General features: G+C 37.9%; 19 protein-coding genes and 1 long non-coding RNA gene across 27 annotated transcripts; 10 read left to right on the forward strand and 10 right to left on the reverse strand.

Moving 5' to 3' along the window:
- Window positions 1-14,227: 14,227 nt before the first annotated feature.
- LOC146476956 (ubiquilin-1-like) lies at window positions 14,228-34,921 on the reverse strand. 2 transcript variants are annotated; one of them, XM_085114057.1, is made up of 20 exons: window positions 34,802-34,921; window positions 34,633-34,735; window positions 34,490-34,539; window positions 33,724-33,759; window positions 31,719-31,859; window positions 31,515-31,568; window positions 31,366-31,437; window positions 31,073-31,123; window positions 26,122-26,199; window positions 25,716-25,796; window positions 25,299-25,350; window positions 22,907-23,153; window positions 22,173-22,338; window positions 21,166-21,216; window positions 20,283-20,315; window positions 19,658-19,761; window positions 17,897-17,982; window positions 17,020-17,150; window positions 16,189-16,273; window positions 14,228-15,322 (listed from the first exon to the last, which is right to left on the reverse strand). In XM_085114057.1, exons 1-20 carry the CDS (start codon window positions 34,904-34,906, stop codon window positions 15,267-15,269), a joined length of 1,782 nt encoding a protein of 593 aa, XP_084970183.1. In that variant the 5' UTR covers window positions 34,907-34,921; the 3' UTR covers window positions 14,228-15,266. The 2 variants fall into 2 exon arrangements, with proteins under 2 accessions (XP_084970183.1, XP_084970184.1); XM_085114058.1 differs by having other exon boundaries at window positions 22,173-22,335; window positions 34,802-34,917.
- Window positions 34,922-35,002: 81 nt separating this feature from the next.
- LOC146476957 (COMM domain-containing protein 10-like) lies at window positions 35,003-44,760 on the forward strand. The gene is made up of 8 exons (XM_085114059.1): window positions 35,003-35,047; window positions 36,927-37,017; window positions 38,181-38,291; window positions 39,798-39,869; window positions 40,115-40,198; window positions 42,922-43,029; window positions 43,664-43,726; window positions 43,977-44,760. The coding sequence occupies exons 1-8, from the start codon at window positions 35,004-35,006 to the stop codon at window positions 44,013-44,015; spliced, it is 612 nt and encodes a 203-aa protein (XP_084970185.1). The 5' UTR covers window position 35,003; the 3' UTR covers window positions 44,016-44,760.
- A 1,823-nt stretch (window positions 44,761-46,583) lies between these two features.
- Window positions 46,584-83,132, reverse strand: LOC146476958 (semaphorin-4A-like). Of its 2 annotated transcripts, XM_085114060.1 has the most exons (28): window positions 82,401-83,132; window positions 77,815-77,904; window positions 77,055-77,148; window positions 75,323-75,380; window positions 72,839-72,898; window positions 72,009-72,110; window positions 70,005-70,101; window positions 68,559-68,684; window positions 64,892-64,974; window positions 62,600-62,635; window positions 61,367-61,478; window positions 60,871-60,940; window positions 60,308-60,476; window positions 59,490-59,617; window positions 58,632-58,705; window positions 58,016-58,098; window positions 57,483-57,518; window positions 57,025-57,101; window positions 55,656-55,733; window positions 55,021-55,073; window positions 54,418-54,696; window positions 53,791-54,030; window positions 53,181-53,290; window positions 52,866-52,924; window positions 51,598-51,758; window positions 50,432-50,509; window positions 49,692-49,718; window positions 46,584-49,173 (listed from the first exon to the last, which is right to left on the reverse strand). In XM_085114060.1, exons 1-28 carry the CDS (start codon window positions 82,411-82,413, stop codon window positions 48,725-48,727), a joined length of 3,042 nt encoding a protein of 1,013 aa, XP_084970186.1. In that variant the 5' UTR covers window positions 82,414-83,132; the 3' UTR covers window positions 46,584-48,724. The 2 variants fall into 2 exon arrangements, with proteins under 2 accessions (XP_084970186.1, XP_084970187.1); XM_085114061.1 differs by lacking the exon at window positions 50,432-50,509 and having other exon boundaries at window positions 82,401-83,131.
- Window positions 83,133-89,537: 6,405 nt separating this feature from the next.
- LOC146476959 (putative ribosome biogenesis protein RLP24) lies at window positions 89,538-94,936 on the forward strand. The gene is made up of 6 exons (XM_085114062.1): window positions 89,538-89,701; window positions 89,787-89,900; window positions 92,986-93,058; window positions 93,616-93,679; window positions 93,907-93,986; window positions 94,806-94,936. The coding sequence occupies exons 1-6, from the start codon at window positions 89,621-89,623 to the stop codon at window positions 94,877-94,879; spliced, it is 486 nt and encodes a 161-aa protein (XP_084970188.1). The 5' UTR covers window positions 89,538-89,620; the 3' UTR covers window positions 94,880-94,936.
- A 2,010-nt stretch (window positions 94,937-96,946) lies between these two features.
- Window positions 96,947-104,515, forward strand: LOC146476960 (arrestin domain-containing protein 3-like). Of its 2 annotated transcripts, none has more exons than XM_085114114.1 (5): window positions 96,947-97,396; window positions 100,496-100,722; window positions 101,576-101,935; window positions 103,334-103,508; window positions 104,376-104,515. In XM_085114114.1, the coding sequence occupies exons 1-5, from the start codon at window positions 97,159-97,161 to the stop codon at window positions 104,417-104,419; spliced, it is 1,044 nt and encodes a 347-aa protein (XP_084970240.1). In that variant the 5' UTR covers window positions 96,947-97,158; the 3' UTR covers window positions 104,420-104,515. The 2 variants fall into 2 exon arrangements, with proteins under 2 accessions (XP_084970240.1, XP_084970242.1); XM_085114116.1 differs by having other exon boundaries at window positions 101,576-101,926.
- Window positions 104,516-105,767: 1,252 nt separating this feature from the next.
- Window positions 105,768-113,931, reverse strand: LOC146476961 (paired box protein Pax-3-A-like). Of its 3 annotated transcripts, none has more exons than XM_085114118.1 (4): window positions 113,429-113,931; window positions 107,762-108,250; window positions 106,543-106,772; window positions 105,768-105,979 (listed from the first exon to the last, which is right to left on the reverse strand). In XM_085114118.1, the coding sequence occupies exons 1-4, from the start codon at window positions 113,445-113,447 to the stop codon at window positions 105,770-105,772; spliced, it is 948 nt and encodes a 315-aa protein (XP_084970244.1). In that variant the 5' UTR covers window positions 113,448-113,931; the 3' UTR covers window positions 105,768-105,769. The 3 variants fall into 3 exon arrangements, with proteins under 3 accessions (XP_084970244.1, XP_084970245.1, XP_084970246.1); XM_085114119.1 differs by lacking the exon at window positions 113,429-113,931 and adding an exon at window positions 110,302-110,889; XM_085114120.1 differs by lacking the exon at window positions 113,429-113,931 and adding an exon at window positions 109,972-110,262.
- Window positions 113,932-121,346: 7,415 nt separating this feature from the next.
- Window positions 121,347-126,931, reverse strand: LOC146476962 (paired box protein Pax-3-like). 2 transcript variants are annotated; one of them, XM_085114111.1, is made up of 4 exons: window positions 126,790-126,931; window positions 125,481-126,077; window positions 124,574-124,800; window positions 121,347-123,147 (listed from the first exon to the last, which is right to left on the reverse strand). In XM_085114111.1, the coding sequence occupies exons 1-4, from the start codon at window positions 126,836-126,838 to the stop codon at window positions 122,920-122,922; spliced, it is 1,101 nt and encodes a 366-aa protein (XP_084970237.1). In that variant the 5' UTR covers window positions 126,839-126,931; the 3' UTR covers window positions 121,347-122,919. The 2 variants fall into 2 exon arrangements, with proteins under 2 accessions (XP_084970237.1, XP_084970238.1); XM_085114112.1 differs by lacking the exon at window positions 126,790-126,931 and adding an exon at window positions 126,337-126,707.
- A 150-nt stretch (window positions 126,932-127,081) lies between these two features.
- Window positions 127,082-129,717, forward strand: LOC146476963 (uncharacterized). The gene is made up of 2 exons (XR_014865526.1): window positions 127,082-127,217; window positions 127,352-129,717. It is a non-coding gene; the product is annotated as an uncharacterized LOC146476963 (long non-coding RNA).
- Window positions 129,718-130,004: 287 nt separating this feature from the next.
- Window positions 130,005-132,719, reverse strand: LOC146476964 (paired box protein Pax-3-B-like). Its single transcript, XM_085114113.1, has 4 exons — window positions 132,599-132,719; window positions 131,708-132,247; window positions 130,879-131,186; window positions 130,005-130,555 (listed from the first exon to the last, which is right to left on the reverse strand). Exons 1-4 carry the CDS (start codon window positions 132,618-132,620, stop codon window positions 130,361-130,363), a joined length of 1,065 nt encoding a protein of 354 aa, XP_084970239.1. The 5' UTR covers window positions 132,621-132,719; the 3' UTR covers window positions 130,005-130,360.
- Window positions 132,720-134,734: 2,015 nt separating this feature from the next.
- LOC146476965 (protein gooseberry-like) lies at window positions 134,735-143,497 on the forward strand. Its single transcript, XM_085114117.1, has 4 exons — window positions 134,735-135,029; window positions 135,993-136,559; window positions 139,275-139,483; window positions 139,825-143,497. The coding sequence occupies exons 1-4, from the start codon at window positions 135,002-135,004 to the stop codon at window positions 140,011-140,013; spliced, it is 993 nt and encodes a 330-aa protein (XP_084970243.1). The 5' UTR covers window positions 134,735-135,001; the 3' UTR covers window positions 140,014-143,497.
- Window positions 143,498-146,231: 2,734 nt separating this feature from the next.
- Window positions 146,232-158,000, forward strand: LOC146476966 (very-long-chain (3R)-3-hydroxyacyl-CoA dehydratase-like). Its single transcript, XM_085114106.1, has 12 exons — window positions 146,232-146,358; window positions 146,445-146,487; window positions 147,917-147,990; window positions 151,948-152,014; window positions 152,944-153,071; window positions 153,552-153,621; window positions 154,245-154,355; window positions 154,932-155,059; window positions 155,303-155,415; window positions 156,028-156,134; window positions 156,320-156,451; window positions 157,363-158,000. Exons 1-12 carry the CDS (start codon window positions 146,245-146,247, stop codon window positions 157,437-157,439), a joined length of 1,164 nt encoding a protein of 387 aa, XP_084970232.1. The 5' UTR covers window positions 146,232-146,244; the 3' UTR covers window positions 157,440-158,000.
- Window positions 158,001-161,516: 3,516 nt separating this feature from the next.
- Window positions 161,517-166,182, reverse strand: LOC146476967 (alpha-endosulfine-like). 2 transcript variants are annotated; one of them, XR_014865515.1, is made up of 4 exons: window positions 166,020-166,182; window positions 165,860-165,946; window positions 163,774-164,964; window positions 161,517-162,929 (listed from the first exon to the last, which is right to left on the reverse strand). XR_014865515.1 is itself a non-coding variant. In XM_085114143.1 (4 exons), exons 1-4 carry the CDS (start codon window positions 166,056-166,058, stop codon window positions 162,874-162,876), a joined length of 348 nt encoding a protein of 115 aa, XP_084970269.1. In that variant the 5' UTR covers window positions 166,059-166,181; the 3' UTR covers window positions 161,517-162,873. The 2 variants fall into 2 exon arrangements, 1 of the variants encoding a protein (XP_084970269.1); XM_085114143.1 differs by having other exon boundaries at window positions 164,799-164,964; window positions 166,020-166,181.
- A 72-nt stretch (window positions 166,183-166,254) lies between these two features.
- Window positions 166,255-170,267, forward strand: LOC146476968 (methyl-CpG-binding domain protein 2-like). The gene is made up of 2 exons (XM_085114128.1): window positions 166,255-166,466; window positions 168,858-170,267. The coding sequence occupies exons 1-2, from the start codon at window positions 166,351-166,353 to the stop codon at window positions 169,531-169,533; spliced, it is 792 nt and encodes a 263-aa protein (XP_084970254.1). The 5' UTR covers window positions 166,255-166,350; the 3' UTR covers window positions 169,534-170,267.
- Window positions 170,268-178,285: 8,018 nt separating this feature from the next.
- Window positions 178,286-181,066, reverse strand: LOC146476969 (RNA-binding protein MEX3B-like). The gene is made up of 2 exons (XM_085114103.1): window positions 180,718-181,066; window positions 178,286-180,611 (listed from the first exon to the last, which is right to left on the reverse strand). The coding sequence occupies exons 1-2, from the start codon at window positions 180,944-180,946 to the stop codon at window positions 179,305-179,307; spliced, it is 1,536 nt and encodes a 511-aa protein (XP_084970229.1). The 5' UTR covers window positions 180,947-181,066; the 3' UTR covers window positions 178,286-179,304.
- Window positions 181,067-187,696: 6,630 nt separating this feature from the next.
- LOC146476970 (conserved oligomeric Golgi complex subunit 1-like) lies at window positions 187,697-209,534 on the reverse strand. The gene is made up of 28 exons (XM_085114092.1): window positions 209,404-209,534; window positions 209,224-209,308; window positions 209,098-209,142; window positions 207,101-207,167; window positions 205,994-206,097; window positions 204,716-204,788; window positions 203,669-203,788; window positions 202,104-202,169; window positions 201,295-201,336; window positions 201,095-201,218; window positions 200,308-200,421; window positions 200,102-200,176; window positions 199,919-199,990; window positions 198,984-199,065; window positions 198,620-198,725; window positions 197,111-197,236; window positions 196,661-196,902; window positions 195,915-196,145; window positions 195,062-195,178; window positions 194,316-194,423; window positions 193,833-193,866; window positions 193,473-193,546; window positions 192,229-192,322; window positions 190,883-190,960; window positions 190,472-190,548; window positions 189,137-189,431; window positions 188,391-188,591; window positions 187,697-188,040 (listed from the first exon to the last, which is right to left on the reverse strand). Exons 1-28 carry the CDS (start codon window positions 209,486-209,488, stop codon window positions 187,924-187,926), a joined length of 3,054 nt encoding a protein of 1,017 aa, XP_084970218.1. The 5' UTR covers window positions 209,489-209,534; the 3' UTR covers window positions 187,697-187,923.
- Window positions 209,535-209,578: 44 nt separating this feature from the next.
- Window positions 209,579-220,518, forward strand: LOC146476971 (uncharacterized). Its single transcript, XM_085114122.1, has 10 exons — window positions 209,579-209,713; window positions 209,999-210,225; window positions 212,949-213,091; window positions 213,263-213,313; window positions 214,213-214,279; window positions 216,543-216,679; window positions 217,382-217,429; window positions 217,931-218,039; window positions 218,702-218,749; window positions 219,791-220,518. Exons 1-10 carry the CDS (start codon window positions 209,637-209,639, stop codon window positions 219,793-219,795), a joined length of 912 nt encoding a protein of 303 aa, XP_084970248.1. The 5' UTR covers window positions 209,579-209,636; the 3' UTR covers window positions 219,796-220,518.
- A 5,972-nt stretch (window positions 220,519-226,490) lies between these two features.
- LOC146476972 (paired box protein Pax-3-like) lies at window positions 226,491-230,862 on the reverse strand. The gene is made up of 4 exons (XM_085114121.1): window positions 230,812-230,862; window positions 229,772-230,260; window positions 228,819-229,021; window positions 226,491-227,020 (listed from the first exon to the last, which is right to left on the reverse strand). Exons 1-4 carry the CDS (start codon window positions 230,849-230,851, stop codon window positions 226,826-226,828), a joined length of 927 nt encoding a protein of 308 aa, XP_084970247.1. The 5' UTR covers window positions 230,852-230,862; the 3' UTR covers window positions 226,491-226,825.
- A 14,566-nt stretch (window positions 230,863-245,428) lies between these two features.
- Window positions 245,429-260,304, forward strand: LOC146476973 (paired box protein Pax-3-B-like). The gene is made up of 4 exons (XM_085114124.1): window positions 245,429-245,457; window positions 253,342-253,889; window positions 256,419-256,642; window positions 256,999-260,304. Exons 1-4 carry the CDS (start codon window positions 245,429-245,431, stop codon window positions 257,119-257,121), a joined length of 924 nt encoding a protein of 307 aa, XP_084970250.1. The 3' UTR covers window positions 257,122-260,304.
- A 2,278-nt stretch (window positions 260,305-262,582) lies between these two features.
- Window positions 262,583-267,270, forward strand: LOC146476974 (paired box protein Pax-7-like). The gene is made up of 4 exons (XM_085114063.1): window positions 262,583-262,811; window positions 263,311-263,916; window positions 264,484-264,692; window positions 265,590-267,270. Exons 1-4 carry the CDS (start codon window positions 262,688-262,690, stop codon window positions 265,764-265,766), a joined length of 1,116 nt encoding a protein of 371 aa, XP_084970189.1. The 5' UTR covers window positions 262,583-262,687; the 3' UTR covers window positions 265,767-267,270.
- Window positions 267,271-275,851: 8,581 nt separating this feature from the next.
- LOC146476975 (paired box protein Pax-3-B-like) lies at window positions 275,852-280,265 on the reverse strand. Its single transcript, XM_085114064.1, has 4 exons — window positions 280,112-280,265; window positions 279,208-279,777; window positions 277,618-277,838; window positions 275,852-277,115 (listed from the first exon to the last, which is right to left on the reverse strand). Exons 1-4 carry the CDS (start codon window positions 280,131-280,133, stop codon window positions 276,927-276,929), a joined length of 1,002 nt encoding a protein of 333 aa, XP_084970190.1. The 5' UTR covers window positions 280,134-280,265; the 3' UTR covers window positions 275,852-276,926.
- Window positions 280,266-286,669: the final 6,404 nt, after the last annotated feature.

The following is a 286,669-nucleotide window of genomic DNA, read 5'->3' on the forward strand; positions in this document are numbered from 1 at the left end:
TTAATTAAAGACGGATTTAAAGGTCCTAAAGATGTGAAGGCTGCAAAGAAGAAAGTGAAAGGGTATAGAGCGGAGTACGAATCATCCGGTTCGACCGATAGTTATTCAGATTGGGCTGTGAATAAGGGATATGCTGAAAAATCTAAGTGTGTAATTTTGTGAGTCATAGATTAAGAGGATGGCGAGACGTGTGAGAAAGAAGAGAAAATCGAAAAATAATAAGCGTAAACAGAGTGGAAGGGGGTTGAAGGAGAAAATAAAACAAATCGACAAAGAGATGACTCGTCGTTTAATCGAATTTTTAGATAAAAATGCTAATGCGAATAAGTTTAGAAATTTGGTCAGGAAGAAATTAGGGTTAAAAGCTTATAAACCTAAAGATCGAACTTGGCGTTATTCATTGTACGACGAACAAGTGAGTTGAAAAGATATGGGTAGAACTAAAAGAAAACGTAAACGAGTTCGAAGTGGTAATAATTTTAATCTCGATATTGCTTTAATGGGATCTGGTGTTAGAAGAAGACAACTAGGTGGAAAATATAAGCCGGGAAAAAGTTTTGGTGCTGATTTGAAATGGGGTTTGAAAAGGATTCCTTTTATGTTTAAAGCTGGAGCTTCGTCACACGTTAATAGAGATCGCCCGTCAGCAGCTTTAGCAAAGCAGCATAAAATTGTAATGGGAGAACCCAAGATGAAAGATCTTTGGGTTATTTCATAGTCACTTCCGTTTCCGGTTTCGTTATAGTAAAACCGTAATATTTTTAGTGTTAGTTGTCGACGGCGGCGGGATAGATCACGGGGAATAGCCCTTTTCACGGTTGATTTTTCTCATTTGCATTACAATGTTATCCAACGTGGATGAGAGGCAATTTCGGGGTAGTTTATACATGCTAGATTTCATTGTAATTCAAATGAGTAGAGTTAACCGTGAAAAGGGCTATTGGATCGGCTATGACTCAACACACTCCCTCCATGGTGGACAGAGTTGCGAGTTCGAGTCCTCCGACTTCCCTGTGATCTACCGTGGTACAATCCGTTGACGTTAATTTTTCCTTTTTTGTTATGAAACCTCGTCCGGAATTATGGCGTGTTAATAGCGTTAGTTGTTGTGTTTGTGGTGAAATTGGGAGAGTTAATGCTTTTGCACACACGGTGAAAGTCTGATTGAAAGTAACTCATAAAATAACACACAGCTTGTTTAAATTATGATTTGGGTTCTGTCTTATTTCCTCAAGTAATTTTTCCATTTTATGTCATCGTCTGTCATCTTTTTTCTTCCAAATTAAAATATAACGAGGCGTTTTCTGTCCCATATATCCTCTCACCTCTGGTCTCCTACCGTAATAATATGAAAACGTATTTTTCAATGTTATTTCCACCGACTCTCTTTTTTTCTCCATATTCACCTAAAAACAAAAGTGCAGATGTTAATCTCTCCACCACCGCTTCAACTTCTTTGTACCAATGCTCAGATAGGGTTTTTCTCACACGTTCGTCGTAAAAATAATCAGTTCTATAGATTTCTCCATATGCGACTCTTCTAGGTGTTAAAACATACAAATCAGTGTAATAACTCCCGTGCGCTCTCTATAACCTTCAAAACTTCTTCAAATTCTGTATAATCCAAACGTCTTCGAAGTTTCCTCAACCACTTTCCATTATATTTTCCACACAATAAACCAAAAGCTTTGAAACAACCTAAAATCTCGTAATGTATCAATCTAATTTCTGAATTTTTCATTTTTTCCAACGAAAATAGATCATAAAATTTAAACTCAATAAAAACAACTTGAGACCATCTTCATAGAACGGACATAAACGAACGAGAAAAGAAGTAGGCCAAAAAAACACTCCCAACTCCATACCACTCATACACACTCAATAAAAATTTCAATTTATAAAACCACTGTATGAATAATTAATAAGTCTCATGAATTATTAAAATCGTTCCTAATTTCCTACGTATACTAGTGCCATTTTAAACGGGAACAATAGACTTCTACAGCAAGTATAAAATCGAAAATTGCGAAACGAATCAGATCAGACAGGCTATTTGAATAATTCGAATGACTCCACTAATTATTAAAGGTGTGCCCCCGGCATTTTTCCAAAGACACACACAATCTATACTTCCCCTAGTTTGAAATTGTGATCCATTTTTCAGGCGCTCATTTTCCCCATGCCATCACCGACCTGAGGAGGTCATCTTACAATATTTAGTGATGTAAACGTTATTGTTCTACGGCGGTTCATCTTCTCTGACTGACTTGATAATTACCTCTGTTCCCTCCAAGATTTCTGGTCATGGTGCGTGCAACCCTGGAATCCGATTATCACCTGATTTATGATACTGTCAACTTGATTAAAGCTAGTCCGGCAAAGCTCTATAACATGGCTTTGCTTCTGCTCCATGGTTTATCTCTGGTATCTTTGATGATATCGACGATTGCGTTTGGGCATAGGAAGCCCTTTACAAGTTCATCCTCGATGAACATATTCCTCATAGAAAAGCTAAAGTTAAATCTAACAGTTTACCTGAATGTCTTCGTCCCTGAGTAAAGAGCTGAATAAGCGATACAATCCGGCTTCTCCATAATGCCCAAAAAACACCAACCCTGAGTAAAGAGCTGAATAAGCGATTCTCCTTAATGCCCAAAAAGCACCAAGAGGATCTCCTGAATGGTTGGCTTACAAGAAACACAGGAAATTTGTAACTCAATAACAAACTCACCAATACTACATCCAGTAAAGAATTTTGGAACCTAGTCAGATCCTTTCAAAGTAACATGAAGTGCTCTACCCAGGGGCGTAGCCAGGATTTTTCCAGAGGTACGCACAATTTTCCAAATCCCCCTACAACCCCCTGCCCCCCGAAATTTTTTTTACGTGCCATGATGCCATGAATAAATTTTCCGTTTATCGTCAGGATGGTGAGGTTATGCTGTAAGTGTAACCGTGATATGAAATAGCAACTACGCCGTTAAATTTTTTGCTGCTTCCTTGGGTTTATTGAAGTGCTTCGATCCCTTCATTCATTAATTAAGCCAACAAGCTAGCGGTATCTGCGGGGTTTTATTCTCAGATGAGCACTTTTTACCACTGCGGGCCTCATCATTGTTTTTCTGTAATGTAAGCAATGCTATACACATAGACCCTCCTAAACGGGTCACGAGATCGTCATTTTCAATCCCGGCTATGGTCTAAGGCTATATTTGACAGGTTCTTCCCAAACTCAATGAACTGCAAGCAATTGCTGATAATAATGATGCATCATTTATATGTTTAACGGAGACTTGGCTAAATGCTGACATTTCGGACTCGGCTTGTGCGTTATCAGGATATACCTGTTTCCGTAAGGACCGATGCTTCGCCAACTGCGGTGGAGTCTGTATCTACGTGAAGTCAACGCATCAATGCCATCTTCTACCTGACTTTGATGATCCTCAAATTGAGTCGATTTGGGTCAAAGTACAGCCACACCGTTTGCCTAGAGGAACCTCAGCTCTGCTCATTGGGACTGTTTATCACCCTCCGAGCAGCTCTGCCGAACAAAATCCGCTACTGATTTCTCACATTCAGAGGAATATTGGGGCCTTTCTTAATAGCTGCCCTGATGGCTTAGCCATAGTGATTGGCGATTTCAATCCTCCATCAACACGAATTAAGTCTGCTGATGTTACCATGGCAACTGGCATGAGACAGATAGTCAGATTTCCCACACGGAATGATGCCACTCTTGACTGGTGCTTTAACAACAAGCCGAATCTCCTGTCTAATCCAGTACAACTTCCCAAGATTGGTGGCAGTGATCACAATGCGATCATGATCAGCCCTGTGAGCAACATTCATCCCTCCAACAAAATGAGACCAAAAAGTATTCTGGTACGGGACATCAGGAGAAGTCGGCTAAGAGAGTTTGGGGCCTGGGTCACATCAATGGATTGGTCGATCATTAAATAGATCCCCAGTCTCCAAGAGAAAGTTGATCTCCTGTATAGCTGTCTAACGTTTGCTGTGAATTTATTCCTCCCTTTGCGTAAGGTGAAGGTGTCGTCAACTGACAAGCCGTGGATCTCGGCTGGTTTGAAGATCCTAATAGCCAAGCGTCAGAAAGCCCTAGCCATACACGGAAAATCCTCTCAGGTCTACAAGGCGCTGAGAAATAGGGTACAGAGAGAGTGCTCCATGTGTAAAAAAAGGTTTTATAACAACAAGGTCTCAAGCCTCCAACAATCTAACAGTGCACGCTGGTGGAAAGATATCAAAGAATTGGGAGGTCTCACTTACTCTGGTGATTGGACTAGTCATCTGATCAGTGATGAGATCACTGACGATGCCTCTCTCGCACAGTCGTTTAATGAGTTCCTTGGTGGACTTACAAGCCATTTCAAGCCTTTACAACCTCTTCCTGTTATGATGGGCCCTGTGCCAGAGCATCTCTATGTCTCTGACTACAAAGGCGGTCTATAAGACTCTTTGTGCTTTGAAGACAAAGAAATCACCTGGACCGGACGAAATCCCTAATGTTGTATGGAAAGAATTCGCCTTTGAGCTTTCCCCAGTCTTGGCGGATATATACAACTCGTCACTAGAACAAGGTTAAAAAATACAAACACCCTCTTGAAGAAAGCGAAACATTGCTCCATCATCCATGCCCGCAAAAACAAGAAAACTCAAAAATCCGATATCGGCTAGTAGACGGTTGCCCGGGAACCGCTGCCCACTATGCAGGGATAAATTAATCAGTATTAAAGTTGGCGCCATTGTAAATGGTTTAAATGAACATATATAGGCTTGCTTTAACTGTTCTACAGAATTATCTTCGATAGTGTTGCAATTAGATTTGAATTATTACAGTAGAGTCTTAAACTACATGTAACTAACGTTATTATTATTATAAACAAAACCCCTGTCGAATAAAACTTCCTCAAAACTTTTTGTGCTGTACGGTATTGATGATATCAGGGGGAAATTTAAAGAAGTACCTTTGGGTGTTTATTCAGTAATTGGCACAATTGTCGAGAACAGGTTCATTTGATCGGCTTAACTTTTCTGATTACCAGTGTGATCGGATAGAAATGTAAAATGCCGGAGCTCTAGTAGTGCCTCTTAAAGCCTGGTTTTCACTAGCAAAGCAAGCATAAACGCAAGCACAAGCGCAAGCGTAATGCTCCGTTTTCACACAACGCAAGCGAACTCAAGCATAAGCGCAAGCACAAGAAAAAGGAAAAAATTTGATCCTTGTGCTTGCGCTTATGCTTGCGTTATGCTTGCATCGCTAGTGAAAACCAGGCTTAAAAGAATTCGAAAGAACCGAATAAAAATAGAACCAAAAGGACGAGACAGCAGAAAAAAAATCGCGATTATTTAAGAAGATTACGACATTCTTTAATTTAAAAGACATGTTTCGATGTTACGAACATCATCGTAAGTTCCAGACTATTTGGAAAACCGTTAGGACTATGTAACAACTAGGCGAAACATACATAATTAATTATGATTAAGTGCCAACAACTGATTACATATTTGAGTGAGTTACAAAGTGTTGAAAGTGTTTGAAAGAATAAAGCCTAAAGCGTAAGTGTCAGTGTCAGTAGCAGCCAAAAGGTTTTCTACGCCACCTCCTTTTTTAGTTATGCTTTCTTCCACTTCTTCATCTCCTCTACAGATGGGGTGTGGACAGCACTTCGACTCTTCCAAGACAAAACGCTGTTCGCTGTGAGCCATACTGGCGTTGCAAGAAAACTCTCTTGCTATATTTGATAAACTTGCTACACTTGCTACACTTGCTACGCATGCTACGCAAGCTTGCTACGCTTGCTACACTTGCTACGCTTGCTACGCTTGCTACACTTGCTACGCTTGCTACACTTGCTACACTTGCTACGCTTGCTACACTTGCTACACTTGCTACACTTGCTACGCTTGCTACACTTGCTACACTTGCTACGCTTGCTACACTTGCTACGCTTGCTACACTTGCTACGCTTGCTACGCTTGCTACGCTTGCTACGCTTGCTACGCCTGCTACGCTTGCTACACTTGCTACGCTTGCTACACTTGCTACGCTTGCTACACTTGCTACGCTTGCTACGCTTGCTACACTTGCTACACTTGCTACGCTTGCTACACTTGCTACGCTTGCTACGCTTGCTACGCCTTCTACACTTGCTACGCTTGCTACACTTGCTACGCTTGCTACACTTGCTACGCTTGCTACGCTTGCTACGCTTGCTACACTTGCTACGCTTGCTACACTTGCTACGCTTGCTACACTTGCTACACTTGCTACGCTTGCTACGCTTGCTACGCCTGCTACACTTGCTACGCTTGCTACACTTGCTACGCTTGCTACACTTGCTACACTTGCTACGCTTGCTACACTTGCTACGCTGGCTACACTTGCTACGCTTGCTACACTTGCTACGCTTGCTACACTTGCTACGCTTGCTACGCTTGCTACACTTGCTACGCTTGCTACGCTCGCTACGCTTGCTACACTTGCTACGCTTGCTACGCTTGCTACGCTTGCTACACTTGCTACGCTTGCTACGCTTGCTACACTTGCTACGCTTGCTACACTTGCTACGCTTGCTACGCTTGCTACGCTTGCTACACTTGCTACGCTTGCTACGCTTACTGCGCTTGCTACACTTGCTACGCTTGCTACGCTTGCTACGCTTGCTACGCTTGCTACGCTTGCTACGCTTGCTACGCTTGCTACGCTTGCTACACTTGCTACGCTTGCTACGCTTGCTACGCCTGCTACACTTGCTACGCTTGCTACACTTGCTACGCATGCTACACTTGCTACACTTGCTACGCATGCTACGCTTGCTTAGCATGCTACGCATGCTACACTTGCTACGCTTGCTACACTTGCTACGCATGCTACACTTGCTAAGCTTGCTACACTTGCTACGCTTGCTACGCGTGCTACGCTTAGTTGACTTGTTAAACACACTAAGCACGCTTGCCACATTTTCTACACTTATTTGTCTACTCATAACCTTTTTTACACCTATTGCAGACCAGGCCCCAGTTGTTCAAAGGCCGGATAACTTTATCCAGTGGATAAGTCACTATTCGACAGTTTCAATCTGTGCAAAGATTTCAGTATTTCCTCTTTTACAACCGAATATGTGCACTCTAACCACTACTTAGTTGGGGAGTGTACGAAAACCTTGGAAAACATTTAACGTGAAGTATATTTTAGACGCTGAAGAGTTCCTTATCCAGCGGATAAAGTTATCCGGCCTTTGAACAACTGGGGCCAGTAGACCAGTATACAACAATTAGTAATATGTATTATAATTGCACGTCGTTTCACTTGGCTTGATATTTCGAAAGTTTGCAATTCCTAATATAAAACCATTGATCTCTTACAGATTGCACTTGTCATACCACAGAAATGGCTGAAATAACAGTTGAAGTGACTGGTTTTTTGGTGCTCCTACATGCCCAAATTAAGAAAAACCGAGATTTTCAATCAGCCAATCATAGAGCCGCTTCAGCGAAGTACTGTTTGACTCGATACATTAGCGAGGCTTCGTTAACAAATTTGCATAATTCGCAGCTGTTGAGAAAATGCTATGTTGTGGCGACTCGGTGAAAACATTGACCCAGGCTATCTTCAAATGGTTATTTTACCCCACATTGCATTTGTCTGTTTCTCTTTCTTGTTTTAATAAGGTGTTAGAAAAGGTCTGGAAAAAAATGCGTGATCGGAAAAGAAAATATTCGTCAAATGCTGGTGGGAAATTTGCATAATGCAAATCTTCCAATAAATCTTTCTGCAAAGGAATTTGATTGGGAAGGTTTCGTTAAGAGACCATTTGACCGAAACACCCCACATAAAAGGAGTCAAAACAACGTTTAATAATTCGATTTTAACCAATTATTGTCGAATCTTAACCTTTAAATTAATAGTGCCAAAGTGATACTCGCTATTGCGTTATCTGCGTCACGTCAGTAGCTGTCGATAAGTCTTAGAATATAATGCCCACAAACCAACTTGTGCTGCGAAATTGCCAATTACAACAACTAGAAAAAAGACCTTTATTTACTGGCATATGAGTGGTTTTGATAAAAGTAAAACGTTCACATGACACTTGAATCACGTTTAAAAGATACATGCTTGTCAAATGAGATGCGAAAGTTGGACACAGGGTCGGTCAAAGTGAATATTTTTAATTAAATCAAGTTTGTTTACTGGAATGCATGCTTTTTCAAATAGCTAGTCCAAGCTTCTTCAGTGGCCTTCCAAATAATGATCACCCAGAATTGGGTCAGTCAAAAAAGCTCTCAATTCGTGTTGTTTGATACTGTACCTTCGCAAGTGACTGAAAAACAATGTCAGCTGGCACGCCATATTTTAACGTAATTACTGGTATGAAATATCACACATGCACGGATACACGCTTCAAAAAACCTGTGTGCCAATTTCCGTTTGACAAAATAATAACCTACCTACAGTCCACATTGGCTGTAGGGCATGCATTTATCTTTGTCGAATGTCAACAACAGAAACACGGGTATCTCAGTGACACTGTATACACGCAATGTCTAGTGCATACATCACAGGTAGCCGAAGCTCTATGACCTTTGTTTGACCTTTATATTTTAATGTCACGATGAGTGTTACGCAATGGCGTAAATTATAAGGGTTTGTATGGGAATTTACGAATGTGTTTTGGAGTCGAAAGTAAAGGGCATGAATTGAACAAAAATTGCTTACCTTGTCTCCTTGATCTCTTGCCAGTGTTTGTGCGCCATATTTTGGCCATTTTAGTACGATTCCAGTGGGTTTTAAAAGTAGACGATGAGAAGTCCAAAGACTACTGCAAAGCTGACACAACGTAATATATTTTAAAACAATATTTCGGCTGGCCAAACCAGCCTTCTTCAGGTTTAGATGTTACTAAATTATATAAATGAAATTACAATATATATCATGGAGGATGTTGCAATACATGGGAGCAGCGGAAATGACGTTTACAAGGTGGTACCAAAGGATGAGGAAATAAGTAAAATAAAATAAAAAAATTAAAAGGTTTGCTGAAAATTTTCCTCTCTCTATACGATATCCCACTATAGATATGTATCCCCAAAATCGTGGTCACTTTGGTAGCAATAGTATTCTTTGAAATAAATTGCAACGTTAACAACGCGGTCATTTTAAAACACGAGTCGCAGACCAAGAACTGCGGACCACGGGTTCGTATTAGGATAGGAGGACTTTGGACTACGAACTATGGACTGACTCCACGCCCTACAGTTTACATTGGCTGTAGGGCATGCATTTATCTTTGTCGAATGTCAACAACAGAAACACGGGTATCTCAGTGACACTGTATACACGAAATGTCTACTGCATACATGTCTTTGTACGACATCTAGATGATTGCGCACGTGGGCTCATTGGCTGATCACGATCATGATCATCAAACATCCTTTTGCGAATTTAATTACGCCAGTTTTCACCATATCGAACCCTGAGATGAATGCTTAAAACTAAAATGACGGCTCTCTTCAGCGCGTATTTAAAATCCAGCTGTTTCGCTGAGATAAAGCAAGATTTTATGTTTGCACTGTCGATCCTCACTATTTTATTCCAAGTCCTTGTTTTGTTTCTAAAAAAAAAAAAAAAACAATAAAGGGACAAAAATAACTACCGAAACTTGATTTGATACATATTAAACTTACTGAGAATGAATACAAGAAAAATATGATTTTCAGACTTCAGTTCTCCTTTAAACCCAGTCCGTAGTCCGTAGTCCGTATCCCGAAGTCCGAGGCTTACTTTAGTTTCTCTTTTATACCCAGTCCGTAGTCCGCAGTCCTTTGTCTGCGACTCAGACTTTGTACTGACCTCATTGTTGACGTTGCAACGAAAACTATTGCTACTGAAGTGACCAACCTTTTGGGGACATATATAGCAGGATATAGAGCAAGGAAAATGTTCAACAAACCTTTAAATACCCACTGGAATCGTACTAAAATGGCCAAAATATGGCGCACAAACACTGGCAAGAGATCAAGGAGATAAGGTAAGCAATTCTTGTTCAATTTATGTCCTTTATTTTCGACTCCAAAACACGTTCGTAAATTCCCATACAAACCGTAACGATTCAGTACGCCATTGCGTAACACTCATAATGACATCAAAATATAAAGGTCAAACAAAGGTCATAGAGCTTCGGCTACCTGTGATGTATGCACTAGACATTGCGTGTATACAGTGTCACTGAGATACCCGTGTTTCTGTTGTTGACATTCGACAAAGATAAATGCATGCCCTACAGCAATGTGGACTGTAGGTAGGTTATTATTTTGTCAAACGGAAATTGGCACACAGGTTTTTTGAAGCGTGTATCCGTGCATGTGTGATATTTCATACCAGTAATTACGTTAAAATATGGCGTGCCAGCTGACATTGTTTTTCAGTCACTTGCGAAGGTACAGTATCAAACAACACGAATTGAGAGCTTTTTTGACTGACCCAATTCTGGGTGATCATTATTTGGAAGGCCACTGAAGAAGCTTGGACTAGCTATTTGAAAAAGCATGCATTCCAGTAAACAAACTTGATTTAATTAAAAATATTCACTTTGACCGACCCTGTGTCCAACTTTCGCATCTCATTTGACAAGCATGTATCTTTTAAACGTGATTCAAGTGTCATGTGAACGTTTTACTTTTATCAAAACCACTCATATGCCAGTAAATAAAGGTCTTTTTTCTAGTTGTTGTAATTGGCAATTTCGCAGCACAAGTTGGTTTGTGGGCATTATATTCTAAGACTTATCGACAGCTACTGACGTGACGCAGATAACGCAATAGCGAGTATCACTTTGGCACTATTAATTTAAAGGTTAAGATTCGACAATAATTGGTTAAAATCGAATTATTAAACGTTGTTTTGACTCCTTTTATGTGGGTGTTTCGGTCAAATGGTCTCTTAACGAAACCTTCCCAATCAAATTCCTTTGCAGAAAGATTTATTGGAAGATTTGCATTATGCAAATTTCCCACCAGCATTTGACGAATATTTTCTTTTCCGATCACGCATTTTTTTCCAGACCTTTTCTAACACCTTATTAAAACAAGAAAGAGAAACAGACAAATGCAATGTGGGGTAAAATAACCATTTGAAGATAGCCTGGGTCAATGTTTTCACCGAGTCGCCACAACATAGCATTTTCTCAACAGCTGCGAATTATGCAAATTTGTTAACGAAGCCTCGCTAACTTTGGTTTTCGTCAGCGCGTGCATTGATTGCCCAGATTTTTTATTTCGTATTATTAAAGACGAAGACCCAAGCTTTATCACAATGTTCCTCTCGAGTCGATACCTGACATACCAAGATGCATTTTAAACCTTCAAACTTACTCAATTTTCGCCTCATCGCGAAGTCCTCAAAATGTCACTTTTTCAAAGAGCCATAAAACCCTCCAAAGTTCTACAAAAGTTTACATAGGTCCCATTGATAGAAAGTAGGTGAGTTATGCTCTTATTCAAAACCGACCTCGCTTTCTAGCGTTGCGTGCTGTTTCAACACAAGCGTATTGAACTTGGCTAATTTTGAGTGAGATTTTTGCATAATTAATGAGGCAAAACCCGTTATTTCGTTTTCTCCAAAATTCTCGAAAACTAAAAATTTCCAGAACATTCAAATAATATTTTCGAAGATAGTTCCCCAAAAGTAAACTTCAGGCAAATTATCAGGAGTTTCGATTTTTCAAGCTTGGCCAGCGATTCTCGAAAGTTACAGTCAGGCACTCTTAATGACTCAAAATTTTACAAACGCTTGAACGAAGACATAACTGCTGACATACAAAAATGTGTAACTTTTTATGTTAACAGGATGCATCATGACAGACTTATCAACGAGAAAACTAGGAAATACCTCAAACAAACTGACGTAAAACCAGGACGCTTCTACATACTACCCAAAATACACAAACCCGGTAACCCAGGACGCCCCATTGTTTCATCTAATAGCCATCCCACCGAACGCATATCTAATTTGTCGACTATCACCTTCAACCTTTAGTTCACAAATTACCATCCTTTGTTAAAGACACTAATAACTTCCTTAACAAACTCCTTACCATCGGTAAGGTACCCTCTAATTCATTGTTAGTCGCACTTGATGTCTCATCTTTATACACTAATATCCCACATAACGAAGGTATTAATGCTTGTGACCATTTCCTACGTACTCGCCTTCATAGTAACATTCCCACTGGCACACTCCGTGACCTCATTCGCATGATTCTTACCATGAATAATTTTTCTTTCAACGATAACCACTACCTTCAGATCCATGGCACGGCCATGGGTACTAAAATGGCCCCCTCTTTTGCCAACCTTTTTCTTGGCCATTTCGAAGCGAATGCTTTGAAAAATGCCCCATTTCACCCTCACACGTGGTTTCGTTATATTGATGATATTTTTATGATCTGGACTGAAGGTCTGGATAACTTAAAAATATTCATCGATTATCTTAACAACATTCACCCTACCATTAAATTCACTAGCTCGCACTCTTCTACTAACGTATCTTTCCTTGATGTTAATGTTTCTTTAACTAATGACGGTAACATCAGTACTGACCTGTACACTAAACCTACAGACAAACACCAACATCTACTGTATTCATCTTGCCATCCCCTACATACAAAAAATGCTATTCCTTTCAGTCTAGCACTCCGCTTACGACGTATTTGTTCTACTGACGAAACGTTTAATATACGCACTGCACAACTTACTACATACCTACCCAAACGAGGCTACAAACGAAACTTTGTCACTAAAACAAATACAACGTGCCGCCAACATGCCACGCAGACTCGCTTTACAAACTAAAGACATGAACAAACCTACGCGTTTACCTTTTATTACGACTTTTAACCCATCGCTTCCTCACATCTCCAACATCATTAAAAAAACATTATCATTTACTGCGCTCGTCTGACCGCTGCAAAAGGGTTTTTCCAAATTTGCCTGTTGTGGCCTTCAGACGATCTCCTAATCTACGCGACTTACTGGTTTCGGCTAAACTTTCTTCTGACTCGACTAATCCCCACCCACAACTCCCTTCCGGCTCCTATCGTTGCGGTAAAAAATGTGCCACTTGCCCATACATTTCCGATGGTCTCACTAACTACACCTTCTTTTCCACTGGTGAAACGCGCCCTATCAAATCTAACCTGACCTGTGAAACTAAAAATATAATCTACATGATCCAATGTAACCGCTGTAATTTACAATACATAGGAGAGACTAAACGACGCTTAAAAGACGACTTTAATGAACACCGCCGCACAATAGATAACCCTAACACTAAATGCTAAATCCAAACCCACCACAGCCGCAGAACACTTCCTCACCGCTCCTAACCACACCGCTAACGACATGCAAATTAATCCCCATAGAAAAAGTCTACTCTAACCGAGACTCAAAACGTAAGGCCAGGGAAGCCTTTTTAATCTCAAAAGGCAGAACACTTTCTCCACATGGCCTTAATATTCGCGAAGAAATGTACTAGCTTTTTTCCTTTTATTATTTTTTATTCTTTGTTATTATTATTTCATTTGCTTCATATTTTATACTGTCAATCAATTTAGTTTAACGTAGTTCCGCTATTGCGCAAATATTTGTCAGCTATATAAGCGTATGTCCCAATGTAAATTTTCATTATACCTGAAGAAGGCTGGTTTGGCCAGCCGAAATATAGTAACCTTTAAACCGTAATTCTACGTTGTATCGGTCTCTGCTTCTTTTATCATTTAAAATCAATACCGTATCTCAGACCAAAACGGCTCAAAAACCACACCCTTTGGAGCTGCATATACTTACACAGCTTATAGTAACCCTCTCGGACTGCATGTGCCGTACAAATGGGTACTCGAAGGAAAAAGGTGTATAACAGTATCAACAACGCTTGTCACACAAAAATCCCCCCTTCAAATGTGAGGTGGTTTCTCAAGTAATAGCTAAGGGCAATTACTTTTAGTCTCTTTCAAAGGGGCGATTAGAGGCAGTCACATGGAAAAGATCCCACTGGGCACAAATTTTCGAGGGGAAGCTATTATTTGAATCCAATAGCGTTTCCGGCCATTCCTCACCCAAACAAAACCTGCTCGAAATTCTCTGCTCATGGCACAACTTTTGTCCTTGAAACCCACATAACAGTTCAACAACACAAAACAAAAGTGAAGAATACCGAGGCATTTACAGTGGTTAATTATTGAAAATTCAACAAAAGAGGCTACACAGAGAGAACTAATCCTAATACGTCATACTCTAAATACTGACAAGTTGACGATGTTTATGCGACATTATCATTAACTTAAAAAAGTAAATAACCGCTCACCAATTAAATCAATTCTTTGAACATAACAATGACACCACATTGACAATGAAACGTGGGGTCAATGTCCTCACTAATTTGGATTGTTAAATATTCGCTCAAACCTTATTTTATTACCAAATTCCTTCTAAAAAATATGGGAATGAACGTAACTTCAAGCAGTCAGCAGAAATGTCCTGAAAATAACTGAAAGAATTTGTCACAATAGCCAAATGTCAAGATTCCACAGCAGCTGTGGGCTGAACTTCGATAGCTTAGTCCTTCCTGTTGATTATATTATTCAACGGTAGACAGAAAAATAGTAGTTTGGTTCAAGGAAAGACATGCTTGGTGTAACAAGCTTGGTGTGCAACAAGAGCACTAAGCACAGATGAATGTGAAGTAGGGTTTGTCGAATAACTTAGCAGTCACAATAAAAAGCCTAAACTAGGTGCGCCCCACCCCCCATCTTCAAACAACACTTGTCCTATGGTTCCTCTCATAACCCTTTCACCCCAGCTGTGCTTGATCTCAATACAGGTAAGACGATTCATAAAATATTACAAAATGAACACTGTCACAGCATGTACTGCTTCATATCTACATAACCAAACATAGCTGCAAACCAGGGGAGGGCAAAATGATCAAGCACCCTTCGGATGGGTGGAGGGGATTGATTAAAAAAACAAAACAAAACAAAAACAAAGAAAAACAGTCATATCAAAGAAGGCCATAAAGGGTCAATAGAGGAAATACTTCCACAAATGGCCTCATTTCTATTGGCTGGTAAACAGTTCATCAACCCGGCATTTTAAGTAGAGTAAATAAATCTTTTAAATTCTTCATCAGGCAGAGAAAAGGTAGAGAAGACTCGGTGGTCGTCAGTCATTCCATTTGGTTGTAACATTCATCACTGTAGTAGTCTTTCAATGGCAGCATTAAGGTCACCACCAGTTGCAACTAAGGCTGAAAAACAAGTCGACACTTTTAGACTTCTTGCAGCTTATGGTTTGTTTCAGAGTTTAAAATGACAAGAGCTAAATTACAAGGCAAGAACAAAACGTTTACTGAGGCGACATCGAGTTTAGGTTTTGGGGTCAACTGGAGTACGTTTGCTGTACAAAAAGGTTTTACCATTTTGCATTCTTGTCATCCATAGTCCAAAACATTTAATTTCAATTATTAATGTTTTCAGTGTTGGCATCTGTGCATATCAGAAAATGATGGTGTAGCACGTTGGAGGTCACTGTGTTGCGGAGCATTTCCTAGCTTCAGTGATAGTTTTAACAAACCTGAGCCATTTTTAGGTTGCCATGAATGGAAATCTACCTCTTGTTCGCTTGTTTGTTTTTTAAAGTGTAACTAAAAGAGTAACTAAAAATAGCTATACAATCTCCCAGTTAACTGAAACGAGCCTATAATGTAACTGCAAATATGTAAATAAATATAAATAATTTAAGGCATTGGGCATAACCAATTTATGGTGCATTTCAGATCACATTTTATTGTTTTAGCTCAGATTTCCTTGAGCTTTTGCATGAGGCCTTGAATTCCTTCAGGAAACATTGCTCCAGTGTCTTATCCGCCGTTTTGCGTTTTTTTTTTTTTTTGTGATAAAAACGGAAATCTTGTCCATAATCGTAGCTTTTTATAATTTGCAAACAAAGCACAAAGCAGCGGATAAAACATTGGAGCAATGTTTCCTGAAAGAAATTAAGGCCACATGCAAAAACTCCGGTGACTCTGAGCTCAAACAACAAAAAGCGGTCTGCAGAAATGCACTGTACGTTGGTTATGCCCCTAACCATCAGTTAACTAGCCGGCAGCCTTACCTTGAATATTCCGAGCACGGTCTACAAAGCCCATCTGAGCCAGCTGTTCAAGTTGAGCTCTGTATGTCACTTCAGGATTCTGAGTCTAAATAACAAAATTACACAAAGAAATGATTAAACGATAGTTTAGAAAACAAGTTAGCTTTCAGGATCCAAAAATACATTTTAGGATACAAGCGTTAGACTCCTCTGTAGTATCTTTGTCAAGAAGTGAGATGTTAATTTTTGTCATGCGACTCACACCGCCTAAAGTCCAGAAAGACCGCTGGTAGTTCATAAACGTTGTCTCAATTGAGAGTGGAGCCCTGGCACAAAAATTTTGGCGATTAAAAGAAACCTCCACTGTTGAAATAAATTAATGTTAAATTGTTGAAACCACAATCTTATTTTACATTTTGTTGGAAATCATGGAAAAAATACTTCTGTGTCAGACAAAACAGGATTTGATTATCGCTCACTTTCACTTTTAAATTTCCTGGGCAGCTCCATGTTGGATTTCATGACGTAACATGGTTGCTCAATACATGTTATTGTTTCACCCAGAAGAACTTCTGCTCACTGACAATAGCAGCAATTGTATCACGTCAGAAAATCCAAAATGGCGGCCTGTGGGAAATTTAAAAGCGAAAATATATGATAATCATATCTAATTTTAAGCACACTTGAATGTTATTTCTACTTTTCAAACTAAAATTTAGAATTTAGACATTTCCAACAATGTAACATCAAAGTTTGTTGCCAGAGTGGAGTTTCCCTTTAAAGTAGAACGTGTTAAAGTGTAGATAGAAATATTCTGCAAGAAAAGGGTGATTAAAAAACCAAGATGAGTACCTGAGTCATGGCTTGCATCATCTGAGTCATTAGCTGTGCCATTTGGTTACCCTGTGAACTCCCTAATGGATTCCCAGGAGCACTGGCTGGGGTACTGCCCGGTGTTGTACTTTGTGTGCCAGCTGGTGTGCCTGTAAAGGGATTATAACAATGCTAAGCGCAGACAAACAAAAAGCAAGACGAACAACAACAACAACAACAACAACAACACCAAGTGGATCTTATTAGACTCATTACAAATTACTCTCTTTCAAATTTGTGACAAAAAGGAACCGGATGTAACTTACACAATATGTAAAAAGCTTTCTCAGGTCTTTCACCCACAAGAAGTGAAAGCTATTTATGATTTATTGCCCATTTGGCTAAGGGCTCCATTTGTAATAATAATAATAATTTATTACTAATTCGGCGCAAATATCTATATGAATATATTCAAATGCGCCTTACAAGCTACATTAAAATAATAAAATAATAAAACTAATATAATAAAACTATCCAATCCATATCTAATATATAAGCTAAAAATTACAGAGTCAAAAATGCAAAATTCTAAAAATAACAAGCATATGCTTTCCTAAAAAGATGAGTTTTCACTAAGGACTTAAAATCGTCCATTGTCTTAGCATTTCTAATGTCATTTGGGAGACCGTTCCACAGTCCTGGAGACGCAACTTGAAATGCTCTGTCTCCCAATGTCTTATTTGTTTTTGTAGCATTATAAGGTTGTAATAGTGCTCACAGTATGGTATTTGCTATTAAAAGACCTGCTTAGGGAAGCAGAATCACTTCCCAGTCAAATATTATAAAAACGAAATAATGCTTACAAGATAAGCAAAGTTTTGATTGATGTGTTTGCCTGAGTGACCCTTCAACTTACCTGTCTGTGGTGTAGGTGTGGTTGTACTGTTGCCTGTAGAGGTTGCTGAACCTGTTGTCATTGTGGAAGGTGGCATTCCCATGAAACTAAAATGACACAAACGAACATGTCAACACAAGGAAGCCAAAATGAAACTGTTCAAAACTTATGTACTCCCACAATGGACATGAATTAAGAGCAGACATATTGCAGAGTTCCACAAATTATAATAACAGAGTCTATGGTATGATCTGTGCTCTTTCTGGGACCAAGAAAAGCTCAATTGCATGAAAAATGCTTTCTCTGGTCACTTCAAAATCCTTAACTAGTACAGACATAATTTCACTTGGTTGCACCGCTACTGATAATGATCCACTTTCTCATCAGCAACAGTGGTGACAAGATACTAACAGTACAAGCTGAATCAAGTCTCTTTCATACTTGCTGTAAATCAGTGCTAATTAGAAGACAGTCATTAAAGTGACCCCACTCCAGGTAGGAGTCCTGGGACTTCGAGTTAAGGGATCAAGTCTCTTTCATATTTGCTGTAAACAAGTCCTAACAAGATGTCTATACTGGCATTTACGCGTGATGCTGTGGCTAATTCATTTATTCCAACTGTATGCTTCACAGATTAATAAAATATCCTTGCTAATGGAATAGTTTGAGTCACGAAGATCGTGTCACGTTGTTTCCCTTGTGTTACGCTACTTACATCTTACTGGAAATTTTTGAAATTCCATTATGATAACTTAAGTTTCTCAATGACCTCTTTTCAGTCTCCCATAGTGGTCTAACACTGTCAAACAAAGCACGATTCCATCGCCAGGAACTCTCCAATTTCCACCATTTTAGATGTCGAGTGCTTCTTAGAAGTTATTCTTTCGATTGACCGTTTTAAAATGGTTAATTTTCTGTTTGAAAACCGCACACTTGAGTCCACAACATGTTAACAATATGGCGCAACAAATTTAATCCGAAATTAATAAATAAATCAAATGATGCTTTGACGTCACACAAGTAGGGGCGATTGGAGCTTCAAGTTAAGGGATCGAGTCTCTTTCATACTTGCTGTAAACAAACCCTAATTAGAAGACAGTCATTAAACTGACCCCACTCCAGGTAGGAGTCGTGGAGCTTCAAGTTAAGGGATTGAGTCTCTTTCATACTTGCTGTAAACAAGTCCTAACTAGAAGACAGTCATTAAACTGACCCCACTCCAGGTAGGAGTCCTGGAGCTTCAAGTTAAGGGATCAAGTCTCTTTCATACTTGCTGTAAACAAGTCCTAATTAGAAGACAGTCATTAAACTGACCCCACTCCAGGTAGGAGTCCTGGAGTTTCAAGTTAAGGGATTGAGTCTCTTTCATACTTGCTGTAAACAAGTCCTAATTAGAAGACAGTCATTAAACTGACCCCACTCCAGGTAGGAGTCCTGGAGCTTCAAGTTAAGGGATCAAGTCTCTTTAATACTTGCTGTAAATGTTGTAGGTTAAAATGAATCCCAGGTTAAAATGATTTCAACCTAGGTTGATTTGTATTTTCCTTTGTTAAGGTTGGGTAATTTACATCTGAAACAAAGGAAAATACAAATCAACCTAGGTTGAAATCATTTTAACCTGGGATTCATTTTAACCTACAACATAAACAAGTCCTAATTAGAAAACAGTCATTAAACTGACCCCACTCCAGGTAGGAGTCCTGGAGCTTCAAGTTAAGGGATCAAGTCTCTTTCATACTTGCTGTAAACAAGTCCTAATTAGAAGACAGTCATTAAACTGACCCCACTCCTTCATTCTGTAGCTGCATCATTCCCTGCTGTATTTGCATCATGGCTTGCATCACTCGAGGGTTGGTCATGGCTTGTTGGAATTCAGGACTCTGCATCTGTTAGGGAGGCAAACAATAACATACAGAAGAACCCTTCAAACTCAAACTCGGTTAACTTAACTCCCCGCTAACTCAAACTAATTTTACTTTCCCTTGGCTCAAATGACCCCAATAACTTGAACTTTATTGTAAAAATGTCTGTCCTCAAAATGTCAGAAGATAGCTGATTGATGTGTCAAAATCACATTGTTAATGTGCTTTCAATGTATGGTAACATCCTTAACTAGCTCTCAGCCTTTGCTTTGTCCCTTACATGTTCTTAAAATTGTCGCTAAAATTCCTAAACTAAACATAGCTAACATTCTTCTCAAAACTCTGTTATAAAACAGACTTATTGCACCTAGCTGACTTGTGATTGCAAAAGAGTGATAAAACCACACTATTTTAGTAATTTTGTACAAGATTTTGAAATTCATGACCAACCCTGCTAACTCAAACTCCTGTTAACTCAAACTATTTTAAACACGAGCTACTGTACACATGTATGAATCAGTGGGCTAACACAGGCAAAACCTCACCGCTGACATGAATTCTGGCAGTCTAGATGTAACCTGGAACAGAACAAAAATGCATCAGATAATGTCTAATGCAGCTTGAAATAGATGTCTCAGTCTACTTCACTCTTTCTTCAAACATTGTTAAATATAATTTTGGCAAAGTTCAACTAGAGACAGTCCTAGTCAGCAGTCTCCCATAGCGGCTCACATGTACTGCAGGACAGCCTGGTAAATTGCAGAGTCACAAGGTTTTATACTGCTCATGTTTGGGAAATTCATTATGCAATTCTGCTTGTGCTTTCAATTACAAAGCCTTGACGTAAACTTCTACCAAATCTAAGTAAACTGTATTCCAGTGATTTAACAACGAGGAGAAGAATGAACACAATACTATTTTCATTCATTATGAAAATGGAATAGGAAAACAAAAGCTATTCTATTCCAGAATAGCCCCAAAATGATGCATCATTAGGTCTCTTGTTGTTTCTCCAAGTTGTCTTTCTAGTGAGAGATTTTGCCCATAAAAAAAAGCTTTAAATAATGTTCCTTTTACTTTTAGTTGTAAGCATGGATGGTATGGTGACTGACAAATCCTCAAACTGTGATTATTTTGTTTTCCATGAAAGTTTGGGAATAAATGCATCAGAATTCAAATTTATAAATTCCACACTGATTGCATCCAACTTAATGTCATTAATGAAACAACATTCAAGAACTCTGCAAAACTTTTAATTATTATTATTATTATTATTATTATTATTATTATTATTATTATTATTATTATTATTATTATTATTATTATTATTATTATTATTATTATTATTATTACTATTTTGAAGTGTGACTGATAGAAAGAAACAGAAAATGTTTGAAATCCTTTCACAATTTCAGTGTTGGTGCCCACCTGATCTGCTAGCTGGCTATTCCCTTGAAACATTGGGTTTGACTGTATTATCTGCAACACAAAAACAAAACAGAGAAATTAAGTCACATACACTCAGTGAGTGAGGAAGGTTTTTCAGAGCATGAAAACTGACTTTCTAGTACAAACCAGCATCAAACGTTTTTCACATGAAACTACTACACATGATAAGCAAAATAAGCATGAAAATAAACAAGTAGCTTTATTTTATTTCAAACTCGAGTAACCAACACAAAAGAGGAACGAATGCTTGACTGATTTTTATTTTTATTTTTTGTTGTTGTTGTTGTTGTTGTTGTTGTTGTTTGGCAGTTTAAGCACAAAACTTGTAAGGAAATTAATTCTTTGCTTGAGTTGGTTTTAGTGTAACATAATGGGCAAATTGTAAATACACAACTAAGTGTCTTAAAACAGCCCAGGGCCGAAACAGAGCTTATTTGGGAGAATTTCCACTTCAAGGCAAATCATCCATTTCTTATAGTTTTGCATAAAAGCCTTTAAATATCTTGTCCATTACAGGCTTTACAATCACCCTCAATTTCAGTATCATAAATTGCAACAAGAATCAATAGAAGAATTTCTTGAGTGAGCGGAAGATTTTTTCATAAATCATAGAATTCTGTTCAAATAGATGTTTAATTAAAATGTCAAAGAAATGCATGAACACTTTTTCGTTTCAACTTTTTTGAACTTTCTTCACTAATCAGATTGTGAAAACTGGTGGCCATTTTTATTTCAAAGCATGCATCTTGAATATGTAGCAAAACAAAACAAAAAAAAAACAACTTGAATGTTGCTTTTGGGTAAGTGCATTCTTATACTCTGGATAGCAAGTGCTCTCAAAACTCAGCTCTGGACTTTTTCATGTGAAAATTATGTCACAAGGAACCCAGTCAGAAAGGACACATCAGTAACAGATTGGCAGATGTGATTGCAGTTTGTAGCCATCTATTGAATGCTGTAAAATTAACATAGCATGTGAAACTCACAGAAGCCATGAAGTCTGGATTTTGCACCATGCGTGCCATCATATCCTGCATGTATGGACTCTGCATCATGTTCTGGAACATATCTGGATTGCTGGACATCTGCTGCATCAAGTTCTGCATGGCAGGTGTCTGAAACATGCTGCTCATAGGATTTCCATTGTTACTACTGAAAACAAATCAGACAAATTTTACTGACAGATCAGGAACATATCACCAATGGCACATTACACTAATTCTTAGTGGGCCATTTGTCAACAAATAGACACTGCATGTGTAGCCAAGCTTCCATCATCAAATCAATAGTTTCATCGTGCCTAAGCATACGCCTTCGTGCTCAGCCAAATTTGATCAGACTGTTTTCAACCAATGTTCCTAAGAATGAATATTTTGAAAAACTAATGCATTTTCACTTTCCTTAGAACCTCAAACTTGCTGTAAACAAAAAAATAACCAAATCAATTTTTTTTTACTGTGAAGATGATTTTTTTCTTTGATATTTACTGAAATTCACTCTTAAGAACCTATTCACAGCTAAAAAAAGTACACATCAAATGCCAAGCTGTAGCAAATTACAACTTTCAACGTTGACTACATCAGCAAAAATGGTCTAGCTGTACATGTACAAGCCTGAGGAAACTGTTCTGGTCAAGGTTCACTTTGTACTTCTGTAGTGTACTGGTGTAGTTTAGTATTTGTTGCCTTAAATATCAGATGTTTACAGTTGTACAACTTACCCAGTGCCAGGAGATGTACTAGCTGTAGTTGAAGTAGTGGAGGGAGTGGAAGAAGCTACAGTCTGAGGAGTTGATTGTTGTTGGACTGGCTGGGTGGCTGGTTGTGTCGCTGGCTGTGTTGCTGGTTGGGGGTTTGGGGGACTGGCTGTAGCAGGGGGTGAGGGGGACCATGGATTTGGAAGGGGAGAAGTGTTCTCTGTGCCTTGCTGAGGGTTTGAGTTTGGGTTAGCTCCAGTAGTTCCAGAACCTAAAAGGTCCACAAACACACACACAAAGAAATTAAAAAAATAGAACATTCTTTCTTAATGTATAGACAAAACATTGCTGCATTTTGAGGTAAAGGTGATGTTGTCTAGAATATCTGGAATAAACAATTATATTAAAAAGTTGGGGGCTATGTGGAAATCTACAGTACATTGAAAAACTGGGACCTGGTTTTTTTGAACGAACTGATGGCAATGTGAAGGAAACAGAAAAACCTTTTAGTTAAGGTTACTTATAGGGAAGGAAGGTCGAATTTTTCTCAAATAAATTCTTTTAGATAATTGTTGAAACAAGAAACGGATGCAAAGTTTCGTGAAAACAGCCGTCAGAAATCTTAAAAAGAACGCGAGCTATTTAAAAAACAAAGTTTTGTAGGAAAAGCGGTGAGCGAGTGAAGGTGTCATAATCCAATTTATGCAGGACTGTGTTGAGATATTACGCGGCAAAATTTACCCGCGATCTCTAATTACTGGCAAATTTGCATATTTTTGTCTACATCGTGTTCATCGCAGGTCACGGCGTTGTATGTAAAATTTTACTGTTAAACAGCGTTCCATTTTGGATTCAAGCATTGCGTAAAAGGTTGTTATGAAGAAAGCGAAACTAGAAAAGTCGCCTTGGGTGACAGTTAAGAAAAAACCGGGCCCAAAGAAGGTCGAAAAATCATTTGACGAAGCCAAAAAACTTCAGCTAGCGGAGAGCGACAAGGGTTCTTGGTAAAACCAGTCAGATTTTCTATAACTGCCTCGGCAGCAGAGAAATTCGAGGACGATAAATCGGATAGTGGAGAGTCGAACATCAGTTTGGAGTCCAAAATCGAAAATGCCGGCGACAATCCAGCCACTATCGCCGTTGTTGATCGGCTCAAAATAAGCAGCGAACCACAGCGCGAAGCCTCGTGTACTGATAGCGGTGAGAAGTGCATGCCTCGTGTCAACTCTGCTGGGGCTGCCAGTTTCATGTTCTGCGTCTATCTGCCGTTTTCTTCTTTGTTTTGGTTTCGCCGGTGGCTCTCTCGCGCCTTAAAGAAATCGCTTTACCATATTACTGTAACACTAAATGCTTATAGAACTCCCCAGGGAATGCTTCTTTGTGTTTGATTGGCCGGCGGCGTGAGCGCGTTGACAAGTGTTTTAATGAGGTGCGAAAACTCGGAAAATGTTTCAAGGCCGAAAACACGGCTTTTGTTTTTGCGCGAATTCCCCATCTTCAAATGAATTAATAGGGTATGTGGATTTGCCAGATTTCAACGAAATTTGGCCAAAATGGTCATCAGATATTAATGCATCAAAGTGTGTCAGGGTTTTACGAAATTCAAAATATTTTTCCTGTAACGTGTTAACATCTGACGGGACTACAAAAATTTTCTATTGTCCATCTTTCGGATGGGTTTTCTCACAAACCAATAGGAATAAAGAAAAAGCCTGACACACTTTGTTGGCCTATTATCTCCTGATTGATATTGTGCAGTCTTTTTGGTTGTGCGCCTTTACGTGAGAGTGGGTAATTCAGTTAAGTACACGTCGCTAGTATTGAGTTTGCAGGCCTCTGAGAGCTTATGTATCCAACAAAATAAAAAAACATTGATATTTTCGCAAACTTCAATTTATCAGCTTTACAGTGATATATAGTTTTCCGTGGTTTTATCGAAAGCAGCGCGCGTACGCTAGATTTCCCTGAAGGCACTCGCGAAACATGGAAGTAACCTTAATGCTTTCTTCTGATTACCTTCATTTTAAGCATAACCTTGGCCTACAAAATTTTATATGAGAAAGCCGGCTCCGTTTTCCATAGAGTTTAGTCACAGTTTTGATAAAAACCAGAATCAACCACAAGTTTGACCTTGGCCCTTTTAATATGCCCCAAGTCCTTCAATTATTTTGTTGCCGACATTAACTGTTCCACAAGATCAAGTTGTACATTCTCAGGCAGATCTAGCACTGGATTGGCTTGGAAGTCATGTTCCCAGGATTGATGGGGTTGTTATTAAATACAATAAACTCACAATCTTTCCTTATATAAGGTGATGTTGTTTTTCAGTATTATATAAATTAAAAATTTGGGATTCTTGGGGGGGTACTCAAGTGCACATTTTTGAAGACAAATTCAATGACTCAATTAACTGTACCTGTGTTTCCACCTAAAAGAGCCGCAAAGGGATTATTCTGTGCCTGGCGCATCTACAAAGAGTTAATGATCAGAGCATAAATTGTTTGCATTCTATTAGCAAACAGAACTACTGTAAGAGTCGATCACCACTTTTTAGGCAAAAAAAAAAAAATAGATATCCGTATCTCTACCTAATTTCTTCTAAAACTGAAGAGAACTTATATTTAAACAAATGACAAAAACAAAAACAATCATGCTTTGAACAACTGGCTCCTGGATGATTACAATTTACACCAACTTGGTTCTTGTCAAAGAAAACAGCTATTGTTAAGAAAATTATACTGGAAATCCACCTAGGAAAGTTATACAACTCATTTTGTTTCATTTTATTGACAAATTTAATCAATAATAAGTGACAGTGTATGTGTTCCATTACCTGTTCTTGGGTAGCATTTAGCATGGGTTCTTGTATGTCAGTATACATTCTCTGTAATGCATTGAAACCTCCAGGTAAACTCTATATTTCAAGTAAAAAAAATCAATTTATTTCTTGACTAAACATACAAGGGATACAATCTTTATTTGCCATTACAAGTTATTAAATTATAAGTCACAATAATATTAATTAGAAGATAAATAAATGGCGAGGAAACCTTATAAAAACCATGAAGGCTTGTAAGCTAAGGTTCCCGCAAAAGAAAGACAGGACGAATAAATTTAGACAGACGTAAAACTTTAGTGACATGAACACATGGAATCTGAAGAGCAAAATAATTTGAATGATTTCTTTTCAGTTTTTCTTGCACCATTTGTAACAAGTTTAATTTCAATAATTCAGTTACCTCCAAGTTGCTGAGTGCCCTGTCGTGTGTCCTCATCATCTCTTGCATCAGGGAAGGGTTACGTATCATCTCCATTGTCTAAAGGAAGGTTTTGAAACATGTCAGTCAAACTAACTAATAAAGGACTCAGGTCTCAACTAAAAGACACTTTCACTTGTGTTCAATCTGAACTTAGTATTAATAGGTCATCACAGGCTGAAGTAACCATCAGAGGCACCTTGTGTTAGGAAACATTCACACTATAACAACTTTATTCACATCTATTGATAACTACTCAATGAGTGAGCCAATCAGATGAGTCCAACTTGACATGATCATTTCACGTGGCGGAACACAGTTTGCATGCGCTCTACTATTCTTCATTTTGATGCAAAGGAGCATGCACATGGCTTGGGAAAAAACAAACCTAGAGGTCACTTTATTTGCCCTTTTAATTATGGATTGCGAAAAGAAATTTTCTCCTTAATGACACAGTTGAATTTTCATATAACACTTCTGGTCCATCTTTTTCAACATTCAGGATAGAAAAATCTGCAATTATTTGTTCCTAACAAGGCATAAGTATACCTCACTTATACAGATGTGTACACCGAAATGCTTTGTAAACAAAACTATTTGCCTGCCAAGGAATAAACTTATACCTAATAGAACATTCTATAAAAAAGATTGTTCTTTGTTAAAGTGCCTATGAAGCGAAAATTGTCTTTAGGTAGTTATACAATTTACCCTTTCAAACACGGTATTTCAAAGTTTGAGATTGCTGGGGTAAAAATTGTCGATTTTGTGAGCACTCAAAGTTGGGCTATTTTGCCTTCAAAAATGGTATTTGAATCGCGCAGCCAAAATGTCAGGTGACAATAACCGCTGACGTCACGTTGGTGCCAAGAATTGCAATTCATCATGGTGGAAGAGAAGAAAGATAAGCGACAGCGAGGGTGATATTGTGTTGCTGGCGTCCGTAACAAAGAGAGTTGCCAGAATCGATCATTCACAGAATCGCTAGACATGCTTTTCTCTTTCTACAATCCTTTTCGGCGGCAAGAACGGAATGAAAGTAAACAAACTTTTGGCACCAACGTGACGTCACAACTTGGAATTCAGCATAAAACTCGACCCAGTCCTCTGACCATTTTTGAAAGCAAAATAGCCCAACTTTGAGCGTTTGAAAAATCTACAAGTTTTACCCCAGTACTCTCAAACTTCGGAATCGTACATGTTAAAGTGTAAATTTTATAACTACACGAAAGTAACTTTCGCTTCATAGGCACTTTAACCTATTTAGTGATCACCTACACTTGAAAGAACAAAGCAAAATGAACAAAATCACATTGTTCATAGATGTCTTAAGAAGGCTCTTTCTCATATTTCTGTTGGTGATTCCTCTGACAAGAAGCAAAATTCTGCCGAGAAGGAATCTACCTTCAAATCAAGAGATGAGCTGCAAAGTCCTAATAATTTTTGCTGGAGGATCTTTATAGTTTTCAAGTCACTGTGACATAATCTCATTGAAAAGTCTCCATAATTCTTTTCTGGTTAGACTGTTATCTACTCCTTTCATTGTTCATTTATAGAGTGCTTTACCCTCACTCGACTGACATGACACTTATGGCTGCTTCATGTTTGACGTGAGCTATTTGAGATCAAGTTCACCTGAAATGTTTGAAGGGCCATTGAAAAAAGAAGATACAAATAAGCTTCTTAATTTTCTATTCCTCTAGAAAGTCCAGTTCTGTGAAGGATGGTGACTAATATAAAACAAACCAAAGTACCTAGATTTTTTGCATTGTTAACAATGTACTTTAAAATTACTTGGGGCCCTGATCAAAATTCTACAAATTGATTCAGATGGCCCATGTGCAGAACAGTCATATATTTATAGTGGTTTTAAAACCAAGGGATTGCATAGGAACATTATGGTTAGATAAGGATATGAAAACAAAAATTTCAAGTTGCGCAACACAATATAACGCATCCTTTCTGCCTAAAACGATTCAGTTAGTTAAATTGCAAAGGGAGGATAGGTTAAAAAATTGGTGAGGCCTACAATAAATAAGGCTACTAGAAGTGCTAAAGGTAAAAGCTCTAAAAAGCGTCTTGTTTATTCAAAGTCCATGCCGACAATTACTTTTAAATTAAATTATTTTTAATTAAATTTTTTCTAAATTAAATTATTTTTAATTCTTAAAAGACACCACACTTTGTGGAAAAAAACAAAAAAACCTATAACTTTGCTCAGATTCAATGAAAAAACTCCATTCTTACACTAAAATGATTGTAAAATTATTCTCTACAGAATGAATAAGGGAATTCTGATGCATTTTTTCACTAATTGAGTTTACGACCCCAGACTTTCTGAAAAACTGAAAAAACTTGTAACTTTGCTCAGATTTAATGAAAAATCTCCATTCTTGCACTAAATGATCGTCAAATAATTATTCTCTACATATTGAATAAGAAAATCCTGATGTGCCGTGAACAAAAAATGTTCGCGTGTTTTTTCCACTAATTGAATTTAAAACTCATTCACTGCGCACGCCCAAAAGTTAACGACAGCACCGACCAACCAACCAACCAAGTCAATAGTCAGCCATCGCTATAACTCGTTCATTGCGCATGCGCGCATTCACGAATTAAAAATGAGAAAATGAACTCTTTCATAACCTGATGTAAGCACTTGAAAAAGTTTGTGAGAAATCTATAATTACCCAATATGTTAAAGGGCATGTAAACCCCCAAACACAAGTTTATCTCATATTATGTAAAAACTGGTACTTAAAACAGTTTTGCGATTTATTCTTGCCAATTCGAAATATTTAAGGAGAAAAACGACATTTACTGTGGGAAGTTCACTTCCGGTTAAAACAATAGCGAGTGCTCGTGACGTCAGCGGTTGAACACAAACATTGCGCAATTGAGAATACCACTGTTATTATCATGGCAGCGAGAGAAAATAGTAGCAGTTCGGAGGAGATTTTATCCGATGAAAACAGCTCGAATGAATGTAATTTGTACGACAGTGTAATTTGTAATTTGTACGGCGTGGATGTCGGAGCTCGTCTATTTTGCTTAGAGCCACGCAGAGTTCAGCGTGATATGCAGCCTGAATCAAACGAAGAAGACGGCGATAGCGAGACGCATCGTCTTGGAAAGACAGACTGGTTATTGTTTCGAGTTGTGATTCATTCGCATTTATATGATTGTTACGCCTTTGAAGGACAGAAATTGAGTTTGTTAACTGAAAGTTACCGTGAATCTTGTTTATTAATGCTGTTGTTTTTCTCTTGTTGTAATAAGGTGTGAACCAACGACTCACGAGAGCGTTCGCTGTGTAGAAATCGCCAAAAATTTGGCGAAAGGTAGAGGACCAGAAACCAGCAGTGCAAATGCAATGTATAACCAAGCATCCAGGATTTCGGTGCAATTGCCTTGATGTCTGGGTACTTCAAACTGCGTATTACGCATTCCGACAACAGCATGGTGCAAACAATCGTACAGGACATGAATTTGTTTACTTTGTACACTTATCACATTACCTTTCTCTGTGAACAGCACACTGTAAAATCACAAAGTTAACAGTTATCAGTTATTCCTTTTGTCTCTTGTAGTAAATTTCGTTACATTGCCAACAGACAACTCGTTCGTTGGTGTTGGGGGGCTCTCTTGGCAGAAATGTGATGGTTGCGCTCCTGTCCTGTGAGGTCAACAAAATACGGAGTACCTTTCTAGTGGATTTTGGTTCTTCGTACACGGAGTTAACGCCACCAAACATACGAAAAAGACGAATAAAAGCTCTTTTTTTATTTATTACAGATTGCCCTGATTTTATGCCGTTTTTGAGTTTGATTCCAACTTTCAGGTTTCTGTGGTATATCGACACATTAAAGAGGTGCATGTCAAAAAAATGATAAATGTGAAAGTGTCTATTCATAAATACAAGAACAATTTACAAGCGTCTCTTACTGTATTGGCGTTATTTCCGAAGCCATTGCAAATTTTGTATAGCTCTGCTCTCGTGACCTCTTACTAGATTTCCCAGCTGTCTGCTCTGTTTCCTCGCTTTCCATTGTTCGCTTACGCATTTCTGACAAGGCTTTCTGCTGTGGCATTTGTTGAATTGTCGGTACAGCACTTGGAATTAAATCCGTCTACTTTTTAAAACCCATTTCTCATATATACACCCTCGAAGCAGTCTGATGGGAAACAAGCGCCACCAATTACTGAATGTTCTGCCGGCTCTATAAAATCATCCCGCTTCAAGACTTGAACAAATTTAATCCACTGTCGCCTTGACTGAAGTCTCTTGGAAACTTACACATGGAATATCCTGTTTTGTTTGAATGCCACAAAACTGGACGACACAGCGCTTTACCATATTGGAATAAGAGAATAAATGAATATTTGCTGGAATTTATGTAGACACATGCGTATTACAAAAGGTTGGGAAGGGAGAATGTTCACTTCCTGTCGGCAGAGATCCACTCGTGACGTCACGGAAAAGATGGCGTAATCAAAATGGCGGGCGCTTCGAATTTGCAGCGGCCTTTTCCAACTGAAAATGCGCTCGTTTTAAAAAAAGAGTTACAAATTCCGTATACTGAAGATGAGTACTTTATGACTATGTGACCTGATAAATTCGCGTTTTGGAGGTTAACATGCCCTTTAAACCTTGCCTGTGGCTTGAGTTCAATGGGCTTTCAAATTCTGCCAAACTACTCTCATGTTTGCACACACTTGTCAAATGCTTTTAAAAATATGATTTATATTGCTGTTACCAAAAGCAAAATGCCAAGGATATGAACAATGAATTATTGCCAAATAGCACAGAATATAACACCAATCAAACCCAGTAATATCCCCCATATTTCCCTGAGCCCCAGCCATATGACAATGTCACAAACCCAGACTGAAAACTAGACTCGTGTTTTGTTTTTAGCTGTTGTCAAGTCAGTACCTGTCTCATCAAATCCGGATTGTTCAAAATGTGGGATATTTCAGGATTCCTCTGTAAAGAAAAAAAAATGTCACTAAAATTAGACATTATATTGTAAACACTGTATTTCATTTTACCAGATAAAAATAAATGCACAGATTTCTTGGCCAAATTACTGTTCAGGTATGGATTGTATCAACACATTTGCATGTACAGCTGTAATACAAACTAAAAATGTTTTCTTTGATGCATACATATCAAGACCACCCTTGTACAATGTCAGTTCTTTGAACAAGACACAAGATCTTACACACCTCAATGAGTTGCTGCATCTGTGGGTTACTAAGAATCATTTGTCTGATTAGGTCTGGATTGGACATCATGCTCTGTGATAAAACAACAGCAAATGAGAGAATTGCCACTGTAACACAAACAAACAAAAGCTTTGCAGTTACAAAATTACCTGCACCATGGGATTGTCCATCATTTGCCTCAACATGTCTGGGTTGGACATCAGCTGAAATATTCATCAACACACAGAGATTTTATTACAATGGTAAGAATTCAAGCAATAAACATTTCTGCTGCAAACATGACCCAAATTCCTTGTCAATTTTAATTCATACCAGAAACTCATAGGGGTTAAGGGATTTGTTTCTACACAAACCTGCTGAGACATTTGCTGAAGGTTTCCTGAGTTTCCGAACATGCCAAGGCCTCCTCCGAGCGTATCCAAGTTTCCTAACCCAGGACCAGAAGGATTGGGCTGAGACTGTGGGGTGCTTGGTGAAGGTGTACTTGAAGTAGACTAATAGAAAAAAAAAAAAAAAGACAGTCACAAAGATAGACAGACAGACAGACAGGTAGATAGGTAGGTAGGTAGGTATACCTTTATTTCAACACAACCATGGGTAAAGCTGCAAGCTTACGGGGTCATGTATTCAAAGTGCACCTAGCCCCAAAATTGTTTCTTCTTGGTGTTTAAATTATTCCTGCCAAAACCTTTTTGTCATGGAATTTTTGTGACCCTCCAAGTTCACAGATTTAGCTTTTCTTAGTTCCACCACCAATTATCAGGAAGAATGGGTCTAGTGTGTGCCAGACAACATCTAAGGATATTGGTGGGAATCAACTACTTCAATTTAGGGAAGAATGCATCAATGTGTGTTACTAAGGAAGACACAACACACATAATAGTTGTATAAGGCTGCAAATTACAAACTAAGGAAACCATGAAAAGAGTGCTGTCTCTCACCATTGTAGCTTCTCTGGGTGAAAGTAAAATAGTAGCGAGAAGAAGTCACTTTACTTATGGTCTTTTGGAAAGTGCTGATAGTAGTAATCCCATGGTTTAGCACAGGATTCACTGAACTATTTATTTTTGATGGACAAATTAAACATGAATGAAACAGATCAACAGTGCTGTAGTGACAAAGGCAATATATATAGATTTTATTTGATGTAAAAAAGTTTTGGAGAATAGTGACACCTTTAGGTGAAATAAATAGTTTCATGCTTAAACAAATTAATTCATTTCTGTTCAAAATGATCAAAGCTGAAGTGAACATTATTAACCTCCCAAAGAGTCATTTTCAGCTTAACAATGACTGGGCTTTAAATAGCTTCTTAAGTACAACATTAGGAATGAAATGCCCACCTCTGGCAGGCAGATGTTCATAGGGAAAGCAACAAAAATGACTGTAATGGAGGCTAAGCTATTTTAACAAAGAACTATTTTTTCAAATTTCTTATCCAACTCGTTAAAAGTTTCTGAAATAGATTCCCTGATTCTTAGAGATAACATTTCTTTTCTATGGCAAGACACAACTCAACTTTATCTGAGAAAAAAAAAAGGAATAAAGAAAGAGTCTACAGGAAATGGGGCAGAAAAACAGAAATTTCACCACAGAAAATTCAGTACTGTGAATTACTTTGAATTCTTATCTAGGAAATTTTGATCCAGTTTGGTTGAATATGGTGAAAGGCTCACAAAAATTACATAATTTGCATCTGATACATTTTAACAATGACTAGTTATGGGTCATGAGTTAAACTACTGATGAAGTGAATTTTTTTTTCAGTTATAAAATATAATGCGTGAAATGTAAGATTCCAAAGTTTGAGCTGAATAAGGTGAAAATTGACAATTTTACAAGTGCTGAAAGTTGGACTATTGTGACCAGAAAAATGGTCGGGAGACTAAATCAAATTTATTGTGAAATTCCCTCTTGTGACGTAATGTTGGGGCCAATAGTTTTGTTTATGCTCACTGATTTCTTACTATGAGGGAAACTGGTGCACTCTAACTACCTTCATTTTCCCACTGTTTTTACAACTTTCATTGTTAGAGGCACAAGCAATAATATCTCCCTCCTCTAGCTAGCCTTCTCTTTTACACCAACTGCCAGATTGTACCCAAAATTATGTCAGCGGAGGTTGTCACTTGGTATTTTGACCCCGCATTTCAACAACCATTTTTTGCGTCAAAATAGTCCAACTTTTGGCACTTGTAAAATTGTCAAGTTTCACCCTAAACATCTCAAACTTTGGAATCTTACATATTTTCAAATGTTATATTTTTTTAACTGTGCAAAAATAAATTTTGCTTTGAACATATCTCTTTAAAAAGAGATACCGATATTTGAATTACCAGTAATTACAGAAGCACTTGCCTGCTGATTGGCATGATGAGCTGCCTGTTGCTGAGCCTACAAATAGTAACATGAAATATTAATGATTTTACCAGTCAAAATTGCAATTATTAGATTTGAACCCATGACCTCCTTGTTACTAATGTTATGCTGTATAAATTAACAATAGTAATGCAAGGTAAGAAACTTCACAAATTACATTTCCTTTATCAGTCATCAGGTGAGAAGCAAAATCATTTTCCTGTTTTATTCATGGTGAATGATTTATGAGTGAAAAAAATGCTTATAATCTACATTGATGGCAGATGAATAGACAACCAGACATCATTCCATTTTGAAATTCATTTCATACAGTGATCAACGACACTCTACTACTGGTAATACAATTGCCAAAAGAAGGCTAAAAGACTCCTGACTTTGAGAACCTACAAAGTACCTTCATGTTGGTATGTTTTGTAAGGTTTACTTGGGTTTTAAAAGTGGTAACAGCGAACAAAAACGGCTCATTCCATTTGCAAGGTAAAGGCAACATGAAAAGGAAAATAAAGCCCACCTAAACTTGCCTGTGCGTGTTGTAAGATTGTTTCACTTTTTTTAACCATCGTATGATTGCATCATAGCAATAATTATATATGGTTCGTTTATATATTAAAAAGCTTGATATTATAACGAAATTACGTTTACATTGAATCTTAACTAAAAGTAACTTTCTTTACTCAATAATCAACTTCTCTAATATAAATTTTAAAGCCAGAAGACCACAGATACGACAAAATAATCTACCAACCCTGTTGTCTGACTTGATAACAAGGTGAACAGTGAGGCCATCTTTGATTGCTGTAAATCAATCAAACAACAAGTTACAGCAATCAAGAGCGGATTTTATTAATTAAAAACAAGCAATTTCTAATAATAACGTTATGAACTTACAGTAAGATCCAAGCGTGTCTGCATCTTTCAAAATTCGTCCGGCAAATATCAGACACAACTGTGGCACCGGCGCGTTGAACTTGGCAGACACGAGTTGTTTAAACTGGAAATAAACCATTTATTTTAGCAAGATCCACGCTAATCTTTCTGGATTATAACAGATAAATACCTCTAGTATCGTTGCAGTCGAATCGGTTTCTATAGTCTCTTTGTTCTTTGACGTTTTTACCACAACATTTATTTTGGAGCTTTCTTCTTCCCTCTCGTCGGCCATGATGGATCGGGTTTTTAACACGCAATTAGTGCCCAGATTTCCGACTCGTCCTCGGATAGCCGAGAAGGGAATGTGACAGATAGAGAGACTGGGTCCGATGCTTTCTTCCAAGATGGCGCTCATGTTCCAAGCGACTTCCAGGTACTTATAAGCACATAAACTTGGTTTTCATTAACATATATATTTTGATCGTGTAATTTTATCAAATAGATTTGTTAACAGTGATTTTACGACACCTTATTCACTGTATAAAAATCGGATAGTCCTGTGGAAACTGTAGACTCTACCTGAAAACATTTGAAGTAAACTGTGTGAATTTATGCGGGGTTTGTTTAAGTAGTTTTCATGCATGCTTCATGATTGGCCATTTGCATTTTCCATGTAGAGATGGCCATGGTCTGGGCATGCACAAGGTAGCGGGCAGTGAGGTATGAGGTGGGGTGGGGGCTTTTCATGATTGTCTCGAGACTTTGCAAAAGTAGGTCTATAGTGATAATTTGCACCCCTTTTTAACTCGTGAATGTGCGCATGTGCAATGAACGAGTGATGGCTGACTGTTGACTTGGTTGGTTGGTTGGTTCTGTCGTTAACTTTCGGGCATGCACAATGAATGAGTTTTAAATTCAATTAGTGGAAAAAACACGCAAATATTTTTTGTTCATTAACTGAAAAGTTCACTGCTAATCATAACCTTTTGCATACATGAAAACTCGACATCTTTCATCATATTTTCCTTCTCATACAAAAGTATTACATCAAGTAGATTATTTTGCTAAAAAAAAACTAGTTTTGCTGTCAGTTTTCATGCGAAAGCAGAACGTGCCATGTCACGCATCAGTGACGTCGTAAACAAAGTTATGCAAATTTCTGGTGAAATGAACCATTTAAGATCTTGTCAGCTTTCATAGAGGTTTCAAAGGGAAAAAATGTTTCATTTTCGCAATTTACAACTAGTAATTTATGGGAAAGCAAAAGGACGTGGTCGATAAATAATGCTTATTTAGCAAGAACTTGTCATATTTCATTATTTTTACTTGAGGATTGCGTGGACTGAACTCCAAAGGAAAAATTTCACGCATTTATGTTGGGCATGAAATGTCATGGGATACTTTGTTGAACAGATTTCCCTTTCTGAGATCGGCTTGAAAAACACAAATCTACCTGGAAGTTAAAAAGAGTATGCCCTACAGTAATTTTGTAATTTTAATTCCCAAAAAAACTTCACTTGCCCGATGGGCAAGTGATGGTCAGAATCCACGAGCCCGATTGCAAAATCCAGTAGCCCCAGACTATTATCGGACACAAATTTGCATGACGTAGCTGCACATGGTGTGGTTCTATGAACTTTGAATAAAAAAACGTGATTTTTTTTTGATCGGCGCATCAGAATAATCTTATTAAATCTGTAGAGAATAATTTGACAATCATTTTTTAGTACAAGAATGGTTATTTTTCGTTACATAATCGGGCAAAGATATAATTTCTTTTAGCTTTCAAGGAAGTTTCCGTAGCCGTCTAAATTTCAATTACTGGTGTGTCATCTGCATTCACGAGTTGGCTCACAGGAGCCTTTGATTAGAGCTCTTCACCATTCCCTATAGGTTAGTTTAAGATTTCCAACAAAGTGAGGTTTATATATCCTGTAGGGTTTCATATCTCTCTTGGTATCGTCACAAGATGATTGATAGGGTGCCTTCCTTCAGCAAACTCTGCCCTACAGACTTTAGGAATGCACCTTTCTTCAGATCACGAGCTAAGTGCCCTAAGCCACTTGCCCTTCTGTCTCACCAATTAAACTGCCCAAAATGTCTTCATAGTGAGACGGTGACTGACAACAATGATCTATCTAGCTTTCACCCACATGCAATGGCTGCAACAGAAAGTGAAAAAGATCTATTGCCTTCTGCCTGGGAAATGTCTCTCAAGAAAACTGAGAGCCACTTTTTTTGTGAATATGGTCAAGTCTTGATGGTGTTATTTTTCTGGCTGTGTATTAAGTGTAAATATTTTTTGTATATAGGTTGAAGAAAGCTGTTCAGTTGATAAACAGCTTAGACACTGCCAAGTTTCCCCTTTTACTGACCAGGATTATACAGAAACTTCATTTGAGGGTAAGTCAGAACCCCATTTTTTTTTCTTTTTTTTGCTGAATGAGAACTCCTAATTGCCCTGATTACTTGTGCAAAAAAATTTGTTCGTAGCATAATTTTTTCTTTAAATTTTAATTTAATCTTTAAATTTTATCAAAGGACTTCTTCAGTGACATCACATTAAAACTAAGACCCATTCTCCTTCTTGCATGGCGGTGAACCAAAGAATCACGAAAATTTGAATCATAAAAGTTTTAAGAAAAATGCTATGAACAAATTTTTTTTCACACAATTAATCAGGACAATTAGGACTTATCATTCAGTGAAAGAAAAAAAATTGGGGTTACTGTATTTTCTCGATAAAACGCCAGACCCCGATTAAACGCTAGCTTCACATAAACGCCAGGTCAAAACTGCCGATTTTTAAATAAACGCCGGGTGCGTTTAATCGGGGCCCCGGCATTTGATCGGGGTCCCGGCGTTTATTAGGGGTTGAGGTCACAAGGACCGGTTACAAGTAAATACAGTCAAACCTCTTATTGCAACCACCTCTCGTAAGCGACTACCTCTCATTGGCGACCACTTTTCAAGAATACCAAAAGTTTTCAAGTCAAATGACTATAGATGGAACCTCTCGTAGGCGACCACCTCTCGTAACCGACCACCTCTGTATGTGCGGTACCATAATACTGTAATTTCGGATAATCCAGGGAACAATTGTCCAGCACTGACAAACTGCCCCTAGATTTCCAAGGATCGGTAATAATAAATCAACCTGGAAAAATGGGTGAAAATCGCATTTCATTAATAAACGCCGGACCCCGATTAAACGCCGGCCTCGAAAAAACGCCGGGTCAAAACTACCGAATTTTAAATAAACGCCGAGGGCGTTTAATCGAGAAAATACGGTGGTTGCAATTTAAATGGTCTTCATCACTCATGTTAAAAACTTGCCATTGCATACAAGCAGTCGCTAGATTGTAGCCTACAAACTTAAATATGTTTAAAACAATGAGAACTGAGGTTAAGGTTGTCTCATAGCCAGATGAATGGGAATTCAAGACTAGAAGCATGTATGACAATAAAATGTTGTCTTAAAGGAAGGATCATATTTATGATGGCTTTGTGAAGACACCAAATTAGCTGTTAGCCTTTGTGAGCATTTTGTCAAAATTCTATTTAAGGATGAAAGAGCATTTTCAGAGGATGAAGAGGAAAAGCTGCAAATAGCACTGGGACTTGAATCTGATGACCTTCACATTGTTTTAGAGACTTGTGCATTTATCCTAGAGCAGGTGAGTAACTAGCCTCCCACGCAGTCGTTTTTAGGGGACTCGTATTACCTAGGTAATACAAGTAATACGAGTCCCCTAAAAATGACTATGGGGAGGCCAGTGAGTAACATACTCTTTGGTGATTCCCTGATAGTTTGCAGGAGTGATTTACCCGATAAATACAGTCAAGCCTCTCTGTCTGAACATCGCTCACAAGCAACCACTTCTACTAAACCAACTACTTTTCAAGAACACCAAAGTTTTCACAGTAAAATCATTGAAGTACAAACCTCTCAAAAGCAACTGCCTCTCTTAAATGACCATGACCACTTCTAGTGATGATGGTTTCAAATTTTTCATTGTTTTTAATTTTTGATTTAAGCAACCACTCAAAATATGATGGTGCAGATTGTATAATGAAATGCAGTAAAACCCTGAATGTAACAAAAAATATTGTCCCTTTATCATCACGGTCATTGAATATTCAACTCAGGTATTACTGACGAATAAGTCAGACTACTCATTAGTGTTCATACCTTTCCTGTGCACAATGAACAGAATAATGTGCAGTTCCAGAAAATATCCATACTCCCCCCATGGAAGGTTTTTTGTTTTGCACTCCCCTCCCCCTAGGAAATATTTCCAGTTTAGCTTCATACTTTGCTTCTAAAAATTTGGCTTGCTAAAGACACCCCTCTCCCAAGGAATTTCCGATGACCTTCCATGGGGTGGGTATGGATTTTTCTGGAACTGAACAATAAACATTTTTAAAACTGGAAGAAGATTTGTGTGACCAACAAACCAGTCTGTCTGTATTATTTCTATTGGCCTCAAGCCAGACCTTCAACAACAACAGAAGTTCCTTGATAATATGTTGTTGCCACAACTTAGAAACTGTTTGGCTGTGGTTTGTGTAGATAAGTTTGCAATATTTTTGTTAGACTGCATTAATGATCATTTTTTGGGTAAACCACCTTAACAGGCTTCTGTATAAGACAAATTTAGAACCCCTGTGGTCTCAACTCTCCATCACCTCCTGTGACCACCTCCTGTGAGATACCACCTAGTACCTAAACTGTATTTGACAATCTGTTGCACATTTGATGTGTTGAAGCCATAGAGTCCTAAAGTGTGACGTCACAAATATTTGAATTTTTGAAATTATGGGATTTTTTCATGTGATTGGAAAGAGCATGACGAAAGATGCATACTTGCCAAACATCAGCATTTTATTGCGATTTGGGGTCGAGATATTAGCTCTGTTATGCCCTGATGACTCCATACAAATCCTTCTAATTTTGCCACAGATCCAAACGCTTGAAACAGAGTTTTTGTAAGTGTTTCCAGGATGTTTAATGTGAATGAAAGGAAAAGAACCAAAGTTATGAGTCAAGAAAGTAATAAGCAAAGACCCACAGGCGCAAAAGTATTTTGCGGGTCCAGTTTGTGTAATACATCACTCACTTGAAGGTCGATCCAGTCATATCTGGTGTTTGTGAGTTTGAATATTGTGTCCTTTTTTCATAGGCAGCTTATCACAATGCCAAGGCACAGGTCTTAAAGCAGCAGTTACAGAATATTGAATTAGCAGATGAAAAGGTGCTGTTGAATTTACTTTTATTACCAAGGCAGACTCTTTTAAAAGTTACTAACAATGATAATCATTATTGTATTAATGTTGATGGGATTTACCCTGGCAGGGCCTCCTTGTAAGCCTCATTGTGACACCCCTTAGTCACTTCTGTATTGATTTTACACAGAGATTCTCTTAAAAATAACTCACTGTGTTTCACAAGTCAATTATTGCTAGTACATACTAAATTTTCCTGATATTTTTTGTCAAGATTCAAGCTTTAGTGGAGTTGTGGGTTTCAAATGGAAAGTCTGTTGTAGAAAAATTGAAGCAAAGAAGTCTTGCTCCTAAACAGGTGAGGATGAAGTTGCACATTACAATTATTTACACATGAGCATGATGCCTTGTGCCTACAGAGACAGGCACCAGTCAAATATGACTGCCTTGGTACATGTTTTTGCTAGGCTGCTTTGAGAATCTTAAACAAATGTTTTGTACTTGCCCATGACAACCCACCGCCCTTGTGCTATGAACCTTATCCCCCCCCCCCCCCCCCCACCCGCCACGATTCATGGCAAAGAAAATCCAAATCATCAAGCTGACTATTGTCTTGCATTGCATGTGATGAGCTTGAGTATGTTAATTATGGTTTCGATATATAGTCAAGTCCCCTCAAAGCTAAATTACAAAACAAGAAAATTATTTTGGTGAAAATGCATTCTTATTTCAATCATTTAGTGAGACAATATCTTTGCTAGTGGAATAGCAGATGTCTCTACTGCTCATATCAGAGGCTGTCCAATATATGTACTAATGGTGTTCTGTGAAAATTATACCGGAGGATAAGGAGCAATGCCTGCAAATAAATATACTTATTAAATTCTCAGCCTCGGATATTGCATTTCTAGCGTTCTGATTGGTTCACGAAATCTCGGTTATCAGCTCATATAACGTAGTTTGACCTTATAGGGAAAACGAATACCCCAGGTGTCACTAAAGCTAATTTTTTTTTGGCGGGAAGCGAAAGTTTCTTCGGAAATACATAGAAAAAAAAAGGAAGAAATACCAAACAATGCCATCTCAATATAACAACAATAAAAGCCACAAAGTTCGGTATGACACTATTTAATGGTATGTATCTCTGAAGTTTCCTTTAAAATCTTCAAAATTGCAAGATTTTACGATTTTTAGTTCACATAACAACAACAATAACAACCGGTTACCTTTAAAAATTTCTGGATGGCTTGCAAATCCTGGTGGTAAGAGGTTAAAGCCAATCAAAGAAATTTCTTAGGAAGAGGTTTATGCCTGTTTTTATGTTTTTAAGCATTTATGAGGACTTCAGGAAAAGTTCATCTATGAAATCCATACGAGCGGCGGCCATAATGTTCGTTTCCGTCGCTCGGCACCACTCAGCAAAACATTTGCACAAATGTGCACAGCTCTTACGCTTCTCAAATAATTTTGCAGTTTAAAAACTTGCACTGAATGCTTGTCTCAGTGAGGTTGTACCTCGTACACTTGGACTTGCCTGAAGTGTTTTAAATCGTCCGCGGGGAATTCAGTTCAGCATGAAAAAAGCCATCCTTGTCCTGATCTTTTCCTTCGCTCGGCACCACACAGCAGAACATTTGCTCAAATGTGCACAAGTATTACGCTTCTCGATGAGCTGGAACTTCAAATGCACTTCAATGCTAGTCTCAGAAAGGTTATAATATTCGTCAAGAGAGGATCGTACATTTAAACGTTTCTTGAATTTTAGACGTCTGACTGTGTCTGATTTTCTTCGCTTTCAATTTTTCATTCAACTCCGTTTGCAAAGAGCTGCATGTGTCATGTGATCATTACGTTTCGCGCGCTTTGGTCGGAGGTTGCCTCAACACCTGGTCGTTTTAATTTGAAGGAAATTTTTTCTTAAAATATAAAAATTCAGTAAACTTCAACAGCAATATCCAAACGCGGAGAATTTAATACAACAATTACTCCATTGGCGCTTGTTGGATATGAGATTGGTTATAGCCAACTCGTTGGCTATTCACCTTCTCATATCCAACGCGCGCTCATGGAATAATTGTTCAATATTTACAAATTAAGGATGGTGCCTCCTAATATAGAATTATTTTTGCGTGGCTTATAACAATGAAGGGAAACTATGCCTTAGCAAGGGTTGTTGGAATCCAAAAAGAAAACTGGGATAACAAGGCATTTTTCAGAGATAATTAAGCAACTGTAACAGTGATTCTAAAAAGTTGTAAAATACATAACGATATATTGTATTTTTCTCCAAACTGAAAAATTCATTGTTGCCCCTAATTTTCGTTTTGAATTCTAACAACCCTTGCTAAGATCTGCTTTTGTCATGTAGTTGTGAACAGCACAAAGTTATATTTGTTTTAGCAGGCAGCATCCTTAAGAAAACAAAGCTTGTTCAACCATCTGGAGATGTGCAGAAAGTATGCGTAGTAGCAAAAGGTGGCACCATCATTAATTAACAACGGTACCTTCTAATACAGACTGAGGTATTTTTGCCCAGTTTATTACTATGCAGGAAAAGAAGATCTTAGTAAGGGCTAATGAAATCCAAAAAGAAAATTGGAGTGACCAAGCATTGTTCACACATAATCAAGCAACAGTAATTCTAAAAAGCTTTAAAATACATAAAAAAATATGTGTAGAATTTTTTTACAAATTGAAGTTTAATTATCTCAGAAAAATGCATGGTTACACCTAACTTTCTTTTCCAATTTTCAATAGCCCTTACTCACAACCGTTTTTCCTGCACAGTCATAAACCACACAAATATTTGAGCTTCTCAGACCATCCAGAGATGCGCATAACGCATGCGCAGTACTTTCCCACTTGAAAATGTATATGCAAACAATTGGCAACAAGCTCATGAAGCGTGATATGCAGGTCATGTTGTGGTTTAAGTTTCCTTAAAGTTAGTAAATTTTTCAAACAAGTTTGAATGTTAATTTCCTTCATTCCACATTGCATAGCATGAACAAGAATTTGTTGGGCTCCAAATTAGTGCTGCATCCATGGTCCTATTTTCATTGTACTGCTTGTTTTATACAGCTTCAAGCCGTAAACTGGAGGTTAAATCTTCAGATGGCTCAGGGTAATATGACAAAGATGAAGTTGCCCAATGCCATGTTTGAACTTAGTCTTGCCTCTGGAAGCCAGGTAAAAATTATTGCCTTCTCAGACCATAAAAGGCAGATGTTATGGTCATCTGCAAGTCTATCCAACCTCTTAACATCTCACAAACACAGAGATCCATGGGTAGATAGTGGGGGCGAATGGGTGGGAAAAATTCAACAAAGAAAACTTCTTTTCCTCCGTACTTTTCTTCATGGAATTTTTTCCTGCCCATTTTGACTTTTTTTCCTCATTCCCACTATTGGCCCCTGGGTCTCCGAAGCTGCATGCTGTATTGTAAAATTTGAATGGCCAGAAGATTTTGTAGCTGAGATGTTTAGTAATATTCAGGGTCTTCATCATGTCAGGATTTGACAGCAACGTTCAGAGAAGCCCGAGACTTAAGTGAGATTGGAAAACACTCCACCAACCCTTCTCCGAATTTATTTAAAACAATATCCACAGCCAAAGCCATTTGGGTTTTGTTTTGAGTGATAGTTTGGAATAAAACGATTGCAATATTGTTTATTTGCATTGCTACATCCTCAAACAGTGCTTGTTGGGGTATAGGTTATGACATCATTAAGGCCTGCAGTCAAGTAAGTAAGACCTGGTAATTGTGTGTTATACTGTTTTCCCAGTGAACCCTTCAATATTGATGGGCCTCTCTTTATTTCAGAGTGTCAAAGAACAAGTCCACTTAGAATTCACCCATGAACAACTCTACTCATTCTATAATCAGGTAACTGTTTTAAAATCAATTTTTTTGCAGTTAAAGCATCAACTGTGGAAAGTTTATAATTTTAAAAGAGAATTGTCATGTTTTGCACATGATATGCCGTTAAAAAAAAGAAAACCAATGTCCTTGCCGTTGTAGATAATTTAGTCATTAATCTTTCTGATTTTGTCGTTGTGTCTTCCTCGCTGATTACATGTGCCATGCTATTTATCGCGCTCATTTGAGTGAATTTTTTTCCTTGTTTGTGTTTTAGTTGGAAGCCATTCAGAGTCAGCTTGATTCTCTCAGTTAGCATTACCTGTTTTATGACGGAAGATGGCCAATATAGACAAGGTTTTACAGGCTTAACTCCAGTTACTGACATGGTGTTCCCCTCTCTCTCTCTCTCTCTGAAGAGGCCTGCAAGATTTCCGCTGGCTTCTTTAGGAAAAAACAGATCAAACAAGCCTGACATGTAATACTTCTGAACAAGTTCACGTTTTTTGGCTCTTTTGTGATTCAGTTGGTTTTACCATTAATACAAGAGTTTTTTTCTTAAGGGAGCGACAAACCACTCTTTCTTTCTGTGTTTGTTAATGGAGCCACCGTAGATTTTGCTTGGTCTTCACCGAAAAGACTGAATATATGTTAACAGAACCATAATTACTTGAATTAACGCCTCCCTATAGAATCACCCCCTCCCCCACCGAAATCAACATCGCCTTTTGAGCGGTCAAAATAGAAAAACATACCCTGGAGCTCTTCCTAAGGGCTTCACTTGCAAATTTTTCTTTATTTTTAAATTACTCCCTCGTTGTACCCATTCATACCGAATAAATGCCGTAATTTGAAATTCATAGTACAGATAGGCCATTAATTGTTTCTGTTAATGAAAGGAATTTTTCAAATCACAAAACCGTGACACCACATAACGCGTGAGAAAGCGGTTCAGTATCGAAATTCACGATTCATGTGAAGAGACCACGAGTACATACTCGTAGAATGATTCTACTTGTGACAACGCACCTTTACCACAAACCTACAATCAGTAAATAACGAAAAAAAAAAAAAAAGAAGAAGTCGGGACTTTAGGCAAGTAACCTTCGAGCGATTTAGTTTACATTCGAGCAAGCATACGGTATTCGCTTCTCTCTCGAAATAAGATCAATTCATAGTGTAAAACTATGGTAGAATAGTTTCCACTCCCTTCACCGTCCCTTGTTTTGTCGTTTTCGTTCAGAGAATTGCACATTACAATTTCAGACTTGCACTTAATACGAAAATTCAAGTCGATAAATTATTTAAAAAAAAAATACTACAGTACCTTGAAGGAGCATAGGTCCTACACTTATCAACAGACGTAATTAAAAATTATAAAAGTGACAAAACATGTTATGTAGCGTAGGTGATTTCCGCAGTGCTTTCCAGAGTAGGCTCGATCTCTAGTGGGCTGATTTATATAGCCCAGATGATTATTAATGAAGAATGTTACAAGAGAATGTTACACGATAACTTCAAGAGTGTAAAAAGTGATAAAATGAAAGTAAATTCCCGATTAAATAAAGTTTGCAGATTATTCTTCTGTGTTCTTGTTGTCTTTCTCTACCGGGTCTAGATAATGTCACTTCTTTCTTTTATCGACTTCCTCGAGTCCTTCCGAGAAAGCGAGAAAGTAGGAGTGACCCGTCCCAGGCGAAAAAGTTACCAAAGCTGACAACACATGACCACCAAGTACTTGAAAAATTTCCGCCCAAAACAATAGATGACCGTGGAAGCCCGATGCCGGGAGGACTAAAAGGAAAATCGTAGGAGAACACGAGAAGCGGTTTACAACCCCAGACAAAAGGTTCAGGATACACCCCCCCCCCCCTCCCCCCATAGCAAATTTAAAAGCGCAAAAATGTAAGTGCTCCATGTGAAAATGCAGTTTTTATTCCGCCAACTCTGACAAAGCGGGGAGGGGTGGTTTGGTATGTTCCTTACATTAATGTATAGGATTGTTGGCCTATTTATAAAGGCGAAATAGATAGGAACTAATCAACCTACACAACGTATAGGCGAACTTAGAAAAAAGCCTGTAAGAGCGTTTTAAAGTCAATAAACAATCAAGTTTCACTTGCCGAGTTAAGCTATTCCCGCATTTTTCGTTAAGATCTAATAATAATAATAATAATAATAATAATAATAATACTAATAAACCTTTTCACTTTCCTATTTCAGACCAAAGGCCCTTTATCATAGCAAAACGTTCCAAACTAGCCTGTACCAGGCTCCTAGAGGAGAGTGCGAGGGGACGAAAACGAGGGGGGGCTGCCCCCCTCGTATCGTTTTCGTCCCCTCGCACTCTCCTCCGCGCGTCTCTCTTGGAGCCTGGAACAGGCTAGTTCCAGACGTAAATTGAGATCCTTAGGTGGGTGCAATTTTAAGATATCTGTTTTAAAACGGCTGAAACAAAACAAAAATAAACATCCTTACAGATTTCTCTTTCAAATTGCAAGGCTATCAAAGTCTGAAAATTTGATTGTAATTTGCGTCGCTATTGCTATGGGAACAGCTGTCGCTTGGAACAAACGAAAAAATAAAGTTGGCAAGGTGGTGTGAGTGAAATAGAAGCATGTCTTCTACGTGAAATTTTGAAAAGATCCACTCCAAGGCCAGAAGAACTGTGTGGAGCTTCCTTTTTAGAGAGCAAAGTTGGGCCTTACAAACTAAATGTTCCGTAGTTTATCGAATACTCCGCCTACGTTCGGACGTCAATTTTCTTCCTATGTCAGAGGAACGTGTCGGTGGATATATGGCTAGAGACAACACAAAATTTAGTTCCACGAGATTGTCCACTTATTTTCCTCCCCCGACCATCAAAAAGACAACTTCACACCAATAAAATAATCAATGTTTGTGTTTAATTGTCAATTCACTATATTTCAGCTTTTTTTTTTTTATCAAATCGTACATATCTACATTTAAACCATTTTCTATATTTGATTGGAGGTCACGCATTATTTTAAATAGTTTAATACAGCATTAAAATCGAGTAGATTCTTAATTCACAGATCATGTCTTTGATAGTATAACGTATTAAAGCCTACAAAATCAAACAGGAACCGAACGAAAAACGTGCAAAAGGTCCATTGTAACCTGACGTATGTGTTTGGATTTCCTCTGGTGTCATTTAATTATATTTTTCTTCTAAGTGGAAACAAGCGACTCAAACAATGCATGAGAACAAAAACAAAGGACCAAAACAAGCAACAACACGAAAAAGTATTCAAACAGTAGCTGGGACGACAAAAAGGTTCACAAAAATATAAACCAGTACTCCATTAGTACCATTACCAAAGGGCCATAGTGTGTGGTTCTAAGGGATATGGTTAGGCGTATTGTTGCCTGTTCGTGACCCGCCACACTCACTCACTACAGCCAGCGTGCAGACGTCTGCTATTTTCTCTGCTTCACGCAGAAAACGAGAAGACGTCCGTAAGAAGGCTAACTAACTACAGAATAGTGCAAATCTACTAAGTTTACCGGCATATTAGAGCGATTTCTCATAACCATTGACAATACTCTAGGACTGTCTAGTAGCAGAAGCTTACCAAGTATGCCTTGCCAGTAGCTATTTCAAGGGTTTGTGAAATCACTCCCTTCTATCTCTAAAATCTCTTCTAATCACACTCTTCTAAATTGTCTTCGTCACACTTTGTGACTTTTGATATTCGACTTAACGTTATCAAAATACATCAAATCTATTTGTGTTTTATCTATTTAATACAAAGCTTGGGCAAAAAATAGTTCCTCCTCCCCATTTTTATTTGATACAAACGTACGATAAATAGAATAATAAGTAAGTGACTATATTGAGACAAGCGACAAATGCATAATCCTGGGAAACAAATAAAATCTCCATTCAACGCGGTCACCTACTGTTGGTTATTGACGCAGAAGCAGATATTAAGAAAGTCAAACAAGAAATGATATTCACGACAAGTGTCGCGCGGAAATTCGACGGGCCAAGCCAATTTCGTGCACCCGCGCATACCAGAGAAAAAAACGAGTATGGGCTCTTTGTCTTTTTCAATATCAATTGCAATTTTTACTATTCAACATTTTTACTGTAGAACATTTTTCGTTTGTTAAAATATGAAAACTTTCAAAAAGACTATAAAACTAATAAAATAATAACAAAAAACACCGAACATTTTCGACTACTAATTCATCTCCATGACATTGCCATTTTCAAAACGCAATTTCTGTGAAATTCATATCAATTAGTCGTTTGTCTTGGACATGACCGTGCAGAATGGAGACTGGAAAACTTCGCTCCACAAGCTATTTGGTGCAAGGCAAATCCCTTTCCTTCTTTCCCCTACCTGCGAGTAAAGAGAAGCAGCGAGATAAACCCCCTTATACAACCTAATCTCTGATACAGAGCTAACACGTACAAAGTCTATATACATATTTATAATATAAACTATAATAATATAAATATCGCTAGTTGACTTGATTTAGTTGTTTGCTCCACGTGCACATTGGTGCTTCCTTTGACAGACGGTAAGGCTTGAAAAACTGTGTACAGTATAAATGTTTACAAACCTTCCAATGTTAATTACTGTATAACACTGCACCTGTTTTAGTAATCCAGCGTTTTTCTTGTAGTATAATAACTGAACTGTTGTATTGCTGTTGAACAGTTCTTTCTTTTACGCTTTCAAAAGTCTGCGGCACGAATAGAAACTGTTATGCAACAAGCTGAAACTCGGTAGATCACGCACCTAACTGATACAGCTGTATGCGACACAAACGCACAGTCCCACGAAAAAATAACGAACCAACGCAACCAGTCACACACCGTGGAGTGGGTTTAATTTTACCGATGCGGCGTATTAGCAGCCTGCTCCTTGACTGCCCACCATTGCAGCATTTTGCTCACTCACGTTAACATTTTCAGCAGCCAGAAGTACCAATAATCAGATTTTCTTGGCGCTAATAACTGCTAAGCGCGTTTTGCTTCCGCTAGGTAGCTATCTAACATACGTCCGATATTTTGCCATTATTTAGTGTGGGTTTCTTGCTTTCAAATCTTCCTATAGATACAGACGGTGATATGGACTTATCAGGAGAGCTTGATGGTGTGCGGTCTTCTTTACCAATTTTACCAGCAGCAGAGGTATCGCTATCGCTTCCGTCCGCATTCTCATCCGTTGCAGCTCGTTTCTTTTTCAACAGATTTTTCTTGCTTTGCGTTTCGTTCTTGTTTCTTGTGTGTTGTTCGTCTCTGGGTGGGGACTGGGTATACTTTACTCCTTCAATTGTTCTGGATTTTGCCCCATCACAAGAATCCGGATCACCAGATGATCCTTTGCAGCGAGTTATAACCTGACGGTGAAACTTCACTCCAAGCACAAATCCCAAAATAAGGCTTAACAATATGGCAGTCACCACAGCCACGGCAAACAAGCCGCTATCCATGCGTTCTAAACACAAAAATAAGCCACTGTTAAACTTACATATATCTACACTCTGCTGGATTACTAGTAGCATAGTAACAACAAACGTGGTGAGTAAACAGAGCGGGAATGAATAACTGACAAGTAGATGATGTCAAGCCTGCCTATCAAACCCGGGACACACTGCTAGGGGACAAACGCTCTCACAACTGTGTCAATCATTATTCCCAGGGTATAGCATTGTATTGTATTCACTTAACCCACTGAGTTATTAAAAACTCTACATGCTTCTTGCTCTGGTTCATATTTTGACCTAATAAGTCTGGAGAACGACGCCGGGTAATGACGTATCTTAATCTTTAGGTGTCAAAGTCATGACGCCCAATGAATGCTTAGACATTCAACTGTTTACGGTCAAGAATAGGAAATCTACACCATGCAAAATATGACGGCTTCGTTACAGGAAATCATTTGATGGTATTCACTAATTCTAACACAAAACGACAAATTTTTGTCCTCTTGGACACATAGGATTCATTACCTACCTTGTTTATCTGGCGCTGGAGTTGGTTCTGAAAAAAACACAATGACCTTTTAAATTATCTGAAGAGATGCATTGACAGGGCATAAAGTGACGCCAAGTGAGAGTCACATCCAAAATAAGAAAGATGAATAAGAAAATTGATGCAAAATTGCGTTACGATTATCTTTCGTTAACACTGAGAATATCACTAAACAAGTATTTTTTATTAATGCAATTGTTACCAAGGAATAAACCAAAGCAAATCGCCTTTTAGTTTTCGTACCTCCCGCTCTTGCCTACAACATCGACAAAAAATTGTATGGCAAGTAGTTTTAAAGAGATTAATGCTACGCTACTGTGCACTTCATAACGAAAAATCATCCACTGACAGAGAGAGGCAGGCTATTGCACAATTGAAGATGATCTACCGACGTATTGCAATTTCACGAGCAGCAAAACTGGCTCTGGGGAGAGCTAAGCTACGCTTTCACAAACTCCGAAGCCACCCTTGGCGAAACCTTTGGGAAGCTGAAACAGTTTCATAGTGTCTGTTCGATTATTCATAAAGGTTTAGCCAATCACTTTTTCGCCAAAATCAGCTCCTCAATTAACATATACCTATCAATGGTCTTGTTGTCGCGTTGTTCAAATGTGAAGTCAAAAGATCAAAATCACAAATAATATTAGAAATAAATAATAAAATAAATCACACGTCACACGCAGCTTCCATAGCTCGTGCGCCACTCAAGAGGCAGGGATTACCTTGGATCTGTGGAGTAGTTGGGGTTCTACCACTCGTCACCTGATCAGTACTAAAAACCGGCCGGTTGGTTGTTAGTTCTGAAATCAATGTATGGGCACAAAACAGTCAGTTTTTGCGGGCCTGTGCCGCTTCTTTCAGAATTTCTTTAACTTCGGCATGCATTTTCAACTTGTATTATTCATAACTAGCAGCGGTATATGGTGTTCGTGATGATTTGGAATTCACTCAAACGATACTGATGTAGCAAGGCAAGGATATAAAGAAATGCTTCGGTGGAGCTGTACAGCAAGAACGCAAGAGATGAATGGAAGCTGCGTGATATGGATAAAACACAAATGAATTGTAACAGCAACTACGATTAAACATCAACCACTTTCCCTTACAGACCAACCCATTAAGATCAAATTCGCATGACGAGAAGTGTGGATTTCCTTCAGTGATTCAACAAGACAATTTCAGTAATTTTTTGCTGGCCGACAATAGACTACAGGTAGTTCCGTACACGTAGGCGTGTTTCGCTAAAGAACGGACAACTCATAGTCTAGGCCAACAATGGCATGAAAACAAGACCTTTTGTACAAAGAGGTAGGCAGGGTAGTAAGGCAGGACAATGATAGCTCGAGACAAAGTTGGATTATAGCTATTCATGCATGTTTAATTATCTTTCAGAAATTTTACCACAACAAAATTGTATCAGTATTTATATCACGGAACATGAAAGGCAACTGTGAACAGCGTGTAACGATTCATCAGTCACTCTGGGTCTGGTTCACGCTGTTCAAATTCTTCCTGGCTTTTGTTATAATTAGAAAATGCTGAGTATAAATTCATTTCTTCATTGAGGTTACCTTCCCATATAAAAGAGATCAAAGAAGACACGGTATAGGCTCATTTCCTGCGGTGCAGACTATGTTTGGGTTTGTCATGGGGAAAGAAACGTGCAGGAGAGCCACGCACATCTGTATACCAGGCTAAGTAAAGCATTCACTCTTGCAATATATTCTATGGTTTTTATTTGTGTTTGGCTTGCAATTTTCCAAAACAATGACTTTTCTCTGTTTCATAATTCGATAAAGGAGAACGAAAATCGAACAGGATAACACGCCCCACCACCACAAAAAAATCATAAATCATCTGTAAGCGTGCAAAATTAGAATCATCTTACCAACTTTGGGCTCGGTGTTAAGTACATGAGACTTATCCACAGTGAAGAGCCCCACTTTACCAGTAAATACTTCAGCTTGCAAGTCTGTCAACAGCTCATCGCTTGTGTCCAAAGGATCAGCAGCAAAGTTCAGTGTCAGTTTACAGATTACACTTCCTTTACTGTGAATACAGGACACAAGGAACATATGTAATTGGCTTTGCTTATTTCTCCCCACTTAACATTTTAAACTAATTGTGGCTAGAAACTGTTCGTTTTAATCGTACATTGCACGGCACTCATTTGTCGGGAAATGGGTGAGACCAACAACAAACTGTAAATTACAATTATCACTAAGTTCTGTAAACACCTAAGAGTTCTGAAATCTTAACAACATCTAGAATAAGATGACTTATATTTTTCGTTTCTTCGGGTGGGGTTTTGGGGGACAGCCTAATGTGTCGCTGAATTCTTAAATCTGCTGATAGCTCAGGGAAAGTCGAACCTATGTTGTTATTTCCAGTGGGTGCAGCACGGCGGGTTACGTAAAAACAAATTTGCATTAGTGCAAATTACCCTCATCAGCACATTAGTTTCCATTCCCCACCGACGCAGCACCACAGTTTGTTTGAAACTAACTCCCTTATCCTGTTAAAACTAAAGCCCCGTCTACACGAACAATTTTTATGTGGCAACTGTATGCGGCAATTCTTATTTTCCCGTGTAGATGGCTCGACAAATATTTGTTGTTAATTTGCGTCAGTAATAATTTCGCACAGCGGAGATGACCATGGAAAGGCAAAAAGCAAGATAGCGCCACGCTGGATGCGCAAATGTTAGGGACTGTAGGGACTGTGTTCTACAGATGAAGTTGAAAAAATTGTCACATTTTATGTGGCATCTCGTCTACACGGACAATTTTTTTTTTTATGTGGCAATTTTTATTTGCCATATAAAAACTAACACGCCAACTTTTCAGCAAATGCAGTTGTCACATAAAAATTGGTCATTTCTCATCATCTACGGGGGCAAATAAAAATTGCCACATAAAAATTGCCATATAAAAATTGCTCGTGTAGACAGGGCTTTAACTGCGTACCAACACTGCAGGCCATAAGGTGACTGAAATGGAAATGCCTGGCTCATCACGTTCAACTGGTTTTCATCTCGCTGTATTTCGCCCGACTCACTTACGATAAAATATGGACTGAGTGGCAGTCTCAGTGGTTTTAAAAGCACAACGCCAACCAATCAGTTGCTCGATAGGCAAGTATTTCATGTTACTACACCTGAATGAAATCTCCTTAAAACCAACAAAGGCAGGGTTCTTGGAAAAGCTGTCTCTCACCTGAAAACATTGAGCCACACATGTAATCAGTACAAAAACGATATCACTGTAATCACTACATAATGAACTTTCCCAGGTGGCTTTTATCTCAACAGTAACCGGGAAAATATCAATCACAACTTAACTTCACAACACTTGGCAAAACCAAGTCAAAAGTCCGCCTCAGCACTTTGCACCAACTCAAAGCAAACATAATTGATAAATGAATGGAGGAGCGTTACAAACAAAGGTCGCACGTACAGCATTACAAACATACCGCAGTTCTGACTTTATCTGCCAAGATTTTGTATTTTTCTGACTTCTCATCGGAAAGCTCTGAACTCCACTCTTCACTTGTGAGTCTCAACTCAGCCTTAACTTGCTTATCTGTTAAAAAGACATGATGATATCCTCACTGTAACAGGAGATGCCAGACGTTTATTAGTACGTAGGATTTTTCATCCCAAGTCCCGTGCTTCAAGTCCTGGTTTCTCCCATTTTTTGTCCACACGCATCCGTTTTCGATTGATTTAACTTGAAAACAGATTTTTTAAAAACGCGCTTTTGGACCAAATGTATGCGTTTTCATTCGCTTTTCCAACGATCCAAAACCCTATTTACTAGAGACTTCTTTCGAAGTTGTTCCATATCGTTTGCTACAAGAAAATCCTCCGTTTTTGCCTTCAACACATGAACGCGGTTTTCCACAGTTTTTATAATCTCCATTTTTAGCAACGTTTTTGAAAATATCTACCTTGGAATGTAATTGTGGGCTAGAGGCATAACCGGGTTATGAGTGACCATTAACGAGGAGAAGAAAGGAAAAAGAAAAAAAACCCGACCATTTCTCCTGTGTGTTACGAAATATGTATAAAAATTTTATGTACCGTATATGTTGAAAGTCTTCCCAAACGATGACCCAAAGTCATTCTGCGCAACACAGTAATAAGAGCGCTCTCCAGAATCTGTGGCGATTGGAACTTGGTGTGAGTTAATCACGTGCTTGGTACTGCCGCCAATCACTTTGTAGATAGCAACGCGTGGGGTGGGAAGACCAGTGGCTTCACAGACAAACAAGGATGTATGATTGATCTTTACCAGAGAAGATGTGATAACTGGTAATGTTCCTGAAAGCGATAGTAAATAAAATAGTTACATTCTCAACAACAAACAATATCGCTTTCTATAACCTAACGGAAATCTGAAAATGCCGGTACATAGGTTGTAAAAACAAAATAAACTGGAAGATAAATCATAAGCAAACTCGCATAAAAGTTGCCATCACATCAACGATGTTTCAATTAAATTTTCAAAGCTCCAGCAGTCTTCCATGTAATAATGAAGGTTAAAGCCATCTGCAACATAATCTATCATAAAAAATACTTTTCCCAGATTTTTAACCTTTTATTTTACCAAAAAAAAAAAACTCATTGGTATTCATTTGTCCACAATATCATCGTAGCTGTCATCAATCTACAAACACCATGACCGTTCACAAGGCAATTTCTGCTCACCGCTGATATTCATGGCACATGAGGAAGAGCCCAGTTTATTGGCCACAAAACACCTGTAAACTCCAAGGTTGTTTATTCCAAAGTTGTGTATTTCCAGAAGTCCCTGATACTCTGTTTTTCCTGGATTGATCTGATAATCTGCACCAACAGTAACAGCTTTGGAGTCTTTTGTCCACTTAGTGACTTTAGGAAGTGGTATTCCACGCTCCCCTTGACAGGCCAGAGAAGTTGTACCCCCCACCTGCTCCTTGACAACCACCAGTGAACATGATGGAGGTTCTAAAGTGGTGAGATAAAATGAAGGAAAACATCTGTTTGAATACTTTGATTGTAGTGTTTACAATAAGTCACAAATTCTTATCTATCTAGATGGTCACCAGTGCTGACTGCTATTTAGCAATCCCTCGCAGACGTTCTTTTGGCTCGTCACGCAATCTTTCCTCCCAACGAACGTTGGGGAAGAAAGATTGCGTGACGAGCCAAAAGAACGTAGGAGGCTAAATAGCAGTCAGCGCTGGTAACTGCTATTGGAAGCTACTTTAAAAGGATCTGTTAAGGACAAGGGTTTGCTACTAAGGAGAACAGTAAAGGAATTACTCTTACCTTCAGGGCAAACTTTAGTAAAGTTTCCATGAGTAATATCCTGTGCCCAGTTACTGTTAAACGGAAGGCAAAAAGTTATTTCGTATTAAAATTATACACAAGGAAACCACATACTGTCACCTTGGTATATCATGAGACAGTAACACAATACTTGATCAACGTATGCTTGTTAAGAGTGTGGAGTATTTTTGTAGGAACAGAAAAGCACCTACCCTCTTGTGATGCAAGTTTTACATTTAACATGATTAATTAATAAAGTGTGTACTGGGAAAATAAAAGGGACACAGGTTTCCCTAATGGGTGAATTGCCAAAGACTTTATGTCGCATGTCACTGACAGTGCCAGATTCTCAAAAAGGGATTTCTCCGTCATTGCTTGTTATAACTGGCATTGAGATGTAAACAGTACACCTTTAAAGCACAAATATTTTAAATAAGCGATCATGATTTGATAATTCAAGCTTTTAGATAGACAAAGGTTACAACAATGAACACAAGAAACTAAATTCTGATCTACAGTTACACAGCTTTAAGGACTGGAAATTCGACCGGGAGAAACAGAATTTGCAACATGCTATCCCAGTGTAACATAGCAAGAGAGCACTCTATTCCATAAAATACAATATTGTGACATACCTTCCTTGTTTCTTTTCAAATGTTGTGCATTTGTTATTACTCCAACCACAGTAAGGATCAAAACTAGAGACACAAGTCCTACATAAAGAAAACAAACATCCTGATTTAATATAAAACTAAACAAAACAAAAACCCTGAATTTGGTTCGAATAATCGGAAGTGTAAAAATCTAACCGAAGCAAATGCAAGGGAAACAACTTTTGGTTCCAAGAATCGGGAGAGTCGAAAAATTGAGGGTTCAAATAACCGAGATTCCACTGTATTATTTTCTGGTAGGTAGCTAAAGCAATACTGGTTACCAATTGAACTAAGAAACTACAGATACCACAGTAAAAAAGAACTAAAATGTCGTTACAACTGAAGTTTCTTAGAATATAAGCATGTGCTCTGAGTAGAGAGTAAGAGAACAAGTCAGAGAAATTGTTCTTCACAAAAGAATTACGAGTTCCCTTCAAACAAAACGAAATTCTGCTTGTTGCAATGCAAACAAAATTCGACCAAATTAGGGTATGCCATGGTGCTATTGCATCATTAACTTTAGGGGAGTACTGTATTGCCTTCAAAGAACGCACAAGTCAGTGGCAAATATCTTTTGAGCAATAACAGTTCACAACACCATCTTTCCCCTGAGATTTCCCATTTGCATTTTTCAAATTAAGTTTCAATTAAACTAAAACAGCACTCACTGTCAACAGCTGGTTAATGGCAAACAATGTGGTGGACGGATGGGTAGTTTATTAAAAATACTGTACGTAAATACATTGCAGTCTGGTGAGGCTGAATTGCATAACTTACAAAGGGACAAGACAATTAAAATCAAAAACCCAAATGCCATAATTGCAGTGTTAATGATAAATGCACTATACAATGTACAAACACAAGAACATTTTATTTGGCATGAAGATACGCATGGATATTTGTCCGCTGACAATAGTTGTTCCTAGAAGCAGTCTTCTGCTCAAAGCGAAGTTCAAGGAAAACTATGACCTTCAAGGAGCAGATAATGTCCAAGCACAAATATCCATGCATCTTTCATGTTATCCTTCAAACATTTTTGCTGTAAGATGTTAGAGAACCTGACAGGCTAACTTTTAAGTGTTCTCTGGTCGCTTTTCTACAAGTATGTTTTGTGTCTTCATTTGTTCGAAGAATGAATACTCATCCTTCATTCAGTTGAAGTTTTTAGATAATGTCTTTCACTGCATTTAAGCAAATTTAGCTTGAAAACTTGGAGTTAATAATATTGGGGAATATCATTAGATTTGTTCTAGTTTTAGTTGGGGAATATTGTGTTGTGTGATGTACATGTATTTTGACCAATCATAGTCATGCAAAAAAATCTTGATGAATTATAAATACTAATATTTACCTGCATGTCTGGTATCGACTGCAATGTTGAACAGGGAGCTTCACTGCACTGGATTTGCTTCCAATATACACAGAACCCTGATGGTAAAACACAAGTCAAAAAATTTAGAACTTTCCAAAACTAAAGGAAATAGCTATACTTTGCAGCTAATATAATTGCTAAATTTCCAAGTAATTTACAAAGTACACAATCATTTTTTCTTCAGGATAAATATCTTCTGATATAAATACTAAATTATGTAATGACTTACAAAGTCTACATCTGAAAAATCACCAACCATTAAATACCAGAACGGTTACACATTCTCTTTCATAGTGATGACAACTAGTAATATTACAGTAATTAAACAGCGTGTGTGATATTCAGTTTAAATCTTAAACACTTCAGTGATCTTTTTACAAAACATTATTTTAGAGCACCAGGAAGGTTAATTTTAACATTACTCACTCACAGCTCACCTTATAAAGTTTCATTGTATAGATAGGATCTGGTTTCTGCCAAAAAAAAGAGTAAAAAAGGTGAACATTCCATTGAAATATAAAGGGAGAACACCTTTATTAAATAATACAAACAAAATACAAGCATACTTAATAGCTGCGAAGATCTTTCTTCTAATTAATCTTTCACCTGCAGTTGAAACGTGTTCATATACTCATATTCATTTATTCATCCTTCACGGGTATATTACGAACTCACAATACGACCAGCTCCCAGTTGGCTTGATAGCTCACTTGGTAGAGCACGGCACTCCCGTTCAAGCCTGAATTTTTCAGGCTTTCTTTAACTGTGAGGATCTTCCTTCTATTTAACAAACACGACCCTTTGAGACAATTTTATGAACAGAGTAGTGTTTCACCTTTGGCATTTTGTTTGAGTAATTTATTTTCACTCTCCCATTACACCACATTACATGAAAGCAGGCAAGCAAACTCTATGATTTGAAATTTTACACAGTAGAGAATTCTGTTTTAAATTTGCATTAATATTTTACCTCAAAAATGTTGATCTGTTCAACAATAACAGGATTGTGATCACCAGACATGTTGTTAAAAACCTTGAACACAGTGCCGTTATCTGGAAAAGGACAGAATTATTTCAAATTAATTACATTACAGGAAGGAAATTTTAGCCTTGACACAAGACATGCTGTTATAAAGAAAAAAAGGTTTATGTCTGAATAATGGAAATTGGAGTAATAAAAATATGTTAAAATGCAGGGTAGAATACGTACACTGTAACGAGTGCCAATTAACTGACAATGTCATTAATTAGTTAACAAAGTTTCACCTTAAGTTAGGAGCCAAGTCCAAATGCAATGATGTGCTCAGATTTGTCACTAACAATTCATAGCAGTTGATAATTTTTGTGAATTTTGCTTACAGTTTTTAGGATACTTTCTAAGACACATGGTCTAAATTGCTCAGTTTACCGAATCCAACCTTTAGTTTGCCATATAAATTCTCAATGTTTCAGATGCAACTTTTACAACCCAAAATGATAAGGAAAGGCAAATTGCCAGAGCTTAATCGTTACAAACAAATCACATGTCCTGCATTCTATAGTCACATGTTAATTAAAGCAAAAAATTAATAGACTTGATGTCACACCTGAAGAAATGAACATAACAGGAACAAAAGCTCCATTTTCGCCCTTGGCCTGATCCACCACAAGCCCAGTAAATCTACAAGAAAACAAAAACCAATTTGACCTCACAGAAATAAAACAGTTTAGTGTTAGTAAGTTAAATTCTCGAAAGGATTCATTTGTTGGCGACATTGACTGACATTTCATCAAGTAAGCAGAGGTCAAAACCAGAGTCAAGTGGTTTGTTCATCATCAGTTGATGGTATTTACGTATCTGTTTATTGAGCTGATTGGTTACTTATCAAGCCATGATGTCATTGGCTGTGAAGAGTCGAAACAATGAATCGTCAGCTTTTGTGAATCTTGATTTGACTTTTGTCTGTTTGCGCTGTTGATATTGCTGGTAAGTTGTTTGAATGGAGCAGGAAACTGCATTCACCGCATTAAAGGAAATTAACTCATTCAACTTAATATGAATTTTAAAAATTCTCATTAATTTAAGTTGCCTTTTTTTTCTCTGAGCATTAACTACTGTAACCTTAATAAAAAGAAGTATTATTTTCCAGAACACTAATTTCTGTTCTGCAAACATAAAAAGAAGCAAATACATGTTTGTTCTTGGTGAGCTTGTAACTTAATTTCTGACAAAATTTAGTTTCAAGAAAACCTCATTTCTGAAAAAAAAAATTCTATCGCTTCCTAAAGGAATTAGTCACAATACATGTACGTACTTATTCAGTTCTCAGAAAATGTACAATTGTATGGATTATAGTGGTTTTGCTAAAAGAATGGACACCAAAGCAAACCATACTCAGGACAGTCCCATTGTAAGTGTAGGTTGCCATTTTAAAATTATACTGAATTAAACACTGTCCAGTTACCTTGTGTCAGCTCGAGTAAACAGAGGCTTCGCTGGATTAGATAAAAGTGGATCAGCCAATAGAGTGTGTTCCACAGCAAATCGACTGGTGGCAAATGGGTAATTCTTGGTATCAAGGCCGCTATTACACTAAAAATACAATAATATTATAATATTATTATTAAATAATTGTTTAATATAATTATACTATCATTTGCACCTATGTGTTAGCATGAAGATACCAACAGGTCTTCATTCAGTATCAAAAATGGTATTACTGGCCACAAAATATTTGAAGTTGACTTTTGCACCCAAAGCAAGTTGTCTGTAACGGAAGCTTGAATAAAACTAGGGTTTGATATGGATAAGAGAATTCTTTGTAGCATTTGGACAATTAACTTCTTTCAAAACATGTTCACAGACTATAGTTATTCCAGGTCTATGGTAACAGACACAAAGGACCAATCATGCCATGTTTGAGAGCCATTGAAGTCATAGTGTGTTAATAGTTATGCTAAGCTGCACCTCCGCCACAAGAACGTTTTTCTGGTTTGGCTCCTGACCAGCACTCTGGAAATTACAATTTAGCTTCATATGTTCCTTTAAACACTTTGGCTTTTCAGAACCTTCCTATCCCTTAGAATTTCCAATGGCTTCAGGAATGGGGGAGGGGGGGAGGGTAGAAAAATAGGGCTTTCTAGTAAATTAAGGTCTCTTTGCATTCATTGCCAATGAATTGCTAACCTTCATGCATCTCTACCAAGAATAAATACAACATTCATGCTGTCACTTGACATATTTGGGTTAATACTCCAAGCCAAGCCATATATTCAGCCTTACCTTTGGCCTTCCAGGAACCAAAGTCAAATTCTGTGGAGACACTGCCTTCCAAACTTGAACACCATCATGCCCTTTGATGTTTGTCCTCTCCAAGTACTGGCTCTTATCAAACAATTCCACAACAGATTTCATACTGAACCTGCAAACAGCTGACCCAAGTACTCCAAGTCTAAATTGAAAAGAATATAGAACTTATTTGGACTTGCATAAATCATTATTTAATTTTCTATGAAACGTGAACAAGACCACTTTTTAACCACTTTTTTTAAAACCTAACATTATTTTGCATTCTATCTAAGGGGTGCAACTCTATCTGTGAGAACAAAGGTCTAGAACTGGTCTAGTTAATTCTCATACAACAGTCCACTCCAGTTCCAACCTTCCCTTCCAGAAACAAGTGCATGGGAGCCTAACAGGCTTTGTTCATTTTCAGTGTACTTAATACTAACTATTAACAACTGCACATGACTACTTTCTTTCTAAGTTCACTGCCTTTCTGAACCAAAACAGACACTCCTTCTGAAATGCCAGCTATACGCATGGGCATTCACTCATTGACTTACTCTGGTGTGGTAAAGATTCCATAAACAAAGTCTTCACTTGTTTTAGGATCAGTAGATTCAATGGCAGCTTCTGTAAATCCAAAGGGATTAAGGCTTAGTGAGTAGGAAAAAAATATTTTGACAGCATATATAACTATGATATGTCAGGACGTTTCAGGAACAAAAGAGAACAAAAATTTTGAGAACAAAATTAATTTATTTAATTATGATTAATTACACTTTAAGAACAAATTTTGAATTCAAATGTTGATGATGAAAGTTGAAACAGTACTAAACAAGAGAACTACATTAAGTGTAACTTAACACTAACTTAGGATGGTAGAAAAACGATGAAATTGTTGAAGAAAAGAAATTAGGATCAAGTGAAGCCAGGCTACAATTTCATTCAAAACTGTAAATGAAAAATCTATACATTGTGCATGGTGTGTAAATTGTATTGTGCCAATCTGGATAAATCAAAACAGAAAAGAAAAGTAGCGCTTGGTTAAACACTTACGAATTTGATCGTAATCAAATGGCATTTCTCCAGGGACTGAGCATATCATTCTGGTCTTCACAAATGATGTAAATTTGCCTTTCAGGGCATATCGGCCAGCACCTTCATCATACTGCAATGCAAAGTGATCAGTTAAAAAAAAAACAGTAATCATTACCAATATTCAAAGTTCATCCATAGCTTTTTGTTAAGTGCAGGAAGCAGCATAATCATAGCTTCAGGAGAGTATCGCCGTTTAAGTTCTCAACTCTTGTAACAACAATTTACAACAACAAACTCAACAAGCAATAAATAATGTAGTGTGCAATGTAAATACCATAAAAACCACCAGATAAGCTAACTAAACAATTTTACTCACAATCAAGCTCATGGCTTATCTCTGGGAACATCTAAAACAATTTCTTTAAATTTCCATAAATTGCCCCCTTTTAAGACGAATATAAATTAAGTAAATTTCAGGTAAACATTGATAAATTCTGCATTAAACTATATAAGAGAATTATTGAGAACTACATGTTGTCACTACTTTTGCAAGTTTGGTGGCTCTTACAGGAGTTGTTTTCAATTTGTTATGTGTTAAACGGTCTTTGTTAACAGATGGTTAAGCAAATTACAGCCACCTTTCTGGGACAGCTGAAGGTCAACAGACAAAGGAATCTCCAATGTACCACAAAGGTGTCTGCAGTAATGCCAAATGTCTGTCTCTTTAAAAGTTACAAATTGTCAACAAAGTAGAAAAAAATGCCATGTTTTTCTTTGAGTATTACAGTGGTAAATAAATGCCTAACCACTGTGTCTCTGCTGGGGATAAAACTACTTGTCTCCAGTTCTCTCTCTCTCTTCCAACCAAATGCCTAGTTACTACAGTTCAGTCTTGGTTTAAAAAAAGTTAGCAAACTTGACCGGAACATTAACTTCAAGGGCAAATACTGATTAAAAAGCTTTGTATGGAATACTGTCCTGTTCTCACACACAAACAATTCAGACAAGTTCACACCTGAAATTGGTTAGAACAATTTCAATACAGACAAAGTTTTGCTTACATTCATTGAAGGACAGATAAGCTTTCTCCAATAGTTGTGTGATAACATTTTGGAATTAAAGCTAACTCTAGTTTTGTTCAGAACTCATGATTTGAAATAAGCCTCCCCATCCTCCATCCTAAGGCCTGAAAATAAATAATCCCCCTGGGAGCTTAATACAGCTTTTTTTTCTAAACGAAGTAATATATACCTTACAAACTCTTGCAACTCTTGCATAAATTATACCCTGTGGATAGAAACAATACAGTTAAAACCCGCGTGTAAGAACCTAGAAAATTAAGAACCTCCTGGCAGAAATTTGCTACTTTAATACCCCAAAATATAAGAACCTGTTTAGCCAAAAAAATTCCAACAGGTTCTTATATGCGGGGTTTAACTATTTTATTTATAATATTTTACCAAAAAGGTTGTCTTTAGAGATCAAAAAATTACACAGTGAAACTAAAAATGCACAATGTATGTTAAATGTGAACTGTTGTTATAAAACAATTCGGCTACAATTAAAAGAATGTATCATTTGTATGTAATCTTAGTCTTGGTTTAAGTGTTCCATGCCTGTATCATCTTGCAGCTCATTACAGTATTTTCTACTCCGTAAAAATTAAGAACCTAATTAAGAACCTACTTAGCCTAAAATGCCAGTAAGTACCCCAAAATATAAGAACCTGTTTTGCCAAACTCTAAAAAAGTAGGTTCTTACACGCGGGTTTTTACTGTATTCATAATCAATATTCATAAAGGCAAATCTCCTTAAAATCAAACAACATTGATGAGGAGGGGGCCTATATGAGGACAGGCTGCCAGAGTATTGTCACAGAAATAGAGAAGCAGAGCCTCAGATGGCTCACCTAAATGTATGTACTAAGAATGCTCTTGGAACATACATGTATATCTCAAACTGCCCTTAGATGGACTCCAATTGACAGTACAATGAGGAGAGGGCCAAAACCAACTTGGCAGAGGACAAAATAAATGAAAGAGGTCTAACTTAACAGCAGATCAATCGGTCTCACATGTAACAGTCATAGTTAACAGTATATCATTATTGCCTCATACTCTCCAAAGAGAGTCTACTTACAATTTGTGTAGTTCCAGAAAAAATCCATACCCATCCCATGGAAGGTCATCAGAAATTCCTAGGGGGAGGGGGGTCTTAAAAGTCAAAATTTTAGAAGCAAAGTATGAAGCTAAACTGGAATTTCCTGGGGGGATGGGGGGTACAAAACAAAAACCTTCCATGGGGGGAGTATGGATATTTTCTGGAACTGCACAATAAAAGGGGTCAATGTTTTATAACTGGGATAACGAATTAACTAAACCAATATTAATATACAGGGTGTAATTGATATAAAAACAGTAAAACAATAATTCATTAAAATTTTTCCATTTTGATTTGAGTATCTCTTCTCTCTTCTGGAACATTTGATGAGTATATTTACTCACTATTTTAGAAGTATTTTCTTTGTCTAGGGTAGGTAAATACCTATACTAACGAGCAACTAGAAATGGTGATATCAACAATCACATCGCTGAGCACCATTTACAAACAAACCACAGAATCGACTGGGACTCTGCCAAGTGCATTACCTACAGTACAAATTACTATCAACGACTCACTCTGGAAAGCTGGTTTACTAACTTAGAACAAACGCCACTCAACCGTTGCCTACAACTATCTGCACCATACAAACGACTTATTGACAACAACAACGAAGCAGACAAACAATAGACATTTTACTAACAATAGACCCACTGACTTTTTGACTAACAAAAGACGGATCAAAACGCACCAATCACTTTTTACAGTCTTCACAGCCAATAACATCACGGCTTACTGACAAACGACCAATAACATCTCGACTTCGTTGACCGATCAGGTTAACAACCAGAGACGTATATACCATCTAATGATGTTCCACAATTCACTTGACTCTGAGGATGACTTCCGCTCAGGTTGTCGAAACGTCAGTCAAAGTCACCACAAACAGTCCTTCTCAGGACTACACTCACCCGAATGATCATAATTTACGTACTTATGACATGACTCCTGGGTTCAAACCATTTACAACATTTACAATAATACTAGTTTTGTCAACATCATAAGTTAAGTTGGTGAAAAAAGCATCGGGTTTTGAAATGAAAAAATGGAGTTCATGTCTAAGTTATGTTAATCATACGGTCCTTGGCAATACACCAAGAAATGCTGTTTATCCTCTATGTAGATTAAGCATGTTCCTTCTTCTACCGGGATTGACGTCCCTCTATTTTCATATTTCCCGGTTTGTATACGCAATGAACGAACCCCAAGTCGCACTTTTGTAATACTTAGTCTATGTGCTGGGTTAATCAGAGAGAGAGTGAGTGAGTGAGTGTGGGCAAACAAGGATTGAATATGAAAATGTCCTAAAATTATTGCACTTTCCCAAGACTGTCTCAACTCTTTTTGGAATTATACTTGTAGCCCTTTAGACTGTTTACTCACCTTGCCTTTCTCTACTGCTGTCTCTCTCAGAAAAAAGTACACAAAATTGTCCTTATATTGAAATGATGATACAAAGTTAGCATCTGAAGAGAAAAATAGAAAGTTGCTCAGTAAATGTGATTGTCATTCAAAATTATATTATTTTTGGAAAACAAAGTTTATTTTAGTACAAAAACATGGCAGTAACCAGCTATTTTTGTCAACAACTACTCAGACAGTAACTTTGACTTAAAGCTAGTGGTGCGCATACATGCTTCAGCTGAATGAATCAAAATTTCTATCAAAAGTAATGTAAAATTGCATGAGCCAAAAAAACCCACAAGAAATGTTTGTTTCTATCTCAAAATTTTGCGCAGTGACTCTATCTTGATTTTTTGCATTTTTTGCATGCAACATTCAGGAGGCCACTTCAAATAGTAAAGCTTACAACAATGAAATAACCCTTACAAGACTTGTTAAAGCACACCAGGGATCTTGTACAGTTGACAACCATCAACACCCCTAGTGGAGGAGAAAGTTCCTTCAAGGCTTGATGAAAGCCTCGTAAACACTCCTCAACCACCTTCACTCTCACACCATTTATCTTTCCATAACCACCCCTCTCCTATTTGTCTCCATGAAGATTTGTATGATTGGGTGGATAACAGGTAGTTTTGACAGAGTTCCACTGTAAGCCAGTTTTAAAGGGCTGGAAGCTCTGGGAAGGTTCCGCTACAGATTCTGACTACCTTTCTACCAAATGATCAATGGCATGTATTTATGCTACAAAGAACCTACAATGCAGGTCAAAAGTAGTTGGGACACCTGTCCAATAATCATGTATTCCAAGTAAAGTTGGCTTTTTGGGGTCACAATTGGAGCGTACCACCCCCCTCCCCCCCAAACAATGTTGGAAGATGCAGATAAACAGTATTTTTGTTGAAATCTGTGTTGTAGTGTCAAATCTCAACATTGCTTGGGGGGGAGGGGGTGGGGGGAGATTATTTCAGTAGTATCTCGCTAAGTGTCCCAACACTTTTGACCTGCATTGTCTGGAAACGACTAGTTGGGAAAAAGTGCTGTTAACGTGGTCAAGGGAGGAATTTCAAGCTAGAGTTTTAAGAGCTTTTGATTGTATTTGTACTGAAACTATAGATAACACAATTGCCAGTTTGAACAAAAGGATAGAAGCTATCCTTGCCTCTAAAGGCGGTAGAACCAAATATTAATCACGCAATGCGAAACTGTGAAAACTGAACATGCTTTATTATTTACACTTCAGTATATTCTGTGAATTTCTAAAGCGTGTAAAGTGTAACTTCATTTTCATGCTATCTGAGGAAAATGCTTGTGTAAATAGTAATTGTCACTTTGTAAAACTCATGACAACGAGAAGTTTATCACATGCGTGACATTTGCATTTTGTTGACGTAAAGAAGTGAACATTACTCACTACAATACTCACTTTAAATAGTGGAGATTTATGCAAATTGAAAACGTATTTGACATTAAATGAACACAAATTTAGAAAGTATGTATGTTTTCTTTAGTTTGAAGAAACTATTTCTTTCATTATATGAGTTATTGCGCATTTTCAACTCAGTACTCAGTAAAAGCACAAGAAAAGAAAGCTATTAATTAGCTCTTTATATAAAACATTCAATTTACTGAGTAATGTTGTAAACTCTATTCAGACACGTTCCTTTGGAGCGCATTATACAACAATTGTTTTTATATACTCAACAAGAGTAGCCGGCCATAGTTTATTTTTAAACACTGTTCTTCATTGATGCGAAATGAATGCAAACGTTACTGAGTATTGTCGCGAGCATCATGTCACCGTCAGTCAGCAATGTAAACATTGCTAGAATTCTCTAGAATGAATCGTGCAAAACAATGTGCACAGGACGCGATTTCTCGCTGTTCACTCTGTGAAATGGGCTTCCAGAACCGGAAAAAAGACCATCTAATGTCCATCATGTTTGTGTTTGTCTGATCTATTGCACCGGCTCTAATGAAAACAATCGGGGCATCCGATGTAGCAAAAAAAGGCGTGTCGCGCGTTAGTTCAATATATCTTAAACAAAAGTTCTTTGGTGCGGGTAAATGGATTGTATCGCCCTATAGCGCCTGGAGAAGATCAGCCCACGCGATTATTGTTGGATTCCACTGAAAGTCATTCAAAAGAATGACTTCTGCTTGTTCCGCGCCAACCCATGCGAAGGAGCCCGTTGCTGGATTACAGAACGTGTTATAAATTATTTTCAATGGCGATAACATAAAAGTCTTTCCAGAATTGGCAGTTCCATACAAATAAATATTCCGGAATTTTCCTCGACCTTTAGACAGGGCTGTATAAATCGCATTGCAGAAAACCGAGGGGATTATTCCTTGGTTGTCGAGAACCTCATTTGCCGCCACAAACCACCTTTGCTTTCAGAGCCGCGCGCTCACAGTATAACACGATTTCTATGTAAACAACAGACCTTGTGGGCAGCGGATGGCATATCCGATTTAATAAACAAAACACCACGTTTTGAACTCTTTGAAAGTGAAATAAAGCTCATCGTTTCTTAAGCGTTACAACAGTGTGAACATGCAAGTTGTTATTTTTTACCCCGACTCACTGATCTGCATGGTATTCATTTGTCTATCTTTTTCCTGATATACACCTGTTGCGCCTTTCCCGTATCCATACTCTAATATGACAATACGAAAAGTGCGGCAATTGAAATTCCTTGTATATTGTTCACAAATATGTTCTTCTTGCTTACCAAACAAGAGTTCTCATAGGAAGCCCCGCTTTTCATCGACCAATAGGCCACAAACCTGATCTCTTTCAAATACTCACTTTCAGACAATGCAGGTCAAAAGTAGTTGGGACACCTGTCCAATAATCATGTATTCCAAGTAAAGTTGGCTTTTTGGGGTCACAATTGGAGCGTACCACCCCCCTCCCCCCCAAACAATGTTGGAAGATGCAGATAAACAGTATTTTTGTTGAAATCTGTGTTGTAGTGTCAAATCTCAACATTGCTTGGGGGGGAGGGGGTGGGGGAGATTATTTCAGTAGTATCTCGCTAAGTGTCCCAACACTTTTGACCTGCATTGTAGTAACTTAAAGTACCAATTCTATAACCTTGCCCAACTCTGTTGCACATAAAGCCTTAGAATTCAATATCCTATATAAACCCCAAGCTTAGATCAGTTGGGAATGGTCAGTGAGATCGAGTTAAAGATAAGCAATTCACTTTCTAGAAAAGGTTTCTGGCATTCAGAAATGGCTTCCAAAAAATATAACATCACCCTCATCTCCCAAACACAAATAAATTGCCTTTTTTGGTGTAGGGTGGGGGGGGGGGTGGAGTATGACATCTTGTTCAGATGTCCTGATTTACTATTCAACACATTAGAACACTTCCAAATATGGTACAGGTATCCTGTGATAAACATAATTTCACGTGTTGAGGAGAAAACTATCTTTTTGTACCAAAAAAAAGATTGTCTCCAGCTTTTCCATGATAAAACTGTGCTTTGTTATCAATACGTTGAATGGATCCTGCTCAATCTTTGGAATATCCCCCGATTTTAGCTATCAGACAACATTCTGTACCATTTGCAGGATAATTATTAAATGACGATACAGTGTAGGGAAGATACTTGATCAAAGGAACTTACAAAATTATACCTTTTAACACCATCTCATTATAATCTGTTATTAGAACATCATTATTGTTTGCATCCGCAGCACTTCTGTAAATAACAGATCTGCTTGTACCAAGGGCCAAGTTGATTCCAGTATACAGGTGATCACCTACGACAACAAGCTCACCATTATTAACAGTAAGAACATGTCAATGACAGATCTTCAATCATCTTCAAAGGCAAATTAGCAGATAAGTGGCTCTAACCAGTCAAGTTTCACAAGTAGGCAGTTACTGGTAGTGTACAGGAATCTCTCTGAATTCAAGTAGCCACCTAGTTTCCATGTTAAATACTTGCAAAGATGACTATACTTGAATTACTCCAATCAACTCAGGGAATACAGGTCTACTGGGCATCATGTAACATACATATAGGTAGTTCCATATTAAATTTGTCTTCACCAACTCTAGTGAGGCAGTATAATAATTATTATATGATCAATAATAATAATAATAATAATAATAATAATAGTAAAGCTGTTGTAGTAATTGAGAATCAAAAAGTCTCCATCTTGTGACCTTGTTTTTGGACAATCCATCTCTGCCACTAGTCTACTCTTACACTACGTGCAGCTTTTTATGCATATTTTTACTCTTGCATCATTTCACACAATACAATTTTCATTGCATGTGAGTCTGTTCTCATGACACACTTTCCATCATTTTGATTGCCATTCTATATTCCCTCCGTTTAACCCTGTCTCCCAATTTTTACTGTGGATCATGCATTAATGTAGAGCCAGTAGTAGTCCCTGTATTTCAATTCTTGCACATTATTATCTTTTTAAGGAGACAGCTGAAAAGTTGCATTTTCTTCTCACTCTAAATAAATTCCTTGTGCATAAAGATCTGGATTTTGTAATCATAGGTAATTTGGAATTGCAGAAACAACCAGAAACTACTTAGTTCTTATAGGAAATTTGTTTTGAAATGCTTCAAAATATAACAATAAACTTTTCACGGTTATCAAGAATGTCCTGAATGAACACAATTCCCTTCTCCTTCCAATTTGGTAGGAGGAAACTCTTCCCATTAATTAGGGATCTTTTTAAATTAAAGACGGTCAGCTCTTGATTAATGCTATTCTGGCGCAGTGTCTTAAGTTCAAGGAAATTAGCTAGTATCTGTTGATGAAACAGTAGAATATTAGATTCTTTCAAAGAGCTGGAGTCATAATTACAGAATGCCAAAGAACGTTAGAGTACATGGACAAGTAACTGACCCTCACAGTATGTTAAAAGAAAGATTACAGTGTAGACAGGGTTTTCAGCAAGAAATATCACAAAAAGTCAAGTCTGTCTACATTGTATAGGTGATTGTTTTTCTACCTTCCCAACTTTGCTATTTTCATCCCTGGCCATGCCAGACTAATTGACACAACTTACAATGTAGCTGTTGCATTTTAAGTAAAAATGTTTCAAGATCCTTACTTGTAAATGTACCAGTGACATTCTGTTCATAGCTAAATGGAGTCAAACCAATCCCTGTGATACCATCAGTTGGTATGGGTGTCAGTGCACTGGTTTTCTGAAAAATCACATTCAAATAATTAAATTAATCACAATTTAAGTTATAATTTCCTTCTTTGTAATATATAACCACAAGTGTACGTGTATGTATAGGGATTAACAGCAACTTTCAGTTACATCCTTTATACTCAACTTATCTCTCTTATTTTGCAAGTATAATATTGCTAAGCTTGTTTTTAGTGCCGGTGATATTACATTATTTTGAACACTATTTAAAGCTTTCTTAATCTACAAATTGGGCCACAGCACCAGCAATCTTTAAATTACTTCAAGAGAGCTTATCTTTCCGTCATTTAAAAAATTTATGTCATTTTCAGTTTCTTTCATGGGTCATGGTTCATTAATTTCACACTATTTACACAACGTTAACATAAATAGTAAAGTGTTACAACAGATAATTACAAGATAAAAATAAATACAGTACAAATCACAAAATGTGTGTGGTGGTCAAAGTAGCAAAGGCTTTCTAGTTGACCACCACCTACTTTAAAGTAAACAAGGAAATGACACTGAGCTTTATTGAATATTAGAAGATGTAGGAGATGTTTATAGAGCCTAGGATTAATGTACAGGAGAGAATTACATTTGTGTAAATTAAGGTATGTTAAAGATATACTGAACCGAGCAAGAGATCTAAACAGGACAAGCTTACAGTCGAACCAGGTCAAGCGTACCCCCCTAGATTCTATTAATGAATCTATTGTTTAAAAATTGAACCCGTTAGTCATTTCAAGTATTCAAATTGAAATTGGATTTCTAATTGGATTATACGAACATGATGCATGAAACCAGAAAACCAGAAAGCCCGCCGGAAAACCCCTCTCAACATATTCAGAGCGGAAATTCTTGATTTATATAATAGTGGACTTTCCAAAACGCAGATTTCTAGTGATTTGAAGCAGTCAACGCATACTATCAGTAAGAAAATTTGCCATTTTCAACCGGGTACGGTGTAAGTGGGTCCTGTCGAGTAAGTTTAAACTCACTAATGATCACTAAATGGACATTTTACGTTTGTACACTGGCGTTTATTCCGTTAGTTATTACAAAAAAAATGAAAAAGGATTGGAAGCGTGTTATTCTCTTTTTGAGGTATATGCAAATTGATTTTAATTAGCGAAAAGTATGCGCACTCACAGTGAAAGATGTTCATTTCAGTTGACCTCCGACATGTGTTGCGCTATTCGTCGCGGTATAATGGACAGTCTGGTGAAATATATACCAAACTTTTTCATGCTACAAGGTGAGTAATGCCATACATGAAAGATAAATTGGAATTTTTCAGCCCGACTCATAAAAACCAACACAGGCTATATCAAAGGCGAAGCCAGTCGTAAACCAACAAGGCTACTCCCTTTTCAGAATTTTTCATTGCATGTACTATAGAGGTACTATAGCCATCTGTATAATATTATAATTTTTTTTTGTGCCATAATTTATGTTCTCGTGCTCATCTTTCCCGCCTCGACTAGCTTTGTGGCTATTTGCGGGACAAGCCCCTTATGTAATCTGAATTTAATTTACAAATAAATTGTTGTTGTTGTTGTTGTTATAACACTGTTTAGTCAAATACATGTAAGTGTTGAAGTCTGGGCACTCAAGAGATTTTGCTCCTGTTTAAACTGTTAGTATGTGACCAGAATTACAAGTTAGCACATAAAACTCTTAGACAAAATATTAACATTGACATAGGTTAATAATTAATTAATTAATTAATAATTAATATAATTATTATATATATTATAACTAAGTAAATTAACTGTCTCAATAAATATTTAATTTCATAATTTAAAACAAATTTTAAATCACTGTTAGCATGACAACCACAATGGGCGAAGCAGCATTTTTGACACAATACATAATATATGGTTCCACATAAAATGTACACTTCAAATAGTGAATTACCTGAAATCTCCAGCACCTTGTCTTCTGTGCAAAAGTACCGCAAGTAAAAATGTTCCCATTTATATCAAACAGTAGTATCTTTATATTGTTTCGACAATTATCCTGAAGGGAAGGAAAAAATGAGAACATTTTTCACCCTTTTTCTTACAACTTTAATTCACAGTGAATTTGTTTTCACATGAAACAGCTAGGCCATACTCAAGACCTTGGACACAGTTTTACCCAATAAGGACCTCCCAGCCAGTGAATAACATAGATTAATGTACCATGATTGTTGTTCTTTGTTGGATTTGACAATTTGATAATTCTCAAAAGAATCAAGTCAAGACTATTAACTTACATTTGCTCAGTGCTGTGCCAAGTGTATAAATTAATGGGACTTTTAAACAAAATTTGCTACTTGGAAAGATATATGCTATATTGTGATAAATAGTCACAACAAGCATTATAAATCATTATCAATATGAATATGTTAGACTTGATCACTTTTCAATAAACAATGTGTTGTTGTTGTTGTAATAGTGCTTTGTATTCTCTGAGAATTTTGGTAACCCAGTATGCAAACTCTAAGAAATGATAGAGCAAAGAACAACCTAGTGAATAAGCCAAACTACAACACAGGGGTTTTCATCTTCTACTCATTTTGAGACAAATTTGGGTTGTTTAACATCTTAGATTACAAACACTTGTGACCTATCCAGCAACCTTTTACTATCAAACACAATTAGTCAGGAGGATGAATAAGTTTACATCATACAGTACATATAATAGAAATGTTCATTTAACAATGCAAAAACTGAGATTTAGCAACTATTAGCAAGTGAACTTACTTTTGAATTTTTGCTTTGACATTCCTGTAGTGCTGCCTGGCTTGGTGGTAAGGCTACAAACTAATAGTAATATTATTTTGATTACTTCTTACAATATGAAATTTGGCCAAAAAACTGACTGTCCTAACGTCATGTAGAAAGAGCTAATAAAATAAATTTAACATAGTCAATGTGATAGGTCTGCATTCAGCCGTGAGTTCTTGGTCAAATTTACCTGCTATAAACATTTTTTGTGGGGTTGCTTTTAGCATATCAACCAAAACTATATTGAAAAGTTTTTGCCCAGCTATGAAAACCAATCACTTTATTGTTAAAAGAAACAAACAAACAAACAAACAAACCCAAATAGCCTTAGGAAAGGACATAAAATGACACACTAGTAGCTAATCCCAATTTTATTTTGGATTTTGGACTACAATGTAGCCTACATAATACAAACTTCACATGATGGGCTAGTGAAGTTTTGAGCTTTGGACTTCTTGAAATTTTTATTAGGCAATAGATATAGCCCTGAGGGGTTTTAGCATCACTAAGAATAGCTTTAACATACATTAGTATCAATGGTTCAGTTTTGTTAAAAATAAAAATATAAGTGCACAGAAACTATAATTAGTAAAATTATCTTTGGGTACAGATAATGGAAATCCTACAGAGGATGAAAATGGATTACAACTTGAAAAAAAAAAGGCCACTTTTTTTGCCTGCAGCACGGCAGTGATGTGTTCAGTTTGTTAGTAAAAGGGGCATGCTTCATTGAAATGAAGCCAGTACAGGTATAATGAGTTCAGTTGAAACAGAGATCAGTTTAAAAAAAATTCTTGCTTTAAGTAGGTTGCATGTTAAAGAGTAATTGGGAATTATGGATGTGCAAAACAAAACAAAAAAAGAATGGTAAAAGCATTATATACTCAGGGCTCGAAATAACGGCCGGTCAACGGACAATGTCCGGACTAATTTGGGAGTTGACCGGTCAACCTTTCGTCTTGCCGGTCATGTTGACCGGTCACATTTATCGTTTTGAAAATGAAATAAATTAAAATTTCCATGCTGTTCAGTTGTTTCAGTTGTAGCAAGTTGCTGCGTATTGTCATTTGCGGAACTTTGATCTGAAATCCTGGGTGAAATGCAACAAGAACCGTTGTTTACAATCCGGGCATTGAAAACAGACATCGGGGTTCACGCACTTCCAGTCACAAAGTTAAAAAAAATTTCTTTTCTAATTCACTTTTATTAGTTAATTTTCAAGTGTTGCATCTCTCCCTGCATATAAAGTAATTCCTCATCCCAGAATAAATATAATCAAAGTACAAAAGCAAAGGAACTATACTTTATAAAACCAATAGTTATTCCAATCTTCGCAAGTTTATCTGTGTTTATCTTTGGCGTGCGTAATGTATAAACATGAAAGGCTATACAATGATAAACATCCGTGAACCTGAATCAATGTACAAACATTTTAAGGTTTGCCAGATATTATTGGTCTATAGAGATAACACAAAATGAAAAACATTCAAGCAAAAACTGGTTGTGATTCTCATGGAACGTGTTACAGAAAAATATATATATCTTAAGATTTGCGAGTTAAATAAAAGCCGGATGTGCATACAGTACGTCACGTCACGGGAACCCACGCAGCAGGCATGTGACCATATGTTCATAATCGCAAACTTCTTTGATTCTATCCTGTGCATTGTAATGTTCCCGAGTGATGTAATCAAAGTCTTCTTGTGTGAAGTAATGCCCTCGAATACACATACAGTGTAAGCTTATTTTCATTTTGCTGCTGTAATTTACTTTTGTTGTTGACCATGAGTGTTTTAAAGTGCTCTAACTTTTTTGGAAATATATAGCACCAGTTTTGGTTCATGGGCCCCTGTTTTAAAAGTTATTTATTTTATATGATTTGACCGGCCAGAAACGCTATGTGACCGAGCTAAAATGAATTGGGCCGGTCATCGTGTCCGGAGAGTCTCCGGAAATTATTTCGAGCCCTGATACTTCTGCCCTATATCGCCAATGTATTTTGCCATGCAGATAAAAGGTTAAAGAATTGTCAGTGAAAATTATTTGGCTAGAGAAAATTGCAATCATGCAAGCAATTATAGATGGAGCGAGGGGAGAGCTAGGGGGAAGGGGCACTCAGGTATACTGGTGACAGGGATTTGAGAATGATGAAATTTTTAGATCCGAAAAAAGTCTAGACCCTGAACAAAAAAAGTCCAATGGCCCAAAACATAACCCAAATCCCATTTTTAAAAAAAACTGATATGATTGTTTGACATCAAAATGAGAACCCTGGCTTTCACTTGTTGAAAATGTCCCAAAAACAGTCCTTCCCCAAAAAAGTCACACAAAAAGCACTAATTTCAAACCTGTACATTCCAGTCACTAATGTATCTATTTCTACTGCAGTGAATAATTATTAATTATTGTTAATTACAATTATTATACAAGTACTAATAGTAATTTTTTGTTGATACTCACATCACTGTGAACTGATGGTAATTTCAAATTGGTTAAATCAAGTCGGAAGAGGGAATTCCTGAAAAATTTTAGCAGCATGTAAGTAATAATGAACTCCAAATTATTAAGAGTTCATAACACTCCAGTAATGTGATAAACTATACTTGTTGCAAGTTACGTCGAAAAACAGTCATGCAATTTTATACTACAGTGTCTTAAAATATCCCACTTATTAGTAATTTATAACAACCAATATTACAATCACAAGACTTAAGTGAACTACACTGTTAGTAGCAATCTTTGTTGCCATCTACAACTGAACCTCTACTATAAATGGCCATCTCCCTAAAGTGGCCACCTCTTCCTCTTTGCAAAGTTGTTTCATCTCAGTGGACAATTAAATAACCCATACATTTCTGTTATTTTAAGGCACATCCCTCATCAACACAAAATGGGGTCTCCAACCCCCAAATGTCCCCTCCATAGCACACACATACAGTGGAACCCCACTTACGGACAACCGCTTATTATTGTGTTTGTCTTGAAAAAAAGCTGACATACATTTTCTCTTACATTAGCTTGTCTGATACAGACACTAGTAATTGGGACAACTGATGCTTTTCTGTGACCTAACTGACACACTCTCATACTAACTGTGGTCAAACATAAAAAATTAAAAAAGTCCATGAAAGATAAGGTTTTCACTTTGAAAGCTCAAAGCTGATATGTTAATTTTGTGAGTCTTTGACTTTCCTAAATCATTTTATGATTTATTGAAAAAGTTTCAAGTTTTTTAAAGTGAAGCATGTGTGTCCACATTTGTGTTGACTGTTTGAATATGTGACATATTATACTTCACTTTAAAAATTAACTTGGAAATTTTTTAGTAATAAAATGATTTTAGTAAAATCACAGAATCACAAAAAACTTATCAGCTTTAAGCTCTCAAAGTGAAAACCCTCTCTTTAATGGACATTTCTTATTTTTTTATGTTTGCACACAGTTAACTCTCAAATGTAACCTTGCTTTATAGATGCTGGCTAAATCTACACACTATATATAATTTGTCTAATATGGTCATTTCCCCTGGCTGAACCATAAACTAAAAATGTCTTAAGGGCAAAGTCACAGACTATTTATTAAATGATTACATTGCAAGTCATGTTTTAGAGAAAAGCAATGTTAATACAAGCATAAGGTTTCTTAGGTTTGAAATTAAGTTAAAGTTAAGCCATAAACATTGTTCTGTTGCTTTTAAATTATTGTACAATTAATACTTTAGTCTTTGTATCCATAAAGCGTGTGTCCGTGATGTTTATTCTGAGGGCCCCCTAAATACAGGCACCCGGAAAATAAGGAAGTTTAGCGTGTCCCTTTGGTGTCCCCATTAACTAGGTTCCACTGTACCAAGCAACTGAAGAATGCTACAGTATATTGTTTAGTAGACCACAGTTCAAAAATTGATGCACATTGTCATATGAGGTGTCATGTCAGGAACTGGATTTGATTTGATGCAATGTTTGGGTCAATCTGGTGTAGTCATGAAAGGACTCATTGATGGGACAGTGCTCATTTTGAATGAAAATATTCTTTTCATCTTCTAGAGAATATTGTGCTTCAAGATATATTTTGAATACAACTTACAATCTTTGTTAACACTTATGAGTTGTTTGTTCTTAGATTAGTCAAATAATTGTGAAGTATTGTATGTGCATAACAAACTTGGTGCAGTTCAACAACTTAAATAACTTACGTAGCTCCCGCAAAAAGTCTGTTGTTGTTTTCATCAATAAGGATTCTTTCTACACGTGATATTGTGGTTCCATTTGAAGGGAATCTAACACAATCTAAAGAAAGCAAACAAGACTTCACTCAATTAATTCATCTATCTAGTATATACCTTGGACATACATGTACCAATGACATACAAACTGTTAGCATCTCAGTTCTGCAAAAAAGAGACCTGGCAACAGATATTTCGTACAGGTAGTATATATCACCAACTTTAATTGTTTGAGGTGTCATTTGCTCCTTGTCTGCAGACGTTTAATTAAGATGACATAAAAGAGCTGCAAACAATGTTCCTTCTTGAAAGGGCAAGTACAACTAATTCACCAGTTTGGTTAGACCAAACATAATATAATTATATAATTATTATCTTTTTTTGTTATTGTGGAATTTACACAGTCACATAATTACATATAAATCTACATTAGATATAAATATAAGTGATACCAAAAAACTAAATTAATTATACTCAAGATAGTTTTTATTAGTTTAAAAAATGTCAGTCCCTGTATGGTTTTCAGACCAGCAGCCTGGACATTATGTCCCATCACAATAACATTGGAAGGGATTTCATCAGGTGAGAGCTAATTTTTGTGGGGCATATATTTGTCCAATGACTGACTGTATTTTGCAGCCCCGCAAATGAAGAAACAAAGCTTAGTTAATAAACCTCAGTTAATGTATTGTTTAAACTATTTATATTAATTTTGTAAAGTTCATTTTACCTCTGCAGTTGCTATAGGAAAAAACATATCCTGCACTGCATAGAGTAGCCAGCAGAACATCAAATAACAATACCAAAAGGCACAAACTCCCTGTAAAGGAAAAAATCAACAAATATTAATAAAAATGTGTTTGTTTCTTTCAAGTCAAGAAAGTCAGTGTAAACATGGCTGTCTTTACATTTTTAGCTATATGTTTTGTATTGATCTTCATACCCATAACAATCTTGTTGCTGTCTGAGTACAATTAACATCCATCCATCAAGATTACCAATAAAATCAAGGTTCTTGCAAGGGTGTTCAGTTGTAACAGGTGCTACAGGTTACAGACCTTAATGAAAGCTCTGGTAAATACTTTTAAATCCACTGGTTGCATCCAGCTAAGGGCCTGTTTCCAAGAGTGATCTCGTTGCATTGATCTCATCTCAGTGTCTGGTTATTTCAATTGTTTCTTAGTGTTTACATGATTCCAAGATGAAACGAGTTTCTCCTGGGATGATTTCATACATGAACCTGTCTTCATCATCATGAGGATAAAAATTCATCCCAGGATGAAATATACCTAAAAGTTCATGTAAACATGATACCTTTCTGCATCTCGCAATGATACTTTATTTCCAGTTGTAATCTTATGACTATATACGTCAGGAAACAACACTTAAGACCAAAGAAGTGTAAAACAATATTAAATCTGATAGATGTATTTTTTCTGTTACTGATACAGGCATACTCAGGAAAGAAAATCAGGGAACCTTCTCCCAACAGGAGTTGAACCTATGACCTTCCGTTTACTAGTTCTGATGCTTTACCACAAGGCTACAGGAAACTTGGTAGTAAGGCGGTGGTAGCAAGGCATTAAAATTGTCATTCCAATCTTTATTGGACAGTATTTAGCGGTATCCCTTGAAGAATTTCAGCTTTGGAGGAGGAGGAATAAAGTTGATCTCTGATTTCATCTGTCTTTCACATTCATGTGTGGGTTGGGTGGGAGCAAGAGATCAAAATATGAACGGATAGTGGCTGCCAGTGTCGCCTTTACATGCTGATACATGTCTGATCTCACCCCACAAAAGAATTGTAAGACTGCCATGAGACTAGTACGTGATATGTGGGGTATAATTTACTACAAATACTTAGTCCTGGAATCCCGCAATAAAACAACAAAGAATTTTTATCCCAGAAAGAGACTAATCCCAGGACAAAACACATTCCATTTTCATGTTAACGCAGCCAATGTTTGCCCATGACATACACATACACACAACCATGACCTACACTGCTATCAACCATGGCAGGCTTTGTCACAGAACATTTGAACTTTGATACCCCATCATGCAAACTTTGGCACTCAAGTAAGTTGTTTGTAACTGAAATTTAAATTAAACTGTGCTTAGCACTGGCTTAACACAAATCGTTTTAACATTAAATTCAATCTCACTCAGATTGATAAAAAATGTATCTTTTAAGAGACCAAAATCAGCTATTTTCAGCCAAAGGCAAAAGCCATTTTCAACAATGGAAACATACAAATAATAGTCCACTTTTGTTATTAAAGTTAATTAAACTAGTTTTCTAAAGTCTATAAAAACTAGATGCTTTGGCTACACATGGCCAGGATGAAAATGGATTGCAGCTTAAAAAGTCCTTCAGAATCTCTTCTTTCTTAGAAATAGCTGAAACTTGTTCATCTTTTGAAATAATTAGCTGAGATGTTACTGTGTGATTTAGGAGCACATTGTGTAGAAGAGAAGGTACTCAACTTAAACCAGTGCAGTTTGAACCAAAAACCTTAAAAATTAAATGTGAAAAAAGCCCATTTAGAAAAAAAGCTTGTTTCAAGCTGGCATTTATTCATATTTGCATGTATGCAAACTGCATGACACCAACTATAGGTAGGTCATTTGTACGTGAATCGGCTATGACTAGATTTCACCAAAGTTGTAATATATTATTATTGTATTAGTGCTATCTAATTATATCTTTTGTCTTAATTAATTTCAAAAATTTAAAAATGCAGAAAATTTAAAGGCCTCAAAATTGAAAGCCTGACTTTCTTTTTCTGAAATCCTTAAAACAAAGCCTTGCAAATTATGGTTTCATCAATATTGAAAATTAAATGCTGAGTATATAAAACAAAGTAGCTGGTGCTTACAATCAAAAGAGGTGTACAGAAAAACAAAGGAAGAACCATGGACTGTCACATTAATTATACTTTCAATGGTTCATTTTCTCTATAACTTATCTGTCATTGCTATAAATGAAGCTGCACCTTGAAATACAGAATTTAATGCTTTTTTGATCCCAGTTAACTTGTTGGAAAAGTCTTTGGAAAATTCAGTTGATAGTTTATACATGTATATGGTACTCATTAGGTCCACAAAGGGATTATTGTATGTGTGAAATGTGAATGACAGAAATGCATTTAAAAAGTAAACAGGTAACAACATGGAAAAGGACCAAGCCTGTTCTTATATAAACATCTGACATAAACAGTTAAAACGTTATCAACAAGGCCTTCAGTTCCTATCCACCAGAAACACTGTCACTGAATTATAAATACCACCTATAATCCACATTGGCATATTTTTGGAGAATCAGTCCTTAACAATCTAATTAAAAGCTTTTGTGTGAAAATACACCGTTTATCACTTAATAGCATAACTATGGCTTGTGTTACAGCAACACTGGAATTCAACTAAAGAACTCAAATGACTGTATCACTTACATCTACATATATATGGGATGATACCGATAATGGTGCATAACATTCAATAATTTAATAGAAAAAGTTGATTTTGTGGGGCTTATGCTACAATGATAACAGTGCTTCTCTGATATACTTCGGGTAAACTCACTGACAATTTTTGTTAAACATGTTAATTTTATACAGAGAACAAAATTTAATCTCTCTTCATCCATGGAAAGGGCAACACAATCATAGTCCCTACACCCAAATTACATATGAATGTACAAACAACACCTTTCTTTTTGAAGTTATTCTCAGCCAGGACTTAAATCTCCATACATGTATTTAGGACATTCCAGTCCTGATCATAGATAACTTATTATTTTATAGCCCTTATAGAAAATTATTTTCAGTTATTTTCTCACTTTTTTTAAAGTAATTTTCCAAAAATACCACAGGTTAATTAAAAAAAGTGCTATGGAACTTGTCTACTGAAGAAGTCCTTGACATTTCACTGTGCAGAACAGCCATTTTAACAACCGATGATGGAAATACATAACTTGCCCAACCAAAACAAATAGATATTTATAAGCTTAGTTGGAATTCTGAGCCTGATGACACAAACTAACCCATTTTTTCAAACCCTACATACATTATTCTAGATAGTAAACACTATTAATAGTATATATTGAGTTAAAAGAATGTGATATTCCCTTTTGTGCCACGACTTGAAGTCATTCGCACGACATCCACGCGTCAAGGTGATGATTTTATTCGCTTCATTAGTTCTGACAGCTCGATCCAAATAGGAAATACCAACATACAGGACAGATTTCCAACAGTATTGAGTTGGCTTACACGTGGAAATCTACACGGAATTTATATGGTTCCCTTTTGCCGTTTTCGTCACCAACTTGTGGAAATCTCGCTTTATGTATCGAGGTGAATAAAAATCTCACCAATTCTAGAATTCATACTGGGGACAAAACAAAATTACGACGAATGTGAAAGTTTTTGTGTATCCGTTTGGAAAGAGTGCTGCTACCTGAAGCAAAAGTCATATAAAATACTCTTCAACCTAGAAACAAATTAAAGCGAAAATAAAAAAAAGCTATAATGAAACTATATAAAGGAAACAGATATGCCCCGACATATATAAGTTGGACTTTAGCTGGTATTAAGCACGAGCAGATGCAGGTCTTCCGTGGTGATAAACCGGTCCAGTGGCAATACATACAAATCTATGGAGGGAGCTAATACTTTTTTTTTATAATTTTCATGGCCATCCGTCGTCAAGCTATAGTATTGTTTCAATATATTCAAATGGTCAATTACTTTCTACTTCACCCTCATACAAGAAAGATGACCGGTCGTAAATATTTCTTATCCGTCTGCATCGATGATGTAAGCTTTACACATCAAAGGGCAGTTAGTTGACACGTCCCTGCACAATAATATGGAACTTTTAGAAAGCTCTTCCCTTCAAAATTCAACTGATGAGTCCATGAATCAAAATTATCATTTAACCTTAAGTCTTAAGGTGAACAAAAGCTCTTACAAATTATTTGTGAAACAGGCCAAACAACGCTCCTCAATAAGACCTAAGCTTACGTTTGAAAATTTGTAGAAGTTTCACCGATTAAAAATATTGAAACCAAAAACCCATTCATCATGCAATGTTTAGGATCCAGTTTAACTATGACGGTCATATGACGAAAATTCAAAACTTTTTACCAAATAATATGTTGTCAAAAACGTTGTTATTAAAGCTGCAGCCAAGCTGTACAAGTTGACTGCGCGAATCAAAAATCCACCTTCAAGTCCGACTGCAGTAAAACAGTAAGCTTATATACGAAAGGAAAACTGGCACACCACAAACAGATTTATACCGTTGATGACTCACCTCTGACTGCCATTTAAAGTTATTCCAAAGCTCGTAATTTTCGCCTTTTTCCTCCTTTCCGATATTAGACGTGACGTACAAACGAACTCAAATTTTTAAAAACAGCTAGGACACAAGCTAACGCCTAAGCTTCCACCAGCACGTATCAAAAAGCCAAGCGCAGAATCACATGAAACTCGTGACGTTTCCACGCTATCCATTCACCACTATTACCAAACAGTTGAATTACGCTGAAAACAAACAGGCTTATATCAAAAAATCGCTGTGAAATACAACGGAAATCCCATCCCTGTAATAAATTCACATTGCGGTCACACACAGGAACCGAACAAAAAGATTGGTCACGTGTTCCAGCTAGAGGCGGGATATTGTAATTCGAAAAGACAATGGTACAAAAATAACCCTCGTAGAAAGTAAACAAATTTTCCTTTCGTCGAAAACACTACAGGAAATGTGTTTTGAAAATCAAATGTGTTAATTCTGACACGAATTGCTTCACTTTCCAAAGAAAATGCAAGCTGAATGACTTTTCTTGGCACAAGACGGGAAATAGGAAGCTTGCTGCTTCGTGATCCGGACTTGCGTACCCTCCAATTTTATTTCCAATGAACTGTTTCCTCTAAAACAGTCGCGTCTTTTGTTGTTTGTGTATTTTGGCGTGAAGGAAATATTCATAATTCTACGGTGATTCATGTAAGCCTCTTTGATCATTACACTGAATAACAGCGATCTGTGCTGCGACCGCTAATGAGCAGTTAGTTTAATATATTTCGATATATTGGGATAAAGTGTGATCTTGCCATTCACAAAGCAAAACAAGTGACCCGAGTCCCACTCACGCAGGGACTGATTAGCATGAATTAGGGATTAACGAGCGCATACAAGTTGGGGGGAGGGGGAGAGAGTGTTTTCATACCAGTTTCTTATATTCGACTCTCAATTGTCACAAATCAGTGACTAAATGATGTAAGAAGTGCCCCCTTCAAAAAATACAGAGAGCCGATCCAACAAAACTTTAAAATTACCCATGCATTCGAATCACGTTAGTTGTGAGTTCAGCTCCTGCTGTCAGACCCAGCCTTTAATAGCAGGACTCGTATCGTAATTGGTGGAAACGAAAAGACTGAGCAGCGCCTGGCCCAGGTTACATTAACAAACGACACTTATTAAGGAATATTTTCGATGCGGGGTTTCACCCATCCGGGAAGAGAAATGTGACGGCCAAAACATTTTCATTTTCATTCATTTCATTTTTTATTTGCCCCAATCTTTATACAATCAATAGGTTTTCTACATTGTACATATATATTGTTGGCAGGAGATCCCAGCAAGTTTTTGCAAACTTTTCTTTAGGGGATCCCCTATTTCTTAATATTTTCTATTGTTATATAATTTGATAGCTGTCAAATATATATACGTATCTAATTAATATTAAGATTAATATTAGGATTATAGTAGTAAAAGATTGTGATGGCGATGTCGGTAATTTAAACTTTATGTACTGATGTCTGAGCAACAGATCTGCTTCACTTTCCGCTTAAATGAAAAGTAGGATTTAGCATCTTTCACCTCATCAGGGAGATTATTCCATAATTTAGCACCTCTAGCTTTCAGAGAGAATTTTCCATAATTTGTTCTAGTATACCGAATATGTAACTTTGCTGAAGATCTTGTATTATGCTGATGAAATTGTTTGTTTTGTACAAAATAGTTTTTAAAAGTATTTGGTAACATGTCTGCTCTTTGTGAGTACATAAAAAGACTAGTTAGAAAAGTATTAAGCTGGAATATGTCTAGTATTTTTAGTTGTTTGAACAATGCAGTAGTTGAGTCTTGGTATCTTGAGAAAGTCATGAGACGAATAATTTTTTTCTTTACCTTGTGAAGACATTTAAGTGTGGATGTATAATTACTACCCCATAAAATATTACAATAGGTAAAATATGGATATATCATTGTGAAGTAAACATTTTTTAAAGTAATTTTGTTTACATAGTGAAACCAAACTGAACAGTTGATTCCTTCTAAGGCAGACACCCTTGGGTCTAACTTGATGCCGGTCCGCCTTAGAGATCTCTCATGTATACTTTTGTTTCACACAACAAAGTGAACCGGTCGGCCAATCGAAAGATGTCCGCCTTACAGTCAGGTCAGATTCAGATGCTTGACTAGTGCTGAGTGGAGGACACCGACTTGTCATGCCTATGGAGTCCGAGTGGCAGCGTAGAAATGTATCTGATCTCAGAGTTCTGATGCCTCGTCCAGTCTCTTGATCATGACTCCTAGCAGTCGACATTTTTTCCCTCAGATTCTAGCCGCGAGGGGAAATGCAGGGGAGAGAGGGCAGTGGATGATTGCTGGCAGGGTAAACCTTGAATCAACGGTAAATTTCCGGGCTCTCGCGTTTCTCGCGATTCGACTTCCTTGTCCCTGCTAGAACTCCCTAGGGTAGAACTCCCCGTCAACCAGGGACCCTGTGTAGACACGCTGTCGCTTGATAGCGTCATCATGTTCTGGGCGGTAACGGTAACTAAGGGGCTGAAATAACGCGTTGGCATCCCGGCCACCCACTTTCCAGCCAAGCGTGCATTGAGCGCGACCAGACTTATCATTTGAATAAGTGAAAGTAAGACTTTAGTAAGTCTAACATGACACCCGTGCCACAAAGAACGAGAAAACCGCTTATGAGGAAAACCTAGACTATAGATGAAAATTACAAACAGTCGAAAGCAGCCATCACTGTGAATTACAAAAAAAAAAAAAAAACCGAGACAAGCAAAGCACAAGCCGAAACATTGACCAGTCTCGTGTAGTCTTAGTGTACAGTTGATCCAAAAATATTCACTTATGTGCAGAAATGCACACAATGACGAAGATGGCAAATTTTTTTACGAAATCTTGCGACACAATTCACGATCTTGGCGAATTTAGCGAATGTGATAAATTTGGCAAATTTTCGTCAAATTGTCAAACTTATACAAATTAGCCAAACACATGGAAGCCAGCCATGTTGACTTATTTCACCATTTTGACGAATTTGACGGGACTGGTTATGGCATCTTGCAATGAAAACATGCTACTATTGGTCAGTTGCTCCAACATATCTCAAAACTTTTGAGGTTTGTGCACGGTCAAGACCAACTGAATGCTAACAAAAACATATCATCCCAAAGAAGTTTGTCAGGCTTTATAACCATTGCCTTTTATTAACTATGATGGACGAATTTGGCGAAATTTCGTCTAATTCTAAAAGCGATACACATTAGCTAAACTATTCAAATTATGTGACATAGAACTTTGTCATGTTGATGGATTGATATCACAGTTTTGGGGGAATATGACTACTCTGAAAAATTGGGGGAAATATCGCCACATTAACCAAACTGCCCTCCAAAAATGATGCATGTATACCTCGTTCTTTAAACATGAGTCTACAAGTAACATTATAATACCTAAATACGCCAATAGGCCTTATCACGGATTTCGAAGCCATTTTGACGAGTAGGCAAACACGTCTTGAAATAGCAGTGTTTGTATGGAAATCCGATGTCAAATAATTTTCATAAAACATCGCCTCTGAAAAATTCATGAATTGGAAACTTTTGGCACTAGGAAAAGGATTTTAAGAAAAAAAATTGGATGTAGCTGTACCAGAAAGCGGTCATTCGTGTTTTGAACTTTCCATACATTTCCCTGTATTTTTACTAAAAATAGTTCGCGGAAAAAAATACAGGGAAATGTATAAAAAGTTCAAAACACGGCTGGACGCTTTCTGGCACAGCTTCATCCCTCCAATTTTTTCTCTTAAAATCCTTTTCCTAGTGCCAAAAGTTTCCAATTCATGAATTTTTCAGAAGTGATGTTTTATGAAAATTATTTGACATCGGATTTCCATACAAACACTGTTATTTCAAGACGTGTTTGCCTACTCGTCAAAATGGCCTCGAAAACTGTGATAAGGCCTATTATTTCACTCGCAGACTCTGTACACAGGAAAGAAGATGACAGAAGAGCTGTCGAAACGTGTTTTCAAAAATCAGAACTGTTGTCAGCGTTTTTTTTAAACATTTACCCTAAGGTACAATTGAACGATAAAGGGCTAATAAAATAATATATATTAAATTTCACTGTCACTTGCTAATTTACTAATAGAGCATGCAATTCAAAATTCCTTATTAAAAAACAAAAGGGCAAAATAGAAAATTCTCTCCCGTTGGTTGAAATAATACTTTATTGGATAAACGTGATATTGCGCTTGTTTCAAATGCAATGGTTGCCGTATACAGCTGTTTCGACAAAGGTGCAACTTTCAGTGCCGAAACAGCTGTATACGTATACTGATGAATCTGAATTTTGGAAAAACAAAACTTTTTTTAGCATTTATATTTGTTATATTTATTATATGATATTTAATATATGTCATATTATATTATGTTATGTAATATATATAATATGTTATATAATATATGTTATATTATATTTAATTTATATTTGTTATATTTATAACAGTCCTAAATCATTATTATAAACTCACCTATTTTCAGTAAACTATTTTATTTCTCATGCGTCTGGAGTAATACTTCTCAAAAAAAAAAAATTAAAAATGTTACAGACAGTCCAGAATTTTGCCTGTCGCATAGTAAGTGGAAGAAGGAAATACGATCACGTATCTTCAATTTTAAAGGAACTGCGCTGGCTGCCAGTGAAGGAGCATCTTTACAACCGTGATGCCGTAATGTCATTTAAGAATTGGTTCGTGCTTAGCGTGCGCATATCGAATTATGGATGCACGCGGGAAGTTTGGAGAGCACGAGAGAAGCGTAAGGCCAAATCCCGAAACCCGAAAAACCTATTGGGGACCCTCTGAGAGTTGCTCGAGGCATAGCCGAGAGCAACTCTAGCTTCTTGAGTGCTCTCCAAACTTCCCAAGTGCATCCATAACTCGATATACGCACTGCTAAAAGCATGAACCAATTCTTTTATAACATAGTTAAACAAAGTAAATGATTCCGCGAAAACAGGTTTTGTTCCTGGTTACATGTATTTCAAAATTCTCTGTACAAAAAAAAAGGTGAAAATTGTTTTTCATGTCGGTTTAATCTTAATGTTTCATTAAACTTCGACAAGCTCTTATAAATATACATTTTAATGGTGTTGCCTCTCCGTAAAAAGTTTTTTTAAAACATAGCGTGCGCATGCTTTCACCATTGACTTGCACACGTCATCGAATGGACGCACGGCCGTGTGTATGTTGAGAAATGTACCATGATGACGCCAATAGGAATTAGATTAGGATGCACGCGCGCTATGTTATAATTAACTGTTTAACAGGATGTGCTCCTGGATATTTACCCACACAATTCATTAGACGATGTGATGTCACAAATCGTAGAATGAGAAGTTCTCAAATGCTTAACATACCTCGCTTTAGAACAGCAAGCGGCCAAAGGACTTTTTACTTTATGGAAGTTACTTTATGGCTTATCTAACGATCTTAAACTTTGCGAATCGGTTAACGTGTTTAAACGCCGCCTTAGGTCTCGTCTCTTAAGTAACTTTAGCACTTCCGCTATTTAAGTCATTGCTCTATTTAAGTAAATTAGACTTCATTTTATTAAAGTTTAATGTATAATTTTTATCTTAACTGTATAATTAATATTTACATTAACTATATATTATTGCCTCTGAAAATCCTCTTTGGGGAAGTGGTAATAAAGTAATGAATGTATTTCAGCGATTGGTGGAGCATTAGCCACCATATTTGGACCAGGGATTATTAGAGGAGCGGCTTTTATCAAATATGGAAATGTCCCATTTCCTTTGGTCTCTTTTGTTTTGTTTTGCATCATGAGCACAATTAGATAAGAATGAAAACAAACAAACAAACAAACAAACAGAACGGCTCTAATGATCCCAACTCGCTCGGTTGTATTCTTACAGCCGGTTTCAAGTGTTCAGAATTCCAATTCAACGGGCAGAGGACGGGCAGAGCCAGGTTGAAAACGCTATAGCACTCCCTTATGTTTATCCTGCGAAATCGCGCGGAATATCGCCTGATACTTAAGGGTGCGTTTTTTTGGGAGAATCCAAAAACGGATTTGTGATCTCAGATCATTCGGATCATGGTGCATCAAAAGAACCGACGAATCCACTCTGGACAAGGATTTGTCGGTTCCTTTGTTTTCCTTTTGGTTCCATGTTTTTACACGCCCACTGTCTGTGAAGTCTGTATTAAATTGCGTCTGACCGTGATGGATTCTCCTGTCGATACGACTGATGAGTAGACAGTCAAGTCATTTGCCGAGCTGGGTCCTTATGTGGGAATGAAGACCAATTCGTGACGCACACGAGCGGCCACAGATGCTGCATGAGAACGAGGCCACAGAACGGAGCGCTGTTTACTCCTCTCTTTCTTTGCCAGGATTGCAGCTACTCTGTTGACTTCAAAGTCTTTCGTGCCTTGAGTGCACTGGTATGTCCAAAGAGCTCTGTCACAGGTAGTTGCTTCCCAAGAGTGCACGTCAATGTTGCAGCTCTTGAGGTTCGCCTTCAGAGTGTCCTTGTACCTCTTGACGGGTCTACCCTGGTCGCGATGTCCTCCTTCAGCTGTCCGTGCAGCAGCATCTTCGGGACGGGACCCTATCGTCCTCCATTCGGACGATGTGTCCCGTCCATCTCAGCTGGCACTTGATGATCAAGCACTCAATACTGAGAAGGCCGCACTTCTCCAGGACCTAGAGGTTGGACACTCTGTCCTGCCACTTGATGTTGCAGCGGATAAAATGTACTTCAACCGTCTAAATACATTATAATTGACAATTATTCACTGAAGGTGGATACCTCGCCATCCACTTTTAAGTATCAACCGGCATCAACCAATGTTACTATCCGGAGATTGAGTAGCCAATCAGACCGCGTGAAAACCTCTGTCAACCTGGCCCTGTTGTTCAAAGAGCAGATAACTTTATCCAGTTATCCAGCGGATAAAATGTTCTTCAACCAATACATTTTATCCGCTGGATACTGGCAACTTTGAACAACTGGGGCCTGGTGGCCTGGGTCGGACATAAAAGAGGAGTGACCCTGGGAATGAAAAACATGTTCCCATATATAAAGTACCTACCTACTAATAGGGTATCTCCGCTGACTTATTCTTGCGCCATCATCGTAAAGTTCTTTTGCTCGCCTCCTTCCACCGCGCGTAGTGGTTTTTACACAACATGCGTCTCGAAAAATGCTATTTCTGTTCGTCTACAATCTATCCGGGACACGGCACAGTATTTGTGAGGAACGACTGTAAAGTAAGTCATGTTGCTATAATTCACTTGATCAGATTTATCAGAAATATAAAGTAACTTAAGAGTTCATGCTTTCCTTCCATTTCAGATCTTTAGATTTTGCCGTTCAAAATGTCATAAGAACTTCAAGATGAAGCGAAATCCACGTAAGATCAAGTGGACAAAAGCTTTCAGAAAGGCTGCAGGCAAAGAGCTTGCCATAGTAAGTATAAAAAGCAGATACGTCACATTTGTGCAAACGTTTTTTAAAAGCATAATTAAGGGAAAGTATCACAGAAATTTGGTGCTATATCAAAAATTCCAAAACGTTTATTTATTTTATTATTTTTTTTATCAACAGAAACGTAAAAGTATTGCTCAAATTTGTTGTTGATTGTCACCTTTTCTTAGACTACCGATGAGTGTCTCTGGCTACAGAGGGACTGGGTTAGGTTGGACTGCAACTTGAAAAAAGTTAGGGTAACTGGAGCTGGTCATGAGTTGTTCCTTTCAAGAATTCAGTTGATTTCTTTTTCTTGATGTTCTAGAATTATTTTGTAACTAAGTAAAGGTGTTGTCACACCAAAGGTCAAAATCCTTGTGATACTTCCTCTTTAATGTGGGACCTCACCAAGGGTTTCTAAATTGTCATTTCAATCACATTTTCTCAGGCAAATGGAGGCTTTGAAATCCACCACAGTTTAGTCAATAATCAAAGTACAAACAAGTACAATCTTAATCCACGCAGGATATGAGTAAACTGCACTAGACTACTGCTGTCTTGAATGTAGCAGTGTAACTAAAATTTGTTTGAGAAAACATGAGCTCGAGATATTGAACAATCTCAGAATACCTGGCCTATTTGTAACAGCACAAATTAACTGTTTCCCTGTTGTTAAGTTGACTGTCAATCCTTTAAGGTATTCTGAAATCCAGCCTGAGATATATATATAGCCAGGAAGTAGAAATAATTGTCAACAGTATCTAAGGGAAAGAAGTCCCTGAAGTAGATGAGCAGTGTACAGAATATATCCTATGCCCTTCTCTTTTTTTTATTCAAGAATAGAATGCTTATGATAGATTTTTAACAAAATAGAATGCTTGTGATGCATTACTAACAAAATAAATTGGTTAGTGCATTACACATATTACAACGCTACACACGTAAAATTTAAATTCATAAAGTATTTACACATTTTTTTTTGTAGTTACATAATTTCAGATGTGTGATGCACACCTGGTCTTCTTTGCAACAGATAGAATTTTTTACTAACAGCTTTTGAAATATTATAAATTTGTAATGTGAGAGGAAAAGGGAAAAGCCTTCTATTCTAGGACATTGGTCACGCGTCCTACAGGTCCAAATGTAGAATCTTGCGACTAAAAATAGAAAATAATGATATTTGTCTTCCAAGAGCTGGGGTTTTAAACCGATAACCAATGGAAGTGATAAATCACAAGTAGGGGGGCCTTATATGCAGGGCAAGCATTCTTTAAAAGCTTGCCAGAAAAGGGAGATTACTGTGCAGTTCCAGAATAAATGAATCAGTGTCAAAGGTCATTAGTACTAATATTTATTTTTCTCAGGAAATTATTGGTGGCTAATCTTCTGTGTAAAAGCTTAAATTGAAAAAGTAAGAGTTTGCAAATTTTGGCACATTGAAAGGGTTTTTCGGTACACAGCTGCTCAGTTAACAGATTCATTTTGTTCGGTTGAACAGTCCACTGACCATTTCATTTGACTATTTAGAGTCTCTGAGGTAGATGAGCAATGTACAGAATATATCCTGTGCCCTTCTCTTAACAGACCTTTTCATTGATCCGAATGGATTGGAACGAGTTGTAAGGTCTGGTTCAAATGTTGAGCTCTGGGTTTGAGCTATCTTTGTGCCAAGCTCAATCCAGCCTAATTAGTATAAATTAAGTTTGGCCTTAGCACAACTATAGCGTGGTATCATTGCAAGTAATTAAGCATGACAAGCTCTGTCATACTTTAGTTGTGCTAAATGACTTAGTGTGATTTTGATTCAAACACTGCTTAAGTTGTGCTGCACTCAGTGCTGTATTATGATAATGTTTTAGTTATTGTGATGTTTCCATTGTTCAAACATGACTGACCTAAGTTTGAATAAAGTTAAGCCACAGTTGACCCAAAATCAAACTTAATTCAGCTGAGTTCAAAACAATGACAGCATGATATTTGAACTGTGGCCAAAGGTACGTATTACATAGCACCAGTGTGACTAATCAGATCCATTCAAACCTGGTGTGGTACCAGATTCATTGCATGAAACTGTTTTGAAAAATACTTTATCATGAGGCTCACATGAAGTGTTTCTCCTTCTTAATATCCTAGTATTTATCAGCCGCAGACCTTCCTCCTTACAGGTCTATCTCAAGTCTCCTTCAAAATCCAGATCTCTCCCTTTCATATCTACCCTTGCTGTTCTCAATACATTTTTTAACTGCTCTTCCATTTCACTGATCACTAAAACTCAACCTGTTATTCTGTGTTTCTTTCTTTGTACATTCCTGAAATGATTCAAGTATTGCTTGTGCATGCTCAATGAAAAGTGACTTCGTCTGTTATTATGAGTAGAGGGTCTAACCCTCGGCTATGATCTTTGACATGATAATAAAGTTATGTAGGTTGTCACTTGGGAAAAGTTACCAAAGCAGTCAGACTACAAACTGTTCTGACTCATTCATTTTGGTTCAACCCTTGGAACAGCATTAGTTTAGTGTTTAGCTGCCTGTTGCTACCCCAGCTCTAGTTTAAGCCATTTTTGTTGTCTGCCAGTTACCCCAGACATGTTGCTTTTACTCAGCCAATACAACATGCACCTCAGTATTGCCCAAATAGACATTGTAACACAAAATAAGAAAAACAAAATCTTGAGAGTCTTGTTGCCAGACTTGAACTTCTGTCTGTAATAACACAATGTCCATAATAGCGGGGTGTCCACAAAGTGGCAGTTGACTGTATTTCCTAAAACTCTGGGGCCTAATGCTGCCCTAGGATTAAGAAATAAATTACCAACATCTCTGTTTCTCTTGTTGAAAAGAATTTCCATTGCTAATTTTGAGTCGCAGTAGTTGAATAACATTCAAAGTCAAAATGCAGGGTAAAAGAATTTACAGGAACCTGTATTGTTGAGCTAAAAACTGACATTCGAACTGGTTTGGACATTTCTGGAACATGATGTGGAGGACTTGTTTATGCTATTTTGTTGAAAGAGGTCACACTAAATACTGAAGATACAAATAATATAATGTATTAATATATTCCTTTTATTTCTATAACACAGGATAGTGCATTTGAATTTGAAAAGAAAAGGCATGTTCCAGTGAAATACAACCGAGAGCTATGGTCTAATACAGGTGTGTAACAAATGTAAAAATTAATAGTCAATCAGTGGAATTTGCCCAAATATTTTGTATATTCAAGCAAGTCTCAGGATTAAATAATTTAGTAGGTAACTTTGAAAATGGCTTGTGTGAACATTAACAGTTATAGATGTCTACAATTTATTGTGGACAAAACTGTTAACTAAAGAAACTTTACAGTCAATCTCCAAATTCCACCCCTCAGTTGATATATGATCCCATCAAATAGAATTGTAAAGCCTTAATTTTTGTCTCCCATCTTGTTAAAACTGCTATGTAGATAATGCTGCTTGGGTGATTTTATCCTGGAGTCTGGACATCACCATTCCTTGTAATGATGCTACGGTTGTTTAGAAATACTGTTAGGTAAAAACTCTATTAAGTGTTCTTTGCAGTTTCACTTTTCACTTTGTGGCGCATTTCTGGGAGCTTAATATTTAGGAATTGATGAATTAGTTCATAAACAAATTATGAATTCAATTAACATTTCATGTACTAATACACTACCTGGTGGTGATTGTTTAAAACTGGTTTTCAATTTTGATATTTAGTGAAAGCTATGAAGAGAATAGAAGAAATCAGAAGCAAGAGGCAAGATCTTCACATCAAAAACAGGTTTGCATTCATTGTAAACATTGTAGCTATTGTTTTATGTACTTAGTAAGTCAGGAATCCTTTAAATACTTTTCAGTTGCCCCAGTGGTTGATATGGAAACTCAATGTCGATTACAGTCCCACGGGAGATCCCAACATTTGTCTGGGCCTCTGCAGAGATTGATTTCTTACCCATAAGAGAATAAGGTTCTTATGGATAATTTGATCATCTGTTGTTATTTGTTTAGATTAAAACCTGACAAGCAACTGAGAAAGGAGTCTGAGATGAAGGAGGTCAAACAAGGAATCACACTTATTGCTCCTCCAGGTTTGTTCATATACTGTTACTGTTGATATGTACCATCCCTTATCCCAAGTTATCAGTATTATATAAAACAGGGCTGATTGAAGTTCCTTCCCTGTGAATATTTACATAGGCCTTAGCCTCCCTCTTGAGCATAGGTCAGGAATAAAACCCTCCATTAACCGTGGGTTATCACTGCCAGTACAGCCAACTCTTGTCAAGCCTGACCAACCTCGGCAAGGAGTCCATCTTACAGAGGTGTAGACCTTAGAGATGAATATGGTGCAGTAACACATCTCACATTATGTACTTGTGCTTATAGGAGTGTCTGCTTCAGAGAGTGCAGTCCTCTTTAGAGGATTGTCCGCCTTTGAGGTGCCTCCCTTAATTAAGGTCTATTGTTCAACGCACTTCAGCCTGATAATGATTGGGGGGTAAAGAGGCAGTGTTGGGGAGTACTAGAATAATGCTTCCTTAACTTCAATGACTTAAGTTTTATTTTTTGGTGTGCATTTTTGCAAATCATTTTTGCCAGTCGTTTTACCTTTCACTTTCTCTCAAAGGACTAGGTCACGATATTTTGGGTAACACTGTGCGTTTTCGTGAATTACAAGCTCTGAACGTGAAAATGGCGATGGAAAATTCATTTCAGCTTTGAACAACCGGTCCAAACTTTCAATCAGTTTGTGTTCTGATCAGCATCTCTGGTAACCAAACTATTAATTTCCGACAAACTAAACTGATTATCCAAACAACAGCAGCGACATAAGTATAATATAATAGATCCTTGTTACAGCAGGTTGGCTTCCTTTCATTTCTAATGATTTTTTTATTCCTGTACAGTTGAAAAGAAAAGACTTGGACAGAAGATCTCACAAGTCATGCAAGAAGCGGAAAGCATGGAGACTGAAGACTGAGGAACGACACTTTACCCTAAGACTATTAAATAAAATAAACGATCGTTGACTAAATAAGCTGTGGAATTTACTGAATAGGCGTGAGACATGTTCACAACAGATTTCAACTGTTACTACACCCGTTTTGAAATCACTGGTGATCCTTGCAATCTGGTTGGCTCTGAACGGTGCCATTTTTTCATGAATCGCACTATTTTTGCTCTAAATCGCATCCTTTTTTTAGCTCATCAAAATAAAACTGAAATACAATAACCGTGTTTCCAGAAATAGATTAATAAATATTAATATCGACGAAAAACTGTGTGATTTCAAAATGGGTGTAATAAAGTGGTAATTGAACTGAGTGGAGTGCAATTTGGTCTGAAATCATACTCGTTTTCAAATCGAACTTGCGCTGCGCGCTAGTTCGATTTTGAAATCACGAGTATGATTTCAGACCAAATTGCACTCCACTCAGTTCAATTACCATTATTAGTCGAATGAAATACTTTCTTAGGAATTACCATTATTAGTCGAATGAAATGCTTTCTTAGGAACAATAAACACTACCTGTCTTTCGTGTGCCGTACGGGGTGGAATCGCCCCGACATGTGGCCAACTCTGCTGTACCCTGACATTTTGTCGTAACTAATTCAAATCTGCCGTTATAATGCCAAACTGCGTACTACTTGGCAGTTCTCCTCTTTCAAGATAACGACCTACCTACCATTCTACGACAATTTAATCCTGACGTGTCATTTTCCCTGGAACCTTACACGCAAGGCAATTCGCTCACCTAATTTAATCAAACCTCGGCGCTTGTTGGTGTAATTCCTCTGCTTTGCAAGAATTTAATCGATGAACACGGGCGGGCGGCCCGCATCAAACACTCTACCTCTAATGCACTCTACCAAGAAACTTTATATAATCTCGGGTAGATTAGACCTCTGTCAATGTAAACGATAACGCGAGGTGCACAGCGCACACCAATAAATTATTAAGGAACGTTTCTTTCAAAAATGTGGAAAAAGTCGGAATTCAGATTCAGCAATTTTTATCAGTAACTTCAGTTGCATTTAAAGTGACTGATAAGTGACGTACAAAATAAACTTCGTTCAGTTTGAGGGGTGATTAGCATAAAAGCCAAACTGAGAGCACGATTCTCTGAAGCTTCACTAATATGCCACGTGCGCTTTATTGCATATCCAAGGTTTCTTGGTATATTCGTATTGTTACCTCCCGCCCCACTCCAAAGACTTGAAAAAGTCGTTACTATGAACTTTCGAATGTTTTTCTCTGCGACCAGTGGATGTAATCCTCTTTCGGAAAATGTTCTAAAATACCTGCTTTAGGCAACTTTTGTTCGCATTTTTGTTGCGAGGTAAGTTGAACGAACTGTTACTCGGTCTAGCACTGCCTTGAGACCCTTAACACTTATCTCCGTTTATCGTTGCAATACACGCGGTAACAAGGGCGGAATATTCATAATACAGTGTATTTGTCATTCCTACCACCTGTTGAACTGGTTGATGTTATGCAGACGGAAAATGGACACTTTTATGATTTGAATTTGTATCGAACTTGGCTAAAAATTGTGAACTTTCAAAAATGTTGGCAACTTTGCAAATCTATGTTTAGTATTTCAGCTTTTCTCTTATTGCTCATACAGGTTGTTAAGTACCCGCTACATGCACTGCGCCTTTTTTGTTTATCAGTTGTCTGCGAAGAGACCCTCTCCCATTGGACTTCACCTTTTAATCGGTGAACAGAAAGGAAAAGCCCTTTAGTTTGCAGAAAGTTTCCACGTATGCAAAATAAACATCTCTTTATCGTTATCTTTATATTTCTGTTTATAAGCATGAAAGTGTTTCCGATACGAAAATTGAGGGCGTACTAAGCTGATTGACGCGATTGTCACCAACACCAGAAGCACCTGTTATATGTACGGCTGGGCACGCCTAATTTACCATCTTCACTCTCAAGTGCTGCGCGTCCTTTTGCATTCGAATTAACCAATAGAAACCCACATCTGAGGTGTGGCAGGCTATCTTAAGGCAAATTGTATCAAAAGCTCTCAACAGGGAAGGATTAAAACCGGTTGTATATATTTTCCTTCCTGTTACAAGAAAACAGCCGCGCTTTATGATTGATAGCTTGCGACGCATTTATTTGTACATCTTCAACGCTGGATATCAATAGGCGCTGATAAAACCAAAACATAACGGTGCATACTTCAGTCATCCAAGAAACCCAGCTTCAGCTTACAGCATACCTTTCGTCTGAGCGTTCATTTAAAAAAAATGGGGAAGAACTTGGACTTGAAAATGTTTCTTTCTCGTCAAAGTAAGCATTATCACCCCGGTGAAGTGGTGTCTGGTGAATGTGTGTTGCAGCTTAACGATCATCTGAAACTTCGCTGCGTCAGCATTGAGTTTCAGGGCGAATCTTGGACGTACTGGGAAGAAACGGACCTGTACACTTCAACACATAAAAATGCAGAGATCTACTTCCACAAAAAAACTACGCTTTTTGGAAACTGTAAGTAGGCACCGCTTAAGTTACAAGTCAATTGCCGCAACAAAGAAGTACATCCGGTGGTAATTTGTTTTTATTAGCGATACTGAAGGGAGCGTTCGATTGGATCGCACTTCGGAGAAAAAAAAATTATAATAATTAGGGGAATGGTGTGTGGCAAAATATCATTTTTTAAGGCGCTGAAATATAAACTTGTATTACTGATGAAGTGCAGGCGTGGAAATTGAAGTTACATTTCATATTTTATTGGCTCTAAATTCGACTCTAATGAATAAAGCGATTTTCTTTGGGCGGGGGGGGGGGGGGGGAGGAGGGCGAGGAGACATGAAATCTTACTGGGGAATAAGGCGAACTGAACGTACATTGTACCTTTTCTGAAAAAGAATGATGTGAATGCTGGCACATCAAATAAAAGCGCTGGCAAAATCTGTAGTTTAGCAGTGGCCTAAATCTTTTCAACAAGTTACAGTGAAAGTATGAGATATCATATATTTGAACTGCGGATGAGACTGTGAATCATCCTTCACGAGTTTATCACAAATAACCAGCTCCCAGCAATAAGCCTTATTTACATGACCATATAAATTGTTACAGTATTGCAAAAGCGTCAAAATAGTCCTAAAGTTCTGCAAACTGATGGAATCATAAAATACAAAAAACTTACTGCAAAAAGGAAGGCAGAGAAGAGAATTAAACTTCATCAGATTATGTTATATGGTAACAAATTGTTCTTTAAATCAAAACAGGAAAAAATAAACTTAACCATCTGCTAATCAACAACATAATCAGAGGAATTCGTCAATTAACGCTACAATAAATTCTGTGATTTGTATATGTTTGAAGTTTAGAAATTTAGTAACTATTTTATGATAAAAGTTATTTCTAATGGTTAACCAATTACGACAATGAACTTAATAGAAAATGGATTTCATCCTCGATAGTATTGAGCTCACAGAAAGATCAAAGTCGTTCACACCTCGTTATTTTCTCGTATCTACCTGTCTCTATCTTAAAAGTTTGTGATGGCCTATTCTTAGGTCTCACCAAAGAGCTTCTCTCAGCAATTTTTCTGATCAAATCCAGATAAACAGAGGGTGCATAATGTAATCGCTTTTCAATATGCTGTAAAATTCCAGTTTCTGTGAATCCTGAAGGGTATGTATCCAGTGAACGACAATGGCATATTTCGATTTTATGATATATATACGATGGCGCTTGATAATAGAATCATCTAATAAGTAACGGACAATCTTCGAACAGCTTCACTGGATTGGAGTAAAAGTTAAGTTTGCCATTAGAGTGGACATCAATTGACACGGTGCAGCGTCTGTTTAACAAGAGATTCCCTATCCTTACTTTGGAGATATCTTTCTCGCCTGGTTCATACGTCGAACTTAACATGAGCCGAACCTAATACCTATTAAGGTCGACCCAAATAATTAAGTTCGGCTGTTGATTCAGACGTCGAACCTAACTGAAGTCGAACTTAATTAAAGCTAAAGCGAGAAAGTAGATTTTCGTGGTCAGCGGCTGTTGTTTTTTTCTCAACAAGATTCAAAATGGCGGGAAAGATGAATTCTGACATGGAAGAGCTTGTTTGGTAAAATGGCATTGGGGGTTGTCAATTGTTTATTTTAGTATTAGTTTTTATTGATATTTCTTACAATTCTTTATAGTTAAATTTATGTAAAGCGGTTTTCATCATTTTAATGTTAAAAGGCGCTATATTAAGTGAATAAATTATTATTATTATTATCATCATCATCATCATCATCATCATCATCATCATCATTATTATTATTATTATTATTATTATTATAATGAAGACAGGCCAAACACGGCTTCTATTGGTCGAGATAGGAAGAATATATGACGAGTACGTCTTTTAAAGATCTCCCTTTCTTGTACGAAAGTAGGGAAGGGTCTTGTAGATCTCTCTTAGCAGAGGCTGATTTTCTATCAAGTGCCATTTACTCATCTGAATGGTTTTAGGTTAGGCACAGAAGGGCGATATTCCGTCACAAACTGCAAAATGTTTTTGCGCGTTTTTTGTTTGTTTTGTAGAGCCGACATTCTTTCGCTGAAATTAACTTCTGAGAGAGTTTTATCTATCAGGTATTCGAGGTAACCTCTGTAGCGTAATCTCTGTTTGAATAGAGTAATGGTTTCTTCAAATGTTGTTTTTGAAGATTTTGTTCTGAGAAGTCTTGAGGCTTCGCCTTTGATATAGCCTGTATTGGAAAGTTTCTGTCAGTTTGAAGTGCGTGTGCACATCAAAAATAGGTTCGTTTTTTAAATCTTTCGCATCTCAGACAAGTATATTTAGTTGTTTCTAAACAAGAAGAACAAGTACATTCCTCTTTTCCCGCTATCTTGTTCAGAACGAAGTCCTCTGCGCATGCCAAGTCGATGAAACGCGCAGTCCTCTGGGATAGATATAATTTATATAATTTATACGTAACGTATGCATTTGATTCGGCACGTGTAAAGTTCGACGTATGAATCGAAGTCAAACTTTTGCCGTTCTATTCGACTGGCGCAGTCGAATAGAACGGCGGGTCGACCCAAATTCAAATCTGTCGATCCTAACTGATTCATACGTCGATCTTGACATGCGCCGAACCAAATGATTAGGTTCGGCTCATGTAAAGTTCGACGTATGAACCGGGCCTTAGGTGCCTTGTTGTTCACTTAAAGGTAACGCTTGGAGAACTGTAAAATTCATCACTATATATTTTGTTTTATACCAGTCCTATCACCTATGCTCTGGTACTTGAATACAATTCTTAATTTTGGGGTGAAGCCAAGCGTAAGGAAGGAAGGAAGGAATGGCATACACTGCCGAGAGTAATAAGATGTGATGAATTGTTGTTACTGAAACATAGCGTGCTTAGGGGGTATTCACAGGCTCAGAATAAATTGGGCAGACAATATTCTCTTATCTTCAGTACGAGCCGAGCCGTCAACTTTGCGGTGATTGAAGTAGTTGTCCTTGGTTGCCATAAAGCTCAAGCAAATTTTAAATGCGCTATCTTTTATGAATTTGTTCCCGCTCCCTTCTTAAAAAGCTGTCAAACTGAAGTGTGGAAACTTTTTTCGTAGCTGATAAGAAGAAAAGCCAGACGTCATGTCTACCGGCCGGTCGCCATGCTTTCCAGTTTAGCTTCAAAATACCTCCCTACAGTCTCCCATCGTCCTTTGAGAGCAAGCATGGTTACGTCAGGTACTGGCTGAAGGCGCGGATACAAAGGCCATGGAGATTTGACGAGGTTACCAAGGAGATGCTAAACATTTTAAGCGTAGTTGACGTGAATTGCCCTCGTATGTTGGTAAGTTGCATAGGATAACGAATGCCTAAAAAGCTTTCATATCAAAGCCGGTATCTAATCCAAACGGCAAGAAAACATACAAACAAATACAATATTCTATCAACTACCCTAATATGGAACTCCAGAGATTCAGAGGTAAAGGACGACTGAAACCTTCCTGGACTTGCGCAACACAGTCAACGATTTAATGAAGAAATTACCCTAGAATGTCATCACAGAAAATCCAGAGCAAAGAGCAGCGAAGATGCACTCTGCTACACAGAGGATCGGAATGTAGATTGCAATTTTCTATCAAGAAATGAGTTCCTGTTACTGCTATAAGTCTACTAAAAATACATGTAAGAATAACTACACGTATTAATAAAGAAAAATCTAAACTGAAATGATAAGCTACTCAACGAAATGCATCACATGAAGAAATATTAGCTTGTAGCAGAGAACAAAACATCTCTGTAGAAAAGACTGAAGAAATTTTAGTCTTGACAAGTATATTGTCCAATTAAATGATTTCCAACGAAACAGTGGCCCCCAATTTTTGCTTCCTTCAAATTCATAAAACATGTGAATTCACTCTTGTTGATTATCAAAAATCAAACTGGATTCTGCCCGAAGACGAAGAGCAAAACAGTCTCTTTTCGCGGTAAAAATTAAGAATTTATTAAAAATGGCGGCTCTGACTTTTATTATTTGGTTCAGTTAGACAAGAAATCAATCTTGTCATTTAAAAAAGCACATACAATTTTAGGTTTGAAGGAAAAATTCTTTGACATCGTACAATTGGAAAGTAAGTAGTTGGAATATTAATAGGTGTATTTTTTACTGATTTTCACTGTCCTTTGGTTTAATCTTGCAGTTGCCAAGTTTTGGTGAGGCTCAGAAATCGCTCAACTGCTTGTACAATGGAATGGCCTCCCCTCTCAAACTAATGGCTGTTACTGACCGAGGCGCGTACTGCCCACGGGAACGTATCGTGCTGACAACTGACATAAAGAACTTACCGCTGACCCAAACATACCACACAACGATATTTCTTGTGCAGACGATCTCTTTTAAGTCTCGCTGCGGTAAATCAAGGACTGAGAGGTGCCAGCGTAAGATAGTACAGCGGCCTTCTCTATCGTGGGCAGTGGACGAGCTGGAAGTCCCGGATGTCCCGCCGACCATGAAGAGTTGTGGGATACTAACCATTACGTATCATATTAAGGTAGTCTTAGTAAGTCCTTTCCTCTGATATAACACACGGCTGACAGAAGACTGAACTGAACTCAACCTGGACTGAAGGTACATGTGATTAACTGACACCAATTGACAAGTTGTACAATGCAGCTTCAACATTAACAAAGAAGCCATTTTATTGTAGACAGGGGTGAGGTTGGGTGTGGCTGTCGTGAGGTACGCATACATCAAGAAAACGTTTATTTCTATTTGCATTATTTCTCTCTGTCGCATAAGGGGGTATTTGAAAAAAAAAAAAAGAAAGTTGTAGTAAGATGCGCTTTGCTTTTGTACATAACTGTAATGAAAAATCGTTGTATTTTTTTTTTTTTTGCCTTAGTTCTTTGTACTCTCTGCAATGTCGTGCTGTTTCCTTCGACAAGAAATTTTACTCCATCCCGGCTCCATAGGGGCTCTCTCTACCGAGGTGCATAAAAGCGGGGTACCAGCACAAGTTTACCAGGTGGTACCAGTCATGAACCAGCATGTACGGACAAATGACGAGGAACACCTAATCCAAGTTTTATCCCGAAATTAAAAAAGAGATATTTTTAGTTGAAAAATAATTCCAAAATAGCGTTTGAAATTGCGTCCTGAAAGCTTAATCCTCATAAGAAGAGCGAATTTAGAGAAAAATTCAAATGATTCCCGAGGCCCATTTGTTCAAAATCAAATGTGAGTGCCAACAAAAATTCTTCAAATGCGACTGGAATGCCGAAAAGTAAACAAGTTTGAATGGTGAGTTCGCAGAGATCCAAACCCGATCATGTTAAAGTCGTAATGCATGCATGCATCTTATCTCATCAATATTGAACAACAGCCATCCATAAGTTCTGGTTAAAAAGATGTGGAAGGGCTGCACGACCCCTACTCCATGTTAGCCACTTTTCCCCTCCGATTTTTGACCAATTTAGGTTCTTGCGTACATTTAGAGCGAGCTTACTATGAATTGCAGGATTTAATGCTGCATTAACCATATCTGAATGCTACTCAACCACACCACTGGGGCGTAGTAACGGCAGGGATCAGGAACGAAAGTGTGACACAGTATCACACGGCCAAGGAGCGAGTATAGATAATGTTAACTTGTAGAGATTGTTTCCAATTGAGCGACTAAAAGCAATTAGAAAAAGTACTAAAAATTCCATTTCGGAGTTTCTAAAGTTAAACATTTTCTGGGGGAGTTCCCTAGCAGCTACCACCTACACTTGCCTTGGCTCTCCTGAAAGTCTGGCTACAGCCCTGCAGTGAACCGTTTGAGAAAAAAACAAAAAACTATGGTGATGTACCAAGTTGCCATATTCTAAAGAAACCAAGTAAGCATCTGAACATGACTTGATCTTGCGTTTACAGGAAAGTGGCATTGTTTTTTATTGTTTTACCATTGTTTCCTTAGATTGTCCTATCCACATGTGAATCTGCTGGATCTAGCCTGGAGGTAGAATTGCCTATCACTATCGGAACAGTACCACTTCGGCGATCATATGGAATGATTAACAAACTCATCCCCGCGGCCCGACTAAGCAGGAGTTACAATGGAGAGTTCAAGACGTTTGTCACCATCAAGCGGGGTAAGGTACTTCCCTTGCTTTCTTTTTTTATAAATAATCTGATTTCAATGAATTTTCCACTCCCTAAGGCTTTAATGCCGGGTTGGCTCCGGCGTCATTTGTTTGCGTGGACTTTTCACCGACATACGTACATTTCTAAACAAAGCAAAACACAAGAGACGAAGCTACTCAGGTAATCGTTAGCTCCCTCCCCCTCCCCCCCCCCCCCCCGCCCCCTCCTCTGGCTTGTCGGCCGTCATGTATTTGCTTCGAGTTCTCCCGATTGGTTCATTACGTTTTTTACGTCTGTTCAACGACTGCCTAGAGCGTTTTGATTTTACGACAAGTTCAGCTGAAAAGCGCTCTTCACGGGAAAAAAGTGCGCACTTAGGCTAATCGCTAATCAGTTTTATACTGTAATCAGTTATTTTCACATGACCCCACAAGCTCTGAGCTTTAAACCCCATCGTGTTTAAATAAAGGATATGTATGTATGTACATGCCATCTGCAAACATGCAAACTGTTCCTTGTTGCGAACTTATGAAGTAGATTACCCTGAGCCAAAATCAATATTTTGCTACGTCAAAATGACATAACTTTCACAAAACTGCAGGTTTCACTGTTGGAATGTCAAAATACCAGTACTCAATAACAGAACTGCATGTCTCAATAGGAAAAAAACAAGTTTTAATTTTGGCGGTAATCACACTCCCTACAAACTATTTCTCTTCGCCTACGTTTTCTCTAAAGTTACGTGTGAAGTAATCACACTATCAAAATCAAATAAATTACACATGAGAGTGTAATTATTCCGTAGTAGGGAAGAAGATTTTATCACAATTAACTCAACATTTGTCTAATATATTGTTTTTTGCGTCATTTTTCAGTGCCTTTAGACAGTGGAATCCACGCAGCAGTAGTCACTACTTAACGAATGAAGTTTAAATTGTTTACGATCAGTAAAGTTAACTGAGTTTGGAAACTGCATAAACGAGTTTGTGCGACTAGCTAGTGACTTCAATATTATTTGAGTCTAAGAACGACGATCATCGTTGGAAACCAAAAAGAAAAACAATAGATACCTAGAAATGAAAAAAGGATTTTACTCAGCTAAACTGACTCCGTTAAAAAGTAATTTGATAAACTTCACTGGTGAAGATGGCTGGGTGATTGATTAGAGTACAAGTGACCGCTCTGATCTGAGGCCTAACTAAAACGAATATGGTAAATTTAATTCTACTGCATTTGGTCATCATTATAGAAATCTAATGTCAACATACCTTTATTAGTTGTATCAAGATTTGAAGCAATTTACCGAGTACGTTACTTCAGAACCTAGAGTGCTGTAATTCGTTTACGGAAAAGAAATTTCGATTATTGAACAGAATAGCACAGGTATTCTCTAGTTACAAAAGATTGAATAATATGAAGCGTTAGAGTAGATTGAATAAGAGCGAGTCAGTTCTAGCGAGCGCTTCTCGCAAGAATCAGAACAAACCAGTTAGTCTTAAACAACAAATTTATTAACCATAAGTCAAATAAAACAAGAGAATGAATAAATGAAGATTAAAATCATGAACAACATTGAATAAATAATTTGTATGAATTAATCTAATTCTTGTTTACAACCTTTCTTAGTCGCAAAAAGAACAAAGCTAAACAGGTGTGTGCAAAAACTAATCATATTAGACTTTACATAAGCATTTTTGTCCTTGAAAGGGGGAAGGGGGGTCATTAAATCTGGGATGTACAGGCAATAGACATTGAAAATGGCTTTCTCCAATAGTGCCTCATTTGTTACATATTTTATGAAGCATGCCATCTAGCCAAGGTATCACGGGAACGTCCTTTGTTAGGCCTCTGTCTCGATCTATCCAGCAAGGTTGATCGTACCAAGGATAATGACCTTATCCGGTGCTAAGGCGCAACTGGTTACAACATGAGATTGACACGGGATGATAAATTCATTGTTCATTTAATTCCTAAATAAACAATTGATCAGCCTTTGACCAACCGAGTCCTGATACACAATTCTTATCAAATTTCGAATCAGTATAAATTAGCCGTAATAAATTTATACAGTCGGGATAAGCCGGCTTCGTTGACACGGAAATTTGACATCCAGAAGAGTTATAGATCTTCTATCCGTACTGCGCACAGGCCCCAAGTTGCCCAGTCTCAAATAAGGTCAGTCAATGTAAACATCTCACTGAGTAGATTTTTAAGAAAATGAAAGGCTTATGTACATCTTCAGGTGTCTGGTATTGCATGAACTTTGCTTCTATTCGCAGGTACAAAACTTGTGCGGATCAAGATTATAACTGCACTTTGTGAAGGTGGCCAAAAATTGATCAACATCTTTGGGAGAAGAAGGCATCAAGGAACGAGGCTGGGGATAAAAAATCCGGCTGACGTTTTGCTGCTCCACTGAAAGCTGTTTGCTACTGTTCCTTAGACGTTTCTCTTTGGATCGACGATTAGAAAACCAAATCTGAGAAAACAAAGCGGAAACAATGTCTATGACGAGTGCTAAATGGATAATAAATGAAAACTAATTTTTGCGGCAGTTATGACCTTGGTATGAGAGTTTTTGCTGTTATAAAAGAACCAGAGCTTTATTCATGGTTAAAGAGCATTCACAAATTTAACAATCTAAGACTAACAGGCTATGTCTACAATACTCTGGCCTGGTGTGAACAGAAGTGGCCCAAAACCACCGCCATATTTCCACTAGAATCCAATCCTCGCTCCTCGTTGTTAACTTCCCGAGTTTCGGTTCGATTCTCTGTTCACACTACTCAAGAAAGTGTCACGAAAACCTATCCGATATGTGACAGCGCAGCATCGCTCCGGCACAAAAATCGATCCGAAATCCGCGTTTTGTGTGTGAACGAAAGCCCTATCCGATATGTTGTTGGTGCCGGTACAGGAGCTATCCGGTATAGTGTAGACAGAGCCTTAAATCAAAGATTGAGAGGGCTTATAGAATCAATATATGATAACGTCTTGTCTCGCAAAGGTAATCACTGTTAAAATAATTCACGGAAATGGTACCTGTATTCTTGACTCGCTGATATTAAGTCTCTTTCCCAGTTCTTCTCTCATCAGTACGTCTGGGTAATGAGTTTTACGAAAAGCTGCCTCCATTTCTTTAATCTGCTGTGGCATAAACTTGGTTCGGTTGCGGCGATAGTAGTGTCGAACTTGTGTCGGTTTAGAGCCAAAGTTAACAGAAGTTGCTTTGCCGAAATATCTTTCTTCAAACGATTGTGTGAACAAAGAGCCTAAAAGAAGAAAACAAAAAAAATTGCAAAGTTATTGGTACAAACTATTGCTGTTTTTCACAACCCCCTTATTAATAATAAGATATCTTTTTATTGTGCAATGATTCACAGGTGTAGGCCACGGCCCGAGTAACGGTGTCACGTGACCAACAAGACCTGCGTAAACCACAAAGTAGCCACATTTTCTCCTGTCATGTTGGACCATTGCTTAATTAGGGATATGACTTGATTTGATTTTAAAAAGCAAGTCATTACTTTGGCTGCTCTTGAGAACAACAGTCCGTCCGAAGTTAAGGTCCCCCTAAACTGTTTGTTGGCAATCCGTATGTATGTCTGGTTTTTTTTTATCACTAATAGACTCTACTACAAACTTAGCACTGACCATGGAAAGAGGAAAAGCGCATGTTAGGTTCCTTTGTAAGCCACCTTGCTTGTAAGAATCCCTCAGTTATGATAAAATCCTTCCTGGACTTGGACGGTGTTTGGAGTGTGCAAGTTCTACCATTTGGAAAGCCAGCAGTTATTGAGCTAATGGTGTTTACGCAACTAGTGCAGCGACAACAGGGCTTGAAATACACGTCCAAACGAATAAATTGGAATCAAATTTGGCAGAATTGTTGTCCCCCCCCCCTCCCCCACCTCCCAAACCCACACACTTTTCTTTATAAAATGATCGTAGGAAAATTTAGATTATCCATCAACTGCTGCTTTGTGATAAAGCTCTGTTCTCTGCCGAAACGTTAGATGGAACCTTTCTTAAGAGAAGAAGAGAGGAAAACAAAGTCAATGGAAACCACAAAGCAAAGTGAGGAAAAAGAAATGAAAGGGGGCGGAAAATGGCCGAAAATTACTCTAGACATGGAAAACATTTTAGGCAGTTTTCTTGCATATACGTTGAGACGACATTCACAAAATATCCGGAAATGGACTTTTCATTGAGTGCGGTGTTTTCATTAAAAGGATTGACTTCGGTCTACATTAAATCTTACTCGTTTTCCTTCCCACTGTAGTCTCACTTTGCAAGTGACTTTCTTCAAAGGACAGACCATTTCCCCATGTTTCCAGCTCAGTATACATAGCAGCCTTCTCGTCGTGCGTTTCATTTCTTAACAGCTTACTGATGTCGGTCAGTCCTGGCAAAGTTTCCTTCGAACACAATCCATCAGCCAAAAGCTTTTCCTTGACTTCCCAGGAGAATATCCCCGGAACTGTACGGCGATACTCCTCAATCTTATTCTTCACTTCGGAGCTCACGTCTCTCCATGTTTTTCTCTGTGCGCGTCCGGGCTCAAATGAGCCAGTGTCGTTGTACTTCGATAACAGCTTGCTGATGCAGCCGTGTGAGACTTTGAGTTGTCGGCTGATATCACACGGGCGGATTCCAAGTTCTGCCATTTCGATGATTTTTTGCCGAACAGAGTTTGGAAGCGGCTTGCCATTCACAAACACTCCACCCAGTTGGTTGAACTTCCCACGGCCTAAGAAAGACATGTTCACACTCAGTAATAATTAATGGCCTCAAGATAATGAAATAGATGCCTGTCTGAGTTTTGTGTATGTGTGTTGTTTATAAAGATTCACGCAGCGTATTTATTTTCCTGTATTAATTTACCGTTATGTTTATTGTATCCAAAGTGAAGAAAACCTAGATTGACCCAACCTCGTTCCCAGGGTCCCCTGGAGCGAGACGGGAAGAGGAGAGACCCTGGGAACAAGGTTGGGTTTTGGGAGGTGGTGCGCAGCACAGAGATTCGTGTTTGTGTGGCACCTGTAAATTGAGGATTCTTTCGGAGTGTAGCTCTTGAAATGTTTGACTGCTTCATTCATTATCCGGCCTTATCTCGTTCTTCAGTATTTTACTTAGTGACTAATGGAGGAGTTGGTAGCAGAAATTTATAACAAGTACGTTCTTTTATTGATCAGGATAGAGATCTTTGCAGCCCGGTTGAAACAAGTTAGAAAATCATAAAGCACAGTGGTTGTGAGACCTTAGTATCACAGTATAATTTAATGGCTTGAAAAGTTTGGCATTAACGAAGACAAACTCTAGTAACGATTTACATGCATTATGTAAGTAATAATAAGGGCATCAAGTTTTGTGGTAGTGGGATACTTTAAATGAAACCAATTCGAGGCAAACTTCAGCTTGAGAAAAAGTCAATCATCATCATTATTATTGTCATCAACATTTCACCGTTATTAATCTATATTGTCCTGCTCGGGGACTGCCAAGCCACTTGTTGGTAAATTATGTACCGGACGCTTGAATGGTGAAAAACGTCAAGGTCAGGTGAGACGTTCTACTTCACCTCAACTCCGAAAATTAAACATGGTATTCTACGAAACGTATTATTGTCTTCAAATCGTCCCGATTACACCATTGATTTCAGTGCCAGTGACTATGTAGCGGGGAGTATTATAGGGTCTTATAGCGAAATGTTAGCCTCGCTTCCTCCGTAATATAATCAAAGCCACCCCCTGTTGTTTCAAAACTGTGAAAGGCAATTACATATAATGAGGCATATTTGAAGAACCACTTATTGCTCTCGGACAATACCGTACGGATCGATTTGAACAGGGCATCGGAAGCAAAAAAACCCAGCAATTTTTACGTCCTAGAATTTAGAAGTCAGCGCGCGATATATAGAATTTTGTGAATGACCCAACAACCAACCATACACTTATATCACAACAAAAGCAATTGTCTCAATAGAACATCGATCGAAGACTTCACATCTTTAATAGCTAGTGCTGCTAGTGACTTTCAATGGCAGTTGAAAACACAAACTCGGCCTCTGTTATGACACAAAACTGGTTATTCCGAGTAGCCAGACTCAGTACAGTCAAGTCACATTGTAACTGGAACACAAACAACGTTTCGTAAGTGCTTCAAGAACCTCCAGTTAAACTTCAATGATCAGGCGCCAACATTTCTGTTAAATTTTAGCAGAATCGGCTTTCAAGGTTCAGTGAGAGCCCCAATTAAAATTGTCCATTGGCGCGAAATTAATTTCCCGATGCGATTTTTATTCGTAGAAGTTTGACTTGTCTCGGCTGCTGTAGAAACCGCCTACTTTAAAATTTGCTTGAAACTTCGTTTCAGCTGCTTACAAGGACTACAAGCATGATAGCACCAACATGGTGAATCTGCGACTAAAATGCACAAATTCCATTCAACTCAGCAAAGGGGAGCACTTACCCGCCTTCAATTCAAACTGAAAGGTGTCATCAACCACAGTACGACATGGATGAAAACTTATGCGACGCTCACTTCCTCATGGCCAAGAGGAACCGGGAAGTTACCGATTCTCGCATGCAACTGAGAAGTACATTGATGGCCGGCCAGTGTGTAATAGATTCGCGGAGTAAAAGGTTGAAGCTTTTTAAAAACTGTTCAACGTAAGCCGCTTTAAACTTTCTCGTGTGATATCTGCTTTGTCATGTAAACATTCCCGAGAGGAAGTCTAAATAAAAATCGAGAACCAGGAAAGTCATAAAATAATTCCCTTAAAAAAGGAAAGTTCCTTACCTGCATCTGTACAAATCATGGTTAGGAGCGGGTTTACGGTCGATGCTTCAAGTTACAAATGATGTTATGATTTTAACGCCTGCCTTTTAATTAAACCACCTCGATTACAGGTGGACTGCCTGCAATTTGAAAAAAGTTAGCTTTCTCTTTTGTGTGGGCCGTTTAGTTGAGCTGCCTCTATGTAGTGTAGCGTTTATTCGCTGCGCTTTAAACAGTCGGAACCCACTGAATCCTTAATTTTGATATCTTTGGACTCAATTGAACTCGCTATGATCTTCTCAATTGCGGAATTGGTGACCACGAAACCATTTATGATACGCACTCAGTATTTCCATTTACAAGATCAAAAAAGTTTTTTAATTATCGATATGTAAGTTCTGCTCCAATTATCTATGCTTGAGGGCAAATAGAAGATTATTGACAAAATGGCTCCTGGAAACAAAGAAATTGAATTGGTTTTCATGTGTACCTAGTTATAAGAGCTCTGCTTTCAATTTCTTTTATCTAAGCAACCATCGTCTCTGTGAACGATTTTATTCTCACTGGTCGTTTGAGCAACAAGCGCTGAACTGTCAATTGAAATAGCCTTATTCATCGGAGGGCCGAGGAAGGTGCAGTGCTTTTATTCTGTTTGAAACGTCTGATTAAACACAGAGCAAAAAAAAGAAAAAAGAAAAAAAAAAAACAAATAGATCAAACGAATCTTTATTTTTCGGCATGCAGATTCTAAATCACGACAAAAGAAGTGGATCAGCGCCAAATCGCTTATATGTTGCACCACTGGAACAACTGACAAGCGCTGGGAAGAGAACAAGCGTTTTTCTTTCACTGAAAACGTTTCTGGTGTAATTGGCGTTCAGCAGCTCGAATACTTAACCATGCAGCATTCTAACACGAGCTGCAGCGTGTCCTTTCACTTGTTTGCCAGTCATCCTATTGAGACCCTCTTCGACATAAATAAACAACAATTTTGCGGCGGTCACTAGCGGCTCCAGCGAAGTGACCTGGTGTGAGCATCGGCGGGGACAGATAATGTCCATCCAAGGACAAATAAAAGTTGCGTTTATTAACCTTGGAGAATGCACTCCACTTGATACTGCTTTCTGCCATCGCTTTCCAATATGCTGATGCTCTCCTCTATTAAAAATCAAAATACTTTTCCATTTCTTGAGGTTTTCAAATAATTATTCAGTTGATCGCACTAGAGATACTTTAGTTTGAGAAACTGAGCGGTATCAATAACGGAATACAGTCTTGGGATATGTCTTACTTTTAGTTGAGGCAGATTTGGTCAATCCGTGGAAACGAAGTTATTACACAGATTGTAAGCCATATCTTAGTTTAATCTAATATGAAGCCCTCGAGCAATCAGCTTTGTCCTCTCCTCAGTATTCATCATATATGTCAACGATTTCCCGCAAGCTGTTATAAGCTCTAGTATTGAACTGTATGCCGATGACACACTTCTGTACTTTGCTGGTGAAATAAATGTGAGGGAAGTTAAAACTCTGCGTTAGACAATGTGCTCAACTGGCTGCAAACCAAGTTTTTAATTCTTTTTCTTAATAAAACCAAACGATGATACCCGTAGGCAACGTTTATCAGTGACTTGGCAGACTAGAAGACATCTCAATCCAAGCTAGGGACAGTAGTTTGCCTGGGTAGATATTGAAGGCACATGGGATCTAAGATCTTTTCTTGGTTAGGAATGTTGCGTAGAGCGAGTAAGGTGCTCCCCAGATCAGCTTGTATTACTTTGTATAATGCTGTAGTTCTTTCATTGTTCGTCTACTGTGCGTGTATTTGGAATGGTTTTGGCAAGGATTGTAAAGACGAGCTTTTAAAATCGGCTTACCGTATCGGGGGCCCTTAAGTTGAGCAGTTGAGCTTTCATCCATACGTAGGGCCCGATTTCATGTCGAATTTCAGCCCAGGATAAAATCATGCCATGTAATCGAGTCCTTAGTTGGCCAAGTTTTCAAAGTCGCCGCGGCTATGTGAAGTTTGTTCTTGCTTTCAAATCTGTAAAGGGTTTGGCGAAAGGGTACCTACTGTTCGAGTTCAAGCATTCTAGCCAATTGTGACAATAGATACCGCGATCTTATTTGCCTACCGCTTGGGCGAACAATTAAGTATCAAGGTAGCTTTAGGGTTCATGGTGCGCGTACATTTAACACCCTACTATCAACCATCAGGGTGATGTCAAAGACTGAATGCATTTAAGCGCAAGATTCAGAAGAATTACTTCAAACGATATTTTTAATCTTCTGAATTCTTTATTTATGTATCTTCGTCGTTTGTTTGTTTTATAGTGTCTTAGTCGTAAGCTAAGGTAGAGCACCCTTAATTTACCTACTTTGGTTTTCTTTTTCTTTTTTTCCTTTGTTTAAAGGGCTCTACTTAAACTAGCCTATGCTAAACGGCCTAACCCTGAATAAGACAATAAATCAGACACAAACAGGTTCCACTGGCAAAAGAAAGGCGCTCTCCACACTTGCACGTCCTTAAGGAGAACATCAGCGACGGCAACGGTCGCTGAAGAAAAATAAGTCCTTGTTCTTCAAACTGCTTCTTGATTGTTCCAACTCTTTCAACTTGTACAACGTGGCCGAACAGCTCAGAAAATTAGTTGCTAAGAATAGCGTGCTGAGTTAACAAAGAGAATGAAACACAGCCGTCGTGTTTTCACGATCAACATAGAACCTTGCTGTTTTGCATAGGATGTACCAGGATTTACAATGCACGAGGAGATTGATCGCTTTTCCTCATTTAATCTAGTTTTGTGACGTTCTCGGCGCCGTCATCGTCGTCGTTGCTGAAGTTCCCTAATTAGAATTGAAGGCGTCACCAACAAAATGCGACATTGAAGCTTAAGTAATATTCATTTTTGCAATGCCGATGAAAGTGGACAGAAGCTTGTAATGTACTGAGAATACATGGCCGGAAAACAGTTTGAATGAGATATCTATGAGGACTGACGCAGCGGCAAAGGTTTTAACGTTCTCAGTGCGTAAGGAGACTGTTTAGTACTTGTACTCTGATGATTTTTTGTGCATCACGTTAACACTTTCAAGCAGGAAACCAAACTATATGACAATAGAAATACAGTTTTTTTTGAATTTCCTACCTGCATCCGTACAGTCCATGGTTAACAAACGGGTTTGACGCCTCAAGTTACAAGTGTTATATTGAAATTTAAGTCTTCGGCAATATCTTATTAAACCGCCTTAATTACAGGTGGACACCACGGCAATTTGAGAAAACATGTACTGACTTAGCATTTTGTATGCGTTTACATTGTAGCTGTTAAAAGCTCAAATAAGCCGTTTCCAGTTTCGTATTGTCAGTTCCAAACGAAATAGTGACTGTCAGATACTAAATTCTAATATCTTATCTTTGAACTCGTAAGGACTTCCTATCTGTCAACCGCGGCCCACGCACACCACATTGCCATTCAATAAACATCCTTTTCTTAAGAAGAAGGGTATGCTCCAATAATGCGAACTCCTAAGCAGACAAAGAGGTTTTCAGTCATAGAAAATCACGACAACCTTAAATATTCTTGGCTGTACAGTGATGTCAAGGTCCTTTACCCTGGTGACCATCTCCATTCCAAAGAATTTACGCTCGCAGCACACGCTTTTAAATGATTGATCGACATATAGATAAGGGATTTTATTTCGACCGTAGGATAGCGGACTTCTTTTGCCTCGCTTTCATGAACGCTTTTCGAACAACACCGCTGACCACTGTAATTCTGCGTTTCGTCTCGCTTTTTGATCCGCGCGCGCTTTTACGACGGCGACTCTCCAGAATTATGTATTTCTCCTGGTATTTGATGAGAATTTTTCCTATAAATTTGCTGGGTTTTTTTTTTCACTGAAAGTAGTTGTTCGATCGTTTTCCCGAAGAGTCAAGATCAAAAGCTTAATACATCGAAAATAATGCTCGTGAGTGTAGCAAACGACACTGAAGCCGGCCAAACTCTGGCCGCATTATGCATGCATGAGGCTAACCCAAGCATAACATTTGTACAATTTGCATACGATTACTTTCGCAAAATATGAGAGTTTGTATGGTATTTCTAAAACTGGCAATTTGAGGAAGAAAGTGAAAGTAAAATTACTAAATAAGTAAATAAAACATCATATGGTGCTGTTGTCTATCATTACGTTGGCCCAAAATGCGTTTTGGTGCAGTTTTGAGCCATTCTATGTGTTTTACACGTGTATGTATTCATTAGCAAGGTTGAAGAGAATTGGACTTATGTAACACTGAGTTTCGACATAAGACTCGTTTGCAAACTGCCTCCAATTGTCCCATGAAACTATTTTCTTATCCCATTCTGGCTTAACGCCACGAGAAAAGCAAAACATACAAAATGTTTTTCTGAAAACCAGTCGCACATACCTTCTCATTCTTAAGAACTAGCAGCCCCACAAAATAACTAAAACGCTTCAAAATTGCCATATGGAGTTCGTGAGTGACTCGAGAATTTGCGGACATGATTTTACTCAATTTATTCCAAACCTTTAGTATCAACCAACTACGATTACAAGCAACAGTGATACTCTTATTGATAATATTTTCCCGCACTAATGATACTGATGATATTGTTTTAAATGGCCGTTTGTACTTTGATATTTCGGATCACATGGCAACATTTGTAATCACCAAACTATCCAGACCAACGACAAAAGCGATAAAAGCCAAAAAAATTGCACAAAGAGAATGAAAGAACAATAATCTTGACAAATTTAAGAAACAAATCCTTTTCAGACATTGACTGGTTTAATGCATTAATTATCCTCTACTAATACTAATGTATCCTTAATTAACAATTATTCCATGAGCGCGCGTTGGATATGAGATGGTAAATAGCCAACGAGGCGCGAAACGCCGAGTTGGCTATAACTAATCTCACATCCAACAAGCGCGAATGGAATAATTGTTTTATTAAATTCTCTGCGTTTAGACATTGCCGTTGAAGTTTACTGAATTTTTATATTTTAAGAAAAAATTTCTGTCAAATTAAAACGACCGGATATTGAGGCAACAGTCCGACCAAAGCGCGCGAAGCCTAATGATCACATGACACGCGCAGCGGAGTTGAATGAAAAATCGAAAGCGAAGAAAATCGGACACAATCGGACATCTAAAATTCAAGAAACGTTTAAATGTACGAATTATAACCTTTCTGAGACTAGCATTCAAGTGCTTTTGGAGTTCAAGCTCACCGAGAAGCGTAATAGTTGTGCACATTTGAGCAAATGTTCTGCTGTGTGGTGCCGAGCGAAGGAAGAGATCAGGGCAAGGTCGGCTTTTTTCATGCTGAACTGAATTTGATTCCACATTTTGGTTTACGTGGTCGACAAGAGCACCACGACATGATGGTCGAAGATTTTTCTATCGAAAAGGAGGACGATGGCGTCGAGTTCATCAATTTTTCTGAAGGCCCTACAAAGGCTAGGCAAGGTGGTCTCCGAGTGAAACCTCGGCTAGCTACTCCCAAGATGTTCGCCACAGGCGAGAAGAGGTGCCCCGTTGCTTTGTCTAAGCAATACCTCGAAAAACGTCCAAAAGAAACGAAGAAAACAAGGCCATTTTACCTGGCTTTTATCGACAAGCCTCAAACTAGCGCCGTGTGGTATAAGAAAACACCGATGGGCAAGAATACAATCAATAACATAATGAAAACAATGAAAGAGGACTCACCGTTAAAAGATGTCTGCCCCGGAAAGAAGCTAACCAACCACAGTGCAAGAAAGACCGTTGTGAAGAAATTTAAAAGCCCCGGTATTCCAAAATGCGAGATCAAAAAACATAACGGGTCACAACTCCGAACAAGGCCTAGATGACTACGACTCCGGTGATGAAAACGAGCAGAAAATCATGTCCAACGTCATCGACAATGCCAAGCCTGCTTCCACTTCAAGACAAGTTCTCCACCCATTGTCATCAGTTCAAACTCAGCCCAGGTCAGCTTCCAGCCATGTCTACAATTTCAGCCATTGCTGAATGTAACGCTCAACGTCGCAGGAAACCATTCTTTGCAATCCAGTCTCTGCCAGAGCAAGCGCGCTTACAAGAGAATCATGCTCCAGGATTCTGACTCAAATTAAACTGTGTTTTGTTCAGTTAAAAGCACTTTGTTGTTTTTCTGTTGGCAGAAACGCTCTTGTTGAAATGAGTTTGTTTTCTAGACTTTTAGCAGACACAGCTTTGGAGGATAAAATCTCATTAAATCTATTGGTCAGTTCAATTTGATTGATGATTTGCCGTAGCGCTAAACAGGCTTCCCAGATAAAATAGACTGCGCGCGTGATTTTCCTTCGTATTTTTTGCCCCTCATTGATAAACAAGCAATCGCATGAGTCCTCGAGGTATTAAGGGTTAGTTGCACTTGTGTTTTCAAAATTTTCCGAAAACACTCGGCCTCATGTGATTACCTATACTAAATTTCACTTGGGCGCGAAGATTCAAAATGGCGAACCTTGCACGGAGTGCAGCGCTGACCTTGTACTCGTTAGTTATTTTCAACAGGAGTTCTGCTTCGTCGTCAGTCCATGTGAATTGTGCGCTATTTTTCGCCATGTTCACAAAAACAAAATGGCAGCGCAATAAATCGAACCCAGATCCTCTTCCTCAATAATGAGTGCCTGTGAACGAGATTGGCATAACGTAAGCACTTGAAAACGGTGAGATTGGCACAGCGTAAACTCTTTGAAACTGTATCGTTTTCTCACCAAAACCTTTCAAATAAAACTGCTAAACGAATGCATTATTGCTCCCAATTAGAATCATCTAAACATTGTTTTGTTTCATTATTAAGTATTATTTGTGGGGCCCATGTTACAGGCCATGCTTTCTTTGGCCTCCACTCAGATTACACCATTTATACTTGCTGTTACTCGTAAACTAAGGTGAAAGTGAAAATAAAGATTGATTGATTAACAACATTGCATACCTTGAAAGAGTCTTGAAATAGTCCACTTAGTTTGCGAAGTTCTATTTTCACACAAGTCTCTAACAGCCTTATTAGATCTCTAAATATTTCATAAAAAATAGGGGGACCAACGTCCTTTCAAACAATATGCACCTCATCAACTACAAGAAGCCAAATCCATTCCTATGCAATTCACATATGGAGGGCCGAGACTTTCACTTCCGATCTGGAACCTTTAGTGGTAGTTTTCGGGTCACCCAATCTCGTACCCAGAGTCTTCAGGCTTTTTGGTCAGCGGGGCAACAGTGTTCCCGGCGTTGCCCTGCTGACCAAAAAGCCTGAAGACTCTGGGTACGAGATTGCGGGTCACCATGATTGCCCACTTGTGCGCGCAATAGGCGATGATTGCGAGTCCGCGACATGATGGCACTTACTTGAATCGGATCTCCGATTTTCAAGACATTTTATTGGTTTTACAATCAAGATACAGAATGGAAACACATATCCCTGAATAATGTTGCCAAAATAGGTTTTGAAAGCAAAGAAAAACCATTTGGCGTTTGGATTTGACACAACCGAAATTCCGCTCAAAAATTGAAAGCGGCCAAACCAAGACCAGTGTGGAAGGGGTACCATTTTGCAGAACGCCGAACGCGGAACACCGAAACCATAAACGTCTGCCATAACATCAACTAAAAGTTAACCGACTGTATAATCAGTGCTTAACCCTAAACAGTATACAAGAGCACTTAGGCCTATATAACATCGTTCGCTGCTTAACCCTAAACTGTTGTAGATGGGGTAAAATGCGACGTTTGGCATTCTGCAAAATGCCCTTACAGAACGGTACAGAAAATGGTTTTTCAAATGTTGATTTACCTTTTAACAACAGCATAAGCGAACTGATCATTTGAGCCGAAATCGTTGTATTTAAATTTCTGTAATTTGCCTCGCAAAGCCCTTACGTCTTCGATCCCTTGGAACAGAGACGACGTGTCTGCAAAAATGACATGCGTGTTTAAATCCTAAGTTTCTTTACTTCTAAAAACATACGTGTTGTTTATTTGAATAAAATGTTTGGCTGGAGATGCTTTTATTGATTATTCTGTCTAGTAATTCATATTTGTGTTTCAATATTTATAAAGCCAGTAAAGCTACTTGAAATTTGATATAAGCTTACGGGGCCAAATTTAGCGTTTTTAAACAAATATTTTGTGAACAGTTTTGGAAGCGAAGTTTTTTCATTCCAAATGATGTTGATGACTTTGTTCTTTTCCAGCTCGGTTAGTCATTGTTTTTCCTTGTGATGCAAAGATTCAAATCTAGTTCACATTTTGCTTTTGCAAGTCGCAGTTGTTGCGTTTTCTTTTTTAAGTTCAGGACAGTTGCCAAATTATTAAAGTTCCCTTTATTTATGTTAAAATGACAAATTTCAAGTCATTATGTTTTCAAAGTGTAAAAATAGTTGAATTGTGTTTAGCAGTGATCAGTAGGGAGAACCATTAAAATGAGAGTTGACCTGAGATCAGGAGAAACTGCATGAGCACAGGCTTGAATCTGCTTTCTATCTTTACACCTAAAACAGTCCCCATCGCTCTTTTTTAAAATCGAAGACGTTTTAGAGATAATTTTTACATTTCTCAGTTCGTGAAGTCCACGGACCCAGAAGCTATTGCTTTTAAAATAAAAGTTATGGTATGGTATGGTATGGTGCATTCACAAAGCTGTAGACTGAAGATATTTCATTTCTAGAGTCAACAAACTTGAACCATAGACATGATAAAACTTAGTCTATCACATTTTTACTGCGTTCATATTTGAATGAAAGCCTAAAAGATATTTTAATTTAACTTGGGACTAGGGTATAAAGAAAGTATGGCTTTGTCCTTTATTTCCCCTGCCATCATCACGCTGTATTCATGCCCTATTAGGAGGGGTAAGGTAAGATGAACTGAAGTGGCGGGTACTATTGTATATATATTGTCTACTGCATACGTGTGTTATGAGAAGGGTTAACTTCTCATTGCAATATCTGACATCGAATTACTGGAAAAGCTGAGTTGAAATTTTCAGTGTGTTTGGAATAAAGTTGATTTCAATCAAAGCTCTTTGTCGACGCTCAGGACCTACTGCGACTGTTTGTCTTCGATAATTTTTTTTATTGAGAGAAGCGGTCATGAAATAAATGGACTTAAGCAATTACTGTACACAGGAAATTCCCCACAAATTCCTTCCTCTCGGATGGCGTAAACTAAAATATGATATCGCGGAGACTGGCATGCAAAATTTATATGACATGTATTTTCGGCTGCGGTATTTGTCGCTGTTTTCCCTCCGCCTGATTATAGTTTCCGCGTGGCGGTAGCCTTCCCCAGTATGAGAAAAGATGGCCTCCGTCACGAAAAGACACGTCCAATTAGCCTGCCAGTCTCACAGTTTAGCTGACTTGTATCGTGTCATAAAGGTAAATAACTAGCCCAACACACGCTGGTTAATTATTTTTTTCGACACAGGCTATAATTGAACGCTTAGCGCTCGGAGAATATAGAATTTTCGCCATCTAGGTATCGCAAAAGATTCCTGGTACTATCACTTGCACGACAGCATTCCTAAACTTCCTTCTTAGAGAAACATTCGACCGAAAACAAGAATTTAAATATGGAAATAAGCCAAATAGCGAAGCGCTTTTGTAATCCAGCAAGGCAAGGCAAGGCACGTTTGCAAAAATATGTGAATTTTTCAGTTTGTTCGGACCACCCTTCTTTTGGCTAAAAATAACTTTGCTATAAATAGCACGTTCTAGATTATTGGTTTTTCAAGGTTAATCTTTTAAAGGGTACATGTACGTGTAAGAAAATAAACACAGCGATGTCCGTATTAAACAGCAATTTTTCTAAAAATCAATTTTGCGGTAAGTGAATGCACGCGTGTTTTTATAGCCCAACGATGTACATAAAAAACAGTGTGCGAAAAAATCTGTTATGAGCTTTTCTTGGAGGGGAGGGAAGTGCTAAAATGAACCTCATGGCGGATACTGGCGTTTATCTTAAAATGGTTACGCCTGGATAGCCACGCCAGACAATTAAAACTTTGTGGGTATGCTTTTCTCAAATGCGGCGGAATAAAGGAAAGAAAAGCGTTGAAGTAAAAAAAAAATATTAGAAGATGAATGACGTATAAACGAAAGAAAATGTTCGGCTTGGTAGAAAGTTCAAATACAAAACAATATCATCAGCGTGACCTTGGTTTTGAAAGCGCTTTCCGTGACCGGAAGCAGTTAGTTCGCGTGACTTTGAAAAAAGCGATACAAATCATTGACCTATGCATAAATTGGACTTTGCATTTACATAAAGTTTTTTTGTTTAATTAAAAAAGCAATGTGGAATCAAGGATAATCAAGCGAGTCATTCGTTTTGCAGTATCAGGAAGACAAATCGTGGATATGATAAACATCATGTAATTGCTGACAGTATTATATATTGAATATACGTGCTTAAGTTGTTGGCTTTCGCCCAAGTCATGTATGGTATTTAACACTATTATTTACACTAATCGGTTTACGTAGGTCGCCGATTTTCTTTCGCAAAGGGGCACTTGAAATTCTCGACTGATAAACAAGAGTCCAAATGACGTTCGTGATCGGCGAACCGTGCAGGCAAAATAATGACGCTTATCCATCGGGTTAAAACGGAAATCCGAGGACACACTCTGACGCGGTTATGTTCGTAAAGAATATTGTTTTTATTATTCACTTTCCGAAGAATTATTGACTTCCTTTCTGAATATTGAGGCCGTGATATTGCCATTTGGGCTACGGCTTTCGTGTATGATAAAACCAGCCGATTATGTAAAAAAACAAGATCCGTGATCATCTTATGAACAAACAAATACAGCTGTAATAGAATAAACGAGTGGCACAACTTGAAAAACTTTTATCTACTTGTGTAAAAACCAAATGGAGGAAGTAGTGGCCTCCGCATCATAGACCATTTGATAATTCCTTCACTTAAATTTTCTTCCTTGTCATTTAGCCAGCTTATGGAAAAACCTAGACAAACCCAAGAAGTAACAATTCGATATTGGAACAGACACATTCTCCTTGAAAATTTTACTTGCTTTATTTTACCACCTTGTTTCTAAATAATTGATGGACAGCATTTCCTCTTTGAGAGGCTGGAAAGTCGGTTTTAATTTAAATTAACAATTCATTATACTGACTCGGCATAAGATAACAGTCAGTGGCTGGAATTCTTTACACAATATGCATATGGCCTTGGCTCTTAAACTTAAAAATAAAAACAATAAAGAAAGGAGTTTTGAAAACATTAGTTAAAAGGAAAAAGGACCTCAAACGCGACATTAGTTTTAGCTCACTTGAGCCGAACACAACCATTAAGTCATTTATGTTATTCAAAACATTACGTAACTCCAATACTACTGTAGGCCTGCTTTTCACATGCAACGGAAACGCAGTTGCAAGAAGTCCTGTGCTAGGGTGGCTTGTGCAAAACAGGCCTAACCGGGTTTAACGATGCGGGTGTCGACTGGGATACTTGTGATCGTACATCCACTTTAGTTTACAGTATAAAGTGAAAGGGCAATGGCGCAAACATTATCAAGTAAGGTGTGACCTTTTAAAAAACTGAACTTATAAAAGTCACTTACGGAAATACACATCAAAACCCAAAATACAAAAGAGGAAATGAATAGAGAGAAGGAAAAGATGGTTTGCTTAGGTCGCGTTGGATTGAACATATGCCAGAGTACGTGCCTCAGGAGCTGTTGCGCCTCAAGATGTCTCGTGTTAGGTCAATTTGGCGAGAGATATCTGCAAACTTTTGCTCGCACACGATATTCCAGATCCGTTTGTTTTGCAATTTACTCTAAGAGCTCTTATACGGGGTTATACGGGGCAACTATCGTATGTATTTTTATTCCGGAATATGGTCAATCCAACGCACCCTTAATTTGATTAAGTATTTAGAGTTCAAGGTTTCGAGGGTTCGTCCATGCATCGCGTATTTGATCCATTGGGATGAAATTGACGAAGCGTGGGAGTGTGGGAGTCCAGAGGGGAAAATATTCATCAGAACAAAGAAGGCCGACATTTTTCAGATCCTTCAAGATGTTTGAAAACCAATGTGTGAATTCTTATCAAGGAACAAGTCACGAAGCCATGTTTTAAGGCTGTTTGCTATTTTTTGTGGTGGAACAATCGTGCCTTTTCTCTAAAATGTAAGGTATTTCTTTTTGGTGTATTTTAGGTTTTGACCTGAAGTTTTCAGTTTATTTGATAATATACGTTTATTTAATGTTTATGCCCTTGTTCATTTGATCGTTTTAAACCTTATTTTGCACTGACAAACTAGTAAACACAATAGAATACACATCTATCTCAAAAGTGTTTTAGGAAAATCGACACTGAGTTTCTGGTCTGCTTTTACGACGCCGGTTTTGGGAAAATTACGTTAATCACCGAAATAAATTTCACGGACTAAGCACTGCTACAGTGATCAATCTGGTGGTATTGCTCTTTTCTTGAGTGACTTAAATGCCTGTTTTAAGTTATTCATCCCTAGGTTAAATTAAAATACATGCACTGAAACTTCTGCCAATGGGCGCTAACTGGTTTAATGTACAGTTGCATGTTAGGTGCTGGCTGGTAAATTTAGTTAGCTGCTGTCATACTCCGGTGTGTAGTACACATATGTATACGCTGCAGGTAGGTACGGTGCATAGCGTATCACGGGTACAGGAGTGCAAGGAGGGTAGAAAATACGGCTGTGGTTGCACCGGTCCGCATCGCTTTCTACCTTCAGTCTGTCTTGTTCGCCGTTGCTGGTGTCATCTGACTTTTGGTTTGACCGTTTTCCTTTCGATCGTCGGTTTGAAAACCAGACCTGGCGAAACAAGAATGAAAATTGTATTCACACTCGCTAATTTCATGACGTCAGTGCCGAAAATTGAAATGGCTTAGCTGGAATTTTATCAGAAGGTAAATGGTATCTGAACTTCTTGAACGGCGTTGACTTTGATAAACTAGCGCTGACTGTTGACGAGTTCAGTTATACAGTTTTAAGATCGTCTAATTCTTGGGCTGAGCTGAGAATCAACCGGGATTGTAAGGTCTTTATTTTTTGGAAGAAATTAAAGCCTGAAAACGTTTCTTAGATGTTCTTAAACCTGCCAAAATACTGAATTCAGTAAGTCAATTTGGCAGTGACCTTAAATACTAAGCTTTATCATAGTATGTATTGCAGCTGATGATAACAAGATCACACTTTTAGCGGTATACATGTATGCATTCTAGCATTTTGGGCTCAATTGGACCATACAAGCACATCTTCGCAGATCACTGAACTGACTGTCACAGAACTAATAAAGACAGTGATACCGAATCGAAGCCATCAGGCCGGGATGTTCTTCATATATGTCCTTAACATTTTGCAGGGGCTGGACGGTCTTGATCGCCTCAGAATTTCGGATATAGTTGTAAAGAAAATCTCAACTTTTCTATGGTAAAACGACAGCTGAAAGTTTCGTAACACCGGAAAAGTAATTCCTTTCGTTTTTGAAGGGGCAAATATATCGCTGAAGGCGAGAAAGGTCAGCTAGCATTTTCGTAAAGCCGACGACAGTTCGTAAATTTGGACGGAATAAAATTCAATTCCCTAAAACTTATTGAAACTTAAATTTTTAGCTGAAGCATCCGAACACATCAAACTGAATTAGCTTACACAAATATCTTTACAAGGGAGCAAAACGTTGTTGGAACACAAGAGACAACATTTTAAATATTTTAAATGTGCTCCTGATTTTGAGCCAATCTCATTAAAAGATTTTACAAAAAGTAAAGAGTGTGTTCCCAGTGATATTTAACATGGTGACCACCTTGAATAAGAGAGGATATCTGTTTTTAAGATTCCATTGTCTTGCGTGATCACCTTCTTTAACCTTCCTTGTCAAGTCTAATTCGACGCACTCTTGGCGATGCTACAGTGTTCTGCTTGCCATTGCAGAAAATTAAATTTCAACTGTTGACGCTTAACTAGCCAACTAATCTGCCTCCTGCCAGCCAGTATGGTTCAGTCTGAGCCATATGTTCTGTTTAATTGAAAATATTTGCTAGGTAGCAACAATGCTCCGCCCAACTGGCAACTTGTTCTTTCATTAATTACTAACCCCGAGAGTAAATAAAGAATAAAGGCCATTTTTGTTTTTATATTGAAATATACCTTGCTTGCCACTAAAACGATGTCTGCTTCTTCAAAAGTTACTGTACTGGAGATTAAGAGAAATAAATACATGAATGAATAAAAAGCCAACCTGAATCCTTGATTCACTGATGTCCAGCCGTTCTCCAAGTTCTTCGCGTGTCAAAACATCCGGGTACTGAGTTTTCTCAAAGGCCTTCTCCAACTCTTGTATTTGATGCTGGGTAAACTTGGTACGATTTCGCCTTCTGTAGTGCCTTAACTTTTGCATTCCGCTCGTAATGGAGGCAATATCGGCAGCACTTATTTCAGTTGCTGAGGGGGCAGTTAGGGCAGTCACTGAAAACAAATATCCAAAAATCGTTAAGACTGCGGGCTCCTGCTCTATTCAATCGAAGATGTCTACGGTTTTCTAGCGACTTTTCAATCGGATTATACTTTGATGAGGAAACCAACTCAAGGGAACTCGTGTCTCTCATATCAGTGTAGTTAACGTTCCACCATCAAGTTCTAAAAAATTAACTAAGTAAGTTAGTCGTTTGAGCGGATCTTACTCGGAATTTGAGTCTGAATGACTCACTACAATCTCGCGACTATAGATCAAACAAAACGCAGTATTTGCCGTTCTGACTATTAAATGGTACCAAACTGGAACGAAATACAGGCTCGTAAAGCAAGTCATTTTTTCTTGTTGGTAATAAACGCTATACCATCAACCCTCACTGGGAATGTAAAACAGTTATTACCGCCTGTATCCGTATCAGTTGAGCGGATTTTAATTTAAGGCTCTTCAACTCTCTAGATTGAACTCAAACATTAGGCCAGAAAACTCAGTATGCCGCTCATTTTGAAACGCGCCAAACTGAACTGAAAGTAGGACTTATAAACTACTTCAGGCCATGTTTTCAATAAGTAATATCGCCAAGGTATATTGTTTACGAACGCATACTGTCACTGTCACGTCCTTATTATTCCTGTTCTGCACCGTACCCATATTTTGTTAACTGATCCAGACTTACCATCCTGTTTTGGAGAGGAAGGTGGTGTCGAAGGCCCCTCGCTGACAGTTCTTGTCTCTTCATTAATACTCAGAATATTGGCAATGGAAAAAGATCTCCTCTTGGGTCTTGGCTTTGCTGTTCCGGAATCTCCACTGCTTGCGCTGGAAGTGTCTCCCTCACTTTCTACATCACTTGGTTCTGCTTCACACATTTCCACAGCGCTCCCAGTTGACTTTGCTCTTCTCAGCAACCTGCTGATGACAGTGAGAGGAGGCAAATTTTCCTTTGTACAAAAACCATCAGCCACCAGTTTTTCTTTCACTTCCCAAGAAAAGATCCCAGGCGCTGTACGCCGATACTCCTCAATCTTATTCTTCACTTCGGAGCTCACGTCTCTCGATGTTTTTCGCTGTGCGCGTCCGGGCTCAAATGAGCCAGTGTCGTTGTACTTCGATAACAGCTTGCTGATGCAGCCGTGTGAGACTTTGAGTTGTCGGCTGATATCACACGGGCGGATTCCAAGTTCTGCCATTTCGATGATTTTTTGCCGAACAGAGTTTGGTAGCGGCTTGCCATTCACAAACACTCCACCCAGTTGGTTAAATTTTCCGTGACCTAGCATAAAAAATTTCAGTTAGCTACACTCAGCACCGTTAATGAGCCTGACTAATGCACGTTAGTAATATACGATCTCAGCGATAGACCGCCACAGAGCATAACTTGCTTTTCGGCCAAGATACATGTACTGAGGAGAAAATTTCAATGTACAACTGAACTAACGTAGTTGTTGGTTCTCTTATAATTATCTTTTCTTGAATAATAAACTTTAATTTGAGTCGTAAATGGATTTAAAAATAAGCTTAAAAATTCTTACTAAAACGTTCGTCGGGAGCAAAGCTGCCGAACTGCATTGGTTTGTTAAGACGAGAGAAAGTGCGAGGTCACGTTTGGAAAATGATTTTGAAGTCCCCTAAAACAAAACAAAACACCTAGCAGATAATATTACCCTGTGCTAACCTTTCAGGGCAAGCTTATTCTAGAGGTTAAGGCAAAAATATTTTCCTAATACTGTGTTTATTTCACTATTGCTTGGTTAAAGTTATTTGCACAGATCAGTTATGGCCTATCGTTAATTTCTGGGCGGTGTATTTAATAATCATGCCTTGGTCCTATTTTCGAACCGGCTAACTCTAGCGTCTATGAGCTCTAATGGGATAGTTATAATTTATAGCAGATCAGAACGTGCTTAAAGTTAGAGCGAGTATATTTATAGTAAAATATCGCATAAGTAAAGCCAAAACTAAAGACAAATAAAAATCGAGCGTGCCTGCTGTAGAGCTGGTATCGATGAATTCGTGAATCCCTGTCGTCTGCATTTCTTGCGTCCAATTTCCCCCAAAAAAGTAAGCTTTGAAGCGTTATTTCACGTTTTCAGTTCGCTTTACTCGCCACGATGCGGCGTTTTTTTTTTCAAATTCATTTGTGTGTGACTGATGCCGGGGAAGTTATAAGAGACACAATGTGGGCGGGGAGCAGTTGACGTCAGCCGTCATAACAAAAGACTATTCTTATCTTATAATACGTGATCGTGAATAAATCGTCTCTTTTGTCTATTTACATTTGGATTTTGTTTCCTTTGTGAACTTTCGCATGTAAGGAATCACCATGTAGCAAATTGAGCAAATATTCGTGTTGGAGTAAGGAAGTCTAAGCCAGAGAGAACGCCAAACATTTTGCCTTTCACTGTCATTCACGGTATAACTGTTCGAAGCGGAACTCGTTCGCCGAGTACCAAATATAAAACAATTTTGGAAGCTTTTTCCTTTTTCTAAACAGCTGCGCTTTAGAGAAAAATGAAATTTACAGCATTTTATGTTTCCTTTTGGCAGTTACACAGTTGCATGAGACCAGAGAATGATAATGTTTGAAGACGAACTGGCAAGGGAAGACAGCAACACTTCCGGTCCACAAGGATCGACACATGGAACTTTGTACAGTCAAACGGGGAACGCTGGATCTGCCACTCTCCGTTTAAAGCTGTATTCACACTTTTAACGAATTTACTGTTTCAATTGTCCCTTGGTTACAAAGTTACAGTTTCATATCGGAAACGGAAATGCTCCTTATTCCTAAATAATTCAGTTTCCATGAAAGAAAGAAATTTCTAGTGATTAAACAGTGTGCCCGGGCAAGATGGGCAGCACTGTCGAGTCAAGCAATAATATAGCAAGACGTAAAGTAAACCACTCCTGTCTTCATTTGACGTGTTAATCTTTACCAGTGCAATGTTGTCATGCGTGTGACACTCCTGATTCAAAGCTATGTGTCATTTGATGTTCACATGGCATTTTGAATGGCGTGACGTCTGACAAGCACCCTAAGGGGGCAAATATCCAAAGTACTCATCACGCGACGGTTTCCGGTGAAAACAAAGGAAGTTGATCACTATTATTGAGCAATGAAAATAAATAAATAAATTATAGCAAACACGACTGAGAAAAGTTAAGCTAATGAGACACAGCATAATTTATACTCCAAACCCTGACTGAAAACGCTGGTCCATTCATTTATTTCCGAATGTTGCATAGATATTCGGCGGAATAGTTGTAACATCCAAATTTTTTGTTAAAATAAAATATTCTTTATGAAAACCAGGGTCTTGACAAAACATAATACTCTACAAGGCATAAATAAATAAAACGTTTTGAGCACAGGAAAGAGAGTAGCTTCCCGTTTGAAACTTTGAAGTCCAAGAACATTGCTAACGGAAATTGCGGCATTGAGATAACAAATCAGTCCAGCTGAAGTGACATGGAACATCTAAGGACTTCATCTCAGTAATAAGCGATGTCAGCGACAGGATTCAATTACAGGCGAGACTTGTAGCTTCCCAAACGGAAGTTATAATTTCATATTCAAGCGTTTAATATTTTATGAAATACCAAGTCAGTCTGAGGAACCTTGCGCAATAACAATCCCAATATACACAGGGGCTTCTGCTTTCCATAACTATGTCTTCCTGTAAGATCAACGTACATAGAGACGCCCCCGCGTGTGGTACTCTGGTAAAAATTGACAGACAGATGATTGGGTGCAATTAATCGAATAGTTTTTTCTTCATTTTGGTTCAGTTTTGTTTTGAACACACAGCGGAAGCAGGTGTTCGGTGAATATTAAGTAGGCCATGTAAAAACCTCGTTTTTCTAAGTTAAGCAAGCACAAGTTTTTTCAACCAAGGTCACATCGATATCCGGATGTATTTTGTTCTTAATCTTGTTTCTGTCGATATGACAAAAATTGTTAAAGGCCAGTAGCAACCAACCTTTCGTCGGTGAAGCCTTTCACCTGGGCTATTTTTAAGAAATTAAAACTAAGAACGACTTAGCAGCAGCTCACGTTTCGTATTTGAAACTTTTTGTGTGGTCTGTTTTAAAGACATCGGAGAAAACGGATAATTTAATTAAAACGATAAAGCAGTAGCCTACGTCAGCCTTTTCTGAAGTGATGAGAACGGCAGACAAGTTTTAATTTTACTTTTCGATTAAAATTGTATTTTAAGCACTGTTTTTAGAGAGGGCTTGTACCTGCTTTGTGAACATTATCCAACGATTCGGATATTATGAAAAGATTTTTCGGCTTTTGAGTGTGTACGGGTGTCCGAGATGACAGTTATCAGAATAATATAGACAGTCAATCAGTCTTGTAAAGGAGGGAGCTGGTGGCAACAACCATCGGAATAGGTTTGTTTTCTTCCAGTCATCACTCTTTATAGTCAGTTGGATGGTTGTTATCTTACTCTTGTTACTCTTGTTTAGTACGGCGCTTCGGCCGGATCACATCTGTGATAGCCGGGTGAGCCTTGAGAAAGGCACCATGCCGCTGTCTTTTACATAGAACTTTTGGAAAACGAATTAGCTTGATTAAAAAAGTAGTTTGCAAAGTGGGGAACATCACATCATGATCTTTATCAGCAATGATAAAATGGAGACTCATTGATAGTCCGCAATGGTTACCATGTCCTGAATATAATCAGTGTTACTTTAATAATTGTTCCAGCAACGAAGACAATAAATAAGTATCACTTATTACAGTAATTTATGATTTAACAATAAGCGACCTTTAATACTGGCCAAAAGGTTTTGTTTTGCATTATTAGCCACTTAACACGTGAGACCCGCGCCAACCGGTGGACGCCATTTCTAACAATTTGTGTCAACTTATACTGAATTTACGCTATAATTCTGAGCTCTAATGCGATAAATGTATAGATTGTAATCCTGATTAAATGATGAACTGATTCACCCATATGACAAACACCGAGGATTTGAACAATTCGTTTCATATCGTGCAGTTTGTGACCACCCTCAACGACCTATTTGCTGTTTGAAAGAATCGTCTGAATTAGTAGTCTACATTTTCGCGTTTAGAACAATTTTTTTCAGTAATTTAGTTTAGACTGGCCTGCAGATGAACTTCTACCAGAAACATGACTTAAATGGTGAGTCTTGAAGGCTGAATAAATGTAGCACAAGCAAGACGAACTTGACCTTTTATATACAGTTTATTTTTCAAAGGTATGTACATTGTGAGTTGGATGGTACCCTTACAAAGGGTTTACAATAACTAACAAATTTGTATTTAGCATGTGTCAAACAATGTGCCACAGAAGTGGATAAAATTGCACATTTAAAATGAGATATAAAACACTTTTTATTTGAAATTTTGACATTTGAAAGGAATCAGCCTCGTTTGGTCAGTTTTCATCACAGTACAAAATTGGCATTCTACAGATAGCTCTCAAAAGGCATAACACCTTTGGAACTGACAGAATTGAAAATCTTCTTATATGTCAGTACTTCGCGCACGCTCAACAAACAGTGTGTTGAGCTCATGAGTTGTTACTGCATGACCATCTGAACAGGGCGGTAGAACATGTAGGGCGCTGCTCGAGGAAGATAAGGAGCATAGCGTATGACAGGTGCAACAGGATAGAAGATACGAGTCTTCACAGGTGCTGGCCTGCATGGTTCATCCCCGTCTGGTTTGTGGCTGGACTTGACTTTGGATTTGGAGCGGTGGTTTGAAAACCAAACCTTTAGATAAATGGATAAAAAGACCTTTATTAAGTACTTTTTTCATTGTATCGTCTTCTGCATGTTTTGTTTTTCATCTTAAATAATTTGTACCGAGCAATTGTCTGTGCAGAGCAATTGTCTTACTCATGCAAATAATGAATGTGAAAATCAAATAAATTGATTTGCCTAGCTTTATTCGTATGAAAGTTGTCATTTCCGTTTCATTATTTTTCTGACGGCACTTGTGAAATATTTTGTGGGAAACGAGCTTTGATTTGCTCACTAAAGAGAAAAATTCTCATTAAATATTATAAGGCTGCCATATTGTAACGCAAACTTACTTGGATCTTGGATTCGCTGATCTTAAGTCTTTCTGCAAGTTCCTCACGGGTAAGAGCATCAGGGTACTGAGTTTTCTTGAAGGCTTTCTCGAGCTCCTCAACTTGTTCTGGAGTAAACTTGGTTCTGTTTCTTCGTTGGTACAATCTGCTATTGTTGCTTCCGCCGCTAGTGCTGCTGCAGCTGCTAGTTTCACTGCCATTACTGTCAGTCTTTCTACTGCTGTTGCTGCTGCTGCTACTAATGCGGCAATTAGTGTTCGCTGGAGTCCGTGGCAAGTCGCTTAGCACTGAATGGCTGACAGTGAATCCTGCAAATGACAACAAGAGTGGGTATCAGTGTTAGTTAGGAGATAGGACTAGTATAGTTAAACTCTGTTTATTTAGAAATCGATTGCCTTTAATATACACAGAGAAGCTATCATGACTGAACCTCGCAACACAATGAGCTATAATTTGTCCATGATTTAGGAGCTTTTCTGAAATTTGTGGGAGCAGGGATGGCGTAATGGTGAGAGCACTCGCCTCCCACCAATGTAGCCCGGATTCGATTCCCAGACTCGGCGTCATATGCGGGTTGAGTTTGTTGTTGGTTCTCGTCTTTGCTCCGAGAGGTTTTTCTCCGGGTACTCTGGTTTTCCCCTCTCCTCAAAAACCAACACTTCTAAATTCCAATCCGATCTGGAAAATGTCCCCAATTAGTGCTTCGCGCTAAATACATGGACACTTAAATAAAGTGATTTAATTTTTTTTTTTTTTTGTTCATCTTATGGTGTAGTCTCAGTGGCCAGTTTGCTACTCAAGGCATAAAGTGAAGTGATTTAATGCTCACCTAAATCAATGACTGGGCCGTTTGCCGCTCGGGTCGCTGCTGGATCTCGTCTTTCCTTTTTGTCTTCAACCTTGAGGATATTATCAATGGAGAAGGGAGTAAAGGCTTTTTGAGCGTTCTCTTTGGAGTCGTCTACCTCCATGTCACAGGCGCTCCCAGTTGATCTCGCTCTTCTCAGCAACCTGCTGATGACAGTGAGAGGAGGCAAATTTTCCTTTGTACACAAACCATCAGTCACTAGTTTTTCTTTCACTTCCCAGGAAAAGATCCCTGGCGCTGTATTGCGATATTCCTCGATCTTATTCTTCACTTCGGAGCTCACGTCTCTCGATGTTTTTCTCTTGGCGCGCCCGGGCTCAAATGAGCCAGTGTCGTTGTACTTCGATAACAGCTTGCTGATGCAGCCGTGTGAGACTTTGAGTTGTCGGCTGATATCACACGGGCGGATTCCAAGTTCTGCCATTTCGATAATTTTTTGCCGAACAGAGTTTGGTAGCGGCTTGCCATTCACAAACACTCCACCCAGTTGGTTTAGCTTTCCTGAAGTGGGGAGGAAAATTGTCGTTACTTACGTGCACTGATCTTATTAAGCAAAAACTATCAAAAGTTTAGGCTTCTAGTGACATTACAAATTTTCACTTAAGTATACGAAAACATAATTCACCAGCGTTGCAAGCCTGGTTACTTTAGTATTTTTCTAATTAACGACGATATAAATTATAAACACCCAAATTTTGAAGCTTTAACTGTGACAGTTAACTGTTAAGTACTTTAAATGAAGCCTATGTTTTCAATTCAAAATTAAATCCGAGTTATTTCTGTCGTGTGTTCCCGGTAACTTGCAGTTCGCTTAAACAAAATTCATCCGTGCGAAAAGCAAACTTAAGTTACCTAATTTAGCGCAGTCTTCCATTTTTCGTATCCACAATTTTCTCTATGTTCAAGTTCTTCAACTCTCCTTGATGTCTTCCTCGGTTCGATTTGTTTTGGTTTGTTCCGATGCGTCGGTTGTCTGCTAATATAAGCGCACGATCGTGTTTAGGTGGGTGCCGGTGTTACGTCAGTAGGGCTATTTTCAGAGCGCTGTTTCTAAACATAGCTTATAAATAAAAAAAAAGACAATCAGCTTTATTGACAAAGCCATGACCCGTAAGGTCTGACGTATTTCGTGCGTCGCCGCTACACAATCTCGATCTCGCGTGACGACCTTTGTCATGGGTGCGTCGTTAACGCAGGTTTGTTGACAAGTGGTCACGATTAGATTTTTGCGTTTTCACGCGATCGTTTCGGAGTTCGGCGCTGATTCTTGTTAACCAATCTTTTTTACAATTTTTATCCCTGTTTCTTACTGTTATTTTAGGTCATGTTTCTTCAAAGTTAGCGATTTTAAAATATATTACTTGCTTTTAGAAAATCAGGTGTTTTTTAATTTACATTCGCCGACTCGCCGCACTAAGCGTTTTCATGGTGTTCCTTAATTAAAGATTTAGTTTCATTCAAGCGGGAAAAGAACGTGAATCTATTTAAGCTATCAATAAAAAATATTCGGTTTTCAGCAAAACTCAGGACGTGACCACCCTATCACAGTGCTTTTCCAATATTTTTTATCGCAACTCAAACGACGGATGGAAAAGGATCTTGAAAACATTTTCTGTATTTCCGGTGGTGAAATTAATCAAAGGAGACCTCGACTGAATTCAGGCTAGTAAATTCAGGGGTAAATTATTCGCCAGTAGAAGTGAATCTTTCGAAAACCTTAGCACTCTAAACCATTGAGGAAAAGCGTAAGTGTCGCAAGTGTATATGTTCTGCATGCGAAGTCGGAAGAAAACCTTAGCCGATCAAACCGAAGAGACTGAGATTCTTCTAGGTGGTAACAACCGAATAATCGGGCGAAATATAACCACAGAGCGGATATCCGGAGAACTAGAAAACACTTCAAATCAACTCATCCGGAACATCAAAACAACAGCCGTGTCTGCTGAATACACAATGTTTTTATGCCCATGCAGTGTCCCCTTAAGTGTGTGAATTCATACGAAGTGGCGAAATATGCGTTACTTAGCATAGCGCGTTCCAGATGGCTGTCTATTCAAATTGGGTCCATTGGATATCAAATGCTTCAGATTAAATACAGAACATGCGATCCAAATTGAAATAAAAAATTACAAAAATATGATATTCTTTTCCTCCTTTCTCGCCATATCGAGGAAGTTAAGAATCTTCACTCCATTCAGCCTTCGTTTCACGTTCTGCGTGGGCCAGACAACAAAGCTATCAAAACACTACATTTAAAAACTGTTTCTGTTTAGTTCCTGGAAGCCGCGAGCACCTGTTACATAATCATCCTACTGTTTAATTGTGACATGTTTTTACGCCCACTGGGTTATTAAGACTTGTTTTTCTACACTGGCATCATCTGGTTCAAGGACAATTTCCATTTCTTTTTTACAATAGATATTCCGTGTTTTCATCATCTTTGCTGCCAACGCTTATCACAGTAGAAACTTCCCTGTGGAACTATAAAAGATCTTTGGTTAGGATGGTCATATTTTATGCGTTAATTTCAATCTTTCTTGTGTCGGCAAGTTCGTCCGATAAAATAGTTATTCAGGGAAGAAAAATGAAACAATTTAATTCAGGATTTCAGGATTATGAAACAAAACACAGTTTGTACCGAGTACAGCTTTCAAAATTGAAAACAACCTCTGATCCCTGAGCAGGGCTGATGGTTGAGAGACCAGATAACCTCCATATCGGTCAAAAGTCGATAACATGAGAGAAATCACGAAAATTTTATTCGTGACACCGTGGGTAAAAGCTTTTAATCAAACACGTGGTTGACTCCACAGAAAAAAATACGTTCACGCAAATAGAGTTTTCCTGAAGAGTTAAAAAAAAAAATGGACTCTGAACAACTAACACACTCCCCCGCTGATGTGGTTTTGTGACGTTTGTCAGGTACACGGGCGGCGGTAATTTTTCGACAACCACGAATATCCAACAAGCTGTGACGAAACTTACCGGCTAATATCATGCGTGCGAGTCTAGTGTGTTTACTTATTAGAGTGTGACTTCCCTGTCGTGACAATTACGTGCCACGCATTCGCAGGCGGAGCCGGCCTACCGGTAACAAGCTGACGTTATTCACGAAGATTCACCCCATTGTGACGGCATGCCCGAAAGTTCTCCGAGGGCATACGAACGGTCACGCGTTAATATTTTTTTATTTATTCATACATATGGACAAAAAGTGGGTCAAATGAAGATTTATAGCGTGAATATTTCTTGAAGATGGAAGACTCGTCTTGTTCAGCTCCAGGTAAGAACAACTTTGACCTAAGCTAAAGCACAGTTAAGGTTTACTTTCACGGTTGCAACAATTTATCTTAAAATAATTTTGTGAAAGGTTCATACTGGCAGATTATCCTGGCGATTTCAAAACACTTCTCGAATCAATTCCGTTATTAATTGCAGGAACAATGCTGTTGAACTCGCCGAAATCTCTTATTGCGATTAGCCTTCCCTGCTGGGTTGAGCTTCATATAATTAGCTAAGGAACCACTGTGACTTATAAATCACAAAATGAACAATGTTGACCTCGGTGGAGCAATCCAACAGCCTCTTCAGTTTATCCTGCATTTTGTGCTATTTCTTTTTAATGTTTAATGCCACTAGAGGCTATATCGGGTCTTGCAAGCCGAGGAGGTTTATCTTTGCTTAGCCCCGGCTCTATCTCATTTTTTCAACAATTTTTATCAAACAGTTGACAGTGGTCACAGGGCGAGCCAAGTGGCCATCTGTTTCTTTGTAACAGGTATCATACCGTACGGTAGCCTTGTACGGCATCAAGGAATCTTGAATACACTTCGAATTTTGGTAGAACTAAACAGCCTAACTTTCTCAGCCTTGACTTATAAATCTCTATCAGTTTCAATTCCCAAGACGGCTGATTTTTATATAGCGTTTCACTTGGTTTCACTGATTCACAACCGCAAGCCAATAATTTTTTGTAGCACGTCCACTTCCCTCTCGTGGGAAGTTTTCAAGGATCAGTTACCGCATCCGGCACAAAAAGACCTCGTTTTAAGCGCCCTTCACCTGTTAAAAACTCTAGGAACACGATATTAACAATCTTTTTCTTTCCTTCCGCTTGACAAACTGCCAGGCTGGATAAGCAAGTCACGATAACTGTACATTGGCTCATGCAATCAACTTGTTAACTTGTTCTAAAGGTGAAGTTTTAAAGAAACAATCATTTCTAAAGTAGCAGTTTCTCTTATAGGACCGGGTCGCTTAAATCAACTTGGAGGCGCTTATATCAATGGCAAACCACTACCGAAAGAAATTCGGCATGAAATCATCACACTAGCCCTGCAAGGATTTCGTCCTTGTGACATAAGCCGTCGTTTACGAATTACTCATGGCTGTATCAGTAAACTGTTGTCCAAGTATCGAAAAACTGGCTCAATCCAACCTGGTGGAGAAGGCGTGGGTAGACCACGAGTAATCACTCCTAACATAGCACAAAAAATCAAGCAGTACACAAAAGAGCAACCAGGGTTGTACTCATGGGAAATACGAGATCGTCTTATACAAGAAAACATTTGTTCCAGAGAAAACATTCCTTCCTTGAGTTCAATCAGCCGGTTGTTGAAGAATGAAGGTAAATCAGAACTGAGAGCATCACAAGGAAGCCAGCAAACCACCGGCAGTAATTCGTACACCATCGCAAGTATCTTAAACCTTCCATCTAATGAGGAAGAATTGTCTCAGTCTCGTGCATCATCATCAGGGTCGTCTTCTTTAGATAGCAATGAAGGGCAAATGGACGATCATAAGCTGCACACAGGTTTGTAGAGACAGCCTCAGTACATGATGCTGTATTTTCCATTCGCTATCTTTCAATACATTGCACCTTTATTTTCAGACCGGCGAATCCCCGTAAGAACTGCTTTATACATACATAAGCTTTATTTTACTTCGATTTTTAGAGTAACTGACAAGGTACGTGCCAGTTTCATCAAAATAAATAAATAAATAAATAACCAAAACGAAACGGGAAAAAAGTAATATAAAAAAATAATTTGCATCATTAATTAAAGCAATAACTCAACTGATATTAAAAGTGCATTACGCTTGAAAATGGAAAAGGTAACAGAGAGTCCCAAATGCAGCTGCTTGATATTTGAATGACCTCAAGCCAAACTTAGTTGTCTTGAACGAGGGGCGGAACATTCGATTTTCTTTGCCCTCTTAAGTTCTAACAACCATAACGTTCCTGAAAAAGTTTGCTTATATATTGGGAAACTATGCTAGAGAAGCATTTATAGACGGTAGCGAGCATACTTTGAACTCTTTGGCGTTGTTCCAGGGTGACCATTTTAAGATCTTTAAGGAATGTAGAATAATCACCAGATACATCACCTAGGACAGATCTGACTCATCTAAATTTCCAAACTGGCGAGATTTTGTTCTCCAATGCATGTTTTTCGTTAAAAATTTTCAAAACTATCGGCAACATTGTTACTTCTCCTTCTAGGACATAAACTTTGCCTAGAAACGCAAGTTGAATCATGGTGCTTAAATCGATTCTTCAGTCATGCTGCCAATATTTTTCTGTAAGCCTGACAGCTCTGCAGACTGAAAAGTTTGCTCTCATACTCACAAGAGCATTTTCTTTTGTTGTAAGCTCAGTACTAATTATTGCTGTGAAATAGTTTTCGGATCGACACGAAGTGTATGCTGAGTTAAAATCCTCGTGATACAACACTGATCAGAATGAATGACACACACATACATAAACAATACCAGAACGATACACAAACCCCTCTACTGTTAATATCTGTGTTAGCTTGCAGTAAAATGTTTCTTATCCAACTGAATTAGTAAATACTTTACAAGGATAAGGTCATTCTGAATTCTGCTGTTAGCCGCACAACAAGTTATTACCATGCATGGGAATTTATTACACAGCCAGAGATGACTGAAATTATTCCACTTGGCTGGAAGGAAACAAAGTTTTTTTCTCGTTGAAATTTATTTCAGGAACTTAACAAACAAATCTCACTTAGTAAACATGAAAGCAGTTACCCCATCCATTGGCTAAGATGTCCTTCGGTAGCTCTTTTTCCATCGAATTTTTAATACATCATTCTTTGATGAACACTTCAGTGTTCTGATTACCTGGTCTCAAAGTTTGCTTTTGATACAATATCTTTTGAAAACTACTACAGCACTGGTTCATTTGAACTGATTTGGAAGACTCGGTTAAAATCCACCCACTTGTTTAGTTTCCATCAGGGTAATGAATGACTCTTTCAAAAGCCTGACTCATTTATGACGCCTGGACGGTGACAGGAAAACCTAGTTTCACAGACTGAGAGTTCTTACAGTCAAAGTTTCAGTTGTTCCATTTATGTTTTCTATGAGTGATGATACTTAAATGATTTATAACTGATGTGAACTGATATTATATGGAAAACTGAGAGGTACAATTGCCTACCGTTAGATCCACCCAGCCAGCCACCAGCACCATGTATAGGAATGATCTGATCATCCTTAGGTGACTTGTCCCTGAGATATCAATATACTACTTCATTCCATAATCATGTGTATAGGTTTTGTCTAGTTTCTCTTAAATATGCAGCTTGCCTGGCATAAACTCATTTCATTCCAACAGTGTTCTGATTCATTTTGGCCTGCATACGTATTTGAAAAATTGACTTTAAGTTTTTCCAGAGAAGCTGTGAGCTGGAAAGCAAGGTCTCAAGTCGCCTTCTGTAGTATTGAATACTATGACTGTATTTTACCAGTAAACATTTGGTATGCATTTAATTCCAGTAATTCAGTATTTTCTGTAACGATGCATAACCTGCAACTGCTCGTAGACAAGTGCTATAAAGTTGATCTGCGAGGTATTGTAACCAGTATTAGATAATAAGAGAGCTTGCACAGGATTTTCAAATTTATGTTGCCTTACCATAAGACATGTACCGACTTCGACACTATGTTTGAATCAATCGAGTTTTTGTTCTTTGTTTGGATCAAATGTTTGTTATTGGTTGTATAATTTCGGTTGGTGTTTTGGTATAGTTCAAAGTCTACAGTATACATATTCTGCATACCTTTCTTATATTGACAGTCATCTCACTCTCCGTGATATGCAGAAAACTACACAGGAGGTGATTTTTCCCCTTAGACACTGGTCTCTTCACAAGGGCCGTTATAAGCCAAGCGCGTTACGAACCGAGGTCTTTTGGAAGCTCAGTTCGTCGGCATGTTCCAAATGGTGCTTGCATGATTTGTCTGGTTGGTGTTCTCGATTGAGGCGGTTCAAAAAAGATATATATCGGATTTTCATTTTTACCAGTGTATTTACTTTCACTATAATTTTCGTTCCTTTATTATTAAGAAAACATTTTGTCTATGGTATTTAAGGAAAACACTTATTCTAACAGCTGCAATACAAGGTACTACATAATGTTTCCATGAAGTTTTATGTCACTTATTTGTTCACATGAAAACTTTCTCATGACTCTGTATTCCTTTTTATTACCCATTCTAGGTCACGTCGCGGATTTTGAAGACTCGGCGCATCCTGAGTCTTCAGCCGAAACATTTTACCAGCTTCAAACTCAGAAACGAGAGCGTATCAAGTACAATAGCCGCCAACTGCGTGAACTTGAGGCTGCCTTTGCAATCAGCCAATACCCCTCTGCCACAGAACGAGATCAGCTGGCAAAGAAAATTGGAGTCACAGAGTCACGAATTCAGGTGCACGGATACGAAACTGACAGAAATTATTAAATTACTGCGGAATGCTAGAGTGCAGGAAGGTTAATAACAGTGGAAGATGCCTTGTATCCCGGCAATTTCTAATGAGCAAATTTGAACCTGTTCTCTGACTCTCTAAAATATGCATCTCACCACATTAAAACTAAATCAGTTGTGCTATGAAAAGAAGTCCCCCTAGTCTTTACTGGGTGATTATAATATTCTTATAGGTACGAATACCGAGTACCAAAATTCTGGCCGGATTCCTTTTCCATTTTACTACTGGGAAATGCTGTATGATCGACTCCACTGAGCTAATCATTTTGTATTTTTGATTTTAGGTCTGGTTTTCAAACCGAAGAGTAAAATGCAAAGCTAGAAGGCATACCATTGACAAAACAGATCAGGTCATCACAGAGGAACATAAAGAATGTACATGCCACACTCGACGACATTCAGATCCCCACATATCAACACAGATGATGGGAGCTGGGCCCTCAAGGATATTTTTTCCCCTAAATCGCTTATGAATCGTTTGTTGGATTACCATCCGGAGAAAATGACGAGGACACAACTGATAAAGGCAGCAACCTTACAACACTGAAGCGACTCATAAGTTCATTGTAATAACAGAAAATCATTATGATTCACTGCGGTCAACTTTGGTGATGGACATTTTTGACTTTATGTAGTGAACAATCATACAAATGTTGGATAGAAATAGCAACGCCTTTTTGAGGAAAAACTACAAAGCACAATCTATCCGTGCAAAATAATGGCATTTAAAATAGTCGCCGAGGTTGAGAATTTTTTGTGGCTGCCAAAAGCTTTGACAGTGATATAAGCCAAGCTTTTGGGAAAGAGCGATCCAATAACTGTTTTGTATATAAGTACATTTAAACTCATTTGAGGCGTTTATCTCTGACTTTTGCTAAAATTCTCCAGTGGGCCGTGTTACCAAATATATCGCCTAGTCATCGTCGTGCAAAAGGACGCAACGCTTTATGTATAAAAAGGATGATAACGGGGATTATTGATCAAGGAAAATAGGCCGGTCATTTTACATTACAAGCACCACGCTTTTAAATGGCCGTTACACGTTCCACAAAAAGAAGGAGACATTTTTGACATAAACTTTCATTAGCTTGTTAGATTTTTCAGAATTGCACCCAAAGCACCACCTTTTTTGCCATGCTCATTATACCGAGCGTGTTGTAGCAAAGCTGACCAAAGGTTACCAAAAGGATTAAACGCTTTGTGACTGAAATTGAGAATTCTCCGTCAACTACTTCGTCTGTTAGGTACGGAAACTGGCTTTCACAAATTTCATAGCAAATGAAACACTCAGTTCTCATTTCACGCATAACTATTATGAATTAAATATGATTCGAGAGAAAAAATATAGTCGTCGTTGCACATTTCACGGGAAAAATGGTGAAGGCCATTCAAGAACTACGAAAATACCCTTTACCACCATCTATAGGTACCCTGATCTGCTGTTGGATATGATGCCAAAGTCGGCAGCCCTTGTGAAATATTGTACTCACAACTTATTGACTGGATGACCACAGCCTCGGTAGGTAACACTATTAAACGTCGACCTTGGTGTGTTTATTCACGATCATATTTTAAAATTTTATAGGCTCGTCTTTTGTTATAGTTTCTAAACTATCTCCATGAACAAATATCATAATCAAAAGCTAGAACGTAACGGACAAATGCTGACTAAAACTATGATAAAATTGAACTGGATTTTCATTAACTGTGATATATTTCATCAAAGCTTATGAAAAGGCATCCTTGTAAGAGTTGTAAAATATCGAAAAATTCGACTACAGAAGCAAGCTCCGAATATCTTTTTATTTTACCAAAAGAGAACCATCGGCTGCCCTATTTTCGAACACTACTTACCCCTTATAAATACGATTAGAATTTCAAAAAATCACGAGTTGGAGAAAGACTCGCTTTATTTAATGTTTTATTAAATTGCTGTTCAATATTTGTTTACATCGCTATAATCAGGAACCAAGGATTCATTTTTGCACTCAAGAGATCATTATTTTGTCTTGTTTTAGTGTCAGATTTCCTCATTTTCTCTTGTTTTTTACTGAATAGCTTTTATTTCAGTGAATTCATTGGACACTGGGTAAGCTAGTAGTTTTGCTGGATTGATTGACTGATAATTTAGTAAAAACTGTAGAAATTTACTCGATCACATTGATGAGTAGCATAACCTATATCAGGAAAACAACCATTGCACGTTAACAAAATAACTTCAGAGTGTAGATCTTATGATGGAATTATTAAGAATTTTTTTGTAAAAAATATATATATATATATATATTGCATTACCTCTGAGTTCCATTTCTAATAAAACAATATGTATAATGTCTAAAATCGTAATTCAGAACAACTTCCTCAAATTTTTTAATGTCATTTTTAAAGGCGTTTTTTTTGACAGTGTTTTTACGCCTGCCCATTTAATTACATTGCACATCTTACTGCGCATAATTTCTTACGTCATTAGCGCGCTCACAGAACATGGTTTGAGGCTAAGCTCGGTATAGAAATTATTTGTCGTTTTCTCCTAAAATTATATATATTTTAAGAAAATACGTCTCGCAGTGATATATCCAAGCTAGAAGAATTTTTCATTATGTAGTTTTGTAATTATTCTGGTAGAATTTCTACTACAACCTGCATTCAGGATCTTTAGTAGAAGTGTAGAGATCATGCTCAAATTGTCCTATCTCGTTTGTTCAATTTGTTGGTTTAAGGCGTTTTACTGTATTACAACAACAACATTTATATTTCACTGCTAGGACTAATTTGGTGGACTTTTTTTCTTGCACAACATTGAGTCATGATGTCACCGAAATGTCGGTTTTTATTGTAAGTTTTAGAAATATTTTATACAAAATAACTAAGACTAAAAGCTATGGAATGAAGTTAATAAAAATCTTGTAAATAAGTGAAGTAAATAAAACTTGTCCTGGAACAAAAATTAATTGAAGTTCATTGTGCTTTTTAAAACATCGCTCTGACTCAACTAATAGACCTTCATATTGTTTCAAATTGAATGTTTTTTACTGGCTTCGACTTCCACGCAGTGCAAGCTAAGCCGCAATATCAACTCAGTTATTATTTACACCACTCTTAACAAGATTGAACAAATTAAGTTACAAATTACTTGTCGAATAGTTTGAAAAATGGGAATGCCGGAAGGGCCTATGATAGTAAAGTAGAAATAATTGAAGTAAGGGTAAACACTAAGCTGAGAATGACTTAAATGTTGGATGCCTTTTTGCAATTTTCGTAGAAATACATTCTATATTTTGTGAATATTGGTTGCACTCTTTACTATAATTTAAATAGTTAACTGAACTTTTGTATCAGTAATAGGTAAATCCTTAGCCCATTTTCTGAGGAAGTACGGAAGTAAATAGTTTGAAAGGATATGTTTGTACTAAACAATAATGCCGTGATACAAAGGTAAAGTTTGAAATTTTAGGAGAAAACATGCTCCAAACTTGTTTCTTACAATCCGTTTAATATTTTCTTAAGTTTAATTTTTTTTTCTACTTTTATAGGCCTATTCCAGAGTCTCTTGAAAAGAAGTTTATCAACTGTGCTGAAATTAATGTACCATCTCTTTGATACTTTTAAAATCTGGCTAACCTAATTGTGTATGTTTTATTTTGTGCCTAAACATTTTCTTGGAAGCAGAAAGCAAGTTTTTCAGCCCTTCTTACTAACAATGATAATTATTGTAATCTTTGCAGGTCATAATAGAATTCAACATTGTGGATAGAACTGATTTTAATTCTGTATATTTTATCAGTGTCAGGATTAGCATCATACCAAAAAAAAATTCAGATTTGTTTTGTTGTATATTACACTGTATTGCTTCTTTTGGTAAAGTTTAATTGTTTTTCATTTGTTTTGTTAGTGTACCTAATTATTCTGTTATGGCTAAATACATTGACACTTTAAAATAAAGTTACTGTTATAGCAGTGTAATTAAATAAGTTTTTCTTTTATTGTTATGCCACCAACATGAACAGAAAGTATAGGGATACAATTAGACATTTCTGCACATAGAAAGTCCGAATTATTTATAAGTGCCGTTATGCGCGCGTATTCTAAAACTGACCAGGATCAACGCTCAACCGGCATCTTGTATTTTCCTTCCAAGGAGAGAAAGCAGTTAAAACTGCCCTTTTGAATCCTATCCTTGTTAAATTTTACTCTGAATATTTCAGATGACATAGCGATGGAAGCAGTCAGTTGGAGAACTGGGGAATACCAATCCAGGCTATTAGCGTCATCTCAAATAACTGAAATCGTTTGCGTCATCATCAGTTTTATTCTAGCGGAATGACTACCAACAGTCTCCCCCCCCCTCCCCCGCCCCGCCCGCAAGTACCTCTTCCACCTCCTGGACAGAGGAAGAGAGATTTATGAATACCGAGTGTAAATTTGCATCCACTGAAGTCCTTACTAATTTTTATAACAGTTGGCAGTTTTCAGTTGGCAATCACCGGTCGCAGCCCACCAAATGCTTCGTGGGTATTGTTTTTCCTGATGGGTGATGCGGCCACAATAGTTCGATCAGTTAAACAACTATCAGTTCCCCTGGTTTTCAAATGAAGATAGCAACCTTAATCCAACACATTGAAAGGTGAGGAGAGACCGAGTGAATGGAGAACCCAGCTCAAGTGGGAAGCATAAATCCACCGGTCAGTATAAAACTAGACTGCTAAAGGTCCCTTTCTGGATAGTCAAGAGGGCGCGAATTAGCCGAGCGTAAAAGCCGACTGCTGGAGCGAACGGGTGGAGGGGGGCTGGGGGAGAGGACTGGGGACTACACGGACAAGGGTATATAACGCGGACGGGGTACACTGTAAAAGGTCCCATCAAGTTTATTGGTTTTTCTAACAACCACCAGGAGTGTACAAGACTTGATAAAGATCACGACTATTTTCACAAATAATAATCCTTCGTCCAATTTTAGGGGCGGTATTATTGACTGGTCTATACGTGTTTCAGGATGCTCGTGGCACATTTCTTACCTCCTGAGCAAGTTTTCCGTTGCACAGGTCTCTTCTCTCAAAGACATGTTCTGGAGTCGTTGAGATCGACAGAGAAGTGCATCTTTTTTTCGATCGTTGAGAATGATTTTGTCCTCCATCTTGTCTTTTGTAATTTACTCCACTACGTGCCCAAAGCCAGATTAAGCAAATCCTGGGTTAACGTGAACTTTGATTTGAATTTAATCACTAATCATTAAACATTTTCCAAAAGATTTTCCATGTAGCTTTGATTTAGACTTTTCTTTACCTTTATAAAACATTTTTAACGAGCGAGATGAAAACCTCAGTTAACTATTAATAGGGGATTTAATCGGCTTTCGAACAGCTGGGTCTGGCTTTTTCAGGCGTATAAGAATAATTGTGACTAGAATAGCTTGATCCTGTAAGTGCATGGACTGTACATCAGCGAAAGGTACTGCTCTACAAATTCACATACCGTAAACTGCCGATTATAAGCACTGGGCTTATACAACTTCGTAAGGGGTCTTAGGTGGGCTTATAAACGGAGGGGCTCATATCCGGGGGGTTTATAACTGAAATAGAAAACCTTTTCGAAATAACGTCTCTTGTCACAGGGTCAGTTTCAAACATGCCCTGAAGAAGAAAAGCCGTGCCTTTCGAAATATTGGAAAATATACTTCCCTGACCGTGAAATCAATCTTGCTCTTTTTTAGATTATTTGTTTTACATTTTTTTTGCTGATTAGATCCTTCATCACTACAGGATCCGGTTACTGGTTTTTACTTATAGCAGTGTTGATCGAAATACGTTTTTCATTTACCGGTTTTTAATTTTAGCCTTAAAACGTCAATATTTGGAACCAAATTAAAACTAACATTACGAACAGAACTAGAAGGGGGCTTATATCCGGGGGGTGGGGCTTGGGGGGCTTCTAATCGGATGTATTTTTGGTTTACAGGTAGCCTGCGAGCAGGCTCTCGGGGAAGAGGAGGGGCGGGGGGCTTACTTGCAGGCCAGTCTTCAGGTAGATGGGCCTATATAACTGGGGGGATTTACAAGCGGCAATTTACGGTATCGTAAGTAATATCTAAAAGCGCGTTGCTTTTATTATTTGAAACAAAGACGTTTGCTAATAAATCACTGTTACTCAGGGTGTAAGTGGTAAAAATTGTTTGAATGAAGATATTAAATAATGAAAATTTGCTTTAATATACCTAAATTAAAACGCAAAAGGCCGAACCCTGGGCCAAACGCTAGGAAACCAAAATGCCAGACACTCTGTTGTAGCAGTACAACCTTGCTAAAGGTATTTAAATTCCAGGTGTTTACCAAGATAAAGGAAGCTTTTAGGTTTACAGTGTCCATCCTCATTATTTCATACCCAGTCCTCGTCTTAACCCAGTCCGTAGTCCGTAGTCCGCAGTCCGTATTTTATCCTGACCGTAAAAATAGCCAGTCAATCGTTTCACAACCGTCGACACGAAAACAAGAAAACGTGTGCGAAAATCGCACAGAAACAAGTATATGGTGAGGGGAGTATTATATAAAAGTGGGTGAGGCCAGGGGGACACGTTAGCAGTGCAAGAATCTCATTTCGTAGCGATGGTACAAGTTTGTTTTCGACCGTTTTCCGGGGTCGTTTTGCAGTCAAGTCCACTTGGTCCAGTCTGTCGCGTGCCGACCCAATCTCCTCGCTCGCGCTGTTGCATGACGGGAGATGACGAGCTAAACTTCAAGATGGCGGCGGTGTTCAAACCAATCATTCGATGGGCGCAAAGCAAAGAGAGGCTGTTTTTAACACTTGAGCTGACGGATGTTCAGGTTGGCTGCCTGCACCAGTGACAAGTTCTGTATTATGTTGTGCTGGTGGTATTTTTCTTGATTTGTGTTTGTTTTTGTTCCACAAGCACCCAGCTGTCGAATTGACAAGTACACGGCTGGTGTTTCAAGGTAAGCTTGTCACACAGCACCCACCGCCTTTGTCAAATTACTCACACGTCAAGATTGTGGCCACAAAGTCGTTTCGCTGTGCATGCATCCCGGTGTGTTCAACCGATAAAATCGGTAATCGATAATATTCGATAAAATCGATAAAAATAACTAATTAAGTCGATAAATCGATAGAAATTGATAAATGAGTATGTTGTGAAAAATCGATTATTATCGTTTTTTCAATTGACTATATCAAGTTTATCGATTTTATCAAATTTAAGCTTATCTGCGTCACATTTTTCCCATTTCTAGGATATCACGTGAACGGGCTTACCAAGACACTTATTTTGTCTGTTGGTAGATTATGTTTACTGCTTTACTGTGCCTTTCAATAACATGTGGACTCTGAGGTTCAAAATTCAACAAACCGTTTTGCTTTTCACTGCTGTCAATCACTGGAGCGGACCTCCTAGAAAACAACGACGTTTGGCTGAACGGGATCAAAAGGTCATGTTAGGCACTGTGATTGGCGGATTTCGATCCACTTTGTCGGTTTCTGTATTTTTTGTGGTCAGTCGGTTGTCTCCGTAATAATAGGCCTTATCACGGTTTTCGACGCCATATTGCCAAGTAGGCAAACAGGCTTGAAATAACAGTGTTTGTATGGAAATCCGATGTCAATTAATCCTCATAAAACATCACTTCTGAAAAATTCATGAATTGGAAACTTTTGGCACTAGGAAAAGGAGTTTAAGAAAAAAATTGGAGGGATGTAGCTGTGCCAGAAAGCATCCAGTCTTGCTTTGAACTTTCCATACATTCGTCTGTAACGCGAAACAGCCGTGACTGCTACTAAAAATAGTTCGCGGGAAAAAAATACAGGGAAATGTATGGAAAGTTCAAAACACGACTGGATGCTTTCTTCTTTCTGGCACAACTACATCCCTCTAATTTTTTTTCTTAAACTCCTTTTCCTAGTGCCAAAAGTTTCCAATTCATGAATTTTTCAGAAGCGATGTTTTATGAAAATTATTTGACATTGGATTTCCATACAAACACTGTTATTTCAAGCCTGTTTGCCTACTCATCAAAATGGCGTCGAAAACCGTGATGAGGCCTATTACGGAGACAACCAACTTATTATGATCAACGGCAGTAAAATACACAAATCGTTCTAGTTGGGGTTGAAGTTCAGAGTCCGTATGTTATTGAAAGGCGCAGTAATAGGAAAATTTGTATTGATAACTACAGTAATCCGTACATATTGTTGACTTGCTCTGAGAGGTCTTCTCCAAGTACTCTGGTTTTCCCCTCTCCTCAAATTCCAAATTTGATCTGGACTATTGTGAAGCACTTTTAGCCTCTGGCTCAGGGGATTGCGCAAGCACTCGTGTTATTGACATTAATTAAATTGCTTTATTACTTTATAAACCCTATATTTCGGCAGGTTTTGGCCATGGTGCAAGAGGAGAGCAACATTATCATGTGGACATAAATTTTTACAAGCCTGTAGACATTACGGTATTACGCTAGAATAATTGACAAGGCTGTTGCCTAAGAAATTTCAAGGAGCCTACAAGGCCAAAAGTCAAGCAGTCAGGAGCCCAACATGTGAAGTGTTAGGTGTTGCGTCAAAAATATTTAGGTGCCCAGAGCATTTTTTTAGGCACCCCAGACTACTGGGCTGCTATTAGGCAACAGCTTTGATTGATATAATATGTTACAATTAAAGCTGCATGCTTGCAGGATTAGGTATATAAATATACATTTAAGGAAAAAGGAAAATTAGTAATTAACTAATTAATATTAAAAATTAAAACATGCAGAAACAAGGTTTCACAGGATTTCCACACAACCCCTTATGTTTGTTATGTACACTCGAGTGAAGAAATATTGTCAGCTAAAAGGTATAAACCATGAACAACAAGACCCAATAGCTTTCTGGGAAATGTTTAACTTACTGAGCTTATTTGCATTGTTCTTGTTCAATAGAAAATACATTGAATATAAGCATATGCAGATTTTAAGGCTTGAAATATACATGTATATTTCTTGTAGACAAAGAGAAGAAAACATGAAGTAGCACATGCTATTTAGATCACCCCCAAAATTCCACCAGGTCGGGACAACATTTTTCAATCAATATGTTGTTCAATTTTATAATTTTATTTAAAATTTATTTTCCATTGTTTCAAACTCATTATTGTACATTACCATACCCAAGAACAATAGGAAAATGAAAGGGTTTTCTGATGATTGTCCCCAAAGGCTTGTAATCACTTTCGACTGTGATGCCATGACCCACAATATACTCTTTTAGTCTGGCAAAACCAAATACTACAGCTAAGAGTTCTTTCTCAATCTGAATCAGCGCTGCACTGAGACCTGTTGAACTGGTATCCACTTGCAGTGTTATAGTATCCCAGTACAGGTGATAGAGCAAGAGCTTTCTTGATTTCTTTGAAACTAGCCTCCTGTTGCTCCTCCCAATGCCACTCTATGTCTTGGTAGGGCACTCTTTGTCTCGGTTTACAGGGCAGAGATCCTTTTCCTACAGAATTTTTAATATATGGAATAACTTACCATCTGAAATTAAGCTTAGCCGGTGTAAGTGTAAATAAATTTAAGAAAGTACCTCCTGAAAGACTTCTTTACGATGAGCTACCCCCTCACCAATTTTTAGCTAGTTTTTAACTACTTAAACTGATTATCAATTCTAATATTTATTTATGTATTGTAATTGTCACTGAAAAACCCCTATGGGGAGTGTCAATAAAGTATTGTATTGTATTGGTGCACCAGCTGTCTCAGGAGTGCTGTAAGGTCTGACATGTTTGGTATGAATTTAGTGGCATAGTTCACCATTACCAGCAGTCTTTGAACACTAGCTTTGTTTGTACATCTGGGCATCTCGACCACGGCTCTAATTTTCTCTGGGTCTGTTTTCAAACCATCCTTTGTAAAAATATGACCATGGAATTTCAATTCTTTCTGCTGGATATGGCTCTTTGACTTCCTTAATCAGAAATTGTTATCTTGGGCACGCTGCAAAACATTCCTTGATCAGGTATCATGTTCCTCCCTGTTGCGAGCACTTGTGATTATGTCATCCATGCCCAGCACTCCTGCAAAGACTTGTTCTATTCTTCGTTAGTAAACTTCTGGAGCAGATTTAATACCCATTGGTATCCGCAAGTAGCGATACCTCCCAGAGGGCGTATTGAATGTCAGAAGTTTACTACTATCCTCATCTAGCTGGATTTGGTAGAAAGCCTTTTCAGCAAAGCTCTGCACATTTGGGTTTGATGTCATCTACTAAGGGCAGGGGATAATGTTCCCGTGCAATAGCACAATTAAGATCCCTTGGATTCAAGCTCATGCGAATGGTCCCATCTGACACACACTAGACTGCTCACCCAATCTGCATGTTCATTTAAATTTTTCCGTACAATCAAGCTCTTTCTTTAGCTGGTCTCGCTTTGAGTGAGGAATTCTTTTGGGTGCGTTGACCACAGGGGGGACAGAGATGTTAATGCTGATGTCATAATTATTTCCTTATTAGGCATCTGAGTCCTTGGAATACGTCTGACAATTCATCCAAGATACTGTCCCTTCTGACGGTATTTATGCATTGGATGAGACCCATCTGCCCACAGGATGCTTGCTCCATGAGGGGAAATTAATTCCATGAACAACTTGAAAGTTAACTTGATGCTATCCCCACGCACCCAACAAGGCAACTCACACTTGTTTTTCAATAACTTTCCAATCTTGCTGAGGATGGCTGCGAAGGCTTTATTGTGATCTTTTCATACACAGTTTTTGGCAAGACATTGCACTGGGCACTAGTGTCTAACTTGAACACCTCCTTAATGTTTCCAAAGCCTACAGTTTCAAGCCAGTCTTGGATCTCCTACTTTGACTGCACTAATAAACATAGTCTCTTAGTCAGATAGTTGAAATTTGTTGACAGCATTGCAAAGAACATTTGACACATTTGAATGTTGCGTGGTGTAAATTTGCATAATTTGGGATTGAAACTGTAGCTTCTTTCGCATGCAGTTTTGTGTAAATCTTTTCCTCATATCCTAAGGTTTACCTACAATCTGTAGCAGCTATTCCTAAAAGCCAGCATGTTATCGACTGCAAGAGTTTGATCTCCCAGTTTCTTTCTTGTGTACTGTCATACTGCTGGTGTCGATGATGAAGGGCAAGGTTGAGGAGCTGTCTAACTTAGGCCTCAAAGCATTTGCCATTGCTGCTGGAGACAAAGTTCTAAGGCTTTGCTGAAGGTTCTTCATCAGTTGGTAGTGGTACTGCTGCAGATCGTTCAGGACTGTCAACCTCACACGTCTTGAAATATGGAGAATATGACTTCCCGGCCAGCAATAACAAAGCGCCTTTGAGAGGCATCGCATCAAGGCTGAACTCATGGGTTCAGTGGGTGGGGGGGGGGGATTAAACAGCACCAGCAACAACGCGAAACATTTAAGGACGGTGCCTACTGATACCGATTTATTTTTGCGCGTTTTATGAGTATATGGGAAAAGCAGATCTTAGCAAGGCTCACTGGAATCCAAAAAGAAAATTGGGGGTAACCACGCATTTTTCAGAGATAATTAAGCAATAATATTGCTAAAAGACGCCAAAATATGAAGCAATGTACGGGATTTTTTCCTAAATTGAAGCTTGATTATCTCTGAAAAATGCATGGTTACCCCAAATTTTCTTTTAAGACACCAAAAGCATTTGCTTAGTTCTGCTTTCTCCATGTAGTTTTTAAGCGCGCAAAAATATTCCTGTATTAGTAGGCACCACCCATAGGAAACCCAAGTATGTTGAGACCGGGAGATACTGTTCGAAATCTGGAGACTCACGGATTATCTGGGAGAGTTGACAGCCCTGATCTTTTGGAGCTTGTTGCCCAGAAGTAACAAGCAATTCTTTGTTTCTTGAAGAGTTGAAAATGGAAACTACTGGCACTGTTTGGGTTCATGCGAGCTCAAGAATTTGCAGAATTGACAGATGGATCCAAATGCACTCTTGTTCTCACTACATTTCTCCAATGAATGATATTATCGAAGAATATTATCGATGTTCCGATTCAATCAAGTGGAATGATTGGCATGTAATTACCTACATGTAGTTGGCACATTATAAGGGAGTGGAATGGCGGCATCAAAAGAATGTCCACAGGCTCTCTCTTTCTCTTTCTTGCCCCAGAAAAAGCTCAATTTTTCCCTTCGCTCTATACCACACTTGGGATCCTGTGCACAAGCTACATACACGTACGTTAATCATGTATACATTTCGACTCAAACTCAAATTGAAATGGAGGGTACAATTTATTCACAAAATTTGTAGTTTGGAGAAAGTTATTCAGTGAACAACTGAGACCAGTGTGAGTTTTTTTTCCTTTCTTATAACCTTATTATTTTTCACTTCATTTCTTCTTTTATTTATTTGTAAATACTACAGGCAAGTAGCCACAAAGTCCTTGAGCGTTATGTAGAGTTCTCCATTGCCAAGTTAGCAGGCCAACATGGTAAGGTGAAAAATAAATTGTATTGAAAGTTAATTGTCACCAACAAAGCAGTGAACTGTCAACCTTGTAATTGTCCGTATTTTTATGTAATAATCTTTATACAATAAAAAGTATAAAAGAAGTGTTTTGATTGGTGTAGTGGAGTTCGTGATTAGAGTACAGATGCACAGATGACATTTTTGAGTGGTGTGACCGTACACATGGTCAGAGTCTAGAGTCCAACCAGAGTGACTGGCCAACAAAGTTTTGCAAAGTGTTTTGGCGAGTAGCAGACAAACGTAGGTAAAATTTCCTCAGAAAAGCAAAACTGTCCAATGAAAAATCTGACAATGACCATTGCAAGTAACCTCAACCAGGTTGAAAAGTCTATAACTTTGTTGTGGTGTGAAAAGGAATAATGTATTTTGCCAAAATAATTATGCTGCTGATATGAATCTGGTAATGACGTGTAACCATCACAAATTGCATTGAAACGACTGACATGCTCTAATCAGTATTTTGTGGTCAGCAATTCCTTCTCGATACTTAAGGTTAGTTTTGAAAATATTGCTTGTGAAATTCTTTTGGATTAAACTAAAATTTAGAGGATCACAATTAAAGTAGCAGTAGTCTAAAAATTAAATTTTGCTTGAAAGTTTTTGACTCAGTTCAGTCAATGTGATGCTCACTTATGAAATGTCTTGGTTATTGTATAAAACAAATAGACTTCATTTTGTCATGGATTTGTACCTTTACTAGCAACGTACAGTGAACGTCAAAACATGGAATCTATTTGTTAAATCCTGATTGTGGTGTACATTGCCACGCAGTAAGGAGTAGTTGGTCTATATTGTTATGTATTGTCAGTGATGTAATGAACTATATTTTTAATAAAGTATTTTATAGAAATAAATTGACCAGTATCGTGATGTTTTTGGTGTTCTGTGTAGAGTTTTGGCCTCGTCTGGTTGTGGATGAACAGAAGCCAGCTTGGTTAAAGGTTAACTTTGATCGATGGCAAAGTGAAGATGCATCAGATAGTGAAAAAGAAGAAAAAGAACAACAGGCTAAACTGGAGGTCAGCCATTTCTTGTAAACATTTATTGCTCTACACCTTCACAGACACTTTTATCCCACTCACCACCCCACCCTGCCCCATCCCCCCCCCCCAAAAAAAAAAAAAAACAAATAATGATCATGTGCTCTACTTTTTAAAGGAAACAGAAATAAATGTTTTGTCTCATGCAAATGTCATGTTTTGTTTTATTTTATTTTACTGAACATCAGGTATCAAGTTTGGTTCAACAACAAAACAACTATAAGTGCAACTGGCTTTTCAACAAAAATGATATTCTTTTGGCAGTTTTAAGTACAGCATTGTAGGATTTGCTACATAAATCTTGTTAAAATATTGATCGGTAGGGTGTTGAATGTGTACAATGATATTGTGTAAAATGTCGTGATTATATTGACCTCAGGTGGGACCCTCTATCTGGCTGGTACATGTAGTTAAGAGGTAATGTACGTTTTTTTTTTTTATACATATATTTCATTTTAGAACTTTATGGCTGAAACTAAAGCAATGGAATTAGATCTGGAAAATGAGATAGAAAAGACAAAGAAAGAAGGTAGATATACATTTATAGTTATATACATCAAAAAATGGTCATTGCGAGTGCTTTTGTCGTTACACTAATTTTTTTTCTGCATATCTAACTGAAAAAAAAACCCCTTTGGATAAAACATATAAAGCATGGTTGACATAGCCCAACAGTGTTGTGGGAAGCATTCTCAGAGATTGTGTACATACTCTAATGCACAGAATGTATAAATTATGGATTGACACATTGAGTCATCCTATTACTTGCTTCATGTTTCCTTTGCTTGTTCAATCTGCTTTTGTTTTGCTCAGATAATTATTTTTAGTTTTCTTTTTTCTTTTTTGTTTGTTGGTTTGGGTGTCATAACAACCAACAACTTGATGCAATGTTAATTAAAATGCAAGATTAATAATTAAAAATTAAAATAATAATTACTTTACACCATTCAATTTAGGGAGCATGGTCTTTTAATATGGTTTTACAAAATATTGACTATCTTGTTTTAACATTTTAGTTGGGGCAAAACTTGAAGGAGATTCTTGTTTTGGATTGGAAACGAGACATGCTACTGTGCTAACAGTGTCTTTTATTTTTCATTTATTACTTATGTAGTATTACAGATGTCAATAATGGTGTGATTTGTTTTTCAGTTTTCAGATTTATTCGAACATTCTACTTAGTTCTATACAACCTGTTGCAAACAGGATTGTTTGTCTACATCACTTCAGTTCTTTTATCAAGACTAATTTTCCAAGGAGCAGGTACAGAGAAAAATATTTCCACTCAAGACTGTTTATTCACCATATAACAGCTGAGTCTTTGTTCCATTCACCCACATGACTAGACATCAAACACAAACCTGATGTAAGCTCTTTTGTATTCAAAGTATTAAAAGAACTGAGATAAATAATCAAAATCTTACCTGAAAACCGACTTTGACCAATATTCCATTAATTTTCTTTCTATTATTTCTTAAAGCAGAATTATGGTTTGTTTCTTGGTTCAGCCAAATTTGTGCTGGTCATGTTTTGCAGAATAGTAGCTCATTTATTCTTCTGGTTAAACTGTACATCACAGAGCATGATAATGTCACCATTCTGTCGTTGAAAAGTTTAAACATCTTGTACGAGCACTGTTCATACACCATAACGAGTGATTAATTAATATTTACATAAAACATTGTTAGTATTATTATACTCATTTTGGCTGTAGACTGCAAATTTGTATGATTGTTGGCCATCATTGTAGTTATTTAGTTGTTAGTGTATTAATTATTATATTATTAATGATTTTCCAGTTTCTCTGTAAATGTGTTGTTTTCTGTTGTGTTTTACAAGGTGCCTTTCCAGAAGCTTATGAAACAGTCAGTGATGTTTTAGCTTCTTGTCAGTTGGCTGCATTCTTGGAAGTTATTCATCCCATTGTTGGCATTGTTAAAACTGGAGTAATGGCCCAATTTATGCAGGTAGATTAGAACTTACACACCATGTAAGCAAGTTCGAATTAATTAGGACAACAACCTTTTGGTGTTGACAAAACTTTGCCTCTGCAACAATAATTATTTTCCATGAAAACTGATTATTTGTTCAAGAGATTTTTCTTCTCATGGACATGTTCCTCTCCATGTCCCCCCTTTATTCACCTAGTACAAGTTATGATACAGTGACATAGAATGTCAGACTAATTTTTACCATTTGTTTAAATTCAGGTTTTTGGTAGAAACATGGTTCTTTTTTTGGTACTGGTTCCAAATGAGGAGCTTCACAAACAAGCAGCTGTATTTGGCCTGTTCCTTGTGTGGTCTCTTATTGAAGTCATAAGGTCAGTTGTGTACCGAGGTTTACTCTAGAAATTGGCTTCTGAGGGCTTATTTAGCCCCATTCAGCTATCAATACATAACTTAAAAAAATTAATTGGTGGTGTAAAATTAATATTTGAGGTATGGTTAGGAACATTTATAAGTTACTTTGATAGCAGATTTAATTTCTAGTTAATTTCAGGTGCGTTGGCAGTAGTGGACAACGATTTCAAAATAATATAACCTTGTTCACAAAAGGAACTCATTTTTTTAAATCTCTTTGTAATTCTAACAGTCATAACCTTCGTTGGTTAAATTCTCGTGCTATGATTGTTGCACTCCTGCAAATTTTACATGCCAAGATATTAATGTCTATTTCCGGTAATCCCACAATGTCACAGTCTAGTATAATGTACCGTACCGTATCAGTTCTAACAAAATAACAGGATGGGACAGCCTCAACTGCAATTCTATTTCCTGTTTTAATTTTGTACTACATTCCTTGTCTGTTCTTTTCTTACAGCATGAGTGCATTATTTTGCAAAGGACAGCCACAAAAGCTCACAGTAACCTTATAATGGAAGTTAGCATGTCATAATTTTATAACTAAATGCTGATATTTGGTTGTTCTACAGGTACCCATTTTACGCCTCTCAGCTTGTTGGCGTTAAAATTGAACCTCTGGCTTGGCTTCGATATACAATGTGGATTCCTTTATACCCACTGGGAATTTTATTTGAAGGTTAGTTCATTGGAACTAACAACCCTACAAGCGCGAAATACGTAAAGTGGTTCTTGGCAAATGATCCTTTCAACGTTTTGTTGCTATTATTTTGTTACACAGTTTACACGGATTAAATTTGTTTATACTGTCTATATACCATGTTTGTTTTCAGTATCAAATGTAGATACTTATTTCATTTACAGGTATTCTGATATGGCGGGCAATTCCTTTGCTTGATGAATCTGAGAGGTTTTCATTCAGCCTACCAAATGTGTTTAACTTCAGTTTCAGCTTTGCCTGGTTCCTCAGAGTATACCTTGCCCTTCTTGTTTCAGGTAAGAAACAGAATTTTTACTGTTGTGGCATTTTCCAGTCTAGGAAAAATTTGGTCATTAGGTTGTATTTCCTGGAAAGTCCTGTTAATGTACAAAGGATTAAAATTTGGCACCCATTTCAGACAGTCCAGTTGTCTATTTGTAGATTGTAGAATTGTGTGATAAATTTGGTGCTCTTAAAAATGTGTGCTGTGCAAGTCCATAAAAAAAATTTCTGCAAAAACCCCTTCAAAATTACGGTTTGTCTGAACCTTGGAGTTTGATTAATCATTACTCATGTACGAGGTAAGATGTTATGGATGTTTCGAAAAGTTAGCATTGTTTGGATAAAAATGCTGGATCGTAAGCAAGATTGTTTTCCTTCCTTTTTCTCCAACTTACGTAATTGATATTAAATCTGTTAGTCTTTCCAATTCGATTGTTCGATCAATTTCTGGCCACTGAATCCAAACAAAAATGCTGGGAACACTAAAAGATTCAGTTTTTGTCGCGAAATATTGCAAGGGTTATTTACGTTTAAGTTTTTTTTAACATTTAATAATTAAAAGCTGCCGTTGTTAACTTACCTCAGTTGTTGTGGTTTGTTGTTCGTGCTACTGATAACGTCGAATTTTGGCGATTGGAAGGGTTTTGCACTGGTCATGGTTAGCTCAACGTTATGTTCTCTAAACGAACATAGAGTGAATAACCAACACAACCCCAAGGGGGTACTCCCTAGAATGGGCGTTAAGGGAAGGGGGGGGGGGGGGCTGGAGGTATGTGAAAGGGTAAGGAAACAGTTGGTGCCTTGTGCTCTGGCGTCGTTTGAGTTGTAGCACATAATTCCCTTGTTTCGGGTCCATTGTTGAGACTGACTCCGTGGTGATAATAAGAGATTCATTTTTAATGGGATCTTTGCTTTGCTGTAACAGGTGGATTCTACATGATGAAACACATGTACATCCTTCGACAGCAGCGATACGGCAAAAGGAAAGCAAAGACTAGATAGCCTGAGTTATGGCGAATTCCAGCCGAAATAGAGAGTTGAAAAAAAAAAGCCACACTTTGGTCTAATTACTCTGTTGGGCAGTCTGTAAAACTGAATATGTTAGTCTTTCGTGTAATAACAGAAAAAGTAGCAAGAAACATGCTTTTACAAGGCTAATGTGTGAAACATTTTCGTCAGTGACTTTTTTGTTCTTACCACATTTTGACGTCATGTATGACCTATTACTGAACAGACGCACGGCGACATGGAATCTATTTGTTAATGAGATCTTAAAGAAAAGATAGAAAAAGCGCGGTCGGCAGTACCTTCCTAACGCACCACGGTGCTAAGCCACGATCAGTGCTGGAAACTGAAGTAAGCCTCTTTGTAAGTGGAAAAACGTAACATCTGAAGCTTCCCCCCAGTTGGATTGGCACAACCATACAGGTCAATTATTCTGAATTACGGTCTTAGTTTCGTCGGTATCAAAGCATTAACTGCGTGTGCTTCATTCTACTGAAAACTGCCCATAGTCACAAACTATGTACTGATTAAAGAATAAAAGAACAATGCTTGGCAAAATTTATGTCCCTTCCTCTAGGCTACTAAACTGTACGGTTAAATGTAATAACTGTTTAAATATGCAGTGTTTCTCTGGCTCGAGTCATAAGATTCCTATTCCGCTGCCTTTGTAGTCAACTACGATGAAGAACAACGTGAACGACCATTGCTATTTTGATCAGTTTTTGTGAACCTGGCACGAGCATGGGACATTTTTTCTTTGCCTAGCTCATGCTCTTTCTTGTTTAATGACCGAGCAACAAAATCATCATTCTTTCTCATTGTATAATGTAAGATGAACTAGCCACCAGTCTTCCAGTCGTTAGCGCAACCAACCGGTCTTGCCTTTCTCTGCTAGCAGAGGCCTCTTTTCCGTTAGATTCGCTGAACTGACGGGCGCGAGGAAAGAGACTTCTGCCCTGGGTCGAAAAGGACTTGCTCCGTGTATTGTTTGCTGACCGTGACTTTAGCCCACTGCCTCTCGCGCATTCGGTTACAGTTACTCAGCTGTCATTTAGTGAACCCGCATAGTGAAGCCCCATCTACACGAGCAATTTTTAGGGACCGATCGTTTATTACGTCCAAGGGGGGGGGGGGGGGGGTTTGAGGGGGGGTAATTTATTTAAACGAGCTCTTTGTGGGGGGTAATTTTTTACCTTGCACGAAAAGTGAGAGGGGTAAAATTTAAAGACATACAAAAGGTACCAACTAAATGTATTTAGCAATTATTCTTCACATCAACCATAGAGTTGGTAAAATCCACTAGAAACTTCTCCATATCGCTACTATTCTGCAGAACGACAAAGATATTCCACGTAATAGGTTGAGTAATGACATAGACAGGCAGACCGTGTACTCCGTCAAGCAGTTTATCTCTGAAGGCTTGTTTTTCTGGGCAAGAAAATTGGCTAAAAGACGAATAGAGATGGTAGGCTTCTTCAAAACCTATATATCCACATCCATACATTAAATGCTCCTGTACTGCTCTCAAACCCCGAGTTGCGTTGATCTTCTGTGTACCTTCTTTTGACGACTGAAGAATAGACTCCAGCAATAACAAAACATCGTTATTATCAAGACATTGAAGAGTTAAGGTACGTTCCCTTCTTGAATTTCGCCTAACTTCTGATCGTTTCTCTTGCCAGTTCAGATTCAGAGAGCTAGCGAAGCGTTGTGCCCAGGACCTTCTCAACAATTCAACCACCAGGCCAACCATAGGGTGGGGGGGGGGGGGGGGTAAAATTTTCAAACTGTCATTACAGTGGGGGGTAAAGCTTTTGTTTGAAAGTTTTTTTGGAGATAAAATTTTCATGCACTCGATTTTTTAGAAAACCACTGCCCCCACCCCCCCCCCCCCCCCCAGGACGTAATAAACGATTAGTCCCTCATATGGCAATTTTTATTTGCCCGTGTAGATGATGAGAAATGACCAATTTTTATGACAACTGCATTTGCTGAAAAGCTGGCGTGTTAGTTTTTATGTGGCAAATAAAAATTGCCACATAGAAAATTGTCCGTGTAGACGAGATGCCACCTAAAATGTGACAATTTTTTCAGTCATCTGTAGAACCCAGTCCCTACAGTCCCTAACATTTGCGCATCCAGCATGGCGCCATCTTGCTTTTTGCCTTTCCATGGTCATCTCCGCTGTGCGAAATTATTACTGACGCAAATTGACAACAAATATTTGTCGAGCCATCTACACGGGCAAATAAAAATTGCCACATAAAAATTGCTCGTGTAGACGGGGCTTAATATGGCATCAAGTGACGGTTTGGTTGCTAGGTAACCGTGGTGTGACACAGTCCGTTTCGACCCAGGGCTGAGGTCTCTTTACTGGCGCCCGTCAATTCAGCCAATACGACTCTGCTAGCAGGGAAGTCATGACTTCAATTTCGGTAGAACCTTGAAAGGGAACGAAATAGGTTGTTGCTGAATTTCAAGTATCCCCCTGATAATTAATAAACTAGTAATGATCCAAGATTAGGGAGTGCGTTTGATGATCTCGATCCCAGGCTCTCTTTCCTTTGCCAAGTTGGTGATGATGTCATCCGCCCCTGCGAAAAATCTGCCGGGGATGGCGTCCCCGCAAGATCCACTCGTTCGTCGATTGTCCCATCCAATCTTCAATGTGTGTTCTTTCTACGTCGAACGCAAATTTCGTGTTTTTATCATTCTTCCACAATCACGACTCGATCAGATGGGTACACTGGTCTTGTTTATAAGAGCACTGCTTTTGATAAGAACATTTAGTTTGGGAATTTAAGCCAAAATTTTCAAAACATATTAGGAAGTCTAGTGAAGGACGTTTCCTTGCATTACAATCACGTTCTCAATAAAGACGAAGATTTCACACGTCAATCACGTATGCCCGGACATTTTGAGGTTAACTGACAGGCGTTTTTTAAGGCAGAGTGGGTTAGCTGACAATATTAACCAACTGAAAAAATGGGATCGCATCCAGGGGAAATCGAATTTTGTTTTAGTAAGCGGGGTGTTCTTCAGCCTTATGCGCCTGCTGGCGTGCGGAGAATTGATGATGATGATGATGATGATGATGATGATGATGATGATGAAGCGGGGTGTTCAAGTCAGCGAGGTTCCACTGTTAGTATCAGATCTGTCGTGTTTTCCCGACAGTACTGAAGGTAATTGGCCATTTTTGAGGTGCTTGGAACCTCATTACGAAAGCGATGCTAAGTGAAAAGCTTTTCATGTGAAAACTAGTTTTGTTTGCATACGAATGAAAACTGATTTTCGTAATAAAAACTATACAGAGAACCTCGCTTTCTGCACGAGTTTCAAAGCAACTCGGAAATTGCTTTTAATGACCTCTACTATTCTTTTGCCTGTATTCAATTGAGCCCAACTAGCCTCATTCTTGGTAACATTGTTTTGATTTTTGAACTCAAGAACGAGGTTGGTAGGGCTAATTTGAATACAATCAAAAGGATCTTAAAATGTCAGCCATTTTTGCATAGGGTCTTTACTTCAAAATTACCAAACGTTGCGAGTTTTTGTTTAAAATACAACTTTAAAATGCTGTATTATCAGACAAGTATACGCTCTTAGAGCCTGCGAGCAAGTTTCCTTCATCTCCATTTCAAGAGCTGTTGGTCAAAACGGGTCACATGATGCAAAATTCTCGAAGGGGTTTTCATTCAAAAGAAGCAACATTCCCCACTTTTTCAGAATATGGGTTTTACTTTTGCATGTTTAGCTTTTTACCCAAAACAACACGAAAATAACTGAAAAACAGTTAAACGCTCACAAAATTGTTTTGAATGATGTTTCACAGTTGGGTGTCAAGCACAAACAGCATGGCCTTTTTTCGGCTTAACTCTAGTTTTTCCAGTCAAATCACTATATATAAGAACTCTCGTAAGTAGCCGCCTCTCTAATGGGGTGTTTTTAACAACATACTGCATGGATGATTTAGGTACGAGACATTTATGATAAAACCCACACTATACAGGCCCCAATAATCTAAATTCATTTAACCTTTGTAAGATAAATCAAGAAATTATAAAAGACCAATTTACCTTAAAACATTTTATTTCATACAAAATAATTTTACAACACTCAACTCACAAAAAGTAAGTCTAGAGTTTACAAGAAGTACAGGCATTTTTTTCCATTCCAATCCTTCAAAAAAATTCTGAACCAAGTGCCTTGGTTTGCTTACTTATACCATAAAATTCCAAATATAAGTCCCTCTGAAAGTAAGCCTCCAAAACCTCTGATAAAAATAATAATAGAAAGCGTTCCCAAATACAAACCCACGGAGAGTTAGAGCTGGCTGTTTGAGGCTGTCACCATAGTGTTTCATACTGTTTCAAGATCTACTTTGTCAAGCCCTACAAGTATTGAAATGCAAAATTCCTCCGCAAAACTAAACCTTCACTGAAAATAAGCACTTGAACAAGTCGTTTGAACAAATATAAGCCCTGGATTAATATCTGGAATTTTATGGCAATTATTGCTGTCTTCTTATAAAGGCAAATAAAAGAACAACCTTTCCATAAGAGGGCTGATAGCTTCAGTATGCTGACAACAAAGGATTACACACAAAGCAGAAGTATAACAAATAACTACCCTGGGAACAGATATTGTGTGGCTGAGTGATGCTAGGTGTTGACTCTGATCAAACATTTAATATTTACAACTCAGTCTTTCAGTAACAAGCAGATCATTACTCCCTTAGGTTTAAAAGAAAACATAGGCAATAAGTCACTAATGCAGGTAAGTCTGGAGTTCCAGAAGGAATGAGCTAAATAACAATCTTTAGCATTGATCTATAATCTGCATGAATAAAAGAACTTCATCAATGACCATATAAAACAAATTTCACTTAGGAAAAGCACACAGGCACATGATTTTATGATGGTGACAGTGATTCAACACAAAAGTACAATCTACACAATTTAATCAAAAAGGTGACACGTAATGACCACAAGAAAGCTTCATTAAATTTATGCTTAAAATGTCTAAACATTTACAACAATTAAATATATTTGGACTTAGTAGAATTAATCCTTTCATGCATTATAACCATTTACTACAGCATATTTCTAAGTTAACCATTTATAAATGGCTGGTTAATGGATTTAAAGCAGTGGTTATTTCAACTACAAAAAAAAAAAATTTATCATTAAAGGACTTTTACGAAGAAAGGTTAAGTGTGTTCACAGATTGAATGAAAAAGCTATTTAAACCATTCTAAAGCTGATAGAAGAGGAAAGCAAGTTTAAACCTCATAACATTGTGTTGAGAAGATAACCATACAAAGCATTAATTGCCTTAAGAGACTGTTACAGAGCTGTGTCGCTTAAGGTCTGTTATTTTAGTTTAAATAGTTGAAGAGAGTGAAGTCTTGAACATTTTCCAACCAAGTTTATTGATCCATTACTAGGTTATACTCTCCACTTCTTGTACGACTGTGATAATCAACTGCAGCATAGAGCAAGAATTAGTCACATGTACATATGATAAAATTCAACAGTAATATTAAATAAGTTTAAAACTGCACATGAAAAACAAAATTAAATGTCAAACATTAATTTAACATAGAGGAAAGCCAGATTTAGCATTTAACAATAAACCTAGACAATGTTACATGAAAGAAAAGTATGTGAAGGTGTGTTACTTCAGAGTAAAAAAATGTGATGTTAGATTAAGGTCAGTTCTCCTATACCCAATGCATTATTGCGAGTCACAGAAAGGTTAACATGTCAAAAGTTACGGTTACTAAGAGTAAAATTAATATTATGGTCCTGAAGTGAAAAAGACTGAGGTAAAAAATGGCATTTTTTGTGTGCCATGCTTTAACACAGAACAGGTGAAAATATTTTACCAACCATACATAAACACCATCCCTAATAGACTCCTAAAGGAACAACATCACAAAAATTCAATTTATGAAATTAAGGGATTTGCCGGGATATTCAGAAAGAGCCTGATGAAAAGTGCCTACTTCACAAAAATCAGCATCTCATTAAAATTTGGAGGGAGATAAACAAATCCAATAATTTACACAAATTTTTATATTTGTGATGTCAAGCTAAAGGACTCTATAGGGCCCACCAGCATGAAAAAAGTCTTTTTCCTCTTCACTTTAACCAGCAAGGATACTCCCTTACTAGAATTTTACAATTTTACACAAGTCTGCCAGTTAGGCTAGTAGGTAAATCAAGCTGATGAGAAGTGCACCTGCCCTGACGTCTGAAAATTGTTCATTTTCACCCCCCTAAACCGCAAGAAATCAGATAAAGTGGGATAACTAATTACATTTTACCTGAAGTAAAAAGTTTGACAGCTCACTGTGAACAACATCAACAGCTAGATGAGCATATGACTAAGTCAAAAAGCTCCTTCTTAGTTCACCTTGTGGTTCACCTTGCATAACAAAAGTTTGAAACAGAAACGTTTCCCAAATCTAGTTGGTAACATGGCCAAAATGTTCCACTCATGACAACAAAACTTTTTACAGCTGTCTCCTGCTCCTTTTTAACTTGATAACTCACAACCAAGACCAACCGAAACTTAGCTTAGACCTGTGACACACCTGCACACATCGTGTCCTGATTCAATGCAATGGCACAAACTAGACATGGAAACATAAGGATTTTCCCTTTTCCTATCCTGATGGTCTGTACTTCCCCCAAACTACTCTAAAGTACCAGAAGCAATTTGCACTTGGTGTGGGTGTTATCTGCACTGAACTGAGTGGAAATAATGATTCATAATATTTTTAACTTTACTTCATTTTGGTCTATATTAACCCCACTTTCAGCACAATACACATAAATATACTTGTTTATAAAACATGACACCAATTTTTTAATCTCTTCAGAGATTACATTCTAATACTGTAAGGTAAAATGACCTTTTACTACAATTTATACATTTTAACAAGGATGAAAAACACCCTTAACAATCAAATGACATCTTGTGGACAAGTAAAAGTTATCTTTTGATTACAATTTCAATGCTATCGTGTGCGCTTTCTTTCTAATTCACCAGACACCTACGTGTATTGCATAAAGTGGTCTGGTTGTTACATACTTTGGCAAACAAAATTCAATTTAAAATCTACATTTCACAAGTATTAACCAAGAAACGTGACTACTTTCCAAAAACTGGTAGCTAACTTTCTGAAGCACATTTTTCAATAATATTATTATGTGAGGTTCACAAGCAAGCCAGGAATTGAAATTTATCTTAGTAGGTAACTACTTGTACACAGAAGTCAACTTATGTTCAGTAAAAGCTACTGCGTTACCCCGACCTGAGGTTGGTCATGAGGTTCCAGCAACTTACTCGGGACAGATGTTTTCCTATGTGGAATGTTCTCAGGTGTAGGTATAGCTTTTCCAACTCCAAGAGGCATACAAGGCACTGGTTTTCCTCTGTTTATTGCCGCAGCAGGACCTCCCTTTTTCTCACTTTTTGCCATTGCATAATCACCAGAATCAAAATATTTCACCTAGATCAAGGCAAAGTAAGCACAAACATCAACTTTTGTGATGTGCACAGAAGTGGCAGTGGATTTCCTAGACTGTCCAAGCATCCACATAAAAAGTAGGGTTACCAGCAAAGTTCTCTATATTGTGTGGTTCCAGAAAATATCCACCACTACTGCCACCACGGAGGGAATTTCACATAGGACCACCACCCCTCAGGATTTTTAATTTTCAAAGTATTTTTTTATAAATTATTTTGAACAACTATGTTCGAGACAAATGTGAAGTTGACCCTCTGGAAACCAACTTAACTATTCACCCCTCCTCCCCAATTCCCTCTGTGGTGGGGGTAGACATATTTTCTAGAACCACATATTACAGTTTAATTGATTTACTTTATTTTAAAATTGACACATACAAAAATATTTCAACTCAATTTACTACCCAGATAAACATTGATGTACAGAAGCAATTTTGATAAAACGGCATATTGTCAATGAATATGTCTGTTCTTTACAAAATTTAATTTATGAAAAACGCCAAAAATCTCGCAAGAGCCACTGGGTTAAAAAGAGTTGCTGTGGTGTGCCAAATTGCATGGTTGAATAAGATGTTTTAGGCAAGATTTCCGCAAACCCCCGTGTATTAGTTACATACACTTTTGCAATAATTTCTAATGTCTGGGGCTGTGCAGAAATCTTTCTCTTCTTTTTTTTTTTTTTTTTTTATTATTATTATTATTATTACCAAAATTACAAACTCTGAAAACTGTATTTCCCCCCCCCCCCCCCCCACCTCCTCCCACTTGTAGTTTTTATAGCGAAGCAACTGTCCAGCAAAACGAGCAAATACCCAATCTAATATATTTAAGGTTAACGATAGCTTAACAATTTGAGGTGAATGTGCTTCAAACCATACCCCTCTCTGCATCCGCTTTTTTAGAATATCAGTCGCCACTGGTTTCTTCCCAGGAAATTTGAGTTCCAACTTCTGCTCTTCGGTAAGCTAAGGTATAAACAGTAAAAAGAAAGAGTTAACGTAAAAAGTAGGTATAAATTTTTAAGTTGTTAACATTTACCTCGCTAGGCTTTTCCTCTGGAGCTGTTTCCTCGCTCATTTCGCTGCGTCAAATGGCACAGCAAGCAGCAAACCAATATGGCGGCCTTCAAACTCCTCGAAGAAAATATGGACGTTACATCGACCCTTACGTCACCAAATTCTTACAAAGAATGCTGGGAGATTTCTTTTTCTCTTTCCACCCCAGTCTTCCCCCTTGCACACCTGGCGCCCGACTGGGACCAGTCAATGCCATATTTGGACATGACACCATTGGAATCCGCCATTTTGTTTAGGCAGGCCATACTCGTGGTTGTGTTTATTATTGGAAAAACCTCTTTCGGACGTACGATATGGACGAAAAACCCATACGAATGGAATGCCCTAGCCTTCCAAAAGGCTGGCAGCGTGAAATTGTGATGAGGAAATCTGGATTATCTGCTGGAAGAAGTGACGTGTACTACTACAGGTAAGACTTGCGTTTGTCACTTTATACGCTCTGATCTGACGTGACCAAAACATGGGAGATTTGGAATCATTAAATTATACTCCAGATTACTGAATTATAGTTTTCGTTCTTACATGCGCAAGTAAATCGGTATGCAGTACTTTTTGCTCGACGTTTTCATTGGTTTTCGAAGGACTAGCTTTTGACCCTGTTGGGAGAGAGCGTAACTTTATGCTAGTGGGTAAAAAACATTTTACTTCCAGCTAAGGCAAGCTCTGTAGATGGTTACTTTTCTCATTGATAGTAATCTATGCAACGGATAAAGTTACCCTCTCAACAAACTGGGTTCAAAAGCTTTAATGTTGATATATGCTTACATTACATAATTAAAAGTGTCAAAGTACCTGTCAATGTCCAGCTGGTTAGATTTAAAGCCAATTCAATGTTGAAACGGTCTCCAGTCAATTCCAGAAAACATCCATATTCCTACCATGGAGGGAATTGGAAATACCTGAGGGGTTGGACCATGTTGGGCCAAAGGCTCAGGAAATTCCTGAGGGGAGGAGGGGTAAATGGTTAGATTAGTTTCCAGAGGGTCAACTTAACATTCATGTCAGACATAGTTGTTCAAACTTACAACTTACCAATTTTTTACTGCATTTACTGTATTGAAAACAACATTAACCATAGTGTAGCATTCCCCATTCCAGCATTTAAGAATCCATGTGGAGTCAGCACTTCGGTTTAATTGTTCAAGAGCTTGTGCAGTTCATCGAATTGAGATTCTCAAAATCCATAACATCCTCTTTTTTGGCAGTCAAATGTTCTTTAGGCTATTTCTTTTAATTTCGTACTCAAAAACCTGTATTTTATTTCAAGGAGGAGAGAAACTTAAGAGTAGCAGTAATAATAATAATAATAATAATAAAAAAAAAAAGAAGAGAAAGATTTCTGCACAGCTCCAGACATAAATTATTGCAAAAGTGTATGTAACTAATACATGGGGGTTTGCGGAAATCTTGCCTAAATTATCTTATTCAACCATGCAATTTAGCACACCACAGCAACTCTTTTTAACCCAGTGGCTCTTGCGACGTTTTTCATAAATTAAATTTTGTAAAGAACAGACATATGACAGTACGCCATATTTGGTGAAAGTTTACAGCCCAACTAGTGACCAATGGAACGACCGAGTGAATGACATTTCTGTACATTACAATAACTTGTTCATTGTGCATATGTGCCTTCACAAGTTAAAAAGGAAAATAATGAAAATAACGAACAAGTACAAGGTAAATTTTGGTATACCTGTGAACATTGTGAAGCCATGCCAACCCTAATTTTCTCGCCAAGAGCTGAAGTCGGAAAACAAGATGAAACGGTACAATTTGTACTCGCTATGTGGGTGTTTGTTAATGACTTGTTTGCCACTTCAAGAATTAAAAATGCTTTTTGGTCATTTTTGTTTTACATTAATTTTGTGTGTTTAATATGTCTCTAATCTTATTTACTGCTTGGTGTTGTATTATGCAGGGGTTCATGTGTCACTAAAAGTGAAGAGTTTTAAATGGTTTGTCTTTGGGCAAGCTGTGTTTTAACTAATTAAAATTAGGAACTGCAGCTTCCATTGTTGCAATCTTTACCCTCTCCACCAAAATTTAATATAAGAAATTCAAGCAAATGCAGCTTAAACTTCGCAAATCTCACTGCAGACGTGTTCACTTCATTATTTATTATTTTTTTTTTTATTTTTTTTTTTTTGCATTCATGTTGTAGCCATTTCGTTTTTCAAGCTTACATGAAAGAACGGGTTTTTGGCAGTATGTATTTTGCTTTTAGTTAAGGTTCTTACATGTAATAATATTATTCTACACTTCAAAAACTCATAAACAATTCGTAAGCCCATTGACCTATCAAATGGTCAATAAAACATGACGTGCAGTGGTTTTAAAACCCGATAAAACCTCCTCCTTATTAGTATGCGGTGTTCAATGTTTTTATCGTATGCTTATTTCCAATGTTCACAAAAGCATCATTGTTATGAACTCTCTTGACACACTTTTCCAGGAATGTTTTTGAAGCCATTTCAAAAACTTGCAGCACGTGTTTTGTCCGGTCTAAAACCACTTGCCTTCACCTCGTGGTTTTAAATCCCAATCAAACATTGCTGCTCGTGTTTTAAACATTACTTACGAACCAGATGTCAGCTAACAAGAAATATTTTTCATGGCTTTTACTGCTGTGTTGAGAGTCTGAGATTACTTTTTGAAAATGTTGAGCAAAGAAAGTGCAGGATAGGAGCTGTTTGTTGTGGTCACTCTGTCTTACATGTGGGATGTCAAAGAAAAATGGCTATTACGCAGTATGTTTGTGTGATTTGCACTAACTCTTGACATAATTTTCCTCCAACAGTCCAGATGGAAAGAAAATCCGCTCCAAACCTCAACTGGAAAAACACCTTCCAGACATAGATCTGGGCAATTTTGATTTTAGAACTGGTACTTATTGTCGACGAAGCAAGCGTAAACAAGGCGAAAAAGATCAAAGCTTTGGGCGAGACTTAAATGGAGGAATAATTCCAGCTCCTGTACGCCAGTCCAACAAATCACTGTCAAAGCAGACAGTCACATATTACCCTTCAATGGTGCTGGCAACTCCAAAGGAAAAGAAACGCAAACTTGATGCAGCAAATACAAAAACTGACAAAGATAAGCCAAAGCAGTTGTTTTGGCAAAAAAGACTACAAGGGATTCCAGTGAGCTCAATGGATGAGAATGTACTTAAATGCTTTCGTTTACCAGCTCAAATAAAGAGTGTTGGGCCTGGAATCAATCAGAAGAGTTTGATTCATTCTCTTGTAACAAATCTGTATAACAATGCAAGTGTCAAAGGGCAAGACAGATCAGCAATAGCTTTGGAGAAACACCCAGAGGTCTGGCTCAATGCTGAGCAACCTGTGTGCACCCCATTTGTAATCACAGAGGCAGATATCAAGAAACAAGAGGAAAAGGTTTCAACATTGAGGAGGCAGTTATCTGAGGCGCTTGTCGAATATGAGCTTTTAAAAAGAGACCCTCCACTGAAATAGATAGGCTATTGTGTTCTCCATTTTGAGAGCAATGTGCTCAATTAGACAATAACGACTGATTGCAATAACTATTATACGCGACTCTAAAGAAAAAGAAACTGTTGTGTTGTGTCGGTGGTGGAGTAGAAACAAATGTTAAGTTTTATCAACTGAGCTGATAAGGTAATTTGTGACATTTCCAGTTGATAAGGCAGTGTGTGGCATTTCTCTACATGGTAACCCAGAAAGCCGCAAACGTTTAGGGCAAAAATTCATCTTCCAAATCGGCAGTCTTAATCAGCGAACGGTTTTTATTCGACTACTTTATTTTTATTTTCCATGTTACCATGCTTCACTGCTCACTATATAAACACATACAACCCACAATTCCTTGATTTTCTCTGTCGAAGGACTAACATGTGAAACGTCAATACTTGAATCTACTCTGGCCAAATGACCTTTTCATCTCTGTTAATAAAACCAAACATTGTTTGATACATGTCTCGGTCCAGTATATTAAAGGAATCAAACCGTCTGGTTGAAAGTGCCAAAGTTAGACTTCTTTAACAATGTACCATTGTTTTGTACTTAATCAGTTCAGAGTTTTCTTTATTGATAGTAAAGAAATTGTTTCTTTTTTTATTCATGAAATCTCTATTTTTGCCGGACTTATGACTAATTAACCGAATTGTTTAATATGTGTGAATATTGCCTTTGTTCTTGATTTTTCTTAATAAACTAATGGATTTGCCTTGTGCCTTTTTGTTTTTTTTCAAACTACTTTAAGCAGACTCCCACGATCTCAATTCTGTTTTAAACAAACAGAAACCTTTTTACTTTGGGTGCGTTGTAGACAGCAGTTAAATGGCCAGTCCCTATCTTGACCTATCATAAATAATTTTTGAGGTAGCGGAATATTGGTATAATTGGACGATTCACGACTTGAGGTTAAACATACCCCATACTCTTCTTCCTAGTTTGAAGCCATTGTGCCATTGGGCGTCAGATCATCGATCTGGTTCTTATCTCTGCTATTGAGAGCTCCATGTCAGTTGATTAATATCGCGGGATGGAAAGGTCCGCCTTTCTCCAATGTACACCACATACCTCCCTACCCATTATTCTATCTCAGGGCGCTTTCCATTTGTTAGAACTGGCCGGCCAGTCTGTAAATCGAGTGCGTCATTTTGAAGGGATGGTGCTGCAAAATCTTGAAAAATAATCACTTCGAAAATGGTAAGCGCTTTTTTGAAGAAATTCGAGGGACGAGGATGACACTACCCTTCACGTTGGAACATTCCGTTTACAAACTGACCGGTCTGGCCAGCCAGTTCTGAGAAATCGAAAGCGCCCTTGGTGTGTGTTGTAATTTCCCACTGTAGTATTGATCATGACATGGTACCGCCTGTAACTGTTCATAGTGGGTATGTGGCGGTATCCTCACTGCCATTGGTTGGTTCATCATTGGCCTCACTGGTTTCCACCCCAGCACTCTCTCCTTCATACAGTTTCTTTTTTAGGATGGTTGATCTAGGATTCTTGGTGTTGACCCAGTTTCTCCCGAAATACGCACTGCGTTAATTTTCATTTTCCCGAAACTGTCCATCTGTTCCTTACTGGCTACCAGTGTATGCAAGCATTCATAATTCAGTATCATTTGACCATTGGCTTTCGTCCATACTCTAAAAAGCCCTCATATACGGTTGTAATTATACCTCGGTTGCTGTTTTCGTAACTATATTATAGAAGAGAAAGGTTCTCGCAGTTATATACGCAACCAGACTGTTGCGAAAAACCTGAAAAAAATTCAGATTTAAGGTGATTCCGCTGAAAAAGAAGGAGTATTTAAAATTGTCTAAGACTTGGTCCAGTTCATGACTATGTTATGAGCATTACAAAAATGCAATAAAAAATGGGGGTCACCGTGCTCGTTTTTGTGCAACCTGGATGGCTATTATAGTAAATAGATTACCCACGAGTTTTATATTAGAAACGCTAGTAAACAGAAAAGGGAACTATCATTTCTAGAAAAATTAATTTCTTGCATTAAAATATCGAAGCAGTTCAACAAAATTTACTTTAATCGTACACAACAAACTATTTTCATTGAACTGGAATTAAGATTATGAAAGAAATCAAAGATTTTGCTGTGTGTGCACGTAAGCAGCACTACCTAAATACGTACTTTTTAAAGCATTCAAATAAAAATATCTCAGGTGAAAGTAGAGTATTAAACTTTTCTTTAAATCGCGATATATAGTGGCCAACCGTATGACATTTAAATTGATGCATTAAAAAATGGGGGTCACCGTGCTCGTTTAAAAGAAAAGGACCATTTGTTTTCCTGCCGAGCTTAACCTCAACGAAATCCCGTAATGTTCTGCGTGCGCGCGCTCGTGCGCGCGCTAAATGACGCGAAAAATTATGCGCAGCAAGGATGCGCAATGCAATGCAACGGAATCACCTTAACGGGATTTGAACCCATGACCTCTGCGATGCCGGTGCAGTGCTCTACCAACTGAGCTATCAAGCCAACTGGGAGCTGTTCATGTTCTGAGTTCATAATATACCCGTGAAGAGAACCTTTCTCTTGTATCTTTGATTCATCCGCAGTGCATATACATGTTACACATGTATTTCATATATATTTTATGGCACAGGATTGTTTGCTCTATGCTCAATCCCTTTTCAGAGGGCCGGTAGTTCGTTCTTCGTCAGGCACATCATCTTTGACGTGTCTGGAGTGGGTAAGCCGTAGTGACTATGCTAAGCCGTCCAACCGGATGGTTCGTAGATTCAATGGGTTGAGCAACCCTGTAGCCACGACAAGGTGGTGATCCCCAAGAGATGTTACCAACTAGTAAGAAGGCACATTCGTGCAAGAGAAAAAACGTTTAAACTGATGGGTGTTGATCTTAAGGACGGTGCCTGCTAATACAGAGCTATTTTTGCGCATTTTATCACTATGCGGGAAAACAGATCTTTGCAAGGGCTATTGGAATTTTCAAAACGAAAATTGGGGGTAACAACGCATTTTTTACAATAATTCAAAAAAGTGCAAAAATACAAAGCAATGTATGGTATTTTTTATCAAATTAAAGCTTTATTATCCCTGAAAAATGCATGGTTATCCCCAATTTTCTTTTTAAATACCAAGAGCACTTGCTAAGTTCTGCTATCTCCGCATAGTTTCAAACCGCGAAAAAATATCCCTGTATTAATTGTTAAGCATTGCCCATAGGAAACCCGTGTATCTTGAGATGCGCAGAACGTATGGCGCAATAACAAAATTAGGCACCGTCCTTTAATAAACAAATTGAACCCTATTTTAATACACAAATAAAAAATAACCTTTTTTGTCGTGTGTACCGACTCTGTTATGTGTACACTGCTCCATAAAAGCAATGAGCGATGTTCAAGAACAAATTTAAAATCAAATAAAGTTAATGTGTCTATTATCCTTCAAAAATTTCCACTGAAAACGCGCTTAGGATATTACGTAGGATACCGAGGTCAGTTGAAATAAGCCCTCCCCTTCCCCTAGTCTTGAGCGGAAATATCTTTGTGCTAAGCTAAAACTGCATTTGCTTTAACTGAAATGTTAGTCAACTATTGGAAAAGTTCAAAACTCATGATTGGAAAGGTTCAAACCTCGTAATTTGAAATGAGGCCCCCCCACGAAATGACCCCCCTCCCTCCCTCTCCTTCTTGGGGTCAGAAATCGGGAGCTTAGTAGAGCTTTTAACGGTACTCGTCAGAGACGGTGCCAAGTTTTTCGTGGATACCAACTGACTAATGTTTGACGATTGCTACTCCCACATTTTAAGGTATTTCTTTGGCTTTTAATTACATTCGAAGCTGGCTTATTATTAAAAAAGCTGACCCCAAGGAGAGGAGGGGTGTATTTTAGGAAGTGGGGCTTTCCCATGAATAAGACCGATTTGAAGTTTAGGTGAAATTAATAGTTCTAATTCTCACGATTATAGGCAAATGAGCACTTTATTATGTATAAAATTTTCAATTTCCTTAAAGCGGACATCACGTTGATTTATGGGTCATCTGTTACCCATAATCCGACCTTAACACTGTGGTCATGGTTCTCTGTGCCGCATGACGCCCTCACCGTAAGCTGGTTACTTTCTTCCTCCCCAGTTTGTCGCCATATTGTCCAAATCCTCTGCTTTGTGGAGCGCAAGTCAACTGAGGCTTCCCTTTGGTTTTACATTCGATTTTCCTTGACATAATAAATTTTACTCTCTCAATCTAATCCTGTCTTTCATGAAATGACTTTTGAAGCTCTTGCCAAAACTGAAACGTTTCGAAACGTTCAACCGCCTTCAACTTCTTCCGCACAGAAAAGCCATTCAAACTTAACTCCTCCTTGATAGTTACGTAAGGCTAGGTAACTTTAGTTAGAAACTTACGGTGATTCCTTCAGCTCATTATAATTATTTTAGGAAACAAGTAAATTGACGAATTAACTAAGTTAAGATAAAATTACACAATTTCTTATTAAAAGCGGCTTTTCAAGGATGCCGTCCGTTTGTAAAACTTACTCAAAACTGTAGTGACGTTGTTTAATTTTAAAATAGTTCTATTATTAATGTTGCCAATCGTAGTTCAGAAGACAAGTTCTTTCATAACCTTGCTCCGCTGTAAGAGAAACTCTTCTTTCCATAATTTGTACGGGGCTGTGGAATCTGAGCTAGTTTTACTTTTTCTTTCTTTTTATTTTTTTCAGTATTTGTTGGTGGCTAGGAGGTGACTTCATCTCTAAACACAAATCTAGATTTTAGGTATTCAGAAGGAAGCCGGTGTAAAGTTTGATGTATCATTATGGCTTTCCATTCTAATATTTGATTACTGACTCCACCCTAATGTCCGGAAAAATTCAGAGCAAGCGGACAATAAAATGTGGGCCACGCGAGTATCTGCAGCTTTTGACTGAGTTCGGTTTTAACGCAGTTGCCTCATACCACATTACAATAATCAAAGTAATAGGGCCGAAGAAAAGAAATTAGGCAATTAACAAAAACAATTTTTGGATACAACGACTCCATCGACATTTCAAGGATGTTATACAAATCTGAATGTACATCTATAAATTATAAAGCAAGCCCCAGATTGAACAGATTCCTGCACGGCTATGAAACCTTAAATGCTTGTGCCGATTGCGGTCCGAATTTAAATGCTCGCAGACCCGTGTGGTGGAATGCAGGAATCTCTGTTCTGATATCTGCTTTTCTATCTTATAGACTCTGCTCCCACCAATTCCTATTGACATAAGATCAAAGAAGCCCTTTATATTGAGTGGGAGCGGCCCTCGCTAAACAAACAACTTAAGCATGTGGATTTAACGCTTGTATTGAGTTCAGTGTTTTTCAGTAGATCATTGGTCTTGAATCATTGTTATGTTGCCTTATCCGTTAGGTATAATGTAATTTTTTCGCACACCTGTAATGGTGATCAGTGATCGACTTGTAGTGTCGGTTGAGTACATACGAAAAGGCAATGCGAGAACCCTTCTTTTTTCAGGCAGCCTGCAGGCAGAGTCAAATACAAGGGATGAGTAAAAACACGACGATATTACACTCTAAAACCGGCTTTTGACCACACGACTTTTTTACTGGCATGTACAACCTGCCGCGTAAGTAAATACTATCCAGCAACAATCGCATTAATGAGTCTAATGAAAAATGCTACCATAGTCGGCACCACGGTACCAGAAGCTGCCGGGAACTAATACCAACTTGCCCGCAAAAACTGAAGCTGTTTGTGGAAGGCTGTTTTGTTTCCAGTTTGGTTTTCCGCGAAAGGGGAAAAAGTCCCTTAAATCTGTGAAAATTAAATGCCACGAAAAATATATTGTTTCTAAAATCCTGAAAAGTTTTCGGGAAAGTGAAAAATTCCCTTAAGATAATTTATCACTTCTTAGAGGCACCCTTTAATTTTGCAGGACACATTAGAATCTAAACATTGTAAATAAAGCAAACAAATTTAGTCCAGTGTTCAGACCTGGTCAGGCTTTTCTTTATCGAGGTTAGTTGTGAGCACTTTTCGGTCGATTCAACTGCGTTACACAACCAAAAGAAACAATAAGTGGTCGGCATTCGAGTTCATTTGTCGCGGTTCAGTTCTCCGGCACACGTACTAATATAAACTGACTATATTGTTCATCAACGTATAGACACTCATTTGTTACAAATATTGGCCCCTTATATAATATCCATATAAACATTACGCAAGTCAAGATCGCGGAGCAAAATTCAGTACTTGACATGTGTCGTTTTTTTATCTCTGCATGTCCATGCATCCATTGTATCTAATATTTTTCGTCTGTAAAACATTCCTTCCCGGGATGGTACTTAGGTTTCTTTAGTGACGGGGATGTGCGAACACCTTTTTAGAGTTTGAAATTAACGACTGGAGACTTTTTTAGGTTAGAAACTTTTTGGCGGACATTCTTTGGGTGGAGAGATTTTAGCAGAGATCTTTTTAGGTTTTTTATTTCTTTCTTTTTTTTTTTTTTTTTGGCAAGAGAAGAATGGATTTTGGTGGATTATATTTCATGATGTTAAGCTTTTGGCATATTAATAGAAGTCTAACAACTTGGCCTCGTTCACACCTCCCGGCGGTTGCTATACCTGAGAACCAGCTCCCTGGACATTTATTCGTACAGCCTTATTTAGTGTGTTTAGTGTGTTGCAGTGTGCAATATGATTTGATTTTGATAATCGTGTATCCACATGAACGTGACATACATTCAGTTAGAATAGGCTTAAGTCACGTTCGCCCAAAATATGAATTGTTTGCGTCATTCCATTTGCTGTTTCTCGTTATGCCGAGTACAAAGATGACCACAATCAAAGTATTGAAATTTAAATATAATTGCGTCATTTCTTAAGAAAGGGTCTTACTTCTGTATGCCTTTTATTCTGTTTTTTTATTCCTAAAGTTTATTATAACACCTAGCGTCTGAAGGGATGTAAGGACTACAAAGATGCCGCAGAGCTAATTAATCTAGCGGGTAGAACAATCGATATTTCAAATGTAAATAAAGGCAATGATTCAAATAAAACGGATTCCTACACTTGCTTCCGGAAGAAAATCTCTGTTCACTATAGTGGTTTCGGTTGAAATCTCAGCACAGAAAGTAAATACACTGCGAACAAATAAACATTTTTTTTTTTAAAAGAAAACATGAACAAAGTTCAAGTTGCAACCCTTACGATTTGTTTACACGGAAACCAAGGAAAAATGAACGAGAGTTGCTAAGGGAAAGTGAAAAACATTTGGCCCTCTGACGCATATTGATAGTTTTCTAAAACACAAGGCAAAGTTCAACGGATTCTATAAGACACCTTTTGTCTAGAAACAATAACCTAAGTCTTGAAAAGGTTTGGCTGAACACGATGAAAGATCACTCGCACTTTGTATTGTCAAGGCGGTCTGTGTTTATAGCGCTCTAACTTATTTCATGGTGAACAATCTGCGTGGGATGAGCTTGGTATGTACCATTCAAACTTTACAAACTGCTTACAGAGAGGAGACCGGTTAATTCGGGCCTGATTATTATGTAAATAGCTTCTAAACGTGGAGGCATTCGCTTTAGTCGCCATAAATTGTTAATCCACTGGTACAAACGAATAGGATTAAGCTTGTCAAATTTCTTCGCCGGTGCTTCACTGTTGCGTGCGGTAAGACATCCAAACCTATGGAGTTGACAAGTTCCTGCAGGTTGATTTATACTGACATTTTTGTTGAAATAAAAAAAGAGATGTCCTTGGAGACATTTCTGTTTTCAGACACTGGTGCAGCTGCTTTGTTCGTTTCGCAAAAGATTCTTAATTAGGTCTTGCTAAGCAGGCCTTCGCACAATAGATCTTGACAGTTTGCCAAAACAACACTGTGAAAACAAGGTTTAGCCAGAGGGACAATTTATGCAAAACAGCTGATACACTCAAAAGAGCGTAAACAGTAAATAATTAATGTCATCAACAGCCAATCATGTGTTGATATGATAATCGCTGGCCCCATGTGACGTCAATATAATTGGCGCCACTAGGAACTCTTTTGTTTGCAAAAGAAGCGGTCCAAAGCTTTACGCTGGTTAGAAACGAAACCTCAAAGTCACTTAAAAAATTTACCCTCCACCTATAGTGCTTTGTTTTCCATTTTTGCTTACATAAAATGGAACAAAAATATATTTCTGTTGCAGTTAAACATACGTTGAAAACAAATTGCTTTCCAAACATTGTTTAGCGTTAATTTCACGCACGACATCATTGCAAGAACTCCTAAACAGTACGAAAATTGCTCCTGCTGCTTTCAGAACTAGGTGGTTAAGTCTCTCGATTAGAATCAGGTGTTCCAATGAGCGATGCGTGCATTTTGAAAGGCCAAACTACTATTCATAACCGCGCTTTCTCTGTGCAAAGCAAAACACACGAGGTGGATTGTACATCACTCAAGCACGAACAAGCTGCCAGCCTGGTTTTCAAGACACGTTCCGTGTGTTTACCCAGGTCATTAAAATTTAAATACGAAAAGGGTGGAAGGCGAGATATGGTAAACAGAACTTCAAATTTGCGTAAAGCCAAGCATTCTATGTTTCTCGCGTATCGAATACTGTTGGTGTGAAAAAATATTTTCTTCACAAAAAATTCGTTTCACAACTGATCATGGACTCAGTTCAATAACCCTGACGAGTGTCTCAGTGCTCTTTGCTCGAAAACTCTACTGCTTATGCAAAACATGAAGTATGACAGTGCAATAAATGACAGATTTGTTCTTCTAAAACTTGTCATTTCATTTTTATTAAAACAAATCTAATACAGCTAAATAACGATGCAAAAATCTCTTTGATGTGGCTACCAGTAGCTCTGGTTAAACCTTCCTAATCACACTAGTTATCACATATCTCAATTGTGTGGACTTCTAGAGCTCAATTTATCCAAGAAAAAGGATTCTAGACTCAATTTTAATAGCAAAAAATAAAATTTACACTTTATTCTCTGTATAATTCCATATAGTATTATGTAGAGTGCCATAAAATAAAAATACTTTAAACTCTCAAATTCTTAACCAAGATTTTCTGTCAGCATTTGCAGCTAAATATACAGAAGAACTATAATCTTGGTTCTCTTAGTAATATTAAAATAGTAAATAGAACTATGGTGCAACACAATATTATATAGAAATTATGACTATTTATACAAATATCATATAATTTTAGGGCATAGAATTCCTTAGAAGGCTGTATCAAAAAAGTTATCGATATGACATAAAATAGTTCACATAAATATACCTATGGGTTTGTGCCGGGTAGGATGCTAACCCTTTAATGTTTCATATATACCATGTACTTTCATTGACTGATTTCAGATAATTTTCTTTCTGGCGGATTATAAACTTAGAAACTAATTTATGAATATAAGATTTAAGTATGTTGGCTCAAACACGACCGAGCGTGTTTCATTTCTTTAGATAAATTTCAACCCAGCAATGTGGTATCTTTACATAACTGCATAACTTAAGTCTTTCTCATATGATCTAATCTTAAATTAGCAAAAAATCTAGCTTTACATAACGTTATCACTTAACAAAAGTTTAGAATAAAAGCATTCTCGAAAATTTCAACTAAATATACATAGAGACAAACTCTCTGAATTAATTCAAATACACTCCATAGATTACTGTTTATGGCATTACATGTCATTCAATTCGGTTTTATTTTAATTCACTGAACTTCGTCGTATATGTATAATCGTTATTGCGTTCGCTGTAGTTCAGTTAAGAAAATATACGCAATACTTGGTCGATATTCTTCTGGCAAACAGGACAGGAATTATTTTCCTCTTTGATACGATTCGCGCACTCCATGCAAAATAAGTTATGACCACAAGGCACAAGTGCAGCCACAACTTCGCTCTCACAACAAATGATGCAATCTTTCTTTTTCATATCTTTACCGAGTGGACTTAATGTAGTGTTGTTATTATTCGCTTCCTCAGCACTAAAACCAATGGTACTCACCCCATTCGATTCGCTTGCGCTAACGTGCGTGCCATTGGAACTTGTTACGGGAATGGAAGATACAGTGGATGTAACTTGAGTTGTGAAAGGAGTGAATGCGGAAAGAGGAGAAAAGTTCCCAGTTAAAGGATCGCTCTTCATCCTTCTTGCAGCAGAATGTGGACTCGCTGGCCGGCCGATTGCTGAGCTCATTGCCTGGCTATTTAAGCTGGAGCTGCGAGTAAACGGTGCTTGCTCGTTGATGGATCGTGTTGAAGGCACATTCCCCCAGATAGACGGTGATGGCGGCGCGGGCGCTGGATCAAATCCAGACCCAGTTGAGCTCCCTTCCGATCCAACATCGCGATCCGTTGGTGATGGCAGATCGTTGAAGAAGAACCCATTCGCAGAAAATGGACTGTTGATCGGGTTAAAGCCTCCATCATTAATACTGGAACTCTTGCTACTGGGGTAGCCGTAGAACGAATCCGAGCTTGTGCGTTGGGTCAATCCCAGCGAGCTGTTGCTATCTCTAAACGCAGAGAAGCTTGAGGACACGCTAGAATATATGGAGGCGGGAGGGAAATCGTTGAAAGAACCTTGCAAAGCATCATTGATGAAAACATCATCTGCTGTATCCATCCTTCCACCCGTGCGCGTAGTGATATGGTTGTTGATTTCTTTGCGCGCACTTTCGACGTTGTCAGGCATGCCTGTAACTTCAAACACTGGCTCCTTGTCTCTGGATGGAGTTACGATGTACGTGTTAGTTTGCTGTTGGATTCGTTTAATCGTAGCTCCTTTAGGTCCCACAACAAGACCAACAACTCTATATGGCACTCGTACGTGGATTGTAGTTTGACCTGGCGTTGTAGGGCTTGGTGGCCCAGGAGCAAGTGAATTCAAGCTGTTGTTTTTGCGCTGAGCCCGAATTTGAGAAAAATGTTCTGCAGCTGAAATTATCTCGCGTTTTGCCAGAGCCACGTCCTCTTTTCTTCCCGTTACTACGAAAACAGGATCTTCTCCACGCACAGGTGTTTTGATGTAAGTGTTCGTCTTCGCTCGCAAAGCCTTGATTTTGCAACCTGAAAATGGAGCGAAGCACAAAAACACGTCAAATACACGCGGTTTCCACAAGACAGCTATTGTAGCTAATTTGATTTTAGCCTCAGTTAAGACTCCAAAACTTACCTTGCCTTCCAACTATCTCAGCCACATGCTCAGAACTCGGTACTGGAACGCACTCCGTCATGTTCATACTTTTCTTATTACGAATATCATCAAACGCATTCGAGGTTTGATCGTCGTCATTTGTCAGACCAAGCATGGAGAGCTCGAGGGCGATTTGCAGAGCTCTTTGATCTGCGTCTAATTGCCCGTTTGTGGAGCGGTCCATTTCGACGAGAAGTGAGCTCGGCATAGGGAAAGTGTTGCTCCGAGAGCCGTTAGCTACAACTCCGTAATTGTGCCGTGTTCGGAGTGTGCTCGAGGTTCGAATCACCTCTAGATCGTTCTAGGTTTGCTTCAAGTGAAAGCCGGAATAGACGTCATTTGGTTTTGACCTCAAGTCAGGCCATAATGCACCACTCATTAGCAACATCTGCTACACGTGGGGCCGTTGGTCAGTGCTGATTGGTTCGATTTCGCGGGAGGTGTAGCGTCTTGTCAATTTCGACTGCCGCTTGTCAAAAATTTGTCACCTTGTTGATAGGGAGAGTTTTTAACACAATCACGCCCCTAAAGTTTGTGATGAATATGTTTCCTGATTCCCTTCCACTATAATCTCATCAAACACACGCCCATGGTGCTTTTTGCCGTCCTTCCACACTACTAATCAGCTGAATTTGTTTCTGTCCTCTTCAAACGTTAAGGTCGGCCACTCTTTTTCAGAAGCGCATTATGCAAAATCCTCTTTCATTCTGTTGTCACATTATCTGCAGCACACCCAATATGCAAAATAGGAACGTTTTGTTTATGATCTGGCGTTCGTTCTCGCATCTGCTTAGCGATGCGTTGCGAAAAAAGTAGGAAATAACCGGTAGCCATAATAGCACAGGACGTGATCTGCAATCCATAGTTTCAATGAAATAGTCTTCAGGGAAGGAACTTTATTGTGCGAGAGAATAACAACGCTGTCTGATACTTACAATCTTGCAGGTGAACAAGAGCTGTCAAGTGCAATCAATAATTCGTTGAATTTAGCATATGAATTTCGGACAAGCCACCCGTGAGCATGTAATTTAAAAACGTCTTACATAATCCACACGAATCTCTTTCATTCGCATACACGTTATTGCTGCTTGTGACGTAGAGAATTAAACTTTTGCTGAGTAGGTCGCATTTTTTGTCGCAGCTTGGGAGCAGTGTATTTTACTTATGCATGCATGATCGCCTCAACAAAGGGAGAAAGTTGGAACATGTGCGTTTTGCCAATGTTTGTAAACTCTTTCGTGAAATCGATGATTAGAGAAACAGACAGACACGCAATCACTATAAGTGACAGTGAACAAAGGAAATAAGACAAGCCAATAGTCTGTGTTTGAAGCAAAATACAAGACTTCACTCATTACACGAAAATAGAACTGCCATGTCATGTCTTATTCATGGCCCTCTTATTGAGCTATCAAATTTGGCGGCAACTATGGATATTGAAGCATCTCATACATAAAGAATATATTGTCAAGCAAATAAGTTTGGCATGGGAGGAGATTGAGAAATATAAACCTTATTCCCTTGGTAGCTTCTGTTGTTCTGGCAACCTCGACAAGCTTTATCGTCTTTCTAAAGAAACAACGACGAATTGAACTTTGAAGTTTTGTAGGAAAGGACTTTAGATTGTCGTGGTTGGTGGGAATCACCGCAGATCAATTTGAAGAAAAAGCGTAACACACTTTAAGTTGTCAGGCCTGCCACAGTGGCTAATACCCAAGAAAAATGCCGTTTCTTTTCTCAGAATAAGGAAAGATTTATTGTAATTCAACCGAGACTTGTAATTACTTTTATTAGAGAATTCGATGGAACATCGTTAAGGTCAACCAGCACAGCGTGCTGCAAGCTGTGATATGTTTAGGACTGGAAGCATTCTATTTTAGTCAATCTTTTAATAACTGGTGCAAATATACAGGTTTCCAACGATTCCTCCAAGGTGGCGCGCTCCGCTGCTGCCATTTGATTCGGCTTACTTTGATGTGCCATTTGACATATTCGCTGACAATTATTATCAGATTACTTTGAGGTGTCGAGAGCTTGTTAATCGTATGCACTGCGTAAGACACTTAAGCAAAGGAGGCGTGATAAAGCGCAATGTTTACAAGGCATTGTTCAATGAAAAACCACCGATAGAGAGAAATCAACAAGACCTTTTTGACACTGAAGAATCAAAAGATGGAGCCGTATGACGAATATGTCTAGTGTATTCCAAATTTCCAACAGGTACAAGTTGATGAAAAGTGATATTTACGCACCTCGAAACCGCGAAAAAGGCCAAGCAGACAGGAAAATTTTAATAACAAGGGCAATTATCTCTATTGTGACTCTCTCATGCAAAGTAATTTCACAACCCACTCCGGCTTCTAAAAGGTCAGTCTATTTTATTTATATATTGCGGTTCCTTTATTGTTCAAATCAAAACAAAAAATTGTTCGTCATAAGAGCTACCGAGTTGCTTCTGAAAACTATTTTGTTCAGGATTGGTCACTTTATTCACTTGTTCACTTGGCTCTCAGTGTCCCAACTTGGAATAGAAAGCAAACTAACTTCCATTTACAAGTTACGGTGACTGGTCACAACAAAATAGGTATCGCTTGAAGGATTTAAAGGATGAGATGTCTAGCAATCATGATAATTTCCATAATTTTAAATGCCGACTCTTTGTTACTGACTGCAAACAACGCATCAACCTCAAAGTTTTGTTACCGTTAATAGGCAATTAATAATCAAGCTTACTCCTGAATCTGTCAAATGGACAAAACCGTGACTATGGAGTTTGATTATTGTGGTTTGAGGTAGTTTCGCTTGCATTTGTAATTACTACCCCCGCAACGGAAATTCGTGACATCAGCCCTCGGCCCAAACTTCCTTCACGAGTTAACAGTCACTTGTGGCACTCAAAGCCAAGGTCATTAATTTGCGACTGATGTTATCTCAAGGCTTTACAAATGCAGTATTGGACTCTCCACGTGCAGATTTACTCTGATTTACTTCAATGACGTGGTTGAGTGTTATGAACTGGGCTTTGATTACTGAGTCGTGTGTTATCCGCCTCTCACACTGGGAATAAGGGCAAAATGACGACAAACAAATCAACCATGGCCTGAATAAAATGTAAATTATAACGATTAACTCGCCGAGAGAAAGTAAACAAGGAATAATTGGAATTTAAAGGAAACAGCCGAGATTTAGTATTGGATATAAAGGAACTTCGCAACTTCGTGTTTGTCTACGTCATTGGATGATCACGGAATAAGATACAGCGAGTCTCACCCTACTTCACCACACCGCAGACGAAAAAATCCTTCCGATATAGGACCCCAAATTCACATCTATAGGACTATATCCATGGATTAGCTTATGATAATAAATGTTATGAGAGGGAGGACCTTTGCATGCATAATAAATTTTAAATATTTTTTTATTTCTCAAAGCTACTGACGAGGAGTGCCGCATATTCTATTTCTACTAACGGTGATATATGGCAAAGAGATCAATCCAACTGATATCAGAAATCTGTACACTGATGAGATCATCCATACGATAAAGACTGTCGTGAAAGTCAATTTCAACAATTTCAAGATCCAAGAGTTCAAGCGCCAGAATTTTACGAACTTTCAGGCGCCAGGCTCCAGTTGTTCAAAGAGCGGATAACTTTATCCAGCGGAGAAGTCGCTATCCGGTGGAAATGTCATTTTATCCGCCGGATAGGAAATTATCTACTGGATAAAATTATCCGCTTTTTGCCCAACTGGGACCAGACCACTTGATATCAGCCTTTTTTCGGTGTAAAGGTTATTTTAAATCGCCTTAAACGTAAGTTAGACCTTTATTTATTTATTTATTTATTTATTTATTTATTTATTTATTTATTTATTATTATTATTATTATTATTATTATTATTATTATTATTATTATTATTATTGAACCGACGTTTCGGCGTCATCGTGACACCATTCTCAAGGCAAGGTGGATAAATTAATGCGAAGAAACGTTTAAAAGAAATGATTATTTCAGTCTTCAAAGGCTCAGTAATAACATAGATGTTGCGGCCGGTACATGTATGTAGTTAGTCTTGCAGGTTTATTATAATAACACTGCATAATAAGTTGCGAAGCCTAAGCTACATATTATTACTCAAGGCGAAGCAAAAGGTAGGAGAATAGCAAAGTCATTTTCTTAAAAAGCATTTTTTCGATTTTTCAAGCAACGTTCCAGCGATATTTTCCGCCGGAAATTTCGAGCAGCTTTTTGACAAATTACAGGCAACTTGTGGATATCCTTAGCTCTAACAAAACATGCTGCATTATTTTGGTAGCTTTCCACTGCCTTTTGGTTAAACAGCTTCATACACTAAAAACCTCAACCCATTTTAACTTGAAAAAGTGAATGAGTGTCGGGTCAACGTTATTGAAAAGACGGATGAAATCATCCGGTCGTTTTATAATTACAAAACGTGGTTAAATAATTCAGGATGGACTCTCGCTTTTCAATTCATATTTGTCGTGTGATATAAACATGTGAGTGAACTTCTAACGTGCGTCGTTTGGCTTAAATTAAGAAGAAAAATGATTTCTCGGATAACGAGAACGGGAGAAACTCCAACATAAAACTAAGGGGATTATTGTACTACAGAAGATATACGCACCAAAACGGGTGCAAATACGAGACCGCATAAAAAATTACACTCTTCCAGAGTGTACACAACGAAAACATTGTTCAAAGAGTACATTTGATAAAAAAAAATGTCACATGATATTGTATTTATTCAGCGGAAAGCTGTGTAATGAGACTTGGTATTTTTACTCGTCAGTTGTCATTTCTTCGAGCCTCGTAAAACAATTAGCAGTGTTAAGAACCTCTTTATCATCAGCTGAGAAACGTTTTTATCAGTAAATAAAGGAGGAATCACTCAAAGTTTGACGAAACAACATCTGGTAATGTTTTTGTCTTTTCCTCACAATTTGAGCAGCGGTTTACAAGCTCCGTCTTAAAAAAAAATTAGTTAAAATAGCAAGGGAATAGTAAAAACAGAAACAACATTCATGTAGCTTACGTCGGTTACGTGATTAATTAACTATCCCTCAGTAATTTATTGAGAAACTCTTATACCACACACAGACCCTGACGATACTCGTGAGATTCTTATGCTAACACATAACATACCGCATAGGGCTGAATTTAACGCGGGAAAAAGTTTTCAACCTACAAATTCAGGTGTTGATGAAACATAAGACTGATCAAGAATTGACGATTTTCTCTTTTTTCTTTCACGCGACTCCTGAAAAAACAAAAACTTTACTCATCTTTGTTGTTGTGTTACACGGTCCTACACGTCATCATCAAAGCAAATCTTATTGGCTACTACAGTTCACTTGAATGTATCCCACCATGCACCAGTGGCAGAGTCCAAAGAAAGTCTTTGAACAATAAGCGATACTAACTTCCATAAGAGATTACAAGAGAAAATCAATCGCGTGATCACTGTTTCCAAACTAAATCAATTTCGACTAACTATAAGATCCAGGTGATAACATGGTTAGCCACATTGCATAAAAAATAAAACACAATTCCAGTTAGCAATTAGGTGAGCTTACGTTTCGCTTTGTTTTGTTTAATGAAGAAACCGGAGAGACGCAATCTCATTTTATTGATTATTAAAAACGAGACAGTTGTCTAGATTATGATATCAACAAACGCCAGACGACTAAGATCTAAATTAAAATAGTGAAAATAATTTTGTGCTATACAAACAAACTTTGTCAGCCTATGTAACTGCCAGCTGTATTGTTCAACTTCCTCCTCCTCATTGCCTTCGCGCTGGGGGGAGGGGTGGTTATTATGTGTACAGTGCTCGTGCAGTTCACACTAAAACAACGTTTTTCAGGGTTTTATGCAAGGATACTATCTTCATCCCTCGAACAGAGAGCACCCTGGGAACGAGTGTGTTGAAGCAGTTTTATGGACCGACAGACAACGAGTCGCATAATACTTGACGTTCGGCGTTGAAGTTAAACTGCCCGCTTTAATCCACTCAGTCAGAATCACCATTTCCATGTCTAACGTTGGCAGTCAGGCTTTTCTTAATAGTCAAATATAGGTCTGTGAAGACATACGACTCAAGAAAAATAGCACGTTTACTTTGGAGCACGTGAGAAAGGTATTTTGAACCAATCAACGAGTTCATTAAACAAGAAAACCTAATTTATTCTGACAGTTAGAGAAACATAGGATAAGAAATCACCAAAAAAAAAGTCCATCTTGCAAATAAGCTTTCTACTTTATTTATACAGCTATTTCAATTAACGTTGTCGGATCAAAGTTTGAAGCTTAAAGACCAGACCGAAAGATAATATGGGTAGTTCTTGACTTATTTTCGGACGCACGACAAGTAGGATGGAAGAAAACATTGCAAAAGTTTGTCTGCGTGTTTTAAAAACGAAAAACGAAAACTCGTAGTAGACACGTCGTGCGCAATTTCCGACAGTGAATTTTCGGGTTGTTTAAGTAGTGCTTCCATGATCAAAAATTCCACGTAGGGGTGCATAGCCAAACATTCTATCGCACTCAGTTCCAGCGGTGTTTGCTTTCACTTCTCCGAACTGATTAAAACTTTTGGGACATAACGTTCGATAGTTCTTGGTGACAACTTCAAGCAGCTACCACCTCATCCACTTGATATCCTAACATTTTTTATCCAAATGGCTCGCCATCATAGATCTTCACTGAACGGGCGACGCAAAGCTGATTTTGGTGAATTTATTCGTAAAAACATCCCACATAACCTTGCGGTCTTGTCTTGTAGTTTTATGCTTTTTGATCCGACAACGGTAATTGAAATAGCTGTATATTAAAAAAAAAATACTAAGAAGGGAAGAATGTTTTGTTTTCTGAAGGTGTCGATCATTTAGAAGGCTTCGAAATACTAGCTGATAGAATAAATACGACATGCAGATCACACAGTTTTATATCATTAATTTATTTTTGCTTTCCATTATACCAATAATTGCTGTACATCTTAGAATTGCCTCTAACAATAATTATTCTAAGTTCTAAACTTGACTATACATGTTTGTTCTATCGGTGGCGGTTTCCAACCCTTCGTAGTGTGCACATAAATGTGCAGTCATTATTTTTGTAATTAAATAATTTATTATTCTTAGTCAGCATCAGAAGAATCTAATAAGTTACGTTGCAGTCAGTCCTTGGCGCATGCTCACATTCGTGTTAAAAAACTTGTGATGGCTAAAGAACGCTGTTCGAGCAACAAAACCCTTCGCCTCTTCCTGTGGCCTCAAAGATCCCTGAAAAAAAAAATGGTTAGAGGCAATGGTATGAATACAGTCAGTCGAGTACAGTTCATTGTGACCAAAGCGCAAGCTGTGTATGTTAGCCTTCTTAATGGAAGCTCAGACTCCTTTCCCAGGGCAAGTTCTATTATGGTTTCCAGGCTTTTTCTTTGCTCATAAACTGAAACTGTAGTCATTTATTCTAACTAAGAATAACAAGAACTGAAAAGGAAAAGATGGAGAACTTGTAAAAGAAGTTGTCATTCATGACTAAGTACTGAGCAACTTGGGGCACCTGAACAACTTGGCAGTAAATTTCAAACCGAACCAAAAACAGAAAGCGAGCAAAGTATTCCATTCCGAACCTTTTTCTGGATGTGATCCGCAGTTTGAGATCCAGGTCCCGCACTTGAATGAGAACTGAGCGGCAAAAGGGTGAATCGTGGAGGACTGGGAGCTAGCGGCATAACGTTGTGTTGATCGTGAGAGCCTGAGGAAGGTCGCTGTGTTACTCCAAAGGAATGAGCGGAATGTTTGTCCAGACTTGCTAAGACGCCAAATAACACCTACAAATAAAAACACAAGTAACTATTGGAGGAAAGGGTAACAGAATATCAAAGCATGTTTAAAAACGACTCACTTTAATGAAACGATCGATACGCCAATAGGAAAAAAGATACAAAGAGCAGCTTCGCGCATTAACAATCAAAATCACACTAGTCTACCATAGGGGAATCATCAAAATTTTCTAGCTGAATTTTCGATAACGGAAACGTCCAAATTGTACCGCTTTAACATTTTGAGAACTTCAGAGCTACTCAATAAAAATATATCTTCTCTTGCAATAATTCTAAATAAAATTCTTGTTCAGGGTATCACAGAAATCTCGAAAACAAAACTGTCATTATATGAACTATAAATCGAATTCCCATCGCATGCAACAGTACAGTGACAATTGATCACCGGCAATATTTTGCTACCATAAAAACTGAACAAAGAATTTAGGCTCGTACCGTCTGTCATCGCGGTAATTAATAAATAAAACAGTTTTATCTCATAGTAATTGATTACTAATTGAAAATCCACAGATCGTTTGTATTTCTACACATACCCCACATCTCTGAAGTTGCCTGTTGAGGTTCGTAGCAATGTAAGGGGTAAATACGTCCAGATCAAACGGGTCGACACAACTTTCAAGAGCGTCCAAAACTTGTTCGCGGCGGTTTGAAAACTCAGAAGCGTCGTCCTCGCCTCTCCCCATGAAAACAGAGGTCATGAACTTCAGATCAAACATAATCTGCAGGGCCTGGTTTTGAGTTAGACTCGACTTTTGTTCCCGGATGAGTTTCTCGTGTGTTAATAGTACCCCACGTGCCAGGCTCGTGACAAGCTCGTGTAACAGTTTCCTGGAATTACATAGAACACCCGGTTTTAATATGGCGGCTTGTAGACGGTACCGTTGATTGGCTAATGCAATAATAAATCTGATTGGTTCAAATAACGGTATATTATCTCCCACATAACTTTTTACTAATTTGTAACGGGGAATCATTCCACAGTAGTAAGCTTCATTTGATGATGAATATCTGTGTAATAAGCTGTAGTAACATTATCACAAGGAGCTGATTTTTCCTTTATGAATTCAACACATTGTGGTTTTGTTCCTGGCATTCAGTAGCAACGAAAAAAGGAGGCTAATTATAGAGAAACAGATAGATAGTTTATCATATGGCAGCCAAGAGGCTGAATTGTATAATTATTTACATAAATATTTAGAATATTTAAAAATTCAGCACCATCAACTATTTACAAATATATTAATATTTAAAAAAATTAAAAGGAAATAAGAGATCATGGAAAAATGTTTAAAATTGGGAGAATGGAAGAATTTAAAACATCGATAAAAATGAGTGCAAGACTGATTTCTATTTACCTAAGTTGCTATTGGCTCGGCCACACATGGCCGGAATAAAAGATTGTTTGAAGCGTTCATATATCCTCTTGTTTCTTATGTTATACCAACCTCGGTGTTTCTGAGGAGCAGGTGCGCTAGGCTGTGTTGGCCAGAGGAGACTCTATTGACCATGCATATCAGGCTTTGTTTACCGTGCATTCAGTAAGTATTTTATGAACTGATTATAATGACTACAACGAATCACTAAGTATCTTAAGCGCAGCAGTGCTGTCTGATGAAAAACACTGCATGGGTCTATGTCTGCACATATAATGCTACCAGACTGAGATACCCATTCCTTCTGATACCTGAGACTTCACAGATAAGAGAGACATTTTACTCCGATTTCAAGCGACACGAAGACTGCTACAAAACTCTCGTTAAATTAGCAGCATGGTACGATAGCCTGCGTCTCATTCTCTCTCCCGAGCGATGAGGGGCAGCGGTCGAATATACAACTGTACAAAGAATAAAGCTATTATCAAGAGATACCTGTCTAAGGCATGAGCCCCTGTTCTGTTGAGTTCTTGGCAAAGACTGAACAACAAAGATGTTACATTGGATGAAACCTGTCAGCAAAATAAACAATCACTTAAAAAAAGAACGTGTATTATTTATTTACGTCTTTTGACAAAGGAGGAAAGAAAACCAGTGACTAACCCACCCAACTTGTTTGGGAAATTGGCGGACTATCTGTGATTTTGAAACTACCACTATACCTTCCGTGCCAGCCGGGTAACAAAAAAAATCATTTTTATCAATTCCTGCATACCGTCTGTCAATACGCCATTTCCGAATTGCTTTGAACCTCATTACGAATGCGAGGCTAAGTGCAAAGCTTTTCTTCGCACGAAGCCTCAGTTTCATAATGAGGTTCAAAGCAATTCGGAAACGGCCTATTACCTGGGCAGGCACTCTTATAATGGAATCCACTTTCTTCCCTTCCTCTGTTTCTTCTTCAATCTTGATTTCTTCCCAGTTCTAAGAAACGTAATACAAACAAATCCTGTGATCTCAAATTGAAAGATTTTTCGAGGAAGAGGTAGTTTGAGAAAATAACTGAAATTCAGAAAGTAGTATCATGTAAGGGAAACGGCGTTTTGTCCAAATTAGCAATTTCAATTTTGTTAGGTGGCAAGGATGTTTAGCTCCATATTTTTAAAGATTGTTGGTCACACAAGTTAATCTGCACATTCATGATGATCTCACAAGCAGTATGTCCTGTATCTTTCCTAGCTAATCTATGTTGCCTGCCGGTAGTGGTACGCGATAAAACTGAACTATACCTTGGCCGTTTTACGGGCAATGGTGGTGATGAGCATTACCAACACGTTTGGAAATGTCAAGTACAGGAAGAAAAGAAAACCGAGATGGCTCAGTTCAGTTTTTCTTTCAATCGTATCGTGTCGGCATTATAGACATAGGGATTGGATATGGAACCATGCGATCTACAAAAGCGCTAACATAGATAGGCACCACAGCACAACGTTACGCTTCACGCTCACATGCTACGTAAACAATAACCTTTATTTTTTGAAGGCAAAATATACACGGATATTATACGCGGAGATGATCTGTTCCGAGAGGCGAACTGTGAGCTTTGACGAGCAGGAGCCGTGATAGCCAAGGATTGCTGTGCTCAGGCAGATAAGGCGCTATTTCCCGATCGATCAGGGAATCTTGTATTATAACGCCACGATCAAACAGTTAATGCTCTACGCCTCAGCAGTGTGGTCATCGTGATCTGTTCAAACTCGCCTCAGGTTTTCCGACAACAAAAATGAGTGATAAGGATAATACTGGGCGCGGACGATTGTGCAAACAATGTTTGAGTCTTTAGAGAACTGGGAACTGGGTTGGATGAAGAGAATGTACATGTGTAGTGTTCAAAGGCGCCTAGACGGGGCGTGTCCATACATGAAAGACATTTAAAAGTCAACTCTGATATCCAGTCTGGAGTGGACGGGCATGCTTCACTGAAGTTGGTCTTTGCCGTTTGTCATGTGAAATAGAGGAAGGTCGAACTTTTTCTGTTTGAACGGCAAGACTCTGGAACTCACTGACATACCACCTTAAGAAACTAATCTCGGTCAAGGCCTAAAACGACAAACAAGTCTGTCGGGCTTTAGAGCCATTGCGCGCCTTTTATGACTGAAGGGTGCTGCGGATAATGCTGAACTGATTAAATGAATATGATATTGGCACTAACTACACTTAAGCAAAGAAAAGATACAGTGAATACAACTTACAGTCATAGACAACAAAGACGTAGTTTTGCCACCGTGTAGTAACGTCGCTTCCAGTGAGGATAGGAATTGAGCAGATATCCAGTCTTTCCACAACCTGTACAGAGAAAACGGTATGTCAATAAGCCGTGGCCAAAAGGGTCCCTTCGAAATATTAAAAATTAAACTTAAATGCGAGGCCTAGAGGTCACAAATAACAGAAATGAATAAACATGTTTATTCCTTGACCTTTGTTTGTGTCCTCTAAGCCTCATTATGAAGCTGTTAGCATGAGATGAACTTTGCAGAGACCGATTGAGTTATGCAGTTAAGTTATCTTAGAGGTGAAAAACAATTACAGCAACAACAAGTGGCGCTGGTAAAAGAAAAAATCCCTAACAAGGGTCTGCCTTTCAAACAGACTGAGATGTAATACGTCAAACACGACGAGTGTTTCATGCGATTTCTAAACACCGAGAAGCCGTGGGTTGAAAATAACGAGGGGTAGTTTTTTAAAACCAACTTCGAGGTGTTTGGAAATCGGATCAAACACTCTTTCGAGTGTTTGATATAGCTTCTCCAACAGTAAATAATTATTGGAGAAATTCAGCAAAGCAAAAGTTCACCAACTTTTCTGATCACATTTCCAAACCTCCTTCACGGTGGTGATTTCATTTGTTTTCTGATCACGAATTATTTATGCGTTTGAGAAGCAAGAATATAGAGCGATAACGACAGTCACTGAGAACCATTACAAGGATGGACATTTAACGACTGACGTAGCTTAGTGTTGTATTCCTTTCTTGGAATTTCTAAACGCAGATACTGAAACAACTTTGTGTGTGCAGTATAAATGCTTAGCTAAGCAGATAAGCGGCTACAGGCGTGCTTCATAACATCTAACTCTTTTTATTATATAGACACGAGTGATTCACGGGAAAATACACCACAAGTCAGTAAAATTCATACGAAACTAAATCCGGGACCCAAGTGGCGTATTTTCCATATCCTCACTAGTGAGGATATCGACGACGTCATTTCCCGTTTTTTCACGGTTGTTTGTGCAAACAGTTAGTAAAACACTCGTGTCTATACAATAAAAAGAAAATTACACGGTGGTTTGAAGATATGAACTTTATTTTCTCGTGTTAAAAACAATATTTTACCACTCGAAAATAATATTAATATGAAACGTGGTTTTGCAACATTTTCCATAAAGACCTTAAAAATTATGTGTAAAATACTTACAAATAAATACGCACTCATACCTGAACGCGGCAAAGTATCTCTCTTTAAGAAAGTTAGTAAGTTCCGCCATTTTGTAAGATTTCTCTTGTCCTTCCTACGAAACAAAAACATGAAGCGGTAAATTTACCAACCTAATTCCCGCTGCAAATCAATTTCATCCTTTGTCTGTGAGCTTCTGTGCTACGAAGGTTACTCTTTAACACTGTATGGGGATTTTACCAAGAACTCTCCATTTTAAGGAGAATGTCAGTATCGTGGTCTCTGGAAGGCGAAGGGAAGGGGAAAAACACGTTCCTCGTCCAAATCTTCCTCCTGCAACTTATAACCTTCATTGAACTCGTCTACAAAATGAATCTTATGTGCAAACCATATACACAAACCTTCTTCCGCAGGAAGCTTGGTGACTTCGGCGTTCTGTTGAAAAATAATGAACTTATCATTATTAACAGTAAGTTCTGATGTAACTGATATATAACCAGCGTGACTTTTACGTGTTTTTGTTTATTTTATTGTAATCATCATAATCATTATTATTATTATTTCGTTTGTTAATTTGTTGCTGTTCGCTCTGTTGTTTTATTTTTATTAATCTCAGATCTGATTCGTACTTATATCGCTTCATAATTTTGTCCAGTTGGCCTTTGTTGTCACTTTTACTAAATATCCCAGTAAACCAGCACGTTTTCTATCCAAGGGTATTTCTTGAAATGGAGATTTACCCATACAAATAATTGGAGCAATATTACACTGAATAATTAAACAGTAGCGATTTCGTTTTTCAGATTCTACCCGTTGTTATGATGTCTTGAAATACTTAACCAACGCAATACTAAAGTTAAATGTTACATGAAGTAAGATTTAACCTTGGTGTTCCTCGGGATTTATAATCTGCTTCGCTTCCGTCCATGACAAGATTGACATGTGGGCACTGACTAGTGAATGAGTGACACAGTCGACCAACAAACAGAACTCTGCAAAGAACACCACAGGACAGACGATAAACTCCTCTTTCTTCTCTCACTTTTTCTCGCTCCCCTTCCCCGTTCCCGATTACGCTTGTTACGCAGGCTACAAACATCAGCGCTATAATTATCCAGGACCTGAATTCAAAAGTTGCATTTAGGATGATGCAAATTTTAAGGAGACTCGAAAAGGCTTTTTATTCTGGTAGAGTTTGTGAAAAATCGTATGTAATCAGTTGGGCAAACTAGAAACAGCTCTGTTGTTTGGCAATACTTTTAGACTAGTTCTGACGTCATAGCGGTTACCATGGCACCAGTCAGCCATGAATTATGGAGCGGTCTTTAATTGAGCGTCGAAAGTAATTTTTTCGCGTTTGCTTTGGCTTTGCTTTACTGCGCTCTGTGATTGGTTAAATATGCGCCACTTTTTTCTCAACCAATGAGAAAAAAAACCAAAAGTGACTTGCTCTCACGCGTTTTCCCGCGTTTGGCGCCCATTAACCTGCATTCGCTTGGAGCTGTGATTGGTTCATTGCGCTGTTTAGGTCTATTGTGATTGGTTAGAGTAATAACTTTGGTTTTAGTTTTACGAGTCGACACTCAAATGAAAGCCACTGGAGCTGCTTTGAGTTATAATATGCCAATACCTGTCAATATAGACCGTGTCAAACAAAGACTGTGATTTGCCAGTAAGAACTTCCTCTGAGTTCAGCACTAACTTGTCTTTGTGGTCAGCTATTATGTCGTCAATGTAGTGTAACAACCTGCAACAAAAGACAGCTTGTATAAGCGTCTATCTGACAATTTTCATTTTGTTGATATGATTGCGTAAATGCCAAACCAGTGGATAACTGATTGGCTCGAGATAATATTTGCTATCCAGCTCCGGCACGGTACTGTCCTGGATGTTAATTCACGCGTGCCTTTCTATGAAAATCATCCTGATTCCTCGGAGAACCATGGGATGATAGTGGAAAGAGGAAAAAGTTAATACAAATGGTTACCGTAAAAAAAATCATTTTTTCACCTCCATTATCTGCCCCTGGCTCACAGAGAATGTCCAAAAATAAGTTGAGAAATAAAATGGTTAACTGGGGCTGCTTGCTTGATTTATCCTCTCTTGAAACAAGTTATTCACCTCAGAGTCGGTAAACAGTGTTAGATATTTACCTCCACTGCGGTGAGTAATCGTACTTTATATAACCTAGAGTGATATGCTACCCTTTCTTATACAGCCCTCCATAAAGTGTGCTTACAGAGTGGGCTACGGAGGGCCGAATAAAAGGCAATGTCGGAATGAGGCCTCTGGGTGGGGACATACTGACTCAATAAGTAGTTTATGACAACACATTTTATCTGTTCCTGTCAGCCTTTCGTGTCGTTTTCTACAGCATTGAATCAGTGAAGCTGTACTCTCGTTATGTGGGAAGGAAGGTGACTAGTGAGACCTATTCTGGCAGTGAAACAGGGAAATAGGAAAACATTTTATGTACAACTTACTGATTTAAAGCAGAAAAACAAGTTTCTTGCAGGAAGGACTGGATTTGACGAGAATCACCAAATCGGTCAAACGGGTCTGCCTTGTTTCCTGTAAGAAAGCTTAAATCTGAGATTCTGCTCGCTGAAGTTCGTTTGGACAACTCAGCATTCTTATTCTTCTGGGCATCCAAGATAAAATATTGAGCATCTTCAAGAAGTGCTGCTAATTTATCATCAACTGCTTTGCACAATCTGAAAAGCAACAGAAATGTTGTAATATTTACATTACATACAACAGTGAAGGATTGAGCCACCACGGGCATGGAGAGCAATGTTTCTTCACCCCAAGAGAATTTGAATCGGTTTGCAGCAATTTTATTAATTATGTGATAACATTGTGCCTTACTTAGAGCGCGTTCTTCAGGGACTATTGCGGAATAAGAATACGAGGAATACGCGGTTTTCATGTTCTTGAGATTCAGTTGGAACCCATTCTGTTTTGGAATGAACGGAATAGTGGATTTCGAAAACGATTTACTCATAAGAAGAGGAATTGCGTTCTTTTGGAAAGGTTTCCAAGTTTATGGGAATACGCAAAATTCCGTTCTTTTGGGAAGTGATATTCTGTGTATTGAGTTATTCCTGAACCGGAATAAGAAGACACAAAATTATCCCCAAAAATGCGCCCGTAGTTTGCACTTTGCCAGTTCTCTGATATCAAGCGCCGACTGTGCGTTATTTGAACGGAAAACGTATTCTAGTTTTACCTCTGTACAGCAGGAGTGCAGGCACGTGCCTTTAGTACAAGTCCACTGTCCTGTTCATGAGGTACTGTACTCTCAGTCTTGGGAACATCATTTGGACTCTCATGCCACACATACATGGCAATGTCCTTTTCCCAGAGCACACTGAGGTCAGTAGTGTTATGGACGGAGATGTCATCCTGTGATTTGGTTATCATGTTCTTACAAGATGACACTGTGGCATCAAACAGACCTTTCAATATAGCCTAGAATGAGATCAAACAATTTTTTGATGGGTTTGAGCTCTTGAAACAGACTGTTTTAGGAGTTAAAAGGCTACATTAATCCACACAAGATTGAAAAAATTTGAGGCCTTTACACTTTCTAACACATGTAACAAGATTCAGTGAGCATTGATTTCTAAAGATGTTCAAATATTGCATCAAGAGTGACAGTGCAGGCAGCACAAAGTACCTTGGCTCTGGAGAGGAAGAGAGGCTGAAGAAACTCTGCCCAAATAGACACATCACGCCCCAACACTCTGTTACAAAGAGTTGTCCAGTCCAAGGATTGGTCATCACAGTCAGCTGTATTCTCTGCCTGCAAAAGACAAAACATGGCAAGCTTGTTTTTAGCCCTGTTTTACATTGATGATGCTATTTGTTTTTCTTGATCGAACAACCAGCATGCCCTAAAAGTCATGGTGTTAAGTGACAGTTCTTTATAAGCAGACATCCGTCATTCTTGCTGTTTTCCTTAATAGAATTATCTTGTTTTCTGCACGATAAAATTTCACAAAACTAGCTTAAAAATGACATGCAGTTATAAACCGCGATCAAACGTAGAAAACAAAATCCCATTAAAGATAATGTTTCTGCTTTGAGATCTCAAAGATGATAAGTTTTTTGTGAGACTGTGAGTTTACTGAATCATTTTATTATTTACTGGAAAACCGATTCTCCTAATGGTTCCTAAAACTGTTTTACTGTATCGTGAAAGAAAAAAAGTTAGTAGGTTTGAATTCTGAAAGCAAAAGTCTTATCTTTAACAGACTCTTCTTTTTTTTTTTTTTTGATTTTTGTTTTTTGTTTCGTTTTTGTTTTTTTGTTTTTTTCCCGTTTGATCCTTTCCACCAATGACATGCAGGCATTTTAAGTGAGTCAAGAACAATGCCTATCTCGGATCTCCTTAATATAGTATATGTTAGCGGTAAGATGGCGGTCAGACGTGTGTTGATTAGCTCTTGGATTTTTTTTTTTTTTACCAAATCAAGTGCGAAATGAAGTGTGAGCTGAAAAGGTTAAAATCATTGTTTGCATTGTGTTGGTTGGCCCCAGGAATCGAAATATAAATCGTACTTAACAAGAAAGCCATAAAGGCTTATAAAAAGCGGCCTCCTTCATTCCGTATTTATGCCACATTCTACGCCGCTTAGATTTTTAGCCGTTAGAGTGTTCTTTGGGCTATTTCTTTTATATTTCGAACTCCAAAAAAATGTGTATTGTAATTGAAGGAGGAGAGAAACTTAAGCGAGAGGTGAGAGTACGCAATATTTGCTGAAAGTTTAAAGCCCATCGATGGAACGATGGAACGATGTATTGACCAAGACAGTGACATTTCCCCACATAACGCTAACTCGTTCATTGCGCACGCGCTCATTCGTGAGTTAAAAATGGATGTTAATAAGAACTAGCCGTAGTTTAGTGAAACACTAAGCAAGAACCACTTTCATAGGAGTTACAAGGCATACTTTTTTGAAGTGTTTACGTGTATGCGTGTGGAAAACAAAGGTTAGGAAATTCGCGCGTAAATGGTCGCGCAACTGGCATCGGGTCACTTTCATCGACCAATCAGATTGTAGAACGTGGCCGATTTTACCAGATGTTTCCTCCAAGGAGAAGACATCTGGGTACGAGATTAGAACAATACCTTTACCAGACATGCCAACGTAGTACATGTAGATCAAAACAGCAGTTACTGTACCTCTTTGAGTAAGTCCCAGACAGCATCTCTTATAGAGGCCAATCCCTTGAGGGTCCCGATGTATTTGAGCAAACTGCTTACCCCAGTGGTGACATCCTTGACACACCTGTTGATAGTCACTAGAGTTATATACCCGGCCTTGCACACGTACAGTAAATACCGACAAATGTCATGCAAGTCTTGCAATAGATTAAATCCCGCCTAAGGGTGCGTCAAAAAGCAACTCATGGTTTCCTGCCTTATCTTAGTTTCCTGTTTGCTTTGTTAAATGAAAAAGAAAGAAATACATGACCAGCTTGGAAGATATAGTAAGAAAACGTTTTCTCTTTCCATCTTTGTTATCCAAACAAATCAACCAACTCACATTGCAATCCATTCTGTGCAGTTATGATGAATATTCTGTGTGGATATCACGGATGGAAATGCCCTGACTTGTGGTCTATACCCTAGAACAATAAACACATGCAAACATCACAACTCAAATCCTTAATGTATTTACCAAATGTGTAACTCGAAAGTGATAATGTCCATCACATCTTAGCTTGAAGGTCAATATTTATTGCCATTCAGGTTTGATTAATTTCAGTAACAAGCCAGGGTTATACAGTGTAATTTACGTTAGAAAGCTCTCAAGTGTGCACCTATTGGAGACAAGGCGTTTATTACAGACAGGGAGCTAAGCATCTCTTACAATAATATTATTGCAAAAAAATATATATTGTAAGTCTCCTCCCCCCACGCGCCCCCCCCCCCCAAAAAAAAAAACACCACTTTTTGTAACTATGTGATAAAAGCTGATTACACAATTTTGTACCATGTAGTAAGAGCTATTGGAACCCAAAACGAAAATTAGGGTAACCACACTTTCTTTCAGAGATAATTAACAAACAAAACTCAAAAAAAAATTTAAAACACATAACAACATATGGCCTTTTTTTCCAAATTGAAGCTTAATTTTTCTCTAAAAAAATGTGTGGTTACCAACAATTTTGTATTTGGATTCCAAAAACCCTTGCTAAGATTTTACTTTTCCCACAGTCGCAAAAGTACTTTTGAATTAGAAGGTTCCATGCTTGAGTTTCTCGCGCATGCAGACCCAACTAATTTTGAATCGGACAGTACTTCAATAAAATATGAAAATATGAGGAACTGTAGTTAAGGTTCAAGTTAATACAATATATGAAGCTAAACTCAGAATACATGCCTAGGGCTCTACATCAAGAGCATTGCTTTCACTCTCCAACAACAATAAAATGCTCACAAAACATGCTTAAAGTTGGTCTCTTGAGTAAATAATACCTAACACAGTCTTGGGAAGGAATCTTGCACTGGTTACCAGGTCAAAGTCAGGACCAAACAAAGCCTCCAAAGCTGAAATAAGACATAGCACTACATAAGCCGTGAGAATGACAAGACCTAACTTGTCCATAAGTTCTACAGCTTTTGCATTACTTTGAAAAAAAAACTTCTAATGTAACTTACATTCCTCATCACTGTTTGGAGAAGTCTCCCGTTTGATAACATCGCTAAGAGTCTTGAAAACAAGTGCAGGATTATCTAAAATAATGACAATTGAATAACGATTTATGGCATATTGATTAAATATATAGCTTAGTCTGGGTACAGAATTACCGCTCAAATCTTATTCTTTGTGCTTAGGAATGTATAATGTATTGAAAGAAACTGACCCTCTAACTTCTTTTCTCCACTTTCATCATGAAAATAAAACAAAGCATGTATTTGATAGAGACTACTTCTAATGATTCGTACAACATCACAAACTTGCGACTTGATACTTGTAGCTGAAGAGAAAGAAAAAAAGAAAGAAAGAAAGGAAACAATGCCATTAGCTTATTTTGCAATCAAAACCAATTTATGGGTTATACTCATAAATGTTATCAGCATTTCTATAAAACAAAAGGAATAATTATTACATAGTAAATGGTCTGAATTATAGTTAAATTAAAAAATGATTATTAAGTTAAAACTAAACTTCACAAAATACACTGTAACAGTTGAGTAGATAAGTTCGTAAATGCTCTTGCACCTCTATACCCATACTAAAATATTTCCAATTAAACCCCAACAGCCTTCACCAAGCCTTCTCAATCTCATTAACAATTCATGAGGAGAAAACAAAGGAAATCACTTCCATGAAGGAGTTTGGAAAAGTGGTCTTAATAAAATTTAGTGAACTATTGAGAAGTTTGAGAAGCTATATCAAATACTCAAAAGAGTGTGTCATCTGATTTCCAAACACGTCAAAGCAGGCTAAAAAAAAACTTGGCTGCACCTTGTGTTTTGGGCCCCCTTCCTTGTGTTCGGAAATTACATGTAGATGATTGAAACACTCTTCCTTGTGTTTCACATATTACATCTCAAATTGGGATAACCACCATGGCTAATACAATGCGCTGGGTAGGGACAGAGTTGGTGAACTATGTGAGTTAAAAAATAAAAAGAGAAAGAACACACCATGCTGACATGGATGAAAGATCTCTTGTAATGCAGCCTTCCTTGCCAAGATGAACTCAGTAAAGACCTGACGAGGTGAGCTTTCTTCTAACAGAAGAATTGAGCACAAAGATTCTGCAAGCATCTGAAGGACAACAATGTAAAAAAAAAATAGATTATAATAATTATGAAAAAACATTTAAATTATGATAATAATGTACCTGTTCAGTTTGAGTGGCATCCTTTAACAGGGCACGGCTCCCCTAGAAGAAAAAAAGAGACACGTTAAATCATTGAAAGTGAATGTTTAAGTGATTGCAGGAAACAAGGTTGAGCACCTACAGATTTAATTCAAAACATATTTTAGCCCATTATTTTCACTGGTGTAACATGTTCACTTTGCAACAATATTGAAAGTTGAGTAACAAAATGTCTTTTAATTCAAATAAATAGTCAACAAATCCTGTTTTTAAAACATTTCTTAATTGACAAAGAGCAACATAAGTTTAAAAGTGATGTTCGCGACATCAAATTAACCTTTGGACAGGCCTCATTCAGGGGCTTATTTAAAAATCTGAAAAGTCACACTCCATGGAAATAGATTGTTTTTTCTCATATAAATTTTTTTTTTCTTGAGGAAAAACTAAAACAAAATAATGGAAAATATCCAAAGCTATATAAACAAAGAACTAATCACAACAAAATAGAAATAAAAATATACAGTAAATTGATATTATTTACCAAAAAAATCTCAGTGATAGCAGGAACAACAACAACAAAACTTTATTATATTACAAGCAAATAAATGAACACGAAAATACTTCCACATGCAAGTAGTTAACTAATCGAGGCAGGGGAAGAAAAAAAAAACAGAAATGTACAAAAACTGCACATTTATGTCAACACAACAAGCTTTAACAGCTACAGGGTGTATAATAATAAATTATCGTAATACAATGATCATTGAAAAAGTTATATTATCTATATTATTTATATTTATAAATCATTGTAAAAGCCACAAAACCTTTACCTGAAGAATTGAGTCTTTGAAGTGACTAATAGCTGCCCACTGCTTTGGTAAGATTGGGAATGAGGACTGTAAAAAAGAAATGTTACAAGTACACTGAATAATGATTATAACCAAAGCAGAAAAGACTAGGAGTGAAGAACATGCACATGCACTAGAAGTAAGTGGAACTACATGTATACGGTACATGCAGTCATAAAAGATGGGTCATTATGGCACACTTTCAATTCAATATATTGTAAAAATTATCTTGCCCAAAATACAATTCTTTCAAATCCATCTTACAGATTTTACTTTAACTTATTGAAATTTTATTGAGCATAAATTAGCTTTGCCAATTTATGTGCTTTGCATAAAATGTAAGCACAATCTGTCACTTATAATGGTTATTGCCTTAAGTTGTTGAAGTTCAGTAGTTAAAAATTATAAACAACATGCTGAAGATTGTGCAAGTAGCTATTTGTAAATAATTTCTAATTTTCAAATTTAAGGAATAATGCATCAATGGTTTTGGCTTTTTTTTTCACAAATGAAAACAATCCAAATTTGCCAAGGACTTGCATGCCTGTAGACTGATTAATTTTCACATGACGAAAACACTGATTGACCCATATTGAAAGCATTATAGAAAGTGTTAGAATTCATGAAAAGAATTAGAATTGAACAGCTGCTACAAGCCCTTCAATTCTAAATTCTGTCAGCTAATTTGAACAACACTACCCTGGGTACTGAGAGCAGTTGCAAAGAAGTGACCTACGATGATCAGATGGTGAAGCTGTTGTGGGGACCATTAAAAAAAACCCTCTGGGTGATGATGGTTGTTAACATCACTTCCATGAGTTCAAAAACTCTTGCCAACAGACAATGACACTTACATGCAAAAACATAACAACATATCTGGGACTGCAAAAATCTCTCGGCTAACCAAATTCCCCACTGCTCTAGTAAAGCCTGAAGACTCTGATGTTATTTATAAATATTTCTAATGTAGTCAGTAAAATCTTGACATTCTCTTTCTCAGCCATCTGGGTCCATAGCACAACCAAATCTGTACTCACAAACACAGATAATTATGAAGATTGCCATGGCCAAAATGTGATTTACAGTGCCATAAATGTTGAGGCCATCATGAGTGTTTGAAGATCGATGTCTAGTGACTTCAGTACTAATAACCATTTCTAAACGGTTGGGATCATTGTCAAATCAAATAACTACTTTGATTGATTGCTGCGCCACGTGCAGAGAGACCCAGAACAAACTGGTTTGGTACTTAAGGTGAGGTGGTGGAGATTGGTGGTGAGGTTTTTGGCTTTAATTTTTTAGATTCCTCGTTGCATCACATTTTTGCAGCATGGCCACTACTTGTGAAGCAAAAAGGCAAAACCTCTGGCACATAGGCACAACAACACATTTATTTGCTGAATACAGCTAGTGGGGACGATCATACAAAAATTATCATTGGACTGCAGTGGCTTATCTGTAGTCATTAATTTCTTGTGCATGTCACTGTGACTTGTAATTTAAAAAGAGTGAAAACTGTACCAGTAGGATATTATAATATAACTCACCAGTAACTTAGGTGCTGATGAATCACCTGAATCAATGTGAAGGATGCTGACAATGTGACGTGAGAAAAGGTACAGCTGAGCTGCCTTAAGATACTGCTTTCTTTCCAATGCACTCCATACCTATCAAAGTTAAATGCAGTTAAATGAATATTTAACCAAGTTAACAACCACAAGCTTAGCAGTCCTCTCCTGTCCAGGGTCTCTTTCACCAGAGTAAGCAGTGGTTAATTAGTGAGCGCACGCCTGATAGCATGTCATTGATATGTTGTAGTGTGGCACTCTGACTAGTCCTTGAACATTAATATTTGTAACGTGATTTAGCAGTCTGTGTAGCAGTATTCTTCACCATTTTGCCAGCACTTTTTTCCCCTCCCAGACCTTCCCCCTTTCTTTCCTTCCATTGATCCAATTAGTGTGACGGGTGCCTGGAGGGGAATGAGGGGTTATTGCCGAGTTGCAGGGATTAGCCAGGCATGGGGTGGTATTCTATCTGGGGCCTGGCTGGTCACAGTGGATAGGCCCCTGGATTTTCAGGCACCCACCTTCCACTTAAGCGAGTCAGTTGGTTAAAAATGATATAAAACATTTCAAGGTTCTGTAACAAATAAACCAGGCTGGACAAATGGAATGATGAAAGTCTGTTAAAAGTGCTACTTCAATGAAAATCAACAATTTTTTTAACAAGATTTTTTGGCTACAAGGTAATATTTAGAAAAAAATGTAATTCAAAAACAACCTGACAAAAGTATATGATGTTTTGAAGTTATCATGACTTCGTTTTCGAGGTTGTAAAAATGACAGTCATGAAGTAATTTATGCTGAAAAGTGGGTGGGTGTTTTGGCCAAAACCTTCTGTTAGGAGTATGGGTATTTTCTGGAACAACACATTTTGGTGACGTCTATAAGTCAACAGCCACATTGTTTAAATACAGTAAGTAAGCAAAATGTTAATTACTATTATTTAATCTATAGCTTTGACTTGAATGTCAAAGGAAACTGGTAAACGTACACTCGTCAGGTGTATGATCTTATTCACATGAAAAATACCTTTTCTGGGGTATCAACCAAAAGCTTCATTTGGGATGCAATGGCATAGAAACCATTTTTGGTCTGTGAAGTACTGAAAAAAAGAGGGAGCAATTAAAGACTAAGCTTTCCTTCTTTTGAACTTACAGAACTGCAAAATTTAATAACAAAAATTTGGGTTAAATTATCAGGCAATAGCCAACCAAATTTGTATGTATGTTTGGTTTTATCAACAGAGTTGGTAATTAATTTGGCCACTGTTAAGAGATTTGAGTGCTGATGTTTCAGTCGTTAGCCCTTCATCAGAGCAAATCTAAGACAAACGGCTAACAAGCAAAGTGTCAGAACACAAATCACTTTATGGTGGCCAAATTAATACCTTATCAACTCTGTTGAAAAAAACAAACATTCGCTCCCACTCCCCACGGACACAGCACAACAATTTCTTTAGAAACTGACCCCTTTACAAATTTGAATGCGTCTGACATGATAATTATATATTATAATACATGTACTGATCTTCACAAATATTTCAATACATAACAAGGATTAAAATGCTTCCCAGTGCTTTATTTCTACTTAATTGGTATTAAAAGTGTTGAAGTACTGATAAGAAGCATGGAAGAACATGCAGTGTTTGACAAAACCAAGTGAACAGAAATAACAGTGGTCACTGTAGCCAGCCAAACTGTTGTTTTGTTATTTTCAGAGTAGAATGACTTGGCAGAGCATGACTATACTGTAAGTTTTTTTATAATAATAATAATAATAATAATAATAATAACTTTAATTAATTTATATTGCGCAAGTATCAATATAAATTTTCAATTGCGCATTACAATATGATCATGAAACAAAAATAAAAATATATATAATTATATAAAAATATAAATATAAATTCAAATTTATGGGGTTTCCACCATTTTATACTACTTTACTATGGGTGTATCAGGGCCTGAGCAGGCTGAAAGAGATGCTAGCCATACTCATAAACCTATCAAAAGTGACCAGCTCATAATACAGGCAAATCTGACATAGATTATTACATCATTACATAATGATTAGCATGTTATTTAAATTATGCTATACATAAGACAACTATAATATAATTCCCATTCTAACTGAGGAAAGCAAACAAAAGGCACATGTACATTGCATTCATTCAACATTAATTTTCTATTCTCCACATTTGTTTATGCCTCCACTGTGTAGGGATTGTTTTGTCTATTTCTGATCTGTTGATAGCGGCATTTATGCTTAACTATTTTGTAAGGGTGATATTTCAATGTGATAACTTACGTTCCCTTATCAACTGCAGACTGGGCACCACCAACACCATGACATCTGTGGGATAAATGAAGCTCCTTACACTGCTTCTGAATATCATGAACAAAGTTCATCACCTAGCAAACAATGCCAACAGATCAATCTACTGCATAGAAGTTCTTTAATTCAGCTACGGATTGAGGCTTTTTTATATACTGCACATGAATGACATCATCAAGTGGTTTGACCGGCGCACATGATCAGAGTCTAGAGTCCAGCCAGAGCGGCTGGTCAACAAAGTTTTGCAAACTGTTTTGGTGAGTAATGGACAAACATAGGCAAATTTCATAGGAAAGCAAAACTTTGTGATAAAAAATAGACTGTTGCAAGTGACCTCAACCAGGGTTAAAAAAATCTAGAACTTTGTTGCGATGTGAAAAGGAAGGAAATATTTGTCCATTTTTCAATTTGCTGTCATTTTCTTATAAGGCTTTTACCGAACGGTAAAATGCGCTTAATGGAACATGACGCCTTAGGGGTGGTAGGTCACGCAATGTTGTGTCGACCCCAGACAACGATGTATACACGAAAGCCTCATTCATAAATGAATACTCTCTATTCAGTAGGGTTAGGATAAAAGCCTTTCATGGCTAGGAAATTGTACCAATATGTTGCACAATTGTCTAGAAATGAATCTTACCTTTGCTGGGATTGGTTCATGTTTTGTAAAGCCCTATTGATGGCTAGTAGTTTGCCACGTTGTGTCTTTTAGTTTACAGTATGTTTGTACCTATTGGCCGAACTTTGAGTCACTGTCTCGCTATAAAAGCGTCAGAACACTATCCCAGGGCATTATCCTGGCAGTATTGCACGAACGCAAACACGTTTAAAAATTTTGTTTGTGACATTAACAGTAAATATTCAAAATGCTCTGATTGGAAGCAATTTCCAATTTTGGCACACTTAGAATTATGCATTCTTGTCAGTATTTCATAAATAATACTAAAATATCTGAACATACAGCAACACCAAACACAGAATATGTTTTAGAGACTGCACGTCATGGAGAGTACAGTAGCTGATACCTTAGTGAGAGGTTCATTTTTTACTACCTTCTTACATAAAAAAAAAACAATGCACCTGACTAGCACATGTTTTCATCTCAGTAACTGTATCAGCTGCATCAATAAGATCACGATATCTTTCCCTGAAAGAGCAAGATAAATTCAGTTCAACCTTAGTATTATATGAATCATAAAATGTGCAGTTTCAGAAATATCCATACCCCACATATGCAGACCTTATGATCCCCACCTCACCCCTCTGGAAATTCTATTTTGGCTTCATACATTCCTTTAAATTTTTGGCTTCAGAGACCCTGGCACTAAAATTTTCAACAACCTTCTGTCGGTGGGACATGGATATGAGCTTTACTGAGAGTGCAACAGTAATAATTTTTTTTAGTAAAACATTAACATAAAATTAGTCTGAAAGTACCGAGAGTTCATTCCAAACTTTGCAAGTCCATCTAATCTCACAAATGCACATACTATTATCCATTCAAGAAACAGAAAAAGTTTCCAAGTTACCATGACGATACACTGTATACAAGAGGTAGTTTGGGACAAATTATACTCAAGGTTGTTAAAACACAAGCTGGAAGTGACTTTCAGGAGTGTTATTAAGCCCTTGGCAAACACACTCACAAGTTGTGGTAAGTTTGAAAATGCCAACTTGTGGATGCAATCTTGTTTTGGGCAGCCAAACAATCTCACAAGAACACACCAGTTAGAAGTACAGTATACATGAACATTTGTACCATACACACTTCATGTAGGTTTTCATGAAGTATCCAGATATGCAAGTTTGTATGGTAAGATTATGAAAAAGTATGGCTGATTAGTAATGGTAATCAGACTGAATGGAGTACAATTCAGGGAGTAATCCAGTGAGTTATTTCAAAACGGCCAAGCAAATAGCCCTGAATTGTATGACACAAAGTCCGGTTACCAATTAATTGTGTAAACAACAAAAGAGAACCTCAGAAAAAGAGTATTTAATTTAAGTACACACTTTTCTGTTTTCAAGCTGAAGCTTGGCAACCAGTGCTCGGTCGAGATTTTTCCTTGATTTTAATTGGCTAGCATGTGCCGAGTAGTTGAATTTCATTGGCTAGTAACATTTTCTGCTCTATTTTTATTGGCTGTTTAACCGTCCGATTTGACCAGTCCGAATTCCAAGCTGACAGGTCAAATCGGACAGTTTTGGTACTGCAACAGCCAAATTAAGTGATAAATAAGAGTTTTTAAGAACCAATCAGGTTTTTTTAGAGCACTTTGTTATGGAAACAACTAGAGCTGGAAATTGCTTTCAACTCCTGTGATAATCCACTTCAATCTGCTTAAATGTCAAAATAGGACATCTTGAAACAAGGATCACGTTTTAGTCAGACACCTGAAATATGGTATCAAATACGACAATAAATGACCTGTCAATGGTATTTAAATCTGTTTCATTGTTGAGTGTGAGTAGGCAATGGAAGCAATAGATGAAAAAGTAAGGTGTAATAATTCAAGCATGCAAGGCCAACAAGGCATGAAGATCCTGAGAAAAGTATTACTCCTTTGTTCAGCAGTCGGGACGGTTTAAGGAATTTTGGCTGATATGAACAATACAGAAAAGCAGAGGAAGCCCTTAATGACTACTTCACTCACAAAGTAGATTCAACTTATCAGAATCATATATGTTTCAAAGCACGGAGCAGCAAGGTGGCAAAACAACACCCCAATTCACGACAAGAAATATTGCAATAATAGGCTGCAACCAACCCAACCATAAGATAAGAGAGATGAGACATCAAGTTGTTCAAAGAGGCAGGTTACACAAGCTACAATGTAAATTGTTGGTGAAAGGAGTACCGTAAAGTTAACACTAGAGCTCCTATCAACAACTTCAGCAACACTGTACTAGCCTAGGCCATCCATGTGCAACTGGTCCGGGTCGTTTTTTTTTAACCCCGAATCTATAATCTTCTGTATTGAAAGATAAAGAAAGAACAACAGAAGGAATCCAGTGACAAAATGTCCCGGGGTCGTCACTTATTTGCAAATGTGTTATTTTAATTTAAGTACCCTCACCCAACCATCAAACGTAGATCTTCTTTCTTCCTTTCAATGTCACCCCTGTGGAAATAATAAAATACCTTAATCCACTTGCTGTCCAAATAGAAGTAGTAAAAGCTTAATAGAAGGCTTGTAATGAACCTTGTTTTGTGTTCCACGGCTCGGATCTCCTCAATAGTGTGACTGGAAAAGAGGGCATCACTGTCCATTTCAGCATCCCAACAAACTAAACAAACATTAATAAATAAGTATCCCTTTAGTGGCAGACGAGACGAAATAATAAAGATATGTAAATGAATGGTATGTTAATGTTGGACTAACTCGATTCAGAATTGCTTTGACGTGGCGACAAAGGGGACATTTGCGGTGTCTTGGGAGATTTCGGACTACGTGGAGTAGCCGCCATCTTGACAAGCTAACCCGTCCCAGCCCTCTCGCTTGTGCGCGGTTCATGATGATTGCGGAGAAGCACTGGGGACTAAATTTTATGACGTAATTTTTCCGTAATTTACAGCTTGATACTGGTCAGGAAAATCAATGTTCTTCGTGAGGGGATGATGAATCTGAGTGATTTTTTTCGATCAATATTTGGGCCTTTTAAAGAGCAATTGTGCCCGGACGATTTGCCCAGGTATGTATGTTTTAAATGTTTCCTTTCTTGAAAACAAAAAACAGTAACAAATAGCAAGCAATTAATCTTAATCCAGGATCTCATAGATTTCATTTCCTTGAAATATTCTTATGTGCAGCCGAATTTTGGAACTTTACGAGTAAAGGCATTCTGTTGCCATCAATGAAAGTTTTGGCTACCAGGAAAATTAAAAAAAAGATTCCACCATCTTAAGCATATTCTCCAGTTTTGTTTTTAGTCATGTCTTAGCTAGTGTTTAATATAAAAATGGCGTGGATTATACAGAAATGTTCAAGAGGATTTTGAGAAGTTATACGGAAGGAGACCAGATCTGAACTGGCAGCAATCACCAGCAGATCATCAGGAATGGAGCATATTGTACGAGCATCCAGGGCATGAGGAATACAGTGCTGGCTTGGAGTTCAGAGAAGGAGATTTTTTTCAGGAGTTTGAACAGATGTTCCAGAATTTCATGAGAGGATTCCCCCTGGATTTCACTCCTTCAATGCAAGGTTTGCATATTATTCATCAGTAAATTATTTTTTGTGCAGACATGGCTAATTTCCAGACATAACTTATCAATGATCAATGACATCAATAAGTAATTGATGGGTGATCAATGAGAAATCAACTGATTAGTCATTGATTATTGGCAATAATCAATGACTAATTGATGAACAAAAATTTTGTGGCCTATCAATTAATTATTACTCATCTATGACATCTATTACTCATCAATGGCATTGATTATTCCTTGATGCTACTGATTACCCATCGATTACTCATTTATTACACATATATTATAATACAGCATTTTTCTTTATTACAACTGAGTTTCCTGTTATACATGTTGATGTGAATGGTTCACAACAATAACAATAGACAGAGGAATAATTATGCATGCAAGGTTAAAGGGGGAAAGTAACTGAATTCATAGGAATCCAAGAGTCATCTCCAGTATATTAGGGAGCTTAAGCAGCGATGATGGTAACGGCAACGAAAACATCACCTGAAAATATAACTTTATTTCATTTTTGCTACTTCGCAATTATTTCAACTCGCTCAGCTTATAGAGAAATGGCAAACTATCCAAGAACCGAATTGGTAGGAGTGGCGTACAAGTCAAGAAAGAAAATGAAAAATGCACCGTCATGCGTTCACGTTCTCCACAAAACCTTTAAATATTATGTGGTCATTTCACGTTGTTGTTTTGCAGAGGACGGCAAAGAAATGTACCAAAATGTAAATTGCACGTGCAGAGCGATTGTTTTTGCTCATTAAACTTGTTGTTTTGTGGCGTTGTTGTTGCCGTCGCTGTCGTCATTGCTCAAGCCCTATTATAATGTATGGGCTATCGATGAGAAAAAACAAAACGGCATGCATCATATTGATTTGATGGACAGTAAACTTACTGAAAGGGAATGTTCAGAAGATTGAGTTGTCCATCTCACTCTCCTGGCTATCAGAGTCTGAAAAATATATGTGTAAATTTTAGCAAAGTAATAATAATTAGGTAAAAGGAAAAAAGGAGCTCACTTTGAATTGGAATTTGGTCTTTTAAAAAGATAACCTTAAGCAATTTTTGGGACTACCATGGCGTGCTTCACTTCAAAGTACCACAGTTCTGCAGAGTCATTCAGTTACTTTTACCTTGGAAAGCGTACGTTTTATCTCATAACTTTCCGACCTGTCAGATTGCCTAGTTGGCTTTCTCCCAGGTCCTCACAGTCAATTTGTTTCACTGACATATCTGAAACAAATACTCAGACCATGTGACTGGAAACATATTAACTGAGATGAAAGACAGAGAGAGGCCTAGGAACTAGGCAAGGTGTTAAATAAAAGATGAATAACAGTGGCTGCCGCATTTCCAAGACCTTATCTAACCACTGAATGTGTAGAATTCCTTTGATTTTTTAGTACAGTTTGCTTCAATGAGTTTGCATCTGACTTCAAAATAATTTCATTACTCTTGTTAAGTTTGGTGCACTTCAAATGACTTTGAAGTGTTATTCCCTCATCTTTCAGTGCTGATCTTTATTCAGCTTTTCACTATTTGCTAAAGAATTTCTCTTCTGAATTCAAACCCCACAAATTTTAAAGAACTGTGAGAGTCCTTTTCTCAGCTTTTGGTGTCAGTATTGAGAATGAGTTAAGGTTACCATATACCTTTAGAGGTGTCTCGCGTCCAAGGGATGTAGCTCGTCCGGATTAAACTGTAGATACCTAAACCCCTATATCAAGGTAAAGCTTATAGAGCTGGTTATCAAACTATACCAAGAAGTTTGAAATAAAGTGAATTAATTGTCCAATTTTTTGATGACCTCTAAATGCGACCATCCAAGTTACATTTTGAAAGCTACAAGTCAGAGCGAATTTTATTTATCGCTTATGTAATTTGCTCCTCAGTTTCCAAACCCACAGTGCTAAAAAACCGTGTCTGCATTTTGCCATATTCAATCGCAGTGAAAAGTTACAGAACATTTTCGAAGTAGGATCAAAAGAATGTGGAGTGAAGGTACAAAATTGCTCTCGGAGAAAAAATATTTCGAAAGAAAACATTCGCAGACACATTTTTGTCATTTATATGTTAAACTAGCTACTGTCCAAATTTGAAGGCAAACGAACAAATTCCCTTTGAGTTTTAGCTCTTTAAAGTGTCTCCTCCAAGCAAAAAAATTGATTCGAGAAAACAGTGCTAAACATTGGGCAATTCAATTTCACGCATGTGGAAGGAAGTGCTGGCTGGTAGGACTAGAACAATACTCAGCATTTATTCATTGGAGTCATGCATTTGAACAAATAATAACACTGTAAAAACACTAAAATATATTCACAGTCCATAAAATATGTACTTGTTGACTGTAGTCCTTCTTGATGGGGCTCATCTCAACACTCCAGGGGTCAAAATGTCGCTGGTTGTGTTTAACTGTCCTGCTAGACATTTCCACCACATAAAGTTATTGTGGTCAAAATGAACAGGAACACTGATGTACCAAACAGATTGAACTTTACCTGAAAGGTCAATTGAATTCAGTGTATGTAGGATCAGCAGAACCAAGAGTGCAAAGTAAACGTAGGACCTTAGCCCTTTAGCACATGACAAAGCATACTGTGGCAACTACTACAGTTTTGTAGTGCTGCTTTCTAAAACAAAATGTTCTAATAGTGCTGGATGTTATTGGGCTGAAGTTGCCAAATTATTCAGGATTGTTTTCTTCTTCAATATGTCCAGGTCCCCCTGCCATAGACCTCCCACCTGATTTGTCCTCAGAGACGCCATCACAGGAAAGCTGTCCCAGTCATTCAGAGTCTCTTAGAGACAGAATGCTAAAAGGGCCTGATTCACCTCCAGAAACTGACAATTTTCAACATCGGGTATGTTTTATATAACAAATTGCAAGCATTTTTCCCTGAACAAATAAAGTTTTTCTAATTTTTTTAACTGGTATTAAAAATATGATGATTTTAAAAAGTTATTTGTCCTTTCCGTCATGTTTTGTATAATTGTATAAAATTTATATGTGCTGTCAATATTTATATTTTCAGCATGAAGGTAGCAACTCAGATGGTTTTTCTTTGTTCCACCCATTTTCACTGGTAAGCAGATTATATTTTGCTTCACTGCAGATTATATTTTGCTTCACTGATAACTTGGCAACCTGAGGCAAGCCAGTCAGGTCAGATTCACTTGATAATGGATTATTGTTAGTCCAGTAAGAATCTATAAGATCCATCTTAACTTAGGAAAGCTTTGTGAATCTGGTCCCTGGTTCTTTGTTTGTTCCAGACTCTTAAGAAATACTGTGAGATTACCTACCAGCCAACAATTCAAACCTGCTTGCAAAGCCAGACATTTTCTATGAGTCGTTAAGCAGGATTTACTGTGTTCAAAGCATTTGAAACTCAATTAATTCATAGACAAGTACAAATAATTCATACTTGCTGTGTATAGCGAAACATTTTTCATGTGTTCTTCAGCAGAACCTATACATTGCATGTGAAAGTCAACCTGACTTTATTTTAAGGACGGTGTCTACCGAAGTATTTTTGTGCGGTTTATGACTATGCAGGAAAAGCAGATCTTAGCAAGGCCTATTGGAATCCAAAACGAAAATTAGAGGTAGCCATGCATTTTTCAGAGATTATTAAGCAATAATATCTCTAAAATGCGCCAAAATATAAAGCAATGTATGGGATTTTTTCCCTAATTGAAGCTAAATTATCTCTGAAAAATGCATGGTTACCCCCAATTTTCTTTTGAGATACCAGAAGCATTTGCTAAGTTCTATTTTCACTGTATAGCTTTAAACCGTGCAAAAATATTCCTGTATTAGAAGCCACAACCCATAGGAAATCCGGAATCCAAGTATCTTGAGATGCATAGAACGTATGTGTATTAACAATAGTAGGCACCGTCCTTAAGCAAATGAGTAGAGATTTCAAACAATTGTTTTCTTTGTTCATCTGTTAATTAATTATCCCACATTTTGCGACAGTTTAGTGACATGTTTAAAGTACCATTTGGTGGTCTGAGGCTCCCACCTGATGAACAGGTTGATAGAGGTAGGTAAAGGTTTAAAAAACAGTATATGTTCTTTATATTCATGGCTTACAAAACTGCTTCCTTCAAACAATACCCATCCTTCAAGCAGCCATCCACACACTACTTAAGGACAGTGCTTCCTAATACAGAGGTATATGTATTTTGGCACAAATATATTTATGACTACGCTGGAAAAGTAGATCTTAACAAGGGCTGTGATCATTCATTTTTAAAATAGTGATAATAATATTAAGCAACAATAATTCAAAAAAGCTGTAGAAAATACACAGTAACAACAACCCTTGCTAAGGTCTGCCTTTCCTGCATAGTCATAAATCACCCAAAAATAGTTTTGTTTTGGAAGGCACTCTCCTTTAAGGAACCCGAGTTTCTTGGACTACCCCAAAATGCACAGTAGCAAAAAGGAAGCACTTTGGGTATTGTTCACAAAACAGTTAGTAAATGCAAAATTAATACATTTGCACAAAATCCAGGGGTTTGAAAATTATACATACTGTGGAACATAATTTTTGGCAATGTGTTTGTGTACCACCCTGTGAACAACTTAAACCAGAAAAGCAAAAAACACCCAAAAAGTCACTTTGGATGTTTTTCCATTCCACTTTTCAATCACCGAGAGGGATCATTGTCTGATTTCAAGGTCTGGTTTTTCATTCCTGTAGTGTTGCAAAAAATTGTATCTGATCGGGTGGGCCAACTATAAGATCTCAAATTTTTAACTCTTTTGCTGGGCAATATTGTAAGGTAAGTTCTGACGCCAACAGGTTAGCTCCACAAAAAGGACCTCTGAATCTCTAAATCTTTTTGCAAATTATCTCAAAAACTAAGTCGGTGACCTACCATTCTTGTTGGTTTGTTAGAAAGCCCCATAAATTGAGGCCCTGTTAGGGGGGTCTGAATAATCCATAATCCTGGTAAATTTTGGAAATAATCTGTATCCCAATTCTGTAAAAAAAAATATATCCCTAAAATAAAATTCTACAACAATCTATTATATGGTAAGCCCCAATTACCATCTTATGTCACATGAATAGACTTAGGTACTGTATGTCAGATATGTCAAGTGTTGCATTTCCATACCCCTGATGAAACGTAGGGGTGGTTACTGAGGCTGTGACCTTTGAACATGTTTGTTCATGAAAGTTTTATGACCTATAATACACAGGTATCGCGGGCTTGGAATTTTGACCAAGAGACCCCACTGGAGATAAACATGTGTCATTATATTTATAACTTTTATGACCTTTTAATACCCTTTTTGTTTTGTTTTTGTTTTTGTTGTTGTTGGTTTTTTTGGGGGGGGGTGGGGGGGGGGGGCTTTATGTAAAACTAATCGATGTGATAAAATGCAACGCAAATAATCCATAATCTTTCAATTTAGTGGCCAATAATCTGCATCCCTTATCTAAAAACCCCTAATAATTAGTAATCCTACTACCCCAACAGGTCCTCTAAATTCTTTAACTCCTCTGACTTGTTATCTAGTAAATCGTACTTTATACGAAAAAAGGCATTTTTTTTTTCACCAACAGAAAATTCTAATGGATAACTTTCTACCAAGCATTTCTATTTAAATTGGCATAAAATCAAGACAGGTCACCACACTAATTTTTGAGATAAAGCAAATGTTTCCTGCAGGTTTTGTTTCTGGTTTTGTTTTGCATGATGTTAAGCTGCATTTCCACTTCCAGTGGACTGGGTGTGCTACTTTTGATGGAAATTTTGATTCATTCAGGTGATGCATGTAGGTAGCTGAAAACCCTTTTGAGCCTCCTTAAGACCTTGAGCTTACGTGACAAGACCAAAGAGTAGTATTGGTAGCTCAAATCATGTGATTCAATGGCTGTAATTTTACAGTTAATTGTCAGTGCCATAGGATGGGAGAAAATACCATAAACATTTGCCTCTGTGGTTTATTTTCTGTAAGGATAGGCCATACCTAATTATTAATAATATTATCTAATTTGTATATCAGTCACCTTGTGGTCTTGATGTGTGGGCTTTCCAACAACGTCAATTGAAACTGCTGTACACAGCAGACACGAAACTTCGTGTATGGGGCTGAAGAAGTTAACCTAAAAGTACTGAATATGGAGTAATTAAATGTTGTTATTCAAAAGAAACATTTAAGTTGTCATGTTCCTTACAATATTATAAATTATCCTGCAAGTATATAAAATGGCTCAGTATCTCAGCAATGTTAACTAGATGTTGAAGAAAAACAGAAATAGTAACTTGTCATGTTTGATGCTGTTTATCAAGACCTTGACAGTGAAGTTGAAAAGGGAACTCAGAGCTTAGATGATATCCTGGGACAAAGAAATGAACACCAAGTAATGCCGCATTTTCCACGCTCATCATCGTCATTCTCAAGTGTGACTATAGTTGATTCAAATGGGGTAAGTTAATAAATATTTCAGTAATTTTTTATGAAACTGTCCAGACAAACCAGGGCTGGAAAAGAATTCAGGAAGTTTAACTGGTGCCACCAACATGTAATTTTATGTTGATTTTTGGTTTTTATCAAAACTATCATGAAACTCCAACGAAAAAATGTAGCTAGGTTTCTCAGATGAACTGTGATTGGCCACATGCCAAAAATGAGGGAAAATCGGAAAAAAAACATAAATGTCAAATGGACTATGACAGTTCAGTCAAAAAACCCAGCCCATTTTTTCCCTGTGTTTGGTCAGGGTTTTCATTAGAACCAAACATCAACCTAAAATTTGACATATTAGCCCTTGCTGCCCACAGCCTTTCAATCAAGCCAAACATGTTAGAGTTCTACTGGGGGGTGCCTTCTAAGAACACAACTGAAAAGTTGCAGTTAATTTAGCTAGTTCGACCATTCAGGAAGGATGGTGTGAAATGTCTCCTCATAAGAAGAAGATCTGATGTTGCCATCATGAATTGTCACTCTTCCTAAAACAAAAGCCCAAGAAAATCCAAGCCCCAAACCTTCTACAATATTGAACACTATATCATCCAAGAATAGAACACTGAATATTTACATGGTTGTTATGCATCAGTTTGTTGATTCAATAATGAATTTCTGTTTTTTCATGGGTTTTTCTTTTCTTTTATTTTTTTTGTGTAACCAGGTTACTGAGAAAAGAACAACAAGAAGGGATTCCAGTGGAAAAGAAGAAGTAACTATACTGCCTTTTTTGTCTTTGTCTTGTTGCCTCCATTTATCAAATTTGTGAATTTAAGTAACATGAAATGTCTCAGTGTTAATATTAAATAACTAATATATTAACTAACATATATACAAAGCAGTTTTTTGTGCAGCAGTAGCTATGTTAATTGTATATAGATGTAAGCAAAATATTATTCAGAGTTTACTTATTATAATAATTTTATTATTGGTCATAATCCATTTACAAAAATTAATAATGTTATCAAGTTTGTATTGTATTTGTTTGTATTGGGACCTTCAGACAAAGTTGTTAACTCTGTGCTTCAATGAATGGATGGGGTGTTAAAATAATATTACATCATGAAATTTTCATTTTTATTACAAGTACAGATAAGATACGATAGACGTGCATGCATTGAATTTATTTGTACTGTTAAGTAAAAGGTAATAATACCTTTGTATGGTTTTGTGTGGTTTAGGTAAGGAAAAGTGTTTTAATTTGCTTCTTCAGGTGATAGTGACTCGAAAAATTGGTGATCAAACTCACACGTTCACTAAAAGGAAAGATGAAAGTGGAAATGAAGAGACTCAGGAGGATCTGGTAAACATTGAAAACAATGGTATGTTAAATCTACAGTTACATGCACTTTACACACACAGGCTTGATTTTTCTCAGTTAAGAACCTAGTTTGGCAATAAAAACAAATCTTACCAACATCATTTTTTTTTTTTTTTTTTTGCTAGTTTTTTTCATTTTTGACAATCTTGAAACAACTGCAATGAGTTGTCCATGTGCTTTTTTTCATGAATCGGTTGAATCGAATGAAAGAAATGAATGGAAGAGATATGAAGATTTTATCACAGCAGTGATCATGCTTGAATCCCTTAATATATAGCTGCATGTCTTCTGTTATTTAATGCATTTTGAAACAGCATGAAAAGCTAATTTATGAAAGGAATAAAAGTTGGTCTACTTTTACATTTGTAGGGAATCTAAGCTTATGCCATGGTAGAATTTTTACATTTGTTGTCTTCAAAAAACTCAGTGTTGACAACAAAAAATTATGGACAAAGGGGTGATAGTTTTTAAGGAAATTGACATCATGATTAAATCTTGATATAGTCAAAATGTGTGTTATATTCTATTATATGTCCCAAAAAATACAGGTGTAGTACCCCTTCCCCCTCTGTTTAATCCAAATATTGAATTTTGGAACCAGCATGCCATTTCTCTAACTGTGTCCAAAGATAATGTATCATCTATGCCTTTCTATTTACTTAGATGGCCTTACAGAGTTTAATGAAAGGTGGCATCATTCCAAATGTAGAGGTAAGATGACCTTTTGACTTTAATGTTTCTGTAATGAAAAGAATTATTTCGAGGACCATTTGGCTATAATTGTGCATATTTATGACGGCATGTGGTAAACATCTTGTTGTAAATTCATTTCTAGCAACAGTAATAGTATAGTCTCGGTCCATACAAGTTCTGAGCTGGTACAACTGGATGTGTTCAAGTTTTGTACCAAGCCGTGCCATGTTCGTTTTGTTCGTTTCATGAATCCAGGGTTACTTACTCTAAAATACCAAGAAAAGCTCATGGGACAGAATCACCACAATTCCCAGGACTGCAATCAATCATACTTTTTTTTATACACGATTAGTAATTAAAGCATAATTATGTTTGATGGGTCGTTACAAGTACGTCACTATAACTAGTAATAATCAAAGATTAGGGAGTGCGTTCGATTATCTCGATCTCAGGCTCTCTCTACTTTGCCAAGTTGGTGATGATGTCATCCACCCCTGCAAAATCTGCTGAGGATGCCAGATACGCGTCCCAGGATCCACTCATTCAATCAACGTTGTCCCATACAATCTCGACTCCAATCTGTGCGTTCTTTTTACGTCGAACTCAATAACTTGAAATACTTAAAGGTGCAATATGTGTACGTTTGTACAATTGCAATCTGTATACACCAATTTAAAATTTAATATTCTCTTATGATAAAGTTGAAATCGGAAATGTAATTTTAAAATATAATTTGAAATCTGATGCCAAACACCTTAGTAAAGATTGGGCAGATGTGACGCCAAAGTTAAGTTCCTTTAGTAGAACATCCTTCTTTGCCCTTCAAAAAAAAATTGAAATTGTCGTTGTTGTAGTTGAACACAATGTTCCAGAGTACCGCTCCTCTATAACAGAATGATTGTTCCATAATGTATGCGTTTTTGGCCTCTTAAATAAATTATAACAATTGTCTCTGCGTTTGACAATATCCACTGACCACAGGGTATTACGCCATTAACTGACTTGCAGGGTTTAGTAGACTACTTTCCAGGACACTCATTTTGTAGTCATTATTTTTAGGTTAACATTCTCACTTGTCAGATAACAGTTCTTCACCCTTGGCCTCCATTTACAAGTCTGTCTTGGAGCAGTTCTTCCCAAGAAGATGAAAACAAAAAGAGCAATCCTGGAAATGGAAGATTCAAAACCTGTACAGAAAATCTGGGTTAATTTTCACGGTACTTGGGACGTTAAGATGGGTAATATTGGATGGTTGAAAGGTGTGCTTTCCTCTCCATTGAAAGAAAGAACTGTGTTTGCGCTTACATTTAGTTCCCAAAACAACGGAAGGTTCTACTCTTCGACATTACTTGCTGTACCGTCATTGTTGCTGACAGAGAGTCAATTTGGGAGAATGACATGCCCCTCCCTCCCCTGCTGAACTCTGATTGTCACTTGAGTAAAAGAGGCCTTCTTTGTAAAATGTAAGATTCTAGTACACTTTAAAACTAAAGCTATCTGAAGTGAAATTGTATTAAGAGTAATATTACGGAAACTTACTTAGAATATCGCTGAAATTAGTCATTTGTACAGTAATAATCCACCTCTCCATCACACCAGATTTTGATTGATCTGGAAAAGGCAGCAGGATCAGTACTGAAAGCTAAAGACTGTGGAGAAGGAAGGATGTTCTTCATTTGGATGGTGCAATACACTGCTTGTACGAGCTAATGGCGTCAGCGTCGGTAGAAGGAGAAAATTGTACAATCTAAGCGAAATGTATTAAAATCGATCTTCTCTAGAAGAAACGTGTAGCAATAACAGAAAAGCCTTCTATTTGCAAGCAGTTATCGGTGAATAAAAACAGCCTGGAAACTTGTTCACGAGCTAAGGGAACAGGGATGGCGCAGTGGTGAGAGCACTCGCCTCCCACCAATGTGGCCCGGGTTTGATTCCCGGACTCGGCGTCATATGCGGGTTGAGTTTGTTGTTGGTTCCCGTCCTTGCTCTGAGAGGTTTTTCTCCGGGTACCCCGGTTTTCCCCTCCCCTCAAAAACCAACATTTCTAAATTCCAATTCGATCTGGAAAGTGTCGCCAATTAGTGCTCTGCGCTAAATACATTAACCCTTAAGGACGGTGCGTACTAATACATAAGTATTTTTGCGCGGTTTATGACCATTTGTAACATAGCGCGCGTGCTTCCCTACCTATTTCTTATTGGCGTCATCATGGTACATTTCTCAACATACGCACGGCCGTGCGTCCATCCGATGACGTGTGCGAGTCAGATGGGGGAAGCATGCGCGCGCTACGTTATAAAAAAAAACTTTTAACAGAAAGACAACACCATAAAAAATGTATAATGAAACGTTAAGATTAAACCGATATGAGAAACCACTTTCACCATTTTTTTTTTTTTTTTTTTTTTTTTTTTTTTTTTGTACAGAGAATTTTGTAATTTATCAGGAACAAAAGCCTGTTTTCCAGGAATCATTTACTTTATTTTCACTATGTTATAAAAGAATTGGTTCATGCTTTTAGCTATGCGTATATCGAGTTATGGATGGACTTGGGAAGTTTGGAGACCACTCAAGAAGCTAGAGTTGCTCTCGGCTACGCCTCGAGCAACTCTTACGCTTCTCTCGTGCTCTCCAAACTTCCCGCTTGCATGCATAACTCGATATACGCACGCTAAGCATGAACCAATTCTTAAGTATGCGCGCGCTATTTACAGAGAGACAACGCTATAAAATAATGTATATTTATGAGAGCTTGTCGTAGTTTAATGAAACTTAACCGATATGAGAAACCACTTTCATCTTTGTGTTTTATTACAGCACATTGAAAGACGTTTGTAATTAATCAGGAACAAAACCTGTTTTTCATGGCTTAATTACTTTATTTTCACTATGTTATAAAAGAATTGTTTCATGCTCTTAGCTGTGCATATATCGAGTTATGGATGCACTTGGGAAGTTTGGAGAGCACTCAAGAAGCTGGAGTTGCTCTCGGCTACGTCTCTCTTACGCTTCTCTCGTGCCCTCCAAACTTCGCAAGCGATATACGCACGCTAAGCATGAACCAATTTTTAAGTGGTAAAAGCAGATTTTAGCAAAGGCTATTGGAATCCAAACAGAAAATTGGGGGTAACCACGCATTTTTTAGAGATAATTAAGCAACAATAATTTAAAAAAACGTAAAATACAAAGCGTCATGACAACACCGAAACGTTCGTTTTTATCGTTTATTTTCACTTGCCTATGAAGCTTTATTATCTCTGAAAATGTATGGTTATCCCCGATTTTCTTTTTGGATACCAAGAGCACTTGCTAAGTTCTTCTTTCTCCACATATTTTTAAACCCCGTATCGGTAGGCATCACCCACAGGAAGCCCGAGTATCTCGTGATGCGCAGAACGTATGCGCAGTAACAAAAGTAGGCACCGTCCTTTAAAGAAAGTGATTTCTTTTACGGATTTTATTTATCTAGTGAAAATCGCCTCAATTGGAGAAATAACCAAGTTTGTAGGATTTACCTTAGCCACCCACGCGGTCGTTGGAGTCGTTTTACCCTCCTCCCCATTTTTACCTGGGTCGTGACGAGAATGGATACTCCAAAATCAACTTCTCCCTGGACATTTGTCTTTGTAGGAACACACTATATCAACAACAACAACTTTCTTCAATATATTTTTATATTAATTACAGTAGTAGGCAGTATTAGTATAAATATATGTAGTAGTATAAATATATGTAGTTTCAGGCTCAACTGGACAAAGCAAAGCAACCTGTCGCCTTCCAAAAGAAGAGGACAGAATAAAGGTGTTCTTTTTAAATCTCGGCCTGGTCACGTTCTTGGTACGTTCTGACCGATCTTATCTCAGATCTCATTGTTGTTTAATATAATATAAAGTGTAATAACCATACCACATACAGTGGTTTTTTCACAACTTTTTTTACGTAATGACAGCCTCCGTAGGTTGCAAATAACTGTCTCACGCGTACACCTTATTTGTCTTAAATATTGCCACAAAATGTTTAAGATGGTTGGGTACAAAGACGAAGAAATTTATGACGCAAGCCCACAATGACTTTTGAACCCGGGAGTTTTGCTGATAGTCACGGAAATTTGCGATTGTGAAGGCTCTTAAATCTTTTATGAACAAATCAATGACTCTTGAGGCATTGAGACAATTGTTTAGAAGAGAGGTTCTGTTCGGAGGGTGTCTTGACAGACACGAGTGGTTTCCGCATGACTTTCAGCCGATCAAAACATATGCAGATTATTGTTTGCTGACACAGAGGTGACAGAAATGCGTCAACCATTTACACGGCTCTTCCCTTTTTCGCATGGCGTCTGACGTAGTCAAGCCGCTCTGGGTTCGAGAATGGACACAGTGCTGAGCCTGAAATCCTCGTTGAACGAACAAATGTAAGACAGACCCGCAAGCACTCTTTTTTAATGTTCTGTCAGTTTCAGTTTATTTATTTATTTATTTATTTATTTCTTTATTTATTTATTTATTTATTTATTTATTTATTTATTTATTTATTTATTTATTTATTTATTTACAGATTTTTTACAACAAATGTGCACTACCCACAGTGCAGTGCACCGACCCCAGAGCCTCTCGGCATGACAGTCACAAAAACGTGTCACATTTTAAACTTCATAAAGGGAAAAAAAACATTTCATCGAAGTGAAAAGAACACATACCAAACAACACGAAAGAAACCGATGTTGTAGCGACTTTTCTGTCTCGTACTTAGGAATAACAAAACTATTCAAACAGCAATGTGCTAACGTGCGCCCGAAATCCCAGTAGTAAAATAACGCCTTGTTAGATAAAAAAGATTCTTATGAAAATATTGTTTTTGTAAGTTAAGAGACCCACTGTATCAATTGAGTTTGTATTGTACTTTGTGACCTGTGGCCTGAAATTGACGATAAGCATCCTCAGGTAAATCTCTTCGTGCCTGCATTGATGAAAATTAAATTGGGAAGGTCGTGTTCACAATATCTGTAAAAGCTTGCCTCAGCTCTTAGCGCTCTTAAACGAATATGATACTTTGTTGCTTTTGAAGTGCGTATTACTCTGTATAAAAGTTTAGTTTAACCGTACTTCGATTATTTGGAGTAACTAACAAGGGCCTTCAGTTCTGAGAAGCTTCAGAAACACTAACCATAAATTAGCGCTTTCACAACAAGCACAAGCAAGCACTTTTTATTTAAAGAAAACCTTAAGGTTTTGTTCGATTGACCGTATTCCGGAATAAGAATAAGATGAAGATATAACTGTTAGATTTCTCTTTTTTAGTAAATTTGGGACTCCATTTATGCAAACTTTCGCTGATACACGATAATTTAAGGGTCATTCTGTACTCCTGTAACTCCAAAAACCTCTTATGAGAGATTTCTTGTCATCATTGTATGTATTCCTTTTGCGGAATAGGGTCAATCGAACGCACCCTTAGTTACAGTGGAGGGGGGTTATGGAATAGCTTAGCCCTAAAACTAGGAGAAGCAACATGCCTTGGCAATTTTAAAGCAAAATTACGCCACCGGCGTCACCACAGTTGTCAGTGAGGGTTGGTTTGGTTGGTTGCTTGGTTGGTTGCTTAGTTGCTTGGTTCGTTGTATTCATAGAGAAACTTGACAGAGAAAAACTTGGTTCAATCACATGGCGCACCACATTTCGCAACAACTAAAATCATCCTTTACTTTCACCGGTGTTTGGAAACTGACTTTCTTGCATATCGAAAACTTAATAATATGGCGCGCGCTATGCTAACCATCGAAACTGAGTTTTCTCTTGTTTTTGTCGTTGTCGTTGTTGTTGTTGTCTTGCTACAAATTCATTAAAATCCCCCAAAATGTAATAATCAAGAACAAAACTGTGTCCTCGAATCGTTTGTCAATGTGTATTCGGTTTTCATTTTAATTTTTTTGTCATTTTCCTTACCTGAAATCTTCCAAAATTTTGACAGTGGTTGGAAACTCACCAGGAAAATATTTTAAGAGCAGTAAAGGAAGGATTACAAAGGAAAATTCTTTGCTTTTTGCAAATTGGGATCTTTGTCAGTGCGTAAACACGGGTCGGATAAAAAAAAATCTTTGTTCAAATGGAGCCCTAATTTGAGCAAATTATTTGAAGCCTCTGTGCTAGTTTTGAGGACATTTCACCGAAGGAAACACGAGAAAATCCAGAAAAAAGTCTAGAATCTTCCCTTACACGTGACTGGCTTTGGGTCAAGTTGCGCAGTCAAGTCAAAGGCTGTGGGGTCGAAAAAGAGAAATTCGCCAAGATCGCTATTTGGACACGTGTAAACTTTAGAGTAGGGGACTTGTTTGTAGTTAAACGGTTGCTCCTAGAATGGATACTCCAAAACAAGGCTGTGGTGTTTACACAATGTAGTATTCTTAATCGTGATGGCCCTGACGTAGACAAGAACAGAAGCCCATTTGTTAGGCCGAGCCATGAGAGAATAGAGCTCCATCCGTTTTAGCTATCATTTGTTATCATGGCTAACAAGCGGTTGGGAAACGAAGACAGTAAATACATGTGAGTACTAAGAAAACAAGAAAAGTTCCTAGAATGTATACTCCAAAACAAGGCTGGACACCTTATGGTGTTTACAGAACGTAATATTCTCGTGATTTGTTAGGCAGAGAATTGAGAGAATAGAGCTCCATTTAGGAAGAGAACATCCGTTTTGGGGGTTTCGCAGTATTAAGGCCTAAGCACTGATTTAAAAAAACGGTTAGCTGTCATTTGTTGTCATGGCCTGAACTCTCTTAAATGAGTTAAAAATTACCATTTTCGTCAGCTGACCCTCTTTGGTCCAGTGGATGTGGATAGAAGATGTGAGGCAAATGGGCCGGGTTCGAGGCAAACACTAATTTCATTTTTTTAAACTTCTTTTACCGTTTGAGGTAAGGTTTCTGTTGTGTAAATATCATAACGCGTCCAATCTTGTTTTGGAGTATCCATTCGAGTAACAACACTTTTGGTTATGTAAAAGGTACAGTGGAACCCGGACATGTCAAAGTCTCCGTATTATCCGGGTGTCTGTATTAAGCGGGCTCTTAGAAAAAACGTCACAAACATGTTTTATCGATAAAAGAATTACAACAGACATTTTTTCGACAGCAAAACGTTGTTAAATTTCTCAACTGTACAGAAACCGTAACTGTAACAATTTCAAACTAAAGAAACCTCACGCTCGATTATCATAGTCTCGGGCTAACATTATTTTATTGTTCTTGAAACACAACAATCCAATCAAAGTCTTCATCCCCATCAGTCTCCGTGCGGCGGCTGATGCTGATAGCGGTAAGGAAAGGACGTCAAAGAGGAAGAAGGATACAAGCAATGACAAGGAAGTGAAACTTTTGTGTAGGCATAGTAGGCAGAAATTTTTATTTTAAAAACGACTACAGTACAAGGGTAAAACATCGGAGGAAAGCCAGACTGATCATGTCACGGTTTTTTTTTTTTTTTTTTTTTTTTGTGCCACTGTCTTTTGGTTATAAAATCGTATCAACCTAAAGAAATCTGGCTACGTACAATTAGCACACGACAGTGTGTAGATAACCATCGTTCATAAAGCGGGGTTGACAATGTATGAGAGTTTTGTCCCTCGGGACACAGAAATGTGTCCGTTGTCCGTATTCAGTTAACCAGTGTTCGCATTAAGCGGGCTAATTTTAGAGAAAATATATGAGCTTTTCGTCAGGAAAACGAAACTGTCCGTAATATCCGGGTGTCCGTAGAGCGGGGTTCCACTGTATTACGGATGAACGCAAAGGAAGTGCAACATTAAGTTTATTTCTTCCTTTTTTCTATAAACTGAATTCACAAACTGGAAAGAATGCGTAAGAACTTCTTAAATCAGTTCCACACCCGTTTACAGAAAGCTCATCAATACAATACTGCTACAGTCAGTAAAGAACTTGTATCCTACCCCATCCTTTACAATTTAGCTTCTCTACTTACACTGGGGATTAAACCAACGTAATACCATGCAGAATAAACTTGAATATTGCTTTAACTTTGTTGATCAACTGGTCAAAACCCTGGAATGTAAGTTTGCGACAGTATTATTCATAGTTTCTCATGAGGACTCATACCCCCAATAGCCAGGTGGATGAAAGAGCAGTCTTGGAGGTCCGGATTCAATCACCCATGGAGCCAGGAGCGGGGCTGGATACCTGTGACATGTACACATCACCGGCGAGGTACGATGGGCTGCCTGTGCATCCAGGGAAGGCTTTCTTCTTCCTTTCGCTCGGCGATTTGAGAACCACACCTAATGATGATAAAGACAGCAACTGTTAACGAACTGATGCTGATGAGACCTTGCCGGTACAGCGGATGGCTCCATGCCAATTTTACTTAACCTAGTTAAGACTACGATTATGTTATTTTGCACGCATGAGAAGTTCGTGGTAGCCCAAATCCTAGTAAATAATTTCAAATATCTTGGGGTCCTCTTAGACTACACCCTATCCTGGAAGGATCATGTAGAGTATATCGGCAATAAGACCTGACATAATATTAAACTATACATACGGTTACATATAGGTTATAACTTCATATAAAATATAAATGGTATTATTAGTATAAATTGTATTATTGCTTAAGATGGCGTTAAAGCTTAATCTTAACTTTTATTTGCCTGACGTTTCGGAAGAACCTTATAATACAGTTATATCGCCTGTAAATTTTGTTAGATTTGTGCAATTTAAACTTGCTATGCTAACCTGGATGCCCCTGCATAAATATTGGTTTAAAAAAATTAAGTGTTACAGTGTTATAAGATTTTAAGATTCAAACAAAAGGGAGCCGGCAACGCAGTTTTGTTTTGTTGTTGTTTTCTTTTGTTTCTTTCTTTTTTTGTCTTTTTGTTGTTGTTGTTGTTGTTGTTGTTTTGTTGTTTTTTTGTTTGTTTTGTTGTTGTTTTTACGGGGGAATTTACATTCAGTAGAATTAAACTAGAAATTGATTGAAAATAGTAGTGTAATAGGATGCAAACAATGATTACTTAGCTGCACTAAAATATTGTGTAAATAGGGTAATTGCGTTTAAACAATTGAGTGCCTAACTATTGTTAACACAATAGGCCCTCACTTTTTGTTTGCTTTTCCGTTCTTTTACTTTTGTATATGTTCCTAACTGCTCTAGCCTTTTTTCGCTTTTTGAATAGAATTTCGTTGCGTATCCTATCACATAATAGAACACTGCAGATTTTGTAACAGTGTTTCTATACTGTTTGCTGTTTCTCGGTTAAGAGTTTAACCGGTTTTGCTAGCTTTCCCGACAATATAAACGTTTGCCGTAGTCAGTCAATTGTTCCTTTTGTTGTGAAACTGTTTTGAATAGCTCCGCTAGTTACAAATGTACCCTGCTTGTAATTCAGTGTTAAGTTGATTTTGTTAGTTGTGATTAAACTGTGCGGATCCAGCTTTGTGTGATTCACTGCAGTCCATGTAGCAGATCCCGAAGGTACCATGAATTTGTGACGAGATTCCATTACCGCAGGCTAATCGACTTGCCCAGCTAAGTTTCCCCGAGTGAAGTGAGCTAGTTTTCCCGCCGTTATACCAAAGAAGTTACAGTTTCCCTCTCCGGCCGGCTTACAGTGGGAAAAAAAACTATTGTCACAGTTTCTTTGTTTGTTTATCTCGAGGTCTGACTTTCTGTCTCCTTGTCTTTGTTTGTTGTTTTATGAATCTGTTTCAAAATAAGTAAGTTTGTTTCAGGTCTAGAAATTATAGTAGACTAAAATGCTATCCTTTTTTTCCGTTTACAGTTGTTCATCCACTTACTTAACACTGATGTCTTGTGGCATTCTAACTGTTAACTTTGTCAGTTAAACGGGCTCATAAATGTTTCCTACAATGTGTCTAATTATCTTGTCAATGACGTTATTATATTCTATAGCAGTTATCAGTGCTGTGATTAGCAATTAGTACGCAGCAATTGGTGTAATTAGTGTGATTTAGCGACTAGTGTCCTGCAAAGGGTGTTGCTTGTCAATCTAAAAGATTCGTTACCAAAAACGAACTAAAAACGGTATGCCTAATGAAATCATCCCTGGCACGCACCTGGATTCTAGTCTCGTGGATTTCTAGTTTCTGTGCTATTTCCTCGCGATCCCACGCATTAGGATATGGGTTCCTCTCAAATTCCAGCTCCAGCTCGTGCAGTTGATGTATGGTATACTTGGCGCGTTGTCGACGCTTTCGGTGAGTCATAAAGCGTTCTTTGTCTAATACTGGGTCTTCCTGGGTGGTGCCAGCTGTCAGATCTTCAAGACATAATGAATATTTTATATCATATCCACAAGGGGTTTGTAATGACAAGCTCAGAGGGAAAATACATCGTTTCGTTTTGCGATACTGCGCGCGCAATGACGCTCCGCATGCAACGTACCACGTGCCACTGGTAATGACATTGATAATGACAATTCATCACCTATTTGCAAATTAACATGTACAATATATAATTTCGATATGGCAGTGATAGCTTCTGACATTCCCGACCTCGGGGCCTTTGGTTTAACTGCGCAAGTCCTAAAGTCATATGCAAAAGGGAAGAGCTCTGGGGTGTAAAATGAGCAAAAACAAACCTCGTCTAAATGTTTCCAAAGAAAGGATTTTTTCTAATAAACGGCGAAGTTTGACCCCAGGGATCAAATATTTAATATATTGTGGACATCTAAATTACCAAGACCATGACGACATAAAGTAGGGCCCCCTTGGAAATTAAAAATTTAGATTTGTGTTTGTACTTGTGATAAACAAGATCCGACTTGCTGCTTTAAACATAATATATCTAACACTTACTGACAGAAATCTAGATAAGGGCTTATGTTAGGAAGTAGAGTCATTTCTTTTGTCTATTTTTACCAGCACAAACTTACAAACGTTTATTAAAGTGAGCAAAATAAAAGCTCTCCTTTGTTGAGGAGAGCATTATGTGTAAGTGAATATAAGTATCTTTTTTTCCATTTTCGAGAATTACTTACAATCCTAGATAAATGAGACATAGTTCTTACCTGGATCGTTTGGAACAGTGTGTGACTCGGCGCTCTCTGTACGGGGTTGTGTATCGAGTACTTGATTATTACAATGAGGGAAAATGTAACCAGCAGCAGAGGCCATCATTTTTTGTTTGATCAGTCGGCTGATAGAACTCAGTGAAGGTAAGTTCTCTCGGCTGCAGACATTTTCGCGAAGAAGACGATCTCGCAGCTCCCAGGAGAAGATTCCTGGCTGTTCCTGCCTATACTTCTCTATCTTCTGCTCTATTCGAGGAGTAATCACTCTTGGTCTACCGACGTTAGCTCCTCCGGGGTCAACCGATCCGGTTTTTTGATATTTCGACAGCAACTTGCTGATGCAGCCATGGGTAATTTTCAACTGTCTGCTGATGTCGCACGGCCGAACCCCGAGTCGGGCCAAGTCAACGATTTCTTGCCTTGTTTCTTTTGGTAACGGTTTTCCGTTGATATAAAGACCACCAAGTTGATTCACTCGTCCTGGACCTACAATTGATTATTGGTTTAATGGATTCTCTGAGTGAGCGCTTTGCTAAAAACATAACTCTTTATCTAATGCAATTCTGCCTTTAAGTTGTGAGGTTCAGGCAAGTTACGTTTCCTAGTTGTCCATAATTGGCTTTCCTTCAACTGTGCATTTAACTATGATTTTATGTTGACGGAGGAAACATGATAGCTACAAGATCTTTCAGCAACTTCACAACTACCAAATTAATACGATTTTGTTTCTGTTAAAACCTGGAATTTCAAAAGTACAATGTGTTTGGCAACTTGTAATTTTTCTTTGCTTTAAAATTAGGGCAAATACCCATGAATGCTCCGGTGCAAAACATAAAGCGAAATTGGTAGCTGTTTAACTTTCTGCACTTCGCTGAAAGTAAACTTTTAGTTGCTAATTTGTCTTGTCAAGTAATTTTACCTCCAATTTTGTTTTCTTTTTCTAGTAATAAAAAGAAACCGAAGGATTAAATCCACTTTTTCTTTAACTTTTTGACATGTAAAGAAAATCAAGTTTTCTTTAAGAGAAAGTACTTCACCTGAAATGGACATAGTAAAATCCATTGTTTGCTTTGGCATGAAAATCCCGCCAACTGACAGCAACACCTTTACCTTGTAAGTAAGCGATCATGTCTTGCAAACAATTTATGATGAATATGGTGACCAAGTAACTTAAACTAAGTCCAAAGAACTCAGACATATTCCAATTATAACGATTTTCAATTTAGCAAACAATGGAGCTCGATTTAAACGTGTCTTCTTAACAAAACTGCGTGGACAAAATTTGTGAAGACACATTTCAACGTTCACGTTTACAAGTAATTTGTGTGTGTTATGCTGAGAGAAGTATTAAGGTGAATGTGTATAGGGATATAACTCTGCCTAAAACAGATTCGGTTCGGATCCTCAACATTTTAATAAATTACAGTTAATTCTATAAGCCCTTGATGGGTGGCCCTTAATTTACACTTAAATTGAATCCCGGCCCCGTGATTACCGACATTTCTTGTAAGACCTTCTTGATTTACTGTCACGTGCAGACTCATTTTGTTTTTAAGGAGACAAAACTTTTACCCCATTTACTCGAGCTGAGTTTGTGTTTAATCACCTCCATTACAACTGGAATACATTTTTCAAATTTAAATTGTCATTTTGAGATTGCCTCAAAAAGCCATGTGTATAACGCGCCAAATTAATTGAAAGGGAGGCGGGTGGATTAAAAGAAACTTGAACCCTGCTTTGTTTTAGATCACCTCTCATTTAAATTAGCTATGTTACTGAACTATTACTCTCTTTAGCTGATCAAATGTTACACAGTTACACACAGCAGGGGTCTTTAAAATTCTATGAGATAGTGTTGAAAATTTGGAAATTAAATGTATTTATGTAATGAATCTGCATGAATACTTGAAAACGCCAAAGGCTCAAATCCTTTAATTTTTTTATTTATTTTATATTTGTTGCTCAGAAAAAAGCTGAAGTAAGCCACATAAATCCTCCCCAACACCTCTTTCTCCTGAGTCAGCTTGTACGCCCTGCTGACGAAGCATTGCAAATTGAAGCCCGGATGTCGATGTATAGGGCTGTTTGACTAACTGCTACTTTTTGGAAGACGTTCTCTTTTGCTGTCCAAATGTGTTAGGACACCTGTGGTGTATTGTGCGATCCACTAAGAGATACTTTGACAAGTTGAAATATTATATAAATCAATATAATGTTTGTCAGAATATTGTACTTTCAAATAACAGCCCAGAGCTGACTACTGGTTTTTGATAATCTATTTTACCTGAAAGTGAAAGCCGTTTGAAACATGTTTTGAGTTAAGAGTTTTTATGTCAGCTTCAAAATCAAGCCAACTTTGAAGCCAATTTTGCTCCCTATATCAGTATAATTATTGTGATAATAATACGTTTTTCTCAGTTTAATTAATCACATTGCAAGGCATTTACTAATGCCTCGTTTAATGTATATTTTAGGTCGAACTAAAATGAACAAATGTGCATATTTTGTTTTTCCACTTCACCTTTTGAGGGTGTGTTCGGTGTGTCTTCTTGTCAGAGTTTGTTGCGAGATGATCAGCTGATAGACCACATAATGCACATTAAATATAACGGCCCCCGATTGTTTGAGAGGAGCATTTTCCTCGCCCATAAAGCGCTGCCTTATGGGTTACTGAGCCAACCATGCTCATCCAACAAAGCAAACATGTGGGTATTAATGTTTTATATGTGGTTTATGAAAATAGTATGTTTTCTTTGAAGCCTAAGCACGTTTCTCCGGCCTTTCAATGGAAATGACCATTTGAAGGAAGCATATTTCACAAAAGGATTTCAATATTTTTCTGTGTTCCATTTTGCCCTCCAGGGTGATTCCGTTGTATTACACTGAGTATCTTTACTAGACATATTTGATGCGCCTGCACACATGGATCCACATGTAGAACATAGCGCCTTGTTTCTGTGAGGCTACACACGTTTGAGAAATACATGGTCGTTTCTCACGCGTAACCTAGTCTGCAGAATTCTAGTGTAACAGTCACTGATGAAGGGAGTATTGCTGAAACGTTTGCCTTGCAACAGGCTATTGGACACTCTTGTAGTTTTCGTGTATTATTCGTCTACCAAGACTCTACCAATTATTTGAGTTTAGTGTCGCAAAAACATTTTTATCCTAAAATTGTTCCCCAATTTCATTCATTATCCCCGAAAAGCACACTAATTTTTGATCGGTTCGCATTGTGTTTAGTGGATGCAGGCGACAAAATAGCACAATACACAATAACAATAGCACTAGGAAAAGTGAGCCCAGTGAAAAACGTAAATTGTATGTTTCCTGTATGGGGCACAGTACCAAACTTTATTAACCCTAAAACGCTCTTCGCAATTCTTTTAACGTAAAGGAGGTGTCTGTTGAAGTGACTATTATATATATATCATGATAATGATTGTAATTTAGTCGATGACATCTCTTGGGCGGCCATGAAACTTATTATTTTTATTGTTTAATTAAAAATCACTGAGTGACAAGATTTTTGAAATTAAGCCGATTTCACGATGACACACGACAGCATGGAGCCTCATCGGTAATTGCACCCTTTCAACAAGATCGGTCACAGCAAGGGATAGTTTGGTCATCATTCTTCAAGAACAGTGAGGGTGCTACGGCGATACTAAGCCTGCATGAAGCAATAAAACTTAAACAATCTGGATCATTGAAAAAATTCTTTCCGCCAAGCTAACACTAAACAGATTGGCTGCTCGAGACTAGGGCTCCGCGGGTGTAATTGCGATCCGGGCGGACGAAAACTTATAACCTGATTATATTGAGAAACATTTGTTTTCCTTTGCCTACTTTAATAAACCATAGCGACGACAAGGACTCACACTGTTGATAAGCGCTGCTTTCAAGCAGTAAAGAGCACACAGAACGGTAACTAGAAACTCACATGTATTTATAACTGTAGAAGACAACTGATGGCGGGTCTTACAGCGTTGCCCTACGCGCATGCGTTGCGCCTCACGGTTTACTCGTATCTCGCGGGCTCATGATAATACCAATTATATCAACACACACCCAGGACCTACTCACGAACCGCGACATTTTGACACAGTCAGTGGTAAATGGTGTTCAGCAATGTGATTGTTGATATCACCATTTTTTCTGGTTGCTGGTTTGTGCTCAGTCATTCATCGTTCTGTTTCACGAACACCTTAACCTTGTAAGTGCCAGAAGTTTTCGAGGCAATGGTCCCGTATGGTCACGGTAAATCAAGTTTCTCGTGTTCACGTAGCCTGCGAATGCAGACGTATTTCCGGCTGTGGAGCGGAGAGAAGCGACAGCCGGAAATACGGGTCTGCGATTGCAGGCTAATGTTCACGGTACTTGCGAAAATACATGTCAAATAAATAAGCCTACATTACTGTACCTTCAGGTTTTAGCTTAACTGCTAAGCGTGCATTATTTACATCAAGTATCAGTCTTTTCGTGCAGTCTAATGTAAAATGAGGAGCAAAATTTTCAGCTACAGTCAAACCTGTATTAAGCGAAACCATCTTAAGCGGTCAGTTGTCAAAGTTCCGAAAATTACGTCCCTTAATTACTGTTATTTTGATCTCGGTCGCAGTCACTCTTTACTAAGTCCCAACGAGCTGTTCCTATTACCTTGACCCTCACTTCACAAAAGGAAACCACTCAAATACAGTAACAAATAGCCTGCTAGCCAATTGAAATTCTAACGACCTGCAATACTGATTGTAGGTTCTTGGCGTTAATGTTTTATTAGTCTGTTTCTATACCATGTTTTCCTTTGTCAGACCATTTTATCAGTGCAGGTTTTTAACCAAGTAAGTAATTTTGTGAGCGCTTTTGTGCATAAAACCTGTACACCAGGTTATCAAGTGTTACATAAAATGTTGTTTTTATTGTGTTTAACGTGTATTCTATGCAACCTGTATTAATCGGTCACTTAGCTATTCCCCGAGGGTGACTGCTTTTTACAGGTTCGACTGTATAAATCCAACTTCTTTGATGCATTCACAATCCTTCGACGCATCCACATACAAATAATATAAATAATACGTGTTTCAGTCTATTGAAAAATTCATCATCAAATGCAAATCCAAAGAAAATCCAACACTATTCGAAGAATATATCATTCTGTTTGCTTGATTATGTGGTTCAGTTCCGCTGTTCGAACAAGAATTAACTGGACAAGAAATGCAACGTCAAAATGACGGCCTTACTTTCTTTCTTCTTCGAATACAATGACGATTGCTCAAAACTGGGAAGAGCTCGGTCACACAATATTCTCAACGAATTCTTACGAAACGCCGACGGAAATACAACAAGACAACAAAGCTTATTGGTTCAGATGTTTACTGTTTGAGTCAGCATCCAATCAGATTGGTTGTTAGTTCGGTGGGCCCTGGCACTTCTAGGAGTGCACATAAGCCAACTGGGCTGCTGACTGACTGAACAAAAACAAGCGACAAGCGACATTGCTGAACACCATTTACAAACGAATCACAGAATGGACCGGGACTCTGCCAAGTGCGTTACCTACAGTACAAATTACTATCGACTCACTCTGGAAAGCTGGTTTACTAACAAACGCAACTCAACCGTTGCCAACAACTACCTGCACTTTACAAACGACTTATTGATAACATCAACAAAGCGGACAAAAAATAGACAAAAACGACTAATTCTTTTAACAATAAACCAACGGACTTTTGACTTAAAAAAGACAGATCGAAACGCACCAATTACTTTCAAGTCCAAGAACCTCGGCTCGTTCCTGTTACTCCTTAGGTAAAACTGGAAAATTTTTCCGCGCTCTCTGTATGTTATAAGATGGAACATTGAACGAATAACCGTAACTCAACCTTTAATCGACTCCAGCTCATCAGAATGGTCACATGATACCAACAATCCCATCATCCAACACCTTCCCCCCAGTAAAATTCACAATTTTACGTTCAGTTACAGTACCTCTTGGAAGTTTTAACTAAGCGTCCCGAACGTGTTCGTTTGGCAGTGATCAGTACCATCTTTGTGACGCACTTCGCGAGTTCCGTAATCTTCGGGGTCATCTGTCTTGAAGGCTTGACGTTTGTGTTCTGTTGAGCAGGAACGTACGTTTTTGCTCTGGAATTGCATGTGTTCTGTTATTCTTGGTCTAATCTGCTTCTCTTGCTTCAGTTGTACGCAGTTTCTTCTCAACACCTTGCCATCAACTTCAACAACGCATGACCGATATTTATGACTCTTTATGACACTGCCTTTCTTCCACTCTTGTCCTTTGACTAGTCTCTCAGGCTTGATTCGTATGACATCTCCAGGCTTCAATTCATTCAAATCTTTGGCGTTGCTGTCATAGCAGACTTCAGATTTCTTGGTTTTGTTGGCCTTCTCTTCCAACACATTCTCCGCAATGTTTGGTGCCAATTTTGTTCCTTTTATCGGGGATTCAGTTCTTGTTCTGCAGTTGAGGAGTCTTTGGCTAGAAGATGTGGATTCAATTATTATTAATTCGTACCAAAGTCTATTACTATTTCATCTAGCAAACTGTTTTTGCATCAGATCAATTATTTCAGCAGTGGTTTGGTCAGTTATTCATCAGGTCAAATTCAATCCAATCACTGTAATAATCAACTAACACTAGGAAGTGTTCTTTGTTCCATTCGAATATGTCAGAGGCAACGTTAACTTTGGACCAAGGTCGGTTTGGAATCTCATGACTCAGTAGTTTCCTTCTGTTTCTTGTCTGAAATGTGTTGCAGACTTCACATGAGGCAATGAACTGTTTCAGTTGAACGTTCATCCCTGGCCACCAAACGGATGTTCTAGTACGTACGGTGACTTAAGCAGAGTAGCTGGCATTACGAGACGGTCACCCCTGTAAACAATCCCATCACTTAACAACAGTTCATCTTCGACAGACCAAAATGGTAGTATTTGAATAGGAATATGTCGCTTGTCGGTTTTCCAGCCTTCAGAGATGTGGTGAATTACTGTAGAACTGTAGAACTGTAAAACATCATCTTTGGCTGTTTCTTCTGCGATTTCACTTAAACTGTTTGTGACACGTGGATCCTCGGTAAGCAGTCGGGTGGTTTCAATCTCTTGTTCAATCTTGCTGCGGTTCTGGTTCATTGTTGGGGACCTGCTAAGGGCGTCGGCAATAATGAGGTCTTTCCCTTTAACATACTTGAATTCCAAGTCATATGCCATGATTTGGCAGAACATTCTCTAACGTCTGACTAGATTATCTTCAACAGATTTCTTCAGAATAGTAGCAAGGGGTTTATGGTCGTTGTAGACTGTCACTTTCCTACCATACGTGTAGCTGTGGAATCTTGTGAGGCCGTATACTATGCTAAGCATCTCTTTCTCGATTTGACTGGTAACGTTTTTCAGTTTAGGTGAGTGCTGTTGAGGCGTACTGTCTAGGCTGACTACCTTGCAAAAGACAGGCTCCTAATCCCTGGGATGAGGCATCAACTTGTACTTCGACGGTCTCGGCAGGATCAAAGTATTTAAGCAGCGGTGCAGTGGAAATGATAGCTTTTATCTCGTCAAAAGCTTTCTGTTCGTTTTGTTCCCAGATAAACACAGTGTCTTTCTTCAGCAATGTTCTTAGTGGACCTGACTTGGTTGACAGGTCTTCAGGAACCGTGAAAGGTAGCTTGCAACACCTAGGAATCTTTTTGCTTCATCTTTGTTGGTTGGAGCAGGCATAGACTGGATGCAATCTTGCTTTTTGGGTCAGGTTTGACTCCTTTGTCTGTGAGTACCACGGCCATGTATGACAATTCTGTCTTCTTCAGCTGGAATTTCTCCTTGTTTACTTTGATGTTCTTCTGTTGACATCGCTCCAACAAAGTTATCAGGCGTTTATCGCGGTCGGACATTGCCTCCTCGGTTGTGTCGCTTTCCACCCCAGACAAAGATGAGGTCAGCAATCGCCTTTACTCCTTCGAGCCCCTCAAGATTCTAATGATTTCTTCTTTGGAATTCTTCTGGAGCAACATTAATACCGAAGGGCATTCTGTTCCATTTCATTCTTCCAAGAGGAGTATTAAATGTAGTCAGCAAGGAACTCTCTGTGTCTAGTGGTACATGTCAGAAAGCAGACTTAAGGTGAACACTTTGCCTTGCCTATTTGAGTAAGCAAAGTCTCAATAGTCGGAATTGGGTATTCAGAGCGTTTCAGTGCAGTGTTGAGAGGTCTGCTGTCGATACAGAGTTTTATGCCATTCTTAGCAGGGGGCTTGTTCACGATGGTGGGAGCGCTCACCCATGCACTGGGCTCATTTACTTTCTCAAGGATTCCTTGTTCTTGGATATCTTTTACTTCTGCAATAAAGTTGTTCTTTACAGAGAGGGGTATCTCTTGGGGAGCAGTTTTGTGAATAGGGACGTGATCCCATGTGTAGAAGTGTAGTGGACCTTCAACCTTCCTTATGCTGTCATCAAAACCTTCAGAGTAGTTGGCCAGAATGGTGTCCATGGTGAGTGGCGGCAACACATCTGTGGCTGTTGGAGAGACACGCGGTTTGGCAGGTGCCACTGAAGCAATGTCTTCTCGCAAGAGTTCAAGACGTTTGAATAATTCAGAGTCAGATAAACCAAGTAGAGGCGTCAAGTCCTTGTCAACAATTCTGAACTGAATTATTGCTTCTTCTTTGGTTGCAGGGTTGAATACAAAGACTTTCCTCGTTCCCAGAAACTGTATCTTGGTTTCCTCATCATACAGGGAAAGGACAGGTTTAATGGAGGTGTTTAGGTCCTTTAACTCATGATCTCCTCTGATGTCTTTGTACACATTTACAGGAAGGATACCACAGGTAGAACCAAAGGGAATTGTTTTCTTTGATAGCAGCGGCTTGCAAAAGCTTTCCTATCATCAGAGTGTTGATTTAGGATACAAATGTTGTCCACAACTTCGTAGAAGTGTTCTTCACCATCTTCTCCTTTTTCAGCACAAATGGTTTCCTTGGTGGTCTTGATTGTTTGCGATTTGTCTGATGGTCTTGCCTCTCTGTTTGCAATCTTTTACATTCCTTTGAGTCTGTAAAATGATTTTTGATTTTGCATTTTCGGCATACTGCACCCCTGGCAGGGCAGAGTCTTTTTTTCTGAAAAGCTATGGCCACCCTTCTTATTGGTACAGTAATTACACATAAGGACTTTCTTTGGCCTCTCATTAGACACAGCTTTGATGCTCTGTTTGGCTGGTTGTTTTGAGCAGCATTCTTGAACCCTTCGTTTCGTGTTTTCATAGGCTTTGTCAATTGTTGAAGCATCAATTCGTGGAAGAGTATTTCCTTTTGCTTGAAATCTTTTCTTCAATTCCTCATCAGCAATTCCATACACAAAGTGGTCTCTTACTTGTCTATCTTCGTCGATATAATTACAGTCTTTCACCATGAGTATCAAATCAGTTTTAAATTCCGGTTTTTGCACCCGTTCTTTGAAATTTCTGAGCAACAGTTTCATTACAGTCAAGACTTACCGCTCGCTCCAGTTTCGTTCACATCAGATCGTAGTCATTTACATCTTCGTGTTCGGACCAAACTAGACAATCACAAATCTTTCGGCCTTCAGGCCCGAGCCAATCTTGTACCAGAAGACATTTCCGTTCCGGTTAGGAATATTCACAAGGCTTCCTTTAAAGATGTAACCACACTTCTGCTTGAAACATTTTTGCGCTTCCAGACGATTTTCTTGTCGAGCATGGAACTTCGGTCGCTCAAAATTCATGATATTTCCAGTGAAGTTTTAAGCATTCGGGACCTGTTGAACTGATTGTCCCGCACCTCCGTCAGTCATGTTGTACATCAGCAATAGTCAATTAATACAGAACAAAAACAGCAGCAGAAGTCATCGATAATTACCGATAGCCAGCGAAACACAAAAGCGATTCCAGTGAAAACACGACAAGTTGTTTTGGCGCCAATTTCTTCGGTCGCTAAGCACTGTAATAAACGGGAATCGAATGATTGTAGTGTTTTCTTAAACGTTTTAATCGTCGATAACGTACTGGTACAAATCGTTTCACCTCTATCGCATTCTCGTGTACAACTGTCGAATCCTAATTCGGAATCGTATCTCATCGAAATCGTCTCACAAATCGTATACTAACTCATCGATCGTATCAAACACGTTTTTCGTGTACATGCTTTTCAACTGGTCACGTGACGAGGTCATTACGCCATAAAAGAACAACCTAATGTTCAATGTCAAAAATGTCAACTATACGATTCTTACACTCCCCTCGGACGTATTCACGTCTCCACTGCTAAGCGAACTGTTGCAGTAACTGTTGGTGATGTCGCTGTCTTCTTGTCAGAGTGTTGTGTGTGCTGATTATTTCAAAATGCTCGCTGATTTTGCGGCCACTGATCAAAAGGGATGGTGTAAGACTGCGAAATAGACTCATCATCGTCATAAACGCAGGTGAGAGGTCTTGAGTTGATGATGCCTATTGTTTCCACTAGTAGAGTATTCAATTCATCGTAGTCGAGAGATGTTCTCCCCACTGTCTTCTTGAGGCATCTTTCACACTTTGTATCAGCCTCTCCCAGACCCCCCCCCCCCCCCCACCCCCCACCCCAACCAGGGAGTTTGTTCCACTATAAATTTCCACGTCACTCGGTTGTTTGAGAGATGGTGCTGAACCTTTTGGGAACTGACAATTTTCTCTACTTCCTTTCAACCAGCTTTAAACGTTCTGGCGTTGTCAGACACTAACATTGAGGGCAAATCACGTCTGCCTGAAAATCGACGAAATGCTTGGAGGAATGACTTCACACCCAGATCATGTAACAGATCTAAATGGACAGCGCGCGTAGATGCACATGTGAATAAACAGATGTAAGCATTTTCAGTATTCTTCTCGGTGACTTTCCTTTGAACTTGTGATGTAAAGGGGTCCTGCAAAGTCCAAACTGGTGTATGCAAATGGAGGGACATCCGCCACGCACATGTCATGCAGATCGGGTGTAGGTTGAGATTTGAATGCGTTACTTCTCGCAAAGTTGTCAGTGTGTCCCTGACTCCTCTGTGTTTGACTCTGTGATTTACGTCCTTTATTACCAAGTCTACAAAGTCAATCTTGGATGACAGCAAAACAGGATTCCTACTCGTTGTGGGAAGGATTGTCCAATCTTCGTTTACATCTTAAGATGCCCTCGTCATCACGATACAATCCAAACTGCCTGATTCTTGGGAAAGGTGACAACTGAGATTCTTCGTCAAGAAATTAATCTCGTCTTTAAAACTACTTGCTTGAATATTATGAAAGGTGTTTGTCATCGTGGTTTAAAATGATAGATGAGTTAATCGTTTGTCTCACGATTGAGTCACAAAGATGTGGATCGCAACGTTTCGACCGCTATACTGCTGGTCTTCATCAGGCGATGGTGTCGACTGATTGGGTGACAGTATAAGTAGCACCTTGGTTTGTGTTGATTGGTGCGTTTCGATCCTCTCTTAGGCTGTTGTTGATTGGAGGATTTCGATCCTCGTCGTTCAGACTAGAAATTGTTCCCTCGGCCGTCCGCCTTGATACCGATCGGCTGCTGTGTTGTTTGATCGTGGGCATCCACGCTTCCGGAATTTCAACTTGCTTGAACTTTCTTTATCCAGTACGACTCAGCTTGTTTGATCTCGCTAGCAGAATTTGCTCTATCTCAACCACAAGCTTGCTATGCAGCCTACACCTTTGGCTTGAAAGATCGGTGGAGGTTTTTTTTTTAAGAACTTTCCCCAAGGTTCATGATCTACTAGAGCCACTAGAGAATGCAATATCCCAGGTGCTCATTCCTGCGATTACTGAGCGCAAGAGTAATCAGCTAGATTGGACCATTCTAGCGCTGCCAGTCCGCCTAGGTGGTCTGGGTTTGGGAAACCCATGCCTTAAAGCAAGCCGCGAGTACGCTTCCTCAGTCAAAGTAACAACACCCCTCGTTGAACAAGTCGTATCTCAGTCACATAAGCTACCAGAAGATTCCCTCGTAATATCAGCACAACAGGCAGTAACAAGGGAAAGATCAAAGGAATTCGAAGACAGGGAAGAGCGTATTAAGGAGATGACACCTCGGAAGACTAAGCGAGCACTAGATCTGGCGGAAAGAGGATCATCGGCGTGGCTTACAGTTCTCCCCCTTCGAGATCTGGGTTTCAACCTGAATAAAAGGCAGTTCCGCGACGCTGTTAAACCACGCTATGACTGGCCAGTGGATGATATCCCTTCCACATGTGCCTGCGGGGAAGTTTTTAAGGTTGACCACTCTATGATTTGCAAACTAGGAGGTTTTGTTATTCAGCGCCACAACGAGCTAAGAGATCTGGAAGCTGAACTCCTGAGTATGGTATGCAGTGATGTTGACACTGAGCCAGTTCTCCAAGAAACACAAGATGCGAGATTGGATATCCATAGGTTCTGGGAGCACCAACGATCGGCAATCTTTTTTTTTTTTTAATTATATTTATTTACAACTTAACAGCTACTTACAAGCACTATCCTACATATCATACACTATCCTACATTGAGCATGGAACATTTACACTTTTGGTCTTCACTACAACCGGCGGAATGGGAAAGGAATGCTTGAGATACCATTGTCGTTTAGCGGAGCTGATTGCTATCAAGAAAGGGGAGCAATATGCCAAAACCATATCATGGATCAGAAGCCGAATTTGTTTTGCACTATAAAAAGATCTGCACTCGTCTGTCTTAGAGGTTCTAGGGCAATACGAAGAATTCAACGTGACGTCCAGAACGCGGACATTGACATTGAAACTGCAGAAAGGGCCATTTGAGAGATGCTTATTTTATTTTATTTTTATTTTTATTTAATCAAGTGGAGCTGATTTTAAAATACTGAATATCACTTTTTAACTTTATGACATTTGGTTTTTTTTTCTTCTTTAAAAATCATTGTGCTTGAAAATAGTCTCTTTTTTAATCGAAATTAATTGTAAATAGGTTTTTTTTAACTTGTAAATAGCAATTTGCTTGGAGTACGTTAATAAAAAGATTTATTATTATTATTATTATTATTATTATTATTATTATTATTATTATTACAGTCTTCACAGCCAATAACATTACGGCTTAACTGACAAACGACCAATAACATCTCGACTTTGTTAACTAATCAGTTCAATAACCAGGGGCATTTATACCATGGCCATCTACTGACGGTCCACAATTTACTTGACTCTGATGATGACTTCCGCTCAGGTTGTCGAAACGTCAGTCACTGTTACCTCAAACAGTCCTTCTCAGGACTACTCTCACCCGGATGATCATAATTTACGTCTTTAATGACATGACTCCTGGGTTCAAACCATTTCCAGTTTCACTCGATATCGTCGAAGATGGAAATTTAAATAAATACTTTTGATAAATAAGACGTTCTTGTGAGGTGTGAGTCCGCAAACACTCCAATCCATGTTGGCTGATTACCTTATTTTCTCATTGAAGTTTTCAGAGTGTACATTTGCGTTTATTTTGATGTAATAAAACAGGTTAAAATTTAGTTGAAATTGATGAATTACCCTCAACTACTTCTTTTTCGGTTTTTGCATGAGCTCTTCGGAATGTCCTCGATTTTCTCGCTGTAATGAGTGCCAGGATTTGAGGTACGACTGCGCGGTGAACCTGTGGCTCCCGACCGTCCTGAATGAATGAATTGGGATTCTGGGGCGAGAATTACATTACATCGGAGAAACTGGCAGAGCCTTAGGGAAGAAGCTAATACCGCACATCACAAGCTGCTGTTGTCTGCAGTTCGCGGAACGTCTGGACGAGACGGACCAGTCAGAGCCTTCAGATAGGAAAACCACGCAGGACAAAGAAACTAGTAGATTCCAAGCCTAAAAACGAGGAGTCTATTTTCATAAGAAGAAGACAACAGGAACGGAACACCCACCTAACAGGTTATGGGGGATACCCATAACGATGTTTCAGCGATCTTCAATCATTTTTTGTCACTTGATCCGAAAGAATATACGTGGAAACTAAGCCATGTGATTCACTACACTGTCACTACATCATTCGCTGAAGAAGCTTTTGAGAAAGAAACGAAACCTTCAAGTTTTCCCGTCAGTGTAATTTTCGAAAAAGTAAATTCCATTCTAATAAATTACTGATTGTCTTACCTTTGCGAATCAATTGATGAGTTTGAGCAGATATGTCGGCCATTGAGTTCAAAAACATATGCTGATTCATACATACAAAATTGCGCCTTTTTGAAAAGGTAATTACAGAACTGGATAAATTGTTCTGAATGAAAACATACAACAGGGAAGACAAGTTAATGGCCCTTAACACGAGAAGTACAGCTTTCGATAAGTTAGTGGTCACGTCAATCCACAGCGAAAGGAATAATTAAATTTGTGAGCCGTTCAATATTGCAAAACACTGCCGGAAAAGATACGGGTCGAAGGGAATTCAAAGGTGGAAATATAGTATCGTATAAAATCTTTGCGATGTCTTTATTCTATTTTACTTTTTTTAACCCAACCCCAAGGGCGCTGCAATACTTCTCCCAGTTACCGTTATTAGCCCTTCCATGTAAGCTGAAATATAGGATTTAATGAGGTAAGAACATCATGTAGCCATAAGCAGTTGCAATATACTAGCGTTTCATCGTCCTCTTGTAGTTCTTCCTCAAGCCAATAGATTATGTGGTTGCTCTCGTCAGCGCTGCGCAAGGGAAGGTGGATAATGGGAGAGAGTTCATATTTGTCTACCTTACTGATCCAACACAAACATGGTGGATCTCTGGAGACAAGCACACCAATAGTCTTATTAGGGCGCCTTCACATGGTAAACAAAAGTTGGCTAACTCTTGCTTTCACACGTCAAACCTTCACAAAGATAAATAAGTCTGAAAAATAGCAACGGCGTCTCATACGAGCATGGTGTCGCAGTGGCATGCAAGAAGGATTGCGGATTAAAGCCGGTTACTCTATGTTCTTTATCGCCGAAAACGAAACTGAAACTGACAATTCAGCTGCCATCCTCCGCAGTTCATCGCAAATAAGGTAAAATCACGTGAAGAGAGTGCGACGTTTGATTAGTTAAAAATGAACAACTCGCGCTGGACAGTAGTTCACTGTGTCAAATATGCGTTTGCCAACAGAGAAAAGTTGACAAGAATAGATACAAGTCCCATTTGTCGCCAACAGTTTGCCAACATGTTTGCAAACTGTTGTTCCAAAGTGCAAACATACCAACTCCAGTTTGCCAATACAAAGTTTGCCAACTTTTTTTTGCCGTGTGAAGGCACCTTTAGACTATCATTGACTTCGGGGGTAGGTTAAAAATTCCATTCTTACAACATAATAATTATTATTATGTGGGCCAGGATTGTAAGTGCTGTCTTTTTTGCCCGATCCGGGACGAGGTCAATTGAAGTGGTGCAATTGGAATACCAAAGAATCCAAATGTATTTTCGATAAGTATGTTTTGGTGACGGATCCAAATATTGCCAGAAATTGAAGTGCACTAAATCTCATTTCCAGGGCCCAAGTAGAGGAAACTGCAGCTAGGTATTTTCAATCCGGGCCACAAATCTTTTGTTCAAGTTAGCTCCTCGCGCCCCAGTTAATATTGTTCCTGAAACGTGGCTGTTTACTGGTATGCGATCAAGAATGAATGGAGAAGCGCAGTTTATCAAGGAAATATCAGGAAGCTGTCTCAATCTAAAAACTAAGACTCTCTCGGCCACAGTTCTTAACACCACTCTCTAAGTTTAAAAACATTCGGCTAAAATTTCTGAATGGGTCAATGCTCAGACGAGACGCAGGAATTAGAAAGCATGGCCAACTGACTCGACCGTAACTTAGCTGGTGACTGCTTAGTGGATTAATGAGTTCGCAAACAGGCATAAAAAGGCCAAAGCACAAAGCTTTAAACATTCTAGTAACTGACATGGTTGCAGTCCAAATACTGAGAAAAAGTTGACAATACAAGTTTTTTTAAGATTAAAAGAAACCCTGGAGGCGTTTGTCAAAACAAGCGACATACATTACGACAAACACGGTTTTGTTATTTGTAACCAGTGCTATTTTTGAATCGCTTGTAACCTGCCAGCTGGGTATAAGAGAAAGCCCATTCACTAATAGCGTGCGTATGAACTTTGTACTTTGTACTGTTGGTTTTGAAAAGTTCGACGTCATGGTTGGAATTGAAACGAATATGAAAGAGAATTGTTTTACTCCTTGGCAACTTTCAAATCAGTTCCTGCTAGGCGCTGGACTAATTAGAAAATATGGGAGGAAGATGAAAAATCATGATTTCAAACCTTCAGTAAAGTTGATAACGTTTTTTCAGTAACTTAAAAGGTCGTAGAACATTTGCTTATTGAAAAACATTGAGGCTACTATTCCAAACTATTCAATTTTTTTTTAATTTATCCAGTTTCCTCAATTTTCTCTGTCACTAACACCTGTAACAGGAAGACAACAGCTACTTCTGTCGCCGTCTTTTTTTTTTTGTCGCCAAATATCAAGAAAACCGGAGGATTGGGCAACGTCAAAGAGAACGGCACTAAAAGAGTGAATTAATGTTGGTTGAATAATGTAAATACCTCCGCAGTAACTCAAAATCACTGAATTATTTACATTGTGATTAATAGTTTCAGCATAAGAAAATCATCGTCGCGTGCCCGCACTTTCCATAAAATCTTTGAATTTGTTAGTTTCACGATGAAGTTATAACGAAGATGGTGAAATGTGTGGTGTACGTGAAGATTTATTATCGATGGATCCCTTTGTTTTGTGAATTTCTCGTCGCAGTCACCGTCTTGGCCGAATTTATGTAGTAATCTATTGCATAAGCAAGCCGAAGATTGAAATGATAGGACATTGAGTCATCGCATATAAAATTTATACACATAACCCAAATGCTATGCAAATACATGTTGTGGCAATTCAGTTTCTATTCGCAAATATGCGGAATCCGTACAACTCAGAGGACGTACTTTCTCTCCTTAGTTGCTCTTTTTCTCTGCACGTGCCTGAGGACACGTTTGAGAGTGATAGAATTATGTCGTTAATCACTTGGCAGGTTGTTCGTAATCTATCGAGACAGCTGCAAAAATCTAAAATCTCTACAGCTGCATTGAACAATTGCGCGTGTCTTAATGTCCAAAGTAATCCATGCATTATCTCGCTGGTTGAAACGTGTACAACAGAACAATGACATCGCACGCTTTTCATATCTCCGGTTTGTTTTCATGTTTTGGAACTCTTTTTCGTTCTTCTGAGCGGGTTTAGTTTAGAACTAAAAAACACTCAAAATGCAACAGAATTGACTTTAAAATTTGTACATGATGGGACAATCCCGTGTGATAGCATAACCAATATTTTCCTCTGATAGTCTGAAAACTGTTGTCAACATTATTAGTTATGCAATCGAACTTCCAGAAATTGGCCACCCATGGGAACATGTATGAGAGAAGCAAATTAAAAATGTAGCGTTTCTTTGTTGCAGACTGTGCAATTGTGTAATGGCTCCACTATAAAGGTCTATTTAGTTTAGCCGCTACATTCTTGAACAGCGTCTACAACATTAAAAAGATATCAGTTTTTTTTATTTTGGTAAAGCCATGAATAGACACGTGCTGCAATTTTATTAATGGCAGGTAGGTATTGGGTGTGCCTTTCTTCTGTAGCACATGTCTGACTTCACTATGTCAAACCTTCAAAGGGCCTGTCTACCGTTTGCTTCAATGAAGAGGAAAATCTGATTAATTTACGTTCATATGTGAAGTATCTCCCGTTAGTGATAGGGACACATAAGCTAATTGCACACCGATCTCATTGGAAAAGATAACTAACTTAATTACACTGTGCCTAAAATACGATGAAATGCTCCTCTAAATCTAAGATTTGCGATTTTTTACCACCGTGATGTCTTCATCGAAGATTTGTCGTTATTGGTGTTCTAAAAAAACCCTAAGATCGCTAAGTTGAAATTCATGTAAAGGACAACGCTTTAGTTTTCAAACGTCTCTGCAGAGTTTGAAACCAAAATTAGTTATTCCAGAGCTGCATACTGAAGCGCTGGCCAACACTGGCCATTTCAGGTGGTAAAAACCAGATTTCTAACAAATAACAAAGTGAACTGATGTGGGTAAAACTTAATGGCACACTTTCCACAACAATAAAGAATGCATCAATATATGAGTGCGTGATTAATTTGAATATTTGTGTTTTTAATCCCTGCAAAGGGCTTTACAATCAAACTGTTATATTGTTTTAACAAATACATATAAGGCGTGATACGAACTTGTTCATCTAGTTTACTGGAAATAGAAGACCAAAAGAAAAGAGACAGGGAAACCTTGGATTTAAGAGCAATAGACGTTCTGTGTATTTACTAAATAAGACTGAGCCGTTGTGTGTTTTTAGCCTCATTAGGCAATGAAATTATTGTGCTTTGACTGAAGAGAATGAATAAAATTACTGAAGTAATTTTACAGTTTTTCACGCACACGATTTCTAGTTAATAAATACGATAACGAAAAAGTAGACGTTGTTTCTTAGAAGAAATTTGAATGTGTTAATGACGCTTTTCTTTAGTAGCTTTTTTATATAAAAGACGATGGCGGCTAATACTGCAATGCGGATAGCGGGATGGAAATTAACTGAAACTTGAAAATGTTATTTTTTTGTAGTTATATCTTGGAAAAACATGTGCTTCTTATAAACAACTTTCTTGTTCTTTTTTTGAGATTTCGTTTGATTGTGAGAGCAGTTAGTCTTGGTGTGATAATTTAGTATAAGAGCGAAGATTGGCACACGGAGATCAGCTCACTGACACCTTTGCTCCCTCGTGTTCCTTCAGTGACAAGAAGCGTTCAAGGGAGAAGGCGAAAGAAATCCTGAGGTTATCATGTACTTAGCTGATTAGAAAGAATCATGGGGAGACAAGACAAAACGGGTATAACTTGAGAATAGTGGCGTTAAAAATCAGTTCACTGCCCAGTGACAAGGGACCGATCTGGTGATGTCTAAGTCAGGTCAATTGTGAATGAGCCATGCGCCGGGTTTTTCTCAGTTACAAAGTATAAATCAGTGTCTCAAAATGTCTCGTCCACCTTGCACATATTCTTCGAAATACAACTATTTTGCGATCGTAACTAATAATTTTTGTTGTGTTTATAAAACTATAGATTCTTTGTTTTCATGGAAAGGACAGACATCGATGATCGTTAAAGACCACTCCCCATGGCAACAGTATTGGTATAAAGGTTGTTTCAAAGTCCCCGCCTCTTCAAATGTGATGATATCTAGAGGAAAAAAGTGATCAAAGCAATTTAATTTGTCATAGGTTCTATAACAAGGATGATAAATTAATCGATATCTTGAACGTTCACTGGAACATCCAAAAAAGGAGACAATCAAAGAAATACTGAACAAACCCAGCGTCAATGTTCAAACTGCTGTCAACTCAAAAAATCTCAAGGCTTTTATATTTTCAACAAGCCAGTCTCATCATGTAGAGTAAGCGTCGTCACTGGCGCTAGAATAGAACCTAAATAGATTTGGCTGAGCAAACAAAATTGTGAAACCAAACCTGTATTTTTAGTTGAGTAAAAAAGTACTATGTCACCTGTTTGGACTAAATGCTGTTTGTCAATCATTAACAACTAAACCACGCTTTTAATCTTAACTCAATCCAAATTATGTATTTCTTCGGCCAAGCCACAGTTTCATTTCCTTATCTTCGTTTTGTATCCTGTAGCTGTCACAGGTAAAAGCACCGAACCGCACATCTGTGATTGTCCTTGCAAACCTTTTATCGAAGAGGAAAAACAGTTTAGACACCGAATCCAGGTTACTAGAAAGAATCCGCGTACTTTGTAGATCGTACTTACTATTTTTGTATTAAAAACAGTCCTCTTGCTGCAATAACATTTATGTGTTCAGAAAAAGTTCTTTTTTTGTTATTTTTATTAGTTTTTAATTGTATATTGCGGCCTAACAGTGTCAAGAGGTTTTCACAAGTGTAATACAACATAGAAAGATAATTAATTATACACGCTAGGTCTTTAGAAGCTGTACGTATGGAGTAATTAAGCAAATGATAAACGTGATATATGCACCTTTTGCTAAAAGGTTCAACTGGTTACACTGAAATTACGAAATTACCCCGAAGCGAAGTTGTAAACAAAATCAGAACAAATGATGTCGACATGAATATTTAAAATGGACTCTAAGTGAAGCCGAATTGAATTGGATTGTCATTCCCAACCCAAGACAGATTTAATATGGTTTAACTCATTAGTTTTTCTTCTTAGTCTACACTCTTCCAACACCGTATCGCAAATTCAAGGAGACAGAAACAAGTTTGGCCATACAGGGTGCCGGCATTTTTTGGCAGTATTATAGTAATTGGTTACATCACGTTTTACAGTTACGGAGTCTGAAAACAAACCCGACAAGAACAAGAGAACACCAAACAAATGACCACTGCTTTCAACCCATTCTCTTTAGTGAATGTAAAATATTTAAAATCGCTTCAGAAACTAAATCTGCCTCTACAATCATCGCGTCAGGGATCGAAATAACAAAACAACAGAATTTCGAAATTTCTCAGGGTAGCCGTTTATCAGAAAGCAATTTTTCTGCGAGATGTTTTCTGGCCTTTCATGACAGTAGTCATAAAGGTGGCCACTTAATAAACTTACTAAACAACAAAAAAATGACTGAACATTTTAATCTCAAAGCTTGCTTTGTTTTGAAACAGGTGCATCCAAATATTAGTTACGGGATTTCTTAGTCTTTCGGTTTGGAGCCTTTTAATTTCACATTTTCTTATTACAAGCATGGATATTTTGTCTTCATAATGTGGCACCATGCGGTTTAATAAGACTGATCATTAGATGTGTTTCCGTCAAATAATGGAAAATGGAAACACGTTATTAGAAAAATACTCGAACGGCAAAAGACTCACGAAATGGATAACACAAACAGTTTCGTTTTAGAAACATTTTAGAGTCGTTAGTGATTCGAGGAAAAGTGGGTGCTCTTATCAACGACTGGTTCGCTAAACGTTTTCGTTATCATGTTTTTATTGTTGTGTTTTTATGGGAGGTTGGCACACGTTCCTACACAGGAGCCGTAAACAATAGCAAGGTGCCTCTATTGTTAGTAGGAGCTATCGGGTATAAAACGAAACCAGCGCACGCGGCGGTAAAAGATACAAGCTGGAGTAACATCTAAGTCTCCATTCATTTGGAAACAGTGAACACACGAATAGAGACAGGCCACTGATACCTAAAGCACTTAAAACATGGATGCTCTCCACACCGCTGGTAATGACTAATTAATTATAGCTAAAACTTAAAATACATAATGTTTGAAATCTTCTTATTCCAATGAAGTGCAGCGACAAGCTCACTTTTTTGTCTAAAGTTCCATAATACAATAACTAGCATTTGCGTTATTACTACCATTTGCTCTGCATTCACCTTGAAGTTATTACTGTATTAACACTCATACTGACTGACGCTTTTCAAGCTTTTAGCGCAAATTAGATCAAACGTTTTCGCCATATTTAACAGTCAAGGGTTTCTTTGACAAGCCATGACATTAGCAGCAGCTTGTTTTTTTCAGTACCACCGTTTACACATAATGATGTGAAAGACATTTAAAGAGGGTTAATGACTTTTTGGCTAATAATACAGTTTCCAGCCTCTCCATAAAAATAGCAGAAGAAACTCTTTAAAGTGCACACAGGTAGTTGGCAAGGGACTGCAACAAAACTGTTTAATTTGGGTCATCTCTCCAAGTGTACATGTACTTGTTTTAACGATTTTCAACCATGGGTTTTGCAAAGCTTCTTTACTGCCAGCAAGAAAAATTTTATTGGTACCAAAAAGATTATGTGGAGTTCAAAGCGTAAAAAGGTTTGAGGGAAGTAACTTCAGACAACACATGTCTAACGCGTGTGAGGGAGAATATTCAGGTACCAGACATAAAACACGTTGGGTTATTCAGACTGAAAATAACAAATGCATTACCAATTTTATATCAGTAAATTAGTCTCTTCTTATATTAAAGTTTGTTTTAAGTATTTTCGAACACTGTTTGAGAACAATGAGGTACCATTCCATTCCATTAGATCAATGGTAAGAAAAATCCAACAAGGAACACAGCTCGATTTCTATGACCAAAACACTGTCTGTACTTTGAATCTTGCGGCAATAGTTTTCTCTGTCATTCCTTGAAGCGAAGGAACACTCTGGAGTGTTCATACAGCGCTTGAACACTGAACTTCTCGAACTCTGATTCCCTGAAAACATCAATGTTGAACTCAAATAATACAGCGGATATGCCCTTTGAAGGTGATTCTGAGCAAGAGACTATGAGGTAAGATAGCGAATCCCCCATACATGCACCTCTTCCTATGAAAATTTTTTTCAATCTATTTTTGTTTGCGTTGCTATTTTAATGTCGACATCTTATTGGACAATTAGTGTGACGTCATTTAATTTTAAACTCAATGGCGGATTATAATTTCCCAAAATAGCATGGCGCGAACTAAAAAAAGATTGAAAATAATTATCATAGGGCACAGGGATTCGCTCTCTTACCTCATAGTCTCTTGTTCTGAGTCAATCCTACATCAAACTCCAATACCCTAGGCCGGTAAAGTTACAACGACGTTAAAACAGAACCAAGTTAATAAATATATTTATGCCTCTTCTCTGGGTTTGTGAAGGACATTAGATTGAAGATCGGTTCTGATTGCCAACAGCCAAGCTTGTTTGCTAGAGCACTTCAGAAAAACCTTAGAAAATCGTTTCGCCTTGGGATAAATATTTGGCTATTGTTCACGGCTGCTTTTAAATTAAAAGTTCAAAACGTAAGCTAATAACTGACAAACGAAAAGTTAACAATAACGAATTAAAAGCTCTAGTGTGTGTAAACATCTGAAGAAAAAGGCTCGTGATGTTGCGAAAAAGTTGTTGTCTTGACAGTCTCTTGATACTCATAGATGGTGATCTATTTTAGTAAAGATTCAAGGTTCAAACGAGGAGCTCACAACCAATTAACTAAATGGAAGATGAAATGTGGGAGTGAGACAGAAAAGCTTTTATTTGGTTAAAATAAAATCCATTCACAAATCTAAAACGTTTTTAAAATTGAATCAATGTGGAGGGGAAATAAGGATTTGAAGAAAAAGACAGAATCCTACAATCAATTTATACCAACAAATACAAAAGCTAACTCTATGTGGTGCAATGTTCATTTCATATCAATAACTTTTATAACCTTGCAAGGACAACATTTCCTTTATCTCTGAACGAGGAAGCAGTCAGTGAACATTCCCTTGCAGAAGAGCACCTTGCTTGTTTATAACATTAGATAACACAGTTAGGTAAACCTTATTCCATTGTTTCAAGTTTTCAGAAAACTCAGCGTAAAAAATAACAGAAGGCGCGCTGTATTTTGCACCTTTCTGCTAATTCTTTCCCTTTACCTTAAATTCTGTTGGTTAATCATTCTAAACTAACTGTATTGAACGTAGGTGACGGCAGACTTAACCAACTTGGAGGCATGTACATCAGCGGAAAACCGCTGTCCCTGGAGTTGCGGTCTCGTATTATCAACCTTTCGTGTCTTGGGCTTCGTCAGTGTGAAATCAGCCGGCGACTGAAGGTGACGCATGGTTGCATTAGCAAACTACTGTCAAAGTACCAAGAAACCGGAAATCTGGATCCCTCGCAAAATACGGGACGCCCGCGGGTTATAACGGCTGATATTGAGAGAAAAATTGATCAGTACAGAAGAGAGGACCCAGGGGCATTTTGTTGGGAGCTTAGAGAATACCTGCTACGAGACAACATTTGTACTGTGGACGACGTCCCTTCCTTGAGTTCGCTCAGCCGCCTAATCAAAAACAAAATTATTCAACAGGCAGTTGAAAAGAAAGAACTTGATGAAAAAAGTCATGTCAAAAAGGAGATGCCTAATCAGTCTTTGACGTCCTTTTCCATCGCAAACATATTAAATATTAACGATGACAACGACAACAACCAACATCCTAACAAACAACAATGCATAACAAACCAGCCGTTATATTCAGGTAAATGCACGCTTATATGTTGGTATTTTATCTCTTTCAAAAAAATTAATTTTAAAAAACAATGAATCTACACCGATGGAAACCCCAAGTCTAACGGCTACCCATTTATTCGGCTTGATCAAATATCAGTGAATTCATTACCCAGTCATTTTTTTATGTAAGAACCTGCAGTCTAGCCAACTCGTTAGGGAGCAGGGATGGCACAGTGGTGTGAGCACTTGCCTCCCACCAATGTGGCCCGGGTTCGATTCCCGGACTCGACGTCATATGTGGGTTGAGTTTGTTGTTGGTTCTCGTCCTTGCTCCGAGGGTTTTTCTCCGGGTTCTCCGGTTTTCCTCCCTCCACAAAAACCAACATTTCCAAATTCCAATTCGATCTGGAATCCGAGGGCCACAGGTTTGTCAGTCGTCAGACTGTTAAGTGTCACCCTCGTTAAACAAAGTTGATTTATTTATTTATATTTATTTATTTATGGCGGCCAAAGGACACATTGTGTTCGCGGTCCCAAGGGAAGTCTTTGGGGCCCAGGAACCAGATTCACGACGCCCTTCTAAATTAAGTTGCATCCTAAGAATTTTTTATGACGATAGCTTAGTGTTAGTCCAACAATAGTCTATTGGTAAGAAGATTGGCAAGCTTCGTGAGCCTGGCCCCTGGAGGCTCGAAAATTTGCCGTGGAACCTTTAGTTCGAATCCTTTCTCTACTTGGAGCAGGAAAAAATGCTCGTTCTGGCTAAAGTTTAGCCATTGAGCCCTAGATCTCCGATTTTACTGTCTCGGAGCACCAGAGCCCTGAATTTTTCTGCCTGGAGCCGTGCAGCCTGCTCCTCCTAGGTAATAACTGAGGGTTATAGTCCGCCTGCGGCGCAGGCTAGGAGCCGTGGAGCCCTATTTGACTTTTTAGGGATTCACGAAGCCGTCCTAATTTAAGGTATATCTTAAGCATGTTTCTTAACAATATGCTATTGACAGTCCAACAAAAGGCTATTGACAGTCCAACAATAGATTTTTGTCAAGAAATAATATTTAAGATACATGTTAACTTAGGAAGGCTTCTTGCCCTCAATGTGAAGCCTAAGGAACGATTTTCATTACAAATAATAAGCTACAAAATGGCCATTCCAAAGAACAAAGAGAATGTGAAAACTATTCTGCTATATTCCACGAAATGATATAATTGGTACACGTACATAAGGCTCTTGTAGGACAGTTTGGCTTTACCGCAATCGCACTCTTCCTTTGTATCATTTGTGTTTTATTCTTCCTCTGAGGCTGCAATCCCGTTTCTTTTTAAGCCACCGATATCTTTTACTTCCACGATGGCCAAGTAGTCTGTCAACATTTTGATCGTTTCTTGTAGTCTTGGAACACATTAAGTTTCATCTGCTTCAGTCTGTGTTGCAGCTACTTCTTTAAAGTTTACGAATGTGGTATACCCATGATAAATGTGATATACTCATAAGCCAGGTCTTGCGAATACGACAGGGACTGTAATGTCATTTAACGTTTTTGGATAGTTAAGGACGGTACCTACTAATACCGAAGTATTTTTATGCGGTTAACGACTATGCGGGAAAAGAAGAACTTAGAAAGGGCTATGGAAATCTAAAAAGAAAATTGGGGGTAACCACACATTTTTTAGAGATAATTAAGTAACAATTATTCTAAAAAGCAGTAAAACACAAAGGAATGTATGGCATTTTCTTCCAAATTAAGGCTTTGTTATCTCTGAAAAATGCATGGTTAGCTCCAATTTTCTTTTCGATACTAAGAGCACTTGCTAAGTTCTGCTTTCTCTTCATAGTTTTAAACCCTCTAGTAGTAGGCACCACCCATAGGAAACCCGAGTATCACGAGATGCGCAGAACATATGCGCAGTAACAATAGTAGGCACGGTCCTGTTCAATACTCCAAGTTGTTAGGACGCGATAAGCCGCGGCTTTGATGTCACCGTTATTAACCACACAGACTGACCACTAAAAAGGCGGTCAAAAACAGTGCTGCGGACGCGATGTGCCACCTGGGTTGCAGTATCATTTTGTTGAGATAATACTCTGCATCCTGAAAATGTCTGTTGCACGGATGCCTGTATCAAACTGTTTCTTTGGTTACTGGGACTACCTCCTGTAAACTCAGCGTTGCGTGACAGGTGATTGACTCTTCCGGCATAACACTCAGTGGTTAGTGACTACTGAAATCTACATACATAGCCTCTAATGACGATCTAATCGAGCATGATTTTTGAATAAAGTAATAAATATCGAAGCTTCGGTTTAATAATCTGATCAGCATATCGAAAAGAAGTGCTGAAAACACTAAAGTAAGACAATTGACACAATAACTGCTACTTATGAGAAAGTAGATACCCAATTTCAAGAAGCTCCCTTCATGGATTATTGAAGTATGCGGTATTTTATAACTGTTCTTGCCAACTCACCACAGCTGGAATTTTGAACAGGAGAGAATTACATTTCGAAATTTAATGAGCTTTTTCTTGTGTGTTTTGTTTTGTTTGTTTCTTCGTTTAGGTGATTTCGAGGAAGACTCTTTTGGTGACAGAAGTTTACCACCGCTGGAAAGAAAACCTCATTTACACGACGAACCTCCTCGGCCACAGCGAAGGGAACGAACTAAGTTTAATCGTGTCCAGAGTATTGAGCTAGAAAGGGAGTTCCATAAAAATCCTTACCCTGGAATTCAGCGAAGAGTAGAACTGGCTTGTAAATTGGCAATTGACGAGTCTCGAATCCAGGTCAGAATGATTTGGTTTTATTTGGTATTTTATTTGTGGTGCTGGACCCTGAGTAACACTGCCATTGCGTTATCTTGTTTAAAACCATTACGGTCCTCTAACAACGATGTAAAAAGTATATACATATGAACTGTTAGAAAAGCCAGTATGCCTACTGAGAAATACTGAGATGGACGGCCATCCCATCCGGGGAAAACTATAATGCTCCTTGGCAACCATGTCCAATAGCCAACAATGTGGGCTACTAGTGTGGCTATTTTATTTTAGTTTATGTTATTCATTTATTTATTTGTTAATTTCTTCCTATTTTAATATTTCTTTTTTCATTGACCATTTTTCGCTTTATTGTTTTACAGGTTTGGTTTGCTAACCGAAGAGCAAAGGGAAGGCGTCAGGTTGCTAGCACAGATAACCAACACTTAACGAACAACGTAAAGGAACGTAAACGAACAAGCGTTAGGAATTTCTTTTTCTTATAACAAAGCCATCTCTGACAAGCTTAATTTTGAACACAAATTAAATGAATTACAAAACACTCTAAACTCCTGGGCAAGAAGAAAGCTTACACTCTTGGGAAAGGTAAATATTATAACGACCCTAGGGCTATCCCAGCTTATTTTTAATGCTTCCGTCCTGCCTTTACCGGACGGGTTTGCGAAAAAAGTGGACGCTATTACTTTTGATTTTCTGTGGGATGGAAAATCTCACAAGATAAAAAAATCGACTATCATTGGTGAGAAAGAAGACGGCGGGTTAAAGATGGTAGCTTTTCTTTTTATGAGCAAATCGCTGAAAGCGACTTTGGCGGCAAGATTCTTCGACGAAAATAAAGCACCAGGGAAAATTATACCAAATTACTTAACTAAACACCTTTGAGGTCTTAAGTTTTAATTATCTTGCAATTGCAAATTCGAAGAACTCCCACTAAATGAGTTACCTCCCTTTTACCCTAACATTTTGCAATATTGGGAAGAAATCAGGGATATCACAGTACCGAAAGAAACGACAACGTTAAATGAAATAATTATCTGGAATAACTCTGACATTAAAGTGAATGGAAAAACAGTTTATTACATACCTTGGCATTGAAAAGGCGTTACAAAACTGGTGGACCTTTTAGATAATCAAAACAGGTTTTTAGCTTTCGATGCATTCAAACGAAAATATAATGTAAAGACTACTTTTATCGATTATTATGGTTTAACTCATGCTTTGGCACCACTCAGGAACTAGAATTCCAGTGACCTGACCGCAAAAGTAGAACTACAACCTCTGCTGGTACGATAGCCTCAAAAACATTACAAACGCATTGCTCCATAAAATTTTTGTCAAAAACAAATCCGTACCCCACAATACGCAGGAAGGAATGTTAAGTCAAGGCGTCAAAGCCTCGGAGCTCCCAATACTTTACCGATGCCCCTTCGACACGACAAAGGAAGTCAAACTAGCACTGTTTCAATTCAAAATAAATCATAACATCGTCGACACCAAGGATAAACTTATGAAAGCTAAAATGTCTACCAGCAACACGTGCTACCTATGCAATCTTAGCACACATACGTCAGTTACAACATTGTGCTGGTAGACTGTCCCTTTGTCCAACATTTTTGGAGATCCTTTCGCACATGGTGGTTTATTATGACAAAAGTAAATCTCAATCTATCTAGAGAGTCAATCCTGTATGGTTATTTTCGCTCTTGCAAGTTTAAAGGTTTAACAAACCTCGCACTACTAGTCGCAAAATATTTCATATATAAGTGCTTCTTAAACGAGAAATCCTTGGATTTGGAGCTCTATAAACCACAACTGCGTAAGAAAGCCCTCAAGGAACAGTTTATAGCCACCAAAAACAACACTATCACTGTCTTTAGCAACAAATGGCAACCCTTTATCTCAAAAAATTACATTTCTGGCACAGTCTGACGCGTTCGCATTCCTCTCACGCCATCCAGAAATTACCATTTTTGTTATTTCTACCTATTTATCCTTTTTTTTTCTGTTTAGTCTTAAGTAAGAGTTTCTTTCGTTTTTTTTTTTATTTCATTCATTTACTTTTGTTATTATATTATTATCGATAAAGCAGGCATAGCGTTAGTTCTGTAAGTAGTGTGGACATCGTAAGTACTTTTACTATTGTATAGTAAGTATTGTTAACAATGTAGATATAGTTATTGTTGTTGGTACTGTGAGTATTGTAAGTGATGTTAGTAGTGTCCAGTATTGTAAATGTCGTGTCATGTAAGGCAAATAAGAGTTGTTTAAAAAGAAAACGTAAAGGATGGAATCTGGATTTGTCCAAGAGATTCCAGACTTTCGAGTCTTGCAACCCATTCCTTCCTCTGTCTATCAGCTAATAAGACTCATCAGAATACAATGAACCATCTCCACACACCTCATCCCTGAACATGAATGAAGATAGCCAGATTAGCTCGAAGCTTCCAATAAACAAACTTGGAATCGCATTTCATGCCAGCCATGTATACCGAGAAACGTTGTCAATAAACTCTGGAATGTGTAATTGATTTTGTTGTTGTAAGTAATTCAGGGCCTGTCTTTGTATCCTGTTCTGTTGGGCTGGCACAAACAGTAGAAGTGTAAACAGCATTGTCTTGTGGACCAATATTTTCGGTTGTCTCTCACCTGAATGAAAACGCTTCAGTTAAAATGATTTAATAACATTCATTTCCAAGTGATCTATACAGTATATGAACATTATAATAGCCTCAGGCGAGCGTAAGTTGGGAAGTGGACTTATTTTTATTGAGTTTTATTTGTCTCAGTATGCTGTTTGTGGAACACGCATGTTACAACGCCAATGTACATGAAATCAGTGTAGCGATCACATTGCGGTGTTGAATTGGGCACATTAATCCGCAAGCTAGGATTAGTTGGGCTGAGTCGTTTGTTTCACTGAGTAGACTGCCGAACTTTTGTTGCTAGAAGTCAATATACACTTCGACTCTGTTAACAACGAACGAGGCTTAAGATTGACTAATGTTAACGAATACACGATATTGATCGAAAAAGAGTCTGAACAAAGTTTGTTGGTACATAGTGAACAAAGCATGGATTATGGTAAGGAAAAACTAAGAATTTGCCTCGTCTTATATGGTTGGAAATGAGCAGAAGTTGAACGAATAGCATTGGCAAATGATAATCACTGTTCAACCGCTCAGACATTTCTAGACCGTAGTTTTATCATTTTGATGTGCGCGCAGTACAAACAACAACAACTGAATGATTTAAGTCAAAAAGGCTTGAAGTTTTGGATAATTGATACACTTGCTCGCATTCTCGGTCTCGAAGATTTTAGCGCAATATTTCAAGCATGTTGCATGGTTTATAGGGGAATATTTTCCCTCTGTAACAGCGTGTTAACCAGCGACAAAACAAGTCCTCAGACAAAAAAATAAATATCTGACAAATTTTCTAGTCACATGAACAAGAGTCGAAATCAAAGAATTATAAAAAACAAGTGAATATTTCCAAAGGTGAATACACAGCAGTTCCGTTGTTAAGCAACTTTCTTTTCTAATCAAAGATGACTTAGCTAGACTACAAACGTAAATTAAATAGTAAAGCTAAGCTGGACTCATATTTAAGATACTTGCCATTTAAAAACGTCCTATATTTCCTCATGTTGACAAAAACGTGCAGGAACCTGCTAACTATGACACACACACACACACACACACACACACACACACACCAGAGAGCAGATAAAACCTAAATAAATACATAAAAACAAAATTAGGAAGCAAGGAAAAGTTCAGTCAAATCAGACATGTTAGAGATTCATGTGAAAACGCATGGGGAAGTTGCGAAGGTTTTTATCGCAAGCTGTAAGGAATCAGCAGTGTGTTGATCGCTTGCCATCCATGTTCACGTCATCGATGCAACAGTTTCTTTACAAAAATACGTCAACGTCGTCCACATTCTCACTTCTTCGTGACCTCTGAATGAGTAGCCAGAAGTCATGCGAACACAGTTACAACCGAAAACCAACAGCAATCAGACTTCCATTGAGCCCTTGGGGACTACACGTGTATGAATGAAAGCTGATTTTCAACAAACCGTTTATAACGATTTCACTTGGTAGAGGGATATGACTGTGGTCAGTTCAAATCTTCACCAAAACAAATTGTCTAAAAGAATTTTATCATTTGCATCTTTAGACGTCATGGCGCGTTAAACCAACTGGCTTTGTTTCTAATGATCACTCCATTCCTACAGGATTCGTTTAAAATTAGTCCTTGAACACTGAAATGAATTTGTCCAATGATTTGATACAAATTTATTTTAATTCTTCTCTTCGGTTGACTTTAAATTTGATTTACTCTAAAATTCCTAAAATAAAAACATTTTGCTACTTGCAGCCACTTGTGATATTTGTATCTGAATATTTATAGTTCATATAATGGCTGGATGACACCCAATTTCTGTCACTTTAAATGATATTCCTTCCAAATATTCAACTTCTATCTATCGATCATAAAATTCAGTTAATATAGATATTATAGTACATTAAAAAAAAAAACAAGAAAATTCTACATCTCTTTCTCGACCACAAACCAAACTCACACGCATGTTTTGTTTAGCCTCCTAATTTTCCACAAACTCGAATCATTCAAAATTCTCACGTCAGCTTTGTTTATTAAGAATGGAATTTCTTTTGTGTAAGTACATTTTATATCTTAAACTATTGGTATTTTGATATCGCTTTGTTTTGAAGAAGGTTGTTAGTAGAGAAACTGCTAGAATCTACTTGGACGGACTTGTTTGTCAAAATAATCTGCAAAACGGCCATATACGTCATGTATGGGTTATTCGCTGGCTGATCAGTTCAAACTTAGTTTAGGTTAATAATAAATCGGAAACTTTCTAATTACATTCTTGAATTTTCTGAAGAAGCTTTGCGTGGTTGATTTTATGTTACAATTCTAACGGACCGTTACATTTATTTTGCTCGCTACATTACTGCAGATTTTTCAAGTGAAATGTCATCCAGTTAACGCACTCCCAATAAGGGACGTACCTCAGTTCAAACTAATTTGTCAAATCCTAGTTCACGAATAAGTTACAATCTTTGTCTCATGTCAGTCTCTTTATCCAGTATGTTCACCGTAGATTTCAGATTAATGTACAATGGAATTTAATAACTATGAATAGATTAATTTCCATCCAGAGGAATTCAGTCATTTGTGAAAAATGCTGCATTTAGTTTCCTTTATCGTAGACAAAAAAGGTATTTGAAGGAGCTTGTAACAGAAAGCCTTGCGTAAACGTCTTGTGCTTTCAACACTAGAGTTCAGAAAATAACTCAACAAAAAAAGTAATACCAACCAGATCAGGTCGTGAAAGGCAAAACAGGTACTCAATGTTTTGGGAAAAGCAAAACTGCAAGCGATAGTGCAATTTATACCGGTTTATATACGGCATACAACGATACAAGGGTAATTTGTGGATGTTAAAGACTACATGAGTGTTTCATAAATTGGTTGGTTTCTTATGATTTGATTCAACAGAGTACTTGGACCTCGTTTGAAACAATAACATTTCTAACAGGATGTTTTCCTTAAAAGTGTATCCATCTCTTGTGCTCTTTTATCAAACCCTAATCGGCAAAACTGAATGTTTTCTTTTTTACCCAAAAAAATTTTAATAAATAATTTAAGTAAATATGATCGAGTTCCGCAAGTCGAAGTTGTTTTTGTGTGCCAAAATAAAAAATGTGTTATTCCCGCTTTCCACACAAAGACTAGGAATTTGTTACCACAACAAATAACATAACAAATACTGAGTATCGACTAATAAGGCAACAGTGCAGCTGGCGTGTTTTTTTGCTAATTAGCTTTTGACGTGAATATACGTCATTTGAATTTTAAGCACGTGATTATGCAAAAATCCGATGAGGTCCAGTACCCGTCAGACAATGAAAATTCGATGAGTTGTGGATATGATCAGCAGTCAGGTGAACATAATTAAATTTCATACGCTTTGGCTTTGTTTACGTTAGCAATGCATTCTTTATAAACCACTTATTCGATGGTGAACGGTCATTTATTAACAAATATCACTGGAGAACAGATCTCGCAACTTCCTCCAACAGACGTCGCTGCATACCAGAGAATACAATTCTGTTCAATAATGGATGGCTTGCTCTTCCCAGGTATATTTTCAAGTATGTCGTAGCTCTCTGGAGCGAGGGCAGTATTGAGTATTTATGTTAAGGAAAATTGTTTCTGAATCAGTTTAAGTTGCAATTTTCATTGTTTTTGAGAAAGAAATACTTCATTCCAGAACGATTGTTCCCGAAGGGTTTATACATGCTGCAACGAAACCTCTTCCTTGTCAAGAGCAAACTGTTACTGTTTTGTTGTTGATACACCATAAATTCCTATTACTAGCATCAACATGCGACTAAAATACAAATTTGGAGTATAACTGGAGCAAATAAATACACAAAATTTTCCTTTACTCTCAGCCCTTTGAACTTCATTTCACCGACAACCAAATAATATATTTTAAGTGTAAGGCTGTATTTGCTTAAAAGTGATATAAATGCCTAGAGAGTTAAGTAAAAGAAACATATCTGCTAGTTCTTCTGGCCGTTTGGTTTATTTGCATTTCCTTTGCTTAAATATTCATTTTTTGATACTTCTGTTCAGGTCAAGAGCGAGTGAACCAACTTGGCGGAGTCTTTGTAAACGGCAAACCTTTACCCAAGGCACTGCGCATCCGAATTATTCAGCTGGCACGCTTAGGGGTGCGAGCAAGCGATATCAGTCGACAGCTGCGAATTTCTCATGGTTGTGTTAGCAAGATCCTAAACAAATTTTACGAAACAGGCTCCATCGAACCTGGTGCCATCCCCTCCTCAAAAAGCCGCGAGATCACTCCAGAGATAACTAAAAGAATTGAGGCGTTTGTTCTCGAGCAGCCTGACATGTTTTCTTGGGAAGTTCGAGATCGCTTGCTAGTGGAAGGGGTATGCGTGAAGGCCAACTTGCCATCCATGGAGGCAATAAGCCAACTGCTAAAAAGCAGGAATGACAAATGCGGATCATCGGCTTGTTCTCCAAGGGGCTACAAGCGCAGCTTGTCCAGTTCAGAATCTGAGGAAGGACAAGGAATCATAAAGGCTCCAAAATTTGAAGCGCCATTCTCCATCTCCAGCATTCTAAATTTGGCGGGAAAACACATGGAAAGCATTCCATGCAAACAAGAAAGAGAAGAAGATGACTATGAAGAGGAAAGTCAAGATGATGAGACAGGTACTCTTCCTTTGTTATAAACTTTAATTTTTATTAACAAGCTAGGATCTTGTTTAAAGTAGCATATTTTTAGTTGAGAGGTACTCGGTGTGAAGGTGTGAAAGCCATGTACTAAGCTTATATTGCATTTAAAGGTTTCACAATTAAAAGGAGTTAAATTTTCTCATTATCATCGTCAAAACCGCTCAAAAAACAATAACATCATTTCGGTGTTCTGTAATTTCTTAAAGGCGTATTCTTATTTGCGGTATTGCTTCGCGTTTGAATAGCGAAGTCATGTTCTATAAACTGCTCATTGATACCGCTCTCAACTGTAACATACACTAGATTTATAAGAAAACAACCAGAGCATAGCCAGAACAGCACGTGCCACTGGGCGTCAGAAACCAATATTACTGAACCAAAATAGTCCCGTCAGTCGATTATAAGACACCATTAAAAGGAAGTCGTCAAATATATCTACCCCCACCTTCATTTTCGCGGCTCTTCCGAACGATTTCAGACCGGCCATTACAATATAGACACAGTTGTTTACTAACATCGACTCTCGCCTCCTCTTTCTTCTAGAATTCGCCTCGGGAAGAAAACAATCTTTTTTCTCGGGAAGATGCAATCAAGAAATATTCTTCAGCCGAAAGCCCCGACGTGGCCGGACAAAGTTCTCTCTTAATCAAGTGGACGAGCTTGAAAAGGCCTTCTCTAAGACGCATTACCCGGATGTGTACACCAGAGAGGAACTAGCCCAAAGACTTGACCTATCTGAGGCAAGAGTCCAGGTAAATAAAAAAATAATATGAGTTGCTTTGTAAATCGTCATAAAAACAGAATTAACGGGACATTTGTATCCGTGAAGGTTAACGTATTGTCACCAATTCAACATACAAACAATTGTGCCAGAACATTTTGTTCCCACTCATGTGAGGAACACCCCACCTAATATCACTTGGCGGAGGAAACAACATTAATTAACAGACAACATTCAGAACAAAAACGTTGCCATGGTGTTGTTATCTCTATAACTGAGACCCTTTTTTCTAGAACGTCTACAGTCTACGGTTTTCTTAAAAATAAAAAAAAAAGATGCCACCAAGACTTCTTTCGTTAATTCTAATATGATATAAGATAAAACTGAATAAATGCACATTTTTTGAAGTTAAACTTAACTATTTTGTCGTTAATTCATGCTTAGCTCTGTCATTCCTAACGGCATCCATAGTTTGAAAAACGTGAAAAACGCAGCAAAATGTGAAAGAAAACTCTCGAGAGCCTTTGTTTGAAGGTTACAATAGATGGATTTTATTCTTGGATGAAAAGTCTCAACCAAAAAACATAACTCGAGGGACGAAAACGACAAAGATACATTTTCCCCAAATTTAATACATCTCAAAGAGTTTTCTTGGACGGCGGTTAACGATTAACGTAAGACTAAAATCAAGACGACTATTTTAACGGATTAGAAAGGACTTTAGAAAATAAATAAAAGGAAGTCTTCAAGCAAGCTTTTTAAAAACATCAGTGCTTTAACTTCGATATTCTTCATCAGTAAGGTGTATGACTGAACAGACCCCTTCTTAAAATATATATAAAAAGATGTATCAGACATGAAGGCTTTTAAAAATTACAGTAAAATCAGCCTTTCGTCTTTAATGGCATTTGTTGTCTTCCTTTTTTAGGTTTGGTTTTCAAACCGCAGGGCTCGACTCAGAAAAGAAGAATATTACACTGAAACAAGTCAAACAAGGGATGTGTCGAAAGCAGTTCAGAGCTATGGAGAACTAACTACTCCTTCTTCAAATTTTACTCGCATATTTTTTCCTAACGGTGCTACATATCTTGTACCCTTTTACTAACTTCTTAAGGATGAAAAACAAAGATATTTTTATAGTGTTTAGTTAAATATTTTTTTATCGATGCTAATGACAAAAGAGAAGATTTTTTATACTGTAAAAAAAGTCGAAACATTGCATGAATATTTCTCACAGTATCAGTGGCAAAATTCTTGAGTATGCGTTTATCAAGTGAATTCGCTGTTTACTTTAAGTAGCATGCCATCGTTAAATTTACTTCCACATATATATAGTTTATATCACATAGTTTTTAAAACTTTATTGGTTTATGTTCTTAGAAAGAACGATAAAATCAATGATAGTTACATTTCGCCAAGATTTGATGCTCTGGGCCCGGTTGTTCGAAAGCCGATTAACGCTAATACACGATTAAAAGTTAATCGAGGTTTTCATCTCGCGCATTTAAAATTATTTAAAAGGCTAATTTCAAGCTAAAGGTTAAGAAAAGTCTAAGGCAAAACTGACCGACAAAAAACCTTTTGGGATAATCTTTATTAATTATTAATTAAACTCGCATCAAAGTTCACGTTAATCCGGGATTAGCTTAATCGGGCTTTGAAAAACTGGCTCCAGTGTGCTGCAGAAGGCAATGAGTAATTTCTGCTACTAAATTGTTCGAATAGTTACACTTGATGGGTTTTTGAAGTTGTTACCACATTTAAAATAATTCTCATTTGAAGAATGACTTTTCCCGAGCCCCGTATTAAGTGAATAGAGATCTGTAGAGTCTAAAGACGATAATGCAAGTCAGGAATAGAGCTTCCTTTCAAAAACTACGCTTTTTTGAGAGCTTATTATTTCATGGTGATCAAAGCCAAATTTCGTTTTAAAATAATTAGCATCAAGGCGAATGATGGAAACATACACGAGTTTCTCATCATCTACAAAACGAAACGGACGTAAGTAAGCAGAAGTTGTTTGTTCACAATATTGCTGAACGTTTCATTAAAAAATTATGTTTGAGATATTTTTATAGCTTTTATGATTTACAAAATCACATTGATTGCCATTGAATAGTTTGTCTTCAACCGAACATAGAGATGTATGTCTAATTAAGGTATATTTTGAAGCCAAAAAATTTATTATATTGACAACAACTTGGCAATATTTGTCAAGCGAAAGTGTGTTATATTTAACTCAGCTCACAGCTAAATTTAAAAAGAGTTTAGTCATATATAGCCGTGACTTATATTTTATATAGTGGTCAACATGCTTGGCCAAGGCTACTCTCGACCGGCAGAGGCACGTACTCGCTCGCTCATAACAACACATCGTTCGTTTAATGAAAGGATAGAAGAAGATATAAGCATGGTTAATGAAAAAGAATTAAAATTGCTTTGATTACAAACGAGACAATTTAGATAAGATAGAGAGTTAGACAAGAATTTAAAAAGTATGAGATTGTGCCATGAGTGTTAATTGTAGATAAAAAGGGACTTATGTTATGTTCCTTGTGAATTTGTTCAAGACTTATTTGTGATGATTGAATTAAATATCTTTTTGTAGACTTGTTCGTCTATGTATGGAATGTGAAGCGGTACATTCATGTGCTAAATACGCTCGAAAGCTTGGACTAATTCTAAATATTTCTTGTTGACAATAACGTTTTGTAGTACTGCAGCCATCAAATATCCCTTTAGACGCCGGTTTGCCGCTTCGATTGAAGAGCAAGCACTATATGGCTTTGGACAGGAAAACCGACGCCGGTTGAATTGAATATATAAGTACTTTATCGAGGCTAATCTGTACTGGAAGAGATAAATTAAGATAAAATCAGTAAAAGAGCATATCTTGTTGTAAGTGATTAATTAGGAGGTATCATGGTGAGTATTGCTACTGGCAAAGAAAACAACACCACAGAGACGATAGCCTACTTAGAATTAATACAGCTCACTATACGATTCTCTCGTTTTCTATACCGCTGCTTACACTTCTAATAAAGATACTATAAATCGTTAATGGCCTTTTCAAAGAGACCAAAATCCGTTCAAGATTGGTTTATGATGACTAAGACTTGGTTTACGCACGCTTGAAGTCTTACTTGTCTCCCAAATACACTAATAAAATTTTTCCCTCAGAAATCGTTGGCATGTGGTCTCTCCGGGCATTTTGATATTTATGACAGTGGAATGTTTGCTTTCTATGGTCGAAAATCGCTCAGTGGTAGTATTTGCGTCACTACTTTTTCTATCTCCATGCAAAATAACCACTTGCTCAAACAATGATCTCACTGTTGAGAACAATAAGTGAATGAACAATAAACCTGTGGACAACTTAATTCATCTTAATAGATTTGCTTTGTTAATCATTTGAAAAAGATGCTGACATCTTAAAACGTGCATGGAGTCATTCCTTCTAAAGTGAAAGTAATTTATTCACACCTAGGATATAAAACGAATCATTTGAAGAGTCAAAACTGAGTTGCAAAATATAGGATTATTGCAAGGAAATCCCTTTTCAGTTGCTAAAGTTCATGAAAAGCCATGTTGCTTGCAGCACAAGCCGGAGTAGCAAATAACCTCTCGGGCGTTACAAATGGGATGCATTCCGCGAAACACGCAAAACTATACCACGTATGTTTCTTTATTTCTATGGATGACTTGAAGTCTTATTGTGTGCAAAATGGTGTTTATGTCATGGTTGACAATTTCTTTGTTTCAAGAAGGAAAGACATGTGGAGCGTAAAATCAATGTATTTACACGTTACCTAGGTTTACGGTGCACACAACTTCAATTCGCAAACAATTCAACAAGGTTTTGTTTTTAGGCCCTCAATTTCCGTGTAAAGGAAATTTGCTAGAGTTTAATTACCCTCGATACATGGAAATAAAAATAATTGCGACGAAAATTACAGCTTCAATGTCACTTCCAACTTTCTTTAAAGTCCGTCTCTGACCCAAATAAAGAGTTGAGGCCGATTTCACTCACTTCTTCCCTCTCGAAGATCGCGGAGGACTTTATAGCCAAAGACTACATTAAACCAGCCTTTTAGAATCTGGCTGACCCAAACCAATTCGGTACTATACGGGCTCTACCGTTCTGGCTCTTATAAGTATGGTACATAGATGGCTTGAAGCGACTGATGGCAATGGAGCTTCCGTGCGGGTCTTTCTATTTGACTATCGCAAGTCCTTCGATGTTATAGATCATAACACCCTAGAAGAAAAACTAAAACAAGCCGAAATTCCTAACAGCATTGTCAACGGGATCATAGATTTTTTTCAGGCCGTAGAGTTTTAAACTCGACAAGGACTGATTATCCGAGTGGGACAAAGTCCCCTCTGGCGTGCCCCAAGGGATCAAACTAGGCTCCTGGCTGTTTCTACTTATGATCAACAACTTGCCGATTCCCAACATATTCAGCTTATGGAAATATGTCGGCGATACCACTGTATCTGAAGTAGTATTGAATGGTCAACAAAGCAAACTTAGATGATCAGGGAAGAACCTGTTTCAAATCAACGGAGACAAGACCAAAGAACTTGTCATCAATTTCAGTCGCTCTCAATCCCCGCTCTTTCCAGCAGCCCTGATAGATGGTAAAGAAATCACTCTTAAAACAAGCGCAAAATTGCTCGGATTGACAATCAACTCTAGTCTGACCTGGAACGATCACATTGAAGAGCTTGTAAAGAAAACTTCTCGAAAGCTATATTTCTAGCGTGCGCATGTACCTTCCGAAGATCTTGCAGCGTATCATTGCACATGCATTAATTTCTCTCTTGACTAGGCGTGTCCAGTTTTCCATTATTCCTTACCTAAGTATTTACAGGCTGATCGTGAAAGGGTTCAGATGAGAGCTTGTATTTATCCTGGTATATCTTAAATGTAAGTAAAGAAGGGCTAGGCACCAGTCGAAATCATCATGACGCCATTTCGAGGCACTTGTTTTAATCAATAAAATCACACATCCTGTCAATAAGCTGCATAATCTGCCTCCTTGCGTAAATAATTAATCATTCCCGCAACTAGGACAAATAGGTTTTCAGAGTCGTTTATCATTTGCAGCTGTAATGACGCACAATATGCTCGCTTAGTCCTAAATTTTAATGTTAATTAATGTTTAATTATAAAGCTGTAGTTAGATGATTTACATTTGAATTTTACTTTTATTAGTTTATTGATCTATTGTAATTATTCAGAAAATGCTTGTAAAAGTTACGTAATTCAAGGTTCTGCAAAGTAACGGCCTGTTCACATGGAGGTGGGGGACAGCGAAAAGGTGAGGTACCCCGCCGATTTCATCTTCAAAACCTCAAGAAAAACAGTTTTAGTGAAGAAAATACTGACCGCATGATAGCATTTTGAACCTCACCCCAGTGCTCCGGGGTTTGCATGTGAAGGCACTGGTCTCAGGTGAAAGATTGTACGATAAGAGAAAGCTGTCCCAGAAACTACGTTTCAGATATTCGGGGCAATGCTCATCTAAAACACGGACGAATAGTCTAGAATACAATATAGTACTTTTATATTTTTGTGTGTGCGTATTAAGCGGCAGTTAATTTGAGACACTTGATAAAACTAAGCATTAAAGATCAACAGTAATTTAAAAACCAAATATTGAATGCTTGTAGGCTAGGTATTGAACTAGCTTGCTAGCTAATTTAGACTAGGTATAACGAGCTATGTATCCTAATGAGTGTTTGCCATACTGCACAGTATGGCACCTGGGGATGTTGAAATCTTAGAGAGTAATTAGACGTTCTACTACTGTAACGAATCCGATGCACAACTCGCTACAAGTCGGTAAAGAACTTTATACATTAATATGCTCGAGTCTTGCAGCGTCCTGTTGAATAAAGTTGGTAATTTAGGTCGCTCAGGTACCTCCTCCTACGCCTTCAGTTTTCCAATTTTTTAACTGACCCAAGATTTACGTAATAGCGTGAGGGCTTTTATTTTTCGCTAGCTATCCTTATTCTCGACGTAACTACTCGAACTAAATCGAACGTTTCATTTATCGAACTTAATCGAACTCAATCGAATTTAATCGAACGATTGGGTTCGATTGAGTTCGACAATCGAACACAATCGAACTCTCACAACAAAAATTGGAGCAATCGAACCCAATCGAACTTTGATTAAGTTCGATGAGGTTCGGTAGCCGAATTTGCCTTATATTCGATTAAAAATGATTAAAAATGATAACAGTAGTGGATCATAAGATGATGTTTTAGTAAAACTACATCAATCTATTGTTCGTTTCACCTAATTCTTTGTTGTTCTTGCATGCTAAAAAAGACTTTTCAAAATTCTTGTCTATTTCGACTGATAGTTTGCTCCGTTCGATTAACTTCGATTGGGTTCGGAAATCGAACGCAATCGAACTCTCACACAATTTTTTTGGTTCGATTGTGTTCCATTGCCGAACTCAATCGAACCCAATCGTTCGATTAGGAGCGATTGAGTTCGATTAAGTTCGATTACTGAACAGTTCGAGTAGTTTCGGCGTGTTTATTACATAGATTTCTTGAGACTTCAGAAGTTCAGAAGCTTGTTAATGTCAACTCCCAGTAGTTTGATTTCTCCCAATTTCATGGTCTCAATGGGGTTAACCGTCAACCGTCAAAAGGCCTAAAAATTAACCTTCAACCGTCAAATAGAACAAGGAGCCTCTCATAGTCAGTCGTCAAACCTTTTAAATCTGCTCTGTCAAATGCTCACTGAATATAGAATCAAAGAACGCTACTGAATACAAGAAGTTTAGACATACCGGCGTTTACTATTAATTCTCAATCATTTAGGTCCCCAAGTCTAGGCCTTACGGCCGAAATATGGAGACAGAACTGACGTTCGCACGGAAACAGTTCCGGTTTCAAGAACGTTAGCCATTAACAGTATAATGATATATTAATGACAACCTTTCATTCTCTTCAAATAATTATTAACTTTTTGTGCAGTGGGAGATATAGCCAAGCTAAACCACACCATATCTTTTTGGTTAATATGCTTGTCTCTAAATTTGACTCTGACTTGGATGCTCACAGCTTAAAGTTAGCTCGTAGTTACACTAAAGAGAGACGTGATACAAACGCCCATATGATAACCCCTTACGGAAAACAAAGATAACTGAAAACACTGATTATTATGGAAAAAATTGGGTGGCAGGGAGGGCAGAGCCTATCCCCTAGAGTGGCGTTGTCTCCAGGGGAACAGATTGTAACATAGGGTGGACCGGAAGAGGGCTGTTTACAACGGCTTTTAGGACGCTCAACATCGTGCTGCGAATGTAAAGTGTTGTTGAGTATTTCTATTGGCATCCATTGGTCTTGTCAGACTATGGAATTGCGCGCTGGAAGCATCTTCTGCTGTGGCTGGAAAGGCCAATTCTTGAATGACAGTCCTTTCCACAGGTGGGGCAGACGAAGGTAGAGTCGTTGAGTATTTAAACTGGGATTAATGAACCCTGTAGCTAATGTCCAAGCCAGTGTCAAAGAAAACAACCAGCTAAGGAATCATCAATCACAAATAGTCGCCAAGGCACAGTATCGCAGATGACACAACAGTGCTCGGAGTGTTAAGGGCCTCTTGAAATGACTTAAGCGTTTCTTACGAAACACCCAGATGATTAATCCAGAATTTATGGAGCATATCGATTGGACTACTCTACTAACAACTGAAGTAAGAGACCTTCACGCTGTTTCACATTTTAAACGTGAGACGTTCAGCGTTTCACTATGCTACGGACTTTGGGACTATCTTAATTAAAAGCGACCCTCAAACGCATCACAAAGTGGAAAGCCAGATATTATACCCGTCCTGCGTCGTATAACCTTGTTCCCCTGTTTCTCATACTAACATGCCTTACAACGCAGCCACATCTTTGACCCCTTTACCACGGAGGCTATTTTGAAAGAAACCGAACTTACCATGAAGGCCGAATGGATAGAAAGTTACAGAGCAGTGGGGTAGGGAACTGTCCGGAGCCAAACAACAAAAGACAAAGAGGGCGCGCTTCTTTCGGCTGTTTACGAAAAGTTGAAACTTGTGACTTCTTGTGAAAAGGAATTTTTCCCAGACCTGCGAAAGAAGGTCAGTGATTATACCGCCGGTGAAATGGAGTTACGACGTTGACTTGTCCGCCTGTAACCTTTGTTGTATGATGCGAGAATTCCTAGTTTCCTGCCCAGCGTTGGGCGTGGGCCTGAACAGGTCCGGATGAATTTGAAAGCAAGTCACACAGGCACGCCATTACAAGATTGGGGAGACAGATTTTGATCTCTAATGAACAAAGACAGATACACACGGTCACATACCCCTTGCTCGTACTCAAACCGTCATTGTGTTGGAATCTTTAAACAGACCGGACATCGTTCGATGTGAAGAGGAAAGCAGAGAACCTAAAACCCACTGGAATCGCGCCGAAAAGGCCAAAATACGCCACGACTGTGCAACTCATCCTGACACTCAAATTACAGAGCTTGCGCTACCCGTAAGCGGTCGATCTCGTTGCCTGTTGGAGACTGGCAGTAAGTAGTTCAGAGGTCGCGATCAACCTCTGTGACTGATCAAATAGACAGAAAAAAGGTTGATTTCTTTATTTTTCAAGCATAAGCTCATTACACAATTAGACTGGGATAAGTGGTCGCACTATACTGTCATTGACGCATAAAATCGACGTTTTGAGTTATATTTTTTAAGGATGCGCAAAATTGTACCTGTTCATCCGAGAAACACTAAGTAACATCCAACAGCCGACAATTAAAGCGATGACGACATTTTTCGTTATGACCGTCACGTCCACAATTTAACCGTCAACCATCACAGAGTTATTTTCATGGCCGTCAGAATGTCACATTTATTTTTTCAGACTGTACGCAGTTAGGGTTGATAGTTAATGTCTGGAACTTTCCAACTTTCGCTAAGGGCATATAGCTCTTATACCATTGATGAAGCCAGCTGGCCTTGCCCCAAGAAACTTGTCTGAATACTTGCATGATCCATGATCCCTGATGTGTACACGTGATGGCATCTGCGTGGCTTTGTCGACATGGTAGCAACTGTAGGATCTGTCGTTTTCGAACATGTTCCAAAGGAGAGGGTCCGAGAACACCCGTATCCCATTACGTATCCTATCACGTGATAGCTGACAAGAGAGCAGCCTGAATCAACTGATATGCATAGATTAAATGGAAGAAAGATCCTCGCAGTTGGTACGCAACTTAATTTTTTTTTTCCTTTTCGCAACTGCTTAAGTTGATTAAGCGTGCTAACTGCGCTGGAGGATCTTTCTTCCCTTTAATCTTTCATCCGCAGTTCAAAATATATGTTTCATTTATTCATTTTCATTGATACGCATAGAAATTGAATTATTGTTTGTCTTAGCACAAATCATAATAAATACCAGGTTTCACTAAAATGAAAATTTTTAACCTCACTAAATCGTTATTTTGAAGTTTGAATAGGACAGTTGTTTCATGATTATCATTCAAGTTAACTGTTATTTGTGGCCAGGTTAAGTCTCCTGTTCCTTCCTGCTACCTTTTCCGAAGGATGGATGACGTCAGTGCGTGAACTAAAGTCTGCCCGTGCCTGATTTCTGAAGCAAATGGAGCCTGGGCCAGAGATTAGAAAGTTTTAGTACCTCAAACAAAAACCCACGTTGAAATTACGAGGATGTGAACCCTGGGTTCGTTTAATAAATAAGAACCAGAAAAAAGGTAAGGAAATTTGTATGGATTTAAGGAATTTAACAAAACCTAGTAAAACCAAAACCAAAACCAAAGTAATTTCTCTGGCCAATCACAACATGTGTAAACATGTTGGCTTCCCATTGGTTAAGAAAATGACACGAATTTTGCCAACCAATCGTATAGTCTAGTACTAAAAGCAAAACCAAAGCAAACGCGATTACTTTCGACACTCAATTGAAAACTGCTCTAATATGCCAAGTAATACGTCTTTAATAAACTGGGCCGGGTAGTTCGAAAGCCGATTAATGCTAATCTACGATTAGAAGTTAATCGAGGTTTCATCTCTCTCTTTAAAAGTGAAATTAAAGCCTAATTACAAGCTAAAGGTAAAGAAAAGTCTACGTCAAAACTGAGGGGCAAAAATCTTTTGGAAGAAGCTTTACCGATTAGTAATTAAACTTGAATCAAAGGTCACGTTAACCCACGATTAGCTTAATCGGGCTTTAAACAACTAGGCTCTGAGTCTTTGGACCTCGGAAAAATGGCACCTTTAATTTCAGAAACCCATGTTAAATCAAAATGCTCGAAAAGTGTCTGTTTTTTTTTCCTTTCATTGTTTTCCACCAATTTAAGCCATTTTGCAATTCGGTGTTCATCATCTTGATGATAATTCTCTTCATTACAAAAATATATATCTCGGTGATGTGACGAAAATAATCAATGAAGTCATCACATTTTGATCAATATGCGCCAGAGATGAATGCAGTTAAGAAAAAATGATGTTCTGTCTGGTTACTGGATACACACAATTTTTATAGCGACCATGCGTACATTTTGTCAAAAACAAAATAGCAGATGATTCGGACTGGAGGTCCAGACCCATGTGTAACCTTTGTTTTGAGTCTATAGTTACCTATGATCCCAAAAAGGAAAAAAACATAGGTTTAGACTAGACATAAATAACAATTCTTTATATGTTCTTCTGGCCCAGACCCATCAAAAACATGCTCCCTAGAACGAGCATAAAATTTGCGATCCTCCACGCACTTTTTACTGGGACGAGACCTATTTTCCCGTGGTCAGGAATACGCCTGTAAGGCGGAGCTATTCCACGGTATTTTGTTCATCTTCAAGTAATTATGAGAACTTGAAAATGGAAATACAAAGGTGATTGGGAACATTATCGATCATACTTTCATGCCAATGGTGATAGACTTGATTATCTAAATGCAAACCGCTTCGATTCTCTTTTGCCCACCCATGCTCCTTTCTGGCTGCCTAACATTCCATGACTCACGTCTGGTAAAATAATATTTTCCCAGTAGTTTTATTGACACAGTAATTGTTGTAACTTTGACAACTGGCGCAAATTTGTTGAAGACAACTAATTGAGTCGGAATAATGCCTTAATCGCAAGCAAAAAATCAATTCTAGAACAAACCAATTGACAACGACTTGTTTTTGCATTTTATATGGGCAGTACTTTAATTGTTCACGTTCAAAAGCTACAATACAACAACACTAAATTTTACAAAATCCTATCTATGACTTAAAAGAGTATAAGGGTATCTACGGAAAATAAATAAACTTTTATTTTATTTTTTTTATCACAAGAAATTTAACAAAGTTTGGAGTGGATTTTTTTTTCAAGAGGATTTGGAACTAAGGCTTAATCAAACCCGAAGCATATATATTTCTAGAACTTGCCTAAAAGCCTTAAAATGAAACGTTATTAAATAGAAACTTGGACTAAAATTGTTGATAATCAGATCTAATGATGTCTCACAACTAAAGGTCTACAACAGCTTTCAATCGAGTGTTGAATGCCACTGGCGTTTGCTTTGGTTTTACTTTAGAATGCTCTGTGATTGACTTAAAAATAATTGCCCTCCTTTACAATCTGAGAGCAAATCAGTTGTCACATGTATTCGGTTCAAGTTCTGCGGACTGGTTCATTGGGTTGTTTACGTCATTTGTGATCGAACCAGAGTGATTACTTTAAGGACAGTTAATTGAAAAGCGCTCTACACTTGAAGTCGAAGAAGTGTGTAACCGGCTTCACTACAAACATCTTCTGTACATTAATATAAGTCCGTTAACGACCAAACGCAATAAAAAAATCTGTTAAATATACTTTGTTTTGTAATAATTACATATGTTGCTATACATGATCTGCACGGTATTACCATATTTCTTAAATAAGTATCTCTAATTTTTAGTGATAATGAATTAAACTTACGCAACTTTTTTATAATCTATTTTAACATCATTCATACCACTGGTACCTTACTGTACAACAGATGCATCTGACGCTAGTAACTAAAAAAATACATCTTACATATCAGAACGTCTCTTTTGCTCCACTTGAAGGAGTATATGTGGGTCGCTTTTCAACGATTGTCAAATTTCTCATAAAATTGGTGTCCGCGATAGGAATAAGTGCGCTTGAACACTTCATGATGACAAAACGTCTGAATCTCCATCTTAATCTCAGATCTTCCGCCAAAGTCATTCAGCAATGCATGACAGCTCAGTAAACGGGAAGAGGATAGATTGCATCATTCATAACTACGTATGGCACATATCCCCGCACGGCTGGCATGTGCGGTACAGACTGCTGCTGCTGCGGCTGCTGGCATGAACACGCCGCCGAAGCGTGTTTCTTGTCCTGATGTGTGTCCTTCTTCCTTAAACGAGCCCGTCGGTTGGAGAACCAAACCTAATAAAAAATAAATAAACTTCCCGTTACATTTAATGCTGTTACAAGTACAATACGCCACTAGCCATTTTTTGCATTGTAACACAGCGACAATAAAACGTTAGCCAGGAAAATCTAACTAAGCTGCTTCCTGTTTCTTTCATTAGTTTAGAAAGTTTTAAAGCCCATTTGCTCTAATTCAAGAGTTATTTACGATTTAGAATCATATCTTGTTAACTGTTAGTTTTAGTGTAAAGTAAATAAATGAACAAAAATTTTAAAAAAATGTCCCTTTGAATTTCGAACGAGAAACGCCTAAGACAATTTGCCTACCTTACTGAGGATCTTGTCATTTCAACATAATCACACATACAGGGATAGATAAAATCCTGCCATTTTTTTCTTTTACGAATAATTTAGTAATTAAATCAGTACTTCCTTACTTACGTCAGTACATTGTATTTCCCGTATAATGACTTAAGTAAGGGAAACTATAAATAAAATCTGTAAAATGTCTTAATACCTGCACGCGAGCTTCTGTTAGCGACAATCTATGTGCCAGTTCCTCTCGTGTATAGACATCTGGATATTGCGTCTTCTGGAAAGCCTTCTCAAGCGCCTTTACTTGCTCATGCGTAAACTTGGTGCGACTCCGACGCTGTTTTCTGGCGATGAAGAAATCGTTGTCCAAACTGCTGTACGTGTAACTTGGGGAAAAAGTGCTAAGCCTTCTAAACTCTGAATCTGAAAGACAAAACAACAGTAATAATTAGGAAATGAAGACTATTGGATGATGTCTAACAACAGAACGTAACAGCACGACGCGTTCCTCTAATTTAAAACCACGCGATCTCGTCAATACCACGTGTATTTGACTTAACTTAACACGCTTACTGCATAAGTTCACGACATTCACAATAACCACTCTTAATGAAAAATTTAAATTTTCTATTGTCACCTTTGCCTTCCAAAGCTCTTGTTCTAGTTTTAAACTAGATAATAATTAATTTCGACCACAAGCGGTAGTTACAAGCCACTTTGTTGACGATTTCCACAAATACTATTTAAAAATGCCTAACAAACACAAATTGCATTATATGTGAAGAAGGTTATTTAATTCACTGTAGTTGTGTAGTTGTTAAATTGAGAAAAACGTTTCGTGAGGGTAGTAAACAGTCGGAATTTAGTTACCCAGCTCTGGACAATACATAGTATATGAGCTTTTGTTAGACTTGACAGCGATTCGTTACCACCCCCTGGGTAATAACAATAAGCCACCTAAGAAAAGCTGTCAACACGTTTATCAACAGATGTGATATTTTGGTGTGAGTAACGTTTTAAACAAACTGAATACAATGAAATGAAACAAGACAAAACACACTTTTGTATTTGATTATCATGAGGTGAGAAAAACAAATTATCAGCTTAAGATTTTCTTGTGATCTCAAAGTTCCAAAGCAGTTCCTACATTGAGACGTTTAAGTTTGATGACGTCAGGGAATGGCTCTTTGAATCCCGAGATAAACTTATAGAAAACCACTTCCTTTGTCTGTTAACGCATGGTAGAGCCTCCATGCGTTTAGGTAATTAACATTCGATCAACGAAGAAAGATAACAGAAATATTTATGTTTACAATTTTTCACCTCTTTGAAGCCACCAGTTAAGGTAAAAACTTTACAGGAACAAAGTTGCATGTTTTTTTATTAACGGAATGACCAACTAACAATAATTTGGTATGAATCCATGAATCAGAACTAATGACCAATATCATTCGATATCACTCACGCAAAATCGTGATAAGACTGAGAGCATGGCAAGAAATAATAATTCGTTGTTGTGATTATCATTTCACCTGGACAGGCAATTTCTTCAGACGTAATTAGCGCCATTTAATTTGCAATTTGATGATCAAATCGTTTTAACTGCTCAGGACGACAGAGCATGTCTAAAATGTTCATTTAGGGAGTAGTTTTTCTAGAGAACAAAGATTATGCAACAACAAACCGTTATTAGCCGACCTAAATTAATAATGAAAACAAAGTAAGTACGACGCCTTTAGGGCACGCTAGGTTAGGATAGAATAATATGCTGTCACATATGTTAACTTGTTACCTGGTGAATATGAATTCCTGGCGTCTTGTTCTGCTGGACTTGGTGGGTCATCTTCTTCTTTCACAACAGTTCCATAGGACTCTCCTTCCTCGTCGTCTTCGTCTTTCTCTTCACTTGACTTCTTTCGCCACCTGGCAGCATCGCACTTCTTCATAAAAGCTTCTTCTCTTCCAGCATTTTCTAGCACGATTTTCGACTTCAATATTTGACTGATGGCGCTAAGTGACGGCACGGTACTCTTGCTACAAACATTTTCCCTTAACAGGCGATCACGAAGTTCCCATGAGAAAATTCCGCTGTTTTCTTTGCGGAATTGATCAATTTTTTCCTCTATTTCTGGCGTGACGTCTCGAGGCTTGTTAAGACTGACTATCCCTGGATCCACGGTGCCAGTTTCTTGATAACGACACAAGATTTTGCTCACGCAGCCATGAGAGACGCGCAGCTGACGGCTGATGTCACAAGGTCTGACGCCCATCTGAGCCAGTTCGATGATTTTCCATCGCAACAGCTTTGGAAGAGGTCTGCCGTTGATAAAAACTCCACCGAGCTGGTTGACTTTTCCTTGTCCTGAATTTAACAGCAACAAACCATCACAGTTAATAGACTGCGAGTGGGTCCTACCTGCCCAATAATTGTTAATATTTCCTAAACTCACGGTATTCAACTGACACGCACTTTTGAAAACTCCCCTGTTAACTACAGTTTGTTTGACCAGATTCCCTTTTTAGCTTTGTGTTAATAGCGTTCATCATGAAGTATCTTTAATTTTGTTTATTTGTCCGGAAAAAGTGGGTAAAACGAATCATACACGCAAAGTTGAAATCCTCCGTACCAAAGGAAATTTTATCACAACAAACAAATTGTAACAAAAAGAAGCACGAAAAAGATGCAAAGGGATTACCTGTGAAAGCAAATGTTTCCATTGCTCTAACGGATCCTTGTCACGGAATATTCCTGAACTTGGCACTTGAAGCTGGAAGGAGATTTTATTCAAGAATACACGTTGGTATCAGGAGCAGTTCCTTTTAAAGCCTCCATGTACTTAACCTTATGACGCAAATTGGCGTCATAAGTAACTATTCAGTTAAGGAGGTTAGTCAAGCGTTGTGGTCTTAATATTGCATTAAGAGGTATTAAACAAACAGTAGCTTAGAACAATTAGTATTTCAGGAAGTTCACATAAAACGATTGTTTTCCATGGGCGGCCAAGCTTTGCTGCGTGAACTAAACATCACGAAAAGTTGTGATCACGATAGTTTGGTGTGCAGATGCTATTCCTAGGGGATTTGAGTTTCGTGCTTTTGTGTTTCATCGAAACGAACAATCTTTGGTTGGCGACATCCAAGCTTAATTTAAGCGATATTTGTGGGGCGCCACTTGGTGACACTCAACTATATTTGTTACAAACAGCATGTAATTTAAATACTAAGTAGGATGACATACCTCTAAAGTAAATTTGAAATGGAGGGTATGGTGAATCTATTGGCCATTTCCTTGAAGGTTACAAGTATTCCCTTCAAGATACTTGATTGAATAGGTAACTTTGTATTGCCTCCTCGAAAAGAATGAGGAATATCGACATTACTGAGAAAAAAAATAGTAATTCTAGCGAGGATCGTGCTACTGCTTCAAAAGGAATTCACAACGCATCAGTGCTTGATCAAGTTAATTGATTTTGTGTAGATAACCATGTCGCAACTGAAAAAAAGGCGCGAACTTGTAACGCTGAGTCACTAATATTGTGTCACCATGGGAACAATATACAAACACTTTCAAACTGTTCGGTTGTAAATACCGCTAAAGCCAATCTTAAATCTGCCCAAAAAATTACTCTGGATATTAAACAATTTCGATTCCTTGTACTATCAAAAAGCATGAACTTTTGCAGAATTCTGAAGAAATTTTTTTTTCAGCATGAGAAATTGCTTCGGTTCCATAAAAAGAAGTCTTATACTAAAGAAGTATATCCCTTAATAAACGAATTATCTTTTCATTCCTACTTAAAATGCATCACTAGCAGCTTTAGAATTAATCGGAAAGTTATCCCCCATGTTTCGTTACTTTGCATACGAAGTCAGTATTGACGTCAATGATAAGACATCTATATATGGCAACGCTGAGTAATATTGATGATGTCCTTTGCTGGGCTTGTCTGTTGTAGATTTGAAATTCTTTTACTATTAAATTTTGCCTCATTTAACAACTACTTCAATTTTTTCTTAAAACGGAACCGTTTCATGTATTAAGAGCAAATTTTACTCTCCCCGTTGACATTAGTCAGCCATTAGGTACTTTATCGAAAAGAAATGAGGTAAAACAAGAAGAAATGTCCTTGTTGGTTTTAAATTTACTTGGAGTCGTAGTATTCTTCATAGAATACTCAAAATATTATATCGCTTTTATATAATAAAGACAATAATCCCCCTCTCTGGAGTAGCTGTCTCGTACAACGCCAGACAGTTGACGGCAAGCTCATTAATATGCAAGTTGTAGAAAAAATCAAGTCTAAAAAAGGCAGTAGATCTAAAAAGAAAAACTAACATAAATGAACATTTCCTATTATACACTTACTTTACTTTCCTACTGCTTCAAAATTTGACGAAGTGGCTTTTATTCTTTAACGTAGAGCTGTAGTATTAAGGAGCTTTTTCATTACTCAATATCCGAAATGGAAAAGTGAAGAACGTTGTTAGCCTGATACATGCCTGTCTACAAGGAGCTGATTTTAGATTATCATGCCTGTTTATTTTTAATTTATTTTATCTTAAGTAGTTTTGTGACTTCTCGATGTTTCTTTAAAAAAATATATTTTTCTTTTAAAGGAGAATTTGTTATTTAAAAGTATTCAAGACCTGTAAAATTGTTTGTAAAACAGTTGCGCTGCCTGGCATTGACGCTCACCGTCAGAAAAAGCAATATTTGTATAACAGAAAGCACAAAGGTTTGAGACCCGCTCATGCCGCTATTTTCAGGTTCTCCTTAGTCCGGCAAAATTTATTTCCATCTGATGTGATTAACACGTTTAACTAGTAACAGTTATCCGATTGGGATTCTTCTGTAAGTAGCGCCAACTGAAGAGTGCAATTCTTCCATCTAAAAGGTCATTCTTCGCCTCTTGAAATTTGCGAGATGTTGTTCAACAGTCGTCAGTATTCTTGGCAACTCAAATCAATTAACACTAACACATTAAATGACACCAAGAAGTCTGCTCAGAAGTAACGCGTCCAGTATATCTATATAACTGCTGTTCTTTTGCACGTGAGTGTGTGGTCTCATTAAGCCCCTAGCCAATCCAACCTGTTGAGCGAGCTGTCGCTCACCGTCGGTTTCTGTTGCCGTATAAAGCGACCAGAAGCAGTATTACTTCCCCACCCCCACCCCCGTAACGGTGTGTCATTTCGGCACGGTCTAGTTTGTTAACGGTTCGTTGATACCCATTTATACGCCTGGCTAAGAGAGACATTAGGAGTAATGTTTCTTGTGCAAGAAAACAACGCAAGTAAAAAAACAGCCTTGAACCAATACCCTCAAAACCTTTCAATCGAAATTCCTACACAACAGTCAGTCCACCACAGAACACAGAACACAGTCTTTAAGCCCCACGGCTAGTGTTAAACGGTTTCCCCCCAAGGTTTAAACTTTCACCCCACAGTGTTTAAGCTCTCCCTCGCCAAGGTTTAAACTTTCTTCCCTCACTTCATCCGCAAGGTTGTTACAGCCATTATTTGGCTGGGAAGGAGACAAGTTAGAACCCAGCAGAAAAAGTTGTGTCATCTTTGTGGTCTTTTCAATAAAATTGCTTTCTTGTTTTTTAATCGGCAACAAGCTTGCGTCAGCAAAACAAAAACTCCATGGGAGAGCAGCACATGCTTGTCATGCAGAAAGAAGTAATTAATTTATGTTAAGATGGTTTTCTTTCTCGTAGGTGTTTCAGTGTTTCTTTAAATAGCGAGTGATGTGAGCCCGTCACTGAGTCAGTGATTCTACTGACACACCAGTCTATATAGGTTCTCATCTTTTGTTGTGAAAATGTCAGGGAAGTAGGTATTACGTAATCCTTGATGCCGACAGGAAAAAACACGGCAAAGAAAGTAATGGAGTAGTAGCTCTTAAACTTGCTGCGTAATGAATTTCCCATCCCTTAAAATAACAACCTGTGTAATCATGTAATTTTATCTTTCCCTGTACAGTTCAACGTCTCTTCTTTGAGCACGTCACCACTGGGATAAACAGTTGTGATTCCTTGTTTTACTCCATTGTGCCGCGTGCTTTTAAGCACTGTTTTGATTTGACTGTCTGGTCTTGTTTTCTCAAAATCTATCAAAAATACAACATGAACTTCAATATTTTGAAAAGGTTCATTCCCAATTAAAGCCAAGATATCCGTTACTAAGGACAAGAAGACGAGCATAGATGTTTTACAATGAGCACAGTCAAGCTTCTTTGAGCAAATCCTTCATCGCTGATTGAAATAAATCACCGAAATACATTTATCTAGTTTGAATATCCAATTCTAAGGCCTATATAACTGTGTTAATTTCGATACCTTCAATACGATAAAGATAGTTTACAAGTAAATAATGAAAAAATTTTTTGTAGAAAAAGAACAAGCACTATTCAAGATTGAAATATACACAACAACATTGTCTTGAACAAATCTTATTAATTAATAACTTTAAGACAAATACGTACTCAGTCGACAGTTTTTTTTTTTTTCGATAATCATCATGACCTTCAGACCATGCATTAGCATGTATTAGTCAAAGATGACTGCTCGAGGATTCCAATCTACACACAGGAAAAAGAATGAGACGAGCTTTGGAGAAAATAAAATGAGATATAAAGGCAACTGGCACTTAATGAAACTGAGTCCTAAGCGATATGCGAGCCATTTTTGTTTCCATGGCAATCATTTTTAGATGAGATTATTGAGCAAGTGTAATTTCAAGATGGTGGGATATTGGCTTTATTTCGGACACCGCATAAAAAGGAGACCATTTATGAATAAATGTTGTTGCTAAGTGAACATAAAAGACTTCATATGCCATTATTCATCATTACGATTGAAATCTACTGCATGCAAAACTAGCTTATGCTTCGTCATCGCGATTGGGCAAAACTAACACGATGAATGGCATTAAAAAAATAAAATAAATAATAATCAGAATAAAAATAATAAGATATAAATAAAAATGGAGTAAATTAGCAGGCCTATTTTAATTAACAGAAAATACTGAACGGAGATAACCAACGCGGACGGAAAATAACCAAGGCTTTCATCATTTTTGTGAAGCACAAATGCCCTGGAGTTTGCGAAATCAAGTTATTGCACTTAAATTTGTTCAGTAATGATAAGCTTTAAAAAAATGGCCCCTTGTTTTCAATTGCAATTACTCAATGTGGCAAAGGTATATTCTGTGTTCGTTTATTACTAGACGAGTGGGTATTTAGTGGGTATGTTTTCCTGTCTTAACACTTCTTCTGCATCGACATCTACAGATATAAAAGTTGGTAAAAGCTGCTGGAATATCACACCAACTGTAAAATATAATCAATACCTAAAATAATGATTAAATCAAAAATCTCGGAGAGCGAACTCGTGAATTGAACAGGTGAATGAAATGATGTTTCGGATTATGTCTAAAGTTATTTCCTTCTTTGATTTTCATACCTAGAATATGAACAACGGTTGTTCGCTAATGTAGCAAAGGAAGACCGCGGTGGCCGTCCTCATCAATGGTTCAATAGATCCGCGTCGTCGATTTTACGTTTTTTTTTCTTTTCAACCTTTAGACAATGTTCGATTTAAATGTTCTTAAATCATAGCCAGTCTTAACGTCTTATGGATGCTGACAGTTTCGATGACTCTCAGCCATCTTTATCAAAACTTGAAAAACATGAATGAAAAGTGTCAGAAGTGTCAAACGATGAAATAAGACTTTCAATCAGCTGCCGAATAATTTTAGAATGACGAGAGAAAAGAAATCAACTCAGTTGTTGAAAGGAACAACTCGTGATCTGTTCTAGCGTATTTTGGAAACAAAAATGCAAGAACTTGAAAAACATTAACCTAACATTTTTCAAGTTTCAATCCATACAGGCCTACTCTGTCTCTGGACAGAGGCACTAATCAACAGTTTTATTGCACTGGGGCGATAATTTACAACAAACTTGACAATAAATTATTTTTTTGTTTCTGCTGACAGACAAACATTTTTGGGTTTTGAAATGACAGCAAATTTGCGTGATACTTCCCCTTTAAGTCCACACTTAGGTTTAATCGTACGAGAGCTTGTGCAGTTCATCGAATCGACATTCTCAAAATCCCCACTATCCTTATTTTCGGCGGTCAAGTGTTCTTTACTGAGGTTATTTCTTTTAACTTTATTCTCGAGAGAAACTTAAGCGAACCGTAAGAGTACGCCGTATTTGCTGAAAGTTTAAAACCCATCAAGCGACCGATGGAACGACCGAGCCAGTAGCATTTCCGTTCATTACGATACCTCGATATTGTGCATGCGCAGTTCACGAGTTCAAAACAATAAAAATACACAGTTTAGAAGTTACAGGACAGAAAGGTCAATGGCGTTCTAGTAAGCAGGCAGATATTTCCAACGCCTTCAAGTTCTTGGAACACGCGTTGAATGTTTTGCGGCTCCAAGGCGGCCAAATCTCACAGGTTTTACGGCAGCCATTTTTATAGTGGAAGATGGTGCAACTAAGTAAAGTCTTTTTCCTTCTGGCAGCCAATCAAATCACACAGTACGTGTGTCCTTGTTACTGTCATTGCTAATTCCCATTAAATTTGGGTGACATGAAATCTCCCTGCTAATCTATCAACCCCGACGGGTATAAACTAGGAGAGGTTTCGTTCTGACAACTTATCACTCTCATCAAGTAATTAAATGATGTAGCTTGATTCTGCTTTTTGTAAAAGTTGCTGGCATTTTTTTTTTGTGTGTGTGTGTGTGTGTGTGTGTGCAGCTGAGCTTATGTCACAATTTGTTTCGAGGTAAGCTGTTTCAAATGTCACACCGCCTTTACTTGCCGCACACGTGAATTTGTTTTGGTAAATGACCTTAGCTCGCAGTCTCCGTGTAGGCCTGCCAGTACCGGGTTAGAGAGGTTGGACTTCAAAATCGAAATAACTTTGTTCAGAAAAGATATTTGTATATATCACAGTTAGAATATGTTAGGTGCTAAATGTTAATAATATTAATTTGATGAGAAAGAAAGTCCGAACACTTCCAACTCGAAATCTTCAGCAAAGGCCAATCTGGTCTTTAGCAGATTCGCACTGTTTGCACATTGAAAAAGCGGATGTTCCTATTACAGTGTAACTGTTTATTGGTACATGAACACGCGCTATACAATTTGTGAAATAATTTGATAGGTAATGCTGTGGGATTTAAGACCGCTAATAATAAAATTAGGTACAGAAATATCGCCATAGCCCTAA

This window comes from Pavona decussata, unplaced genomic scaffold (genome assembly GCF_977016875.1).
Source record: "Pavona decussata unplaced genomic scaffold, jaPavDecu1.1 SCAFFOLD_72, whole genome shotgun sequence".
NCBI lineage: Eukaryota > Metazoa > Cnidaria > Anthozoa > Scleractinia > Agariciidae > Pavona > Pavona decussata.

What these genes read in the sequence shown, in the direction of transcription:
- LOC146476956 (XM_085114057.1), bottom strand. Translation starts at nt 34,906, where the DNA reads ATGGCCGACGAGAGGGAAGAAGAAAGCTCCAAAATAAATGTTGTGGTA. An exon ending in ATCCAGACTTCATGGCTTCT is followed by an intron (nt 21,217 to 22,172) that starts GTGAGTTTCACA and finishes TTTGTGTTGCAG; the next exon opens with ATAATACAGTCAAACCCAAT. An exon ending in CTACAGAATGAAGGAGTGGG is followed by an intron (nt 17,983 to 19,657) that starts GTCAGTTTAATG and finishes GTGTCATTTTAG; the next exon opens with TTTCATGGGAATGCCACCTT.
- LOC146476957 (XM_085114059.1), top strand. Translation starts at nt 35,004, where the DNA reads ATGCTTTCTTCCAAGATGGCGCTCATGTTCCAAGCGACTTCCAG. An exon ending in TTGAATTAGCAGATGAAAAG is followed by an intron (nt 39,870 to 40,114) that starts GTGCTGTTGAAT and finishes TTTTTTGTCAAG; the next exon opens with ATTCAAGCTTTAGTGGAGTT. An exon ending in TCTACTCATTCTATAATCAG is followed by an intron (nt 43,727 to 43,976) that starts GTAACTGTTTTA and finishes TTTGTGTTTTAG; the next exon opens with TTGGAAGCCATTCAGAGTCA.
- LOC146476958 (XM_085114060.1), bottom strand. An exon ending in TGGTTCCTGGAAGGCCAAAG is followed by an intron (nt 59,618 to 60,307) that starts GTAAGGCTGAAT and finishes TTGTATTTTTAG; the next exon opens with TGTAATAGCGGCCTTGATAC. An exon ending in GAAGACTTTCAACATATACG is followed by an intron (nt 53,291 to 53,790) that starts GTACATAAAATT and finishes TCTTTTTAACAG; the next exon opens with ATAAGCAAGTTAAGGCTGAG.
- LOC146476959 (XM_085114062.1), top strand. Translation starts at nt 89,621, where the DNA reads ATGCGTCTCGAAAAATGCTATTTCTGTTCGTCTACAATCTATCCGGGA. An exon ending in AGAGCTATGGTCTAATACAG is followed by an intron (nt 93,059 to 93,615) that starts GTGTGTAACAAA and finishes TTTGATATTTAG; the next exon opens with TGAAAGCTATGAAGAGAATA. An exon ending in GATCTTCACATCAAAAACAG is followed by an intron (nt 93,680 to 93,906) that starts GTTTGCATTCAT and finishes TTATTTGTTTAG; the next exon opens with ATTAAAACCTGACAAGCAAC.
- LOC146476960 (XM_085114114.1), top strand. Translation starts at nt 97,159, where the DNA reads ATGGGGAAGAACTTGGACTTGAAAATGTTTCTTTCTCGTCAAAGTAAG. An exon ending in TGAATTGCCCTCGTATGTTG is followed by an intron (nt 100,723 to 101,575) that starts GTAAGTTGCATA and finishes TTAATCTTGCAG; the next exon opens with TTGCCAAGTTTTGGTGAGGC. An exon ending in GTTTGTCACCATCAAGCGGG is followed by an intron (nt 103,509 to 104,375) that starts GTAAGGTACTTC and finishes GTCATTTTTCAG; the next exon opens with TGCCTTTAGACAGTGGAATC.
- LOC146476961 (XM_085114118.1), bottom strand. An exon ending in TACAGTGGGAAGGAAAACGA is followed by an intron (nt 106,773 to 107,761) that starts GTAAGATTTAAT and finishes TTCTTCTTTTAG; the next exon opens with GCTCTTTGTTCACACAATCG. An exon ending in TCAGCGAGTCAAGAATACAG is followed by an intron (nt 105,980 to 106,542) that starts GTACCATTTCCG and finishes TTGTTTTCTCAG; the next exon opens with ATTTGGTTTTCTAATCGTCG.
- LOC146476962 (XM_085114111.1), bottom strand. Translation starts at nt 126,838, where the DNA reads ATGCAGACGACAGGGATTCACGAATTCATCGATACCAGCTCTACAGCA. An exon ending in CGATACCAGCTCTACAGCAG is followed by an intron (nt 126,078 to 126,789) that starts GCACGCTCGATT and finishes TTTTTATGCTAG; the next exon opens with GTCACGGAAAATTTAACCAA. An exon ending in TTCCTCTCCAAAACAGGATG is followed by an intron (nt 124,801 to 125,480) that starts GTAAGTCTGGAT and finishes ATTTGTTTTCAG; the next exon opens with TGACTGCCCTAACTGCCCCC.
- LOC146476964 (XM_085114113.1), bottom strand. Translation starts at nt 132,620, where the DNA reads ATGGAAGACTGCGCTAAATTAG. An exon ending in GGAAGACTGCGCTAAATTAG is followed by an intron (nt 132,248 to 132,598) that starts GTAACTTAAGTT and finishes TCCCCACTTCAG; the next exon opens with GAAAGCTAAACCAACTGGGT. An exon ending in CGGCCCAGTCATTGATTTAG is followed by an intron (nt 131,187 to 131,707) that starts GTGAGCATTAAA and finishes TGTCATTTGCAG; the next exon opens with GATTCACTGTCAGCCATTCA.
- LOC146476965 (XM_085114117.1), top strand. Translation starts at nt 135,002, where the DNA reads ATGGAAGACTCGTCTTGTTCAGCTCCAG. An exon ending in CGATCATAAGCTGCACACAG is followed by an intron (nt 136,560 to 139,274) that starts GTTTGTAGAGAC and finishes TACCCATTCTAG; the next exon opens with GTCACGTCGCGGATTTTGAA. An exon ending in TCACAGAGTCACGAATTCAG is followed by an intron (nt 139,484 to 139,824) that starts GTGCACGGATAC and finishes TTTTGATTTTAG; the next exon opens with GTCTGGTTTTCAAACCGAAG.
- LOC146476966 (XM_085114106.1), top strand. Translation starts at nt 146,245, where the DNA reads ATGACGGGAGATGACGAGCTAAACTTCAAGATGGCGGCGGTGTTCAAA. An exon ending in TTGAGCTGACGGATGTTCAG is followed by an intron (nt 146,359 to 146,444) that starts GTTGGCTGCCTG and finishes TTGTTCCACAAG; the next exon opens with CACCCAGCTGTCGAATTGAC. An exon ending in TACACGGCTGGTGTTTCAAG is followed by an intron (nt 146,488 to 147,916) that starts GTAAGCTTGTCA and finishes ATATTTCGGCAG; the next exon opens with GTTTTGGCCATGGTGCAAGA.
- LOC146476967 (XM_085114143.1), bottom strand. Translation starts at nt 166,058, where the DNA reads ATGAGCGAGGAAACAGCTCCAGAGGAAAAGCCTAGCGAG. An exon ending in AAAAGCGGATGCAGAGAGGG is followed by an intron (nt 164,965 to 165,859) that starts GTATGGTTTGAA and finishes GCCTTGATCTAG; the next exon opens with GTGAAATATTTTGATTCTGG. An exon ending in TAGGAAAACATCTGTCCCGA is followed by an intron (nt 162,930 to 164,798) that starts GTAAGTTGCTGG and finishes TCTATGCTGCAG; the next exon opens with TTGATTATCACAGTCGTACA.
- LOC146476968 (XM_085114128.1), top strand. Translation starts at nt 166,351, where the DNA reads ATGGACGAAAAACCCATACGAATGGAATGCCCTAGCCTTCCAAAAGGC. An exon ending in AGTGACGTGTACTACTACAG is followed by an intron (nt 166,467 to 168,857) that starts GTAAGACTTGCG and finishes TTCCTCCAACAG; the next exon opens with TCCAGATGGAAAGAAAATCC.
- LOC146476969 (XM_085114103.1), bottom strand. Translation starts at nt 180,946, where the DNA reads ATGCCGAGCTCACTTCTCGTCGAAATGGACCGCTCCACAAACGGGCAA. An exon ending in TGAGATAGTTGGAAGGCAAG is followed by an intron (nt 180,612 to 180,717) that starts GTAAGTTTTGGA and finishes CTCCATTTTCAG; the next exon opens with GTTGCAAAATCAAGGCTTTG.
- LOC146476970 (XM_085114092.1), bottom strand. Translation starts at nt 209,488, where the DNA reads ATGGCGGCTACTCCACGTAGTCCGAAATCTCCCAAGACACCGCAAATG. An exon ending in TGAAAACATGTGCTAGTCAG is followed by an intron (nt 206,098 to 207,100) that starts GTGCATTGTTTT and finishes ATTGTTTGCTAG; the next exon opens with GTGATGAACTTTGTTCATGA. An exon ending in CATCAGCACCTAAGTTACTG is followed by an intron (nt 202,170 to 203,668) that starts GTGAGTTATATT and finishes TCTTTTTTACAG; the next exon opens with TCCTCATTCCCAATCTTACC.
- LOC146476971 (XM_085114122.1), top strand. Translation starts at nt 209,637, where the DNA reads ATGATGAATCTGAGTGATTTTTTTCGATCAATATTTGGGCCTTTTAAA. An exon ending in TGCCCGGACGATTTGCCCAG is followed by an intron (nt 209,714 to 209,998) that starts GTATGTATGTTT and finishes TGGATTATACAG; the next exon opens with AAATGTTCAAGAGGATTTTG. An exon ending in CTATAGTTGATTCAAATGGG is followed by an intron (nt 216,680 to 217,381) that starts GTAAGTTAATAA and finishes TTGTGTAACCAG; the next exon opens with GTTACTGAGAAAAGAACAAC.
- LOC146476972 (XM_085114121.1), bottom strand. Translation starts at nt 230,851, where the DNA reads ATGCCAAAGCAAACAATGGATTTTACTATGTCCATTTCAG. An exon ending in CACTGTTCCAAACGATCCAG is followed by an intron (nt 229,022 to 229,771) that starts GTAAGAACTATG and finishes TATGTCTTGAAG; the next exon opens with ATCTGACAGCTGGCACCACC. An exon ending in TCCACGAGACTAGAATCCAG is followed by an intron (nt 227,021 to 228,818) that starts GTGCGTGCCAGG and finishes TATCATCATTAG; the next exon opens with GTGTGGTTCTCAAATCGCCG.
- LOC146476973 (XM_085114124.1), top strand. Translation starts at nt 245,429, where the DNA reads ATGCGATCAAGAATGAATGGAGAAGCGCA. An exon ending in AAACCAGCCGTTATATTCAG is followed by an intron (nt 253,890 to 256,418) that starts GTAAATGCACGC and finishes TTCTTCGTTTAG; the next exon opens with GTGATTTCGAGGAAGACTCT. An exon ending in TTGACGAGTCTCGAATCCAG is followed by an intron (nt 256,643 to 256,998) that starts GTCAGAATGATT and finishes ATTGTTTTACAG; the next exon opens with GTTTGGTTTGCTAACCGAAG.
- LOC146476974 (XM_085114063.1), top strand. Translation starts at nt 262,688, where the DNA reads ATGGTGAACGGTCATTTATTAACAAATATCACTGGAGAACAGATCTCG. An exon ending in GGATGGCTTGCTCTTCCCAG is followed by an intron (nt 262,812 to 263,310) that starts GTATATTTTCAA and finishes ACTTCTGTTCAG; the next exon opens with GTCAAGAGCGAGTGAACCAA. An exon ending in TATCTGAGGCAAGAGTCCAG is followed by an intron (nt 264,693 to 265,589) that starts GTAAATAAAAAA and finishes TTCCTTTTTTAG; the next exon opens with GTTTGGTTTTCAAACCGCAG.
- LOC146476975 (XM_085114064.1), bottom strand. Translation starts at nt 280,133, where the DNA reads ATGGAAACATTTGCTTTCACAG. An exon ending in GGAAACATTTGCTTTCACAG is followed by an intron (nt 279,778 to 280,111) that starts GTAATCCCTTTG and finishes TGTTAAATTCAG; the next exon opens with GACAAGGAAAAGTCAACCAG. An exon ending in TAACAGAAGCTCGCGTGCAG is followed by an intron (nt 277,116 to 277,617) that starts GTATTAAGACAT and finishes ATTTTTTATTAG; the next exon opens with GTTTGGTTCTCCAACCGACG.